The sequence below is a fragment of the Vipera ursinii genome, assembly GCF_947247035.1.
Source record: "Vipera ursinii genome assembly, chromosome: 2".
NCBI lineage: Eukaryota > Metazoa > Chordata > Lepidosauria > Squamata > Viperidae > Vipera > Vipera ursinii.
The window spans coordinates 238,765,661-239,054,018 of record NC_139513.1 but is presented as its reverse complement, the minus strand read 5'-3'; the positions used below and the strand labels follow the sequence as shown (position 1 = coordinate 239,054,018).

General features: G+C 37.5%; 2 protein-coding genes and 2 long non-coding RNA genes across 5 annotated transcripts; 2 read left to right on the top strand and 2 right to left on the bottom strand.

Moving 5' to 3' along the window:
* Window positions 1–73,965: 73,965 nt before the first annotated feature.
* Window positions 73,966–80,354, bottom strand: LOC310635819. The gene is made up of 3 exons (XR_014491533.1): window positions 76,062–80,354; window positions 75,698–75,759; window positions 73,966–74,030 (listed from the first exon to the last, which is right to left on the bottom strand). It is a non-coding gene; the product is annotated as an uncharacterized lncRNA (long non-coding RNA).
* Window positions 80,355–80,770: 416 nt separating this feature from the next.
* On the top strand, window positions 80,771–130,268 carry SLC12A2 (solute carrier family 12 member 2). Of its 2 annotated transcripts, XM_083355093.1 has the most exons (28): window positions 80,776–81,690; window positions 82,047–82,864; window positions 90,501–90,620; window positions 92,299–92,374; window positions 94,457–94,552; window positions 95,296–95,435; window positions 96,652–96,762; window positions 97,617–97,725; window positions 99,361–99,488; window positions 99,567–99,651; window positions 102,140–102,291; window positions 105,000–105,107; window positions 106,856–106,979; window positions 108,160–108,261; window positions 108,624–108,779; window positions 109,948–110,047; window positions 110,998–111,109; window positions 112,149–112,289; window positions 113,863–113,969; window positions 114,434–114,513; window positions 119,049–119,174; window positions 120,148–120,195; window positions 120,897–121,019; window positions 121,125–121,236; window positions 122,633–122,719; window positions 124,000–124,135; window positions 124,255–124,322; window positions 126,888–130,268. In XM_083355093.1, the coding sequence occupies exons 2-28, from the start codon at window positions 82,136–82,138 to the stop codon at window positions 127,021–127,023; spliced, it is 3,612 nt and encodes a 1,203-aa protein (XP_083211219.1). In that variant the 5' UTR covers window positions 80,776–81,690; window positions 82,047–82,135; the 3' UTR covers window positions 127,024–130,268. The 2 variants fall into 2 exon arrangements, with proteins under 2 accessions (XP_083211220.1, XP_083211219.1); XM_083355094.1 differs by lacking the exons at window positions 121,125–121,236; window positions 122,633–122,719; window positions 124,000–124,135; window positions 124,255–124,322; window positions 126,888–130,268 and having other exon boundaries at window positions 80,771–81,690; window positions 120,818–121,019.
* Window positions 130,269–131,525: 1,257 nt separating this feature from the next.
* Window positions 131,526–134,533, top strand: LOC310635801. Its single transcript, XR_014491527.1, has 2 exons — window positions 131,526–131,995; window positions 133,553–134,533. It is a non-coding gene; the product is annotated as an uncharacterized lncRNA (long non-coding RNA).
* A 6,484-nt stretch (window positions 134,534–141,017) lies between these two features.
* FBN2 (fibrillin 2) lies at window positions 141,018–286,820 on the bottom strand. The gene is made up of 65 exons (XM_083352573.1): window positions 286,557–286,820; window positions 284,081–284,163; window positions 279,555–279,653; window positions 275,630–275,725; window positions 270,911–271,006; window positions 262,974–263,171; window positions 257,575–257,700; window positions 244,214–244,339; window positions 238,950–239,102; window positions 236,133–236,339; window positions 234,765–234,902; window positions 225,948–226,067; window positions 224,402–224,527; window positions 223,915–224,037; window positions 222,585–222,707; window positions 221,943–222,095; window positions 220,606–220,659; window positions 219,803–219,928; window positions 212,987–213,112; window positions 208,000–208,119; window positions 203,890–204,027; window positions 201,347–201,397; window positions 199,090–199,215; window positions 197,515–197,742; window positions 195,302–195,427; window positions 192,362–192,490; window positions 191,104–191,229; window positions 187,580–187,705; window positions 187,080–187,202; window positions 184,537–184,662; window positions 183,244–183,369; window positions 181,852–181,974; window positions 180,502–180,624; window positions 180,088–180,213; window positions 178,507–178,629; window positions 177,552–177,674; window positions 176,304–176,465; window positions 176,009–176,077; window positions 175,030–175,155; window positions 173,643–173,768; window positions 172,051–172,203; window positions 170,312–170,380; window positions 169,764–169,889; window positions 168,641–168,766; window positions 168,157–168,282; window positions 166,801–166,917; window positions 165,027–165,155; window positions 164,193–164,312; window positions 163,428–163,553; window positions 162,359–162,511; window positions 161,879–161,944; window positions 161,022–161,147; window positions 160,783–160,902; window positions 160,044–160,166; window positions 159,520–159,651; window positions 158,225–158,350; window positions 157,574–157,780; window positions 155,913–156,038; window positions 154,844–154,966; window positions 153,875–153,991; window positions 153,575–153,703; window positions 152,414–152,533; window positions 151,933–152,164; window positions 144,423–144,588; window positions 141,018–142,933 (listed from the first exon to the last, which is right to left on the bottom strand). The coding sequence occupies exons 1-65, from the start codon at window positions 286,781–286,783 to the stop codon at window positions 142,568–142,570; spliced, it is 8,670 nt and encodes a 2,889-aa protein (XP_083208699.1). The 5' UTR covers window positions 286,784–286,820; the 3' UTR covers window positions 141,018–142,567.
* Between the last annotated feature and the right edge of the window lie 1,538 nt (window positions 286,821–288,358).

The following is a 288,358-nucleotide window of genomic DNA, read 5'->3' as shown; positions in this document are numbered from 1 at the left end:
CTCTCCAATTCACTCCCCAATTCACTAGATACCATCCAGTTTTGACTTTAATAGATCTTCATGGTGGCAATCTCGGTTTAAGATGTTCTGTAATTTTTAAATGCCATCATAAGGCTAGGGTATCTTCAGCCTGTTTAAAGTAAGACAAGGAATAAATCAAGCTGTTGAAACTGGAAGGCCTGGTTAAACAGTGAACATCTGTGGGTTACCAGAACAGCTGATTTGTATTATGCATGCTAGAAGACCAATGTGTCCCACTTGGACCAATCCACGCTATATTTCACTATTTTGGTTACTTAGAGTTAGTTATTTATGAAAGCCAAAATCACAGTCTCTGAAAACTGTCAGAGAAAATGGGCGGGTGAATGGATAGGGGAGAAATTCAACCAAAGAAAAGCAATGCTTCTTGATGAAAACTAAGGGCACGGCCCCTGGCTCTGGAGAACTTCTTGACTCAGGATGTTTACAGTTGGCAAAACTCTCACACTCTTTCTTCCTGTGACTCTTATTCCCTATTGAACACACAAAAAAGGAAGCACAACTATTCTCTTTTTCTTACCCCCTCCCCCCTTAAATTAGCAGTTGTTTTAGTCTGCTACAGTACAGGTAGGCCTCAACTTACAACAGTTCGTGTGGTGACCACTTGAAGTTACAACAGCACTGAAAAAAGTGACTGATGACCATTTTTCACACTTGTGACTGCTGCAGCAACCCCATGGTCAAGTGATCAAAATTCAGATGCTTGGCAATTGACTCATATTTATGATGGTTGCAGTGTCCCGGGGTCATGTGATCACTTTTTTGCTACCTTCTCACAAGCAAGGTCAATGGGGAAGCTAGATTCACTTAACAACCATGTTACTAACTTAATAACTGCAGTGATTCACTTAGCAAAAGTGGCAAGACAGGTAAAATGGGGCAACATTCACTTAACAAATGCCCTACTTAGTAACATGGGCTCAATCATGATCATAAGTTGAGGGCTACCTGTATTAAGAAAATAGGTAAGGCCGAGTCCAAGGATTTCCCCCATATTTCTTATTGTTGGCTTTATTTCTGGCAGGCTGTTAGGGATCTGGCAACAATGGAAGTTATTAGCTTTCCTCGTAAAATGGTGAGATTTGAACGCACGAGTAGGGACATACATTTGCCCCTTGTGGAACTTGATCCTTTTCCATTGTCTGTTGTAGAGAGGGCTTCCTAATAAGGATTGAAATTGCAAACGGTGGATTTTTGTATGTTTATAGTGCAATGTTTATAATGTGTGTAATTAATACAATGTACAGAAAGAGACGTTGTTTTCATTATCATGCATTTACTGACTTTTTCAAATCATATTATAATTATAAACTTATTCAGCTTCCTGTATCTGAGAATACACAGCCATGCTTTAATTTATAACACTGAATATTTGGATATGAACCAAAAGGGTATAGATCAGAATAATAAAGGTATTATCCTTCTTTTAAATCACTTCATTCATAAATCATATATGTCTGTATACAAATAATAGTTCTTGCAGGAAATGAATTACTGGGAAATTGCCGACTTTTCAGATCCTACCAAGCAAATGTGGAATATGACATCATTGTGTAGAATTCAAAATATGACAAATACTGCCTTTTAAAAAAAATCTGCCTCTGATTTATTTGGGAAAATGAACTTGAAAGTGAATCACTATAACTATGTTTTGATTTTGATTTTTTAAAATTTTTGCTAGGAGGCCAGATAACAAATATAACAAATTCTGTAGAAGTTAGTATTTCAGCAGTTCAGGTCAGATGTAATTACAAACATCTTATGTATGTAGTGCAAGGGGTACAGGAAACTCAAATGACCAGTACTTCCTATTGTCTGTAATATCTTTCATGTAATGTTCCAAATAGAAATGTTACATCTTGCAGCATTTTTCTTCCTATTATTAGGAGAAGTGGACACACACTGATCTTGGTGTGAAAGATGAAAAAGCTTCTACTTAAATTAATCACAACAGCAGCAGCAACAACAAAATGGCTGAAACCTAACTCATTTATTCTGTTTTCCCAGATATCTAAAGTTTAAATCCCCTTTTAGAATTGTTTTTAACATTAATTTGCATGACAATTCTGCTCTTCCCTTTTTTGGCCTATATATAAACATTAAAGGGAGTTGTGCCGAATATCTACATGGCATCTTGCATTAATTGTAGGAAAGTGGTCACATTTAAAATAATTCCAAAGAAGAAATACTTGCATATCAGAAATGCATTCTAAAGATTAAAACTGGAATGATACAGGACAATAATAATATGCAGTAAGACTCTCACCTAAATTATGAGTTTTACATAGCATGGATTCTTTGCTGGCATTTCCTATGAAAACTATAATATTTCATGAAGGCAATTTTTGAAAGGCACTTTGTAATGTGTGAGAATACAGGACCTGATCCGATCATGATATAAATAGATCTCTGGTCTCTTGTCTATCTGCACATTAAAAATGTATATGCGAAGAGTAGCACACAGAAGAAGCAAAGGCTCAGGAGAATACTTTAAAACGGTGAGTCAGAATGTTTGCTTTAAAATGCATTTGGGAGTCTGCTGTTCGTTTAAGCACGAGCCATGCACCGGCTCGTCAATATGGTTTCCTAGGCATCTAAGTAGTAGTGGCAACAGTCTTCATGGATTGAGTAGCAGAAAACACTTAATGCCTAGAAATGCTGCTGATTTTGTGCCGTGGGACTGAATAGTTTTTGCAAAGAGCCGATCAGGGAGACTGAACCTCTTAAAGCTAATCTCACTTTAAGGAGGTAATAGCGTTTTTTGGTCAAAAGCTTAATGTTACCCAAGTCTCTTACGTGCTTATTAAAAATGAATTTGGTGCTGAAATAAGGAAAGGAAATTTAAGTACCGGTAAAATCCATCCTGTAATAACCATGATTTTAGCATGTCTTGATATTTCCCTTATTGGGCAGACTGTGATGAAAGATTAAACAGGAAATGTTTGCAAAATTTCCTCAAAATGCCACAGCAATCTTACCAAAGAGGTTGCACAAGGGACTTGTGTAAGGTATTCTACCACTGAACCACCAATGCACCTGCACATAGAAAACTATACTAATGCATTAAGCAGATGACAGATATCAGAGCTACTTGAAGAAATCATACTTTTTATAGCCCATCAGAAATTTGCATGAAGGTGCTGAAAAAATTATAACCACTTTTAAAATATACAGTTTCTAGTCTTATTTATAATAACAATAACAAGAAGAAGAAGAAGAAGAAGAAGAAGAAGAAGAAGAAGAAGAAGAAGAAGAAGAAGAAGAAGAAGAAGAAGAAGAAGAAGAAGAAGAAGAAGAAGAAGAAGAAGAAGAAGTAGTAGTTGTTGGAAGGGACCTTGGGGGTGATCTAGTCCAACCCCCTGCTCAGTCAGGAAACCCTATACTATTTCAGACAAATGGCTGGCCAGTCTCTTCTAAAAAACTTCCAGTGTTGGAGAATTCACCACTTCTGGAGGCAGGTTGTTCCACTGGTTAGTTGTTCTAACTGTCAGGAAGTTTCTCCTTAGTTCTAGGTTGCTTCTCTCCTTGACTAGTTTCCATCCGTTGCTTCTTGTCCTGCTTTCAGGTGCTTTGGAGAATAGCTTGACTCCCTCTTCTTTGTGGCAGCCCCTGAGATATTGGAACACTGCTATCATGTCCCCCCTCACCCTTCTCTTCATTAAACTAGACATACCAAATTCCAGCAACCGTTCCCTATATGTTTTAACCTCCAGTCCCCCAATCATCTTTGTTGCTCTTCTCTGTACTCTTTCTAGAGTCTCGACATCTTTTTTACATCGTGGTGACCAAAACTGGATGCAGTATTCCAGGTGTGGCCTTACCAAGGCATTGTAAAGTGGTATGAGTACTTTGTGTGATCTTCATTCTATCCCTCTGTTAATGCAGCCTAGCACTGTGTTGGCTTTTTTGGCAGTTGCAGCACACTGCTGGCTCATATTAAAGTGATTGTCCACTAGGACTCCAAGATCTCTCTCACAGTTACTACTATTGAGCAAGGTACCACCTATACCAGACATGTCAAACACAATGCCCGGGGGCCAGTTCTGCCCCGTGAACTGGCCCACAAAGCCATCCTGGAAACAGTGAGGGAACGGCCCCCACTGCCTTGGTCCTGGCCCAGAGACCCTCCTCCTGCCAGAGACCCTCAGATCTATCCCACTCCTGCCCAGGCCCCCATAGGCACCCTTGATGCGAACGATGTAGAGCTGGCCACGCCCACCCAGTAGGCCATATCCACTTTAGCCATGCCCACCCAGTAGGCCGCCCCCACCCAGGCCACACCCACCCGGCCCCATAAAGGCAACCGCAATGCTGATGCGGCCCTCAATGAAATTGAGCTTGACACCCCTGACCTATACTATACAGTACCAGTGCATTTGATATTTCCTGCCTAAATGTAGAACCTTACTTTTTTCACAATTGAATTTCATTTTGTTAGATAGCGCCCAGTGTTCGAGTCTGTCCAGATCCTCCTGTATCTTAAGCCTATCTTCTGGAGTATTGGCTATTCCTGCCAGCTTGGTGTTGTCTGCAAATTTGATGAGTTCCCCATCTATCCCCTCAATACAACAGAGCACTGGGCCCAGAACAGAGCCCTGGGGCACTCCACTACACACTTCCTTCCATGTAGATGCAGTTCCATTGAGGACCACACACTGAGTATGTCAGCCAGCTACGAATCCATTTGGTGGTGATGCTATCTAACCCACATTTGAGGAAAGATGGATTAAATTATGGCACGGAAGAAGAAAAAATGTGCTGGAGACAGCTGAATTAAAAGTACTAGATTATCTTGCATATTTATATTAGCAGTTGATTTCATTTTCACCTCTTTGTGTTTTCCATTTACACAGACGTGTCCACACACAAACAAAAAAGTTATTTTCACATTGATATGCAAATCTTAATAATGCTCTAGATTTTTGAACAACCATGGAGCATGATCAGGTGCAAAGAAGGAGGTAACCTTGAATCTGAATGATTATGAAAAAAAGAGAAAAATTTAGAACTTAACCTGCTGAAATTCCCTGTCCTGCAGAAGCATAATTTTTTTGCATTTGTGGTCAGGCCTAGATTCTGAATCATTTGCAAATCTAGGTCTAGCCAACAGAATTGAAGATATTTTGTTTCTTGCTAAAGGTGTGTTGGGTGGAAAAGAAGATTCTATCTAATGTTGAATGTTCCATAACAACCTCCACTTAGCAATAAATTTTTCAGTTTGTTACATCCTGCTGGGTGGAAGCATACTGTACCTGAAAAATCACTGGGTGTGAGATGACTTCCTGGGTTGTTGTTTCCTGGAATGTAACTAAGCCATAGATTTTTCCTAGTATTAATGGGGAAATTTTTATTTGCAGATAACTGAAATATCAACACTGTGTCCCTAAAGCAATTTTGCATGTACCACCTTCAAATGTGAACATGGGAAACAAGTGGTATTCTTGAAAGATCACCTTTGAATTCAGTTAATGAAATATATGTGTGTTTGTTTCATGGGCTTAACAAATGGAATCATTTTGCAACATCTTGATTGGCATCTGATAGTAATTATACTGGCGAGATCCTTCTACAAGACCTACTTCCTATCCAGGAGTTGTTTTGGATGGCACTTGCATTTTGAGAACACAAAAAGGGAAGAGATTATCTTGGTACGGTAATTGCAAAAATAAGTATCCACTTGAAAATTAAAAATTATTCCAAAAAATGTTTTATGACTTGAATGGTATTATGCCAAACTACTGTTTTAAGGCACTTTTAAGGATTGTTTTCTAGTTTTATATTGGCCTCCATTTTACTTCTCAAGTAAATTTAAATTAAATCAATAGCTGAATGTCTGTTGCAGTCTTTTTGAACAATTTCCTGAAAGTAAAAAAAAAATGCAATGAAATCTATAATGGACTGCTATAAAGAAAACTGGACAGCTATGCCAAATCAAATTCAAATTGATCAGACTCCTTTTTCTCTTTATTTGCTTATTTTGGAGGAGTGCTGAGTAGTGGAGACCTACTGAGGTCTCATACCAGTAGGAAACAGAGACTGAGGTTTAGTTTGATCAGAGAATCAGAGATTCAAGTTTCACTACAGCAAGAGGTGAAAGAGGTGCTGAAAAATGCTTTAAGGCTACATGAAATGGAGAAGACACAGCTGGTGGCAGTTCTTCCGGTTTATTCTTACTCTTCTGGAATAATAAATGTGCTTAAAATAACAAAATTAAAAATAACATGGAATTAAAACCTTCAGATAAGAATTGAAGGAGTTTTGTGGAGGTGGGAGAGGTGGGGGTGGGTGGGAGAAAGTCATTGCTTTGAGTCATTGTCCTAGGAGGAAAAAAAAGAGTCATGATATATCATCATGATAGGTTCAGAGATAGTCAGCAGCCTAAGACTTAACAAGTTCCTCTAAAACTGATCCAGGAAGGACCAAGATTGTCCATTCTTTCCAGAGGCTAGTAATGCCTTTAGTGGCTGCTTTGCCCTGGGTTGCTAGCAGTTATTTTCTCTGTTGGTCAGCAGCTGCTAACTCCTTGTGGTTTAACCAGCAATGGCTCTTGAAGTCAATGAACTGTTCTGGACCCTAGAAGCACATTCTGTACTCCAGTCGACTCCTACATTTCTCAGTAGGCATCCATTTGGTTTTGCCCAAGCTCCCCTTATTTTCCCAATCTCTACCCACGATACTGCAAAGGGTCTGTCCTTGTTTTTTTTAAAAAACATATTTAAGTTCTATGGTAGGAACTTTGTTTGTTTCTGTGAAGCTAAACTGTTGGTTCTTCTTTGTTATAAAGTTTCCGTTGACCTGCAAAGGAATACACGGACAGAATAACATTTTTTTTTCTAATTATTTTAACATCAGAACAATAATGGTACATACCATAGGAGGGGAGAAGAAGAAGAAGAAAAGGTCTATAGTCAAAGAGACGCTATACATCTGTGAATGTATATGTCTGTGTGAAGGCATCTATGTGTGCAAACATCTGGGAAAGCAACAGACAGGAAGGGAAAAATAGAGAAGGGCACAATCTCTGAAAAGAAAAGACACAGAGTGGTCCACTAGGACGCAGCCAGCAAGGCTTGCCTTCGGTGCTGGGATAAGAAGGGCAAGAAGCAAAGAAGCAACCAGTCGGGTCTAGGATGAGCTCAATTCTGTGATCAACCCCCTGCGATCCAGACTAAATTTCTGGTGTTGCCTTAAGAAAAACCAGAAGCAGCGTAGGAGACAAGCAGCTTAGCCTGGAGTACAAAACTGTCCTATGTTTAGCACTAGACAGAGTCAACAGGGAAATTAATAACCTTGGATGAGAAAACACAGGACAGAACCAAGCTGACAGACAGGCACATTATATAAAGTGCTATGAATACAAAAGGAGGGGGGGAGAGGAAAATATTACATTCTCTGTTACTAGGCAGCTGTCTTTTCAAGGCACAAATGTCAGGCCCCGGGGGGAATATTAACAGGAAGTTCTTGTAGCTAGTATAAAAGTTTACTGAGCTATTGCTAATCAATAAAACGACCATGTGACATTCCTTTTGAATTTCTATCCATTTTTTTCACTAATTGCACATGATATTATATTCAGTAAATATTTGCACTTTATATACAATTATGACCACTCTTTGTGACAATATTAAGGGCAAAAGAGAAAAAAAAATACTTTTGCAATATAATTTTGTCCCCAGCTAAGCATCTTCTCTTCTCTTCTCTTCTCTTCTCTTCTCTTCTCTTCTCTTCTCTTCTCTTCTCTTCTCTTCTCTTCTCTTCTCTTCTCTTCTCTTCTCTTCTCTTCTCTTCTCCTCTCCTCTCCTCTCCTCTCCTCTCCTCTCCTCTCCTCTCCTCTCCTCTCCTCTCCTCTCCTTTCTTCTTCTTATAGGAATAGAACATAAGAGTAAGAATATTCTATTCTGAATAGAATACAACAGAACAGAACAGAATAGAGATGGAAGGGACCTTGTAGGTCTTCTAATCCAGCTTCCTGCTCAAGCAGGAGAACCTCTACCATTTCAGACAAAAATCTCCAGTGAAGGCAAGCTGTTCCACTAGTTAACTGTCCTCACTGTTAGGAAGTTTCTCCTTAATTCCAGGTTGCTTCTTTCTTTGGTCAATTTCCAACCATTGTTTCTTGTTCTGCCCTCTGGTGCTTTGGAGAATAGTTTTATTTATTATTTATTATTATTTATTATATTTGTATACCGCCCTTCTCCCGAAGGACTCAGGGCGGTGAACAGGGCACATATAAAATGAAAAATACAAAGGTTAAAAGAGAATTAAACAGAGCCCAAGCTAAAACAATAAATAATAGTATAAAAAACCCGCAATAAAAACCCCAACACATCCCCCATCTGGCCAGGCCGGCTTGTTCAAATAAATAGGTCTTCAGATTGCGTCGGAAGGAGCGAAGGTCAGGCGCCGTCCGGAGCTCAACCGGCAACTGATTCCATAAGTCCGGGGCGCCCACAGAGAAGGCCCTCCCCCTGGGGGCCACCAGCCGACATTCTCTGACCGGTGGCACCCTGAGGAGGCCCACTCTGTGGGAACGCACAGTTTGACGTCCTCTTCTTTGTGGCAGCCTCTCAAATACTGCAATATTGCTATCATGTTGCCCCTGTTTCTTCTTTTCTTTAAACTAGCCAAACCCAAGTCCTGCAGCCATTCTTCATATGTTTTAGTCTCCAGGACTTTGATCATTTTAGTTACTCTTCTCTCAACTTTTTCCAAAGCCTCAACAATCTATTCTATTCTATTCTGTTCTGTTCTGTTCTGTTCTGTTCCTCCAATGAAGTCATTAAAGAAAAGTTATGAATGAAACAAAGTTGCTGACCACAAATGGATCTTTTAAAAACAGACTTTGAATAGTTCCTGCAAATGTGGGTGGATCTTTGCAGCAATTTTGTAACCTTTATCCACTGATTTTTCATACAAAAGTACATTCCCACCCAAGGTTAGTAGCTACAGAATAAAATGTATGCCTCAGTCATTAGCAAACCTTCTAAACATTTTTATAAAAATATTATGGCAATGATCTTAAAAACATATACCCACATTTGTAAAAAATTAACCTTGCTTAACTTTTGATCAATTTATTTTTGATGTTTACTTTCATATAAAACTTACTGTAATTACCTCATTATATTCTGGCAAAAAAAAGGTTTATAGTCTCTGAATCATGAAGCCAAGCTATTTCTCAATGTTTAAAACATTTTAAGTACATTGTTCAGATAACCTAGGGATATCCACATCTCTGGGTATATATTCTTGAAAACAGAGCCAGTGTAGACTATTTTTCATTTGTGCAGCTTCTTACTATTGAGGGGAAAGAGTTATTTACACCTACCAGACAGATGACCCCCACATAATCTTTTATGCAATAAACAGTAAAACAAATATTGAGAGCTGTTCTATGAAGGATGGTGGGAAGAAACATTAATTTTTAAATAAATAAAACTCCCTGGATGTAGCAGTTCTAGGACTATAGCCATAGGCCTGCATACAGAAGTACTTTTGCAGCTTGATAGCCTGCCAACATGGCATCAAATAACACAGAAACCCTGTTGCTGTGAGCTTGATGGAATAGTGCAAAAGCCCTTCTGTTTCAGATGGGAGGAAGATGAGAAGAAACATGAGTTGTAAACATTTAATCTACAACTATGCAGACATTGGAAGCTCCATGAATCTGTGAGATGGGCAAAGAAATGAATGATGATTGATTCTCTAAGGTTCAGAAATGGCATGGAAGTGAAATGCTGAACATGGACCTAAACAGCAAAAGATTATTGCATTCAACCCGATTGCGTCCTGGCTCCCCTTCCCTATGATTCCCTGGATGGATTTTAGATGAACAATATGAAAGCAGTTTTTAAAAGTCAAGGAAAATTTAGGCCTTTTCTATGCACACCACCCATGGTGATTTTAAAACTGCATAGGCTGAGCCAATTAACTTTTGATTCAGTGGCTGTTTCAGAGGAAACACTGCAAGAAGAGTTTTGTGGTGTTTTCCCAGGAGTGGCTTGGAAAAGAATTTTCTACTGATATGAATTCCCAGCTTGTCCTGCCTCCCATTTTTCCTATAGGGAGGAAACTGTGAGAACAGGAGGAGGGGAGCACTAGTTGGAGCATCAGTTATTCCACTCCCCAATATCCATTTACGGGCATTTCTGTTGTCCCTTTTATTCCATAGACTGGAGAAGTAGCCATGAGGCTACATTAGTATGTAGCTGATGCAGGTGTTAAGGCTATTGGCTTTCAGTGAAGGTGACTTCTGAATGTTCATAGGATTGCACCTGCAGTTTCTGCCTATATGAAATGCTGTTGCCCTTTACATATTGAAATAACTGGTCCACAACACAGACAAGTCCATATTATTTGTAGTAAAGTTCAGAATTTCATTTTTAAGAGAGAGCACACATCTTTGTGCAATTATTTCAGATGCAGTCTTATAATATGGCTCAATTATATTTTTGAAGCAGTAGAAAAATCAACCAATCAATGAAATCATTATTCATTATTACATATTTTCTACCTTACAGCTGCAGATTTCCTCCACTTTTTCCTCTTTTATCAAACAAGTGCAACTTCCCGAGAAATTAAATGCTTTAACATAAATCAGCACATTAATTTTGTCAATGCTGCTAATATTGGATGTTAGGGGAGGGGAATTTAGTTTTTGGCTTTAACTATATAGTTAAACTACAGTATATACTTGTTTCTTGAATAAAAGATTCTTTAAGGTAAATAATGCTTCAAAGTTCTTTTGAAGAGTTTCATCTGTGGGAACCATGACAAATTTATTCTTTAGTTCACAGTATTTATAATGTATTCCAGTCCAAAGGACCTTGAGCAGCTAACAAGACATAAAATAACCAAAAACATAAAATTATTAAAACTTTCAAAATACGGCTTTTTAAATTACATGTAGAGTTTTGGTAGAAGAGGAATATTCAAATGGAAAATTGCAAAGATGCTTTAAGCTCAAGCTCCTATTGTCCAACCAGTAACTAACTTTGTTGAGGCTGACAAAAATGTAAAAGCAATTGGAAAGCACAGGTTTCCACCAATTTGACCTATGTCATTGGCATCAGCCAGGAATTGAATATAAAATTAGCAAACCAACAATAACAAAAATAAGGCTCAAGTGGAATCATTCTTCATCAGTGTTTACATGCTATAAAAGTTTATGTACAAAACCAAATCATGACAATGTAAGTTATGTAGAAGTCTTGCTTAATTTCAATGCAATGATAGATCACGATGATACAGTTCTATTAAAACGCTTAAGATGTAAGCATAGTAAACTTTTCAAAAAAGCACATGCCTTCTCTATATCAACAGACTTTGAATCAGGTTCTTTTATGCTAGATCAGTTTCACTGCAGAAACTAAGCACCTGTATATGTACTGGACACTGCCTTTTTATATTTTCTTATGTAATATTTATGTATCCTAAATTCTCTCTGTAGACTTACGTTAATCATTTATATATACATTGCTCCACACTATGAGATGACAAAGCAGTTTCTAAGCAGTTTTTCACCATCTCCAATTTTATTCCCCAGATCCTCTGAAGAAAATTTTGATTACCCAACACATTCTTAAAATTGTGTCCTCCCAACACAAAAGCTATTCCTAAGCCAACAAGCATTCTTTCCAGACGACCAATGTCAGTGTATAAAAATCAGTAGTGAACCACTAACCAGCTGTGGGTAGAACTTCATTCAGCTCTCTTATTCGACCAAGATGCTCACCGGTCATTTTGGGCCAGCCACTCTCTCTTATCCTAATCTTCCTCCCAAGATTGTTGTTATAGAGATAAAATGAAGAAAGGCCCTACTGTATGCCATTCTGACATCTCAGAGGAAAAGTGAGATCTTATATGTAATTCTCTTTAAGTAATGTTGTATTCAAATGACAAAAATGTCTCTGTGAATAGATTCTAATTAATTCATCAGTTTATATCCCTATTTCCCATATCCCAAGCAAACAAGATAGTTTGTTTTGCATTTTTCAATTCTGTGAATTCTCTGGCTTATGTTTTTAAAACATAAATGTGGTTGGCTGGGGAATTCTGGGAGTTGAGGTCCACCCATCTTAAAGTTGCCAAGATTGAGAAATGCTGACATATTGTTTCATTCCAACCCTCTCCTAAAATGCAGCATTTACATACTCCTTCCAGCAATTCCACAGGCTACAGAACCTCACAATTAGGAAATGGAATTAGGAAGATAATCTATGTCATATGTCAAATGACAGGAAGACATGTAAAGAGGCTTCTCAAAATCTCAAGGGGAACATCTGAAGAAGACAGACATTTAGTCCGTTAATGAAGACCCAAGATCACCCTCTATGTCAGAAATAGCTTTGGAATTGTACCAAGGTAATTAACTGGCAATCAGTTCACTTCCTAAAAGATAACAATGGGGAGTACCTTTTGTCAAAGCCTGGCCATTGCTTTTTAAACAATTTTGAAAATATTGTGCCAATAAAGGAGATATAATCTAAAAGACAGAACAGTAGAGAGTAGTGATTAGGGCTCTGTAATTTCCCTTTCAGATTGAAAGGGAAAAGGTGCTTCATAGCATGTTTCTGAAAAATGGGATTTAGAGAGCTTGATAAGGATAAAGACACTGGACCCTCCAAAGCAGCTTCCCCCCCCCTTTAAATTGAAATGATGCTCAAGCCAAGTAGCAATGTCACTAGGGAGTGGTTCCCACAGACCAACATTTGTAACCTGTGTTGAAGAGATGCCAGGATACCAAGTTAAAATATAAAACTGAAAGTAGGGACCAAGTTAAGCATCATAAACTGACATGATCTAGTAGGAAAACCAAATGGTTCTTAATATTACATTAATTTTTTGCTTTGAACGGCCTTTCCCAGTCAGATATCTCCTCTAGATGTGTTTGTGTGGATGAAAATCTACAAAAGCTAAATTCCACCATATTGGAGAATACAGAGTTGAATAAGTTTGGCTTAGAACTAGTCAGTCAAACTTTCCTAGCAGTAGGAAAACATTTCTAATCTTCAAACATTTTTAGATGGATAGCTACCATTAAGATGAAATGAAGTATTATATTTATTTAATTTTAGGAACAAAGCAATCTAACAGAAACAGTGTAAGGGAAAAATATATGTGTGTGTGTGTGTATGTGTATATGTGTATATGTATATGTATATACGTATATATAAAATGTTTGTTAACTATTTAGATTACCTTGCTAGGCCCCAAACATGGGACAAATCTTATTTCCTGTTTCAGCCTAACCCAAGGCCATCCACAGGCAGTGGTCACAGTAGTGACAGCTCATATTTGTGTAAATTTTTTTGGATTGCTAACAAAGAATTAAAGGGAGACTGATATGCATTTCAAACTTATTTGTTCTCGTCAGTCAGCCATACCCTTCTGAGAATCGAACCTGGGCTGATTGCACATTAGGCAGTTGTTTTAACCTCTAGGCCACAGGCCTAGAGAACAAATAAGTTTGAAATGCATATCAGTCTCCCTTTAAATCTTTGTTAGCAATCCAAAAAAATTTACACAAATATGAGCTGTCACTACTGTGACCACTGCCTGTGGATGGCCTTGGGTTAGGCTGAAACAGAAAATAAGATTTGTCCCATGTATGGGGCCTAGCAAGGTAATCTAAATAGTTAACAAACATTTAACACATATCTCCCTTGCTTCTCAGCTAACAAACTGAGAAAGAGCCTGTGGCCTAGAGGTTAAAACAACTGCCTAATGTGCAATCAGCCCAGGTTCGAATCTCAGAAGGGTATGGCTGACTGATGAGAACAAATAAGTTTGAAATGCATATCAGTCTCACTTTAATTCTTTGTTAGCAATCCAAAAAAAATTTACACACACACACACACACACACACACACACAAACATTTGCTTGATAGAATGTTTAGTCATGCCCTTCTAACAAGTCAGTCTGCTGCAACTCTTTCTGCCATCAAAAATGCATTTCTCATAAGGTGCAAATACATCTCTTAACTTCAGTAACATCAGACATGAATATTACTACAGAAATATGGCCAGCTCCCCACAGTGCTGTCACTTGAAAAGCTCAACTCATAACCGACACAGCACCGGATTACCACTTCAAACGCAATCATGTGGGTACAGCTGTCCAACTATGAAAGTGATGGGATAATAACAACAAAGCAGTAGCCTCCATATGTCCTGCACTTGATGGATTTGATTCAGAGGGAAACGGCACATGAAAAGGCAACAATGTTAAGAAGGAGATAAACCTATCCAAGTGTGGCTGCTAACTGAGGTCATTGTGAATAAGGAGACCTTGTTTAGTTCCACAGTTATTTTCTTGTTTTTCTCTTGTCTAAAAAAAGTCCACTTGTACATTTACAGGATTTCCTGACCATCTTCCATCCAAGTACTAACCAGGACTGATCTTGTTTAGCTTTATTGAAATCAGTTAAGGTCAGCTAAATGCTCCAAGTTGTTTTAAAACTGTTCTTCTTAGGTTATCCAGAGGGGGGAAAATCCTGTTGTTTCTAAACAGGAAAAATTTCAGAGATGCAGGCTAGATAATAGGAACAAAAATCCAGATCATATTCTTTCATTCCTCCAGCACTGGGTTAATCCTGAAGTTATGACTGTTCAGGTCTCTGTGGTCAGTCTTTTATTTAAAGATGTAAGCTATAGTCAGGAGACCTACATTTAAATGATACTCACATGCTTTTCCCAAAATGCAAACACTTACTGTTTTAGTTCACATATATAAACTATTCTATACGTAATGGTTGTTAATTCTAACTTTACTCTCAGATAAGCAAAGGCTCTGATTCCAATTCAGCATTTTATCAGTAATTTACTTTTTCAGAAACATCTCATTGCCTCAGAAATATATGTTGAAGGTGAGTCATACAACATGGGCAGACTTGTTAATAAGTGGTTTCTTGGATGGAGGAAGGCTAATCATAGGTGAACTCTAAGCCCAAACACAGTAGAGTTATATTAGCTCTTTCTAACATGTATTCATTTGATGTTTAATTACTGTAATGGAACTAGGATGAAATCTGTGAAATATTTGACTTGAATTCAAGATCTGAAGCCAGACTTTCTTTTCTTTTCTTCTTCTTTTTTCCCTACAAAAACAAAGGCTTTTATTTTTTCATGCAGGGCTAGAAACAGTGACTTAGAAAATAGAATATACGGTAACTGCTGTATAGTTCAGGAGTCTGGGAGATCATCAAACAAGCAAGTATATAAGTCATAGTGTCCGTATTAGAATAGAATAATATACTGTATATAAGAAAATAAAGTAGTCGTAACCCTGCTGGTCATTTGAAATTATAGTCAGACCTATTTAGGACACTCACTTATGATTGTTACCTATATACCGTACTTAAAAATTAAGGCAGAGAAAGCATAGTCCATGGGAACATAGTTTGCAAATGCCTTTTGCAGTTCCCAGCAACACGCCACACACATTTGTATTGGGAAATTTACCATGCAACAACAGTGGACTGATTGCCCATGTATTTTCTAATGTGAAATTAAAAAATATAGGTGGGTTAAAACTCCAATAGACTTAAAGGGCCAGTAGAATGCTAGAATGTCTGTCCAACAAAAATATAAAAATGCAAGGACAGGCTGAACATTTTGTTTTTGCCTTTTAGAAACTTCTGCCTTATGACATCACCACTCCACCCACTGCACTCCTGATAAAAAGTAAATTAATGAAAATATTATTCAATCTTATATAAATAAATCATTTTTGCGAAAGAAAAATAAGAAATGAAATCATGAGAGGGTATTTTGTTACCTCCTTTCTACTTTCTTGTTGTTCACAAAGAAGAAAGCAATAAACAGTGGTGGGCAATTTTTTCGCAGTTCAGACAAGCATAAGCTTATTTCACTTGCGGGAGTGGTCAAATCCACAAGTATGATCAAAGCCACACAAAGGTAAGCAAAGGTAAGATAAGTTTTTTACTGTCAAACTGTTTTGAATCACCATTCTATTAGTTCAGCAATCATGTATTTGAGGAAGTTGTGGAACAGATGAAAAGCAATATGTTGAATCCCTTCCTTTACAATAGTGTAAAAAGGGCATCTAGACTTTTTTTTGTCCCTCTTTCCTTCTCCCTCCCTATTTTTTGCAGTTTCTTTCAATCAGCTATGTAGATATGAGACAGAGCAAGACAGTGTAAATGATTAAAAAAAAGTGGAGGAGGAGTGGTTCAGAATATGCTCAGGAGAAATAGTTATGGCTTGGAAGTGAGTTTGGAGAGCTGGTCTCAAGTCTATGGAGGTCTAAACATAATCTACAATAGAGATGTTCCCAGATGTCCTAGGTGAAAATAATCTCATTAACGAGATAAGGATTCTGATACACTGATTGATGAATGAGATGAAATTTCCTTTTTATTAGTGTCTTCAAATATTCTTTAAGTACCAACTTAGATTTTTTAACAAAATAAAAAAGCATATCTGACCTTTTGTTGGACTCCAACAATGCATTATTATTATTATTATTATTATTATTATTATTATTATTATTATTATTATTATTATTTACCAGTTCTTATATTATTTGTACTGATTCAGAGGATTTTTATTAATCTGAGGTAAATCCATAGCGAACTCACAAGATTTTAAGAACATATTAGTAATGTGTCCACATTTAGTCTTTGGGAAATATATTAATGCTGAACACATTTAAGTCTTGCTTCAACTTAGCAAAAGGAGATCCAAGAAGCCATATTCAGTAGATACAAGAGTCTGGAAATATTAAAGAACCTAAGAAGGTTGACGGTTCATAAAGTGCTATGTCTTTTCCACCCACAATGACTAATCGAAAGAATCCAATAAGCCCACAAGTAGCCCATCCTGTTACTCCCAGTTAGTATTTCTTAATTATATATTGCCTAAAAAGTCACCATGGTAGCCTTCCCAAATTGGAACAATTTGAATGTGGTATTTATGCTGACTAGAAAATCTGGGAGTGACAGTCCTCACACATCTGGAGAGTGTCCATTGCAGAAGGCTTCTCTTTTGAATAACCTATGTTTCCTATATACTTTCTGATGTGAAAACATCACAATAAGCAAGCAAGCATCATACCTCAGCAACAACAGTTTTATCTTTCTACTGACTGATCAGTCATCAATAATTTTTCACTGAGTAATTCTTTGCGGATTATGATTTCTATTATTGTATGTATTTATCTCATGATTTAATTACTCTTAGTGGAACTAAAGTAAAAATACTGTATATGATTATGCATTCCCATAGTTTTAAAAGCAATTTTTATCCATTCCAAAATCCATTTTATTTTTATAATTATAAATATGTATATAGGTTTCTTTAACTTACTAATATAATCTTTATATATTTAGCACATATGCACAGACACACACGCACACACATATTAACATAAAATATATATTTGTCACTGATTATCTAACAAAATGATCTATAATTCAACATAACTGCATGCATTCCCCTATTACGGAACTATGATTATTTTAACCATGTGAAACCAAACAGATTTCCAAAAGTTCAATCAAAGATCATAGTTTCTTCCTAATCATTCCCAAAAATGTATCTCCATCACAATCATTCCCAAAGTTTACCACACATGCAACCAAAATGGTTCTGTTATGCTGAAACTAGAGCAAAGAGAAACCATCTACATAGCAAATGCCTGGAAACTGAAGTGGGATCCAAGAGGAGTGTAAACTGAAAATTCACTTGTATGGAATGCAAGAAATGTTGAAATACGTTATTTTTTCACCAAATGTGTACATTTCAAAATAGTGGATTAATAACATATGTGACTATAACATGCCACTGTGTCTATGGAGATTCTCAGTCATCCAGGTCATGGTTGTCCCAAAGGTGCTTTTTCAAGAAGCAACTGGATTTTCTTGTTTTTTTTAAGACATTTTGCTTCTCATCCAAGAAGCTTCTTCACCTCTGACTGGATGGTGGGGAATGGAAGGATTTCTATGTCTTGCAGATAGCTCAGACATGTCAAACACAAGGCCTGGGGGCCAGATCCGCCCTGTGAAGTGGTTTCATGTGGCCCGCAAAGCCATCCTGGAAACAGTGAGAGAACGGCCCCCACTGCCTTGGCCCTGGCCCAGAGACCCTCCTTCTGCCAGAGACCCCCAGAACTGTCCCACTCCTGCCCAGGCCCCCATAGGCACCCTTGATGTGAATGATGTAGAGCTGGCCATGCCCACCCAGTAGGCCATAGCACTCTAGCCATGCCCACCCAGTAGGCCACGCCCACCCAGTAGGCCACGCCCACCCAGTAGGCCATTCCCACCCTGGCCACACCCACCCGGCCCCCTGAGGGCAACCGCAATGCTGATGTTGCCCTCAATTAAATTGAGTTTGACACCCCTGAGATAGCTGGTCATTTGCATTCCTTTATAGAGTCCTTGAGGCCACCTGGAGGTTTATCTGTGTCATCAGGGACACCTGAGTAGTGTAAATGGGTGTGGACCGTACTTGGAACTGCTGAAAGGACTGTGTTGTGGAGCTGTGCTTTCTGCAGAATGTCTTCTGCCCTGTGTCCCTTCACTGTTGAACATAGGTGCAGGCTGTTGGGACTGAGTCTGTGTTGTCTGCATCTCAAACTGAATCTTCAGGAATGCTTTCCTAAGAAAGAAAAGTCCTTTATTTGCCCAGAGAAGATTTTTCTTCTGCTGTTCTCCTCCCGACCGTGTACTATAAGAATGAAGGTCAGCATGCAGCAGCTTCCCTTCAAGTGCAGCTTTACTTTTGTGGCCCCTCTGTAACAAAGGTCACATTGAAAAACCTGGAAAGTGTAGTCCATTTCTGCATTATAAAGTGAAGTGTTGATGGTTAGTGTTCTAATCACTTTTACTTGGGAAAAATACAGCATATTCTTAAATAGATTTTGTAAAATTCTAAGGCCCTTATGTTTAGAACAGTTGCTATGGCATATACTTACTGATTGTTAAAAACAATGTTACATATATAGTTTGGAGGAATGTTGCCTTCAGAAAAATCTTATAAGCAAAAATTATTTTACACTCTTACATGAGTCATAAACTCTGTTTAGAGTACACACCCAATTGGCCAGGCCCTTAAGGAGGCATTGAGCCTATCCCTTTCCTTTTTCTCTTTGTCTTAAAGATAGGATTTCCCATATAGCTCCCACAAAGAATGACATTTAGTACTCTATTATTGTAAGTTTTCCTATAAGACAACCATTTTCAACAAGAAATAGTTATTTTGAAGTTTGGCTTCATGTCACCAAGTTCGACTGATCTTTTCTTAGCAACATTTGCTTCATGGGGCAACAATCCCTGCGTTATTTGTATTAACAAATGACTACCATTTTAAGGAGAGGCCACTGGAATAGCCACTCCTCTGTTTCTATATTATTTGTTTGATTATTAATCAACTTTTTTTTTAAAAAAAAGCACAGTTAATAACTGAACTATGGTGAAAAATTTTAAATTTGGAAACATTTGAATTATATGAAAGAACTATAGGGACTGGTGCAGATTTGAGTGAATCTGAAACTATTCTGATATTTTCAAGTGATGGAATTAATGAGCTAAGTCCAACATTGTGTGAGTGATCTGCAGCACCATGATACTTTTATTTTCACCTCTTTCTTCTGTACAAAACATGTGCATGTCCTCAGTTTTGTCTAATCTTCCAAAGACAAGTGAGTCCACATTGTTGGCAAATGCATTTCCATGAATGGGCAGAAAAATACTGAACATTTTTAGGAGCGCCTTCTGAGACAATTGTCTATAGAAATTACTACGCTTGTTTGCTTTTTGGTATCCCTTAATATAGTTCCTTTTTCAAATGAACTTGGACTGAAATTTATAATTGAATTAAGAACTTTATTCCATCTCCTGAATCTTGTTTCGTTAGTTTGGTGTGTATTTATATGTATATATACACTAGTGTGTACTTTAGTGTATACTTAATACAAGTACCCACGGCATGGATAAAGAAAATAAAGAAATTTGTTCTTTCTGTTCTTAGAGGATGAATATTAGAATATGTGTTTGAAAATTCTAAAAATAACAATGCTGTATCTTTTACAATATTGTTTAGATTTCTGTACAAATTATGCAGTTAATAAATGGACTGATATTTATGTGTGTGACAGCTCAGATAAGATCTGTTTAACTATGCAATCTTCATATGCATGCTACTGTGTACTTGGTATTTTCCACTCTAAAAAGAAAACAACCCTTCAGAGTCTCTCTTTAAAAAAAAGTATCACCCTGAAACTTCTTTTTTTTATTGAAAAGTTTTAAAATACAATTTTCCTTTAAAAATCCCCCCTTCCCCCTCCCTCCTCCCCCCCCCTCCCCCCCTCCCCCCTCCCCCCCGACTTCCCAGAGCTAAATACAAGGTATATATATAAAAAGCAATCATAAACAATCATATCTTAACAACTATAAACTCTAAAATCCATCACTCTCTAACTTATATAGGATAAAACAAGCCTTAGTAATATTGAATATGTATAAAAAGAAACTAAAATAAGAAAAGAAAAAAAAACGAAAGAAGACTTATTCAAATGCTACATAAAACTTCTTAACCCTATACTTGTTCTGGATAAACTCAATCCATTTTCTCCATTCCATAATATAGCGTTCTTGCGAATGATCTTTCAAATAGGCCGAAATCTTCGCCATCTCTGCCAGGTCGGAAACCTTTAAAGTCCACTCTTCTATAGTCGGCAGTTGCTCTTTCTTCCAATATTGGCCTATCAAAAGTCTTGCTGCCGTAATTAAGTTCAACATCAATTTGGTGTCCACAACTGTAGCGTCTGCAATTATTCCCAACAAAAAAAGTTGCGGACAAAACTTTATCCTCTGTTTAAAAATCTTCTGTATATTCCACCAAACTTTTATCCAAAAGGCCTTAACCTTCTTACATGTCCACCATATGTGAAAATATGTTGCATCTTCATCACCGCACCTCCAACATTTAGGCTGATAATTCGGATACATACTTGCAAGCTTTTTAGGATCTAAATGCCATCTATAAAACATTTTATAAAAATTCTCTCTTAGATTTTGAGCTTGAGTAAATTTTACGTTCCTCACCCAAATCTTTTCCCACGTGTCCATTGTGATAACTTCCTGGATGTTTTGGGCCCATTTTATCATACAATCCTTAACAAGCTCTGTTTCTGAGTCAATCTCTATCAATGCAAGATATATCCGTTTGATGTGTGCAGGTCCCTGATTTCTAATTTGCTTTATCAAATTTTCATCAATCATTGTAAATCCATTTTTCTGGTCTTCTTTCCACCTGGCCCGTAACTGAATATATTGAAACCAATTTTGAACAACCTTCTCTTCTCGCAAGAGGCTATATGATTTCAGACACCAAACATTTCTTTCCAAGCTAAGGATCTCCTTGTACGTAGTCACATCGTGTTTGAAGCCAGCATGTATATTTTCTATTGCGTGTTTTGGAATTGCCCACAATGGTATCTTGCAACTTAACTTATGTCTATACTTCTTCCAAACTCTCAGCAATGCCTGTCTTAAAATATGCACCCTAAACACGTTGTTTACCTTCTTATCATACAACAAATATGCATGCCAGCCAAACAACAAATTGTGGCCCTCAAACCCTGAAACTTCTGAACAGAGACGACATATTTACAAACAGAAATGTCCAGTCTTATTATCTAGCATTTAATATTAAATGGGTCAAATAGCTGATGATAGCAACAGACATTCAAGATTTGCCCCAAATCAGCATAAACTCAAGAGGATTTTATGGATAACGACCATAGTATGGACATACTAAACTTGTCACCGTGGAAGTTTCTATGTTCTACTCTGAGTTGGACATTCCAGGTAGAAAACATTAGATTTTAACAGATGACAAATTCCAAGTTATTTATTACTATTTTATTGAAAAGTAGGTGAAACCATAGATGAAGAAGTTTCCAAGCAGATGTGACCAGTTTGATCAACTGAAGAAATAATACAAATAATGTATTCAAAGGGTATTTGTGTGCAAATGCTATGCTAAAAATTAAAAATAAAACATTTTATTTCCTTCAGAGTGTCAGCATTAATTCTGGTGGCAAAGGAGAAAAAAGGACAAGTAAAGCTTAAGTTTTCCCAAACCATCAGGAGTATATCATTACCCATTTACCACGATTTTAAAAAATATTATAGATCAACCTAAGAAACATGGAGCAGCTTGCAGCATCCATGACATTTAAAATGTATTGAAAATCCTGAAAGAGGAAAATGGATTTTAATAGGCATAAATGTCTATGGAGAGTGTCAATATTTTTGAGGTATTCTCAATACTTTTAATAATCATGTTTTTCTGGATGCGTTCCCATTTCACCAAGCTTTTATTTTTATTATTATTTTATAATTTTCTTATAACGGTACATGAGACCAGATTTCATAAAAGGAAAAATAATTTGTTTGCTTGTCATCTCAAAGAACCCATGATCCCTTCACACATTATGGCATCACTCTTTTACACACAAATAAAGGTATTGCATCACCAGAGTCGTAGAAAACAATATTGTTTCCTTATGCCTAAAATAATTGTAGTATCCAATCGGAGGAAAGCAAGGCTATGGTTTGCCATATTTTGACACTACGCATCGTGTTTGTCAAAACTCGTCCTGCAACGAACAGGGTAGATACCGAAAACAGGAACGAGAGACTCCTGCTGCAGTCTAGAAGCACTTTATTCCACAGAGCTTTAGCCGCAACGAGAAACAAAGCCAGCGTTGGCTGCTATCTGCATCCAACGCTGCTATATACACATCCAAAAACCCCACCCAAACTCCACCCAAACAAGCCTCCGCCCTCCCAGTCCCTATAACTTCCCCACCCCTCCCTTACAAAGCCTTTCGCCCGACGCTCAGGCAGGTAAGGCTCCCCCAACGTGTCACCACCACCGCACCCTTTCCCTTCACCCTCACCCACTCCCTGCTGCACCCACCCCCGAAGCCCCCTGTCACCCAGCCACCCGGACACCGCAGGGGGGAAGGACCCGTCCCCTGACAGCGTCGCCACACTGCGCCGCGCAGCCAGGAAGTCCCCCCAGGCCGCACAGTTAGGAAGTCGGCTCAGGCCTCCGCCAGGCTGGCTGCAGTCCGGGGTCCGTTGCTCCCGAGCCGGGGAACCGCGCGTCGTCGCGTCGGCGGGCGAGGCCTGCAGCTGCGGCGCGTCCGGAAGCGCCAGAAGAGACGGCCCGGGATTCGGAGCCTCCCACGCCGGGGAGCCCCTGGATGACGCGCCGCCGGGCGCAGGAAGCAGCCGCGGCGCGTCCGGAAGCGCCGAGACGAACGCCGCGGGCCGTTGGACTCCCCGGGCCGTGCTGCAGTTTGGCGGGGCCGGGAGGAGCCGCGGCGCGTCCGGGAGCGGCGAGGGGAGCGTCGCGGGCCTCCGAGCTCTCCGGGCCATGCCGTCTCCAGGTGGGTTCGGAGGGAGGGTAGCCGGGTGTGCCGGGGGGGTGGAGGGGCCCCCCCTCGTGTGTCGGGCTGCCGAGGCCCGACATGCCGCCCCCTCTACCAGGGGCTCACCTGGAATGCAAGGAGAGAGAGGTGAGCGATCCGTAACGTGGTTAACTGTCCCCCCCGGGGTCTCCCCCGGCTTCCCCGGGTGTTTCCGGTGGAAGGCACGGAGAAGGCGTGGTGCACACACATCCTCATCCCGTACCCAGGTGGCCTCCTCCATGGGGTACCCCTTCCAGAGCACCAAGTATTGCACCCGCCCTCTTCGTTTCCGGGAGTCCAGGATCTCCTGTACCTCGTAGTGACTGCCCTGTACTGGTCCCGGGCCACCCTCCCCTGCCGCTGCAGAGGCGGTCGTAGCGGGCTTCAGCAGGCTGCTGTGGAAAACGGGGTGTATCTTTCCAAGTAGAGGAGGTAGCCGGAGTCTGACGGTGACGGGGTTGACTACCTGTATAACTCGGAAGGGTCCGAGGTACTTGGGTCCTAGCTTTCTACATGGCACCTGCAGCCGCAGGTATTTTGTAGAGAGGTAGACGAGATCACCCACTTTGGGGGGTGCAAACGGCCGTCTTTTCCTGTCCGCCTGCTCTTTATATGACCCTGCTGCTTGCTCTAACGCCCTCTTAGCCACCCCCCACACCCCCTCCAATCGGTGCATCCACGCCCCAGGTGTGCAGGATGCCGGGGCCCCCTGATCGCACCCCGCGATAGGAACGAACTCGTAACCGGATACCACTTTAAAGGGGGAGAACCCAGTGCTGCTGGGCTTTTATCCGGACACGGTAATACGCCTCCCTTAAGTCCAACTTGGTGAACACCCGGCCCGTAGCCAAATGAGCTAAAAGGTCCTTCACCAAAGGGAGGGGGTACAAGTGCTCCACACACACCGCATTGACCCCCCGATAATCAACGCACAGTCTCAGGGTCCCGTCTTTCTTCTCTCTGAACAGGACAGGAGCCGCCATCCTGGACCGAGCAGGCTGAATGAACCCCCTCCGCAAGTTCTTGTCTATATATTGACGGAGCTCCTGCATCTCCCGGGGTGCCATTGCGTACATGCGGGGTTTCGGCAATTTTGCTCCTGGCTCCAGTTCAATAGCGCAGTCCGTGGGGCGGTGGGGTGGCAAGGCGTCACACTCCTTCTCATCAAAGACATCTGCGAGATCGCTATACTCCCGTGGTACCTGTGTCTCGAGCCCGGTGCCCACCCCTGCGGCCCCCTCAGGCCCATTAACCCCCTCCGGACCCAGGAAGGAATGCTTTTCAGGAGGCTGGGGCCCTGTCCCGAGGCGGAGGTGTCGGCATCCCCCCTCCCACCAGACTGTGGGGCCCCACTTGTCCAACCACGTAAGCCCCAGGATGACTGCCTCCGTCATAGACGGCACCACAACAAACCGGAGAGTCTCCCAGTGTGTACCCAACTCCATCCTCACCGGTGCCGTTACATGTGTAATAGGTGCTCCACCCAAAAGGGACCCATCTACCTGCTGAAACCGGATAGGTTTGGGGAGCCGCTGAAGAGGAATACCGGCCTCCCTTGCCATCACCAAGCTAATAAGGCAGCGTGTGCTGCCTGTATCAATCAGGGCCTTACACTCCCTCCTCTCACCCGTCCGTGGGCTGATCAACACTACAGGCAGCACAAAAGGACACACCGGAGCGCTTACCATCGGGTCCTCCTCGTACTCGTGATCCTCGGAGCCATCGGACGTGTCCGTTCGTCCATCCGCCGGGCCTGCTGGGCGTTTCGGTGTCGATGTCCGAGGTGTCTTGTCGGCCACCTGGTATGCTGTTCTGGAGCGGTCTGCAGCTCTTCTGGGGGTCGAGACCCGCGCCTCCGGAGGATTGGGCCCTGGTCGCGGCGGAGGTAACGGACAGTCCACCACCCGATGCCCCGGTTGGTCGCAGCGGAAACAGCGGAATGTTGGACGGGGCGCCGGTGGGGCCCCGGGTTGTGTCGTCACCACCACGGGCTTCCGATTCTCTGTCTTCGGCCCCTCCGGGGTCCTCCAGGCTCCAGGGGCCACTGCTGGTCTGCCCCGGGTATCCTGCAACCCAATGTCCAGCTCCACCGCCACCCGGAACCAGTCCTGAAGCCGTGCTGGAACCCCCCGCACCACACACGCCCGCCGGAGAGCTCCATCAAGACCGGCCCGGAAGTGGTGCACCAGCAGGCGCTCAGGCCACGAACGTAGCCTGCCCGCAACCCTGCGGAACTCAAGCACGTACTGCTCTGCCGGCCGTCCTCGCTGCCTGATGGCTAACACTTCGGCCTCCGCGCGATGTAAGCGGGATACGTCTTCAAAGCGGACGCGGAGGGCTTCCAAGAACAGCCCCACGTCCCCGAGCTCACGGGCGTGGTCACTGTAGAGGTCCGCTGCCCAGGTTGCAGCCTCGCCCTGAAGGCACGCGGTGACCGCCACCACCATCGCCCACTGTGAAGGATAGGTATGGGCGTACCCGTCCAGATGGTTAATCACCTGCCCCAGGAACATGGCCAGGCGGTCGGGATGCCCATCATAGGTTGTAGTGAGCGGTGGGGGTCCCCACACCACGCCCGGTCCCCAATGCCCAACAGGTGGACGGGTCTGAGCCTGGGAACCGCGCGTCGTCGCGTCGGCGGGCGAGGCCTGCAGCTGCGGCGCGTCCGGAAGCGCCAGAAGAGACGGCCCGGGATTCGGAGCCTCCCACGCCGGGGAGCCCCTGGATGACGCGCCGCCGGGCGCAGGAAGCAGCCGCGGCGCGTCCGGAAGCGCCGAGACGAACGCCGCGGGCCGTTGGACTCCCCGGGCCGTGCTGCAGTTTGGCGGGGCCGGGAGGAGCCGCGGCGCATCCGGGAGCGGCGAGGGGAGCGTCGCGGGCCTCCGAGCTCTCCGGGCCATGCCGTCTCCAGGTGGGTTCGGAGGGAGGGTAGCCGGGTGTGCCGGGGGGGTGGAGGGGCCCCCCCTCGTGTGTCGGGCTGCCGAGGCCCGACAGTGTTCAGAACTATTAGATCTAACACAACATAATTTATGCCATAATATTATTCGCAATGTTGTTGTTTTGTTTTGAATTGATAGCTGTTTTCCAATTTCTCTTATATTAGGGTGTAAAATCATCATTTGAATTCTTCCGCATTGGTATTACTTAAAAAGGGAGATGAAAAAATTATGGTATGGCCCTGCCATTTGTCTTTGAACATTCCTGACAGTCTGTTACAGATGGATGTTGCTAATTTGGAACAGGCTGACAGATACAGGATTAGCCTGCTAGCGCAACTGCTAATTCAGTAGCTGAATGAGGCCTGCCTATTTCATTGTCTAGTAGCATTATTGCAAAAATATGTAGATTTTTAATTTATGTAATTAGAAATCATCTGTGAACCAAGTTCAGTATTATTGTGTAACTCTTACACAATGAAATATCTAAAGTAATTTTCAAAGCACACAGACATAATTAGCTTTCTTCAGCTCCTTGTGAAATGAATTTGAAAATGTTTATGCTCTTTGCTTAAATAGAAAATAACTGAGCAAAAACTGTACCACTGAAATGATTTGAAATATATTAAAATGTATTTTAAATATGGCTTTTAAATTCAAGCTTTGTACAAATACGATCAACTGACAGGGCCACAACCTTTCTCTGTTTTTTGAAATGGCAAATGTAGAATGTTGACAGCACAGAGAGCAGGATGCCTTAAGGTAAGTCCATTGAAAAAAAAATAACACGATATGTTCAATTCTACATCCGATGACTCACACAGAATGTTTGGAATTCAGTGCATGAAATGTCTACCAATATACCTAAGCAGGAACATGTCTTCACAGGACCTTCGGAGTTTCATTAATAGCAATCCGGCTATTAGAAGACAGACTTTGAAAAGAAAGTACAGTGTCACACAGAAGAGTTTCACTCTAGTCTAGTACAATCACACCTCAGAACAGATAGCAAAAGCAAATCCAAGTTGACATTGTGTTTAATTAGTTCAAATAAGAAGGCGCCTTCATTTAAGAAAACTAAACAACTATCCCTAATAGCAATTTGCCAATATGTGTTCCTTTTTCTTCTGACCTTCTTTTACTGCTTCTGCAATTGGCAGGACATAAATTCTATGGCTGAAGTTTGAAGTAAGCAACAGAAGAACAACATTCATATTATATGATCAAATATAACACTAATGAAAACGAACAAATCATAATCACCATGAATTCTGAGAATAAACAGGACGTCAGCTATTTATGCAGAGAACTTGGGAACAAAATCTCCATTTTCCCCCCTCTTTTTTTCCAGAAAAGCTTTTAAAAGCTTTTAAAAAGGTAAAAACAAAATATTGGAAAGTGAACAATTGATCAAAGATGTACGTATCTGTTTGCATGCATAAACAAAAGGATACTGAAAGGAAGCTAATGAATTCCTTCTCTTCCTCATCCTTAGAACTGCCCTTTTCCAAAGCCCATTTCCCAACAGAATGAAAAAAGCTTGAATACACACATCTGCAATTCAATAGGCAATGAAAGCTTAATCTTTTCATTACCTAATTTTGCACATTGATAAAAGCCGTAAGGAACTTTTATATAGAAACATTTAACATTTTTTACAGGAGCATAAACATAATTTAGCTCATCAAAACTTCTTCATAACACACCTTTTTAAGAAAAGTTTTGTCCAGACAACTTGAGGAATTTAATAGTTACCACCACCAATAACAATATACATATGGATTGTATTATGTATAATATAAGAGTTGGATGCAAGGCACTTTTAATATAGATCTAAAGGTGTACCCTGAATCCCAGCTTCTGACACAAGAATGCTTAGGCTCATGAAGTCTCATGGAAGCACACTCAGACATCTTCGAATTGAATAGTCTTAGAGAATATACTTAATGAGAGATTTCATTAATCTAGACAGAAGGGTCTGTAGATCTCTTATAATATGTAGATCTATTCTTCCATCCTTCCGAGGTCGGTAAAATGAGGACCCAGATTGTTGGGGGCAATAGGCTGACTTTGTAAACTGCTTAGAGAGGGCTGTAAAGCACTGTGAAGCGGTATACAAGTCTAAGTGCTATTGCTGTTGCTATTGTGGGACATCAAATGAGTTCAAACAAAACCAGCTCTTACTTAATGTCCTGTTATTTGGAGGCAAGGTGGTGGAGAATCGTATATCTGTGTATTGTAATTTATGTAAAGAGTGTATATTTATGTAAAATGTGTAGATTTTAGAGTGCTGTGATGCTTTTGAAGAATATTTGAAACAGGGTGATCTAAAATGTAATGCATTTTTTAATATTACTAAGTATGGGATGGACAGATAAGGACATGCCTGCTAAACAGCATGGAAAATCACTTGATATGTGTTCTCAAATGAAACTATGACCTCACTTAAACCTCAGAAAGAAAAGCTCTCTTTTCACTCCCCGTTCCCTCCCACCTGCTTTCCTTGATTTTGCCTTCTCTTTTAATATCAGCAAGTAAAGCAAATAGAGAGCGAAGAAAACCCAACCATGTTGTGCAGCTATAATAATAAGTGCATTAATTGTTACAGCACTATTTTAAACCTGTACATTTCTGCAAAGAACGAGCAGTTGAATATTAAATGACATCTGGGCATGAGTCAAGGGCTGAAGGGATCTGGAGTTTCTGCACGTTGCTTATTTCGCATTAGCAACATTGATCCGTTATTTGTTTGAGGCTGTATGACAAATCACATTCTTTGGAAGAATGTTAGCACAGGAAATTAGGCATGAGTCAGAAAATCTCAGCTAACCCTTTTCTTGACATGAAAGGTATTGTCCCAGAATATTGCTATTATTATCATCATTATTAATACTATTTTACAATTCTAGACAGACAAAGAAACAGGAAATATGTTAGTGGGAGGTGCAAGAATTCTTTCTTCATAGTGTAATTTTTTTTTCTGGTATTCTTTAGTTTCCAGTATTAATTAACAAAGCAAGTCCTTGAAATGAAGTGACCTAGGAGGAGTTTAGTGACTCTTTATTTTCCTTTAGTGCACTTTAGTTTTCCTTTAGTTTCCATCGCAGATATAGACAATTCCAGTGGCGAGTTTAACGCATTTTAAATATCCTTTGAGAAAATATAAATTAAGAATTCTGCAACAAGTGGAGGGGGTGGGGCGAGGTTGATGAGAACGTGAAGCTATGCTAAGCAGGTCTTCCTCAGAACGCTTTTTTTTTTCTTACAGAAAAGATAAAATTGTTCTTTCCCTACTTCCAGGTTTTTTTTTCTTTAATAAAAAAGGACCACTTTGCAGAATTATCTCTGGATACCTTCCAACTTTTTTTTTTTTTACAAACAGTTTCATTGCACCCAGTGGAACAATATTAGGATTGGATCGTAAGAGATGTGGTAGATAAAAAGAGTGAATTTCAGCCATTTGGAAAACTTCTGTTTCTCCTCCAGAAATTTGATTAAATGATGTTTCCACTTTCATGGCTCCAATGAGATGAGGAATGCTCCTAGGTCATTTGTACACAAGGAAAGCTTGTATCTAAAAAGGAAATTAAGAGCAAATATATGGCAATAAGTTTTAAAAACAAATCTAAAAGAGCAACACAGCTCTCTTTTCCTTATATTTGAACTTAAAATTCAGAATAAAAGACTATTCCAAAGGATAGTTTGTAAAAGGTGTGTGTATCTGGGTAAAGAGAGAGCGGAGGTGTGTCATGGAAGGGTCAATTCAAACCCTACATTTCCTGTTTTTCAAGCTTTTTTGTTTAAGACTTGAAAGGTGCAGACACCTTTTTGAACCTAAGCCCTTCCTTGACACAGCTTGCACTCTGAAATATTAATCATTCTTCTGAAATGCAATACAGCAAGACAGATCCAGACAAAGCTATTTCAATTACCAGAATATGGATTTAGACACCTATTGTTTGTGAGAACTGGAGAAAAACAATAAACAGCTTTTCATATTCAGAGCCCTTTCTACCCTTCCGCTCTGCTCACTCCCATTCTCTACTATTTTGCTGTGCATACATGTCAGCAACCAAAGGACCAGAACAAAGGGGACTCCTGAACAGAGAGGACAATGGAGCCATCGATATTAAAATAGCACTGCCGTGAGAGTGCCTAAATAAGGCAATTGGTGTCATGGGCAACTTTGCACTATAATCTTTGGTGCTAAAGTTTTATCGGACACCATTCTGAAGAGACAGAAAGCAGTAGCAAAACCGTCCCATACATAAGTAAATGCGTCCTACTTAGATATGCATTACTAATGAGTTGGAGGGTTTTTTTTTTCATTACAGCAACACGCCCCATTCAATGATGTCACAGGCTTTGTGGAAAATGCAAACAGAATTAGCTCTGACACTAATGGATTTTCCTGCAGTTTCTATTGATTCTTTGGTCTGTATGCTTTTATCTCATCTGAGGAAGCTACTAAGGATTTCCCCCCACCCCCATGTTGCTGCATGGTTAGAATCCATGATGCAGCCCTGATTTAGGCATGACTTTGACAGATTGTGGCCAGAGGAGCACTTTGCAACTCCTATTGTGGAAAATAAAGTCTATTGAACATTTTTACTGGTTTAATCATTTTTAAACTAATGTAAGAATTGGCTTGCTTTGATTATTGATGTTGGCTATGTTGTTGGTTATGTATTTACAATATTTATATTTGCTTCTTCCTAATGAGCTCAACATAGATCATAGAGTCAACAGAGTCTCTCTCTCTCTCTCTCTCTCTCTCTCTCTCTCTGTGTGTGTGTGTGTGTGTGTGTGTGTGTGTGTATGTGTGTTTGTGTGAATATTGATTGCTGGTGACTGCCTGGACAAGATTCTTAGCAAGACTTCAGAAATGGTTTGCCATTGCTGCTTCCTAGGGCTGAGAGAGTAGGTGGCCTAAGGTCATCCAGCTGGCTTCATGCCTAAGGTGGGACCAGAACTCACAAACTCCCAGTTTCTAGCCTGGTTCCTTCTCAAACTGGGCCTCAGGCATACACAGGTAGTCCTCGAATTACAACAGTTCATTTAGTGACCATTCAAAGTTACGATGACATTGGAAAAAGTGACTCATGATTGTTTTTCACACTTATGACCAGTGCTTTTTTGTCATAGAACACACCAGAACAGAGTTCCGGCACCTTTTTCCGATGGATTTTCCAAGTTTTAAAAGTAACTTTTGAAAATTTGATGTTTGGTCTATGCGGACTTGAATTTCCCTGTCGAGCATAGCAGGTCGGCATCAAAATGATTAAAATGGTGCCTGCAGGCTGCTGGTATGTCGAGTCTGATGCATGCATACTTCCTCCGCACTGGTTGTGATGGCGCTGCTCGGCTTGTGGCACTGCTCAGCTTGTGATTGGTCACATGGTCACGCGCTCTGGTTGCACACTGCAATCGGCAACGTTATGTTTCGTTACACAACTGACATGTGGGGTGCATGTACAGTGATTGACTATGTGCAAATGGTAAATAATTTATTTTTAAAAAATCATTGGTGAACTGAAAATCTTTTTTAATTTTAGTGTAAAATTTACTATGAACAGTTGCCTTAAATACAATAAATTAAATTTATGTTAAGAACTGAATATATATTTTTTTTAATAAAAGATTAGCAAAAAAAAGCACTGCTTATGACCATTGCAGCATCCCTATGGTCACACAATCAAAATTCAAATCCTTGGCAACTGACTCATATTCATCACGATTGCAATGTCCTGAGGTCATGTTTTTACCTTTTGCAACCTGCTGACAAGCAAAGTTAATGGGGAAGCCAGATTCACTTAACAACCGTGTTAGTAACTTAACAACTGCAGTGATTCACTTAACAACTGTGACAAGAAGTCATAAAATGGGGCAAAACTCACTTAACAAATGTCTCACTTAGCAACAGAAAATTTGGGCTCAATTGTGGTCATAAGTTGAAGACTACTTGCAGTATATTTTCAATTACATTCCTTGTTGTTGGATCATTTGGTCTGAGAGTTCATAAGAGACACAAAGACACAAAATCAGGCAGTGGATTTGCAGGCTGACTGTGAACTGGTCTCGCCAGAACCTGTTGGCTATAAAAAAATCCATCTGGTTTTGATAAAATAACAGTACATATAGCACTGCAAAAATATGAGGCAGATGAGAACAAGTTAAAAGTTCAAATAAAATTCATAACAAGTTATGCTATCATATCATACTGATAGACAGATTACATGCTTTCATAAAAACTATTCTGGAAACATTGGCCATACCAAACAATGAGCAGCACCAAATGAATGAAGACATTTTTATGGCCATTTCCCCATCTAAACAAGCCACACAGCCAGGGCAATGCTGCTGATAGGGGAAAAAAAGAATTTTCTATTTATTGTACCAGCAAATATTTTCAAAGTGGCTTGCAGATCAATGAAGTAAACAAAATGTAAAAATGCAAACTAATGCAATCAGAAACCACTCACAACAAGAAGCCACATAAAAAAGACAGCTCAAATTAAAAACCAAATATAAATATCATAGTGGAAATGTGTTTAGAAACCGCCAGCTTTGCCTATATGCACTAATATTCATCTACAACCTCAAGCGCTTAAAAGGCCGGGATACATGCCAGGCTAGACTTTCCTGTTGATGAACCATTCAATCTAAATTTATGTATTGAAAATGAATATGCTTTTTACAGGAAGAAGCTCTTTTTTTACCCAGTGCCTCCTTGATCCATCATCAGCTTTTTAAATAGTTCATCTATGATTGCTTTTTATACTTTGTTCCTTTAGATTCCTTCAGTTTTATTCTTGTCTAGAAAAGCCTGAGTAACTAAAATCAAGCTGGGGCTGAAAAAGAAAAGAAAGAATTTGGACATGTTGAAGAGTCTCTATTAGTTTCTATAAGGAAAAGTAACTTCATGGGATTTTGTTCTATTTAAAGAAAGAAGCCATACAGTATTGTTGTTGTTGTTAGGTGCAAAGTCATGTCTGACCCACTGCGACCCCATGGACAACGTTCCTCCAGGCCTATCTGTCCTCTACCATCTTCTGGAGTCCATTTAAGCTCACGCCTACTGCTTCAGTGACTCCATCCAGCCACCTCATTCTCTGTCGTCCCCTTCTTCTATTGCCCTCAATCTTTCCCAGCATTAGACTCTTCTCCAGTGAGTCCTTCCTTCTCATTTGGTGGACAAAGTACTTGAGTTTTAGCTTCAGGATCTGGCCTTCTAAAGAGCAGTCAGGGTTGATCTCCTCTAGGGCTGACCAGTTTGATCACCTTGCAGTCCAAGGGACTCACAGGAGTCTTCTCCAGCACCATAGTTCAAAGGCCTCAATTCTTTGGCGCTCAGTCTTTTTTATGGTCCAACTTTCACTGCCATACATTGCAACTGGGAAGACCATAGCCTTGACTATACGCACTTTTGTTGACAGGGTGATGTCTCTGCTTTTTAGTGTGCTGTCTAGATTTGCAATGGCTTTCCTCCCCAAGAGCAAGCGTCTTTTAATTTCTTGGCTACAGTCCCCATCTGCAGTGATCTTGGAGCCCAGGAAAATAAAATCTGTCACTACCTCCATTTCTTCCCCATCTATTTGCCAGGAATTGAGAGGGCCGGATGCCATGATCTTGGTTTTCATAATGTTAAGTCTCAAGCCAACTTTTGCACTCTCCTTCTTCATCTGCAACAAGAGGCTCTTTAGTTCTTCTTCACTTTCTGCCATTAGAGTGGTATCATCTGCATCCATACAGTATTACAGGCCATGAAATTAATCACCTCACAGCAATATCTGTGTGTGTCTTTGTATGTCAGTACAGGTAGTTCTTGACTTACAACCATTTACATAATGAGTTTGAATTAACAACAGTCTGTGAAAAAGTCAGTTACAACTTAATTCATGCCTTCCCCCCTTCCCATGGTCATGTGATCAACTTTTGATCACTTTGCAACTGACTTGCATTTCTAGCCAGATGCAGTATCTCACATTCATGTGGTTGTGATTTGTGATGTTTTTTGCCAGTTTCCAGCAAAAAATACCCATATTTATGTTGGAATTAAATTTAGGACTGCTTGCCTCAACTAATGACCATTGTAAAAATGGTTGTAAAATCAGTTCTGGTCATGTGTTAACTCAGTACATGACTGCAACCAGTGGAGAGATTCAGCCAGTTCGCATCACTTTGGCAGAACCGGTAGCTAATTTTTTGTTGCCCAGGCCCAGAATGGACTTCCGGAAGCAGCATCCACAAAGAGAACCAGTTGTTCACATATTTGAATCCCACCACTGACCGCAACCATTTATGCATAAATTCTGATCCCAACTGTGCTTGCAAATTGAGGACTATCTGGATAGTCAAGTTGCAGTATTGTCATTAAAATCCTTCCCTTTTATACGTGTAACACCAACTCTGATACAAAAGGGCTGGTGCAGGGATTGGAATGCTATGATTACCATCTTGATTATTTTGATGCCTCTTTGCAGGCAGTGCTGTAACTTAACATTATTGCTAAATATTTGGACAGAACTAAATGTCACTTTCTCCCTGTCCTAGAAAGGAGGCAATGGCAAGCCACTTCTGAAAAACCTTGCCAAAAAAACCTGCAGGGAGTATGCAAGAATCAGATATAACTGAATGGAAAAAGAAAAAAAAAACATATAAATGCATATTTCAGAGATTAAATCTTACTGCTATAGGTCTGAATACTGATTATAATGTGGATGTCAGGGAGATAAATATTTCCCCCTTTTTGCCCCCCTGTGGTTATTATGATATGGAAATAAGTAAAACAGCTGTTTCTTAACAGTAAAATGAACTTTGGGAAATGTGTTCTACTGTACTTTTTAAGGAAAGAAATTAAATTCACCAGTAATCTAAATAGGGCTGTTAAAACAAATTACAGAATTCTGGTTTACTTAATATAAGTTATAGTTACAATTGATAGATGGAGTAAATTAGCAATAAGCAACTTGGAGGCCTTCACTTCAGTTCTTCCGGCTCCAGGCAGCAAAGTCTATGGGAATTGATGGTGGGAACAACTGCCTAAATTTTCTGGAAAACACAAGTTGCCTCTCAATGATGGAAAAAAATAGCAAGAAATCAACAGTTTGTTTCCACATCATTAACATATTATATACTATTATATGTTAATAACAATATTAAAGCTAGACCTATAACTGTTAATTGTTCCCAAGTTCTCTATGTGACTCATGAAAAAAAATGAAGAAGGTCCATTTGGCAAAAAATTCCCTTTAGAAGACTTAACTTGTCCAATAGTTCCCATAGAACTTGAAAATTTACCTGTGCCTTATGATGTCTGACAAAGCAATATTAAACCAGTCACTGAAAATTTATTGGAATTAATATAAGAGTTTAGTAACTTACAGTTAAGTTTACTCTAATGATAAACTATGTTACTGTTAGACATGGGCCCCACAACTTCTTTGTGAAGACAGGGAGATGGCATAACCCCACCTAAACTGTTACACAAATTTCTCACAGTTCAGTCTAAGACATTATGGACACCATGATTTATTGGTGGCAATCTCCTTTTTGCTTAGTTAGGCCCTCATCTCATCCTGAGAACATAGCTATTATGTCAGGAGAAAGACATTGTTCTTTTGAAAATAAGATGTTCTCTACTTAAAACCAAGATACTTCCTTCCTTTTGATTCCCCCCACACCATAAAACGACTAATGAGAAATGTGCTTGTTTCGGGGCTTAAGTTTAACTTGACTTTATAAAATAGAGGAAATAATCTCCCTAGTTTAAAAGATGTTTATGTATAGCTAAAGAATAACAAACTGTGTTGCTGCCTCTAAAGTTTTCTTGAGCTGCATTAATTAATTCATGAAATGTTTGAAGAAAATGTGTCCTGTTAATTTACTTCTTGGATGAGAATCAATGGCCTTACTATTCTGCCATATCAGCTTTCCAAATATCAGCACTGTGCTTTTATTACCCGGCAGACAATGGACTGTATGTTGTGGAATGAAACACAGCCTGGCAGCAATTCCCTTAAATTAAATATACACATTACTTGAGGAAAGAGGTTTTTATCTCTTCTATGACAAATAAAATGCAATAGCCGACTATATGTTTGATGTCTGAGTTTAAGATCCTTAATTGCAACTCTAGAAGTATTGTAGATCATTTTTTCCAACTTGGCACTTTCCAGAGATGTTGCTTGCCTAGTCACACAATCAGTAAGAATGAAGAAACATTCAGTCTATAAATAAAAAGACAGGATTTAATTGCTATTCCAACTTTATTTTTCTTCAATCTCATTTCAGGTTATCCAGTCAAAAAGGCCACTTTTCAATAACCAAATCACTAATTTTGCATGAAAAACTGAATATGACTATCAACTATGCAAATGCTCAACTGACCTTGTCCAAATGTTGATGACCGAGTATAATAAAAGCAGAATTCATATGTTTTTCTTCTAGCTGATAATAATCAATTGGGCAGCATGGGATTTGATGAATCACATTATGGAAAATATTTTGGTATCTTTACATCACATTCTGCCTAATGAAAGAGCTAGCCCTAATATAATTGGTACAAACATAATAATATTAGTGTGAAAAACTAATGAGGTAGGAAGGGTTGCACACCTCCTGAAGTGTCTAAACATAGCAGCAAAAATGTCTTATTAGATCTCACTTCCCGAAAGAAAGAGAGAGCTCTTGGAGAAGGACCTTGCATATTAATCAAAATGAGAAACAAATGAGAAATGTTTTCACAGCAAGAGTTGAATTCAATCTGTGAGTGAACCATCGAGAGCAAACTCTGACAAATGGGTGGAGTGATGGAGAAAAATGCAAAATTAAAGTAATTAAATATAGTTTGTGATTACTCTTCATTTATATCTAATAGTTTTCCTTTTGTCATATTAAGAATTACAGGGAAGTGAAGTAGTCGAACTGCTCAGGCCCTTTTACAATTAGATTGCCATTTTCTGCATGCACATTTTCTACCTTTGTAATGGACTTTTTAATACATAATATCCCAAGCCTCATCATATCATAAATAGGTAGTTCTCAACTTATGACTGGTCATTTAATGACCATTTAAAGTTTTGACAGATCTCAAAAAAGCTATTTATGACCCATGCTCAAAGTTAAGATTGCTGATTCTGCCCCTCCCCAACAGTCATGTGATCGCATTTCAGGCACTTGGCAACTGACCAGTTGCAGCATTCATTGCTTCCTTTGATACTAAATACTTTTTATTTTATTTATTTTTCCCCTTATGGTAACACTGCAGTCCCATTACTACAATAATTAAAGCAATAGAGGATAAGTTGTTCTTTTATTTTTATATTCCTTTATGGGTGCATGAAAACTTCAAGGAAGAAATACTAATCCATTTTTTTAAATTTTAAATTTTAAACATTTAAAGAAATGTTAATCCATTTTGTTAATGTGGGCAAAGATCAGGAGCATGTTTCACACAGCCAGGACAGAAACGGGAGGAGTGTCCTACTGGAAGGTGTAAGTCTGTCTGTCTGCCTGCCTGCCTGCCTGCCTGCCTATCTATCTATCTATCTATCTATCTATCTATCTATCTATCTATCTATCTATCTATCTATCATCATCTATTGTGATTCTGGACAGCATACAACAATTACCTTAAATTTAAATTTAAATTTCACTAGGGCCCAAAGCCTGGTGACACAGCCAGATCTGGAGAAACCTCCAGAATATTAACAGGAATGGGGCTAACTTCATTTCAGCAGTGAGAATGTTCCATTAGGTGGGTGCCAGAACAGAGAAGGCCCGCCTCTTGGGACCTGCCAAGAGTAGTTCCTAATAGACAAGACCAACAGCATGCCTTCTCTGACAGAACTGATGGGATGGATGGATGGATATAATTAGGGAGAGGTGGTCACTCAGATAACCCATCCCAGTCCATGAAGGGATTTAAAGATTGAAACTAACATCTTCAATAGGACTTAGAAGAAACTGGTAATTAGTACAGCTCAAAGAGTAAAGTGTATATGTACTCTTCTACAAGCACACATAACTGCCCACACCCCTGCATTCTACACCAGCTGAAGCTTTCAGATAATTTTCAAGGACAGCCCCATGCACAGCGCATTACAGTAGTCCAATTGGGAGGTGACTAAGGTATGAGTGAGCCCTGAGTGAACCCTGACTAGGGCATGAGTGAATCCCTGAATGAGTCCCTAAATCTAGGAATGAGTGAAACTGGCACACAACACAAAGCTGTGTAAAGGCCCTCCTAGGCACACTTGCCACCTGCTCTTTGAACAGGAGTTATGAATCCAGGATGACCCCCAGATTATGCACTGGGTCCATTTGGAGTAGTGCAATCCAATCCAGTGCTAAAGATGATATAGTCCTAGAACTGGCAAGTCCCCAAATCCAAAGCTACTCAGTCTTGCCAGGATTCAATGAAACCTGTTGTTCCCCATCCAGAGTGTCACAGTCTCCAAGAGAAGATATTTTGGGCATTGCTTAATTTGCCAGGGGCAGAGATATACATTTGGGTATCATCAATTTATGACCTCATACAGATGTTGAATAGAAGACAAGAGAGCACTAAACCCTGTGGACCCCACCACAGGAGGATCTCACCTCTCTAGTCATCACCGACTGGACTTAATCCTGGAGAAAGGAAGTCAACCAGCACAAGCTTCCAATCCTCTGACACAATCCCAATATTGAAAGTCTCAGAGAAGTCAAGTAGAGCAAGGATGGATGTCCAATTCCACTCTTGTTAGAGTAGATGAAAAAGTGTGACCAGTGTTGTTTCCATCCCATACCAGGGTCTGAATCCCAACTGAAAGGGATATAAATAATTTGCTTCTTCTTGCCTTCTGTCTTTTCTATTTAAGGCACTCCTATTATGCGCTCGTGCTGGCTATACCAATCCTTATCCTGGCTGAGACTCACTGGCAGCAAGTTATAAGGTATTTAGTTCAGACTGCAGGCTGCCACATTCTCCCATTTACTTGCTGCTGTGATTTCCTTTCTGTGGGTAGGGCTTTGTGGACATGCATACTTGTGCATGGGCATATGCCTACTTTGAGATGAGTATGTATTGAAGGGGGGAGTTGGATAAAAATAATAGGATCAGCATCCACCCACTAACTAAATAGCAATGGTTCAGATGCCTCCTGGTTAGTAATAGTTCTCATTCTATTCTTGGAGCCCTGATCCTTGATTCTGCAACAGACATATAGTCAAACAAAACATATCACCATATTCTTTAATAACTTTTGCTTACATTTCTGCCTTTGTGAAGCAGCATCAGAAAAGAACATTCTGGTAAAATTATTATTATTATACCAATTATTTTCTAATTGAAACTTAGGTTACAAAAATGTACCTTTTCTCTATGCCTGGCACTTTCCTTTTATGGAAAACTGAGGGAAAATTTGTAGTTTTTAATTATCTGTATCTGGAAAACCCACACATATCTATTCCCAAAATTGTGGAAGTGGCCCAATGGACATCAGATAACTTTAGAAGAATCTTGATGAACTTCCAATAAAGCCCAGATTTCTCCAAGGCAGCCTGCTTTTTTTTGTATATACAATTCTGATATTTTCATTAGGATAAAAGTAAACAGAGCAATGTACAGGTTTTAGGGTTAATTTTTGCAATTCTGCTCAAAAACCTGGGTTATTGTTTGCAGCTTTTGTTGTTTTAATTGCTTGTACATTCCCCAGAGTCATTGTTGTGAGATAGGCAGCTATACTGAAAGAAAGAGAGAGAGATGACACAGAGATAGATACAGATAAACATAGATATAAGCATGAAAAATGGTTTTGACTCAACATGAATCTGGGAAAAGCTAGCAATATAGATTGTACTACCTCCTTCTGGAATGTCCTTTTTAAAAATCTTAATTTTGGAAAGTCCTAACTTTAAAACTCATCAGGAGCCATTTTCATGTAGTAGTTAAAAAGTCAGGCTAGAAACTAGGAGACTGGGAGTTCCAGTCTCACCTTGAGCACAAAGTCAGCTAGGTGACCATGAGCTAGTCACTTTCTCTTAACCCTAGGAAGGAGGCAATGGCAAGCTCCTTCCTAAAAAACCTTACCAAAAAACCTGCAAGAACTTGTCCAGCCAGTGTCTAAGAACTGGAGACAATTGAAAGGAATAAAACAAAACACTTTCCTTAATGATCTAAAAAGAAATTGGACACAGTTTCACAACTTACCAGCTTCAAACCTAGGTTCAACTTGGTCTAACTACATGAGAAGGAAGCATGATATTAGGAAATACATTCTTGAAGTGATTATAGCAACAGGTGTTTAAGTGTGGGAAGTCTTCCTTTTCATTAACAAGTTGGCCAGCAAGTTTCTAAAATCTCATGATCTCTTTTTTAATTACTGTATATTTTTCTAGTATTGCAAAATAGCTTCCTGTATTACTTTGGAAACCTCCAAGCCTCAAATTCAAAAGCATTTGTTTTAAACAATCAAATACCTCTCTGGAGAAGGCTGCCATATTTTAATGGGTAAAGGACTGAAATACCTTCTCCACAGGTTTTTAGTTTATCTTAAAATAATTACAGTACAGTGAAGTTAATCGGGTGATATACTAATGCTGCAACAGTAGTAAAACAATGCCGGTAATGGAGAAAAAGTCATGATACATCGCACGATGTCACGTGACGTTGCGAGTTTGACATGCTTGTACTAAGCTAAGGGAACACGTCATTTACCTTCAGATAGTGCTTTATTAAAATAAAAGTCTAATTCAATATAGATATTGGCAATTAGAAATTGTAAAATGAGCTTTGCATTGTGAATGTACAGTAGTAAAACCTGGAAGACATCCTTAGTCTTTTATTTAGGATTCATAATTAAGCATTATTAGACAAAATACAAGGAGTGTGTGTTGGATATGGTCAGTCTCTTATTTGTTAAAATAAAGGTGGGATATACCATAAATGAGGGACGCGGTGGCTCAGTGGGTTAGGATACTGAGCTTGTTGATCAGAAGGTAGGCAGTTTGGTGGGTCGAATCCCGAGTGCCGCATAACAGAGTGAGTGCCTGTTACTCGTCCCAGCTTCTGCCAACCTAGCAGTTCGAAAGCATGTAAAAATGCAAGTAGAAAAATAGGGACCACTATGGTGGGAAGGTAACAGCACTCTGTGCACCTTTGGTGTCTAGTCATGCCAGCCACATGACCACGGAGACGTCCTCAGACAAGTGCTGGCTCTTCGGCTTTGAAACGGAGAGGAGCACCAGCCCCTAGAGTTAGAAACGACTAGCACGCATGTGCGGGGGAACCTTTACCTTTACCTATACTGTAAATAAATAAGTGGTAAATATATAACAAAAGATGTAGTGTTGTAAATGTAAGTTCTTTCAAACTGTACAGCTGGGCAGAATAACTGTAGTGAGCACTTAGAATTGGACTGAAATAGTTAAAAATGTCCATGAGAATTTATGTTCTATGCAAAATCTCCAAGGGAGAATATTAGACTATCCTGTGACACAACACTTATAAGCTGCCCAATCAGTGAATGACATTATGGGGAAAATACTAATAGTGGATCAGGAAGGAATAGAAAACAATAAATCTATTGTTGTATTTGGAATATTTTGTTTTCTGGCATTCACTCTGTCTATCCCATCTTAAACATCTAAATAAAATATTCCCCCTTATAATCTTACTATTTTGTTTAAATATTTTATACATTCTATTTCTGCTTCTTTTTGAAGTAAATATTATGTGGTAAGAGTCTAGGATGACTTATTCATTTTTTTATTATCTACAGTCTATCCTTCATGATTATAGAGCTAGGGGCACTTATTACAATTCTTTTGATGAGGCATTCTTTCTCTAAAAAAAAAATCTAGTTCAAAGCCCAAGCTATTAAAATTAAACACTATTTACCTTATGCAGTTTTACCATTAGCTAGAGAATAGGATTGCTTTAAAAAGCTTCTGGTGTAGCTTCAATCTGAGTAGTTCAAAATTACAAAACTTCTTAAGCAGAAAGAAAGTTAGTGAAAACAAATGCATGCTGTTTCTTATTAGCTGTAGCAAATATTATCTAGGGCAGGAAGAGAATAAAATACACACAAACCTGTCAGATTGATGGCCTGAGGACTGGCACTTGAAAAGTACTGTACAGTTTCCTTATCTGATACATACATTCAGTAAGGGTCAACACAACCTTGACTGTAAACCACATATTGTTTTCTTTTGCGTAGAACGTCTCAAGAAGAGAAACAAAGCTATCTTGCCAAGCTTAAGAACAGAGAAAAATGAGAAAGCAAAAATGAACAATATTAGTCAAGGAAGGGCCACAATTACTTCCTCCATATTAACTTTTCAAAACATCATAGTACACCAGTCTTGTAGTAATTCAATCTGTGCCTGGTAGGGCCCACGAATGATATCTCATTTTCAGGGGGAAACAATAAGTGTCTCTTTGACCCACTATTCCAGTGGATCAAATGCTATAAATGCAAAAGAGAATTTTTAACTTTAACTTTAAAACTTAACATGTAACTTGTGACATAAATTCTTGTAGATTATAAGCAATGAAATATTATTATCCTCAGTTGATAGACACATAGAGACATATCACTTTTCTTCCCCTTTGTTAGGAATTCAGAGACCATGTGGACAGGACAAAGCATATCAGGGAAACAGGCATGATGTCTGCAAACACAATATCACCAAACATATCACCCCTATCCTGAGCTTAAATCAGATTCTAGGAAAGTTGGTAGGGTCAGAAATGGACAATCTGTAAAGATCTAAATGTGGGATGACAAAATTTATTTGACATTTCTCTAAATCATCCCTCTGCTCAAAAGAAAATGAAACAAATATATAACAATATGAGATATGGAGGTAGGAGTATTTATCACAATAAAATCAGAAAGTAACATTAAAATAAACCAAATTACATTTTGGGCACAGGTTCTTTGCATCTAAAGTGTAATAAGCAGGACTCTTAAGTTCCATTACTTGGATCATATTATAGAAAAGTCTTTCTTCTGTGCCTACAAATCTAACTTCTATGGATGCTGTGGCACATAATAAGACCTTCAGTAACAAATGTGGGCAGAAAGACACCATCTTTCTTGTCCCAAACTGTTAGATATATAAGTAAAAACTGGATATTGCATTGGCCCTGGAAGCCAGAGGGAAGCCAATGCAGTTGTCAACAATGACCATCATTATACGATTAACAAAACACATTTTAGACAAGACAATGGTTGCCATATTTATATTAGCTAACTTTATGAACATTTCTCAAGAGAAAAATCAAGTAGGTGTTATCGTAATACGAAAAAGTAATTACATAACATCAGTTTACCATATTAATGTGTATGCTACCCAACTCCCAATTGAGTGGCTCACAACATTCAAAGAGATTACAATACAACCAATAATACAAGCAATAATAAGTATAAGTTGACAAGTGAGACAGTCCACATGGAATGAAGTGAAGGGTCTCACTCTCCCTTGTCAAAGGCCTAGATGAAGAGCCACAGCTCTGCTAAACAATAGTGTGTGTGTGTGTGTGTGTGTGTGTGTGTGAAATTTCCATATCCCAGGAGATACAGTTTATATAATATATAATACAGATTATTGGGCATCGAAGAAAAACTGGTGTACTAGACAAAGACACCATAGTAGCTGGCTTTAAAAAGCGTAACACATACAACCAACCTTGTTTTTCAGGAAAAAAAACCACCCCTTTTATCCTTTATGAATAACAGAATATCACTGTTGGAGGGGACCTTAGAGGTCTTCTAGTCCAAGCTCCTGCTCAAGCAGGAGACTCTGTACCATTTTAGACAAATGGCTGTCCAATATCTTCTTAAAAGCTTCCAATGACTTATATTCCTATCTGGGGTTGGATTGTTCTCATGCCCAAGAAAGTTTGAGACTCAGATCCTTATTTATTCTATCTTAGTAATGGTTCAGGGCTAATGAAGCCTTATGGACACCAAAGATACAAGATACAAGGCTGAGCAATCCTAGTGCTGCAACTTTGACGTACCAAAGATTAAGAGGCTGAGTGATAGCCCTTTAGTATTCCCCTTTTGAGAATATTTGACCAAATATGACTAGAAACATGATAGGATGGGATCTTTAATTTCCATCTCAGCTAAGCTTTTGAGAAAGATACCATGGTCGATGATATGAACTGGTGTTAAGTGGCAGTTCTGTCAGGAATGGATGAAAATAGTATTTCTAAGAGAAATAGCTGATTTGGGAAGATATATTTTTTGCATGTGTTCAATGAGGTTACATGCCTGCTAAATGAGCTTGAGATTAATTTACATAATCAGAGCTGGGCAACTAATATCTTTCCTGACACTGCACCAGGTGTGGCAACCTGGAAAAAGCTGACCATGCCCAATCCTGCTTATGCATATTAAACTTGTTAATATAGTCTGTGTAAGACAGTCCTCAAAAATGGGAAGACTGCTGACAGATCTGCATCAGTTACAACAGAATCCTTTTTATGGCTCAAAGTTAGCAATAAAATATGAAAGACAAGGCTGTTGCAAGATTGTGAGAAAGTCCAGTATCCTAAATGATAGATTTCAAGAATAATTGGGAATGGTCTGTGGAATGAATAATTTCAAAAAGATAGACTCCAGGCCCTTGGGTAATCAGTAAGAGAGAAGTTGAAGCGTCAGATTTTTTGCAGCAGGAAAATGCTTCCAACATCCCTTTATACCTGGGTGGTCAACTATAGCAACTTTATGATCCATGGCCTTCAACTCCCAGCATGGCTGGCTCAGGAATTCTGGGAGATGAAGTAAACATATCATAAAGTTGTTGCTTTATACTGATAAGAGAGGTGACTCCTTCACTGATGCAACTGCATGTACTCAGGGCTTTTTTTCTCATAGAATGCTCAGAACGGAGTTCCGGCACCTTTTTTGGATGGAACCTTGTAGGGTAGGCAAGGCAGGTTGTATGACATGTGTGAGTTCCGGCACCTTTTTCTTTTACAAAAAAAGCACTTCATGTACTTATGTGCCAACTGAATGATCACAAGTTCTGCCATGACACTTAATTTATATTATGCTTTTTTTTCTACGCCCACCTTTTATGTTTTTTTCCACTTTTTCGCTCTTTTAAAAAGCATTTATATATAGTTTTTTAGAATGTATGTATTTGCATTATAATTTCCCTTTTCTCTTTCTGTTATTAGTTTAAAAGCCTTAAAAATAAATATATAAATATGAGGCATAGCTCTCTATTAATTTTGGGTATAAAATTCTATGCTGGATCTCCTTTTTTGAAAACCAACTGAGCCGGGTTATCTGAAGGACTATTTCTTTTCACTATGAGATACCACACATGGTGACAATTTATCTTCTATGCTGTACACAATTGGGCAAGGCTTTTCAGCAACAGTGTGGAGGCTATGGAACTTTTTTTCTGTCTATATAGAGGTATTTTTGCAGAAGCTCAAAGCATCCTCTTCAGAAAAGCTGTCAGTGAATAGCAGTTCTGATCTAAGCTTATTTTTTTTAAAATTACTCTGCTGTTGATTTTTGATATATTTTTTTCATTCTTATTCATGCTTTATCTTTCCATTCAATTATGGATTATTCATGTTAGCACAAAACTTTTTTAAAAAAAACCTAGGACATTTTTCTTGGAAAATAAATGGAAAGATATATTCTAATTACTTTTTCAAGCACTGTGGGAGACTGTGACAGAGCAATTGAAATGAAACTCTAAGTCAGGGGTGTCAAACTCGCAATGTCCCATAATGTGTCGTGACATATCGTGACTTTTTTCCCATTGCTGGCAATGGGGTGGGCATGGTTTCGGCATGACACATCCGGCCTGCAGGCCGGCAGTTTGACACCCCTGCTCTAAGTAGACATAGTAGTTAAAACAAGAACAAAACAAGAACAAATACCAGTCAGCTGGTTTACAATGTCTGAAAATTAAAAGGAACAGAATAACCACTGCTGCCAAATATATATATAAAATATGAATATACACTTTGAAAATGTCACTCCTCCTCCTATACCTCATGGTGGGGGGGAACTGATGGCATTGTCTCTCTCTCCATGGGAAAGCCTTAGGGAAAATCTTGACAAAATTATCAGTCTGGTTATAATTTAAATTTGGATTCCGTAGAATCCATTCATTTCTCTGATATTTATTTCAGGCTGCCTCCCACCCTCCACGAAATTTCAGTTCATCTGTCTACACAGGTTTTTAGAAATGCTCTTCTAATACATGAAACAGAATATTATCCCTCCCTGATAAACAGCTCTTTATTTTTCTGTTCAGTACTATTTCTAAGTGCCTTATTTTTTTCATTGTGCTTTTTTGCTTAGTGTACTTCATTTGTGTGAAGTGTTTTGGAAATGAGATTGTGATTGTGTTTTTTATTTCTCTGAAACCTCTCTAAATGCCTATATATTCACACACACTGCTCAGTCATTTCACAGTTAAGGCAAGTGCAAAACCCTATACCTCTCCCGTGATAATGTTATCAAGAGTTTAAGCTTCTTTGGGAAAAAGAAAGAAGTTGCTTTTCTATTACATTGGAGAAAAATGGTTCCCAAAATACCACAATCCAAAAAATCAACCATCTTAGCGTAACCCTAGAACTAGTTTAAAAACATTTGAATGAGATTTAGATGTATAATCCAGAACAAATGAATACAAACTGAAATAATAAACAAGAAAAATGATATAAAGCTGAATGGTGGTTTTCCCAGCAAATGTTGAAAAGGCAGAAGCCGATATGGCCTGAATTCACTGCCCATCCTCGTCCATTTCTCAAAGTTTCTGCTTCATATGATTTTGATGGAGAGGCAGACTGGAGATTAACCAGAGATTAGGGAGAGGGACTCTACTATTATGATATAGGAAAGATATATGAATTTGTATGGGGGTGGTTCATAGTTTAGACATGAGAGACCAGCATGAATGATATTCAACAGGAAACCTGGTTTATTAAATTGGTTGGTGATACAGAGATATCTTTGCAGCTTCTTTTAGGGTACAAAGGGGAGAGCTGATCAACTGTGGAAGGAGGAGTGCATGAATAGTTACACACCTGTAGCATTGGCAAGAGGAAGATAATGGCATGAAGTATCAGGTAGTCTGTTTTACAGAGGAAAGGAGATTTCCAATTTGAAAGTGATCCCAACTTCCAATTTGATGGCTTCATTCTTTTGGATTGCTAGACATCTTGACCTCAAACTGCTGATAGTTAATCCCACATCTATCTGTAACAAAATCACTTTCATTCACAACTTGGTGGTGCATGAGGTAGCAAACCTGGCATGCATTACTGAAACCAGTGAGAAGTGATGCTGCTTTGTCTGAAATCTGTTCACCTGAATGTCAGATCCTTCATCCGGCTCAATGCCAAAATAAGGGAGGGGATGACATTGATTGTGAGAGGTACCTCGCAAGATCTTGATCATGGATTCTTCTCATTAGATACTAGGGTGGAGTGCTAACACATTATGTTAAGTTTATGTTAAGTTTAAAGGCAAGCTTGGGATCTTACTAATACACCAGTCACTCTTACTGCCCAACAAGAGCCCTCTCCAGACTTTTGCAACTGATCTCCAGACACTGGAGGATTTTATCCTCCATGACCTGGGACGGACTTGTATAAAGCCCTAGAATTCATGATTTCTATAGCAATCATAGGCTTGACCAAGTTAATCTCAGGCTTGTCACATGTATTAGACCTTGGTTTCTCTTGGAGCAGCTATTGTATTGCTCTAAAGCAGGGGTGTCAAACTCGCAACATCACGTGATGTGTTGTGACGTATCATGACTTCTTTTCCATTGCCGGCAATGGGGTGGGCGTGGTTTTGGCATGATGTATCTGGCCTGCGGACTGGCAGTTTGACACCTCTGCTCTAAAGAAGGAGAGTGATTCTATTGTTCCATTGTCATGGTCAGACCACAAACTGATTCTATTGTGATTCTCATCCATGTAGGGCAGGTGTAGGCAACCTTGGCTCTTTAATGACTCGTGGACTTCAACTCCCAGAATTCCAGAGCCAGCTGGCTCAGGAATTCTGGGAGTTGAAGTCCATGAGTCATAAAAGAGCCAAGGTTGCCTACCCCTGATGTAGGGTAATGAGAGTTGTCTGTCCTGAGTGTGTAATATCCATTACTGGTTTCTAGAGATACCCAGAGAGTTCCTCAACTATCTGGGGAGCAGTGGGTATAATTCCTAATAAACAGCTGGCAAATTGGGCACTGGACTCAACTGTCCCTAAGCAATTTCTTTTTGGAAGACAATTCAGGTTGGTGCCATGGTTTACTGAGGCCCCTGGGAACTGAAATGCCAGAAGTAACACCTGGATTGCTGGTGGGGAAAGACTAAAAGCAAATCTAATCAAGCATGACTATGTGTTCAACCCACCACAATGTCAGGGAAGGGAAGAGAAAAGGGCTTACTTCTTCTCTCTTATTCAGTAGATGGACTCTCATCCAGAACTCTTATTGAACAAAATATGAATAAGTTAAGAGACCAAGACAGCTGCAACTTGATGGAGCTGATAAGATTCTGAAAAAAGTAAGCAGTGAGAATTTTAAAGTACAAAAGTTAGTGTTTGACTGTGAACGAAACAGGCATGGTTTGGAATGTAGAAAATATGGAATGATACAGTGAAAGGCTTAGGAGTAAACTAATTTTAAGTTAGTATTCTTTCTTCAGTATTTCTTAATTCTTTTCTGTGCCCTGCAATAATGTGACGAGTATCCATGCATGAATGCATGCCAAAAATTATTTGCATTCTTAGCATAATTTAGTTTAGCAACATGACAACTAGTGAACAATTAAGGTGCCAGTTTCTTTTACAAATGTGGCAGACATTCTAAACATGTTTTAGATGCATGCCATATAAGGCATGAGAAATGACTAACCACAGAAAAGTTGAAATATCTGATTAGGCTTTATCAACTTTTCACAATCCGATTTACTTTGCGAAAATGGGTGACTGACTGACCACATCAGACCACATCAGGCATATGCATGAATTGAATTGAATAAAGAATTCTGTTATGTTAATGTAGGTAAAGGTATTGAGATTCTTTAGTAGTTTGTTTTTTTTATTTCAAGCTTACCTTTGATCAATCAAAAGTTACTGTTTAAAAGAGATACCCTTTCCTAATGGCATAAAATTCAGTTAGGATTAAGAAGACTGTGGGCGCTATTTATTTTAAATGTTAATCTTCCTGAAAGAACACTCCTCTAGCAATGAGGCATTTTCTTTATTATCATTTTAGGCACAAAGTTCCATTGTTAAAATGTTCCATTTAAGCCGAGACTAAAAAGCAAGGAGGTATAATGTGGTTCAAAACTGGGGTCCCTGCCTCTTTTTCTGCTAGCGGCAAGAAATTCTTATAGGAATGAATTCATCCCTCCTAAATTGTTAAAAAGCTTTGAACATTCTTCCAGAATTATTATTTCACATTTCAAAATAGACTTTAGTTTGTTCTGAAAACCTAATTCAGCTGCTTGAAAATAAACCCCCTGATGTACAAGTTCTTATCTGAAATAATATATTTAATTTCATAGTCTAAAAAAATGTAGTCTCTAAATAGTGAAGACTGAATTCATAGAAAATTAGTGGACATAACTGATAACTATTATATTCAGTTTTGTTCATTATCTGGCTAAACCTGTTATGGAAGCAAAGGAGTCTATTCAAAGACAGAGTGAATCATAATAAAAGCATTGTGGTTGCACATTTTCTCTTTCATTACATCTTTTTTTCTTTTATTGCACTTTATGTGCAATAAACCTTATGCCTTCCATTTTATGGTTTCCCACCAAATCCTCCACAAACTGAGGAATCAGCCAGTTTCCTCCCTGGGTGTCCATAATAAATAGAGGCAGAGCTTTCATCAAAATGCCTACATGTGCTTTGTGATGTCACAACAGAAGCTCTGCCCCTTGTGTACTTGTGTGCAATGTCATGTTGTAAGAACAAAAGGGGCAAAATTTGCATTGCAAAGTTGCAGTGCACATTTTATCATTTGCTTTCCTTCCATTCAATTTCAGGACACACCTGTAGTCCCTGTCTTTTTTTTTAAGAACTTAAAGCCACATAAGGCTTGATCATATATAATCCAACACATAGAGCCCCATTTAATTCCGAGTTGGCTTACTGACATAGTATTCTGAACCGAATAATTTCATAGCATCATCATGATTAGCAGCCCTATTGCTAGATCCTCATATTAATCAACTTAACTTCCTTTTAAAATTGGTTAAGGTGATGGCTGTTGTTACAATATTTACTACTGTTGGATGTTGTCGATGGACCAAATGCCATTACAGGCCAGAGAAATAAGATATTTATGCAAGAATTTGGAGGACTGATCGAAGGCCCATTTTTCTTCTCTGCTAAAGAATTTTAACATAAAGTGTCTTCTGAAGCCTCATACAGCTTTATAAAAATACTGGTTGCTTTGTTTTACTACCAACAGTGCCAGACAGAAAAATCTGTATTTGGAACAATTCCTTTTATTTTCCCCAATTATCATTCAGAGCTTCGAAAACTACTGCAACACATGAATAATGATTCTGTGCTGTAGTATCAGAGACTATACTAAAAGTTCCTTGGCTTTGCTCTCTGGGATGTGAAATGTCATTTGAAGGCAGCATCACAAGGCATAGAATAATATTGTCTGTATTTTCAAGTTTGAATATCTTTGATAGCAGAGCTATCAAAGCGTCTCATCAGCTAAGGAAGACAATACTGGAGTGGCCAAAAGAGTACATGTTTTAGATTTTGATGGTGAGGATAAAGTATGAGAAAAAATTATTTTGCTTCATGTTTTAATATGAACATGCCTAGTTGATTCTCAGTGTAACTATATATGAAGCAAGAAAAATTATCTTTAGATTGTTTGTCAAATATTTATATTTCAAATATTTCCAATACTTTGAAAATACTTGAATAGATGGACAAATGATTTGATGCAATAAAATTCAGTTTTCCAGTTTTAAAAATAATCTGTCGTTTTGACAAAATTGTTAAGTGATTTTGCTCATTAGACCATAAAATCTAAACAAATCAAAGTTGTTGACCCAAAGCCAATTTGTAGTCAACTTAAACTTAGTTATTACGTTCATATGACACATTAAGCAAAAAATTGTTTTAACCATGTTGAAGAAGCCAGAATATAGGACCTTACTTTTTATCTAATTGGTTTAGTGTAACGTGAGAACTCAGTGTGTGTATCTTATTTCCAATGAAACCTTTAAATTTATTCTCTTTAGATTTCCTACTAAAAGATCGAGTTTCTACTCAGTTACGTTCAGTCCAAATTCAACAAAAGAATCTGCTAATTGGAACTGCATTTAACATGTGGTTTCACGCCCATGTAAAAGCTCTAAGAAGGCAACAACACATCATGCCCACAAAAGTTTATCCAAGACCAACAAACTCTCATCTCTTTCTCTCATGTAATGGAATTGGCAGCATGGTTACACCTAATGAATCATGCATGCATTAAATCTTCTTTGAAACAAAACCTAAGTAGAAAAATGTCCAGAGTAGTACAAAGCATACATACTGCTTTACATATTTCATAGTTTTTTGGGTAAAAAGTCAGGATTTTATTTTTCTTCTGTAGAAAAGCAGACCTGTCAATCTCTGCTATACTTGCCAGTTCCTAAACTTGCTCTGTTCATTTCTCTGAACAATGGAACTGTAACTCATTTTCCTACTTAGCAGTGACCTTATGAAAATTTGGGGATATCAAAATTCATTGTTATTTCACTTTACAGTACCAATTTTCTGTTTTCCTCTTCTGTTTGGAGACTCAGAGCAGTTCACACTAACTCCATCCATACATGTGAGAATATACTTTAAAAATAAGGGCTAAGCCTTAATTTCATTATACACATAGCACACTATGCCGCAATGGTGGAACTATAAATAGTTTTTAATAGTTCCACAATTCTATACCTTCACATGGGCATCTCCAAGCTAAAGCAGTTGCTGGTAAACATGGGTGTTGTCCTCCATTTCAAATGCTGCCAAAATTGCTTATCTCTAAGCTGAAATAACTGATCCAGAAGAGACAATAATTGGAAGAAAATAGTCTGATAATGTAGCTTTATATGAGAACTGGGCAAAATGTGTTGTCAACACTTTTAGATTGAACAAAATTCTCTGTATGTTTGTGTGTGTGTGTGAGCGTGCACATGCACATGTTGGATGAATTAAATTGCTCTAAGTATTTTTGAATTCCAGCTCCATCAGTGCACCCCTTGGTTCTTACTCTGGTCATATCACTCACTGTTAAGGTCATTAAGAGATCAATGCCTTATCTTCCAGGGCTCAAAATTTGCATATAATAAGGAGTAAGTATTTTTCATTTCCTACATTTTACTATCAGCAAAATCTCTCTTATGGCATCAGCTGACTTGGAACAAAAAAACAGTTTGGTAAAGAAATTTATACAAAAGTGGGATTAATATCATTAGGTGTGAATTAACACAGTAGTTAATGTTAAGTAAATTATTTTTGTATCAATCACAACTAACTGAACTGTAAACAGCTTTCATAAAACAAGTCATTTGAAAGCGGTCATTGGCTAGATTGCTCATTCAGAGTATTTGCTGTAGTGTATTGTTGACAGCATGGAACAAAATGTGTAGAAGTGTAATTTGAAGTTTTTAATACACGCTGATACCAATCAGCCATATATGCTTCACAAGAAAAAAGCATTCTGTTTCAGTAGGTTCCTCTTTTGAACAACTAAGGGCATTTCTAAATTAAAAGTTTTTTAACACTGCACCACTGAAAACAAGGCATAAAAATATTGCATAGATTTCTGTGTGTATCATTCTGAGTCCATATATCTCCCACTGTCTTGGACCGCAATCATTATCAGCCAAAAAAACTAACCTATTTTTTATTAATTTATTTAGAAATGGCACTTCTCTACTTCTTCTCATTGCAAATATTAAATCTCTGCAAACACACACATACATTTTGTTATAACTGAACCGATGTTCCGATTTCCATTGGCAGCTACATGAAACCACAATGCTGGCTTCCCCAACCTGCTGTATTCTTAAATTTAATTGGAAACGCTGCCTGGGAATTTGATGTTCCCAGTCACATTGGGGAAAGTTGTGCAGTGTGTGTGTGTTTTTGTTGTTGTTAGCTGCAAAGTCATGTCCGACCCATTGCGACCCTATGGACAACGTTCCTCCAGGCCTTCCTGTCCTCTACCATCTTCTGGAGTCCATTTAAGCTCACGCCTACTGCTTCAGTGACTCCATCCAGCCACCTCATTCTCTGTCGTCTTCTACAGTATTGCCCTCAATCTTTCCCAGCATTAGGCTCTTCTCCAGTGAGTCCTTCCTTCTCATTAGGTGGCCAAAGTATTTGAGTTTTAGCTTCAGGATCTGGCCTTCTAAAGAGCAGTCAGGGTTGATCTCCTCTAGAACTGACCAGTTTGATGGCCTTGCAGTCCAAGGGACTTTCAGAAGTCTTCTCCAGCACCATAGTTCAAAGGCCTCAATTCTTTGGCGCTCAGCTTTTTTTATGGTCCAACTTTCACTGCCATACATTGCAACTGGGAAGACCATAGCCTTGACTATACACACTTTTGTTGACAGGGTGATGTCTCTGCTTTTTAGTGTGCTGTCTAGATTTGCCATGGCTTTCCTCCCGAGGAGCAAGCGTCTTTATTTCTTGGCTACAGTCCCCATCTGCAGTGATCTTGGAGCCCAGGAAAAAAACGGAAATCATTTTTAAAATGAGATCCTGTTCCAGCACAACTGCCTCATCCAGTTAGACTGGGTCCATCCAGCAATTTCTTTGGAGAAATTACAAGCAGCTTACCATTTTTTATGGGAAGAAATCTGAGCCCTGGAAACAACGTCTTTCAGTGATGATTTTTATTTTATGGAACAGTCTCTTTCCCAAAGTCAGGCTGGCAACCACTTTGATGATATCCTGGAAATTGATTAAAATACAGTTTTTTAAAAGAGTCTTTGGAGAGTAATTGGAGTGCACTATCTCGAATAGTTAATGCTGTTGTCTGCATAAGTTGTTCTACTATTATATGTTACTGTTTTTCTAAGATTAACCAGTGAGGGTCCTTGATGATTTTGATAGTATATAAAACAAATACCTAAATTAAAATAAATACATTTCCCTGACTAAGGAGTGTTTCTGTCAGTTTAAAAACAGCAATGAGAAAGCAATGAGGATTGTTTAAATAAATCTTATTTTTTGTCTTTGCTGTTAATTAAACTAAATTAAACAACTAAAAGCTGTTTTATACCGAACAATGCAGGCACTGAATGAAAAAAAACTTTATGAAAGCAATGATTGTGGTTTTCGGGGGAAAAAGCTGCTGGTTTACGCAGTTAATTTTTATAATACAACATATTTAATCATTAAAACATAAATTGCAACTATATTTGAAAAAGTGGTTTAATCCATGTATGAAACCAGTTACTGTGGGAATGACAAACAGAACTCCGTGATCAAAATTCAGACACTTGGCAACTGACTCATATTTATGATGGTTGTGGTTTCCCGGGATCATGTGATCACCTTTTGCCACCTTCTGACAAGCAGTCAATGGGGAAGCCGATTCACTTAACCATGTTACTAACTTAACAACTGCAGTGATTCACTTAACAAATATGGCAAGAAAGGTCGTAAAATGAGGCAAATTTTATTTAACAATTGTCTCACTTAGCAACAGAAATTTTGGGCTCCACTGTGTTCATAAGTTAAGGACTACGTGTATGTATAATATCAGTTACTCCCTCCTTCCTATGGACATCTATTGCTAGAGTATATATTTTTGGATATAATTGTTTAATGCATGTGTTATCTTCCAGAAATAAAAAGACAAGAACATAAAAGGAACAGGTCAAGACAATGGGTCATTTAGTTCAGTATTTTGTGTCACATAATGGCCAGCAAAGATGTGTTCATGGAGCTTACATGAAGAAATAGAACAATAAATCACTTCCATTGTTCCTTTGAAACAGATGCTATGTAAAGTAACCTGTTTTGTAAAGTAAGCATCCTTCTGGGCTAGTAGCCCAGGCCCCTATGAATCTGTGCAGTCTCTTTTTAAAACTGTCAAAATTGATGACTCCCTTTCAATAACTTTATTTAGAAAATCTATAAAGAAAAAAGCAATATTTATCCTAAATAGAAGTATTTGTTAATGCAATATTTATGTACCAGAATCTTATAGTACAATGTTCACAAACAGACCTATCTACAGCGTGTCACTTTCATCAACACAATATCTTCAAAATTAAAACAAATCTCTAAAAATGGGAGTGAATTGGACCAGTAATTGACTTGCTTCAATCAAAAGTGAAAAGTTCCTGTATTTCAGTGATTGACTATAAGCTAGAATTTGGACTGTAGTTTCTAACATTATGTTAAAATCCCTGACTTCAAGTGAGATCATCTAAAGAGGTTCACTTATAGCTACCATAGTCTTCCCTTATGATTACTCAGGACAGTGTTTTCTGAAATTTGCCCCCGATGAATGGAAAACCCACACTTAATTTTTTTAAAAGATCTTTCAAATAAAGCAAATTTCTAACTTTAGATTTCAGTTTTTACCTTGCTTTTATTGCAAACTGCTGAAAGATGTTAATAATCCACAGTGTAGCAGGCTTCATAAATAAATAAATGCTAAGGATAGTTGAAAACAGGATCTTGCGATGATTATCATCTACTTGAAACCCGGATTATGAAGGTCACCTGTTATTGTACATATTCCATCTGGAGCCAAGCCAAACCACATAGGCAACAGAATAGAAGATGTGGGAATTCTTTCATCACCCATTTGATGAACTAGCCTTTACTTGTAAGAGACATCATTTGCAGTGGCCATCACCTACATATAACCAGAGAAGCCAGATATGTAAAAAAATGAAGAGGGTGAGAGTTATTGTATCCCACTTGGTACATCTCATGTGTAGAAGGAAGCATTTTAGAATCACCAAGAAATGTCTCTGTTTGTAGAAATTCAAACTCATATATGAAGGCTGATGTATAAATAAATGAACAAGATTTTTCAGTGCAGATATTCATTTCAACATTAAAACTAATAGATCATAGACTTGCTTCTTGATAATCGAATGGTTAATGCATTCTTCTTGTAATTCTTGCATGAAAGAGGCTAAAGAATCCAGTGGATTAATCTCTTAAAAATCAGTAATCAACATTTTCTAAACATAGCCTCACGATCAGGAATAGGGAGTCACAGAGATGACCTTGGAGAAACAATTCAGAGTTACAACAGCATATGCAAAACATAAGCTTGGGAAACAGAGAAAAGGTTAGGAAGAGATTCAGATTTCTCCGATTCCTTGAGACAGAAGAGGCAGGGATGGTTAAAAAAAATGCAATAAGTCTTGCAAGATTCTGTTTCAACAGTTTATCTCAATAAAATGTAGTTGTAGATTTCTTGAAGAGTCTGTTTTCTGATCTGATCAACCTTGAAGGCTTGGAAGAAGGTGTGTAAAAATGTGTAGATACTCCTACAACAGACAGAATATTTCCAACCACTGGGATACAGCATTGGCTGACTACAAGAGCTGTAATATTAATCCATCTTTTGGTCTCATTCCATCATAGGGGTAGACAACTGTAATCCTAGAGTTTATGTGGTCTTGGGCTACTGAATCTGGTTTACAAATATCTCCAGATAATCTTGGGAGAAGAGAAGTGATTAAGAATTTTATTACTTCTCTGCCTTCTTGTGGTCAGCCAGATTTTTGTAGGCCTTAAAATGTAGCATTACCCAAGCCCTTCAACCATGCATTGTCTTGTAATTCCAATGCAAAAAAACTGTAAAACAAATTATATTCCGAGGTAGGTAAAATGAGGACCCAGATTGTTGGGGGCAATTAAGCTGACTTTGTAATAATGCCGCTTGGGGTGTGTGTGAAAGCCCTACTAAGCAGGCATATACATAGAATGAAGGCTACTGCTAAGCTTGTAAGCCGTCCTGAGTCTTCGGAGAAGGGCGGGATATAAATGGAATTAAAATAAATAAAATAAATAAATAATCTATGCTTAAACATTGTTTCAAAAATTATACAAGTCTATAAGCTCAAAACATAATTTATTTTGAAAAACCTAAAGAACCAATCCTAAAGAAAATTCTTAGCTCCATTCACAAATGTGATCCCGATCTACTGTTACTCTTCTCTCCAAATTAAGCCCAAGCCTTGATCCTCATAATCACAGAAGAGTTCTTAGAATTGGCCTGCCTTGTGCCTTCCAGATATATAAAGGGTAAAAATTCCTTTTAACAATGTTATCTTGGAGTACAAGGACATGTAATCCTCAAAGCATAAGATTGAGAGAAACAGTTGTTTCTTGGATGCTCCATGTTTAAGTTGCCAAAGAGTTCATACTTATGATTTAGGGGAATCCTGAAACTTGAGGATGTAATCCAGGATGTTTATTCCTAGACTACAGGAAACTTCAAAAAGGCAGTTGCTGTCAGATATTTCTAAAATTGTGTCTTTGGGACTGAAAGTGGGCTGCGCATTATTTAGCTCTCCAGATGTTATTGCATCATCCTTTTCCATCAGTAAAGAGATGAGTCCAAAAACTGAGTCACTGATCACCAAAAGCCATTGAAGTGAAAACTGAATATAAAAGAGATCATGGATTATATTACAAGCAAGATACCAGAACAAAAATACTATTAAGAGCAAATGCTAAGGGAAAATAGGCTAAAATTGAACCGGTATGTATGGAGCCAAGTGAAGATGGAGCCAGTTGGTCCAGAGTTCCAAAGGAGGTTTTAAAAAGCCCTTCTCTCTGACAGTTGTGAAGGAGACACTATGTATAACATTCTGATGTAGGAGAAAAATCCAGTGAAACCACTACATACTATTCAATTCCCCCCACCACCACTTAGGAAAATAATGACAATTATGAAGTGTCCCCCTCTCCGGAGACAAACTGAGAAAAGTAGGATATTACATTCCCTCTTTTATTTACTACAATATGGATGGCAGCATGTATTACCCTCCCCCCCAAAAAACCCCCACTTCTTATCATAGTAACAAACCACAATTAAAAACAAAAATGAACACTTTTGTTTTTGTTTTTGCAGTCACAAGGGCAGGAAAGAGAAGGCAGATGATTGCCCAGTTTGAATTTATAAGATTAAACTATGATTTAGCATTATGTCTGAATCTGACAGCCAGTTAATTCTTGCTTCTGAACTTCAGTGAGACAGTCTAATGGAAACCTGAAGGCAGCATACAAGCAGCATGAAAAAAATCCATTTTAGGTTCTGTATTTAACTAGCAAATGCCCTCTTGAGATGGCTTATCCTGTTTCTCAAGAACACCTCGAAAAATATGTACTAAGTGCAGAAGTAAACATTTACCGTACATTAAATAACTCGTGTTTATTAGTACTATTAAAATATATTACTCATAGCTGCAAGGTTGATAAAAAAGTAGCATTCACTTTAAGTCTGACACAAAAAAATCAGGATCAAAGTGTAAATGGTAGCTGCTGTAAGGAAAACAGTAAATATTACTATAAATTTTGGTTCAAGGATCTGAAATGTTTCTGATGTCTAACCTGATTTCTTCAAGGGGAGCTTACATTACTTTTAGAGGATACAAAATAAAGGGTGGCAAATACTGTAAGGATGTAATAGATATATCCCCAGCTCTGGACCCTAATTTTATGAAAATGCCATTCATCTAAGAGACTGTTTCCTTTCAAATAATCGCAAACAAACCTTTTCCCCCCCAAACCAGTCTAAGCATATTAACCTTCTCAGGGGACCAAGTCAATGGTTACTCCAATTGTAAGGTTAGTTTTAGTAATTATGCCATTTGTATGTTAGCATTCTTATCAGCCATATGTATATACTTCTATAAGCAAATGGTTATAGTTTCTTGTATTACTAACACATTTGTCTCTCAATCTTTTTTCTTATTTTATCATTTTGTTCACTTTGTGTAATTATATAAACAGATTTTGTTCTTTAATTTCACACAACAAAAGCTTTTCATTGTGTAGCAGAAAGTATAAGTACTTCTGAGACAGACTGAATTTCATGCACATTACAAATAATCAGCTCTTCTGTTGAAATCATTAGGAAAAAAAATGATCTTCCCAGCTCTCTGGTTGACACATTAAAGGTTCAATGACCTGATTCAGATAGCACACTGAGTCATGTTATAGTTTGGGTTTGGCTTAGCTTGGTGTGAGTTTGGCCACTGTAACTTAGTAAGCCAGAGTTTATGGCTGGATTCAGTCTATGAATTCAACCAATTGCAGCCAGTGAAACAAAGCAATAACATCTTGCTTTATTGGAATATGTGAATTCAGTTAGAGGATTTATTTTCATATTTGCAATATCAAATGGCAAAAAGGACATTTATAATAAACCAAAACCAAAACAGCAGCAATAAAAAAACAAAGTATTTAAGCAAATATACAGTATTACAACTCTCCCTTTTGTTTTTCCTATCAATAGTTACTGGTTGTGTTTTCAGCACTACCTGCCCCACTTTACTTAGACGTTGTTAAGAGAAATGGTCCCTCTCAAGAAAAAAAAAGAGAAATATCTCAATATCTATGCCTCACATACAACTAAAGTGAAGGCAGTTCCTTGGTGCTGTTTTAACAAGCTTTCTTGCATCTATAATTTGGCAGAAACATCTGTTGACATCAGTCGCACTGCTCCCAATCTAAGCTTTTATGTGCCTCGGTGGCAAGGCTGGTGAATAGTGCTGTTCTTGCAAATTTAATGTGAGATTATTTTAGGTCAGCAATTGGGGGATTCCATGGATTCTTTCCCCCTTCTACCTAGCATCATCTGCCTGAAGGGAAAAAAATAGCTACCAACTGCTCTCCATAACAGATGGGGTAGATGAGAGACTCCAAGCATTATGTGCAGTCATTGAACCTTGAATCAGTACTGGTGATTTAATTGGGTTCGGAAAAAGCTATTTATGTATTTGCATGAGCTCACAGGTGCATTGACAGAGTTCCTTTTAGCTTTATTCTGATTCCTCATTTGTCACTGATATGTCAGATAGAACTTTCTTTTTTTGAGACAGACATTCTGGTTTTCCAGAGAACATATACTCCTATGTTTAAAAATATCCTATCTCACAGGCTATGGATGGAGAAGAATGTGAAATCAAGGACAGCAAGCTCATATACACCTGCTTTCACCTGCTTTATCTTGTAAATTCCTATGTACCACTGACATGTCAGCTGACAGATATAGGATGTGATGAAGGGAAGGGAAGGATGCCAGACTTTCAGAACATACTGATAGACCAGGAAAGTCTAAAAGGGAAAAGGGAAATCTGAATCTTGTTAATTTCAATATGTTCCCACATATCACAAACTGATAAATAGCATAACAGAACTTGTAGATAATCAACAGCTGCTGGAAATATTCTGTGCACTACTGTATGAAACATGGAGTAGGCAGAACGATTCTACCTACCTCTGAAATAATAAAAACAGTAGAAACTATGGCTATGTGAAACCTCGTCAGCAGAATCAGTTAAAAATTTGTAACATTAGAAATAGAAATAGCAAGAAATGACTGGTAGAATCTAGTTTCTTCCCTAAGTTAAATTGATCAGAATGCCAGAATTTTTTAAAGGACAGGTCTCTCTGTATAACTGCAAGTCCAGACAAATACTCTAAACAACCAAAATGGCCATAAACAAGCAAAATGGCAAGGTCCTGTGATGGAAGACAAAATCATTCAGCAATCTCAAACAGCTAGTAGATTATTATTATGGTTTGTCACACAGTCAGCCAGATGTTCAGGCTGGATTTGGTATTTTTTATCCACCTGTTAAAAAGTAATGGTTAAAGGTATAATTACAGGATGTAAGCAGTTCCATATAAAGCTGCCTTTTGTAATTGACTGATGGTGATTTTATCAATGCCAATGTTGTTCAAGTGATCTTCCAGATATTTTGGGATTGCACCCAAACACCTATTCCTATTGGTTCAAGATGCCTATTACTATTATTACTATTTTTTGCTGCCCCTCCCATAGTTTGAGGCAACTCTGTGACTTTGAAGTACCTCCAGTTGACAAAAAATAAAGCAAAATAAAAGTGGAATATAAAATTATAATAAATAAAAAGATAAGTGATCTGGACTTTACGTTTTGTTTAGATTCTTGTAAGATGCTATATGCAGCAGCCTTTGAAAAAGTCGTTAGAAAATCCAGTTAAGGTAAAACATGGTAGTTTCTCCAACAATCTCTGAAGCAAACATGATGTTGCCAAAAGGACATCTTGTGTATGTTTAAGTCAGTATGCAAATGCCATCCTGTGCTGGTGTCTTGATATCAGATGCAAATATGTAAGTTGTAGCATTTACATTATGTTGTTATACATGTTTGGTCCCTTGTGCCTCCCTGTTCTGAAAACTATATTTGACCAACTAATCAAATCAATCAACTACAATGGGTTATCATTTAGGAGCTTCATCTAATATGCCAATTTTGACATATTAAATCTTAAACAGTTTAAGCTCAGGATATTTTCTCTACACATGAGCATTTTTTTTATCTGTATTCTTTATATACTACTAATATCCCACATACATCTACTTAGTCACCAAGTAAAATTAGATTAATTGGTAGAATGTTCTGTAGCAGAGTGTATGGAATTTTCTCTGGTCCTGGAAATGTGTCAATATTCTTCTGAAATTGGATGGGGCCAATGATCAGGGAATCTCCTGGTGACCATGCTAGACTGAATCTCATTAGGAAAAAGAAAGCTTGGGAGGCAGATCAATGTAACCAGTTACTTCAACTGACTATTTTACCTGGTTGCAATAAGATTAGAGTGGAGTAGAGTAGGAAGGAACCTTGGAGGTCTTCTAGTCCAGCCCCCTGCTCAAGTAGGAGAACCTGTATCATCTCAGACAAGTGATTGTCTAGTCTCTTCTTAAAAATCTCCAGTGATGGAGCATCCACAATTTCTGGAGGCAAGCTGTTCCACTGGTTTTTTGTCCTCTCTGTCAGGAAGTTTTTCCTTAAATTCCAGGTTGCTTCTCTCTTTGATCAGCTTCCAACCATTGTTTTTCGTTCTTTCCTCTGGTGCTCTGGTGAACAAAATGACCCCCCTCTTCCTTGTGGGAGCCCTTCGGATACTGGAATACTGCTATCATGTCTCCACTATTTCTTCTTTTCTCTAGACTAGCCAAACCCAAGTCCCACAGCCATTCTTCATATGTTTTAGTCTCCAGGCCTTTTATCTTCTTAGTTGCTCTTCTCTGAATTTTTTCCAAATTCTCAACATCTTTTTTGTGATATGGTGACGAAAATTGGCTGCAGTATTCCAGGTAAGGTCTCACTATAGTTTTATAAAGCGGTACTAATACTTCACATGATCTTGATTCTATGCCTCTGTTTATACAACCCAGGATTATATTAGCTTTTTTGGTTGCTGCTGCATACTGCTGGCTCATAGTCAAGTGATTATCTACTAGGACTCCAAGGTCCCTCTCAGTGTTACTGTTTTTAAGCCAGGTCTCACCCAATCTATACTTGTACCTTTGACTTTTCCTGCCTAAGTGTAAAATTTTGCTTTTCTCCTCATTTTGTTGGATAGGGCCCATTGTTCAAGTCTGTCTAGATCTTTTTGGATCCTGAGTTTGTCTTCTGGGGTGTTGGCTACTCCTGTCAGTTTGATGTCATCTGCAAATTTGATATGTTCCCCTTCAATTCCCTCATCTAAGTCATTGATGAAGATATTGAAGAGTACTGGGCCCAAGATGGAACCTTGTGGTACCCCACTGCTTACTTCGCTCCATGTGGATGTAGTGCCATTGAGGACTACTCGTTGAGTACAGTTTGTCAGCCAGCTACAGAACCATCTGGTGGTGATGTTGTCCATTCCACCTTTTTATAGTTTACCAAGGAGTAGGTTGTGGTCTACTTTATCAGATGCCTTACTGAAATCTAAGTATACTACATCCACAACATTTCGCTGGTCTACTAGTTTAGTCACTTTATCAAAGAATGAAATAAGATTGGTTTAGTGTGATCTGTTTTTAACAAACCCATGCTGGCTACTGGTTATGACTTTGTTTGATTCTAGTTGTTCGCAAATCTCTTTTTTGATTATCTTTTCTAGAATTTTCCCAGGTATTGATGTTAGACTGATTGGTCTGTAGTTTCCTGGGTCTGTTTTTTTTTCTCCCTTTCTTGAAGATGGGAACCAAATCATCCCTTTTCCAATCCTCAGGTATTTCCCCGGTGCTCCAGGATTTTTTTTAAAATTCCATTTATATCCTGCCCTTCTCCGAAGACTCAGGGCGGCTTACAATTTAAGCACAAACCAATGTGCTTAGCAATAGCCTTCATTCTATGTATGTGCCTGCTTATTAGGGCTTTCCCCCCCCCCAAGCGACATTATTACAAAGTCAGCTTATTGCCCCCAACAATCTGGGTCCTCATTTTACCTACCTCAGAAGGATGGAAGGCTGAGTCAACCTTGAGCCTGGTGGAATGCGAACCTGCACTAATTGCAGGCAGCTGGTGTTACTTAAGGAGGCATTAGACCACTGCTCCACCAAGGCTTGAAATATATGGTGCAATGGTTCTGAGATAACATCTGCCAGCTCCTTCAGAACTCTGATATATAATCTGTCAGGTCCCAGTGATTTATATTCGTCAAGGTTGGATAGGTGTTCTCTTACCATTTTCTTGCTTATTTTTTGTTTCTAGTATGTCTTTCACAGTGGGTTTTTTTGGTATGTTGGGCTATAGTTTCTTTTTGTGTGAAGACTGATACAAAGTATAAGTTAAGCAGCTCTGCTTTCTCCCTGTTGCCTGTTATTTCCTTGCCATCTCTCTTTAGTGGGCCTACAGTTTCCTTGACTTTTTTCTTGTTGTTAATGTGTTGGAAGAAACTGTTTTTTTATTGTCCTTGATTTCTGTTGCAACTCTTTGTTCGTTCTGAGCCTTTGCTTTCCTGACGTCATCTTGGCATGTTCTGGCTGTCTGCTGATAATAGGCCTTAGTTATGTGCCCCTCTTTCTATTTTTTGTATTTGTCCTTTTTGTCTTTCAGTTTGTTGGAGAGATCTTTGTGCAGCCACGCTGGTTTCTTCTTGAATTTCTTGTTTTTCTTTCTCAATGGTATTGTGCTGGTCTGGGCTTTTATGATCACATTTTTCAGGGTTTCCCACACTTCTTGGATTGTTTTCCCCTGTAGGATTTTCGTCCATGGGATCTTTCCTAGGTTCTCTCTGAGTTTGTTAAAATCAGCTCTTTTGAAATTTAAGACACTGGTTGGATTATTTTCTATTGTGGTGTTTGCAGTATACTAAATTCCAGTATGATGTGGTCACTTTCACCCAAAGTTCTGGCAATTTCAATTCCCTCTATCATTTCTTCTCTATTTGTAAGTATTAAGTCTAGTATAGTATAAGCCACATTGAAATGAAGTGTTTAAACATGGAATATAGGCTGATAGTTTTTTTTTAAATAAAGCTTCTGAATACTTTTTTGCACATGCAATTCTAGCTAAAGTCTACTAATAATTTATGTGCATATATAAAATTCATTTTAATCTTACATGTATGATTATATTAATATGATAGCAAAAAAAACCTCTTAACAATTCAGGGCATATGCTTTGTTTCAGAATAGTGATAAGGATATAGAAATAACCTTGTTTAATTAGGTTCAAGATCCACCTTATTATTCTCTTTCCAGCAATGATCAGAACAATACTTTTGGGAGCTCTTTAACAAAGTATGAAGGCAATAGTGCTCTGTTGTTGTTTGCCTGCAATGTTCCTTCATTTGAAATGACAGGAAGAATTTTGGAACTATAATTGCAGTACCTGCCAACCTAGCAGTTCGAAAGCACGTAAAAATGCAAGTAGAAAAATAGGGACCACTACGGTGGGAAGGTAACAGCGTTCCGTGCGCCTTTGGCGTTTAGTCATGCCGGCCACATGACCACGGAGACGTCCTCGGACAAGCGCTGGCTCTTCGGCTATGAAACGGAGATGAGCACCGGCCCCTAGAGTTGGAAACGACTAGCATGCATGTGCAGGGGAACCTTTACCTTTACCTAATTGCAGTACATGGAAATGAGAAAGATAAATTATAAAAAAGCTGTTCATCCTCAAAGACTTAATCTAAGTCAGGTTATTTTTTCTGCAAATCCCCCCCTCCCCAGTCAACAACATGGTGAACTAAACCTCTTACAACTTTAATCAGAAATATTTAGAAATCAGAAAACTGAGGCAGTACCCAATATCTAGAACATATCTAAATTAATGAACATAATCTATAAATCTACAAATCATCAACCCCCTGCCAATAAATCAGTGACATGATCAAAACAAATAATATTGGAGTTTTCTCCTTCTGATATGCTTCATCAACTAGACAATTTGACAAGTAAAACACAAATAGATGTACACATGAAAGTTACTAACAGTAAACTTTACCAGTAATAAAATTGGAACAATTTTAAGATTGTTTATCTTTGTTATTCGCATTGTGTGTAACTCAAACCTCTAGGATTGGCCCTATTGTGAAAAGTAAAGCATATTTTGGGTGATAAAATGTCCCAACAAATAGTTTCTGAATAGATAATTCTTTTGAAGAAACAGTATATTTATGTGAGGACCCATTATTCTATTAAATAAACATTATAGTGTTTATGATATACAAACCTAATTATTTAATCTTCAACTTCTCAGCATAAGAAAGAATTAGTAAATGCCTTTGTGATGGCATTTTCCAGTATGTTGTCTTGAATACATATTGGATTACTCTGGGCTACTATTCAGAATCTCTATGTTAAGAGCTTTCTTTTCCTTTAAAATGCCATTGATAATGAGGGAAGAAGGTCAAACATTGTAAGTTGCCATCCACTACTGAACATATTGCCCCAGTGAAACTGGTTTCTTGCTGTAACAAGTTCCCAGTTTTTCTAAGATGACTGGACCATGTTTACAACATTGTCTCATTCAGCATAAAACTTAAGAATTTGGTCCATGTCCTAAGTTCTCCTATTTGATGATACTAGGAATGTGAAATAAGACACACAGCAGAATAAAAACAGATGTAGAAGAGCTTTTGAATCGATAAAGATCAGCAAAAAATTGATTCCTATGTTGTACAGTTGCAGTTCTGTACAACAGTTGTACAGTTCTTCACGCTATTCCATACTGAAATTAGAAAAGTTCAAGCAGAAAATCAAGGGTGTGTTTTTGTATGGAAGACTGAATTCTGTTCAGCTGTAAAATTTCTGGGCTCAAAATTCATTTCCAAGTGTACCTTTTTACACCAGTTTTTCACAAGACAAGCTTATGGGTTATTTTTAAAAAAGAGAAGTAGATTCCACAAGCTTGAAATCTGCTATTCCTGACTGAAGCTGCATCTTCTGCAAGTTCACCAAAACTTACTTCAGTCATGTCTCATGTGCTATTTTGTCCATGTGTGCTGACCCTAATCAAACTGACAAATTTTACATTATGGATTTAATTTATAAGATTGATTGCAGTTTCATCTCTGGATTTTATTTTTTCATATTTTTTTTGGGGGGGGGGGAAACCACCAGACTGAAAACTGTGAAAAGGAGTTTTTTGTTTTTGAAAATTTTCAGTCAAAAATAACATGAATCTCAGACCAGTAGTAAGGAAATATGCAAGACTTCTATTTATAAATCTTAGGGAAATTAATCAACAGAGGTTATAAGATATATGTCCTCCAGCATTCCAATTCTGAAGTTCTTGTTTTCAGAAAACAGTTGTCAACATTCCGAGGCATGGGCTTTTCAAGTGACTCTCAGGCATTGTTTACCTTAAAAGTCCTTTATTAGCCTAGTACACTGGCAAATGCTTGCTCGAAGGAATCTGGAATCTGAAATCTCCTCCCCATGCACAATATATTAAAAAACAATTCTCCACCTTTCTAATTTTGTCATTAATCATATTCTCCAATTAATTTAAAGAATCAGTTTCCCTTCCATTAGAAAACCCGCCAAGGTCTTATCTTCTCTAGTTAGAGATGGCCTTGAAAGGTGGAATCCTACTCGTCCCCCCTCCCAACCTTAAACTAAATTTCTTAAAGCAATACACAAGTTTAACATATGAAATGGCTACTTTTTCATCTTTTGTCAAGCAATAACATTAGATATTAGTGGCGTTGACAACAGTTGTGTGTACTAAATATAATTGCCAGAATCTGGTGCTGCCTATTCAGCAACTGGTTGTTTACATCAACGTCTCAGGTAGGTGTGTAACATTTTAAATCCCTGCAATAGAAGTGCATAACCCATGGCTTTCAGGGTAGCACTGAACAATAACTTTCAGCAATCCTGATAACTGACAGTACTAAATGGTCTGAAAGGGAGTCAGTAATCCCTGAGGGTTATGATGTTCATATTCCTATAGACTTAATAGTTGATAAAACTTTTTTATTTTATAAAATAAGTGTTTTGAATTAACTACTCTCACATCACTGGAATTGCTATTGAATAAGATTCACCTCTCTCTCCTAGTTCTGATGTGCATATATACATTAAATATGTTTGCAATGCCATTAAAGAATCTTTTGTCAACTGAAAGTTGCTAAGTGTTTCTGCAGTTATGAAATTATCTTAAGCGCCAAACAAACCAACTTAATTTCAAATCCAAACTGTCCTTATAGGAAAACAGATTTCATGTTATAACTGAAAGGGGGACCAGAGAAAATCTTACCAAAGGGCGAAGTAAGAAAGAGACCCAGTGTTGGTGACTTAAAACTAAGAACATGCTGTTCCTGCTCCCTAGCCAAGCAAATTTAGGGAGCATTACTGTGAGCTGGTTTAATGAGAAGTACAGAAGTAAATATTTGAGGTTTATTTAAAACACAAATTATATTTCAAGGAAAATACAGGAAACATACTGTAGAGATACAGAACTGTTTTCTCCTCATAGAATAATAAATAAGTTTGTTTGGCACTTTAGTATTTTTGCATAGAAATCAGAACTTTAGTAAGAAATGCTGAAGGTATTAGATGTCAGTTGTATAGGTCCAAAATTCAATCTAAATAGATAGTTGACATTATGGGGTTTCCATCTGATACCAATATTTTATAGCATTAAAAGCTGGAGTTGACACTGTTTTGAATGGAAGCCAATTTGCATTCATTAAAACAGGAGAAGCATCTATAGCTTTATTATAGGAAAAATCTATAAATAGAAGATGAAGAGGTACCAATTGAAAAATAATGTGAGACAGTACATTTGAATCAGGAAGGCCTAAATTTAAATCCCCCTCAGTGCTTATGTAATCACTTCATTTTTCAGAATAGACAATTTTAGAGGAAAGGAAGAAAGGAAGGAGGAAGGGTAAGATTTGGACAGCATTGGACATTAGCTTCATATAGTCATAACACAGAAGAAACAAATGTGTATACTACCGGTATCTATCCTCACCCATTAAACACACACACACACACACACAGAGAGAGAGAGAGAGAGAGAGAGAGAGAGAGAGAGAGAGAGAGAGAGAGGGAGGGAGGGAGGATACTGAAGATGCAATGGCATCACAGGAGAGCAGAAAATACCTACAAAATGCTTGCTCTTTTCCATGTTCTCGGGAATCAGCAATATCGAATCAGGCTCTTATTTCCAATATTTTCATGTTCCTGTTTCTGTGCTACTAAATATATGAATCAGAATTATAATGATAACAGTTAATAAGGCCTAATTATAGTTATTTATTAATTGCCAGATTTATACATTTTTCTTTTACCATGTTTTGTTTAATTGCTTTTGTATTTTTTACAGTAATTGCTATAATGATTTCTATGCAAACTTCACTACAGAATATAATAGATATTTTGATGTAGTTTCTTTTGCAGTTATCGAATACTGCCTTGCATATTATGTCATTATTATTTTTAAGAATGGGAACTCTATGGTCCAAAGGTAATGACTGCCAGTGAATCAAAATACACAATGGGGTTATTAGCTGCTTTCAATAAATTAGCAATGAGAATCATTACAGTCATCATCCATGTTTTATGATACTGTTGCTCATGATATTCCACTTATGGAAATCATATGTCAATATGTTCCATCCAAAGAATGCACTTGCTGTCCTTATAATCTTACTTAACATAAAAAGGTAAAGGTAAAGGTCCCCCCGCACATGCGTGCTAGTCGTTTCCGACTCTAGGGGCCGGTGCTCATCTCCGTTTCAAAGCCGAAGAGCCAGCGCTTGTCCGAGGACGTCTCCGTGGTCATGTGGCCGGCATGACTAGACGCCAAAGGCGCACGGAACGCTGTTACCTTCCCACCGTAGTGGTCCCTATTTTTCTACTTGCATTTTTACATGCTTTCGAACTGCTAGGTGGGCAGAAGCTGGGACGAGTAGCAGGCGCTCACTCTGCTACGCGGCACTCGGGATTCGACCCGCCAAACTGTCAACCTTCTGATTGACAAGCTCAGCGTCCTAACCCACTGAGCCACCGTGTCCCTTAACATAGCTAAACCCATATTGTGAAAGCAGGGACAGATATTTTTAACTTCAAGTACCAAAGATACAGTAGGTAAGATTCAATAGATAAGTAGACACAGTCAACCTCTACATTGACTTTTATGAACCCCATTTCCTTGCAAGCATGGATTTTACTATCCCCATGTGGTATCTTATAAGGCATGAGATTGTGATTGTAGGAAATATCTCTGTGGAGAAATTTCTGAGAAAGCATAGGATGCCACTTGCACACCACAATTCCCCTGCAATACTTACGGTAATTTTACTCCTTGTGTTACTGGTTTCTGTCATTCACAGGCCAAGTTGCCTATTACTGATGCTATGCCAAGATTTATTCGGACTTTACCAACATAATGAAATTTTGTAGCAATCGTGTCCACACCCAGCAGGTTTAATTCAAGGATAGGATTAATAAAAGCTTTGTTAATGCTTATGGGGAAAAAAACTCAGCACAAAGCACAATATTTAGCATTGTTCAAGGTTATTATAATTCTTATCTGTCTCCATGTCTTCAGAAATTATGCAAAAGATAAAGACATTAACAACAGCTATATGAGTATGTGAGATAAGGATTGAAAGCAATAAGAAACCATCTCCCCACATACTTTCAGATTTACCTTCTGCTGCGGGCAGCCAGGGATTTTACAGAATCTGACATAGCTAGAACCAGTGATAGGCTGCCAGGTCTCTGACCTTTTCCAACAAGAACTCACATATTTCCTCATCTTTTTGGAATGAGGCAGAAATATTCTTGTCAGTATTCTCCAGCTCTGGGGAATACAGTTTAGGCAGAGGTCCTCAAACCTTTGGGCGCCAAGGACTGGTTACCTGGAGACACATTTTCCACAGACTGGAGGGGGAATGGTTTTGTGTGCTGCCTGCATCCTGCGGATGAGGATTTGCTTGTTTGTCTGGACCAGTTGCTGGCATGGGGGGTTGGGGACCCCTGGTCTAAGGTGTTCTGTTTGGTAGATAGTATTAGGTTATTATGTGTTTTATAATTCTGTAACCCAGTAGTTCTCTTTTCTTCACCATGGACTCCCTTTAATTAACCTTTTGTGGTCACGTACCATGGTCACAGACTACCAAGACTTAACTCAAGATTTAAATCATAACATTTGTTCAAGCCTTCATGGACCCCGTGATGTCATGCAGACCACAGGTTGAGTTTCTGCCTTAGTATTACCTCCCCATGGAAAAACCTAATTAACTAGTTTTGATATTTATTCAGATTTTTCCTGTATTTCCAGGGGAGAAGTGAATACCCTGGTTTCGTGAGTACCAGTTTGAAATAATCTCTGAGTTTAAGGCATGGAAACAAGAATAAGCCCAGACATTAAAGATGTCATTGTTTTCAACTCAAAAGTGGCTGGAAAGCAATCCCATTCATTTGTTGAGTCAACAATAAAGAACTTGAGGCAGGAGATAAATTAATTTGGTAGGACTAATTCTGTAATTGAAAACTAAGCAGTTTGCTACTGAAGAGAAAGAGGAAGGATATAAATACCAAGGTGGGAAATTCTGGTGTATTCTCTGAAATATCTTCAGAGACAAACAACAGAATGGCAACTTGTAATAATACTTATGTGGCATAGCTTGGATTCTTGGCAACAGCTGCAGATTATATCCATTCAACACATTCTAGATTTTTGTTTTACATTTTGTAAAAATGTAGTTTATATTGATCAAAACTTTGTAACATAAATACAGCTCTCCAGATGTGGTGTTATTAAATTCCTAGAATCTTGGGTGGTTAATGGTAAGTTAATGTAAACTCCTGGAAATTTATCATGAATCTGCCGTCTTTTGGGGGGGGCTCATTTGGTGGTGTTTTTTTTAGACGGGGTGGGTTTTGGGGTGGGTGGTTGCAGGTGTGTTTACCATGGAGGGGCCTCTTTTGCACGTGTTTTTCCTCCTGCTGGCTTCTGGGGGAGGGGGAGGCGGCAGGCAGCTGCTGGGGAAGCTGTGCTACCTCCCACTGGAGTGGCCTGAGGCCCAAATGATGCAAGAGGGGACATGATAGCAGTGTTCCAATATCTCAGGGGCTGCTACAAAGAGGAGGGACTCAACCTATTCTCCAAAGCACCTGAAAGCAGGACAAGAAGCAACGGATGGAAACTAATCAAGGAGAGAAGCAACCTAGAACTAAGGAGAAACTTCCTGACAGTTAGAACAATTAACCAGTGGAACAGCCTGCCTCCAGAGGTGGTGAATGCTCCAACACTGGAAGCTTTTAAGAAGAGACTGGACAGCCATTTATCTGAGCAGGGGGTTGGACTAGATGACCTCCAAGGTTCCTTCCAACTTTTTTATATGATGATGATGATGATGATGATGATGTATTCAGGCAGTGGTGGGATTCAAATATGTGAACAACCGGTTCTCTGAGTGGATGCTGCTACTGGAAGTCCATTCTGGGCTTGGGTAAGAAAAAATTATCTACTGGTTCTGCCAAACTGGCTGAATCCCACCATTGCATTCAGGACTATCTTCATGTAGATATAGGCTGGATTTACATTATAATTCCTGTATTACCTCAACAAATAGGCTTATGGCTGTAGTTTATCAGGTATTCCAGCCAAAGTTTTGACATTTACTTTAGATGCAGGAAAGCAGGCAATAGAGTGATAACCTTCTTAGAAGCAATTTTCCCACCCGAAGACTGAACTACTGTAGTAAGTTTAATAATAATAATAATAATAATAATAATAATAATAATAATAATAATAATAATAATAATAATAAAAATAATAAAAATAATAATAATAATGTTGGAAGGGAACTTGGAGGTCATCTAGTCCAACCCCCTGCTCAGGCAGGAAACCCTATACCATTTCAGACAAATGGCTGCCCAGTTTCTTCTTAAAAACTTCCAGTGTTGGAGCATTCACAACTTCTGGAGGCAGGTTGTTCCACTGGTTAATTGTTCTAACTGTCAGGAAGTTTCTCCTTAATTCTAGGTTGCTTCTCTCCTTGACTAGTTTCCATCCGTTGCTTCTTGTCCTGCTTTCAGGTGCTTTGGAGAATAGCTTGACTCCCTCTTCTTTGTGGCAGCCCCTGAGATATTGGAACACTGCTATCATGTCATCCCTCACCCTTCTCTTTGTTAAACTACACATACCCAATTCCAGCAACCGTTCCCTATATGTTTTAGCCTCCAGTCCCTTAATCATCGTTGTTGCTCTTCTCTGTACTCTTTCTAGTCCCAACATCTTTTTTACATCGTGGTGACCAAAACTGGATGCAGTATTCCAGGTGTGGCCTTACCAAGGCATTGTAAAGTGGTATTAGTACTTCACGTGATCTTGATTCTATCCCTCTGTTAATACAGCCTAGCACTGTGTTGGCTTTTTTGGCAGCTGCAGCACACTGCTGGCTCATATTGAAGTGATTGCCCACTTCACAGTTTGTAGATTTTATATCATTTAGTAGCATAAGTTTGGAGTATAAATATTTCCTTATTTTCCAGGACAGGTGGTTTCTTATAAATTGTAAGTTTTTCAATTTTATAAAGCTATCATGCTTTCCTCTAATTAGATGCTAGCTTACAAAGTCATGGACCAAACCTAGGTACGTGGCATTCCTGATTCATGTATGACAAAACTAGTTGCACCCATCTAAGCATTAATAATTAAGCTTGCAAGGAATATTTGATGATGTGAGAAAATATTACGTATAAACATCATGTTCTACAAAGATATTTTAAACAACAGTCTTTATTTAATAATTGTGTTCCTGATTCAAAATGTCAGCATAGATTTGGAAAGCAGAAGACACAGCAGCAAATATAAATATCACATCAGTACACTGAAAAAAGCTTTTTGGCCTCTGACTTAAAGTGTAAGTTGCTTTAAAAATTTTTGGCCAGAAAGGATTGATCATGGAATTTTCCTGGCAAAATTTCAGAAATCTACATCACTAAAAAAAACACAACAAAATTGTGTTTTACTATACAAATGCATTTCATTAATGCACAATATTTACCTAATAATTTATCCATTATTCAAGAATAAACATAGCAGTTTCTAATGCAGACCTTTTGCTCAGCTCACATTGAGACAATGACAGTTCAGTGCCCATCCATGTACATTAATTGTGCTACAAAAGAGATAAAAGTCATCAAAACTGAGTGAACATTTGAATGGAAAATATAAGCCTGGAATTATTTTTATATAAGTTTCACACAATTTTCTCAAGTCATAAAAGTTTTATGAAAAGAAATTCAAATTTTTTTTATTGAAAAGTTTTTCAATACATTTTATCTTTAACAATCCCTCCCCCCTCCCTCCACCCAACCCTTCCTAACCCTCCCCCCTTCCCCCCTCCCCGACTTCCCAGAGCTAAATACAAGGTATAAAAATAAAAACAATCATAAACAACCATACGTTAACAACAATAAACTATTAAGTCTATCGCACTCTAGCTCATATGAAATGACTACAAGCAATACTAATATCGCATAAAAAAACTTATAGAAATGCTAAATGAAACTTTTTGGTCCCATATTTGTTCTGGATATAATCAATCCACTTTTTCCACTCCATAATATAACGTTGTTGCGAATGGTCTTTCAAATAAGCCGAAATCTTTGCCATTTCCGCCAGGTCAGAAACTTTTAGAGTCCATTCTTCTATAGTTGGCAGATCCTCCTTCTTCCAATATTGACCTACTAAAAGTCTTGCTGCCGTAATTAAGTTCAACATCAACTTGGTGTCCACAACAGTAGTATCTGTAATTATGCCCAATAAGAACAATTGCGGACAAAACTTTATCCTTTGCTTAAAAATCTTCTGCATATTCCACCAGATTTTAATCCAAAAAGCTGTTAAAGCTTTTTACAAGTCCACCATATATGAAAAGCTTTTTACAAGTCCACCATATATGAAAATACGTTGCGTCTTCGCCACCACATCTCCAACATTTAGGTTGGTAGTTCGGATACATACTTGCAAGCTTTTTAGGATCTAAATGCCACCTATAAAACATTTTGTAAAAGTTCTCTCTTAAGTTTTGAGCTTGTGTAAATTTTACGTTCCTCACCCAGATCTTTTCCCAAGTGTCCATTGTGATAACTTCTTGAATATTCTGAGCCCACTTTATCATACAATCTTTAACAAGTTCTGTTTCTGAGTCAATTTCTATCAATGCAAGATATATCCGTTTGATATGTGCTGGACCCTGATTTCTAATTTGCTTTACCAAATTTTCATCAGTCATTGAGAAACCAATTTTCTGGTCTTTCCACCTGGCCCGTAATTGACCATATTGAAACCAGGTTTGAACAATCTTCTCATCTCGTAAAAGATTATATGGCTTCAAACACCATACGTTCCTCTCCAAACTTAAGATCTCCTTGTATGTAGTCACATCATGTTTGAAGCCAACAGAAGAAATTCAAATTTTGAATATGACCTAAATACATGGTTTGTCGTAATTTTTTATCTTAGGTAATGCAAAAGTCTCATAATATGACCAAATATATTGACTTTGAAGGTTACATTCTTATTCACATTTGTACAAAAGGGAACCCCATTATCCTTACTTGAATTATCTTCAAAAAAGCATAAAATTGTGTGGCTAGTATCACAATTAATGTCACTGTCCATATTATAGTATAGAAGTGCAATAAGACTACTTGTTGCTTATTATAAAAACAGGAATTACTATAAAAATTGCATTTATATTAAGTTTAATTTGAATTAAATTTCAATTAGTTTTTTAAAAAGGCATGTACCTTTGGTGTTTTCAGATACATAGATACATACTAGTTTGCAGACAAATGCACTCCCAGGTGAGATATACTTTCTCTCCAGCCTTTTCCTCATTGCTATCAAAAAAAATGTTTTTTCCATATTAGCCAGAAACAAGTGAAAATGGAAAATTCTGCATAAATATTTAATATTACTCAGTGTTATTCAGTGATAATTTTCTCCCAATGATTTATCTATTTATTTTCATTTAGAAAATGAATAGATTCATAAGATATTTTATAATATATATCCCATAAATTTGTTGAACATGCAAAACAACAGAAAAGCCTTGCAACTTTGTTGGAAACTTTCTGTCTTCATGGCAAATCGTGATAGCAATAAAAACACTTACAAGTGTTTACAAGTGCAAAACACTTACTATTACCACAGTCAACTTGTATTCACGTGTCTGTCTCTTCCTTAGATTCTAGTCCAAATATTCTGGTTTATATTTTCCATCTTCTTCACTTCTTGCTGTTGTTTTAAATTAATCCACATTATTTCTTCAGATTTGGCTTCTCAGATATATGATATATTTCATGTTCGGGAATCTTCAATGCAAGATATAGGTATATAATATGTGATTATATATTATATTAAATAGCTACATGTCTGGAGATTCTCAGTCATCCAGATCATGGTTGTCCCAAAGGAGCTTTTTCAGACATTCTGAAGTGAAGAAGCTTCTTGGATGAGAGGCGAAACATCTTCAAGGAAAAACAAAATCCATTTGCCTTTTGAAAAAGCACCTTTGGGACATTATATTAAATAGTTAGAGAGATCACAGATTAATTTACCAATCCAAATATCAGGAAACACAGTAGCAATGTAAAATAAAGTTTTAACAAATTTAGAACAAAACGTAATTTGTGATATTGTCCTAACAAATGTTACATGGATCTCATGCTGGCATTTTGTTAGATATGCCAGCTCATATTGTTACTAAGGAAGAACATTCTCCATGTCTGTAGGGAGCTTAGCATTGCCAGAAACAATCCAAGCCTTATGATTGCTTGTTGTTTCAATAATGGCAAAGAGTTTCTTGAATTGTGATGCCCTTGTCAACTCTGTAGTCTGAGCTGAGACATCTTTTGTTTATATACAAACCTGAACCTTGATTTTGTAGTGAAGAAGGTACTGAAATGCCTTGGCATAAAAAATAAGAACCATTAGAATAATATAAGAAAACATTTGGTATTTATATTAGCTGAATAAATATTAACAAAAGATGAAAGTATGCAATTAGTAATGGATTACATACAAACGTGCATGCAGGCAAGTTGACACAATATGTTGCAAATAAGCTTATATGACTGAAATCATGTTACACCCAGTTACATAGACCACACATTAACATTTCACACCCAAAAACATAAGCTCCCACAGTTCTTTCCTCATTGCATACACGTATAGCCTGGTTCACAAAATGTCTGGTTTATTTGGTTTTGGTTTGTTGTAAAAATCCACATTGTGATTTATAAAGCAAACCATGGCTTAGCATGATCATGCTTATTATAATTTCATCAGTAAATGCCAATATGCTTTCTTAATACCATTTGGTAAAGAGAAAGCAGATTCTGCCATCAAATCTCAAATCTATCAAAAAATTATATGAATTGTTTCCAGATGACAGGTTTCTAATTCTACAAATAAAAAAAGTGCAAATACTCCTTTTACATGAATGTTCTGGAGAAACAGAAAAAAGAAAATCAAAGCAACCTTTGGGTCCCTAAAAATTATGTAAATAATGTATACTAATTACACATTAAAGTTTCTGTTCAATGAATGCAATATTTTCTATGTGTATTTTAGAAAGAAATATTGACTATATGTAGAAATACACAACATACTTTTACCAAAGATATTGTTTGCAATGTTTTTCCATTTTGCCATAACATCAGATGTATAAATATTATCAAATGCAGGACAACTAGTAATATGCTAGATTTCGTTAAAAAGCTATAAAACAGTCAGCTTTTAGGAAAATTTTATGAATTTCAATCTGAATATTCCTTACATGGTTGAGTCTTCTTGCCAAAATTCCTACTTAAACAAACTGTTTTTCTCTTATAATAAACAGATTCAAATTGATAGCAGTTATGGATTGTTAGGTGCCTATCAATTTGGAAATCTTTTCCTGCATACTTGTTCAATTCACTCTTGTATAACTAAGCTATTTTGAAACTATTTACACGTACATATTGTTGATTACCTTTCCTTGAACCCACCTCAATTGTCCAATATTGGTAGAGTCCTTGATACTTCCTAAACTGAATGGGCACGTGACAAATGACCAAAAATAAAAATAAAGGACCCCAAAACAACAACAAAGTCAGTCAAAACCTTTATTAGAAGCAATCCAATTGGGAGCTGTTCAGGGGCTGCTCCAAGGCGTCAAAGCAGTAGACAAGAATCTCCTGCCTTTCAACAGATGCCACTAAAAAATACAAAAATTAATCCAGCTGTTTTAGCTACAGGATTTGCAAGTTAACATTGGTTGCAAGAGTGTAAACTATACACTGAATCATTAACTAGAGTAGGTATTACTGGTATTAATACCATAACAGACTACATCTCCCATTCAGGGACAAAATATATAACTGAATCACCCATTTCAGGAAACATAAAAGCAGGTAATTCTGAATCAGTATTTTGTACAATATATAGGATATATAAACTGGCTTAGTTTTACCACAACCTTGATCTAATATCCACACTGAAAAAAATGTGAAGAGCTGAATTCAACAACTGTATTAGCTGCCCTGAACTAGAACACCTCAGATGGAGAACGAGTGCATATGTTTATGTATAGGTAATCCTCAACTTTGTTGTTGTTGTTGTTAGTTGCGAAGTCATGTCTGACCCATCGCGACCCTATGGACAACGTTCCTCCAGGCCTTCCTATCCTCTACCATTTTCTGGAGTCCATTTAAGCTCACGCCTACTGCTTCAGTGACTCCATCCATCCACCTCATTCTCTGTCGTCCCCTTCTTCTATTGCCCTCAATCTTTCCCAGCATTAGGCTCTTCTCCAGTGAGTCCTTCCTTCTCATTAGGTGGCCAAAGTATTTGAGTTTTAGCTTCAGGATCTGGCCTTCTAAAGAGCAGTCAGGGTTGATCTCCTCTAGGACTGACCAGTTTGATCGCCTTGCAGTCTAAGGGACTCGCAGGAGTCTTCTCCAGCACCATAGTTCAAAGGCTTCAATTCTTAACAACCACAATTGGGACCAGAATTTCCACTGCTAAGCGAGGCAGTTGTTAAGTAAGCTGAGCCCAATTTACGATCTTTTGCCATAGTTAAAGCGAATCACTGCAGTTGTTAAGTAAGTCATGCAGTGAATCTGCCATAACCCATTGACTTTGCTTGTCAGATTCCAGTCGGGAAGGTCCATATATGGCAATCACAGGACCCTACAATGCTGCAACCATCATAAATAGATGCTGGTTGCCAAGCTCTTGAATTTTTATCACATGAGGGCGGGGGATACTGCAATGGTCCTAAGCGTGGGATGTCATAAATCACCTTTCCAGTGCTATGGCAACTGTTCAGGTTTTCCAAGTTTACCTAAACTTACAAGTAATTTTATTGCTGTTGATATAGAGCAGGGGTCTTCAAACTTGGCCCTTTTATGACTTGTGGACTTCCACTCCCAGAATTCCTCAGCTAGGCACGCTAACTGAGGAATTCTGGGAGTTGAAGTCCACAAGTCATAAAAGGACCAAGTTTGAAAACCTCTGATAAAGAGATTGTCTTTTTTTTTCTTTTACCGACAATTTGTACAAAGGGAACTTTATATATATTTTTAAGTCCCCTCAAAAAAACTACATGAATGTTTTTTGTCTTTGTAGGTAATATAGAATCTTTGGAGAATGCTCATACTATGCCAGTCTGCAAATTTAATAATTATCCACCTTACCTAAAAAGGGAATCTATTACAGACATGGCTTCAACCTCATGGCTACACATTTATTGTATTAAAACAATACAACACAATAAAACCAAACCAGATGATATGCAAACCCATTCAACATCTCCTCCTGATTCCTTGGATTTCTTTTTAAGGTTTAGAAACAACTCCCATTCATGGTAAAGGAGTAACATCCTCGCTTCTAGCTTTCTACCACAATACTATTTGTGTAAGAGCATACTGTTTCCTACTAGAACAAAGTTGCTGGAAAATCCATGATGCCCCAGCTAAAGATGCTACATGTAGGTGCAGACTAGAAGAGTCTTGGTTTTGTAGAGCTGCTCCACGTGTTATCTATTTCAGCAGGAAAAGAGTTAACTCGGAATAGATTCCTTCCATGTTCACGTGACACGGTTGATTTAGAGATACCCCCTCTGCTAAATAGGTTACAGAATTCACATGACATCAGCTAACCTTCCTTGACTCGGTTGAAAGTGCCAAAACAGGGCCCTTAACATAAATAGCGTCATAGCAGAAACTTCCTTAGATGCAAGGATATTACTCTTTTCCCCCGAACGGGAGTTGTTTCTAAACGTCGGGCTTTGAGGGAATAACTTCCACATCGTTTAGTCTGCCCAGGAATCCTTGAGCGCCCTTGGGATTCAGGGGAATTTTGGAGGATGCTCAATCCAAAGCAAGTATTGACTGCTACACACCACAAATGTTAAGTATTTGTGGTGTATAGCCGTGAATACTTGCTTTGAACTGAGCATCCTCCAAACTGAATTGAGCTCCTGTGCAGCTACTGCCACCAACTTACTTCTCAGAGTTGTGGTAAGAGTAATAAGAACGGCTACGTTCATTAGGTTTTACATTATCACGGGTGGAGTGCTTTTGCGTAGGGAACGTGTTTTGTTTTTTTTTCCTAACGTAGGACCATCTTCGACATCACAGGAAAGCAAGGGCATTATCTTTTAGCAATTTTTCTGGGAAGCGAACGGATATACTACCACCATCCCTTCCCCCTCCCCACCCCCCCCCCCCGGAGCATGAGGAGATTGCTCCTTCCTTTTTATAAACCGCCCGCCTCAACGTAAAGCTTGCCGGGCTTCTTGCAAGCTCAGTCGCGTCTGCGCGCCTGCTCGCGAGATCTCGGAAGCTTGGTTTTCTTCCTCCACAGCTGAAGAGTCGGGGAACTTTCCTAGCCGTCCACCTATCCGTCCGCCCACGGAGGAGCAGTGGCTTCGTAGGCCCGCCCATCCTCGCTTTGAGCCGAGCGTCGGTTTTATAACCCGCCATCTGCCTCAAAGCGCTTCTCCGTCGCGAGGAGGCGGAGGCAGCAGCAGCCCGCCGGGCGGATGCCTTCTTCTTCTTCTTCCTCTCCCTCCTCCCTGTAGACGACGCGAGGAGGACGCTGCTTCTGGCTGGGTCGCCCTGCAGGGGAAAGCGGGGCCACGCTGGACCGAGGCCTCGCTCTTTTCTCTGAAAAGGCGCTTTAGCCAGCCGAGGCTCCCGGCTGCAACGCGGCAGACAACCTCAACCCCCGAAGCACGCCGGAGCCGAGCCAGCATCCGCGAGCTCCAGAAGCAGCGCCCGAACACTGCTCCGCCCTCGCCGGGCCAGATCCCTCCCTGCTCGGGCTTTCCTCCGCCTCCCCGCTCCCCTCGCGGCGGATGCTTTAAAGACTCGTCCCCGAGCCGCGCGGCTGTTAGGCGATTGGCTGCCGCCGGTCGGCTCTCGTTCGCTCCTCGGCACCCGGCTTTCGCTTGCCTCAGGGGAGCCCGGGGCGGGCGGGCGGGCGGGGGGGAGGGAGAGAGGCATAAACGGAGGGCCCAGCGGTAGCTTTTGCGCCTGGCCGGCCCGAGAGCAGCAAGGCGTTACACACGTGTCGCGACCGCGTTGGCTTCTTCGGAAAGAGAAAGTGTAGTTCTGTGTAGGCTCGCTCAGCCGGCTTCCTCCTCCTCCTCCCCTCCGCGATCCCCCAGGGAGCGCTGTCGCCTTGGCGGCAGAGATAACGAAGCGTGTGGCGTTGCTGCTTCCAGCCGTCCCTCAGACTTCGGGAGACGGACCGAGGGTGGTCCTTGTCTGTGGGGACGTGAGGTAAGAGAAAGCGGGAAGCGAGGGGACGGGGGGGGGGAGTAGCGGAGATGGAGACCCTCCCCGCCCGTGGCTCTTCCCTTGTCTCGGGTTTCGAGGAGCGGGACCCCGTAGGCGGAGGGGCCGGTAGCTGCGGAGCATCACCTGGTGCTGCGGAGGGGCTATAAGGACTGGGGCGGGGTGACCGGCAGGGAGGGGCAGGGCAGGGCCGCGCGGTTATCTGCCTAGAAAGTGCGGCGTGGTGCTGCCTTGCTTTTTCTCGAGGGCGGCGGAGTCGAGCCCTGCAGCGGCGGGGCGCCATTTGGTGGTTTAAAGCGCCCCGAGCGGCAGCCGACTGTCTTTCTTTGCTTGGTTCCCAGAAACCAAGGGACTTCGTCGAACCAAGCCAGAGCCGCAAGAAGGATCTATTCCGGCCCGCATTGCCGCCACGCGAGGAGAAGCGGAAGCCATGGAAGCAAAGCTTTCGCAGCAACCTTCCCGCGCTTCGTCGCCGCCGCCGCCACCCCGCTCTGGCTCGCCGAAGCTCCAAGCTGCAGCGGCCGGAGGAGGAGGAGGAGGAGCCGCCGATGCAGCAGCATCCACGGGCGCGGAGGAAGTATCTCGTCTGCCGGCGAGTGACGGGGATGCGACGGCTGGCACGGGCGGCTCCTCGTCGGAGCCCGGGAGCGGCTTGGCTCCTGCTTCTGCAGCCGCTGGAGATGGGCTCTGCAGACCTCTGGGTCCCACGCCCAGCCAGAGCCGCTTTCAGGTGGACCTGGTGGCAGAAAACCTCAGCCGTGCGGCTGTGGCAGAAGAGGCGAAGACCACTCCGGGTGATGGGCATAAGAAAAGCAGTGAGGAAGCAAAAGGTCGGTTCCGGGTGAATTTCGTGGACCCCTCTGCTGGAGATGACAGCTCTGATGAACCTGGAGGTGTGGGCCCAGAAGGCTGCGGCGTCAGCTTCCAGAATGGTGGTGACACAGTTCTGAGCGAAGGGAGCCTACATTCCGGGGGAGGCTCAGGAGGGCACCACCACTACTATTATGACACTCATACGAACACGTACTATCTGCGCACCTTCGGCCACAATACCATGGATGCCGTGCCACGGATAGACTATTATCGGCATACCGCTTCTGGTCTAGGAGAGAAACTTATTCGACCCAGCCTTGCAGAGTTGCATGATGAGCTGGACAAGGTGAGTGATGTGGTGAGCAAGTAAAGAACATGTGGTAACCCCGTTTGGAATTTAAAACAAAAAGGGGCATCAGGCTGACACAATGTTGTGCTGATAGTATAGAGGTAGAAAAATATTGTGTTTTTCTAAACTAGATGAGTATTATCTAAAAACTATGAAAAGGTATGTTTTCTATGTTCTCTCTGCGTGGACTTCAGCTTTATAGATATGCATTGCAAATATATTTGCTTTAGTCTGCCTTTCCTTATGTCAGCGTTTCCCAACCTTAGGAACTTGAAGATGCGTGCTATGCTGGCTGGGGAATTCTGGGAGATGAAGTCCACGCATCTTCAAGTTCCTAAGGTTGGGAAACGCTGCCTTATGTTGCATATTGTCTCAAGTTTGTGCACCTTTTATATGGAGGCAATATACTTTATAGGTCTGTAAAAGTTAATGGAACATTAGAGCAGTACTTGTTGTCTGGTCTGAGGTAATATGACTCTTCATTTCCCCCTCTCCCAAATTTCTTAAGTTCATTTTAGGGTAGGACATGGGATTAAGTAGTTGCCTAGTCTGAAGAGTGAAACAGTGTAAAGTCTCTACATGGTGTAACAACAACCAAAGGCCATCTTGAGATAGGCCAGAAGAAATCCCTTTTATCTCCATTTTATATCAAGCATCCATATTAATAGTCTTCCCTGGTTTTCTGTGTGCTTTGATTATTTACTGATGCAAAGTTCTTGGCCAGACTTACTGCAATGTTCATGGATTTATAAGCTGTTTATAGATATATAAACTATGTTTGAGAGACTTGTTTTCAGAATAACATAACTCTTCAACTTTTGCATAAATAATTTAATAATACAGTCTGCTTGCATCTTCCCAGTAGGTCAGAATTAAACATCCATCTGTTATAATATGATGAAAGGAAGTTAAACTCAGTAGCTTAAGTACTTCCAACTATGTGTAGATCTGAAACACACTTAAAGAGTTATAATTTATTATGCATTTTTAGTGTTATTTATATCGTATGTGAAAGTTTTAATAACTTTCTGAGCTCTGTCTTTCTGAAAAGTGCAACATACCAGTTATATGGTGATACTAGCATTTAAAAAAAGAATTCTTGGTAAATCTATGTTATGAGCCATTGTTAATATTTCTGATTTTATTAAAGAATTAAGATTTCTCAAACTAAATTGCATATTGAAGCTAAACTATTGAAAATCTGATAAATTAGTATAAAGATTAGATAGCTGGTTGAAGCAATGTGTTAAATGGTAACAGGTGAATATACAGTGGAAATCTGGTTTCATCTTAATGGCATTAACAGCCTTTTGAAGATACAAACATCTGTAGCTGACAAGGAAAAAATCTGGCACGATGAATTATACTACCTTATCCAATAAAGGTTTGCTCCAAAATCAACCTATTGCCTAGTATAGTATGGAAGAATTATATTAGTAGAATATAAATGTTCTTTTCCTGTAATAGTGCAACTCTGTTAACTTCAGAATTCATTGAGTTGGCTTGGAGCTTAGGGTAGACGTATTAAAATCTATTGGTCTTGAGTATTGTCTAAATTAGATTTCAGCTTTTTCAGGAAGTATATTCTAAGCATCACAGTTTGAATCTAAATGCATAGTGTGTATTTATGGAAGAAGTAGAGTAGTTTACAGTCCTAGAGGAGATCAACCCTGACTGTTCTTTAGAAGGCCAGATCCTGAAGTTGAAACTCAAATACTTTGGCCACCTAATGAGAAGGAAGGACTCACTGGAGAAGAGCCTAATGCTAGGAAAGGTTGAGGGCAAGAGAAGAAGGGATGACAGAGAATGAGGTGGCTGGATGGAGTCACTGAAGCAGTAGGCGTGAGCTTAAATGGACCCCAGAAGATGGTAGAGGACAGGAAGGCCTGGAGAAACATTGTCCATGGGGTCACGATGGGTCAGACACGACTTCACAACTAACAACAACAGAGTAGTTTAACAGTCTTAGATAAATGAGTATTGTCCATTAAAAATATATGATTGCTTTTTAGCAGAAAAATTCCTACACATTTATAAACAGTCTTAAGATGGGCAGAATATTCTACAAGAATGTAAATGTTTATTAGTTTAAAAATTGAAGTTAATGTAAATCATCCTGCTTAGAAAATGCTTATTTTTTTATCTTTCTGTGTGAAAGATTCATGTAGCTTTCGCATCAAGATATCTTCCAGTATTAAGAAATATTCTGGAGTTGTTGGTTATGTTGGTTGTGCAAGGGCAGCCTGCCCTATAGAACATGCAAATGTGGCATGTTTGAGGATTACTGTCAGGTCAAGTGCTGAAATGTTAGCTGGATGGTTCATTAAAACTTGCTTACTCACCTGGCTATCTAGTAACTTAACATTAAAAGTAACCAATAGAAAATGTTAAAGAGCAATAGATATCCAAAAAAATATATCTAATGAAATCTTATGCCAAGCTGAAGAGCACCAATTCAGTTGGTCACATTAATTCTGCGTTATTTTATATCTTTTTAGAAATTGATTAAAGTGAGGAATTCCTTCTGAAATTGGTTATTCATATAGCACTAGTTCAGGTGCTTTATGATATCAAATCAGCTGATGTTATAACAAGGCTCAGCCAAAACTACTACATTCCCATCTCCCTGTAGCGGATGTGTTAATCATTCTGGCTGTGCTGTATTGCACTGAGTGTGATCTTGTCAATAACATTTTATGTTAAAATTTGAATAAAATATCAATTTCTCATTTCTTAGAACATTTTAAAGTCAATCTATATTATTTGGGCAGATGAAGACTGGTCTACTTTTTGATTCAGATAGTATTATTTTGGTTATATATTGTGTAAAACTAGTGAGTCAGGATTAAGAATAGAATGGCTTAATGTGTTAACATATTTACGGGTTGTGAAAACTATTCTGATAGATAGATGCAGTTTAAAGATGTCATCATGTTGATTGTAACAAATGTACTTGGACTGAAAATACTGGTGCATAAAGGCTGGTTTGATGAAAACCATGAGACTGTTTCAGCAGCTCTCCAGGTTAAGAACTAGGCCTACACAGACTGGCAGGATGAACTGACATCTATCTCAAAGAAAGAAAGGCAAGTTTAAGCACCTACAGAAATGCAGTATGAATGGTGGCAGAGAAAGGCTGAGCAAGTGGAACATTGCCACCGAAATTCTTCATCATAAAGTCAATTTATGGCCCTTGTAAATCAAGATACTTCCCCTTGCTGTCATCTGATGGGCTGAGCTTGATCAAAGATCAGGAAGAATTGAAAACTCAATAAGCTGAACAATTTTCTAACCTACTCAATAGGCCATCCACAATTGATCCTGATGTCTTATAACAGATTCCTCAGCTGACAGTTTTGAATGCCCTAGACCTGCTTCCCCCTACTAATGAGATCAAAGTGATCTTGCAGATGAACTCAAATAAAGCAACAGGGCAGATGATGGTATTCCTGTTGAAATCTATAAAGCTCTTCACCTAAATACCTTACAGGTGTTCCAAGGAAGACATTTAGTTGGAAGGTTTAGTTCAAGGAGGAGATGCCTGATGACTTCTGTGATGCCCTCCTCATAGCTCTCTATAAAAATACGGGAAGTTAAATCAAATCATGGAAATTATAGGGGTGTCTCACTGCTGTCCATTGCAAGATTCCCCCCCCCCCCATTCTCTTGAGAGAGACTGGGCACTGGTTTGGAAAGGAACCTCCTGGAAGCATAATATGTCCTTTGGCCAGAATGAAGTATAGTAGACCTGATATTTGCTGTGAGGCAAGTCCAAGAGAATTTCACTTAGCAGAACAAGCCTCTGTTGTCATTAACTTGACAAAGTCATTTGACACTGTAAACAGGGAGACACTGGATCATCTTGAAACATTAAGAATGCCCAAAGAAATTTGTGGAATTGATTCAGCTACTCCACATCAGAATGACAGCAGGTCCTTTACAATGCTTTTAAGTAAGCTGCATTTGCCATTTCCAATGGGGGTGAAGCTGGTTTTGTACAAGCCCCAATCTGTTCAATCTGTCCTTTGCTTGCATGTTATCGTGCCCAAGGTCTGAAGGAGGGAGTTATATCAGGTACCCATTGGACAATACTCTTTGACCCTTGTCCCTTGAACACATGGGCAAAAGGCATCTATACATTCAAAAATAATGATTGCATATGATTGTGTGCACTTGACACACAAAGACAGTGATCTATAATGCTCTTTAGCATGACTTATCAACCTGAGTAAGACTGATGACTTTACTACCCTGTGTCAAATATCAACTCTATAGAAAATCACTGTTGATAGCAGCTGACAAATGTAAACAGCTTCAAATCCCTAGGAAGTATCTTTTTGATATATAGGTCTTTGGACAAAAAAAATGACCCCAGGATCAGTAAGGCAAACCAGACTATAGGGCAGTTGTAAACTAGAGTGTCCAATCCACACAATGTGCATATCTTCACAAAGCTGGATATGGATTCCCTTCTCTCCTATATGGACATGAGTCCAGATGCAGTGGATGAGCATTTATGTCTCGTCACTAACTGTATGGTGAATTGGAGACCAGAAAGAGATCTCAAGATTGTCCATGCAAGTGCCACAAAGAAGCTGCCACCAAACATTGATAGAATATTATGAGCAGCAGCACAGAATAGCACCCACAATTATTGTAATAATGGACTTTGAGTGCCCCTATTTTCTAGACACTGTGTTTCCAGACTGGGAGTGCAGAGCCACCTCCGTGTTCATAGATGAACTGCAGAACATTTGTCTCCTTTGAACCCAAAGGACTACCTGTTATTGTGTGAACAAAGCTTAAAATAGTTTGCTTTTAACTCTCCTGGGGAGACAGCAAGTTTATAGTGAAATAATCATTTATTCTGCCTTGTATTCTTGGCTACTACATTGGATTAATTCTATTTCCCTATGATACCTTATGATATTTGGTTACATGGGTAAAGGCATTTCTTCTACCAGAAAGCATGCTTGAAGAAACTTTTAATCTACTTACTAATCTTACATTATCTGAGAATTACTAGTCTATCACATCAGAAGGTTTAATGAAAAGTAATGACTTCGATGTTACAAGTATTAACAGATGGAATTTGTAATAGAATTTTAGCCTAATGAAGTTCACTGTTAAATGTGGATTATTGATTTATTTATTTAAAACATTTATATAGCCTCCCTTTATACCAAATTCTGGGCACAAGAATTAAACTCATATAAAACTCTTAAAAATATAACACTCAAAACAAAACAAAAAACCTGACACCCAAGTTAAGCTTCCAACATTTTGTCTCCTTAACCTATCCCAGCGCTTGATGGAAAACCCAGGTATTTAGTGTCTTTCTGGAAGATTAGAAATGCTAATGAAGTTGATGGTTTGGCATATTGTGCATTGCTGAGCCAAATATATATATATATGTGTGTGTGTGTGTGTGTGTGTGAAAACAGTGAACCAAATAGTGCTGATTTGTTGATTGAGAATGAAATGGATGACTTGAAAGCGCAGTTGACAAGTTCACATGAAAAAGATTAATGAACCTTATTCAGAGGTAAATTGCTGTCAAGCTTGCATTTCATAGGAATGCATGGCTCATGTAATTGAAGTTCTTCAATTTTGGAAGATTGATGCAAGTCTTCCTTACATCAAGGGTCAAAAATTGCCAGCAATTATTGTTATACTACTAGAATGAATGTGAGGAATTTCTTCACAATGTGAGAAATTGTGACAACCAACAAAATAAGACCCAGAAACAAAATGTCAGTCCATGGAATATTATAGTGAGAATTCAAAACATAGGGTTTGGCAGGAAAACTCGTTTTTGAGATGCAGATAGTGTTGTTCGCACAGATTTTCTTGAATCTGTCACTACTATTAACTCAGAGCACTATACTGCAACACAACAAGGTTCAGAAGGAAAAGAAAGAAATTTTGATTGCAAGTAGACAGTGCTAGGTATCATATCTCACAAGACACCCAAAAGATATTTGTGAAATTCAATTTCACAACCTCATTCCATCTATCATATATAGTCCAAACTTTCTACCATACAACTTTCACCCTTTGCCAAATTTATGAATACTTTTATGGATATGCGTTGGACTCAAATGAAGAGGTAGAAAGGTCTGTGAAGACCTGGTGGAAAGTATGGAGTTCTTTCACAATGGACTTGAAAAATAGCTTGTCCATCATTGGCAGAAATGTAACAAATGGTGGGCATATATAGAATACATAGAAAATAGGAGGAAGGTGTGTTGGATATGTTCATTGCCATGAGTTATTTATAAAAATAATAAAGACAGGATATAAATAATGTGAAGAAGTAAATAGAAGTTAAAAAAATAGAGCTCATTTCAAGGATTATTTTTTCTGTTTCATTTATTAAAATATCCATATAGATATTATGGAGATTAAGGCATTAATTAAACATCTTATAATAATTTTCTGTGCTTTTTTAAACATTAAAATCTATAGCAGCCATTCTTAACGGGTACCATGACAAGTTGTTCGGGGTCTGCGAGAGATTATGATTGAAAAAAAAGTTATATACACACACACACACACACAAACACACACACACACCAACACACATGGTGGGAATTTTTACTCACCTGACTCAATCCTGGCCTGCTGTTTTGCCAATGTTTTAAACATAGATATGTTTTGTATAAACTAGAACTGAATTCTATTGTAAACTTTGTAGAGTGTTTTGTGATTTTATATAGGGATTCGTGAAATCTGAAAATTATTTCAAAGGCTCTTTTAGGGTAAAAAGGTTTAGAAAATCTGGTCTAGAACATTGATCCTTTTGACTAAATGTAAAAGGAGCTATGAATTACGTATACAGATAGTTTTTGCTTTAACCACCAAAAATGGGGCCAGCAACTCTGTCACTAAATGATATCATTAAGCAAGTTTATGTGATAACAACAAACTTAAGTCCTCACTTCCACCGCAATTGTTAAGCAAGTCAACCATGGTTGTTAAGGGAGACATCAGTGACCAAAACTTGCAGTTTTACTGCTGGCTTCCATATTGACTGCTTGTCAGAAGCCAGCTGTGAAATGTGCAAATGGCAATTGTGATCACAGGATATTGTGACAGTTATAGAATACCCACCAGTGGTGAAGTGCCCAAATCTCTTTCATGTTATTACAGGGACACACTGACAGTTGTAAGTACAAGGACTGGTTGTAAAGTTACTTTTTCAGTGCTGTCATAACTTTGAACAATTACTAAACATGGCAGTTATTTAGCAAAGAATATATATAATATAATACGTGCTTTATATAATTGCCATGGAACTTTCTGTACTCTTTTGTGGAAGTTACTAATTTAATTATATTTTGTATATCATGTAATGCATATCTACATTAAAATCCATGTATTTAATAAATACATATAAATCATATGGATCATATAAAACATACAAAGCTTCACTAGCTTTATAATAAAAGATGTTATCATACAGTGGTAGACTACTTTTCTACAAAGAAAACATTTCCTGGCTTTCTGATATTAGTCAAAGTATTCTGCCATTTAATCTGTGTTAGTTACAACACTATCAGCATTAAACAGATTTATTAGAGAGTCTTTCTTGGCAACCTCCCTTTCCCTTCTGATTGTTACTGTGTCTTAGGAGCTATTTGAAGATGGCTATGCAAATGGAGAAGAAGGAACTCCTACTGGAGAAGCCACTGCAGCATATACTGCTGATAGTAAAGGGATTGTCAAATTTGGTTGGATTAAAGGTGTATTGGTGAGTATAACTTTGGTATTTCAAGTAATTCTTGACTTCTGTTTAATGTTTTAAATCATATGTGGGGTTCTGTTCAATGTTTTAAATCATGCGGGGTGAGGTTCAACATTTCACGAATGGTAAAAAACAACAACCTTAAGATAGAACAAAGCTACTTGTAAAATAGAAATATTTCAATTTGGTCACTTAGCTCGCAGTATTTTTTGTTCACTAGAATACCAATATTTAGTTGTATCACTGGTTTGATATGTAATATTTTTCAAGTTCATATATAGGGTGAGATAATTTAGGATATCCATGTACTAAAAACTATGCAGACCCTGCATTTTTTCTTGTCTTTCTTGTCTTCAGTCATTTTCATATTTGTTGTCACGTCACATCTCCATTTTTGCCTAGCAGAGTTTTTCCTTCTCTTTGCCTGGCAGCAATATCTTTGGTTTGCTTGTTGCCTTTCTTCCTGCATGGTAGAGAGAGTGTGAGAGCAGGTGGGGGTTCTCAGGGAAGGGTGCTGCTCATGATAAGATTTGTGGGATTGATAGTGTTCCCTATGCCTGAAAAATATGCTAGGCTGGTGTATTAAGACAAGTTGTGAGACTACCAGTTCCAGACTGCTCCTATTCCAGGCCTTTTCCTGTGGCCCTGCGTTCATGTCTGTAGAGCACTCATTGCCCTGCCCTTGGTGTTTAACATCCAGTATCATTATAGGCCATAAAACATGGCCTGGAAAGCCAGCATTTTGAGTCCCTTGTCTGCTGGCAGTTTCACAATCATTACCCCAAAGATTCTTTTTTTAAAAGAAGAAAAAAGTAAAGTATCACTGAATAGAGAAAAGTAAGCTATGAAAATGTTTTCATTTGTGTATTTTCATTCTTGATTTTTTTTTCTTTATTGGTTGGATTACTGTAATCCAGAGAATAGTTAGAAAAAACCCAAATCCCCTATAATTTATTAGTTCATTCTACCACAGGAATATTCTAGAGCAGGCATGTCAAACTGCTGGCCCGCGGGCCGGATGCGTCATACCAAAACCGCACCCACCCCATTGCTGGCAATGGCAAAACAGTCCCAGTACATTGCGCGACGCCATGTGACATCGCAAGTTTGACATGTCTGTTCTAGAGCTATATAGTTAATAGTAAAAGACATACTGTTCATATTGTTCACTTTAAATTTGTAATAAGCAATATTATGCTTAATTATATGTAATTAGCATCTTTCTAATGTATTTAATTTGAGATTTCTGCCTTTATTTTCCATTCACTTATGCTGCCTTAAACAGTTTCCAGTTCGACATGTTGTGAAACTACAACTCATACTCTTCCTATAACCATACAAAGCAAATAGCTCCAAAAATGGCTCTTTCAATAATATTCAACTAGCTTTTAAAAATTGTCATCTTGCAATCTTGTTTTCTAACTAGCTTTTTATATATAAATTAGAAACATTTGCCTCTGTATTAAAATATAAGATAATGAACAGTTATTATAATGAGCTTTACTTGCTGAGAAATTCATCTATGCGCCATTAAAATTAGATGGGTTCCAAGTTGCATCTTGAAAAGAGTGCTGGAAAGCCTGAAATACTTGGTTCTCTTGCAAGAAACATTTAACTTGAACTGTTACAATCACTTCAAAAATCTAATTTTAATATAAATGTTTTTACTTTGATGTTGGAATAGGTACGATGTATGTTGAATATCTGGGGGGTGATGCTCTTCATTCGACTATCCTGGATTGTAGGACAAGCTGGTATAGGTAAGTACACCACATTTATATATTATTTTGGCTGTTGCTAAAAGACCTGTGACTTCTAATATCTGACAAAACCTGGATTATAGAGTAGGATTACTGCTGAATGTCCATAGTTTCTCAAAAAAAAGAGAATTGAATGGTTAAATAACTGGGTTTTTTTTGCAGAATTTTCTGATTTTGAGGGGGGGTTTGTTTCCATAGTAAAAACATAGCATACCTGAATGATTAACCCTGTGTTTGATTCCGAGAATATTATGTAGGTGGCTTTCCTATTAAAAATTAATATGGTTTTTTTTACAAAAGCTTCATTTGAAAAGAATATAAAGCAATTGCTTAACCTGTTTCAGTTGCTGTGAATTACGGTATACTCCCTAAACATGTTTTCATATTTGATGTTTATACTACTTTTGTTACTTTTATATATTGCAATCAGTTGTTAACCATGATTGACCAGATAAATTGATTGGATCTTCAATTCTTCCAATAGCATATCTGTTGCTGCTATAATTGAATCCTGTCACCTTGCTGATAGTTATTGTTATCTTCTCTTTTCCTCTACCTTTGCCAGCATTATGGACTTCTCAAGGGACCTTGTCCAAAATATGATAATTTGAGCCTGGTTATTTGTACCTCAAGTCAGAACTCTTGATTTATTTATTTTTCATTTGTTTTCTTGGCTATTCATGGTATTTTCAAGAACCTTCCTCAACACCTGAGTTCAAAAACATCAATACTTTTCTTATTGTGTTTCAGAGTCCAACTTTCATTTCCATGACTGTCACAGCAAAGAATTTCTTTCTACATGATTCTGATTTTTATAGGTATAAATGTGTCACAGTATTTGAGGCCTTCATTACTAGGCTGCCAAGTGCTAGTCTGCAGCATATTTATTGATTGCTGGATCCTATACTGCAGGGGTGTCAAACTGCCGGCCCGCGGGCCAGATGAATCATCTGGAAGCTGCACCCACCCCATTGCCAGCAATGGCAAAACCGCTCTGATACGTTGCGCGACATGTGACGTCGTGATTTTGACATGTCTGCTATACTGCTTGATAATCCTAACATGCAGAAATTATTCACCACTTAAATGTATTCAGTTTTAAGGCTGGATTACTGTATCTGTTTTTACTAATTTGGTTTTCTTTAATTGTAGCCTCATTTTCTCACTAAAGTTTTTGACTTTGATTACTAGAGCTCTCTAGTCATTTGTATCTTCACCTTTCAGACTAATATCACCAACATAGCCCAGTTTGATGTTTATTTTTCCACTTTTAAAATTACATTCATCATCTTCTGATCAAACTTCTTTTAGTATATATTTGACCCATAGACTAAATAAATAAGACAGGGAATTTAGTCTTCGCTGACCTGATCTGATCTACTTTGCTCTGTTCCATCTGGACTGCAGATTCCTGTTCTGTGTTGCTTTTGCATTTGAGAATGATCTGAGAATATCATTTACCTAAAGACATATCACAGCTTGACAGAATTACAGGCCTTCCTGTAATCAGTGACGTATGTAGTGAATTATTTTTGGTATTCTTTGGCATTTTCAATTATCCAGAGAGCAGTGTTGCCTCTTGTTTTTAAAACTAGCTTGAACATAGTATTTTTCTTTCTGTATAGGATAATCTATTCAGCTTTGGATGATTCTAAGAATTATTTTGCTAATGATGAAATTCGAGATAAGGTGCAACAGTTTGCAGAGTCTTCTTTCTTTGGCACTGGCATTAAACTCATCTATTCCAATCATTTGGCCACATGTCTTTCTTCAGATTTGTTATTATAAGATAGAATCATCAGTTTTTATTTTGTTGCTTTGCCACATTTCTGTAAATCCATCAAATCCTGTAGCTTTTAAACTTGATAGTGGATTGTTGACTTAAAGTTATCATTCAGTACTAAAGGTTCTTGTAAATAGGGATTATCTTCTAAGGTAATTTGGATGTTGACATTGCTGTTATTAAGAATTCAGTACATTTTTTCCATCTTTCTTTGAATCAGTATTTTTTATTAAATGATATGCATTGTTTTAGGAAACATATAATTCTTACAAATCCTAACAGTTCTGATTTCCTTACAGGACTTGCTGTCTTGGTTATTGCAATGGCCACTGTTGTAACTACTATCACAGGCTTGTCTACATCAGCTATAGCTACCAATGGTTTTGTGAGAGGAGGTAAAACTTCATTAATACTTCAGATGTAGCTGGTATAAATAATTTTTAACCCTACATATATAATAAAAATGTATGTATGTAAATTCTTTGATGGAAGCATTTTTCATATAATTTAAAGAAAAGTTAAAAGACCATGAAATATATGATTAATGTGCACCCAGCAGTAATTTGACACTACCTGCAACAGCAACAACAAAATTTAAGCTAGCTTGTCAGTGTCAGTGGGTTTCAAAAAACATGTTTATGGTGACTTGTTATAAAAATCCTCTATTCATCATGAATGTTTTGCTTAACAAGCAGGACAATTACTTGCATGCAGTTTTATAGTTCTTTGGTTGTAAGGAAAGTTCTAGAAAATACATCAGTGCTTTATCCCTTGATCTTTTTCCATACAATTAGTAGCTGTAATTCTCTCTATCTTTCTGTCTATAGTAGTCAGTAGGACAGGCTGTCTGTTAGGTGGTGTTTACTTCAGTATTAAACAGATGCAAACATTTTCTTACAAGTGAATAATATTGATAAAGATATTAATACTGTACTTCTTGTACACATGAATATCAGAATTGACCTCAAATAGAAAAAAAGGGAAAAATCATCTTAAAATGTTGACGTATGTTGCATACATTCTGTCCTTGTCATAACAGTTGGGAATGATCCTCAGTGCTTGTAGGACATAAGTATAAATTCTGTGTATAAAAATATAATTTGTATCATAACTTACATCTTACACTCTTCTTCTTTAGGAGGTGCATATTATCTCATTTCCAGAAGCTTGGGGCCAGAATTTGGCGGTGCTATAGGCTTGATCTTTGCATTTGCTAATGCTGTTGCCGTAGCCATGTATGTAGTTGGTTTTGCAGAGACTTTTGTTGATCTACTTAAGGTAAACTCATTCTTCTGGTGTGCTATTTGTTATCTTTATGTTTCATAATCTGAACTTTACTAAATTTTCCTCAGTACAGTTCTACTTTGGAATAATTTATAAAAACTTTTTTTAGGGAGATGTGAGACAACTTGGGTTTAATGGTGGTAGTAGTTCAGTGGACAAATATTTGCTCAGAACAGCCCAATATCAAATGCATTATTTAATTATGCTTACTGGAAAACCTAAAGAGGTCTATGATTCATCAAAACAGTTTGATACTTCCAGTAGAAATGAACCTGTGTAAAGCCTACAATTTTGTAAAGTATCGCTTTTTAGGTTTGTGCAACTCTAGGAATAATCATTATGTGGGATTTGATGCTATGAAGATTACTCAGTCATTTAACATCTTTAATTTACTAATTATTGATAACTATAGCTTGTGCCCTGTGTAATGTGTTTTCCTTCCAAATCAGAATTTGAAAAAAACTATATGGAAATTTGGATTAGAGGGCCAGAAGCAAGTTATACATCAGACATGTCAAACACAAGGCCCGGGGGCCAGATCCGGCCCACGAAGTGGTTTCATCTGGCCCGCGAAGCCATCCTGGAAACAGTGAGGGAACGGCCCCCACTGCCTTGGCCCTGGCCCAGAGACCCTCCTTCTGCCAGAGACCCTCAGATCTGTCCCACTCCTGCCCAGGCCCCCATAGGCACCCTTGATGCCAACGATGTAGAGCTGGCCACGGCCACCCAGTAGGCCATACACACTCTAGCCACGCCCACCCAGTAGGCCACGTCCACCCTGGCCACACCCACCCGGCCCCCTGAGGGCAATTGCAATGCTGATGCGGCCCTCAATGAAATTGAGTTTGACACCCCTGTTATACATCATTGATGACCAGCCTAAGGGGAAATTAGGGCAACATGAAAATATGTAGTATACATACTTGTCATGTATTTCTAAATCACAACTTGAGTTTTTAAAAACTTAGTAATCAATTCAAATACATTACAGTTAGAAGAGTTTAACATTAATCTTTATGATTAGAGATAGTTTTTATAAAATAGAGCAAAATAAACTTAAGCATTTGTACAATCAGAATTTTCTAAATCTAATTGTATATAACAAACTAAAATGAAGTTCTGTTTTCAAATATTCTTCCTGTATTTGTTAAAATATGATTTTCACTTGTTGCAATATTAACTATCACAATTATCTCATTTTGTTTTGTAGGAACATGAATTGCTTATGCTGGATCCAAATAATGATATCAGAATTATAGGAGCAATTACAATTGTTGTTTTATTAGGCATCTCGTTAGCAGGAATGGAATGGGAAGCTAAAGTAAGTAACTATGATTTTAAAAATGCTTTTATAAAAATGTAAGTAATTATGAAAAAATGTGAAAATAAGCATATATTACAAAAACACAACTAATAATCAGACATCAACAAGGAACATTCTTGCAATAACTTTTCATCATATAGTTACAATATAGAGATTATTTACATTTTGTGTTAACATAGCTTTTCCATTAGGGTAATGGGAGGGAAGGGTTCTTCAAATATGACTGTTGCAGTCCTTAAGAGCACAATTATCAGACTTTCATTGTGAATAAATAATCCAAACCAGTAGTAAGATTTGTGACAGTTCTGTGCCCCCCAAAAGAAAATGTATAATCCTATTGAAGCTTTTTCAGAAGTAAAGACTATTATTTTAATGCTGATGAAACTACACGTAGGACTGCAGCATTGTAATTTTTTAAAAAAATATTGTATTCCAGTATGAAGCAGTTAAAAATAAGGTAGTATTTATCCAAGCTTAAAAGAATGCCATGGCCCAAACAGACCCTAATAAGGTACTTTTTTATAAAGATATATTAGTTTCATTCTATATAAATCTAACATTACTACCCTTATATTCCTTTTTAAAATATTTAAGATCTTAATATGATTTAGTTCAAAGAATTGCTATGCTTAAATGCTTTCATCAAGTAGAGTAAATTTCTAGGTGAATTATCTCTGTTACAAAACATTTTCAAGCACAAGCATTCCTACTTTGGGCTCAATTGAAGAGAAGTTGACATATCTAAACTGTATTTATAATGCTTATTTGACTGAGAGAGAGAGAGTGTTGGTCTTAATTTGGAGAATTTTTTTATATAAATGATGTTGATATTATCCACTTGAAAATTATAGGCACAGATTGTTCTGCTGGTGATATTACTAGTAGCTATTGTTGACTTCATCATAGGAACATTTATTCCATTCGAGAACAAAAAGGCTGAAGGATTTTTTGGTTACAAAGGTAAGACAAAATGATAAAACAAAAATCTTCCCAAATGTAGTCTAAAACCTGTTATTTCACATACTAAAATTGGCTATATTAATGTCTGTCTATCTATCTATCTATCTATCTATCTATCTATCTATCTATCTATCTATCTATCTATCTATCTACATACACACACACATACACACATTACTAAAACATATTCTAAGTAATATATCAACTATTTCTAGTTTTGAAATATTGTTTGACTTCAATATGGTATCCTTTGATACAGTATGCAACCCAGTTAGGTTTTCTACAGACTATTGAAACAAAGCATTCCAGTTCCTTTCCTGCAGTCCATTTTACTGTTCCAGATGATCCCTTAAACTTGAGGACTTACTTTCTGTAAATGCCTTATGTGTGAGGAAAACTACAATCTAGCTTTAGTAATTAATTTCCATTTTATATCTTGCAAGATTTTCAGACCCCAAATGGGAATGTGTAGATTTCCCCCCCCCCACACACACACACACAATAGAAAACATTCTAGAAATCTTGGACCACTCATCACTCACTTGAGGATTATGAACATAATGATGGCTTGCATAGAATATGTGAAAGTAGATCCATTTTTCCTCCACTTTAGATATAAAAGGGATACAGTATGTCATTCAATTTCTCCAAAATATGAATGTCTTATGCTCCTTTTGAGATAGTTCTAACCAACTTTATTATTAGAATAAAAGTAGTTCTTACTTAACAACCTAATGGGGACTGACAACTCCACCACTAAGCATAACAGTTGCTAAGTGAGAAATCAGATGATTGTGACTGTGCTTTCCAACTGGAAAGAGACAAGTCTATTTAGTTTCACGCATTCTGCTTTGGCTTGCCTCATATTCACTCCCATGTCCTTTGAAATGCTCAAGTGCTCGCTTACTATTTTAGTTACATCAAAAGCAATGTGATTGTGCCATAGCATAATATGCAAACAGCTTAGTCTCTTTAAATCCCTTCCTCTCCAGACTCTCAACTCTGCTGGATAGGGGTGGAGGAAAAAAGCAAGTAATTTCTCTAAGTAATCTCTCCTTTGCCTTTCCTACTTTCAGCACAATCACATTGCTTTCGATGTATAGAAGAGCAAACAGCTTTCTCTCTTGCAATCCCATCTCTCTTCTGCAAGGTGGGGAAAAAAGAAAAAAAAACCCAAAGGTCAGACATAGCATATATAATGTCTGTAATGTAACGATCATGTGACTGAGGGATACTGCAAAAGTTATAAATGATCTAAGTCTGCTGTAAAGGTATTTTTTCCAGCACTATTCTAATTTTAAACAGTCATTCAATGAGTGAGGACTACCTGTATGTTTTTTATAGTCAGTATGTCTACTGTAATCCTACAGGAATTTTTAATTGATATCTGTGTTTAGTTAATAATGGGAGAAATATTACAGGTAGTACAAGACTGATTTGGTGGAAGATTATATTTGTATTTGTTAAAAAAACACAGCAAATTTTTAAATATCCACCTTACAGATTATTTTTATTTTTTAAGTATTATGTATTTTTTGTAGCTTCATGGTAGTTTCTTCAGTGGAATAATAAATGCAAAGTATATTGGACAACACAATGTTAAAATAATTCTTCTTTAACATTCTTATTTCATAGCTGAAATATTTTCAGAAAACTTTGGACCAGATTTCAGAAAAGATGAAACTTTCTTTTCAGTATTTGCTATATTTTTCCCAGCTGCAACAGGCATTTTAGCTGGTGCAAATATCTCAGGTGATCTTGCGGTGAGTGATGTTTAGTTATTTTGTTGCTATTCAATTCTTTGGAGTGCTGTTGTGGTTCATAATTTCCATTTTTTCCAGGATCCTCAATCAGCCATACCTAAAGGGACACTGCTAGCCATCTTAATCACTACAGTGGTTTACATGGGAGTAGCAGTATCAGTAGGTAAGCAAATTTCAAATTGTTTGGATGTTTCTTGATGTTTGTGTGGATAAATTTTTCTAGGTTGATTTTTACAATTTAATTATTGCTTATCCTTCATATAGAGACAATCATCTTATAATTTACCAAATACAAAATCTATATACTATGCACCATCTTAGGCCAACCTTCTGTACTGTAGTCCACTTGGTATTACCAAGTATTTATACCTTTATGTACGTAGAAAAAGGAAAGGCGAGAATATTATAAATATTGTAGATACTCTTAAAGGAGAACAAAAAGAACAAGAAAATCCAAACTGTAGTACAGATAAATTAGTTGTTTAAAGTTTTCTAAAAAAAGATTATAGGTGTTTTGAAGTTATATTTGTTTCTTTACAAAATATAACAGCCATTTCAGTAGAAATTCTCCCCAAAGCCAGACACTGCTTTTGCTTATGGTATTTATGTTTTATATTACTTAGATTTTTATACTGCCAGTATAAATTTATAGTGTATGTCATCTACCTGGGTTTCTGAAAAATCATTAGCTTTCCAGAATATCAGATTAGCAGTATAGGATACTGGAGCCAAGCATACAGAACAAATGTTAAGGAAGTTATTAAAAAGTTGAATCAGAAAGAAAGAAGAAGAGTCATTGCTGAAGTCCTATTTTTCTCCCTGATAACATATAAGACAAACATATTTTAAAAAATTACTGTGTTAGATAAAACTAATTTTACCAGAGTTTAGTCAACGGTTTTTTTTATACTTATGAGAGTTAGGTTTAGTGATGTTTATATGGCATTTAAGAATCATATCATTCAAGAATAAGGTATTTTCACAATTCTATTTCCTCAGTAGCATAGGAATTTATTTTAATAAAATAAAATAATTAGTAAAAAATCATAATTTACAAATGTGATTTTTTTTCAGAAGCTAAATTTGTGTGCAGTGTAATGGGCTATTATTTTTCTTTTCCTGCTTTTCTGGCTATCAGATGTCTGGAATCTTTTACTCCCAGACCTCATTTGTTGTTCCTAGGAAAGAATCTGTACATCAGCACAAACTAATGCCTGAGCAACATAATTTATATTTCTTTGCCTAAATAACATTTATTGATAGCCAGAGGCTTTTCATAAATGTGCAAGGCTAACACCATTGAATTGCTACAGGAAGTCCTTGACTTAACAACTGTTCATTTAGCGACTGTTCAAAGTTACAACGGCATTGAAAAAACTGACTTATGATTGTTTTTCACACTTATGACCATTGCAGCATCCGCATGGTCACCTGATCAAAATTCAGACACTTGGCAACTGAGAACTGGGATCATGTGACAGATTCACTTAACAACCAGGTTATGGCAAAAAAGTAAAATGGGGCAAAATTCACTTGACAAATGTCTCACTTAGCACAGAAATTTTGGGCTCAATTGTGGTCCTAAGTCAAGACCTACCAGTATTTGGATACAAATTCAGTGGTATAAGTTACCACTTCAGTAGCATTCTTATGTGCACTAAACCTGACTTCTTAAATCAAGGAATAACCTTGAGCCACATGTTGAATTGAAGGGTTTCTTCAAGATACTTTCAACCATAACTGTTAAACATCAGTATGGTTTTCAGTCATTTGGAAGCAGGAAATATAACCCAAACAAATCCTCCTGAACTATCTTCCAAACTCCAGCGAATTGAAATAGTTATGCCCAAAACATTCCCTTCTTCCTACAAATCATACCACATTCCTGCATGTTTTATATATATATATAAATTATTGAAAATCTTGGCTCCACCTATATTTGAGAAAATGAACAGATCCACTTTAGGCCATGACTACTATGACAATTGCAGCATCCCCATGGTCACATGATCAAAATTCAGACGCCTGACAACTGGTTCATATTTATGACTGTTATTATGTCCTGTGGTCATATGATCCCCTTTTGTGAACTTTTGATAAGCGGAAAGCAGAAGTTGATGAGAACAACCAAAAAGATCAAAGGAAAAAAAGCAGATAGAGTCCAGCAGGGGGTTAAACTAAATCAGCATTCAGCCAGCCAATTAACATTTAAAGATAAAGAACAAAACAAAACTTGAAAAAGTGAAATTAAAGCCTAGACTTGCTTATGACAATGTTCTGCTGGTAGGAAGAGGTAGAGAAAATAATAATTTTCCAGCTGCTCCTTACAGGGAGCTGGAATCTTCAAGTTTCCCCCTCCCAGGTGGGTCCATAGCTGTCTAAAAGTCATCTTGGGTCATTGTTAGATGCCCCCATTCAAATTCAGGAAACAACACTGCTAAAGAATCAGCTTTGGCAACAAACACAGCAGATCATCAGCAGGGGAGAAAAATTTCTCTAGTGAGTAGCAACCACCCTGGGGGAGGAGTAGCTGTTGATATGATTTATGAAGATCTTTAACAAAATCTAAATGGACCTTCTTTATAGGAATGGGTTAAGATAGCTGTGCTTTTCTACTTGATAAGTCATCTCTTCTTTATCTGCTTTTCTAGGTTCCTGTGTTGTTCGGGATGCCACCGGGAGCCTTAATGACACAATTGTTAATGAACTGACAAACTGTACATCAGCAGCTTGTAAACTGAATTTTGATTTCTCTTCCTGTGAAATGACAAAATGTTCTTATGGGCTAATGAATGATTTCCAGGTAAAGCACTATTTCCAATCCTGGGAATTCTTTGAGGGAGGGAATTTTCCATATCGTACATCAGAGCTCCCCAACCATTCCTGGTTGGTGGCCCGATGGGAAAGGGAGGAGCAGGGAAAAGTGTGTGCACGCGTGCATATGCAAACAGGTGCATGCATAGTGGCAGTGCTAGCGCCTGCATGCATGCACAAATGGGTCACTAGCACCCATGCGCATGCGCAAATACCACTATCACCCATGTGACACTGGCAGTGCTAGCACTCCCGTGCATGTGCAAACGGGGCCACTAGTGACCATGCACGCACTCGCCAGCCATTCCTGTGTCCAACCAGGCCATGGCCTGGTACCGGTTGGAGACCCCTGCCATACATGATTTTACAAATGTGTGTAAACTCTTATAAAAGTGGAGAAAGATCTTTTTGTGTTAAAAGGATGTGAAATCAAATACTTAAAATGGAAAATGTTTCTTTCATTGGATATTTGATTGAAAGCCAGTTTTTGTGTTAGTGGTTACTTTTTAACTTTATATTTCTTCCTTTTAGCTTTCAATCTTATTCTTTTGTCCATTAAAACAATGTCGCAGAAATTTATTTCATTTCTTCTTTGTCCCTTCTCACAAGATTCATGAAAGCTTTAATAAGCTTTTTTGTCAATCCAACGTAGAAGAATTACTGAGGTCACTCTCGTGGTTTATTATTTTTATTTTCCTTTTGATTATTAAAACATCAATTGGTTTTACATGTCCAGAGAGACATCCTTTTCCATGTCATTTTAGTAATGGTCATTTGTAAATCCATTTCTATCCATATCTGTCTTGTTCTTCACTTACCATTTCTTTCATAACATTTTTTGTACACAGTCTGTTGATAGAAGCAAACCTTGCTATTGACACTGTTGATATTAATTTCTAATTCCATGTTTCCAAAAGTGCCCTTCAGTTATCTGTCCCAGTTAATTAACTGTTAATTAAGCGTGTGTAATTTTCTCCTTTTAACTAAAATCTTTAGTTCTCTCTAGTGCCCAATTTTTAAAATTGATTTATTTTCTCTTGCAAAAGTCCAAACAAATTTCCGACAGGAAAGATTCTTTATAATTAATTCCCAAATCTCATTCTAAATTTATATGAACCCTTAATCCATTTATAAATCTTATTTAGCTTTTTTGCTGTTTATTTCATTTTTAAAAAAATATTAAGCTATGATTAAAATATTATTTCATTAAGGATTGAAGGGAAAGGCCTGCAGGGACGTGGTGGAATGGCAAAAAGCCTGCAGGGACCCAGGAGACGGGAAATGGTTCACAGGATGTTTGGGGCGTGGGGGGAAGCCTTGAGAGGCTCAGGGCATACGGGCCTGGGCCTATGCTACGTCTCTCAAGGGCTTCCCTCTTGCCTGAGGCACCACATGCACTGCTTAAAGACCTATTCATTTAATGACTGCATCAGGGGAAGCAGGGAGTGGGGTCATTAAGCGAAGTCATCTTGCTTATTGGCCATCACAACATGCAACTATAATGGGCAAACTCCATTATGGTCGTATCTTGAGTAATATCTTTACTCCTTACTCTTTTTTTTTAAATTCCATTTATATCCCGCCCTTCTCTGAAGACTCAGGGCGGCTTACAAGCTTAGCAGTAGCCTTCATTCTATGTATATGCCTGTTTATTAGGGCTTTCACACACACCCCAAGCGGCATTATTACAAAGTCAGCTTAATTGCCCCCAACAATCTGGGACCTCATTTTACCTACCTCGGAAGGATGGAAGGCTGAGTCAACCTTGAGCCTGGTGGGATGCGAACCTGCACTAATTGCAGGTAGCTGGTGTTACTTAAGGAGGCATTAGCCCACTGCTCCACCAAGGCTCATTTTCCCCACAACAAGCCTATGAGGTAGATTGAGCTGAGGGAGTGACTGAATCAAAGTCATCCAGCCAACTTTATTTGTTTTTCTTTTTTTTCCTTTTTTTCTTTTCTGTAATAATAATTTTAGGTTTAACCTTGGCAAACACTTTTCTCGTCTTCAAGTTTTCAGAGATTATGAGGGCATTGAGGCCAAACAGAATATGTAACAAATATTTTAATTAGAAATATTGTCACTCAACCTTTTTAGGAAGTTGCATTTCTTTTGTAAAATTTAAAGTTTTAAAGCTATAATTACCTAGTAGTTCTTTGAGGATAATAATCTCATTGATAGCCCATATATTACCGCACTATCTTGCAGCTGATTCAAAATAATTGCTCCGCAGTATTATTTTTTTCATCAGAAAAAATAAATGCGTTTACATTTTCTGCCCAATAAAGCTGAAATAAGTTTAGCTATCTTCAGTGTTGGAAAGTCAGTATTGTAATTAGAACCAAGAACGTGCCGGGATTAAAAGTGTATTAAATAGAAACCCATAATAGTGACACCATACTATTCATAGTCCAGACAGATAGTGTTAACAACTAACACAAAAGTATTGCTTAAAATAAGAAAATTAAAACCACTGTTTTAAATGGAATATTATCTGTATCTGCTATCTGAATAATCCAGGTAATTTGAGTTTAGGTCCATAAAAAATTAACGTTTCATTACACTTCATTTCAGTTTAAATGCAAGCAGCATGGGCCTTGCTTTCAAAATATAGATATCAGTCTTAATTCATATATCATTTTCCCAATGTTAATTCTTCCCTGCAAATTATTTTCTTATTTTCTATTCAATATACAGGTAATGAGCATGGTATCAGGATTTGCCCCGCTAATAACAGCTGGTATATTTTCTGCAACTCTTTCTTCAGCATTAGCGTCCCTTGTCAGTGCACCTAAAATCTTTCAGGTAAGAAGGATTGTTTTCATTGTTTTCTTCAAACATGCTCCATATATAATAATAACAACAACAACAAAACAACAATAATAATAATACAGATAATATAACAAAAACATAATATAATAAAACATAATATAATAGTCAAAACAGATAATATAATAATAAAAAACAGATCTGTGAACATCTAGAAACAAAGATATAACTAATAGCACGGGTTTGTTAAAAACAGATCATACCAAACCAATCTTATTTCATTATTTGACAAAGTGACTAAATTACTAGGCCAGCAAAATGCTATAGACATAGTATACTTAGACTTCAGCAAGACATTCAACAAAGTAGACCACAACCTACTTCTTGGTAAACTAGAAAAATGTGGGCTAGACAGCTTCAACATCAGATGGATTTGTAACTGAGTCACAGACAATACTCAATGAATAGTCCTTAATGGTACTACATTTACATGGGTGGAAGTAAGCAGTGGGGTACCACAAGATTCCATCTTAGGCCCAGTACTCTTCAATATCTTCACAAATGACTTAGATGAGGGGATAGAAGGGGAATTCATCAGATTTGCAGATGACACTAAGCTGGCAGGAATAGCTAATCCCCAGAAGACAAGCTTAAGATCCAAAAAGATCTTGACAGACTTGAATAATGGTCTCTATCCAACAGCATAAAATTTAATGTGGAGAAAAACAAGGTTTTACACCTACGCAGGAAAAACCAAACAGATTGGACAAAATCTGGCTCAAAAACAGTAACTGAGAGGGACCTTGGAGTCCTAGTATAGACAATCATTTAAACATGAGCTAGTAGTGTGCGGCAGCAGCCAGAAAAGCTAATACAATCCTTGGTTGTATAAACAGAGGCATAAAATCAAATTCATGTGAAATATTAGTACCATTTTACAAATCCTTAGTAAGATCACACCTGGGGTACTGCATCCAGTTTGGGTTATTACATTACAAAAAAGATGCTGCAACTTTGGAAAAAGTGCAAAGAAGAGCAACTAAGATGATTAAAGAGCTGGAGACAAAAATATATGAAGAATGGTTGCAGGAATTGGGTATGGCCAGTCTAGAGAAAAGAAGGACTAGGGGTGACATGATAGGAGTATTCCAGTATTTAAGGGGTTACCATAAAGAAGAGTGGGTCAACTTATTTTCCAAAGCACCAGAAGGCAAGACAAGAAATATTGGATGGAAACTAACCAAGGAGGCAACTTGGAATTAAGGAGAAACTTCCTAACAGCAAGGACAATTAACCAATGGAACAGCTTGCCTTCAGAAGTTGTGGGCACTTCATCACTGGAGGTTTTCAAGAAGAGATTGGACAACCACTTATTTGAAATGGTATATGGTCTCCTGCTTGAGCAGAGGGTTGGACTAAAAGACCTCCAAGGTCCCTTCCAAGCAAGTCAATATCAATATTGGCAGTAATATCAATCAATCAGAATAGACTGATTGATTGATATTAAAAAAACACTTTTCTCAAATTGCTCATAATTTATCTAATAAGTTTTTTCATTTTTAAAAAAGACTACAATATATCTAATAATGCTGCCTCCTCCATGGTCTATCAACTATATCTTCTTGTGCAAATCAGGCTAGATTGAGTTGATGATTTGTATAGTTTTAATGTTACTGAATTTTTTCTTACTGCAAATCTGTGCTTGGCCCTTGTCTTTAAGATTTAATGCCTTGAGTATTTTTCTATATGTTCATATTTTAATTGGTCATCTCTTTTGATTCTAGGCATTGTGCAAAGACAATATTTATCCAGGTTTCCTGATGTTTGCTAAAGGCTATGGGAAAAATAATGAACCTTTACGAGGGTATCTTCTCACTTTTTTGATTGCTCTTGGATTCATATTAATTGGTTAGTTTAAATCATATATTTTTTAAAAAAAATCTGAATTATGTGGCATGATCTGTGGAAATAAGATATGACAATACAATACCTGAACTGAGCTTACAATTTGTATATAGACTAATATTGTCATTCACATTAACTATTTAGACTTCAGAGGCTTGTAGCTAGAATTTCTCATTCTCTAAATATTTGAAGAATCTTTCTGTGTTAATCCAGTGTTCAACGTTACCAAATGCAAAGTTGTAGTTCTACCTAGGAATTACACTATGATAAAGCAGATAAAGATTCTTGTGAAAATTAACCTGCTTAACTGTGATAGTATGCAAAATATTACATTATTAAAATAAATAAGTTATTGAAATGGCCAGGTCTAAGCTCAAATACTTTTGTCTTATGATCAGAAATATCCCACTTTGAATTCAGAGCAGCTGTACAAACACTTATCCCAATATTATTCTATCCATTATAAGAGAATTCTAGATGCATAAGTTCCGGCACCTTTTTTGGATGGAACTTTGTAGGGTAGGCAAGGCGGGTTGTATGTCACGTGTGAGTTCAGGCACCTTTTTCTTTTACAAAAAAAGCACTGTGTGTGTGTGTGTGTGTGTATGGGTATGTATGTATATATATACATACATACATACATACATACATACATACATATATATATATATATATATATATATATATATATATATATATATATACACACACACACACATACACACACACACACACACACACACACACACACACACACACACACATATATATATATATATATATATATATATATATATATATATATATACATATATATACATATACATATATATATATTAGACATTCTGTGCAGTTCTACATCTCATATCCTTAGTAAATATATTTCAGCTTCATTTCAATTCTAGAGTTGTCTCATCCAACTATCCCAATTAATGCAAGAAGCTTTAGCAGAAAAGCACTTTTGCCACCCTAATCCAGATTATATTTTTCTGCATATATAAAGAAAGTAGTCCTTTTGATCTCCCATACCACTTTTGGAAGTTCTGTTTGTAGTTCGTGTAAAAGCCTCATTAAGGCTACAAAGAATACAAAATCAAAAGAACCACCAATTCAAGTAAGGAGCTGTTTTTCCAAAGCAGTCTGCTCTAAAAATCAATATGATTATGTGTTTCTGTCTTTACAGCTGAATTGAATGTAATTGCTCCAATTATCTCCAATTTCTTCTTGGCTTCCTATGCTTTAATTAATTTTTCCGTGTTCCATGCTTCACTGGCAAAATCACCAGGTATGAATTTTATATTGATCCTATGGGGTCTTTTTAAAAATATTTTTGAACACTAATTGTACATCCATTTTTAAAATATAAACACCAACAGCAATAAAAAAATAACTTCAAGCTTAATCAAATTGCAAAAGTTAGGGTGGGGAGAAGGTATAGTATTACTATACTATTTTCCTTCATTTTTGCTATTAAGTATATAGCAATTGTGTATTTAAATGTTGGCAAATTTATGTAAAGTTTTTGTATACAATATATTAGCGTGGCAATTGAAGGATAAGTTTTATGTATGTTACATAACATAAGATATATACATATACACATTGCATGTATGTATGTTTTTTAAATTTTTATTTGCTTTTAAATAGGCTGGCGTCCTGCTTTTAAATACTACAACATGTGGATATCTTTACTTGGAGCAATTCTCTGCTGCATAGTGATGTTTGTTATTAACTGGTGGGCAGCACTGCTCACATATGTTATTGTTCTGGGACTCTACATTTATGTAACTTACAAGAAGCCAGGTGGGTACATCTTTTTGAGCCAGTTGCATATGCATGGTTTTCCCCTTTACTACTATTTTACACCAAGTCTAATGTTAACTTTAGGTGAAGTAAATTAAAATCTGGATTTGGCAATATAAAATTCAAATCTTTATTTTTTTTCCAGAATAATAGTTTGTCAAGGGAATCAGTAACAAAAGGAAATAAAGCACTATTTTTCAAATAATAATTTTGAATAGTTCAATCATTTTATTATATTTTATGTTTACACAGCAGTCTTATTTTGCAAGACTTTCTTAGCTAATATGCTTTGAATAGCTTTTCGTTCAGACTAGATTCCTTTAAGCTCCATCTTAGCAAAATTCACACAGCTTTGAAGAGAGGCAGTAAAGATTTTCTTGGCTACATCTGGATTTTCGAATCAATTCATTATCCATATCTTTTTCCTTACGTTTCCTTAGGTTTCTTCTTTAGGTTTCTTTAGTCATATATCTGATATCTGATGCTCTTGCTCCATGCCTTGAAATTTCACTATTATCTCACAGTATAGCTTCTTGGCTTCTCATTCAGTACTTCTTTCCTCTGTGACTTTTTCAAATAGGGTTCTCTTTTTCTTGAACTCAGATTACCTCATCACTTTCTGAAACTGTTATTATCAGTCATTTTAATTTTCAATATATATTGTCTAGTTTGGCCAGAAATGCCATTCTAATAGTTTTTACCAATGAATATTTTACTTTAATTTCTTATAGTCATGTCATAGTCATTAATCTAAGACTCTTAGAATTTTAAATAGAGTTTTTTCTAATAAACATACCCATGGCAACTATCAACTATCCTATTAAAAATATTTAGCTATAAAAATATAAAGGGACCCTTAAGTTTGAAAAATGTGCATTTCTGATTATTCTTGGAACTCCTCTGAACAGAACATACTATGCCTGCATAAGATACTTTCTTTGATTATAAAAACAAATTTTAGAGTCAAGTAAATTGCTACCTATTTAGTTTATTATTTTTCTTAATGAAGTGCTGAGATAATTTATCTTAATTTATAAATCTTGAGTCGTGTTGGGATGTGGCTTACATGATTAAGTAGAAGTATGAGTATAACGGTTGGTTATGTTTCCTTGAAATTAAGGTCGCTATAGGGCATTTTCTGTTTCAGCATTAAAGTTGTTTTTTGCAGATGTGAACTGGGGTTCCTCAACTCAAGCTTTGACTTATCTGAATGCTTTGCAGCATGCTGTCCGCCTTACTGGTGTGGAAGACCATGTAAAAAACTTCAGGTAACTTGGAAAATATTAATCAGCATATTGCTAGACTTGAAGTATAAGAACAGCAGTCTGGGGAGAAAAAAACTAATATTTTTGAAGTCAGATGTTTGGAAAATTAGGGTCAGTTGACTGACACTGAATTGGAATGCTCAAAATGTGTCACTGTTGGTATTGGATGGTTATAGAAATGATTATAGCCTTATTGATCTTGTATATTAGTGTGTTTTACCGTTCACCTTAAGATCTTTTAAAATGACTTGATTGTTGATATGGTAAATACAGTTTGAAATATGCATAGATTACAGAATTCATGTAATGTACTTCCCTATTGCTGATTTGGACTAAGTGTTCTGCTGACAAAACATATAAGTGGCTAGTTTCTAGCTTCTCTGTGTGGTATTTTTATGGATAGCAGAAGAATTTTGAAACTTATTGCAATGTTTTTATTAATTACAATCTCCTAGCGCTGGTAACACCATGTAGATTATGTAAAGCCAATATGCAGCAAAAGTTCATAAGTCAGTTTTTATATGCAGCTGGGAATGAGATATTTTTTCCATGGGGAACTTGCTTAAATAGTAGTTGATAGCTTAACGATAACATCACAATATTATTTAGTTCTCCTATCACAATATGTCCTTGGGTTGTATTTGTCTCCTTAGTTTTGATGTTCTTCAGCTTAGTCCCTGACCAATAGATTAGGTCAGAATCCGTGTCTTTATTTTAGTAAATGTATATGCAGGCCATTTTTTCTTCATTTGGACAACATTATTCAAGGTCAGTATAAGGAAGTCTTGATATTACAAATGAATAACTAGTGGTGATTCCAGTCACATGAAAAACATGGTGCTAATTCCATATTGTTTTCATGTGCAGATACTGCTTAATGGCAACATTTTAACAACAGTTCAGATTGGATAGCAAAAATGTACATGTTAACTGTTGTTTGAATCTAAAATTAGGCCACAATGCCTTGTCATGAGTGGTGCTCCAAACTCACGTCCAGCTTTGCTTCATCTGGTCCATGCCTTCACCAAAAATGTAGGATTGATGATCTGTGGTCACGTACATATGGTAAGTTTCTAAATAATTGGCTATACTTTAAAAATATATATATTTCTGTCCTGTTGTAATTTTTCCCTTTCCCCCATTTATATAGAAGTCTATCTTAAGATAATGCAAATTGCATGAAATAGAAGAAAACAGTGATACTTTAGTTACCAGTATCAAATAAATATTTATTTAATAGTTTTAACTTTAAAACTGATAGCAGATCCTGACTCTTAATAATCATAAAGGAAGTAAAGATAAAGATGAACAGATTATCTTCCTTTCAGATAATTGCTCTTTTTCATAATGTAATTACAATGAACAAAGAATACTATTAATATAAAGATCTTGTCAGTCAGTCAGTGTTACAATTAACATCTGTAATATGATACAAGTTTATAATATTCAGGATATGGGCTGAATTCAATTTTTATTAAGTTCCGTTGCTGCCGGAGGTTACAATTTAATAGTGTGTCATAAAACACTAAAATGTTATTAAAGTTTTGTGTGTTGCCTATTCTTATATTATTTTTGTAAAATCAGTTTTGCTTGTATAGGGAGCAATGTTTGTCTTATGTAAGTTTTAGAATGTGATTGGCTGAATAGAAGCATGCAGATAAGATGATGTGTTCTTGGAGAATGAATTTTGTTTTTTAGCTACTGAAGAATAATTTGTGACAAGCCTAGTCTATCTAATATTCAGATATCACAGTACACAGAAATACTTGAAATGCACAAGGTTTTAGGTATGCAGATTCTGCATGAATTATATAAAGATCACCATGTATATGTTACCCATTCATAGGGCATGTGAGATTTCTAAATTGTTTGAAAGTAATTATCAGTAAAGGGATTTTTTTGTAGTTTGGCTTCTGTGTTAAAAAGGAATACTAATTTATGGTTCATATTTTCTTCTGCTATACTCTGTTCTAAATAATTTGTTTAGGATATTTTGTATCTAAGCAATATCATACCTTTTGATAGAGCAGTACATGGTCTTCAATGAGGAATGCACTTTTAAATTTCTTCCAAAATTTTTGATAAGGGGTTATGTCTCTTTTAGGGTCCCCGCAGGCAAGCCATGAAGGAATTGTCAGCTGACTTGGCTAGGTACCAACGATGGCTTATTAAAAACAAAATGAAAGCATTTTATGCTCCGGTACATGCAGAAGACCTAAGAGATGGTGCACAGTACTTAATGCAAGTAGGTGGTCTTTCTAAAATGGAGTCTTCTCTTTTGTAATTCTTTTCTGAAAATGTAATTTGTATTATATAACATACATCCTTTTAGATGGGAAAGCTTCATAAAAGTGTTAAATAAATAAATTCTGTTTATAAATAAATATTATCTAAACATGTTTTAGAATTACATTATAGGAAAATTGATGTCCAGAAAATAAAATGGTCAAGAATAGGTGAATTCTGTTTCTCATACATCAGAAATTGAAGCTTGCCTGTTTTTCATGTATTGGAAATAGACATTCTTTTGGTTTTGACTATCAAAAAGTAGAGGGAAGGAAACTAACATCTGGATTTCATGCATCATGAAGCTGGATCACAATTAACTGTCTCTCACTTGCTGGAGACCCTTCTAAAAATTGCTATAGTTTATAGAGCTCCTCCTTCTACTCTGGGATGTACAGGTATTCAAGAAATGTGTATTTGAATATTCTCTTCATTAGACAGACATGACAATAGATTTGAAGTAAGTCTTAAAGCTATAAAATTCTGTGTGCTTATAAGATGACAAGACCACTCTCCTTCCTTTCAGAAAGAATTTCATCCAGACTAGAATGAAAGATATTAGGTCTTTGAACAGAGATAATTCTGTTGGGTTCCTTCACCTTTATAATTTTTTGAATTTCATTAGAAAGATTTAGAGCAGGGGTGTCAAACTGCTGGCCCACGGACTGGTTGTATCATATAGAGGCTGCCTCCACCACAGCTCAGGCAATGCAAAAAAAGTTGCAATATGTTGTGACGCGTCATGTGACATGGCGAGTTTGACACCCGTGATTTACAGGGTGGCTGAGTGATATCAGGAAACAACTGCAAACCCTGCACCAAAAGTACATGATTTCAGTAGGAAGATAGGTGGCATTCTCAGAATCTCTTTACAGCCTATTCTGTTTGTGTTTACTGGAATTAAGTATGGGAGAAATACTACTGTTCTTATGCTACCCATAGCCACTCTCATGGAGTACCTTTGAGTGACATAGCGACTTCAAAAAGTGTGAGAATGTGGAAAAAATATTGATTAAATGTAATGGTTCATTATATATAGGTAGACGGATTACTTATGATATTAAGAATTTTATACTGGTGTTATATTAAAAATCTTGGAAGAGTTTTGAAGACATTAACCTAGGCTTTGAGGAGATATATGCTATCTAAGACCATAGATAGTACATATCAACATTAATATCATGTTGTAGATCTTCAGTAAAAAGCAACAAAACTGCTCAAATCAACAGTTGAGAAGGGTCCTTCGGTTCTAGCAGAGGACAATGGTGATCCAGATGCTAACCTAGTCAGTGCTATGACATAGAAAGTCACATGTTTGAGCTTAAATCTGCTTACAAGATTAGTTTTTACTTCATTCCTCATTTTGAGGTATTTAGAAGGCTTCTAAATTTCAGCCAAAATTGTCAAATGATACCCAGGAAAACACAGGACTAGGTAGGGTAGAAAAATCCCACTGTTTTTTATCTAATCTAAATAAAGCAAAGTTTAAAGATAGGCATACCATTCCAAAATGTTTTATATACTTTTCCTAGGCTGCAGGTTTAGGAAGAATGAGGCCAAATATTCTTGTTGCTGGATTCAAGAAGGATTGGCAGTCAGCTGACATGAATGATGTTGACATCTACATCAATTTATTACAGTAAGTAGAAGTAATAGTAATTAAGATATTGTACTTGTACCTGAATATCTATACTTACCAATTTATCAAAGTTTTCAGGAGAATTATAAACATCATTTTTCTGCTAATATATTCTGAAATTGTGGGTAGTAAGTCAGTACAATACTGCCTTATAAACTGATCTAGGCATATTAATGGTTCTGAAGTAGATCTCATATTTCATTCAGAGTCCTTTTGATCATATGTGGGGAGAGTAAGTGCTTTATTTCCACTCTCCTGTTGTGGATGTTCTGAGAGTTCAATAAAACAGGATCCTGGATTGTACTGACAACTGTACATACAGTTGCCATACAGCTTTTTTGTTTTATAGGATAACCCTTGGAGACATTTGCTTTATTGATGCAACTTGCTTATCCTTTCAGATTAATTGTACTAATTAGTCAATTATGAATGCTTATTATTTTACCCACTTCATTTTATTACAGTGATGCTTTCGACTTTCAGTATGGAGTAGTTGTCATCCGTCTGAGGGAAGGTTTGGATATATCTCATCTTCAGGGACAAGGTAATCCTTTGTATGACTTGGGATTTTCATAGTATTAGATTTATATCCTTCGTTTACAACAACAACAACAACAACAACAAGAACCACTCTACTGATTTTCTCTGTACTGTAATAGGTCTCCTAGATATTATTGTAATGTCTGCATCAGACACTTGAAAACCTGAGGGGAAAAACAAACCCAGCTCCTTACAACACTCTGTTAGTAGCACTGTACTTAATCCTGTTCTCTGCCCACTATAGGCAGTTGAGTTGAGTTCAATTCTATTTCACTCTTGAACATTGTATCACAGCCTCTAATGGCGGCTTCTTGGGAGTTTTGCCTTTTCTTTTAGCTAAAAATGATAAGAATAAGAAACATTTTTAAAAAGATCTTCCTTTCCATAATCACACAATTTTGGCATTAGTGAGTTCATTACTTAATAGCCTGTAGCTACTGTTTCTTCTGCTGCATCTTCTCCAGCTTTGTATTGGCAATTTCTATTAATTTCATTTCTGCCATCCATCATTGCTAGTTTGATAAACTTGGCTCCAAGAATTAGTGAAATTAGTGCTACCTTCCCCTCCCCCCCCCAAAAAAATCTCTCAGGTTGAAAATAAATTACCTCTGTCACAGTCACCCCAGGTTCAGCATGAAGATTATTGTATCTCCAGTGATCAAATATTTCATCAGACTTTCTTTACACAATATTATTGAAATGTTTTGCATCAAGAAATGCATCAGTGGTGTTCCTCTTTTTTCCTGTCTTAGAATTGAGAGCAATAGCAGCTGGAACATAATAACGTACGTGTTGTGACCTCAAAATGTGTACCACTCCTGCTTCTATGAATATGTTGGTTGCCCTGTGCAGTTTTTCATCTTTCCTTCACTAGAGTACAGATTTGTTTTTTTGTTAAATTTATTTGCTGCCTATCTCACAATGGGGCTACTCTAGGCAGCTTACAACAATAAAACAATGAAAAAAGTGTAAACATAACAGTAGCAAAATAATAGAACAGTAGAAAAAACAATGAGAATATAGCAATATGAAAACAGAGGATGGGTGGGTAGGAAAGCAAGGAGTGTGGGGAGCGATGGGGTTTGCTATCAATCTAGTAGCCACCTCCACTGTGGATATAAGTTACTTATATATTGTGTATAATTAATCTTATATAAACATTATTGATTGCAAGAGTAATCTGCTTAATCTAGTCAGGACTCACAGTTATTTCAGTCTTTGGTTGAGTGCCAGTGGACTATATCATGGAATGCTTACCAGTCATTAAAACCTTACTTACCCTAGATTATTAGTTGGATTCTGCTAATGAGCATACTCCTGTGGTATTCAGAAGCATAGACACCTATGGCCATTTTGATCTTAGTAATGTTTCTAAGAGGAGTTAGAAATGCTTGACGAAAAGCCTTCACGAGTTTCACTACTATAAATCAATATAGGATTTAAGAAAAGGTCACTGCCGGTTCATAAGGAGTGCACAGTTTTGGGTGCCCTTAGTTTGTCCATATTACTTTGTACTCGCTCCTAGTTCTCTTCTGTATGTATCTCGAAGTCCTGACTTAACACCTTTAAAGCGCTGCATGGCACAGGATCAAGTTATTTCGAAAATAGAATCTCCCCAGTGGTATCTGCCTATTCCGCCAGATGCAGATTCCTCACCTTAAACATGGTCTCCCAGTGAATCCTAGAAACTGCCTTTTCTACAGTGGCATCAAACTTGACCCCATGATCCAGCATGCCCTAATTCTCTTAACTGAAGCCCTTAAAAAACTGGTTGTTCCCTCAAGAGCCTTGGTGGAGCAGTGGGCTAATGCCTCCTTAAGTAACACCAGCTGCCTGCAATTAGTGCAGGTTCGCATCCCACCAGGCTCAAGGTTGACTCAGCCTTCCATCCTTCCGAGGTAGGTAAAATGAGGACCCAGATTGTTAGGGGCAATTAAGCTGACTTTGTAATAATGCCGCTTGGGGTATGTGTGAAAGCCCTAATAAGCAGGCATATACATAGAATGAAGGCTACTGCTAAGATTGTAAGCCGCCCTGAGTCTTCGGAGAAGGGCGGGATATAAATGGAATTAAAATAAATAAATAAAAAAAGTGTTGGATAAGGTAAGACTGGAACACTAATTGTTAATGGATTGAAGAGCACTATTTATGGTTCTCAAACTTATTTTTTGGAAGATCAGTTTTATTGGTTTTGTGAGCCACCCAGAGCTGTGACACATAAAGTGGGCCGCCCTGCCATTCTTTTGAATTAAATAAATAAAATAAAAGACATAAGTCAGCAAACCATATCAAACTAAAATTTTGTCCACTACATGTAAAGTTCCCTGAATGGGTATCCATAAAACTTTGATTTTGCTCTGCAGTAACAGCACTACACTATTATAATGGGTATCAGAAAAAGCAGTAAGGTGGATCTGATTTTCTGTACTTCAGAATACATTTCTAATAGAAGGGTACCCCTCTAGTTTTGACAAGAAATTCCTTCAGTTGAAACTCCTTCATATGAATTGATGCTTCACCTAACTATACTTGGTGATCTTTTTCTGTTTTTTGAGAATCTCAGCCATCATCTTAATTGTCTCAGCAATAAAAACTTAAAGTCCAGATTCTGTAGCAAAGTAGGCAATAAATAGATCATTCAGCGACATGGATCTGCACAACTGCAGTGGGCCATGCTCTTAATATGCTTTTCCTTTAGTGTTATTAAAAAACATTTTCAGAGTGTTCTTAGATACCTTAGCCCTTTGTATTTGGTCACACTGTCAAAGCTGAAGCAGCTGTGATTCTCAATCCACTTGTTATTTCTAAAGAACTTGTTGTGCTTTCCAGCTAGAGATAGTCTTCTGATACAGAGTCAGTCTGATTGCATAATTTAGCTCAGCATTCTCTTTTGTCTGATAACCTGGTACTTTTCTAGCAGATATTTTCAGTAGATTTGGGAAATTTCCTAGGAACTGTTATATAAACCTTCACTTGAAAAACCTATGGTTATTAATTGAATTCCTTAAGTGGAATTATATACATGCTTGCTAACTATTATTGAGAAGTTTTTCTGTTTTTAATTTAAAGTTCTATTCTTTGTTTCATTAAATTATTTTTACTGCTATTTCTGGTGTACCAGTCTCAGATTGCAATTCAGTCTCTTTCTCCTCGTATCTGAAGTCTTTAAGGATTTTCTCCTTATCCTTCGTTTTTACATTTCTTACAGGTAGTCCTTGTTTAGCCACTACAGTTGGGATCAGCAACTTGGTTGTTAAGTGAAATGGTCACTAAATGAAAAACAACTGTGCTTAAGATATTACTTTCACTTTCCTTTGCTTTACAGACCTGAAGAGATTGTAAGCACAAGGATTGTTTATACATTTTTTTTTCATCTCCCTCATAATTCTGGCTTCTAAATGAGGCAGTTGCTAAACGAGAACTACTTATATTTCAGGTTGATTATTATGATGCCCTTGTGGCAACCACCAGAAACATGGACAGTTGCCCCAGAGTTATAAGCAGAGCTGTAGTGCTGACTATCCTTTCTTTATCTATTCAGAAGACTAACATAACTGTGACTGATGCTTCCATTTTATCTAAGCTAGTTTACAAGTTCTACCTAGTTCATTGTCTTATCCACCTTTGGACTTCTCTAGGCCAGGGTTCCCCAATCCCCGGTCTGCAGACTGGTACTGGTCCACAGCCTGTTAGGAACGGCCCGTGCAAGTGAGCGAAGCTTCATCTGCGCATGTGTAGGATCTAGGTAGTGCACCAAAACCTGGTCCCTGGTGCCCAAAAAGCTGCTCTAGGCTATCTTTTGGTAGGTCCAAAATCTTTTCTTTATTATGCAGATTCTGGTCGAAAGATTGGTAAGTCTCTAACTCTTGCCCAGAGGGCTAATACAATGTAGATTGTCTTTGGTCATGGGAAACCTTTACTGAAATCCTAATACAGTTCTCTGTAAAGTGATCAGTATCACTTTGCAGAGATTATCCACTATTGTTGCTGTTATAATATTTAAAGTACTATTATTCAAAGTAGTGTTTATTATTTTCAGAAAAATGTTTTGGGATCTTGACAAAGAAGTTGATGTGGTGAAGAGTTGGGGACACCTCCTTGTCTAATGTTGAGACATAACCATCTTTATATGCTTATATGCTTTATATACTCATAAATTGATGCTTCTGAAACCTTTGGAAAATCATTTTACATCCATTCTTTTGTAGCCTAGACCATTTCCAGTTATAAGCTTGCTAAATAATTATGTACTTATGTAGAGACCTTGAAGAATGAGGACAGATTATTTTCCTGTGATTTTAGCTCTTCAGTTATATCACATTTACACAACCATGTTTTCTTGTGCAGATGCTTTCTTGAAAATTATTACTGTGCATTCTGAGCATGAACATTGAAACTTTCTAGTTACAGAGTTATAGCGGAATACCTATGCAGAATCCCTTTGTGCAAAAGCTGAGATTATTTCTGGAAAAATCATGGCTTCAAATAGAAACCTATTCTTGCATAAATATTCAGTCATATATATTTTATTATTCACAGAAGAATTATTGTCATCCCAAGAGAAATCACCAGTAACCAAAGACATTATAGTAAATGTGGACTACAACAAGAAGACTGATGTGGTAACTTCTAAACCTGTTAGTGAAAAAGGACCTATTTATAAAGGTAACTATGTATTTAGTACATGTATACTTCTTTTTTTCCTAGGAACTCAAGGTAGCAGGTATAGTTCTTTTCACATAGATGTATGTGTGCATATAGACGTACATCCACATAATTACTATTATACCAACCCTACAATACCAATTTGACTCCAAATAGTAACTGATCACAATGTCATAATTGTGCGGGTATTTGGGTATATGAACATAAGACTCCTTGTTGAATAATTGTGCAGATCTTTTATTAGTCATATATCTGATGAAGGGAATATATTAAGTCTTTTCCTTCCTATTACATTTTGTTCCATATTGCAAAGTTTAAAACCGGTGAGAGTTTCAGAACCAGTTCTCAGTTCAGTTGGTTCAGTGTGTTACTGAAGGTTATTCATTACAAATTATATGAATAAATAAAAGCTTTTGGTACATTGAGGTACTGCATCAAAAGGGCTTCTGATACAATTATGGCACACTTGTTGACTATAGTGTGGATTAAACTTAATAGATAAATACATTGGCTCTGCCAAATCTAAAATATGTCCTTGTAGTCACTTGTAAACGTAGCCCATTTTATATATTTGCCTAGTAGTAATGCTTGTCTTGGGTTAAATGTGAGACTGATCATGGATTTTACTCATCTTCTTTCCATCTTAAGCTAATGCAGAATTTTAAATTATATCAATATTTTCTCCCTGGATAAAAAGATTTTTGTGTGTATGTATGTTTGAATCCATGCGTGCATTAGTATGTCTAGTGCAAAGAGAGGGATATTGTGGACATTTCAGGTATTCACATGTTTCTTTTTTTAAATAGTGTAGTGGTATAAAGAAAATATGTGAATATGCTAATTAATAACATTCATGAGGGCATGTATTAATTCATATTCGATTTTTACCATTGAATGGTAAACAATTGTTCATTATCATTAATATTGCAAATAACCTTTTTTCATTTTTTGTTTACTTTTAAAACATGTCCAGAAGAAGAAGAAGATATCAAGACTCCAACACAGCCACTTTTGAAAAAAGGCAGGCCATTTTCCATCTTCTTTTGTTTAATCCATTTTCCCTTTCTGTCACTGTCCATTTATTATTTCTTTCATATCTTATTTTGTATATTGTTTATCACAAGTAGAAGTTAACAATTCAGACTTCCTGTAGAACGTGGTCGGATGTTTTGGCTATGACAGCTTTAGTATTTTAATGAATTTCAGTAACTTATTTACGTACATCATTTTTATTACTGTGCTAAAAATATAAGGATAACATTACAGTGTACGTCTTTCATTGAACCAAAGAGCTGATAACAGTGATGCTAATTATTTCAAGCCCTGACCAATTCGATGAGTGTTTCTCAAGCTTGGCAGCTTTAAACTGGATGGACTCTTAACTGGCTGGTTGAGGAATTCTGTGAAAGTCCACACAGGCTAAAGGTGCCAACATCGAGAAGCATTTAGATAGTGGAATCAAAAAGTGGTTGACCGCTCATTTATACCCCCACTCCTCTTAGCAGCCACCTACCCTAAATATTGGGAGTTTCAAAGGCATGCAATGTGATGATACTAAAAAAAATTAAAGTGTGATATTAGGTCTGTATATTTTAGAACATATCTTCTTTATCTCTTATTTTTTTCTATTCCTTGTAAACCAGCTTCTGCATTTGAATGGAGATGGCTGATCGGATATTTTGGACTTCATTTTCTTCCAAATGTCACTTCTCAATTTTACAGATCCTAAGGGCCCGTCTGTTCCTCTGAACTTGGCTGATCAAAAGCTGCTTGATGCAAGTTCCCAATTTCAGAAAAAACAAGGCAAAAATTACATTGATGTTTGGTGGCTCTTTGATGATGGGGGTAAGACATTTTTTTAAAAAAAATACAAAAAAATAGAAATGTTATCTGGTATTTCCTTTTCCAACATTGGCTCTAAATTAAGATTGGGTTTTTTCTCCCCTATAGGCTTAACACTTTTGATTCCATATCTTCTGACAACCAAGAAAAAATGGAAAGACTGCAAGATCAGGGTATTCATTGGCGGAAAAATAAACAGAATTGACCATGACAGAAGAGCGTGAGTTTAATGAATTACAATGTTTCTATGGCTAAGTTTATTTTTTCTATTTTAACCAAATCAATTAATCAAATCCAGTCAGTGCATTGATATATTTATTATATTATTTATATTAAAATTCATAAATTGCTTTAGAGCAGACATGTCAAACTAGGGACGTTGCGAGACGTATCAGGACTATTTTGTCATTGCCAGCAATGGGGTGGACTTGGCTTCCAGATGACGCGTTCGGCCCGCGAGCCGGCAGTTTGACACCCCTGATTTAGAGCAATCACTGACGGTGCTCCAATGGATGAAAAGTTTTTATTTGTATGTGACTCCTGTGTTTTGTTGATTGCCTTCAAAGCACTTCATCATTTATGAGGAATTGTGTATGAAATTAAAGTGGAATGAAGAACTAATTCAAATTATCTATTATTTTACTGAATCATTAAATTTCTGACATACTAAAAACATCTCATGCAAAATATTTTACCCTAAACATTTCATAGCATGTAAAACTGGAAGAAATAATTTAGTCTAATCTCTGCACAGTGCAGAAATCTGCTACAGGTAGCCCTTAAACACATGATTCGTTGCTTAGCAACTGTTCAGATTACAGTGGACCTCCCCAGAGCCATTTACAACCCAGATTCAAAGTTCTGATGGCTCCTCCAGTCACATATTGGGCGCTTGGCAACCATGCTTCATTTATGGCTGTTTACAGTGTCCTGTAGTCATGTGACTGTGATTAATGACGGGTTTTGCCAGTAGCTGGCAGTTACTGTCAGTTTACAGCAAAAAATGCTCATTGTGAACAATGGATTTGTTGAACAACCATGGCTATGCTCACTTAATGACCATGTATGTTTGCTTTACAAACTGCACAATGACCACAAAAAAGGTCATAAAATTAGGTGGGGATCACATGATGACCCATTTAACAACCAGCACAACCATAATTCTGAGCTCAATTATAGTCATAAGATGAGGGCTACCTAAATCAACAATATCCTTAACAGGGGCCCATTCAGTTTCTGTTTAAATGCCTTCTGTGAAAGAGGATCCATTTCATTGTTGACTGTTCTACCATCAAGATTTTCTTCCTGATGTCCACCTGTGCCTTGTCATTTAAAGCCATTGCTGCTGCTTCTGTCTTCTAAAGAAGTTTTATTGTTTAGCCCTATTTCCTACAAGATAGCCTTTCAGAGACTTGTAAGCAACCATTAGAGTTCCCCATCGCCTGCTCTTCAGGCTACCTGTACCCAGTACCTCTTAGCCTGTCTCATATTTTTTTTATTGTGGCTGCTATCCTCTGGAACCATTCCAGCTTATCAATATCCTTAAATTATGAAGTTCAGAATTGGATGCGTATTCTGAATTTCCACTATTAATTATGGTCTCCTTTAACTTTCAGGATGGCAACATTACTTAGCAAATTTCGGATAGACTTTTCAGATATCATGGTCCTTGGTGATATCAATACAAAACCAAAGAAAGAAAAGTAAGTTGCACAGTAATTTCCAATATTAATTTCTATGTAATTTAAATGAGTTATTACATTAATATTTAGATTCTACTGTAAAATGATTATACAATGAGGTTCCGTTTTTAAAAATAATTTCAAATAATTATTAAGAAAAGCATAGATACTGGGTAAGAAATAGCTTTTTACAGCTCATGGACTGAATTGCTATTAAAAACAGAATAGTTAAGCACGACGTGAATGACATGCTGCTATTTAAATAGAATTTCCATGTGATAATTTATTTTATAGTTTTAAGTGTAGTACCTCAGTAATGAAAATAATGTCTTAGCATGATTTCTTAATTACCAAATAACCAATGCCATTTTCTCAACCCACAATCTGAAAACATAGTCCTTGCTTAACAGCTGGAACTGGAACCGGCAACTCCACCACCGACACAGTCATTAACTGAAGTATCACATGACCATGCCAAATTTACAATGTCAGATGCATTGCAATATTAAATAAATCATCGTGGTTTGTTAAGGCAATGTCACATGACCACAACATACAACCTACCACTGAGTTTTGATGTTGGAAGCTGACACTGAAGGTTGCAAATGGTAACCACATGTCTGTAGGATGCTGCAACCATTGCAATTCAGGTTGCAGAGTGCCTGAATTGTATCATGTGGCCATGTGGATGCTGCAACTGCTGTTATTTCAAGGAGCAATTGTAAATTTATTTTTTCAGCACTATCATAAGTCTAAACACACACTGAAGGGGCAGTTGGTAAACAAGGGCTATCTGTGATAATAATCCCCTACCCTCTAAAGTATTAATTAGTAAATCTTGTCCAGATGTTAGAAAAATAGGATTACAGTTTCAGTTAATGAAAAACCGAACCATACAATATTTAACAAACAGCCCCTACACACTACTGGGAAGACTTAGTGTCTTTAAATAGAGGTAAATTGCAAAACAAATTTGTGGAGTCCTTAGTGCTCTCTCAGCTTGATTGTTTGCTCAGGTGCTGCACTGGAGATGTTAACTAGTTGAGGTAACAAAACATCCAAACTCAGAGAGCACCAAGGACTCCATCATTTAGGCCCAAGCTACACATATTCTCTTCTCTTGGAAATTTTGGTTTGCTAGGAAACATGACACTTCTGTGCAGTGATAAAGGAACTGTTCAATTCCAGTTAATTAGGCCTGCACATATCATTAGGATATGTGACATGCTAGTTGCATGTCTAACTGCAGATATCGATAAAACTGTTGATGAATTCTAACTCTGTGATCAAATAACTTTCAGCATTGCAGCCTTTGAAGAAATGATTGAACCATTCAGACTTCATGAAGATGATAAAGAGCAAGATGTTGCAGACAAAATGAAGGAAGATGAACCTTGGAGAATCACAGATAACGAAATTGAGCTATATAAAACCAAGGTATGTAGCATTCTTTCCCATATGTACAAATACTTGAACTTTAACATCACTATTCCAAATTAATTTTAAAATGGTTATTAGCCTTTCAGACATCAGTAACGCTTTCATTTTTTTTACAGAGTTACCGTCAGATTAGATTAAATGAATTACTGAAAGAACATTCAAGCACAGCTAATCTAATCGTTATGTAAGTATTTCTTTCTGTCATTCTTGGCATCCTTTCCAGAAAATATCTGAAATAACAAATCAGTCAAAATGTTCTTTGTTTAATGTCCTTTCATTCAATAACTATTCAAAATTAACAACAGTGGTGAAAAAAATGGACTTCTGACTGATTCTTGAAGATGTAAGTTACTGCTTACTAGCAATATTTATAGATCTCCTCAGACCGCCCCCCCCAAATTCTATAGAAAGTTGTGAGACCCTCACATCCTCACTTAACTATGGCAAAAAAATTGTAAAATCAAAAGCAAATGTCATGTGAAGTTATGTTTTATGACCATCTCACTTAGTGATGGAAATTCTGGTCCCATTGCCATTGTTAACCGAGAACTACCTGTATTCTTAAAAAGAATGCTTAAAAAGAAGCTGTATTCTCAAGAGGTCTGATTCAGTTTAGTGACCTACTGGGAGAGAATTTATATATCATGCATGGTGGGTCTTTAATTCCTAGAATTTAGTAAGTCTGCAACGTTCAGTTTTGTATTTTCTAAATAAAATTAATGTTAGAATTTTTAGTAACATTAATACAATGTTTTTTTCATGAAAAACTAGCTGGGTTCTTGTTTTCAGAAATCCCATTTCTTTAAATGGATTCTGATCTTGCACGAGCCAGAATCCCGCTTTTTTCTATACGCAATTCACTTATTACAATAATTCAAGAACAAGTATTTCATTTTTAAATATTTTCTGTGAATAAAAGCTTGTATGCTCAAAAGTAAATGTAGATTAGTGACCTGAGTTTTGAGTATATTGTTAAAAAATGAAAAAGGCAAAGTCAGAGAATCTCAGATTGGAAAGCGAAGTTATTTTTTTGGAAAAGTTGAAATTTGACAATTCATAAGAATGGATCCTGATTACTAGAAAATTTGAAAACAGTATTTTCACAAATAATAGTCAATGTGTGAAGTAAATGATAACTATCACAATAATAACCAAGGTAGAATAAAATCAAGCAGTAAAACACTTTTCCTCTGACATACAGGAACATAAATCTGAAAATGTTATCCTGATGATACTTGTACATTGAATTTGAAATGTCATTGAAAGCTTGTACAGTGTCTGGAGAGACTAAGTGGGAATAAACAAGTTTAGATTACATTCTACCTAGATTACAGTTCACTATTAGTTAACAATTATCAGCTTTTATTGATCATGATATTTATTCTTGACATGGTTGGGTTTCCCCAGAAAGAGATGGTTTGTTATTTGGGCATCTTTCAGAGTTGCTCTGTGCAAGCAGTAGACAGAAACACTGGACGGGAGTGTCAGAGTCCTTACCAGTCCTGGTTCCACAAATGATAAATGATGGTCAACAAGGTAGCTGGCTAGGCAGGAACGTTCTGACCAGTGTTTATTGATGGCAAATAACAGCAATAGAGCAATAACAGCAATAAAGTCAGCACTGGGAGTGACTTGCTCCCAGTGCCTTATATACAGGCAATCCCCTTAGCTCCACCCCCCATCCAACCAGCCAACACCCAGCATACGTCCCTAAAACCAGCATAGGTGGCCTCCGCGTCCCCCCTCCAGCATCATCTCCAGCATGCAGGCAGTAGCCTCAGCTGTTCAGCGGCCAGAGATAGAGCAGTCAGCATGCAGCTGGGAGCTCAGCCTCTCGGAGGTCAGGCAGAGGGATTCCCAGGCAAAGGGGGATTCCCTGGTTGTCAGGCAATGACATCAGCAGCTCGCCGTCTAACCGCAGGCTCCCTCGGCTGTTTCCCTTTCCCTTCCCTGAAGTGGCAAGCCCATGGGGCTTGACAGGGAGAACGTTCTCCCACCTCCATTGGGAAATTAGTTCCGATCTAATCTTGATCACTCCTTGAGTGGACTACTTTAGATGCTTTCTAAGATGACTCAGGCTGCATCTACTGCAAACATGATAACAATCTCATTGGTAAGACATAATTGTAGAATAATGCCAATTATGTGGTTGTTGCCCTGGTTGGCAGTAGGCTTCTGGGACCAATTCATTTCCTTTAAAGCCAATGTTGTACCAGGATACATGATCAGAGACTTTCCTAGCTTGAATCTGCCCATCAGAGATGCCTGCTGTGAGTCGTTTCCCTCGTCCTCGTCCCCTCCCCCATTCTCATGACATTCCTATGGAACAGACTTCCTGTGGGAATCTTCATTTTTATACCGGCCCTGTTTTTGCTTTCTTTTAAAAAGAACAAAATTTGTGGGGTTTGAAGAGATCTATAAATATTGCTAGTAAGCAGTAAATAATTAAAATAACCTTGATCAAGGTAAGCTTAAATGCATAAGAACTGAATGATAATGGAAAGAACATAGTATGGTGGATTGCAGTAAAATTAATTATTTAATTGGGGGAATTCCTTCTTGAATAGAGGTCTTGCTGCTAAATAACTTGGTGGGTGATTAGTAGAGCAGAATTGTTTGTCTCTACTCAACAAACACCATTGAGTAAAACCATTTCATGTAAAAAAATACTTTGGATAGCAGATCAGTTTAAATTAGAATACATAATGCAATTTTAATCCTGTCCATTAATCCTCTCTGTTTTTTATAGGAGTTTACCAGTTGCACGAAAAAGTGCTGTATCGAGTGCATTGTACATGGCCTGGATAGAAGCTCTTTCAAAAGACCTACCACCTATTCTCCTTGTCCGTGGAAATCATCAAAGTGTTCTTACCTTCTATTCATAAACTCTCTTGTGCAAAAATGCAACGGGGAAGAAATGGTACTTCAGTGCCTAGAGGAGAGGGTCTGGGACGTATGATTAAAATATTAACCTCACACAGAGGCAGAAAGTGATAACTTTCTCACTATTCCCCTGACCCAAAAGCACATAAGGAAAGTCACTATTCTCCTAATTGTGGAAGTTCCATTTTTTTCTAATTCTTCTGTAATTTAATCTTGCTAAATGGGGGAGGATTCCTTAGTAAAGAATAAATAAACAGGTTTTTCTTTGCTAATTGAAAAGCAGCAATAAAGGTGTTTATTTTTGATCAATGAAAGGGTTATAGATTTATAAAAACATTTTAGCCTTGAGGTGCCTTCTGAAGTTAACCAAATTTCATCCATATATTGTTTTGTAAATTTATGAAGTCAGTCTGCCATTGGTTAAAACTTTAGATCAAACTTCCTCTAGTTTCTAGACTCTTCCATCTTACAATAATAAAGATGCTGCATTCTGGTCTTCCATGAAGGTATTAGTTTGGATTGTTATATGTTTCTTATTGTTTGCAATGGTGTATGTATGTGTCTGTTTAAGAGACTTGTTAGTCCTAAAAGAGGTAAGTGGGATGACTTGGCTATGATAAAAGTCAAATTCATTCAGTTAGCATCGAGGACTTTGTAAAGTTTAATTTTTACTACTGAAAGATGTACTAATTGGGAACTACTAATGTTCTCCAATTCCATCCCGTCCTTCGTGTTCCTTGGACTCCTATGATGGAAGATTAACCCGACAGATTTTATTGTGCAGTTCTTTTAACAAAGGGTGCTTTTGTCACAGGTTGCCATCAGTGTTGGGGCTGATTCCGTGTGTGCCCTTTTGGGGGGCACCATATAGATAAAAAGTAGTTCTGTGGGACCATGTTTTGTCCAAGGCATCCAAGGACATTTTATTTAAAATCTGCTAAAACTCTTGCTAAACACTCAGGTTTGGTTCTCTTGAGCTTGCTTTTTAATTTGATAAGATGGTGTATTCAAGAATTGCCCATTTGTGTGCCCTCTGTTTCTGGAAGGGTATATATTTCAATTGCTTTATATTTTTTTATTCTATGAACTGCTTCCTGAAGAATCTCTTGAAGCTTTATCTGATACTTGGTAATAACACTTATACCTGTTACCTGTTAGTTGCCTAAAAATGCGTTTCAACTTTTGGCTTTAGTACAGAGCACCAGGTTAGATCAAAGATCTATAATTTCAGAGTTTCTAAGTGAACCACAGCATATAAAAAGCTTTCTTGCTAAGTGAAATCAAAATCTGTGAACAAATTGTTTCGGGAGATCTGGTTAATGGGACAACAGGATTCTTGCATATTGTAATTACTTTCAGTAACCTACTGCTCTAATGCTGATTGTTGTTTTTTTCCCCAGAAGTGCAATACACGTTGGCTGCCAGATAGAGTAATTCATTGTCAGGATATATTTTTCAAACGAAATTGGAAGTTTATAATAAAATAGTTTATTGTTACTTTTTTTTTAAAAAAAATCACATTGCAAATAGAGTGTTGATTACTACCAGATTGGTTGATTGTTGCTGTGATGAAAGAAGATGTAAAATTACTCAGTGAGGCTGAATTTCCTTTCCTTTCTCTTGTTAAGTGCAGACTTAGAGTAGGATAGAAAACAGCATCACCCATCTGGAAGAAATGCACTTGGACAGTTAGCAGTTTGGCCCATTCAGGGCAGCCATTATTTGTGATGTGCAAAAGAAAGGAATTGCATTTCTGTCAGTGTGTGGTGGCTGAAGTAATTATTTTAACATTTGGATCTATTGATGGATACCAAATGTAGCCTGTAACTTAAATGTTCTTTATCTAATGAGAATTTCCAATATTAGAAATGCAAAATGCCAAATCCTGATTATAACATTATTAAAACTCTCTAGGTCATATATACTATTAACTTGTTAGCAAATTTAGCCATTCCAGTTTCTATTTACTATAAATTTAAATTTCTTTTGGATGCTTTTTAAAATTTTCAATCAGTAATAACTTGAAATAGTTTTCCATTGACACTCAGCAATATCATTTTTATAAATTTATTTTGTGAAATTCGGAAGTGTTTAGGAAATAGTTGAAGAAATTGATTATTTATTGTTTCATTATGTTTGCCTTTCCTTTTTACACAATTATTTTATATGCTATTTTGTTTATTTAAAAATGAACTACGGTCTTAATTTAAAGCTTGAGCTTTGGTTGGTACTATCCACAATCCAAAAATGTTATGTCATATTTTGATAATGTATTGTAACTGTTATCTACAGTTACGACTTTTCTAATGTTTTAACGACGTCGAGTATTGCAGCTACTATACTGTACTGAAGAAGGATCACTGCAATAAATGGAAGTGAATTAAATAGTTTGGTCTAAATCGTTTTATTTTTATTGACAGTGTTTCCCCTGCACCCCCCACCTCCATCCCAGTGGAGTTCTGACCATTTTCCTTCCATGTCATCTGTTTTTGCTATTGCAGATTTAATATTTCAAGCAGTCTTTCTGTTGTCTCCAGATAAAAGAACTTATAAGAAAGATAAGAGATCCGTCAGAGTTGATCCACTTCCTCCTCCAGGAGAATCTGCCTAAACAGCAACTTGCTTCTAACAGTCTGCACAAAGGCCAAATATGAATTACTTGGCAGGATCAGCTTAGCCCAGCAGTCTTGGTTGTCAGAGATAAGAAAAATGCACACTTTTTTCCTGTTTATCTGTGAATGAACTCATTCTTAAGTTTGAAACTTGTATATTTAAGTTCAGAAACATCTAGTCCCATCCAAAGATTATTGTGCCATTCTTCCCAGTCAACCACCTAACCATCCTGGCCACAGATGGTGTCTTTTTCCCCTCTTCCAGGCTGTGTCCTGCCCCCTGTTCTGCAAATTTCAGCAGCAAAATCCTCATTTATCTCAGAGGCCTTGCAGCTGTAATGTTTCCCGAAATATTTCCTTGGCTTGGCAATTGCTGTTCTTTCAGTGTTGCTAGCACTTATCCTTAAGAAAAGAGCCAGAAGGAGCCAGGTTATTTACAAGACTGGGGGGGGGGGGAAACACTGATTTTGGCTTAGTTGAATTATGCTAGGCTTATCAGAAATGTGGCAAGCTCACTAAATGGGAATACTTTTAAAATGATCCTGGAGGAGTTCATGAGCAAGTGGAATTGAATAGACTATCTGTCTTGGTTCTTAAATGTAATATATATATATATATATATATATATATATATATATATATATATATATATATATATATATATATATATATATATATATATATATATATATATACATATATATATATATACATATACATATACATATATATACATATACATATACATATATATACATATATATATATACATATACATACATATATACATATACATATATATAAATGATCCTGGAGGAGTTCATGAGCAAGTGGAATTGAATAGACTATCTGTCTTGGTTCTTAAATGTAATATATATATATATATATATATATATATATATATATATATATATATATATATATATATATATATATATATGTGTGTTTTCTGAGGTTTTCGCGGGTGCCTGTATGTGGATCCTTGGTTTTTCGGGTTTTTCCCCGCGTAGAACTAGAGGTGTAGGCGCAACGTTTCGACGGAATCCCATCCGTCATCATCAGGCTTTAGCTTCCTTCTTCTGGGAAGGAAGCTAAAGCCTGATGATGACGCGGGGAAAAACCCGAAAAACCAAGGATCCACATACATATATATATATATATATATATATTCTTAAATGTAATTATATATATATATATATATATATATATTGATTCCATTTATATCCCGCCCTTCTCCGAAGACTCAGGGCAGCTTACAAGCTTAGCAGTAGCCTTCATTCTGTGTATATGCCTGCTTATTAGGGCTTTCGGTCCCCCCCAAGCGGCATTATTACAAAGTCAGCTTATTGCCCCCAACAATCTGGGTCCTCATTTTACCTACCTCAGAAGGATGGAAGGCTGAGTCAACCTTGAGCCTGGTGGGATGCGAACCTGCACTAATTGCAGGCAGCTGGTGTTACTTAAGGAGGCATTAGCCCACTGCTCCACCAAGGCAATATATACATTGCCTCTTGTGAGGAAATAATTTATGCATATAAGTTCTCTTTGATAGACCTGTCCATGATTTTATCTAAACATTCCAGTCATTGCCACAATTTCATAAACTAAATAGAATAGAATATTCCATATTCCAGTGTATATAATGGTTTTCAAAGCCCTACATGGCATGGGTCCGGAGTACCTTGGGAATCACCTGCTGCCGGCATCAACTTCCCTCCGCCCGGTACGCTCCCACAGAGAGGGCTTCCTAAGGGTTCCGCCGTTCGGAGAATGCCGTCTGGTGGCTCCCAGAGGGAGGGCGTTCTCTGTGGGCGCGCCTGACCTATGGAACTGTTTACCAGTTGAGCTCCGGTTGGCTCCCGACCTTTGCTCCTTCCGACGCGACCTAAAAACATATCTGTTTGAGCAATCCGGTCTGGTCTGACGGGTTCTGTTGTAATTATTGTTTTAAGGTAACTTATCTTCTGCATTTGGGCAAAATTAGGGTTTAATTTGTTTTCAATATCTGTATTTGTGCATTCTGATATTTATGTCACTGTTCACCGCCCTGAGTCCTTAGGGAGAAGGGCGGTATACAAATCAAATCAAATAATAAATAATAAATAAATAAATAAATAAAATGAATATTCTTTTTTTCCCCACAGCTTTTCTCCTGCATCTGATGCAGAGGACTGTGGTCCATAAAAATGTATGCATTGCTATTAAGATGCCATCTTATCCCACTCAGTATCAGTACCTTAAATATGAAGAATCAGCTGTCTTTGGTATTGGCTGTATACATTTGAACACCATCCCAGGAACTCCATTCAGGCTGTCCCTGCTTCAAAATGTCATCTGCGCTGGCAGCTCAGTTGCAAGCAAGGTTATTCTTATCTGCGTTGTCAATACAGGCAAACCCAGTCATGGTTTTACAACATCTAGAAATTGCTTGAAGCACTTTTTGGGAGGGGGGAAGGGGAGTAATTTTAATGGTTCATGGGTTGTGCCATCTGTGCTGTTTTGTAACATTATGGATGAGTGACAGTTGTTAAGAATTCAAAATAACTGTCCACACACAAAAATGGGAATAAGAAGCACTTGAGTCTTCTAGAGTTTATTTACAAGCCTATAAAGAAGCACATTCTTCAGCAAGCAACCAGTCCCAGGAAAATATTTTTCCAGCCATTATTGCACTTGCATCCTTCAATTTTATTTAATTGCATTTAAAAATCCTTTTTTCCTGACCTTATTTGGAGCTCCGCTATTCTTCCATTGGAGGGCCTCAGTTCTCTTGAGATAAGAGCTGGATAGTTATCCTGGCTTGTCTTTGATACAGTGGTATTGCATTGCAACCACCCCTTCTTCAACTCCATGTTCAGCTTCACTGAACTGGAACTGGTGGTTAATTATGCAGTTTCTATAAAATTTTAATGCTTTTTAAAAATTCAATTGTCTATAATCATGCTTTGTTTTATTGCAATACTTCTTGTGAAAATGAAACTTGGGTTGCTTTACATTCATTTTTTGTGTTCAGATTTTTTTCCTTTGTGAGACTTAATGAAAGACAAAATTATCTCTGCTTTTTCCCATTGTTTGTCATCATCTTCAGCTGATGTACTTAGCAGTTTTACAAAAACCCAGTTCTATTCATTAAGATGCAAAAGAATTCTGCATTTAATTTGCCCCAGAAGGAGTTCAGGAAAATATTCCAATGATTCACAAATCTATGCAGAATTACGAATAAGTGCCTTTTTAGTTCTAGTCTGGTTAGTGTTTGGTTTAACAGGTTTCAAGATAGATATTTTTCTGGTCATGAGCTCGAACCTAAAATTGCAAATCCTCTCATCCAAATATTAAGCTGGGCCACAGGGAAAATAAGCTGCTATTTATTTTATTTTTTTCACCTGCTTAGCAACATTGGCTGTAACTACCTGTATCTTGTTAGACTAAGGCTGAAGCTTTCTCTGTGGACTTGTGAGCATTCCTGAGGGTGAAAATGTTACTCTGAGCAACAATTAGCAAGGCAGGTTTTTAATTGTAACAGAAAATGCATTGTAAAATAGGCAACTGAGCACTAAGCTAACTACATTCCATGCTCCATGTGATTGAGAAGAGGCAGGAGGAAATAACCTCATATTAGCTACCTCTTATAGCAGGCAGATAGCCAGTTTGAACTGGTGGTTAAAGCATCAGCCTAGAAACCAGGACACACGGAAGTTTAGTCCCACCTTAGGCATGAAAACCAGCTGGGTGACTTTGGGACAGTCATTCTCTTTCAGCCCGACACAAGGTTGTTATTGTGAGGAAAATAAGGAGGAAGGTGTGTTGGATATGTTTGCTATCTTGAGTTATTTATAAAAATAAAGGCAAGATTTTTTTTTTAAAAAAAATTATTCTGTTTGTGTACTTTGTCTGATTTGTTATGTCTTGTGGCCAATAGATCATGAAAATACTGAAGCATCATGCCATTGGAGTTTGAATCTTCAACAGATATTGGCACCTTCATTTCCTAGACTGCCTGTGACCCCAAACGACAGCATTCACAGCAACCTGGACATTTAGAAGGTCATCTACTGAGTAGCATACCTAGAAATCACTGCAGGGCTGGTTTGTTAATCCAAAACCGGAACACTGGAGCTAGACCATTTTCCCTGGGGAGGGGAGAGATTGTATCTGAGTGATGGCATACAACCATTGGCTGGATAACCACACTATGGATACCAAAGTGATTAGACTGTGCTAGTCCACCCCTGGTACCTTACCTTAGAATAAGGAAGGAGAGAAAGATAGTAATGATGGCTGAACTCCAATGTTCTAGTTCAAACCTAGATTTCCCTTTGGAGGAAGCTAGACTTACATTGGATTGGAATGTAGGCTCTCAAGTTAGCCTTCCATTGCATTTACTTTCCTCCAGGAAAAAGGAGCAGATATGAACTTGCTACCTTTTGTTTTGTTTTGTTTTAAATATGCAAATATTGTTTTGTCAATTTTTTTTTGCAGAATTAGAAAATTATTCAGAAAAATATTTCTGAAGAATGATAGGAAAAGTCCTTCTTATCTCCCTCCAATTTGTTTTCCCTTTCAGCAAGGTTGCTAGAAGCATCTCTCCACTGGCCTCTCCATTCCCATTATTGCAATTTAGCAGTTTGAACTAAACCAGATAGTATGTCAAGTGGGAAACAGAAATCAAGAATGGTCATATGGAAGTTGTCAAACGCCATCTTGTGGTCAGAGAAAAATCCTACAAATCCTCTTCAGCTTTGAAACGGAGATGAGCACCGGCCCCTAGAGTTGGAAATGACTAGCAGGCATGTGCGGGGGAGCCTTTACCTTTATCTTTTTATAGACACCCAAAATGACTGCTGTGACTCACATTTTGTACCCTCCATGCACTGAATAAAACCTCAATATATCAATGCAATGAACCTCTGTTGGTTCAATGCCTAGACTTGTATTATAGCTTGTGTAAGGTTTTCAGCAAAGTCATCAAACTGAAATTATTCCTTTAGTTCCAGCACTACCTGTACATATTCACAAAAATTTTGTTAATTCTAATTCGATAGAGCAGGCAAGAAAGACTTTTGTGGTGTTTTCAGCAAAACATAGATTGAAATATAGGCATTTAAAGTATGACAGTTGCCCCCAAATCTCAGTTTTTAAGGCAACTTTTTTGTTCTAGAAGCTCTTCCTGAACCCATATGCATGTTTAACAACCAAAAGCTACCATTGAACTAAAATTATCAATGTGTACAAATTCAGACTAAAAAAGGTCTGAGGTCATATTAGAGGATTTTCTGCCAGTGTTTTTAGATTAAGCACTGGGGAGAAGGATCATTGAACTAATATTAATAAATATTAAATATTTAACACAAAGCAAACATTCTCTCAGAACAGAACTTTCAAGATTATTTGTAGTGTAGATAACTTTGCACTGGTCATCCCACCTTCTCCAGCATTTGCTGATGATTCTTTGCCCTTAAAATTCCAAAGCCAGCATTTTTTCAACCTTTTTGTGCTGCTTTCAAAAGCAAAGGAGGCAGACATTTAAATAAAGGTAGGGCCGAGTGCAGCCAACTATTTTAACAGTCTTTGAAGAAGAGAAGAATGAAGTAGAACCTGATTCTGTGCATTACCAGGTACAACTTGAAAGCGGAATTGATTGTAAGGAATGCACTTCCACATAGGTTGGCCTACATTTCCCACAATTCTTAGCCACTATGATAATTTGCCAGGTTAGCTGGGAATAATGGGCCTGGAAGTGATGCAGATACTGATAACTACAATCAATTTGCTACCCTTTCTCATTCAGGCTTACTCAGTTCAATAAGGACAGGTATAAGAGTTCCAGCATAAGTGCACAACAGGTCTGGTTGAAATCCAGGTTTAATTCTTACAATCATTCTCACTAGCTTTCCATTTACTTGGCATGCAGCAGGTGGTCTGGACCCTGCCAGTCTGGTTCCTGGGCTCTACAAATTCCAATTGTCATTTGCCAGAGTACCTGCACTAAAAGGGGAAGCATCTTTTTAACATGTAGCTAACATGCCATATGGGGGAAAGGCGAAAGAGGAGTGATACTAAATTTTCCTCCATATTAGTGTTCCTTGCAATTGGGCCCCAGTCAGAAGAGTTGATTGGGGGAGTAGAAGAAAGTTCAAGGATTAAAAGATTGTCATTTGCTTTGTCTCATTCTGATTTCTGGAAAAGACTAGTGGTCCAGTAAAGGAGAATACCGGTAGTTGTAGCTCAGGGATGAAATGTGGGGTCCTTAGTGTCTGAGTTTGGTTGTTTTCTTGCAGACATTTCATTATCCAAACTAGGTAAGTCATCAATGCACTGATGATCTTATCTAGTTGGAGTAATGAAACATCTGGATGGAAACAACCAAAACTCAGAGAGCACCAAGGACCCCTTAAGACTAAGGACCGATTCCTTACATTGCTTTGCCTCCAGGTGATCAATTCATCTGCATCATTTCTTATAAACCTCCCTTCTTTCCAAATTGGCCTTTCAATTTATTTGTCTCCAATTTGTTTTCTCTGCGCTACTCTCAGAGTCAGCATCTGGGATGAGGGCGGTGTGCAGGGGCAGAAAGATGGAAAACCACATCAGGCCTTTGTGACACAAGACACACATTGACAATTGCATTGCTTTGCATGTACCTATGAAGGGGGGGAGTTCACAGCACAACAGTGCCACACTACTTAGCCATTTTGACAAAAGCTGCAATCCTGTAAACATCCAGGAGCACAGCAACTTTGGTCATATTCTGTTCCAAACAATAAAGTTAGAAGATCTTCAAAAATAAATAAATCAGGTATTTATTTATTTATTATTTATTTATTTTATTTAATTTCTATACCGCCCTTCTCCCTAAGGGACTCAGGGCGGTTCACAGGGCATATATAAATAAGTATACAAAAATTAAAAGAAAATTAAACCATGCCCAAATTAAAATATAACAATAGTGAAATAAAAACCAATTAAAAACCCAAATACCCCTTCAGGCCAGACCAGCTAACTCAAACAAATGGGTGTTCAACCCGCGACGGAAGGATCGGAGGTCCGATGCCATCCGGAGCTCAACCGGCAGTTGGTTCCATAGTGCCGGGGCACCCACAGAGAAGGCCCTCCCCCTGGGGGCCACCAGACGACATTCCCTGACTGGAGGCACCCTGAGGAGGCCCTCTCTGTGGGCACGCACAGGGCGGAGGGGAGTTGACGCCGGCAGCAGGTGGTCCTCGAGGTATCCCGGACCCATGCCATGTAAGGACTTAAAGATCATAACCAAGACCTTGAACCTCACCCGGAAGACAACTGGCAACCAATGCAGCTCGCGGAGCAAAGGTGTAACATGGGAGTACCGGGAAACTCCCAAGACAACTCTCGCGGCCGCATTCTGTACCAGTTGGAGCCTCCGAGTGGTCTTCAAGGGAAGCCCCATGTAGAGAGCATTACAGTAGTCTAGGCAAGAGGTCACGAGCGCATGAGTGACCGTACACAGGGCATCCCGGTCCAGATAGGGCCGCAACTGGCGCACCAGGCGAACCTGGGCGAAAGCCCCCCTAGTCACGGCTACTACATGATCTTCCAGGGTAAGTCGTGAATCTAGGAGGACTCCCAAGTTGCGAGCCCTATCCACGGGGGGTAACAGCTCACCCCCCATAGAAAAGGATGGAACATTTTGAATGTCCCGGGATGCCGGAATGTACAGCCACTCAGCCTTGTCAGGGTTGAGTTGAAGTCTGTTCCTCCCCATCCAGACCCGAACTGCCTCCAGGCAACGGGACATCACAGCGAGGGCATCACTGGGGTGGTTTGGGGTCGAAATAAAAAGTTGGGTATCATCAGCATATTGATGATACCCAACTCCAAAACCACGAATGATCTCACCCAGCAGTTTCATGTAGATGTTGAACAGGAGAGGCGAGAGAACCGACCCCTGAGGAACTCCACAAACGAGAGACCTAGGGGCCGATCTCTGCCCCCCTGCCAACACCGACTGCGAGCGTCCCAGGAGATAGGAGGAGAACCACTGAAGAACTGTGCCTCCCACTCCCAATCCCCTGAGACGCCGCAGCAAGATACCATGGTTGATGGTATCGAAAGCCGCTGAGAGGTCTAATAGGACTAGGACAGAGGAATGTCCCCTATCCCGAGCCCTCCAGAGATCATTCACCAGAGCGACCAATGCCGTCTCCGTGCTGTACCCGGGCCTGAAACCCGATTGGTAAGGGTCCAGATAATCTGCTTCCTCCAGGACCAGAGGGAGCTGACGCGCCACCACACTCTCAACAACCTTCGCAAGAAAGCGAAGGTTGGAGACTGGACGAAAGTTGTTCAATACAGCTGGGTCCAAGGCAGGCTTCTTGAGGAGAGGTCTCACCACCGCCTCCTTCAAGACGGTGGGGAAATAACCCTCACTCAAAGAAGCAGATATGACCGCCTGGAGCCAGCCTCGTGTCCTCTCCCTAGCTGCATAAACCAGCCAGGAAGGGCACGGATCCAATAAACATGTGGTGGAGTTCAGCTTCCCCATAATCCTGTCCACTTCATCAGGGGTCACAGAATCAAACTCCTCCCAGATAACATCGACAAGACCGCCCATGTCCTGATCGCCAGACTCTGCCCAGCTGGAGTCCAAACCGGTCCGAATCCGAGCGATTTTATCCGACAGATGTTGACTAAATTCCTCGGCACGACCCTGCAAGGGATCCTCCCTCACCTCCTGATTAAGAAGGGAGCGAGTCACCCTAAACAGGGCGGCCGGGCGATTATCTGCGGACGCGATGAGGGTGGAGAAGTAATTACACCTCGCCACCCTCATCGCTGCGAGATAAGACCTAATATGGGTTCTTAACCGCAACCGGTCGGATTCAGATCGGCTAGACCTCCAGCAGCTCTCTAGGCCCCGTTTCCGACGCTTCATCTCCTGGAGCTCCGCAGAGAACCATGGAGCTCGATGGGATCTGCACCGGGTCAGGGGCCGCAAGGGTACAACCTGGTCAAGTGCCTCAGTGGCTGCCCTTTCCCAGGCTTCCACTAAGGCATCCGCCGAGTTGTGAGCAATGGAGGCAGGTGGGGACCCCAGCGCTGCTTGGAATCTATCAGGATCCATTAAGCGTCTGGGGCGGAACCATCTGATTGGCTCCGTACCCCCACGGCGGGGGGTGGCAAAACGGAAGACCATCCGCAGGAGGTGATGATCGGTCCATGACAGGGGCATAATAAATGGAGAGCCCCCACCAAGATCATCCAACCACCGTCCAGATAAAAAAAATCAGGTCAAGGGTGTGGCCTCCCTCATGAGTTGGTTCAGAAATTACTTGCATCAGGTCCATGGCCATCATGGAAGCCATGAACTCCCGAGCTAGCTCAGATGAACCTCCCAGGGATGGTAGATTGAAGTCTCCCAAAACTATAAGTTTGGGAAACTCAACCACCAACCCCGAGAGGATATCGAGCAGCTCGGGCAGGGCTGCTGCTGCGTGACTAGGCGAAATGTACACCAGCAGCAAGCCCAACTGCGCCCCAAAACCAAATCTCACAAAGAGAGACTCACACCCGACTATCTGAGGAACGGTGGTCTCCCGCGGACATAAGGTCTCCCTAATAGTCACCACTTTAAAAAGTATAGCTTAGTATAGGGGTCCCCAACCCCCGGTCTGTGGCATGCCAGCAACTGGGCTGCACAAACAAGTAAAGCCCCATCCATGGGATGCAGGCAGCACACAAAACCACACACTCTCCAGTCCATGGAAAAGCCTTTCTCCATGGAACCGGTCCCTGGTGCTCAAAAGGTTGGGGACCTCTGGCTTAGTAAATCTCCAGCAATAGTTTCTAGCAAGTTGAAATATGTTTTTAAAATGTACATAAATTGGAAGTGTTAAATCATTAAAAGCACATTAAATCTGTTGTTGATAATTAAGGAAATATTTCCCTGCCAAACAGAGAACATTGGTGCAAGAAGATAACTGACTTTGAAGCCTGCTTTGTCTTGCCTCCTTCTCCAGAATACAAAGAATGTTTTTGTTCAGGAGAAGGCAGGGCTGTTATCTGTTATCACCATTTTTTTGAAATAATAAACATGGGGCCCCACATGACTTACATCTTTCTACCTGATTTGCTAGCCATCAGAATAGATAAGTACTAGCAGAATTTTTATGAATTGTCTAAAAATGCTTTGCCAGAAATAGTGATGTACGTATCGTATGCACTGATTTCTACACGACCTATTTTTCATAGTGCTCAAGGTTTAGAATCCTATGTAATAAAACAGAAGTATTATAAGGAGACCATTGGCACCCTGAATGATCTCACAACAAAAATCTGCTTCCTTCTTAAAAATCAGGTTGTGAGGACAGCCACCAAGAAGCAATCATGGGATGGGAATCCTCAACTTTCTGTATGGGTGTGAGGGGACCAGAGCTATCATGCCACTAAATGCTGTGACCAAGGCATATTGAGACCCAACCAAGGCAGTGGGTTTCCCGGGTCAAGGACAACTTGCCATGTCCAACTCGCCACGGCCAATTTGCCACGGTCAACTTGCCATGCCTAAGTTGGCCAGGGTCAACTTGCTGGACGACTTGCCATGGCCAACTCACAGCGGGACAACTTACTGCAGGACAAGTATTACATATTGAAGAATTGGTGGAATAGAATCATTATAAAAAGCATGTAAAAGGAGGGACAAAATGAAATGTGAATTAAATTGAATTGTTGAATTGTCGCACAGCAAGTTGTCCCGTGGTGAGTTGGCCAAAGTGAGTTGTTCTGTTTCATTCCCTTCCTTAGCCCTACTCCTACTCCTCTGTGCTCTGCAGGGAAAGAAAAGTTTTGAGACCTGGAAATTATTGCTCTTTTTACCTGTGTGGATTAGATCTCATAAGTCAGGGATCCCCAATCCCTGGTCCGTGGACTGGTACTGGGCTGCGGCATGCCAGCAACCGGGCTGCACAAACAAGCAAAGCCCGATCCATGGGATGCAGGCAGCACACAAAACCACACACTGTCCGGTCCATGGAAAAGCCTTTCTCCACTGAACCGGTCCTTGGTGCCCAAAAGGTTGGGGACCTCTGTCATAAGTGATTAATTTAGAGGCAGCACTTAACACAGCCTGTTAAATAAAATTACCAAGTCATTAACTGAATGTATTGTTTAGATTCCCAGGATACTTTGACCCGCAATGTACAAACCCTTTTTTATACTTTCTACCTGTCCTATTTTTCACAATAACATTTTCAGTTGTGTCTCAGGAAAAGTGCTACAAATCACTTAGGAAACAATAATAGTCCTGTGCAGCTTTTGCAAAATTGAACCTAAGGAAAGAAAACACATCCTGTCATCATCATTCACTCCTAATGTCATAAGGTTGACCATCTCACCATATAAAAACCAAATAATGTAGCTACCGGAAAATAAGTTTTATTTCAGAAAAAGTGATGATGTATTAGTACAAAAGCCAAAAAAATAGTACTGCTTCTTTCCAAAATGCACTTTACAAGGTTTTCTCTTTTTCATAAAAGAAAATACACAGAAAATACAGAGTATGAACCAAAACAGTGAGCATAATTTCTGGTAATTTTTGATCAGTAAAGGTTTAAAAAAAAACCAGGAAAAGCAGGCATGGAATGTACTTTGTGTTGGTTCACGTGAGGCTTTTTTATATGACCTGTAATAAGTACCAGTTTTTATTTATAGCACCATGGTGACATACATTTATTAAATGACAAATTAAAACAAAATTAAACAACACACTAAACTAAATGCCAACACATTGTACAAGGGTAACTTATAAAATAGGCTATGATAAAATGAGACATATTGTGTATAACTACAGCATTAATGAACATTCTTATTTTTCAATATGTGTTTTTTCCCATGCAGTATGAATAGTGTACACATACAACAATTTTGCAATAGCTCAGCCATGTTTACTTCAGGATGAATTCAAGCCAGCACCACTTAGAATAAAACATCAAGTGTTCACTTCTAAGAATACATGATTTGTAATCAGCTGCCTACAGTTATGCAAATACTTCAAGCACCTTTTGTTGTAGTTAATGAGGTTTGTGTGATATAGTGAGGTTACCTGAAGGAAATACAGTACGGATTGGCCTGTAATACTAAGAATATCACAAGCATTTCCAGGTATTTTGTTACAGTGGTTGTGCATCATTTCCATGGTCTTCTCTGATAGAAAAATCTAGTATTTATGACGTGTATGTTGAGTATCAGCACCAAGTTTAAAGTTGAAATTCTGATCATGGTTATTTAAAATAAGGCATTACTTAAATATGTTGTCTAAGGGAAAATAAAGCCCTTGCATAGAGTATTACAGTGCTCATTTGAACATATGACATTATTAATGCTTTATGGACAATAGGCACAAGACTGAGAGGAAACTTTTTCAATCTATGAGTTTCTGTTCTTTTTTCTAAAATACTTAATACATGTAATAGTTCGAATTCATAAAATTGCAAAGAAAAACAAGTGTTTTCTTTTTTTTTCCTTTTAACACAGATCGTTAATTTCTCCATATATTATTGCATTAAAAATAAATAAAATCTCTATTTTTAATTTAGGAACTACAGCAAAATCATCAATATGCTAGAGTGCTTATAGGAAAAAAAAATAGCTCACATTTTGTGCCATTTAGTGCCATGTATGATCTTTTAAGCACATTTTCTTTTTTAAAAAAATATATTTAAAATTGATATTATATAGACAATATAGTAATCATGATTGTTGGCATTGTAATCAAGGTTTGGTAATAGAAAGGTTGAGGTCTGTTCTTCAGTCTTGTTCAGGACAGGAGGATGCAGAGTCACTATTTGCAATTTGGGGTCTTCTGAAAAAGTAAGTTACTGACCCCTTTAAAGCTTTCAGAACCAAAGTATGTGACACGATATGTGAACAGAATCCTTCATGATGGGAGTGAGGAAGGAAGGTTTTAATAGAGTTCAATCCAAAGTCTCATTTTAAGAACTTCTCCAAGTTCTCCTAGGAGGTAGTTGTCCTCATTGCTTTCTTCCAATTTCTTTAGCTCTTCCTTTTGGTACAGGGGGACGCTAACTATTTCCAGTGTATAAATACCAGCTGTGGCTTTTTTCTTAGCAACCTGAAGATAAGTGAGCCCATCTTTCTGGTGAATCCGGAAGGTGCTGTTGTGATTACCAAAGGAGATAATGTAGCGGTTGTGATTTGTGAGGGTCTGTATTGCAGGCATGAGATCTAATATATGTTCTTTATTGCCAAGGCCAGTTACGCTGAATCTCATCTTCAATGGAAGATCAATGTCCAAACTTTCCAAACTGATCTGTTAAGCCAGAAATAAAAGGTAGGGCAAAAGGCATAAGCAAACCTCAATATTTCTGTTTGGATTTTTTTTTGTTACCACAGATGATTAATTATTCTAATTTTCCATCATTGCTGCTTCCTTGCTACTGGCTCTAGAATGGCATTGAGACCTCGGGGCCAGAAAATGCATTGCAAAGCATGTATACAAAGCCACTGGACATCTGTCATTCTCCCAGAATATTTAATCCATCATGAAATTTACAGAAATAAGGGTAAATGCCATCTTTTTGTGCTCTGCTAATTTACTGGGTAATTTATTCAATAGGAAAACGTAGAATTTGCATAGGACTTGATCAGAAATGCTGATCAACACAGAAGCTGAAGAAGCTTCTTGGATAAGAAGCAAAACATTTTCAAGGAAAAAACAAAGAAAGTCCACTTGACTTTTGAAAAAGCACCTTTGGGACAACCATGACTTGGATGATTGACAATCTCCACAGATCAACAACATACTTTTATCATACCACCAAAGCAGCCTTCCTCACACATAGGCCTTCAGATATGTGAGATTTCATTTCCTATGTTTTGTTAGCTAGTAGGAACAAAGCACCCATGTGAGAAAGTCCAGTTTGTCTAGAGGAAGATCAGCATGGAGTAATTCCCACCCATGATGAGAAAATTCATTTCACTGTCCTTTCATTTTAAAAAAACAATTATGGGGAAAGCGTGGATATATCAACAAATATCTGATAAATTGGAAAGCCTATCACCATGGAGGTTTACATCATATGTGTGATGGCATAATCAAATGGCACAAAAACTTACTTTGCGTCATTTGTGTGATGACCTCTGCACACATGAAGACATTTGTATCGTTACCATAATCATAATTAGGCAAATTATATAAACTGCAGTGAACATTGATTCATTGCGTGCAATCATTCCATTACGCATTGAAATTTCATTGCAATTATAACGACTAATGGTTAGAATAACTGAAGCATGAAAAAGGCAAGAATTGAGAGTGGGATTCAGTAGACGGGAACAAAATCATAGATTGGATTTATTTTAATTTAATTTCTGAGTCTCGCTTGCCATAATTCTAAAATTAATCTGAGTGGCTTACATCAAGTTTAGTAATCATATGAACATTTAATTTGATAAGAGTTTTTCCAGGATTCCTCAATATTCAGTAGTAGAGTCTTTTTCTCTTGATGACTAATTACTCATCAATCCAATTTCAATTATTCCAATCCAATTATTTTGTTCTGTTTTTACATAAAAAAATCTCTTTGAAATTGGAAGGGCAAAATTACTATGCATAATGATTCTACACTAGCTCTACGCAAACTCATGTAAGTGGGCAAAAGAATATCGCTCTTGATGCTAATAATCCAAGATTATAGTAGTTTCTTTTTAAAGCCCCATAAGATTCTGGTAAATTCAGTGGATGATATTGCTTAGATCTGGAACAGCAAGCGCGAATCAGTTGTGCAGTTTTTGCTTACCTCTGCAGGCTCCAACTGATTAAGGCTTCTTTTCTTCCTGCTATCTTTTTGGGAGTATCCATTAATTTTACACTCATAACAAGCTTCTGGGGACAAAGCATTCTCTTCTCCTTGATCCGCTGGTAGATACTGGCCTTTGCTAAATCCCATACTGGATACACAGTGCCTGATGAATAATGTCATAATATTATCACCTGGGGAAATAAGCCTTTTTGTTGCCATGTTGTTAGTTCGTAAGACAAATGAGTGATTTGTTATGCAGATAAAAACACAAGTTGTAATGATTTCGTATTAACAAAATGCATTTGTTAATGTGCATTTACTTCTCAATGTTTTGAATCTTTTACCTTTCACCTTTGTCAGTAGCTTAGTTTTAGAAGGGATTTATTCCTTTCTATATATATATAGGGACGCAGTGGCTCAGTGGGTTAGGACGCTGAGCTTGTCGATCAGAAGGTCGGCAGTTTGGCGGGTCGAATCCCGAGTGCCACGTAACAGAGTGAGCACCTGTTACTCGTCCCAGCTTCTGCCAACCTAGCAGTTCGAAAGCATGTAAAAATGCAAGTAGAAAAATAGGGACCACTCCGGTGGGAAGGTAACAGCGTTCCGTGCGCCTTTGGCGTCTAGTCATGCCGGCCACATGACCACGAAGATGTCCTCGGACAAGTGCTGGCTCTTTGGCTTTGAAATGGAATGAGAAGGGGTGTGGTCTAATGACATCAACACCCTGTATCAGGTGTGCATGATTATTAGGCAACTTTCTTTCCTTTGGCAAAATGGGTCAAAAGAAGGACTTGACAGGCTCAGAAAAGTCAAAAATAGTGAGATATCTTGCAGAGGGATGCAGCACTCTTAAAATTGCAAAGCTTCTGAAGCGTGAACATCGAACAATCAAGCGTTTCATTCAAAATAGTCAACAGGGTCGCAAGAAGCGTGTGGAGAAACCAAGGCGCAAAATAACTGCCCATGAACTGAGAAAAGTCAAGCGTGCAGCTGCCAAGATGCCACTTGCCACCAGTTTGGCCATATTTCAGAGCTGCAACATCACTGGAGTGCCCAAAAGCACAAGGTGTGCAATACTCAGAGACATGGCCAAGGTAAGAAAGGCTGAAAGACGACCACCACTGAACAAGACACACAAGCTGAAACGTCAAGACTGGGCCAAGAAATATCTCAAGACTGATTTTTCTAAGGTTTTATGGACTGATGAAATGAGAGTGAGTCTTGATGGGCCAGATGGATGGGCCCGTGGCTGGATTGGTAAAGGGCAGAGAGCTCCAGTCCGACTCAGACGCCAGCAAGGTGGAGGTGGAGTACTGGTTTGGGCTGGTATCATCAAAGATGAGCTTGTGGGGCCTTTTCGGGTTGAGGATGGAGTCAAGCTCAACTCCCAGTCCTACTGCCAGTTTCTGGAAGACACCTTCTTCAAGCAGTGGTACAGGAAGAAGTCTGCATCCTTCAAGAAAAACATGATTTTCATGCAGGACAATGCTCCATCACACGCGTCCAAGTACTCCACAGCGTGGCTGGCAAGAAAGGGTATAAAAGAAGGAAATCTAATGACATGGCCTCCTTGTTCACCTGATCTGAACCCCATTGAGAACCTGTGGTCCATCATCAAATGTGAGATTTACAAGGAGGGAAAACAGTACACCTCTCTGAACAGTGTCTGGGAGGCTGTGGTTGCTGCTGCACGCAATGTTGATGGTGAACAGATCAAAACACTGACAGAATCCATGGATGGCAGGCTTTTGAGTGTCCTTGCAAAGAAAGGTGGCTATATTGGTCACTGATTTGTTTTTGTTATGTTTTTGAATGTCAGAAATGTATATTTGTGAATGTTGAGATGTTATATTGGTTTCACTGGTAAAAATAAATAATTGAAATGGGTATATATTTGTTTTTTGTTAAGTTGCCTAATAATTATGCACAGTAATAGTCACCTGCACACACAGATATCCCCCTAAAATAGCTATAACTAAAAACAAACTAAAAACTACTTCCAAAAATATTCAGCTTTGATATTAATGAGTTTTTTGGGTTCATTGAGAACATGGTTGTTGTTCAATAATAAAATTAATCCTCAAAAATACAACTTGCCTAATAATTCTGCACTCCCTGTAGTCAACTATGACAGCTCATTATTTGTGCAAATTATTCAAATTGCTAATAAAGAATTTGGGAGGCTAAGATGATCATTTCGAACTCATTATGTTCTCATCAGTCATACCCTTTATCTGAGATTCGAACCCGGGCTGATTATATATCAGGCAGTGTTTTAACCTCCTGAGCCACGGGGTTCTTTCTCTCTTATATTAGCTGGAAGGCAAGGCAAATGTATGTTTAAGTATTTGTCAAGGCTTTTTGAATGGACCTTGCTAATTAACTCTTTCATTCCTGTTTTGGCCCGGCTCAGGGCTTATCCACAGGATATAGTCAACTATGACAGCTCATTATTTGTGCAAATTATTCAAATTGCTAATAAAGAATTTATTATTTATTATTTATTAAATTTTTATACCGCCCTTCTCCCGAAGGACTCAGGGCGGTGTTTTGGCCCGGGTTCGAATCTCAGATAAAGGGTATGACTAACTGATGAGAACATAATGAGTTCGAAATGATCATCTTAGCCTCCCAAATTCTTTATTAGCAATTTGAATAATTTGAGATTCGAACCAGAAGGGTATGGCTGACTGATGAAAACTAATAAGTTTGAAATGCATATCAGTCTCCCTTAATTCTTTGTTAGCAATTTAAAATTTACACAAATATGAGCTGTCACCGGTGTGACTACTGCCTATCGATGGCCTTCAGGTTAGGCTGACACAGGAAATAAAGATTTGTCCCATGTTTGGCGCCTAGCAAGGTAATCTAAAAATAGTTAACAAGCATTTGACATATATATATATGTGTATGTATATATAACATACTGTATTAAAACAAAATACCAAAAACAGTGGCAATGGAACAAAAGTTTATAAGGCAAAGGAATAAATTTCCATTTTTTTCTGTAGAGTGGCAAGTCACTCATACACATATACTTAAAAAGCTAATATAAATGAAATTAAATATATTTTTATTGTTGAAGTTCTCAATATACATTACTGCTATTTTTCTATATGAAAGTCAGAAATTGTAGCCTAGTGTCTTCATTTGATGGTAACCCTTCAAGGTGATGTGATGACATAAACACCTCACTGGAACTATTAATGATATATTCCATCATTAGCTCTGGAATTACAGTCATAGTTATGGCAGTCATAAAACGGGTCACCACATGATCTGACTCAACTTTATGACTGCACCCTGCCTTTCCCACTTGCGGTTGTTAAGCAGACGAAGGAAAAGAACTGCCTGATCAAGGAGGACAAATAGCTCCCCGCTGTGCACAGAAGGGAATTTGCAACCTTCTCTTTTTTCCAAACCAGTGCTGCAGTTCCGCTCCTGTTTGCCAAAGAGACTTTGCCCCAGATGGGGTGGCATTTCTCCAACAAGCAGCACCATCAAGGAGACTGGCTGAAAAAGGTCTGTCCTGAAACCCACTTTTAGATGTTGGGATGGACCTTTTCCAGCCAGGAACCAACCAGGCAGCAATGGCTTGTGACTTTGTAGACTTTCTGGAAAAGCCAACAGGGAAGATTGCCAAAGGCGATCGCGTGATTGCAGGGCACTTGGCAACTCACTGTACATGTGAATGATCTGTCAAGTGCTGTTATGACTCAGGTGGTCAAGGCAAGGTAGGCCTTTATTGCCCTCAGGAAGTGTTCAACAAATGGCCTTCCAATGAGTGGTAAGGCTCCACCCCACGCTACCCTGAAGGCAGCCACTCTCAGTCTCCCAACAGCAGCCCACAGATTATCAGGAAAGTCCACAAGGCAAAGTCCAGGCATAAGAAAAAGGGCAGTCCCCAGGGCAAAGACAAGGTACAAAGCAAAGACAGTTCTGAAGGTAAAGCAAAGCAAAGGGCAAAAGCATCCACAAGGCCAGGGTAAGAGAAACGGGAGTCCTCAAGCAAAGACAAAAGCAGTCCTCGAAGCAGGCAAAAGGCACGAGTCAAAGCTGGGGGAGTGTAATCCAAGACAATAGCTCCGGGCAAAGACTAACTCCTCATGGCTTCTCCTTAAGTCACTCCACTCCAGGTATTCCTGGTGAGGAGGAGTGGAGTGACCTCCCAAGTAGCCTTGCAGCCCTTCTCTGGGCTTGCCTATGCTCTCCTCTCTGTGCCTTTGGATCGAGTGGCAGCTGTTCCTCATCGGAGGAGATCTGCTACCTGTCAGCAGCCAATCCTCCCCTGTGTCTGTGAAGGCAGGCAGCTCTCTTGACTGGTCAACCTCGTCCCACAAAGCCTGAGGGACCAGGGACAGCATCGTCCTCAGCACCTGGCCTCTCCAAACATGCCAACGGAGAAGTGCCATCCTGGTTGGATGGTCCCGGTTCCAACTCCTCCTCCTCCACCAAACCAGGCTCTGATGGGGTAATAACAAGTGCCCAGATCACAATCATGTGTCCGCTTGGATGCTGCAGCAACTGTAGGTTTGGGTGCTGCTTAAAACTCTCTTTTTTCAGCACCATAGTAATTTTGAATGGTCACTGAGTGAATGGTCATTAAGCGAGGACTATCTATAATTATAAGCCAATTGCTAAGCACCAAAGTACGATCAGTTCACTGAAACAACTTCTAGGACCAGATCAGAATGATTCAACTCATGGAAAAATGGTGGAGAGGAGACATAGGATACCACAGAAAATAAGCATACTCTTGCATAATTTAGGTAACTGAAAAACTCTACCGATTAAATCTACTCCTCCTGAAAAAGGCTATTCTGTCAATGGTGGTTTTACTATGGATCTGATCCACATATTTAATTTTCATCCAATCTACATTGCACATTGTAAACTGTGTATTGTTGTAAACACTACGGCTGCCATATTATTCAGTTTCATAAATAAAGCTATTTCATGGTTAAGCAACAGGATTATGATTTGCCTAACAAAAACTTAACTAGAACAGCATGCATTTGGTGCAAGTTGGAGAACACTGCAGCAAATGAATCTGTAACTGTCTGGTAGTATTGTTTTAAAAAGCCCCCACCGAACCGGTAAAGAAACTATATTTAAACAGTGATTTAGTAAACCCTAGAACTCCCCCCCTTTGGCCACCAGTCTCAGAAAAGGAGATACAGTCCATCATTAAAAGCTTAAAGAGCAATAAAGCCCCAGGCGAGGATTTTTTACCAGCAGAATTATTTAAGAAATTTCCCAATTGGTGGGGCCCTGTATTAGCAGGTCTTTTACACACATAAATAACACCTGCTATATACCAGATGGGTGGAAGATGGCAGTAGTTGTCCCTATATATAAAAAAGGGAATAAAAAGGATCCTAGTAACTTAAGGCCCATCAACCTGATTGACATTGTAGCAAAAATATATGCTAGGTACCTTTTGAACAGAGTAGAAATCTGGGTAGAGGAAAACAAATTGCCAAATATGCCTATAAGAGGAGAGCCCTGTTTGCTGCTTTCATAGACCTTACAGCAGCATTTGATATCATAAATAGAGAAGTACTATGGAGTAAACTGACATCCCTTAAAATAGAACCCAGACTCCTGGCTTTGATTAAAGGGTGCGGTATGGGGTTGACTAACAGGATTTACACAAATAAATGGATAAGGCAAGGGTGTATCCTGGCCCCATTATTATTTAATTTATACATCAATGACTTGCCTGGGTTAATGAAGGATACCATGGTACACATGCCGATGATCCTAAATATTTACTGTAACAGCTTGCTTTATGCTGATGATATGATTTTATTATCATACTCACAAGTAGGATTATGTAGGCTATTAAGAAGATTCAGCTCTTATTGCCAGGATAACTCCCTAATCATTAGCAAATCTAAATCAAAAATAATGGTGTTTGGAAGAAACCATCAGAGACATGTGGCAATTAGATGCTGAACCAATTGAACAAGTTAACACCTTTGTATATTTGCGTGTAACTTTTTCCAAGACGGGATCTTGGGCCTGCCATCATCAACGGAGTACATTTAGAGCAAAACCCATTTGAATTTACTGCTCAAACTAAAGAACCATAGTTACCCAGGGTCTCTAGCCCCATTAATCAAGGTTTATAAGGCTAAGGTTACCACAATGCTCTTGTATGGAGCAGAAATTTGGGATCTTTACTCAACCACAGTCCTAGAACAAACACAGTCCCAGCATTTGAGATGTATTTTGGGTGTAGATCCAAGAACATCTGCTGCAGTAGTTAGAGCTGAATTGGGAATTCATACAATTCAGGCATTATCTAAAATTAGAGCTTATAACTACTGGTGCAAAGTTAATAAAATGGAGACTGATAGACTCCCCAAGTTATGCCTAATAGAGCAAATAAAACTACAATCACAAATCTCCTGGATCATCAAACTAACAAATTTTGTAAGAAGCTGTAGCCTTCCCATCTCTTGCGTAACAGGAGAACAATCCAAAAAAAGAGTTGCCCAAAGAATTAAGGATATAGAAGCACAAACTGATATAGCTATCCTTGGTAAGGTGGGTAACTTGAAATGGCTGAGTAAATACAAATGTACTTTTCAAGTAGACAGTTACTTGAAGTCACAACTCCCAAAACATCTCAGGGAGATACTTATGCGAGCGAGATTCGAACAATGGTCAGATATAGGAGATTTCATGCTATACCCTATAATCAACGTCTCTGCATTTGTGGAGCAGCAGAAGTAGAAGACCTGGCTCACATCCTATTTGACTGTTGCCTGTATAAGAGGGTGAGAGACAGGTACCTTGGTCTATATACCAAACGAATGACCCATTGGGATCCCTATATCAAAACAACTTACCTTATGTCCAGCCAGAACTTGAAAATAACATTTAACGTAGCACAGTACCTAAACAAAATGGTCCAGTTGAGATCTGCATATGTGGGGCTGATTGGGGTAGATTGCAAGGGTGACTCCGAAATATAATTTTATCATATTTTATCTATATCTTAAATTTTTGTACATTATTACAATTTCATTTTAGATTGTATTTTATTACCATTTCATTTTAAATTGCATTTTATCAAATTCCATTTTAAACTGCTTTTATCAAATTTTAGTAACAATTTGCGCTGGAACTTTGCACTTTGATATGGCCCAAGGGCTAATCAATAAAGTTGTTGTTGTTTAAAAAAGGGATGATAATTGGCATTGACTTGGACAGATGTTACACATACATTCCTTTTTTGTGGAGGAATAGATTGTAACAAAATGAATATAGTTTGTCTCTATTCTGTTTTAAACATTCAGTCTCTCGTGAAAGCATAATATGAATTCAGAGATCACAAACCAGAGATCAGAGATTCCACTCGCAGAAAACATTAACTTCTTATTAATGAACTGAGAGTTGACTCTTCCAAGATAGTAGAAACTTCTTCATAGTCAAATATGTTAGTCGTTCACGGTTTTGTAAAAGATGCAGGTAGAGTCTGTCACCATCAACTACTCACCCTTGTCCTGCTCTGTAATACCCCGGAGGGCAGCCACAGAGGTATCCGCCTTCAGTATTGGAACAGCCATAATTGCACGGATTCTTAGTAGAGGAACATTCATTGACATCATGGCATGCGCTATTGAGCTGATCATAAGAGAATCCAGAGGGACACGCGCATTTGTAGCTTCCAAGAGTGTTGTAGCATGAAGCTGAACCACAAATGCTAGGATTTGAGCATTCATTTTCATCTGTTGAAAAACATACTTTTTTAAGCATACAGATTTTATCAAGGGAGAGGCTTGTTACAACAGTGACTAATTTCTAATATTAATAAATGTATTTCCTGGTTTTCTTTTTTAAGATTGGCATAGAGAAATAGATGTTATTTTAAAGAACACAGAATAACAGAATAAATATATTTCATTTTAATAGCAGGAGTTGGTATAACAATTAGCATCATGAAGGAACAAATGATATAAAATAAACATATTTCTTACCCACACACTGATTCCACTGGTAATGCTGGATATATCCTTGTGGGCAGTTGCATCTGTAGCCACCAAGAATATTTTGGCAGCCATGCTGACATCTGTGATTTCCTTCACATTCATCCACATCTATAAATAAAGATATTAAAATAAAGGGGGGAAAAATGCAAGAATAAAATAGTAAACAATTTGCTACTTTTTGTATATATGTATAGAAAAACAATTCACGACATTCATTGAGATTTTCTTTTGAGTTAATATGCAAGATAATTATTATTAAAAGTTTTTATTAGTAGAAAAGTAGATTCAAGCTGTAAAAATCCTCTGCAACCATTACAAGCCAGGGAAAATAGCACTTCAGTTTTCTTTTGCCTCCCACTTAAAGATCATTAAGAATCAAAGGCCAAGAGGGCAGCCCTACCCTTAGAAATTCAGTTAAGTACTATTTATGAGAAGCAGCTGCTTTATTGGAGGTTGGGGTGGGAGTAACAACTGCATATGGTTAGTTAGAAACTTCAGTTTACTTGTTGGTTGTTGAGAAGAGGACAAGACTCAGGTAAATGAAAGGATGAAAGATTTATGATATATTTTGTACATTTCAGCCACACTTTTATTTTCTCTCTATTATTCATTTATTTGTTGAATTTGTAGGCCATCCCCTTCCAGAGGACTCTGGAAAGCTTTATGAAATTAAAATAACAGTAAAATACAAAACAACTGAAGCAATCAAAATAGCATCCATTCAGGAAGCAAAAACACTCTATGTTCCTCACAGTGTTCGGACCAACAACAATGTGGATGGACTCAGTTACAGTGACAACGGGCATGCTGTTGGAAGACCTGAAGGACCAGGATAGGGATAGATTGTCATCTATCTAGGTGGCACAGAAAATCTATCAATGTGGTAACTAGGTGTTGAAAATAACTTGATGGCACATAATCAATCAAAAATTCAAAATTGCCCTCCAATCTATACTTTAGTAGCTCTGCCCCACATAAATGACAATTACACTATGAATTAAAAGAGTTCCAGTGAATAATAAAGATGCCAATAAGTACATGAATAAGCCTAACAGATAAAAATATGATTATTAAATAATGACTGGCGATTTCCGGAAATACCTCTTCGGTATGTAACTTATGACACTGACAGTTTTCACAACTTATTACCTTCACAGTTCAATCCAGTGGAATCTAAAGAGAAACCTCTTTGGCATTCACAGGCAAAACTTCCAGGAGTATTTTGACAGATTCCTTTTGATCCACAAAGTGAAGGCTGTGATCCACATTCATTGTTATCTACAAAATGATATTTCATTTTTTTAATAAATCAGATACCAGAAGAAAAACAAAGAATGATATCTTCTTAATATGATTATTAATCTTATTACTAGCCCTGTTTGTTGCTAAAGAGATCTGAGAAATGTTACATGTTTTCATGAAACAAAAGCAACAAAATTAACCCCTTACCTATACAGGCCGTATGATGTTGTGTGAAACCTGGTGGACATTTACATGTGAATCCCCCCAAGGTATTGACACAAAGGAATTGACAGTTATGTTGTTTAGTCTGACACTCATCAAGATCTAGGAGTAAAAAAAATAAGGTGCTTATTTCTTTAACAATTAAGGTAACATGTTTATTTAATCCAATATTTAATAACACTGTTAGAGCAATCAAAATTGCTTTTAATTGCACAATGCCATAGTGTAAGTGCCACCCCTTGCAATCATGCATGCAGAATCTCAATGGATATACCCAAAGGGTAGAGCTCGTATTTACAATGGTAAGGCACTCATTGTATCATTTGAGTAGCCACCCCAACCCCACCATGGACATCTGGCTGTTTTACCTAGAAAAATCCAATCTCTCTGGCTTTCTCATAAATTATCCCTTTTTTTGGAATTCTCAAGATCCTAATTTTGTTAATATCCCATCATACTCTGTGTTGCCCTGTATTGTTTTCAGAGAAGTGGATGCTGGCAACTGTATAGAGAAGCATCTTTAAAAACCCACAGAAATGCTCACTAACAACGGAATAATGGCACAGTCTTTACACATTTGCCCATGGAACTGGAATATGTCAACAATCCAATACAGGTGTAATTGAATTCTATGATGTTATTATTTTTCAATGAAAGTATATGGCCAGCACTTCCTATTTTACCCTACATGCCTTGTAATCAAGCAGAAATTGTATTGTACTGTTTGCCGTACAATTTCTTTCTTTAACATCATTACTATGATGTTCCACAAAGACAGAACTCCAGTATTGATCACGTTTATTTCTTCCTTAATTGCAACACGGATAATTCCCTTGTAAGAACACTGAATCCAATGGGCCACATTTAATATTATTGTTTTGATTAGCTGACATAAGAACATGGTTGTATTAAGAAAATTGGTTAGAAAATCTACTAAGTTACTCATTCTTTTACCTCTACAGGATTTTCCATCATCTTGGAGGATATAGCCACGTGGACATGAACACTGGAAGCTTCCTTCAGAATTCTTGCAGATAAAATTGCATGGTTTGGGAGACTGGGAGCATTCATCAAGATCTAATTACAAGAATAATTTATATTCAGGTTTTATTTATTCCATAGCATTGGATTCAAAATGAAACCAGGGGACGATGTCTAATAGACTAAAATTTATTTAAAAAATGTTTCAGCTCTAACCAAAGACAAGATTCATCATAGTGCAAAAAGGCCAAACAAGTTGGCAGTAAGATTTTTGAAGTTCTCACTTAGAAAAAAAAATGAAGGAAAAAAATCCTTCAGCTCAGTTCAGAGTTCAGCATTTGCAATCAAATTTGTAAAACTATTGAGAAAAAATATTTCAAGAAAATTTAAATTCACAATATCAAGTTTACAGTTCACATAGGAAGCTATGCAAGTTTCAATCCCAAACTATAACATTATAAACTAGAGTGATATTACTACTTGCCAATCTTCATAAAAACAGTATTTCCAGAGGTACTGGAAAAAGAAATCTACCTTGCTTAAAGTAATTTATGATGCCAACTCTACTTCCGAATTCCAACTTCACGAGAATCTTTTCTATGTTCACCAAACTTAAATAGTGAGGGTAAGGGGAAGTTGAGCTAAGTTATATTCCTCAAAAAAAATCTCTATTCTGCATCTCTTTTTAATATGAGCTGTGATATAGAAGAGAAAGAGAGAGTGAATGAGTTAAAATGTAAGAAAAAATAAAATTAAAGGACTTTTGTTAGGGCTTTGGATCTCTACAGAACAAGAACACTATTTCTGATCCTACTATAGGGTCTAAGTTAAAAGGCATCAAATTACTATTCCTGCTGATATGAGACTGTTTTGAATCAGGAATATGATTGTAAAGAACTTTCTCAATTTGCAGAAAAATCCTGAGACTTTATAATATAAGATTTTAAATCACCCACAAAATGTAAAATGTAACAGGTTATACTATAGATATAACAATATGATACAATATAAAAGTAACAGTTAAGGCTATGATAAAACTTACCCACACAAGAAGTTCCACTTATGTCAGTAGTATAGCCAACTTTACAAAAACATCTGAAGGAACCCATGGTGTTTATGCATTGGCCATGTCTACATAAGTTTGGCATGACCGTACACTCATCAATATCTATGGAATAAAAAATAAGATGCATTTTTAAAATTTTTTGGCACATAGCCATTTACAGATAATAATGTCATCAAACAAATACAAATTAATTAAGTAGCCATAATTCTATGAGTTTCTGAGTTTTTTGTAGATGTCAAGATGTAATGCCTTTCTGTCCATGGACAAAAAGATTCACCAGTAGAGAAGCCAACAGTGTTATAGCAAGATTGGAAATGAGGGCATACTAAGAATTAAAAACCATGGAAAAATGTAGGATATTTTTTTTATATAAATGAATAAATAAAGTGAATCTCATTGTAACTGTCCCAAGAGTTTTGGAAGGGTAGAAACTTTTGTAATCATTGTTCTACCCACTGTTCTGAAAAGGGAGAAATTTTTTCCCATAAAAAAAGAACCTTTGAACCACCACCCTTCCCCATAAACCTCAGCAGAAATTTGCTACTTCTGTCTCACTCACAGCACAATAGTTCGTCCTAAATTGTTTAAGAATTTCACTTTACAGTATTTCAAAATGGTGCCCACTAGTTTTAATCACAACAGTTAGTAACAATTATTTCAATGCTACTAAAATATCATACTTGGTCAAGGTAAAGGTTCCCCCGCACATGCGTGCTAGTCGTTTCCGACTCTAGGGGCCAGTGCTCATCTCCGTTTCAAAGCCGAAGAGCCAGCGCTTGTCCGAGGACATCTCCGTGGTCATGTGGCCGGCATGACTAGACGCCAAAGGCTCACGGAACGCTGTTACCTTCCCACCGTAGTGGTCCCTATTTTTCTACTTGCATTTTTACATGCTTTCGAACTGCTAGGTTGGCAGAAGCTGGGACGAGTAACAGGCGCTCACTCTGTTACGCGGCACTCGGGATTCGACCCGCCAAACTGCCGATCTTCTGATCAACAAGCTCGGCATCCTAACCCACTGAGCCACCGCATTCCTTTCATACTTGGTAGCGATGTGCAAAAGAAGCGCCAATTTTTGGATGGTTCACTTCTATACAGAAATGGCATGTTTTAGGCAGAAGTGATTGAAGGGAAGGAAAGTAGGGAAAAGGCAAGACCAGTAGCAGCAGTCTACTGTCTAACCCAGGGGTAAGCAACCTTCGCTCTTTTCTGACTTGTGGACTTCAACTGCCAGAATTCCTGAGCCAGCCATGCTGGCTCAGGAATTCTGGGAGTTGAAGTCCACGAGTCATAAAAGAGCGAAGGTTGCCTACTCCTGGTCTAACCTATAACCTATGTTGTACGTTCTCTTGAGATTGGGAAGGTTGGACAATTTATTAACAATGAATTTTCTTGCTGTTTATCAATGAATAATCTGTATAATCTAAATCGATAGAAACAATCCATTTTAATCATTAGCTGCATAGGAAAATTTCACTGCAAATTGTTTGGTAAGCAATACAGCTAAATTACAATATTCTTCTTTTTTTCAAAGTCAAGGGTATCCTTACTTTTAAAGGCAATATTATACATCTTCAACTTCCTACCACCCGATAGTTAGAAAAAAGAAACGTGTCTGAGGGTTCCATGAAGAATACCTTTCCCATCGGTGGTATATCCTGGACCATGTGGGCACAGCTTCTTGTACTGAGTTGTTACTAGGAGTGGGCAAATTTCACACTGATTGCCCCACCCTCTTCCACCATCACAACAGCATTCTGATTTGGTGACAAGATTACGGCTACTGGAGGCCATTTGACACATTGTCTGCAAGACTTCAGCAAAGCAGAAACCTTGTCGGTTGTCTGTTTAATGAATGTGGAGATATAACACACACGTTTAACTAAGAAGCATTTCATTCTGTTAAAATAATTTCTCATTTTTCAATCATGATTCCTAGAGTAACTGTATTTTTGGAAAAAAAATATTCTCATAAAAACAGCATCTAAATATATATTTCATGAAATAAAATGAGGATTTTTAGCTACGGTAACAACTTAGCACTTCACATATAATAATTTTAACTCAAAACATTTGATTGTTTATCCCAACACATTAGATAATTTATATCTCTTACATCAAAGCAAATTTTTTAAAATGATTTTAGCATCCTAATAATAATAAAGTTAGTATAGGCTGATTTTTGTGAAAAATCCCTATTTTATGTTTCAAACAGACATCTTTACTTTATTCTTGTCAGAAGCACCTACAAACAAGACATAGAAACTAAGGAATATAAATTTACTTGCCGATGCATTCAGTTCCAGATGGGCTTGACTGGAAACCTTCATTACATTCACATATGTAACTTCCAATAATGTTTATACAGCGACCATTTTCACAGATACCTGGCTTACTGTGGCATTCATTTTCATCTTGATCACAAGAAAACAAAACAAAACAAAAAAATGAAATAGGACAAAAGCAAAAAGAGTAATTCCCACAATTCAAAATGAAAGCTACGCTTCTGATGATAGCAGATTGAAAAAAACTTCTAAAGCTAAAAAGTCCTAACTTCAGAAAGTCAGTTATATTGAGCGCCAAGAAAATATGATATAATTTTAGTTGTTATAAACTTGTATTTCTAAAAACATTTCAATGGAAGGGGGGGTTTGGAAGAAGGGAGAGATAAGAATTACTGCATGACGGATCTGCATCTGCTTTGATACAAAGAGGTGTAAAATTGCTGAAAAATTGAAATGGTAAATAGCCCGAGATTAGAACGGAAGTATGCACTTATTTGAATAACTATTTGAAACTCTAGCTGGATTGAACAAGTATAAATTTTGTTTTAGAATGCTAAGATGATATAATTTCTAATAAATATATTTTAAAACTCTTATTTTGTCATTGACAATTCTTCATAATATTTACAGCTATGTAGTAACAGTAGTGCATTTTACATATTACAAAATTTTCAGGTTCATTTTTTCCAGCTGTCTGAAACTACAAAGGTGCAAATCTACTAAGAGCCGATAAAACAGCTCAGTTTGCCTTTTACCAGCTTGATAATGTAATTATTATCCATTCTCATGTGACAATTTATAATGACTCCACACATTCTAAGCATAATGTATGCAAGTCTGTTATTATGAGATTCCTTTGTGAAATATAGATTATTTATTTTTATGATTCTAAATTGATTTGGCAATGTTCTCCTCCTCAGTAGTCGTGGGAACTAAAATGCCAGGGGTTGCCAGGCAGAGTTATATAAGGTCTTGGCATGAAACTCTGTATCAATGTGTTCAGTTATATGTTATTAAGTCCTTAAGGTCTGGCCTTAGTTTCTGGGATGTGGAAGGTCCTGTATTACCTGTAGAAGTCCTGTTACCAGCTACTGTCCATGAACAAGCCTTTTTTGCATTTGTATTACAAACGCTTATTTGGATTCTTTAGCTGCTTCTCTAATAATCTGATGACAACTGTATACAATTATAGTGCCTAGCAATAAAATACACAATATCACAAACTACCACTGTCTAAGAATGAATTATTAAATCAAATTGTTTGCTTTTAATTCAATTACAGAGACCGAAGTACCTACCAATACAACCTTCTCCATCTGGTCTTCGAGTCATCCCGGGGGGACATATGCACATGAAGGTTCCAATCAGATTTTTGCACATCATGCCTCTAGATTCACAGTCATGTAGACCTTCTGCACATTCATCGAGATCTTTTCAGAAAGCAAAATAATATAAATGTTAGAAAACGTACCTATTTTTTCTTAATACCAGTTAATTAGAAATTGAATGGGATCCCAACTCTTGCAACCTTATCAAAAGCCAAACTGAAATATAATCTAGCAATTCAATAATTTATGAACAATATTTTTTAATTAACAGTACAAAGAGAACTCCATGTTTTATTATTTTATAGATTCTGGATTATGTTCTTTAATGCTCAGTTCCATCTTTCATAAAAGATGACATAATTATAGCAGTAGCCTTTTCTTCTACAGTAAATTGTCATGCTTCAGATTCAGAAACTTTACAGAATACATTGTTCTGTAAAAATTGTATTGGCAAAAGTACTGTTAAGGTGTCAACATGCTAAAAATGTCCTTACCCCTGCACATTTTCTGGTCCTCTCTTAATTCATATCCCACTGGACAGGTGCATTCATAGAAACCATAAGTATTTATACAGCGAAAAGCACAAAGCAAAGGATTTTGTGCACATTCATTTATATCTACACAAGACAAAACAGAATACATATGCATTTAATAGTATACTTATAATTTATAATTAATCACTTTTGCACATTTTTAAGGCTGTGTGTGTGGTGCAGTTATGCGTGGAAAGAGATTGGGATAAGAATGAATGAAGCCCTTTCTCAACAAACAAAATTAAGCACACTGGTCATACGTGGATTTTTGATTTCTAAAATAATGAATACATTCCCAAAATGATTATCGTTATTATCTAACAATGCTATTTAAAACATTAAAAGAATAAAATTTAATTAGAACAAAGCAATAGTAGGCAAAAGGATGTTAATAATAATGGCGAACACCTCACCATTTCACCAGTGCCCTGCGGTCCCTTGGCCACCAGATGCACGTATTTTAGTTTCTCAAGCCCACCCTACATGCAGGAATGCACAGACAGGAGAGTCATTGCTGCTATTTATGTTGCTGCTATATTGTGATGCTTCTGGCCATCTTACGCTGAACTGATTGATTCCAAGCAGTTAACAGTTAATGAGAAATCTGTTATAGTCCTATCATCTTCTTTTTCTCTTTTGAATATACTGTAAGTACCCAGAGTAGGTTAGCTGGTGTATATAAAAACATACCGTAACTTACCCTCACAATTCATCATTGGTCCAGGTTCAAATCCATCCAGGCAATTGCATTCAAAACTGCCAATCACATTGGAACATGTGCCATTTCCACAAGGATTACCAATGGAACATTCATCGGTATCTAAAATAGAGTAAGCCAAACAAATATTTTAAAACTGAAATTCAAACCAGGTTTATAAACTTTAAGGGTTACAAAACATGCAATCTATAAACAACCTGCAGTACAGAATCAGCACACACCTACACATTGCACTCCAGTATAGTCAAGGTTGTATCCCAAGGGACATTCACAACGGAATGATCCATCAGTGTTTATGCAGTGTCCATTGGAACAAATACCAGGATTCTCCAGACATTCATTGACATCTAAAAGAAAAAGATACGCCATCAAGATTTCAGTGTACCATTACTGAGTAATAGAATTTCACTTTTTTCAATTAAAAATAGTGAGTAAAAAAGAAAAAAAAACTTTAACATAATGCACATTTTAAAATATAATATCTGCTCATTGTTTTCATTAAAATTTTCTTCATACAGTAGTTTCAAGAGCATACAAGAATATCTTTTAAGTAATTCACCAGACTTATTCTCATTGGACATTGTTGAAAATATTTTAAATTTGATTGGATGTTAACACAGGATGTACATGTGATTAGCTAACTTTTGGTGCATTGTTTTTATAGGTTTATATTTTAAAATGTGGAGTGCTAACTGTTTAGCATTTTGGTATCAACATTTTAACTACTTTATATATTTAAGTATTTATTAAATTTGTTTTTATACATTTTATTACACTTTAATTTTTTGTTAAGCAACTTTAATTTTTAATGCAGTAAATGGGATATAACAATTTACTTATTTATGAATGATATAAACCAGCATTAGCTATAATAATATTAAACAAATTGTATTATCTTATGATAATTCTGCATTTAAAGGCAGAGCAGCTTTCTTGAAATAAAATTTATATTCACTTCCCTTGGTTAAGAATATAAATCATATTTTTAAAAAGTTCCATCCAATAAACAATTTCGTTTCACTATTATATAAAACAAGAGTTGAATATTTAGTGGAGTGATAATGAAGGAAATTAGTACCTTCTCGTGTATCATCTATTCCAGGTATAGTTCCATGGCCAAATGGACATAGATCCTGAAAAGCAACTGTTAAAGAGAATTTTTGAAACACAACTACTAAGGAGAGAATATACAAAGCAATATTTTAAACTCTCTACTGTAATTTAAATAAAATTTTCAATAAATTCTATCAAGGGAATTTTCCAATTGCTTTTGTGTAAGGAATTCAGCTAAGAAGAGAGTATGTCCGAAATGTAATCAGTAATTGTCGCTGTAATACTACTCAGCATCTAGTATAAGATGATAATAAAAACAGATGAAGAAAGTTTTTCTATGGTAGGTTCCAACTCATGTTTTTCTACTTCTAATTTCATATGATGACTTGATGAGTGAGATCCAATATTTTAATTTAGGATGTGGTTTTATAAATGGAGACACTATGTATTGATTTCATGTTTCATTTTCTGTTTTTCTTGAAAAGCTTTGCAATGTTTTTACTACCTTCTTCTTCTTTAGGACACAGTTCACATGGATCACCCCAACCTTCTCCTGGCATCTTGCTGCAACAACATTTTGCCTTGGTGGTATTAAATGCTTTTGGCACAGAGCACTTCCCATTCTCAAAGTTAGTGAAACAGAAGCTCTGTCGAGTATCTGAGAGAAAGCAAAGTCATACCACTGTAATTAATCTCACATTAAGAATGAATTAATCCAGACTACTTATTTGGAAATATTCCAACTTAGACTCTTATCATCAGTAAAAGGTAAAGGTAAAGGTTCCCCCGCACATGTGTGCTAGTCGTTTCTGACTCTAGGGGCCGGTGCTCCTCTCCATTTCAAAGCCGAAGAGCCAGCGCTTGTCCGAGGACGTCTCCGTGGTCATGTGGCCGGCATGACTAGACGCCAAAGGCGCACGGAACGCTGTTACCTTCCCACCGGAGTGGTCCCTATTTTTCTACTTGCATTTTTACGTACTTTCGAACTGCTAGGTTGGCAGAAGCTGGGACGAGTAACAAGCGCTTACTCTGTTACGCGGCACTTGGGATTCGACCCGCCAAACTGCCGACCTTCTGATCGACAAGCTCAGTGTCCTAACCCACTGAGCCACCGCGTCTCTCTTTATCATCAGTAGGAAATAGTAATTCGCCATACACTGCCATGTTTTTTGATTAAGCCTTAGTATAAATTACCGATAACAATTTGCACTAATCACAATTCACTTTAGTCCTAGTTAGGGTTATTTAGTACATACTTAATTAGCAATTACTTTTATATCCAACCCTATATCATGAAGTCTACTGAGATTTCTTTTAAAGGTTTATTTGCTTAATTTTTTAAAAGGCACGTACAGCTGAATTTGTTACATTTACTTTTCATATCTACATAATTAATTGCAAATTAATTAATTTTTTTATTTTAATTATCCTTTTAACTGCTCTGACAAAATTTTAAATGGAAAGGGGAGATAGAAATGTTTATTCGATAAAAATCAAGATTCCATATTGTTCTTAATTTAACATTCATAATATTTGAGTTTATTATTATTGCCTGTTATAACCATTATACTTACCAAAACACCTCCTACCATTGTCAGATATTACAAAACCTGGAGGGCAGATGCACTGAAATCCTCCTGGAGTATTAGTGCAGGTCCCAAACAGGCAGATGTTAGGATCCTCATTACATTCATCAATATCTGAAAATGTAATTAAAATATTAAATTCTTATTGCAACCCTTTATATCAGAGTGGATGGAAAATATTGTAATTGTCAAGATACCATACGTTAAAAGAAGTTTTAAAAGCACATGTATCTTAGATTTAAAATGTTTTGTTTTTATTTGTTTGCTTCAGATACTGTTTTGATAGATAATTAGCAAAGGTACTTTTTGCTGAATATAAAAATAGCATCCATATCAAATTAAAAAAAATGCAGGTCCTGTATTCAAGAGGAAATTTGTTCATAGAAAACAATGTATAAAATATGTAGCTACAACCTCCTAAGTTCCAAAAAGTCAGTATCAAGAAACAGGCCACCTGTAACTAATGTGAGTATAGACTAATTAGGAAATATGTGATGATCCAAGGCTTGCTGGCTACAATTTCCATAAGATTTATTCAGCATGGGAACAACATCTGAAAGATTATGTTACTAAAATATGAAGGTCAGTATGTTTCTGGTATCACAGATCACTCACTCACACACACACACACACACACACACACACACACACACACACACACACTTGTGTGTATAGCACAATACTTAAAATTTTATTTCCATAAACAATTTTGTTACCATGCAAACTATTTCCAGAAAGAAAAGACAGCCTTACCAATGCAGCTTTCACTTTTTACTTCATATCCTGGTGGGCAGATACATCTGAATGATCCTTCCAAATTTTGACACGTCCCAGGAAAGCATGAGCCAGGAAGCACTACACATTCATTAATATCTCAATAGAATGGAGGGAAAAAAAAGTGCCAATTTAAGGATTCTGAGTTGAATTTATTTCTTAAATTTATATTCTGTCTGTCATCCTAGAAAGCAAGATTCATTATTTATCCATAACAGAAGCAGAGATAGATATAGCTGACAGACTGTCCCATAATCACTTAATGACTCTCATAGATATGGATAAATTTTAATTTCTAGTCATAGTTCAGTACTTTTACTGCTTGCACCATAAAATTTACAGGCCCAATAGGCAAATATTGTACACAAATTAATTGAACTTTCCCCAACTTCTATCACTAATTTGGTGGATTTTTTTATAGTAGCTTCATCTATATAGAACTGCTTTCTTCATGAAAGGGACATGGCTGAAAAAACTGTTAAATCTGCAGGTCAAAAAATTATATCTAATGTTAAAATCAGCCCCTACTGACAGTGCATAATCAAATCTCTTGCATGGAAATGTAATGGTATATTTATCCTACAGAAAACAAGCTACTTCAAATCTGCATCCAAAATAGCTAAATGTTGGGCATCCAATAAATTTAAATAAACAAATAAATAAAATAATTACACAGTTCTATGTGTGGTGCCTAAAAACCCAGAGGAATATTACAAAATATATGTAAAAGTAAATTCCACAATGTCCAATGCAGCTTATTAAATGTGCATTAGATTGTAGCATACGGCACTTGATAACTGTTTTTATACATACCAATACAATTTTTGCCATCTGGAGTAAGTTCATAACCTTCATTACATAAACATTTGAAAGAACCAATTTCATTAAAGCACCTTCCATTTCTGCACACCTGCCCAAAGAAGGAACTGCACTCATCAATATCTATAAATAACCAAGAAAAAGTTAGGTATTTCTCATGAGCTCAATGCAAAGAAAACACATATATAGACTGAGTTACCATATTAAGGTACAAACACAACTAATGGATAAAATCATGGAAATGGCAAAATCTGGTTGGTAAGCAATGAGGTCCGTGTGTGTGTGTGTGTGTGTGTGTATGAATCCTTCAAGCACTTTAAGGTATACAGATTATTTAAGAATAGGTATTACTAGACAGATTTTTATTTTTTAATATTTCATACATCAAAGAAATCTATTCAGAAAGACCACAAATATTTGTATATAAATTTTGATCTTCATCTTTTGTGCATATATAAAAGCCAGTATGGCTGCAACACCTTATGGCAAAACGACAAAGGGAGGCTGCTTTGACTGGGTTTTTGACTGAAGCAAAGGAATCATTCAAATCTTTGCACATAGCCCTAATAATTAGTACCAGCATCAGGTACTTTATCCAATTCAAGAAAATTCTAGGCACAAGAAGAGTTAAACTGAGTTGAAGCAGTCCACTCATATTCACCTACCCGGTAGTGGAAAATGAGAAGTGTGTTTCAGTTTAGCAGAGGAAAGAATATCTTCCAATATGGGGGGGAGGCATTGGTTGAGCAAATGGATAGTACTATTACACTCTGGTTGATATTTTAACTGCCGGCTGGGAATATGCTGGAGGGATATGGCAGCAAATCAGAGGATAAGCACAATCACCTTGCCTAACTGGCTGGCCCAACTACTAACCAAGACATCTCTCTTTGGCAGTGATATTAAATAGATGCAACAGAGACAGGGCCTCACTGGCAATGGGGAGAACAAATATAGTTTATGTTGATATATGAAAAAGAGGTTAATACTGTAACTCAATAGTGGAGACAATACTCTGTGGAATTCTACAATACAGATGCCAAAATAGAAGTGCAACCATGTAATTCTACTCTCTAAAACCATCCACGGTAAAACGTCAAAACCTCCACCACAGAAATGATTCCAAAGATTCTGTGCTTAGTGCTAAAAGGTTCAAGCAGAATCAGCACTGCACTCCTTCTATTTCTCTCCAACAAAAGGAAATCTATCAGGGCAATTAGGGCCAATTTTATTCTCAAATCTGTCTAAATCCAGACTGCAACAGTTTAGCAACCACATTCTTGGGTAATTTGTCCCTCTCCCATAAAGTAGAATTATTTGTATTTGATTACAAGTAAAACTCCAAATTCAGAAAAAAAAACATTTTTAGAAAGGAATAGAATATTTGTTGCTTCAAGTGTGAGCCAACTAGGGATCTTCTGTGTTTGACCTATGAGTTTGACTCATAAAAAAATTTGGTAGAATGTCCTCATATTATCTACCATTCTTATTAAGAGCTTTGTTTGACTACAAACTCATAGAATAGAAATATAACAATAGGCCACAACAACAAATAACTGTGAAATGACAACCAAAACTTATGCAAATTCTGATTAGTTAAAAGTATAATCATAATTACACTGCTCAATAAAACTTAAGAAATTGAAAGATTATCCTATTTTTTCTGATTGCAGAACTGAAATAAATATTATAGCATTTCCATGTTTCTCTTTGAATATATTATATCATCACTTTTTCTAAATGATTATATGTACATTCATTCTCTTACCCATACAGTCATTATTATGAGTTAACTCAAATCCTGGATAGCACAGGCAGTTATATGATCCAACTGTATTTTTACAAGTTCCGTTCCCACAAGGATGTCTTTCACATTCATCTACATCTACAGATAGAAAACATTAATATCAAACAATTATTCACAATAAAATTAATTTTCTATTTCTTTATGTGTTTTACTAAGGCTTATATGGCTTTCAGAAAATTATTCTGAGCGGCTTACAGATCTCATTACAGTTTTGGGTTAAAAACCAATAAATGAACAACAAAACTATAGCAGCAATAATTATTATCATAATTTATCATATAACTATAGTCATAAATAGAACAAGTATCTTATACCTCAGGCGCAACCACCCATTCCCAAAGGTCTTGTAGAACATCCACACTTTAATACTATTCTGAAATAGTAGTTACCAGGAAAGTCATTTCCACGGGTAAGCTGTTTATGCAGTCATGGAATAGGCTGAAGCTCGTAGTCCCTCTTAGTGACACTCTAGGAGTTGTGCCCCACATCAAGCAGATTCCATTGAGAGAAGGTGGTCCTACAGATATCCAAGTCCTCAGCCATTAAGGCTTTAAATTTGAACTGAATCACCCTAATATTATGAATCTGTAGGGCTTGCTAAAATGCTTTGTACTTCGCTGAGGTTTTAGCTTAATTCAAATCTACTGTATACAGTAAATGGGCTATATTAATTGCATATTTTTATTTACCTTATACCTTTATTTATATTTGCCTTATGTAGAACCTCTGGACTATCTGTGAGGTCATGTCTTCCAGACTAATTTATGGGTATTTATGGAAAGCAAATGATCTCAGCTGCCATTTTTGAATTTCAAGAATACTGCCTAGTTGCTTCATATGAGAGAACACAAAATCACCCAGGACCAAAGAAGAAATGCTATTAGAAAATAATGATTTCTGCATCCATAGCCATCATAGGAATTGAGGATAAACCCATTCCTCCTCCCTTAAATCCTCCAAGGACTAAGACATAATTTCAGCTGGATTCATAGTTACATTAGAATGTGTAACTGGGTAATATTAATATACTATTCTTCCCATGCCAATTGATGTTCAGTTCCAATAGTGTTATTTGATTTTATTCATATAATACAGTCTTAACCAATATTTGTCTATCTGGGAATTCTGACAGTTGTAATCTCCATATCCCTGTTAAGTAACAAAGCTTGGCATATTTAATTATTACATTAATTATTATATTTTATCTCTGCATATGAAACTGATACTTCCCTATTATACTCTACTGTTGCCATCCAATCTTCAGCATATCAATACTTTAGATTTATAGTTTAAAATTTTATATATTTATTTACATACCCATGCACATAGTTTGATCACGAGATGCCTTAAAACCATTTTGACAGATGCAGTAGTAGCTCCCCTCTCTATCCACACACGTGCCATGACTACATACATTAGGTATTTCCAGGCATTCATTGCGATCTAAAATATAACATATGATGCATATATTTATCTATGGTGTTATGATTTATCTCTGACTCATAATTCCACTTTTAGAATTTGCTAATTATTATTAGAGTTAACTTGATGGACAAAATTGTTCTACGAAAAAGCTCTATTCTCTGAATCAGCAATCTTTGGACAAGCTTTATTTTCTGTGCATGTTAAAATGAATGTATTAGCTATACTGAAGGAAATTACAACACCTATTTCTCTGCTACATTTTTCTGTTTATGAATTTAAAAAAGGGTGAATGAAATGCAAATTCAATATAGAAAATTGGAAAATATGTAACTCAAAGGAAAATTAAGCAACATGATGACCATAACTAACTCCTTACCAATGCAAGCACCATTGGGTGAAAGTTTGAAACCTGCAGCACATTCACAGCGGTAACTACCGGGACTATTGATACAATCTGCATTTCGTTGACAGAGATTATCACCATTGCTACATTCATCAATATCTGTAACATCAATAATCCATGATTAAGAATCAATATATGTGTTTTATCACAATGAAACTTCAGATATTTTCTGTACTGAACAAGGAACAGTGAATATGAATCAGGCAAAGCATGTTTATATTCCATTAATTTTAATCAAACAATTGTAAACATGTATTTTACATTCCAGCTGAAATCTAAAACCTAAATGCATTTTGGGTCAATCTATCTGCCTAGTATTTTACAGTACCTGTAAGTTAATTAAGACATAAATAATATTTTAATTTACTTGTTAATTAAAATATTGCAACATCATCAGGAAAGTAATATACATGTTCCCAAATATATGTTTTAAATAATAAATAAAAACAGTAATAGAAAATTATCAAGATTAAAAATTATTGAATAAATCTATCATTAAATCTATAAATCTATATATAAATCTATAATATAACAAATAATAGGAAGTCAACACAACATTTCATAAGCAACACTGATGTTTATAATGAGAGTTATTATCCTTTTTTTTTTCTTAAGTAGGAAATCAAATTAACAAGATAAATATTACCTTGTAAAATAAAAAAAATGTACAGACTGTCTTTATATTAGGTAAAGAATTGTAACTTATAAAAAGGTTTAAAGCTTAACAATCTGAAGACTAATATTCTGGCAAAAACCAAGCCAGAAATTCAATGAAATGAAATATTTTTCAAAGACAAGCAACATTTTATCTTTTCAACAAACATTAACATTCTTATATATTCTAACAATTTGACTGTTTTAAGGAAACATTCACAAAGGAATGGAGGAATATGCACTAACATTCCACAAATATTTCATCTTGTGCATTTTTTCTGCCCAACTCACACACAGTAGATGCTTGTGAGATAATGGTAATTTGGCAGTGCAAGTGTATAAAATCTGCAAACATTTGTCACTGCATACACCCAGTGATTTGCACCAACTTGAAACACATACAATTGCTGTAATGGTCAAGCTATACATGATAGTACGTCACCTTCACAGACCAAGAGCAGATCATTGTAGCTAAATCCTGTGGGGCATTCACAACGAAAACTTCCAATCTGGTTGATGCAAACACCATTTGCACAAATACCTGGAATCTCTTTACATTCATCAATATCTGAAAAATGAACATTCAATGTATTGGGTTCATATGGCAATATGCTTTAATTTAAAAGCTTTAATAAAAATTATAAATAAAAAGTAAAAGTATAAGGAATCAGACTAGGTTTTCCTCTTTTAATAATAGTTTACATACATGCATAGAGGCATATATGTATTTTATTGCAAATGAGTGGCTCATTTTAATGGATACTAAGCTGGCAGATATGTGTGTATCTATGTATGTAAATATCAGAATGAGCTTCAGTGTATCTTTAAAACATAGTTTGGGGAAAGATTGTTGAGAAAACATTGTAATTTCTAAAACAGCAGAATTTTATTACTGACTTGATTTTTAAAAGGTAGTTAAAAATAGAAGAGGTTTGCTTATCACTGCCTTACATTATTATATAGTTTAAAAAACACAGCTTTCAGACTTACCAACTGCTTTTCCGGTATGAATGTCAAAGGTGAAACCAGGAATATTTCCACATAATGTTTTGAATTCAACTTAAGTAACAAAAAAGGGAAAACCTATATTTATTGCAAGTCTTTTATAATTACTTCATAGTTTTATTTTATAATCCTTGTATTTAATTAATAACTATCAACTGGTATCAAAATTCTCCTGAGCCAACCCTGAGTACATATTCCAGAGACCTGTAGAAACTTATCTCAAATGAAAGCTCATCTTTAATCCTCAAGTTCTTCTCTAGACTGAAATTTTTTTCCTGTTCTTTTCCCTGCTATTGTATGGCTGTTCGACAAATACCATAACTCATGTCTGAGTTATTTGGTATGAGAAGAAACTTAGGTTACTTCCAGAATAATCCAAAGTGAATTAGAGAGAAATCACTCTTATTTTTGAGAATTGTGATGTTCCATATATGAATAAAGCAATAAGGACATAACCCTTCTGACTGTACATGTATACTGTATTTATTAAATTATAAGTATATCTAATTTTTTAAAAATATTTTTGCACAATATATTATCTCATAAAACCACTGCAGAGGATTTCCATATTATTCTTATGGTAAGCCAAATTCACATCTGTATAATATTTTATTCCTTATCTTTATCCAAGCCATTTTAATTCTTTTTTTTTGTTTGTTTATAATAAAAATGCTACAAACACTAACAAAGATAGGACTCCCCAGGTTAACACATTTAATACACTGGAAAAGAACATGCATATTGTAGAAAATAAATAAATTTCACTGCAAGACTTAGACAGATATACCATTATTTTTAAAAGTAGTACAATTATCTTTCAGTAATTATTTAAAAATGTTTTTTTTCCTATCACTAATCTAGTACTGTCCTGCCTTGGATTAGCAAAAGAAACACCAGAATTAGTAGGAAAGTAAATGTAAAAACCAGTAATTCTGAAGAAAATACTGCATTACAAACTGCACTCTTCTGCCTTCCATATAGGAATATTTCCTTCAGCCAAAATAATCCAGTTATTAACTACTGATTAGACACTGCAATATAGGATTGTAGAAAGAGATGGTAATTGTGAATTCCTACCTTTTTTGAATTATTCAGTTTTTCTATCAAAATGCAGCAATGGAGAGGAAAGCATTTATTCTGCCCTCTGGAACATCCTATCCTCCATCCCAGGGTGAGATCTGCCTCTACCCCTCTTATCCTTCCGTAAGAAGATCTGGCTCTGCCAGTTGGCCTGAAAACCCAATGGGACTCTACTACATTGGAGGTAGCTACTAAATTTCCCACCTTCTCCCCTGCATTCCCTGATCCCATCCAGCCATCTTTTAATCTCATATTAGTGTATTTTTTACTGTTTTATTGTTTCTTTCATTTTATGGTTTCATTACTTTGCTACTGTTAGGTTTACACTTCTCTTCACTTCTCTGTTTTTACTGTTGTAAGCCAGAGTAGCTCCCAAGCGAGATAAGCAAATAATTAAATAAATAACTGAAGGACAGCCTTCTTTCACTACTATCTACGAATTAGAACTTCTATTTTTAACAAGTTTAATTGCACATAGAGCGAAACACAATATTGGAGAGAGAGAAAGGTTTTAAAATTTACTTTCTTCCTTGCTGTGAAACTGAAAGTGAGGCTAACATGCTAAAGCTACCATGATACCAAACTGAGATTCAAATATATCATTTAAATATAAATTGCTCAAGAAAATGTAAACAAATGGTTACCTGTCCCTGGAGCTGGGCATGGTTCACACTGCTTGTTCCAGGCTTTCCCAACATTGTAAGTGCAGCAACACATTCTCTTGGTAATATTAAAGGGCAGTTCATTATCACAAGATGTTCCATTATAGCTTCTATAACAAAAGCTCTTTCTCATATCTAAACATATAAAAATCACATGGTTTTAAAAATATCCTGCAGAGTACAATAAAGAAGAGCAACAAAGATGATCAGGGGACTGGAGGCTAAAACATATAAGGAACGGTTGCTGGAATTGAGTATGTCTAGTTTAATGAAGAGAAGGACGAGGAATGACATGATAGCAGTGTTCCAATATCTCAGGGGCTGCCACAAAGAAGAGGGAGTCAAGCTATTCTCCAAAGCAACAAGAAGCAATGGATGGAAACTAACCAAAGAGAGAAGCAACCCAGAACTAAGGAGAAATTTCCTGACATTTAATCAGTGGAACAACCTGCCTCCAGAAGCTGTGAATGTTCCAACACTGGAGGTTTTTAAGAAGAAACTGGACAGCCATTTGTCTGAAATGGTATAGGGTTTCCTGCCTGAGCAGGGGCTTGGACTAGATGACCTCCAATGTACCTTCCAACTTTTATTATTATTATTATTATTATTATTATTATTATTATTATTATTATTATTATTATTATTATTATTATATGTTTGGTTCTGAACTTATTATGCTACGGGATTTTGATCTAACAAAGCTCAATTTTATTTGAAACAGAGCAGAATATATGCCAGCCATATTTATATCCCATGGTTTATTAAAGCAGATGAGGAAAAGAACTGGGTAGGAAACTTAGCCATGATAGAGGTACTGGTTAATTTTTAAGTGTTCGGAAATTTCCAGAAGAAAAACAAGATGAAGGAAGCTAAGATTCATGTAACTTTTCTTTTTATATTGGATCAATCTGACTACTTATAGCTCCAAAATTTGGCATAATTAAAAAAACAAAGAAAGTAGGAATAAAGAATTACAAATGCACCATTAATATTGAAGGGCAGTTTACATTATAGACCCTACTTTAAATGTGTTTCTTCCAATACTCATTGTTTCGAAAGTAATTTGGACAGAAGGAAGTATGGAATGTTTTAGTTTAGGTATAATTTATAGGTAGGATATCTAAAGCAGATATGTAGTTTGGGGGATACCTGTATATGTGCATGTACGTTTGTGCACTAATTAATAATAAATATGAATAACACTATAGTATATATAAACCTTTTATATACATACAAACACATACGTACATACCCTTACTACACAAGGAGACCATGGTTCTAATCTTGCCTGTGACCTTGGGCTAGCTAGCTCTCTCAGCCTGAAGAAACAGGCAATAGCAAAACATTTCTGAAATCTTCATGGATTTGTCCAGACAGTCCCCAGGAGTCCATGCCAATTCAAAGGCACAAAATAATAGTTTATCTGACCTTAAATAAGTTTTTCTACATGATGCTTCTATAAAAATGTTGCTTTGATGCAAACCTTGCTCATAGTCTCTGCACGTACAACATATGCCTTGAGTTGTTTTAAGAGTTTAAGAAAGTAAATATAGCACGTAAATGTGAAAACATACCCATACAGTTATGTCCTCCATTCACCTGCATATATTCTGAGGGGCAAATACAAGTATAGTTTCCTAAGGTGTTATAGCATGTCCCAGGACCACATACACCAGGATGTGCAACACACTCATCAATATCTGGGGGGGAAATCAACATCAAAATTAATTTCAAGAAGTAAAAATGTTGAATAACAACAGATCAGCAAAACATAAAGATAGAATAGATTGAAGAAATGAAAACTTCAACACTCTATTACAAATAATTGATCTCTTAATCCTCTGTTTGAGATTTTACTCATCTTTTAAAAGTCAACATTAACTAAATAATCCACAAACTGCACCAATAGTGAAATGTTTTTCCTATGCTACATTCTCACTGAAAATCACTGTGTGAACCTGACAAATATGTGGTTATAAGAACATTGACTCAGGATACGACAGCTATCCTTTCCCTCTGTTACGGGCCCTATACAGGCAGTCCTCAACGTGCGACCATAATTGAGCCTGGAATTATGGTTGTTAAGTCGTGCTAATCTTTAAGCAGGTCACCATATCACTGAACATATTCAGTGAATGCCACAATCATTAAGTGACTCTATTGTCTGCAATGGCATCTTTTGCTGAAAACCAGCTAACCAATAAACACCAGTTTCCAACAACAATTTTATAAATCATGGTCACGTGTCCATAGGACACTGCAAATGGCTGTAAATGAGACTAATTGCTGAGTGCCTTAAATGCAATCATGTAACCATTGGGGGGGGGCAACTATTGAAACTGTGAATCTAGATCATAAGTAACTCTGGGGAGGTCTGTTGTAAGTTTGTATGAGTGCTAAGTGATCGATCATAAGTCAGGGCTAGCTATATAGATCAAGTTTCCATTATTTCAAAACAGAAAAAAAGAAACCAACATGTTGAATTTGAACCAAATAAAACTAATTTAGAGTTTGTATATTCATAGCTTAAACTTGTATATCAATTGTGCTTTACAGTGAATTATACCGCAATTACTATAAATTAAGAATTTTAAGTCCTTTGAACCTTTTAAAATTATTTAAAATCTCTTTCTTTGTGTAAGACAGGGACATAAATACATTTTTGAACTTATTGCTTGAATCTATTTTTGAAGAAATGTTGTGGGAAAGGACAGAATTTGCATCCTATTGGGTTATTTGGGTTAATATCAGAATACAAAAAACCCAGGATTCAATTTCTATTATTTATGAGAAATTCAGTAATGGGATCTGCAGAACAGCTAGAACCCACAAGGTTTAATTTATAACTCCACATTAAATACATATACAATATTCTCAAGAGGAAAATGGTTGTGGGACAAAATATTGGTTAAGAATATTGTTTTTTCCATTCCTGCTATAAGGAAAAATAAGAATTTTCACCTTCACAGATACGTGTTTCTTCACTGAGATAGTACCCATGGGGACATTCACATTGGAAGCTGCCAAAAGTATTGATGCAGTTTCCACCTTGGCATAGACCAGGCAATTCTTGGCATTCATCAATGTCTGCAAAGAAAAAGAAGACCACTTTTTTGGCTGATAAAAATTACGTGAAAGACTACTTTTAAATCATTAACTTATGCTTTTAGTTTTGATTATAACTTTGTTTACTTTATTACAGAGATCTAGGAGGAAAGTTGCAATTAAATTATTATCTATGAAAAATTAAGAGAATATTTAACTCTTATAATTTTGGATGGAAAAATATTAAGTACAGTATTAAAATACTGAACACATATGATTCCCCTACTGAAATATTACAATTAAATCATACTTACTATTAATTTCTAGCTTTATTAATTTGATTTAACCAAACATAATAATTTCTACAGTATATTTTAATATATATTCAGTAACTTTTCCTTCTCAGCCTTTTTCTGTCTTCCAGCAGGAATTAATAATCAAGTACAAAGTTGCCAACTCACATTTCTAATTATTCTTTTTCTGAAGTGATGATGGAAATTCCTTAGAGATACCAAAAGTAATAAAATTTGGCAACTAATGTTACTGTCCTTGTTTCCTTTTAACAGTAAGACCTGCCAAATCCAACAAGAAATTCTGAGAACCTCAGCATTCCAAATGGAAATTGTGAATTGGTAGAAAAACTATATAAATGGAGAAGGTTGAATTATCACCAAGAACTAATTTTTATCAATTTTCCCATCTATATTTAAAATGTTTATTGTAGTTTATTCCACATTCTTTCAATAGGCATGGGTTCATTTGTATCCTCATTCTAAATTTGAAAGTACTTTTTCCTCTAACCTCAATTTACAAATCTTCCCTTTATAGATAATTTATTAAATCTGAGTACTATCAGCAAAACCTATGGTGGTTATACTGAAAGAAATAAAAATACCTTCTAAGATAATTGTTATGGGGTTTGGTCTGAAGCCTTCGCCTCCTGGACACAAGGTATTATATTCACCTAGGGGTTAAATAAAACAACCAAGAATAAAACAAAGTCCTGAGGATTAGTTTGACATGTGATAGAAGTATAGCAAAGAACTTTGACAAGTTGATGTATCACCTCTGAGAAATCTTTATTTCCTCATAAGCACTGGTTTATAGAAAAACTTATGGCTTATGTATATGGCCACATTATCTGTTATATTAGTTATTTGATCTCCCATCTAACAGAGTCATTTCCTTACTGCTATTTACAGGTGGGCATGTCTCACAGGGATTCCCCCAGGCTTTTCCCAAAGAACAGCAACAAGAAGAACGACTGACTCCAACACCAATTTCAGTACTGCAGGACAGACTCCCATCACCCCTTGGTCCATATTTCAAGAAACAGTTGCCAACTCTGTTATCTGGATAGAACAAAAGAAAAAAAGGACCGTTGATCAGTGTGTCATTTAAAATGACAGTATACAGAGCAGTGAACAAATTTAAACAAACAAACAAACAAAATATGACTCTGGTAGCCAGTTCTAATTTCACCCTCATTATTACACTTAGGAAATCATTTCAGTTAAAATTCAATTAAGTTAAATTAAAACTTCTTAATAAGGCTGCTAATGGATGGATGGATGGATGGATGGATGGATGGATGGATGGATGGACAGACGAATGAATTCACATTTATTATATACTGTAGATACTGGCTATTTTCACGATGTGATATTGACAATGATAACGATATATTTTACTCCTACACTCCCTAGTATGCTCCATTCATATTAAGATGCAATAAATTCCTTTCGTTATTTCCATAAGCTTGTGAAACAAAAGTTTAGGTTTCATAAATTAGCCTATGTTTATCAGCAAATTGTTGGAAAATGACTAGGGGAAATTCCTAGTTTGATTTGCACCCAACACATTCCCAATAAATCCCTAAATCAAAATAATGGCCTACAATTTCAGTATTCATGTATTTATCAAAAGGAACTTCCCATAGCCGTTGGAAGTAATACTGTTAGTAATTAGCTCAACGAAAGCAACTTTTGGTTTTTCTAGTTTTAGTCCTAACAACACCAGAAGAGAGATGGAAAGTAGAACACTAGTTATGTCTCCTGTGTTCTGCAACATGAAAGAAACAACTTGGTGGTAGGGAGAGGTATTCAATATAGAAAGGTACTCCACAAATGTTTTTAGAGAACAATCAAAGAAGACTTACATAAACAAGCTAAAGTACAGGTTGTTTATTGTAATGGCTATGAAGCACTGACTATGACTATCAAGCTGTTTTTTCACCTAACCTAGCTACTAAACCTAAAAATATATTCTCTTTCAAGTAAAGTTACCAGGCATATCACAAAATACACCATGTACTAAAGCTGTGTTTATAACACAAACATACATAACATACCCCAATGCTTGTCTCCTACAACAGACATCCATATGGTAGTCTTCCCTTTCCATTTATATAAAATAATTATATGTATAATTCTACATACCAACACAGCCAACTCCTGTTGGGTTCAGCTGGAAATCTGGAGGACAGTTACATTCATATCTTCCAGGAGTATTTACACAAAAGCCATTGACACAATTTATAGGATCAGCACACTCATCAATATCTAAAGTAAGAAACATGCATCTGAAATTAAACTTAAGCCTTTATATTCATTTCATTAGTTCTTTCATAATAAAAAAAATAAACATACTTCCTTCTTATCTGTTTACTTAACACAATCTATTAATTTCAGCCAGTTTCTGAAATACTGAATCAATCAACACTTCACTGTATTTTGATTTAATGGCTATATTCTAGCAACGATTTTTTTTAAAAAAAATTACAACCCTATAATCCCTTTTTTCGTGGTGGACTCAGAATGACTGAATGGAGCTGAGTTTTTACTGGCTGGATGCCCTTCCTGACACGTGTGCGGAGTTTGCAGCAGGTATTTTCTCTTTGTGTCCTGATAGAGAAACATCTGTCGCTGCCTAGGATTGAATTCTCAACATTCTGAGTGAGAAATGAGTTTCTTCACCTCTAGGCCACTGCGCCACTCATATTCTAGCAATGATCAGTTTAATGAAAAAAGAAGTCAGAATTGTTTCTTTTAACCAAAATCTAATATAAAATATAATTGAATTTCATAGCTATTATAGTATTCTTTTAGCTTAAATATAATTATGCTTTAGTGTATATATCTTTTTATCCTGTTATTTTTCTTTTGAAGATTATTTATAATTGTGCCTTTTACCTAATCTGTTCATAGGAAGAATATTTTTGGAAATATTTGCTGACAGTCCATATGAAAAAAAATATTATCAGTGAACAATAGTGGAGGTAATAACTTTCTGTTTGTGGCAGTAATGTTTCTGTTTTGACCTCTTTAAACAGAGGATTGGTTATACACATACTTCTACATACACACCTACCCACCCAAAGACATATTCTTTTACCTGTACAATTTCCTCCAGTTCTGTCCAGTTCATAGCCATCATCACAAATGCAGTGAAACATGCCAGGTAAGTTATTGCAAGTACCAAACACACATATATTCTGGAAGGCACATTCATCAATATCTGAAACAAAGGATAATATCGGAAATGATTAGTTACTATGTCTGAATAAAATACACACACCAAATCACTCATTTCCTAATAATTCATCAAATGCATATCTATATTTGAAAGTTCTAAACCTTATATGTATACAGTATGTTCCCCGTGGTTTACTGAGAGGGAGTTGGATACATTAATTTTGTTATACAAAATTAAGAAGAGAATGTCATGAATGAATGCAAATATATGTGCCCCAGAATAATGTTGCAGGATCCAATCTGGGTTTGTTACCGGGACCGGAGATTTTGTCTTCCAAACTTTTGGACTCATGCTGGAGCCTATCCTTAGGGAACCTCACACTCTGCCAGAGAGATGTTCCCTGAGGATGGGCTCCACCCCTAGTCTGAAAGCTCAGAAGGCAAAACTTTTGCTCCCAGTGACTGACTCAGATTGGATCCTGCAGAAGAAATTGTATTTACATGTGATAACATTTAAAGGAGATTATTTGAAAATATTTGCATATCACATTGTATTCATATTGCATATTGTTTTCCATTCAAAACATCTAAAACAAAAAAATGAAATAATTTAAATAATTATTTATAATAATTTGCACCAAAACAACCGATAAAATCTTAAGAACTGCTAAAATAAAACCTACAATAAAAACAATAAACCTGGAGCTGCAATAGTAAGTTTGAAATATCACAGCATGATGGATATGATGCATCTGCACCAAGAGAGATCACAGCCATGTCACTAAATTAAATCATATTATTTTGAAATATACTGAAAAATATATTACCACAAATACAAAATTCTTATGCTTACTTCTCTAAGATCCCTTATTAATGTAATATATTTCCACATACATATAATGTTGTAACCAGAACATTTTTTTCTACATGCTATTTGTTAATTGACAAAAATGGTCAATCCACTGTTTGATGCAACATTTTACGTGCAAAGCCATGAAAACTTCTAGTGCAAACTTCCATTGCAAACCTTCACTAGAATGTCTAAAGCAAAGTCATTTTGCTTGAGAAAAATAGCTACCTTTATATATAAATCCGGTATATATTCTGCATCACACAAAAATTCTGCTACTACTTAGAATTTACCTCCTCATATCCTATCCAAATTCTCAAAAAAAAAAAAAGGGTGGTGGAGGGAAAGAATCCCTGTGGATTTTACGCCACTAATTGTTGCCATTGAGCCACTGCTGTCTGAAGATCTTTCTGTGGTCATGCGGCCAACATGATGTCATGGAATGTCCTTACTTATTTATCTACTTGTATTTGCATGCTTTCAAATTGCTAGGTTGGCAGGAGCTAGGGCGAGGGTTAGAGCTCATCCCAATCGCATGACGCTCAGGTCTCAAATCTGGGCTGACGGTTTTCCAAGCCACAAGTCCAGGGTCTTAACTACTGAGCCATCGCTCGGTTGCATTTCAGATACTCAAAATGAAGTTAGGATTACCTTGGCAAGTTCGGCTATTGGAAGTTGAAGTGAAGCCCATCTCACACTCACAACGGTATCCACCAGGAATATTAAGGCATTGTCCATTGTCACACAAATTAGTATTTTCTGCACATTCATCAATATCTATTGAATTGAAAATGTTACAGCATTAAGCTTTTATAGATTAGAAATTCATTTTATTCACTTTTTCTTAAATTTATTAGGAGAAAAAAATCAATTTTATTCTTCAGGGAATATATACACCATTTTCAAAATAACGTGTATTTAGAAATAATAGGGCTTTGATGAAACTCCATATTCTGTTTCACATAAAAGTAAGTGCTGAATCAATCCACTGTCATATGAAGTACTGAATTCCACTTCTAAATTACATATAATTCTTTCATAAAATATGTTTCGACTTTCTCTCACCTGAACAAATAAATCCATCTCCAGTAAATCCTTCTGCACAGGTGCAATGATATGATCCAGGAGAATTCACACACTGAGCATTTATGCTACATTGGTGTGTTCCATTAGAACACTCATCAAGATCTATTAAAGCAATCAGTAAGAAAGAGAAAAATCGTAAACATGTTAATAGTAACCATTGTTTGGTTTTACAGAATTCACAAAAGCAGACTGCTAGCAGAAGTTGGCTCAAAGGCTATTAGTATTGGTTTCAATCATTATGATATAATTCCTGTGAAAAAGTAAAAAGTTTAGCTTGACATTATTTTTATAAAGATTTTTATTCACTTATAAAACATGAAAATACAAAAGCAAATAGTAAGGAATACTAATAGGGAAAGGGGAAAAAGAGAAGTATGGAAAAGGGGGGGAGAAAAGAAAAAGTGTTGACTCGCTTTGTTATATCAGAATAAGGCATTAACATCGAATCTCAACTTTTTACATTTCTATAGTGGTATGCACTATCCATTTCTACATCAACAAATCAATCTAATCAGTAAAGCCCCAAATCATAGTATCATGATTGATATTTTTATTGAAACATCAGAAAATTGATGAATTGGTTAAATGCTATATCAGGTCTTCTAAAAAGGCCATAATTTTTTTTCGTAAAATATGGGAATAGTTATGATCCCACAAGATGGTACCCTCTCAGGAAACACTAGAGATCATGCAAATTTCACTGACTACCTTGTGGATAATGGTTATGTCTGAATAGGTAAATACAGTGAAATGTACAGATGTACTTTAAAATATTGGTGAGGACATGAAAATTTGGAACCAAAAGAGCTTCTGAAATTGGAAAGAAGATTTTGTGAAAAGTGATGGATGTAACTGATTCCTAACTTGGGAGTGGGGAGATAATGTTTACTGAAATTCTCAGAGCTACAATTTAATTTTTGTATAAAATACACAGCCTAACATATATTCGGAATTGGGAATGAATTTACAGCTGACAGTGAAGATCATTCTTTTTGCAGCAGTTGTCTGAAATTATCTTTTGGAATAGGAAATCCTGATAAATTTAAAGTTCTAAATGATAGTTTATAAAGTTTGCTCTGACAATAATCAATATGTAAAATGGAAGCATTTGATTTAGCCTATATGGAGAAGAGAGATTCTATCTGAAATTTGTTGAAATTATTTTAGATCCATTTCCCAATAGTATATATACAACTGATTCTGTTACTGTGGTGTCAGTTAGCTAGTTATCTTATTCATCAACCTATAGAATCAATTTTAAAAATGTACACATAACTTACATTTCCCTTTTTATGAGGCAAACAACCATATCAATTTATCTTTACTTACCTATACACTTAATTCCATTTCCAATCCATCCTTCCTTACAGCTACATCTGAAGCTTCCCGGAACATTGAGACACAGACCATGCATGTCACAGTTGTGGGCACCAATTTCACATTCATCCACATCTAAACAACACAAATATTGAAACTTTTAACTAACTTGTTAAATGTTAGCTAGGTTGGTAATAATTATAATGCCTTTAATGTAACACATACTATAAGTACCATGATTATTTCTTTTTTTAAATAATGCCTGCAACTGATAAAATAACTGTAAACAATTCCTCTAAATCATAACATATGGATTTAATATAGCTTTAAATATAATGGATATTAGCTTTATAAACCTAAGAAAAAAAATACAGTGACATAGGCAATTATAAGCAATTCATCATAGAAAAGTAGCAAAATATATAAGGGAACCAATATAATAATGAAAAGAAAACCTGCCACATCTCTCAGTGTTACATTTTCTTCAACAGAAGAAGTATAATTTAATTCCAATAAAAATATCAATACATTAAATACAAAAAACTCCAAAATAAACTAACTAAAAATCATGTGTCTTGAATTACATACAAGAAAGGATTAATTAAAGGTATAGAAAGAAACCAATGTGCAAATTTCATAGAATGCATATTACATTCATCTGACTTCTACTGCTGTCATCATAACTATGAAAATTACAGCAAGAATAGGTGATAAACAACCGTGTGAAAATCATAAATTCTTTACAAGAGTTTTCTGATGAGCACACATTTGCTTTTAAAGAAAACAAAGTGCAGAAATTTCAATTGCTGGGATTTCAAATTCAGCTACATAAGTCATCAGTTAATGACCAGTCATTAGTGACTCTTCAAAGATACAGTTTGGATGCTTGGCAGTTGGCTCACACTTATAAAAGTTGCATCACTCACAGTGATGTGACTGAATTTGTGATTTTCCCTGCTAGCTCCCTACAAGAAAAGTGAATGCGGAAGCTGACAGGGAAGGACATAAGTTGCTCCAGCAAGTCGCTTGCATCCCCCCCAGCATTACTCACTACCCCAGCCCAGTCACATGGCACTGCACAAGCCACTTGTGTACCCTCCCCATTCTGGCATCAGTTATGTTCACATTATGCCTCATCAGCATATCCTCTTCCACCTGCCAGCTACCACTTATCTGCTGAATCACCCTTTTTTAGTAGCACGAGAAGTATTTTATTTTTATTTTTTATTTTAATCCCATTTATATCCCGCCCTTCTCCGAAGACTCAGGGCGGCTTACAATTTAAGCACAAACCAATGTGCTTAGCAAGCCCAAATCAGTAACAATGAAAAATGTTCAGAACCTCTCTACAGAGGCAAATCTAAGTTTGTTTGTTTTTTAAAAAATAGTATTGTAGTATCATACCTGTGCATCCTGTGGTTCCCTTCTTGACAGAATAACCCAGCTGGCAATGGCAAATGAAGGATCCTTTGGTGTTCTCACATTCTCCAAACATGCAAATGTTCGAATTTAGATCACATTCATTCACATCTGTATAAAACAGTAAAATGTTTTCTATATTTTGACTAACGTCTAATAGAGCTTGATTAGCAAAGGCATTTAATAAATAATTGTTATATATTAATAAATTACAAGCATACAATCTCATGCAGAATTATAAAATTGGAAGAAGACATTTAAACCAATGAGTCCATTTTCCTACTTACTACAGGGATTCAAATTAAAGTATCCCCAACAGATGACTGTCCAGTCTCTGCCTGAATACACCTGAAGAAAGGAACCTGATCAACTTCCATTCTTATTGGCCACTGACCTTATTGTTTAGATGATTTTCTAAATATGTATCCACAAACTGCCTTAAGACCTTTATTCTGTGTTTTCCTCTCTGGAATGATGATTGAGACAAGCTTTTCTATTGACAACCCTTTAGCTACCTTAAAAGTACTATCATACATCAAGGCTAAATATAGCCAGGTACATGATTACCAAAATTCTACTGCTCTAAACTTATTGCTAGCTTCTTTGAATCTTTTTTAAATTTGGCATCTGAAAGCACTCTGTCAAATGGAGTATAAGCAGTACAGCATTGTAACTATTCCTTCATGATAACTGGAAGCTTTATTTGTACTGTTGCAATCTAAGATTGCATTTCTCTTTTACACCACAATTTACAATAGACCCAAATTCAGTTTCAACTCCCAAATACTTTTCAATAATATTATTATCATGTCTGATATGGAATAAAATGGGAGCTTTTATTTCATGATTAGAGCAAAGCACCCCTTGAAGCATCTTTTCAGCATATATATGTCTCTTAAGTATTAGCCATTTCACTAAGAGTTGTGTGAACTTCAAATCTGATGAATATTCCCTCTAGGTTAAATATACTAGGCTGAGCACTAGCTTCTATGCTATTCCACTTGATATCTTTATTCAATTTGATGAGGAAACTCAGACCAGCAATGAATCAACTTAACATATATGCCATCTTTCCATCCATAATTAGTTTATCATAGGTACAAAGTTGATATATTATATTCCCAGCATTTTGACTAACTGAAAGCAAATCTCTATCTTAACTAAAACTACATTTAAGTACAGAAAAATATCTAATTCATTTCCCCTATTTGAAAGTTACTATTTTATAACATTAACTTATAAAAGGGAACCTCTGAAATCTGTAACTATTTTACATACCAATGCATATTTTCATGTCAACAGAAGCCATGAATCCATCATAACAAAGACAACGATATTCTCCTGGAATGTTAATGCACTGTCCACCATCACAGATATCTGGGTTACTGTCACATTCATCAATATCTAAAAAAAACCTCAGAATCATTACATTTGATCTTTCATTTGCCTAATAAATTTGATGGTCTTTTACACAGTAATAAAATTGAAAAAATTGTCCAGATGCATCATTGTATCTACTATGAAATACTCATCAGGGCACACATTTTTTTCAGCAAAATGGTAGAATATCAACATTTTGTAGTCTTTACCTATATTAAAGTGCCCAAAATTCCCTTGTTTCCAGGCATATTTTATTTTCTCAACTTGCTGCCTGGCCTATATTTCTGCATAGTGACTTTGCCATAGGATTTACTTATTCCCTTGGACTACTGTAAAACTCTTACTTGCCATCATCTCTATTTTATTCTAATATCTAGGGATCTGATATCCTTTGCCCAGATCTAGCTATGCTAACCTGGAGTGATTAGAAGCATGTGGTAGTTGCTGTTTGTTCCTCTTTTTTTAAACTGCCAGAGGGGGTGTGTTCTGTGGGTGGAGGTGTGCTCTGATTGGGTGGGGGATTAGGTGTGTTCTGATTGGGTGGGAGTGTGTTTTGAGTGGATGGGCTGGTCTCAGCTGCCAGCCTTAGACCTGAGCTGGTGAGTTGTGCTGCTTTTGTTCGGCTTCGTGTTTGTGGTGGTGCCATGTTTTTATAGTGGGTGTCAGTTTGCTTATTGTGTGGTTTGGAGGGGTTTAAAGTGGCTGAAGTTGCATCTGTAGTTAGGTTTCTGTTTTGTGGTTGTGCGTCATTATCATTGTGGGTTCGGATTTGCTTTTTGAATGGTTGTGTGGTGGTGATGTCATGTGATGTTATTTGCATGTCCAAAGGGACAGAACTTGCAGGTTGACTGTGTGACATTGTTTTTGTCATTTTGATAAAAGCAGCTGAAGCCATGGCTGTGTATGCACTTAACCCATGGCCTAGTTTCATTCCTGACTTGACTTTCCCTGATATTTCAGTATATTTTTCTGATTCCCTTATGAATAGTTCTATTGCTCAGACTGGAATGTGTGAGGAAACTATTACCTTAGATATTAAGCAAAACTTTCCTTTTCAAAAGTTTAAAATCTTTCCTAATGTACAGGTTTTAAGAGAAAGAAACATATGTATACATATGAGTCTTGGACTTGCAAAGATTGTCTTTCCTTTCTGTATTTTTATTTTTTTAACCTGATATTTGCTGTATATAGACTTATACTGCTTATTTGTTGTATTTTACTGGAACCAGGTAGTTGTTATAATCATAATTCATACTAATTTTACTGTCGAAGCTAAAATCCTAGTATACCAGCTTAAAGGCAAATAAGTAATTTACTGAAAGAATTGGGCTGCACATCAAGGTTATACGTGATAAAAGAATATATAAGCATAATATTAATCTAATAAATGACCATTATTTATTTGATTTATACTTCCATTTTTCAATTAAAAGAAGACCCACCTGTTTGAAATAGCTGGTCTGGCCTGATGGGGGATTATGGGTTTTTAATTGTTTTTTAAATTTGTATTACTGTTTTAATTGGGCATGGGTTTAATCTTTTTTTAATTTTTGCATTGTCTTTTTTATATATGCCCTGTGAACCGCCCTGAGTCCCTACCAAGGAGAAGGGCGGTATATAAATCAAATAAACTATAAACTAACTAACTATAATTAGGAGATCAAGCTAATGTACATAGCATGCCCTCCTCCAGTTTTCCTCCAGAACAACTGCTCTGTGAGGTAGTTGGGCTGTGAAAGAGTGATTCACTGAGGTTCTATAATTTAGGGTGGGTTAGACCCTGTGTTCTGTACCAGCCTGCTACCGGCCCTGCAGAAAAGGCAACCCCTTTATAAACGGCAAGAGGCTGGAATGACGTCTGCCAAATTTATTACTACAAAAAACAAACAAGACATGAACCAAGATACAGGAGCTTTGAAACACTATCTGAGCGGTTGCTTTCAGCAAACCAGCCCTCCCCAAACATTCCCTTTATAAAGAGTTCAGGGCGTGGCCTCTCTCTGCCTCCTTCTGAGAAGCCCCACAGCCTTCCTCTGTTTACTCCTACTTGACTGCCTCCTGCGTTGGGCGTCCTTGAACAGGGCCAGCTGTGGGTCATCTTCATCCACACTGTCAGGCTCACACAGCTGGGTCTCCATGGTGAGCAAGTGGGAGGGGCCTGCCTGAGGGCTATCATCAGCAAGATCTTCAACCCCCTCAGCAAGGTCTTCAACACCCTCCTCCTCTGATTCGTCCGACCCAACTGCCGAACCCACAGGCTGACCCTGAATCACAACACCCTGCATCTACCCATTCCTAGTCCAGTATCTTTACCACTGCATCACTCTGGCTCTAATTTTGATGGTTCATGATTTGTTCTCTTTACTATAGAACTGTATTGACATTTTCTCATTGTTTGGTGGATGCAGCATAAGAAATAAAGTTAAACTTCATTATCTTACCTGCGCAGCTCCTCATATCTGGCATCAGAGCATATCCATCTCTGCAACTACATTCATAGCTGCCTTCTGAATTACTGCAGTGAGTGTCACAGCCTCCATTCATAATCATGCACTCATCAATATCTAAGAGAGTATATTTGGGACAGATGAGATAGGTATCTTATAAAGCATCACTTTTTTGTTTCTAATAGCTGCATTTTTATTCCCCAATTTTCACATTTCTTCCCTATCTCTATCAACAGAAGAAAGTAAGCACTTTTAGGAGTCAATTATGTCAACATTTTGTGATATAACTTATCAAACAAAACTAAAATTAGAATGTAAAATATAGCTAAATTAACAAAAGTAACGGTGCAGTTTTTGTACTGAGGTGTACTCAGGGTGGGACACCTTTATAGATCTTGAAGCTACATCTTATTTTTATGAAGTTGAAATTCCGAAAAGAACACATTAAAAAAAGTATTATAAAACTGACAGGTGTCAAAATTTCTAGTACTCACCAATGCAGCCTTGCTTATCTGGAGTTGCCTGGTACCCAGGATTACAGGAACACTGATACATTCCAATCACATTCACACATTTCCCATTTCTACATAAGTTATCACTAAGAGAACATTCATTGATATCTGAAAAAGAAAATTTGCTTGCCTCAGCTCTTGTCTATTTTCAGGTTTTCAATGGGCAACAATCTAGCAATATCATGAAAGGGGATTCTGATATGAAGTTAACCTTAAACTTTTCAACATCTAAGGGCCAATTCTTTTATGCTTTCTTACGAGAATGCTAATATTACAGCCATAGAAAATTAGAAAAAAAATAATGATATAATGCAAATTCCAGTCCCTATAGACATCACACACAGAGAGATACACAGACACTGCATTTTACAACATCCAACCATAGGAAAGCAATTAGTCAGTGGCAGATTCAGACTTGGAGTCTGTTTACTGTCTACTGAAAAAGACAGACATTTTGCATAGCAAAAATTTGCACAATCTATTTAATTGTTTAAATATTTTTATTCCAACTTCTGTAAGAAGTTGGCTAAGAAAATCAGAAAATAATAAACATACAGCACTTCAAGAATATGAACGAAAATAAAAAGCAGCTTAAGCACTCACAAAAAAAACCAGAAGCAACAAGTACCTTTTTTCCAAATTAAAAATGTGTTAAGATAATGAATGAAAAAGAAATCTGTACATTACTGTACCTTACTTCAATGTGAGTTATCTTAAAAAAAGTAAACTAATTATAGTTTTCAAAGTGGAGAAATCAGAACTTTTTTGTTTGCCATCTACAACTTCTTTTTGTACATGGGCAATAGATTTGTTTAATAAATAAATGCCCCTTATTTGCAGTGTTGTCATCTTTAACATCATTTATAGGACCATATACAGTGATATGCAAATTGTCCTTGGCTCCAATTAGAAAATGTTCGCCCATATTGCAAGCTTTTCTAGCAAATATTTAGAAAACAATGTCTGTTTTCCTTTTCCAATTCCCTCCCAATTTGAGTATCTATCACCCTCCTTAATATGTCATCATTTTTAAAAATAAAATTGAGGCTAATCCTTGTATAAATTATCTTTTCAGCCTAGTGATAAGAACGCTACCTCCATGTTCTAATTAGATACACTGTTTGTTAATGTCTGCTCAATAGCAAACAAGCTGACACTAAATTCCTATTTATGTTGGGAAATTTAATGATTTTGGTCAGAGAATTTCAGGGTCTTCTAGTACTAGCTGCAACTATTTCTTAGAAATTTGAAAAATACTTATGCAGATAGGTTTGCACATATCTGACATAATTATTATCCAGCCTTTCCATAGGGAAAAAATGCAAGTGCTCCTTTATTTTTTATTAATTAACAAAGGTAAATGACAATGTTATCAAACATTAACTAAGTATTAATAGCTTAATGTTAACAACATTCACATGTATCTTCATGGCTGATTATTTAGAGTGATCTCTCAGTAAATGTGAAGAATTTCATATATCTAATTCAAAAAGTGAAAGGAAGAGAAAGGGGAAAGCTGTAGCAGATATCAATGAAAGTGGTCTGATCTTGCATACTTAAAGTACTGAATACAGACCTGAGTTTCATTATAATGAAATGGCTAAAACCATGAAAAATATGCTTGCTATCATTTTTGTTTTGGATTAATATAAAAGCAGGAAGTCATACATTTGTGACAGTTGCAAGTAGGAAGGATGAGTTTGGTGAAAAAAGTTGTGCAACATTCTGAATGAATGCAGTTTCAGAGACAAGCTATTATTTTGGGGGCATAAATAGATGGGTAGAAACAAGAGACGAGAGTAGACAAAAGGTGACAAGGCCATACGGTAAAGTAGGAAGAACTGAGAATAGCTGCATATGATTTTTTTCCGGGGGGGGGGGGAATCACAGATCTGGGAGGAAAGGAAGCTAGAATGATTTGGCTTCCCCCCCCCCCAGAATTATATCCCAATCATGACTTTTGTGCATTTTATCTTACTTTTGCTGTTTCTCCCACCACATTAAATTTGTTCGTGTTCTGTTCTATTTTCAGTTATCCCATTGACAAAGAAGTTACAATAGAAAAGAGGTAGACAGAAATCTGATTTCCTTTATGTCTGAGAATAACATGATGGGAACTGATGTAAAAATATTGCAAGTGTAGTTGGCATAACTGCAGAGGTGTTAAAATATGGATGCAGTTTGTTTATGCAATGACTATAACAATTGATTTGATTTTGAGGATGTATCCTGATAGATGATGGAACAAAGATTTAAAAGAATAAATTATGAATAAATGTAAAAACTGTATGTTATATTTCTAATTATAACTGGAAAGAAGTTGGGAGAGAATTGTGATTAAATATACAAGGAATGACCAGACTAAACTTTGGAATTGCAATGAAACACTATACTGGGCAGATGTACTGTATAATTGTACTTTTATGATTGTATGATTGTACTTTTCAGCAGGTCATTGTAAAATGTTTGTATAAATACAATTACACACAACCAATTTAGGAAAATTATCATTAATTATTTAAGAAAAATAATTATATTTTTCTAGATTTAAGATAGGATGAAAAGCCTAAATTATAGAACAATATGGAGCAGAAGGTTGGTTAATGAATGGGGTAAAAGCAGTAAAGAATGAAAGTAAAGAATGTATGAGAGTAAATGGAACGCTTATTTCAAAAGTGCTTTTCAAAAGGCAACTGGGACTGTTTTTTCCTTGAGGAGGAGGAAGAAGACATTTCCCTTCTCATCCAATAAGCTTCATCAGTTGTAACTGGATGGTGGGTTTAACAACTACTGCTGACGTAAATTACACTGAACTATAATCAGAAAACAAATATACAGTATTACAGAAAAGTAAATGAGTTAAGAATTACTAACTCTTAACTCATTCACTTTTCTTTAGTATATTTATTAGCCATGATGGTACAATGGTTAGAATGCAGTATTGCAGGCTAATTCTGTAATACTGTTCGAGTCTCACCAGCTGAATGTTGACTCAGCCTTCCATTCTTCTAAGGTTGGTAAAATGAGGACCCAGATTGTTGGGGACAATATGCTGACTGTGTAAACTGCTTAGAGAGAGCTGTAAAGCACTGTGAAGCAGTATATAAGTCTAAGTGTTTTGGTATTTTATATATAGATTACATACTGCTTCACAGTGTTTTACAGTCCTCTCTCAGTGGAGGATTTGGTGGAAGCAAAGAATGGCATTAAGGGTAGAAAAGTATCGAAACTTATAGTGAATGGTGTTAGTGTAAGTTAGATTTAGTTAGTTTTATTTTCTTTTATATCTTGCTTTTATTTTCTTTTGTTTATTTGTTTCTTCTGTTCTGAAATTTGCATAACACTGCTTTCCCTAAAAGGAAACAATATGATGGGTATATAGGTAATCCAAATGTTCCAGGCAAAACAATTTTTAATGCATTAATGGACAAATTTATATTATGCTATTGCAACATCATAGGTTATTTATTCACAAAATAATTTATTCATAGATGCATGAAACTTACCCACACATTCTTCACGTGATGAAGATAATTCATGCCCAAGAGGACAGTCACACTGAAAGCTTCCTTCAGTATTCAAGCATTTCCCACCTCTACAAAGAAGGGGGTTACGTTCACATTCATCTATGTCTGAAAAGATTTTAAAGGACATGTTAATTGCCAATAAAGGGAAGCAACAAGAAACAATTACATTCTAAGACCCTGTTTATAAAAACAATAACAATGTATCTCATCTACATTTTGTAATAATAATAATAGATACTTTATTTGGCCAAGTGTGATTAAACACACAAAGAATTTGTCTCCAGTGTAGAAGCTCTCAGTGTACATGCAAAGTAAAGAATAATGATATTACACGAATATGGGTAATTTGATGCTTACAAAATCCTATTTAGACTTTTAAAACGCAATGTATTGAGATTTCCTTTACTGCTATTTCTGAGGTTCTTTTATATATTCTAATATATACAAAAGGATCATGTGCCACCTTTTTATAGATTTGTTTTAGACTATAAGCAGCAAAATAGGTGCTAAGACCCACACGCTTTTCACAAGTGGTATCTGAACTTTTGCTATTGCTGAAAAATCTTTTTCTGTAGATAGATCACTATTTAGTTTAATGGATTGCTAGTTGTTCTGAAAGAGAAAGAGTTTTATGTTTAGATTCCGATTCCATTAGTCCCATAACAGCTTACTTTGTACTATTATGGGATACCATTTCTCTGAGTAGTATACCAAATAAAAATACAAAATGAAAATAGAACATATCACTAAAGCAAACTGAAGTAATTAATTGGCAATCAGGTTTCAAATACATGTAAAATCTAACATAGTATATAACATAACATAGTGAGTTCCCCAACCTTTCTGGCTTTGCAGACCAGCGGGGAGAAAGAGGGAATGGATCTGCAGGAGTGGTGGGTACATGTGCACGCAGCTCCATTTGTGTGAGTGGTAGGCATGTGCATCCACCACAAGCACAAATGGAGTGCAAGTGCATGTGCTCGGCCTTTGCTTGGAGAAGTGGGAATGCGGGCACATGTGCACGCCTACCACTTCCATAGCCCAATTCCAAATGGCTGAAGACTTGATAGTGGACCATGGCCACTATCAAATGGGGGACCCATGTTACATAACGTTACATTACGTAATGTAACACAACATAATATATTAAATTGTTCCCCAATTGTAAGAATTCTCAGTCCAACGCATGTGGAGAATTTGAAGCTGGAAAAAACTGCACAAAAACTCCACCACTCACCCATACAATTTTTCATCATCATAAATCCACTTTCATAGCCCTCAAAGCATTCACAGTCAAAGCTTCCTGGAGTGTTGACACAGGTGCCACTTCCACAAAGATCAGGTGAGATACGGCATTCATCAATATCTAGTTACAGAATAAAAAAGGAAACAATATGTTATTGTAACACAAGCATCAAATAAATTAGTTCTCCAAAGAACAGAGACAAGAATACAATTCAAATGCAGAGGCACTAGGAGCCTTACAATTATTGAAACTGATTGGAAGAATGATGACTGAAACAAGAAGGTGATATTTATATAATGAAAGGATGCACTGCTATAACTAGTAATTTCTACAATTATTGACAACCAATCATTCTTTATTCCTTCTCATTCTTCTCAAACTTCTCCATCTTTCTCCTGAAATTATTCATAAGCAAATGACCTATTTTCTTAAGGTGGGTAGCGGTTAACCTTTTTGGGGTCCTAGGATACTGTCTGCACTGTGGAAAATAATACCACAAGTATCCCAAATAGATATATCATGGAGTCTGCAGTAAGGGTGGTCTAGATCTATACTATGCCATCCATCTTTGTAGTGCATTCTTTATAGTACATTCTGAATCTGGAAACAGGTAACGTGAACTAGTGTTCATTCTGGAGGCCCTGTTAATGTTAATTAGCATTTGAATTTACAATAACCAGAACTAGATATATTTTATGTTGATATTCATAAACTTTTTGGTACTATCATATCTGTAATATGCATGTTAATTTTATAAGTTACTCTGTGTGGATGGATGGATGGATGGATGGATGGATGGATGGATGGATAGTGGGTGGGTGGACGGTTAGACAAACAGACAGACAGATACTGCCAGGAGGAAAACCAAAGGCCTTATTGATTGATTGATATTGAAAGGCACCTCTTTCACATTGCTCTGTGATCTCCAGATAGTTGACTGTCAAGTATGGCAACCAATAAGCCTCCTTTTGCTGCATTTTCTTTTCTGCTTCAAACCCTTACTAATGAATGTAGAAGAGGGCAGGCACATAGTTTCTTCTCAAATTGGCCGGACTAGAAAGGAAGTGAGACGAGCCAATCTAAATTCTAAGACTGAAGGAAGGCTTCAAGTATACTCTTCCCAATCTAGCAGGCCGAACAGGAAGAAAAAATAACTAGCAGTCAGGAGGCCTCCCAGGAACAAGGCCTCTTCCTGACTTACTCAGTTGACATTCAAATCCCTCCCTACACATTATGAGAGAAAAGAAAGGAAGGAAAATATGTTGAGTATAATATAATAGCATGAGTATAATGTGGGCTCTATTTTTTTTTTATTATTTAACTGGACTGGGAAACTGGCCTTGCTCCCCTAATGAGAGAATTGACCTTTCTTCTAGTGATGAGGTGACTTTATATCAGAGGAATAGGAACTCCTCCTGATTACGTGATAGGGTGTAAGAATTCAGGGCAACATTTTCTTTCCAAACTTTAAATGAAGGCAGGAACATTTTTATGAATGCAATCTTTATAAAAACAAGGAAAACAATCTTTATAAAAACAAGGAAAACAATCATTATATAAACAAGGAAATAACTGCTACAGCAATATTAATACCAAGAAAACCTTGATTTACATGTCTTGCCACACACATTTTAGATTACTCTGGTGATTTAATTTCCATCGTTCCAGAACAAACTTCTTTTCACTTTAAATGTGCAGCCACCCACAATGCAACCAACTATTCTTCACAGATGTATAAAGCCACTAACTAAATCTCAGATTTTTTTAGATGCTAAGGAATTATTTCTCCTTTCAGAACAATGTTGAACAGTGACTTATTTAGAAAGGTTGAAGCCATATTGAAACAAACTTAGCCAGTTGATGATAATTTAAATAACCTGCCTTTTCTCTTGCCTCTGTGAAAGTTTTCTATATTTTTTTTTACATTAGTACTATTGTTATTTTAAATAGTGGTACAACTATACTTTAAGAAATCTTTCTAAGCATTCTACTGTCAACAAGAGTCTTACCTATGCTTTTCTCCTTATATTAAAAAATATGAGATCTGTATTTTTAAAAAGACACACAGACTATATTAGTGACAGAACGTGGTGATCTAGGAGTACAGTGCAAAATGGGCTTAGCATTTTTAAATGGTGGCATTATGTAATAAAATAAATCGAGTTAAATATCTTCTATAGGCATGCTTCATATTAGTATAATCTATCAAAGACAAAAAAACTGAAGAAAAATTTGTTGCTTTTCCATGTTCTCTCATTAACAGTTCTTGAAAGAGCAAAGAATTAACAACGCCTGCAAAGAGAAGACAGAGCTAGGAAGGCCTCAGGGCTAGGGGCTAGCAACTATTGGAAAGTAAAAAGCTCCTTTACCTCTATTTGGAAGAAATTCTTTTCTGCTTTTCATTAAAGTAGCCCAACTTTTCTATTTTTAAAGCAGTATGCTCTCATGGGAGCCTGAAAAGTTAGCCTGCTTTAATGAATAGCAAACAGTTGTTTACATGAGAGGTCCAAAACACTTCTGAATCATTTTCAAAGCATGCACAATCTTACTTACAAACATCGAATTCACACAGTGTAGATCTTAAACACCTGTAGATAGGCCAGTGCATAAATATTTTTTCAAAATATTTTTAAAATGAAAAATAAACAAAAAATTATTAGTTTTAATAGAAAAAATGGAAAGTGGAGCAAAACTACTTAAATCTTTACTATCTGGTTATCTAATTGTTCAAAATTACATACCATCTAAATTTAGATTGGTAGGAATGTTGAGAAAAACAATGTTGTAGTTTTCTAATGAAGATTAGAGGCTGACATCAACGCTTTACAAACTTTATTACAAAATCTCTGCACATGACCAGCAGTGAGAATCTAATGACAGCAATAAGAGTCTCTTAACTGATAAAGCAATGTAATCCCACCTCAAATTTACCTGTACAATTTCTCTCTTCCATATCAAGTGCAAATCCGTTGTTACATCTACATTTGAAGCTTCCAATTGTATTTCTACATTTGCCATTTGTGCACAAGCCAGAGAACATTTTACATTCATTTATATCTGCAACAAGAAAATAAATGCATACTTTACGGGTACAAGAGATTATTTATCAAATAGAAAAATATACTCATACACCAAAGGAATACATCTGGATTGTTATAAATAAGTGATTAATGGTTTTAATGTTTCCATTCATTTGGATGTCTTGTATTTATTTCGTAGATCTTTTCATCACAAAATAATTCTCCAAAGGAAATTCAGACCACTGTGAATTTGTTATGAAACCATACTTCCTCAAAGTGCATAGTAAACTCTTTCATTTTTACTTTAATATGATGAGCAAGGAAGATACCATTGTTTAAAATTAGGAATTGTGCTTCTTTGTGATTGGCAGTTAATAACGTATCACTTAGATTAAATAAGAAAAGGTATAGATTTATTCTGATGTGGGCAATTAAATAATTAAATTACCAAGCAAGTTTGTGAAGTCATCATTAAAGTAATAACATCCAGTATACAGAAGGGATATTTTTGTACAAAAAAAATAATTCTCAAAATATTGCCTAGAAAACTGTTTGTCCACGTAGTTAGCAGGAGTTAAGATTAGTAAAATGCAAAAACAAAAGAAAACAAAAAGAAACAAACAAAATCCTAAGGAAAGGCAGCTTGGTTTAATGATTAAAGCACTAGATTTGAGTGGAGCTCTCAATTGGCTGCATTAGGTACAGAAGCCAAATGAGTGATTTTGAATTCTCAGCTGTAGAAAGAGAGCAATGGCAAACAGTGTCTGAAAATGCTGCCTGGAAAAGGATAAAGGATAAAGGGACAGATAACATGGCCAAATCTTGCATTTCTAAGAGGGCCCCCTAATTATTCAGACAATAGTCGGGGAATTATAAATGTGTATTACCAAATAATTTCATTCCTTCACAGAAAATTAGGCTCAATAATTCAGTTAACTGTATAAAGAAATATTATTGTATTTATGATTATACCTGCTTCAACAACCCAGAGATAAAAATACTGAATTGAACAAAATCTCTTTGGCTGCAATTCAATACATAAAGACTTGCATAAGTGCTACTGAATGCCATGTATAGGACTATATAATACTAGTATATTTCACAACTTTTGAAAGAACCTTTTGTCATCCTGAATACAGTGGTAAGATGTACTTTCCACAGTCGCCTTTCAATTACACAATGGTAAAACTAGACCTTATAAGGCAAATGTATTTAGTAATTTCCTGACAACTGTAACGAAAAACATCTGTTAGGAATGCTGTGCTTAAATGTTTCTTCTCTAACCATTTTCCTAGTCAAAAACACTTTTCTCGGCTATTTCTCATTTGAGAGAGAAAATGTATGGTTTTGGAATATGATTTTGAGTGGAAAATATCTCTAGGGGAAAGAACTTTCATTCCTCACCAAATTCACAATCCTTTGTAGCTGTTTCAAAAGAAGAGAAAAGACAAAAGAAAATACTTATTTGTTTTTGCTTGAATAATTGCATCATGCATGGCATATAATATTTCATATGTTTTGGAGAAGATCCTCCAAGCATAGCAAAGGAAGGAAAAGACTGGGCCTATATTGATTGTTTCAACAATTGTGTATCTCATAAAAGGACTTATCTGTTAAAATTATACAGGTAGTTCTCAATTTACGACCACAATTGAGACCAAAATTTCTGTGTTAAGTAAGAAATTTGTTAAGTGAGTTTTGCCCCATTTCATGACTTTTCTTGCCAGAGTGAATCATTGCAGTTGTTAAGTAAGTAACATGGTTGTTAAGTGAATCTGGCTTCTCCACTGACTTTGCTTGTCAGAAGGTCACAAAAGATCACATAAACCAAGGACAATGTAACCGTCATAAACCGTCATAAAAGATCACATAAACCGTCATGAGTCAGCTGCCAAGCATCTGAATTTTGATCAAATGATTATGGGGATGCTGCAACGGTCATAAGTGTGAGAAATAGTCACAAGTCACTTTTTTCAGTGCTGTTGTAACTTTGAATGGTTACTAAATGAACTGTTGTAAGTTCAGAACTACCTGTAGTTGGTGGATTATGAGTCCTTGTTAATGGAATTTTTTTAAAAAAATATTAATGAAGTACATAAGGTTTGTCTGAAAATTATTCCTTACCTTTGTAAAATGGCCTTCCAGTTAAAATGTCCCCACGATTGGAGAAGCCTGGACCTCTGGGGCATAAGTCTTCATATTCTTTTGTGCCTGGCTTGGGGCATTCCTCACAGTCTGAACCCCAAGCAGCACCTATAGCACAGCAACATGAGTCCATACGGAATTTTCCAGGTATAGGTTGAACACAGTCATCTTCATCCCATCTCAGATAACACTGCTCCATTCGGATATCTACATGTGTCATTAAAAGCATCATCACATGTGGAAGTGTTTCTGCTGTATTTATTTGTATATGCTGTAAGCCAAGGGTCTCCAACCCCTGTGGCCCATTGGGAACATTAAAACTATATTCAAATGTGTTGATTAGTTTACTGCCAGTTAAAAGTAATAGAATGTTAATCAGCATGCGCATTCACACAACGGGTATATATGATGCTCATTATGTGAGCAGATATGAAAACTAATATGACAGATAAATATGATTTTCAATTGTACTTAAGTCAAATCTAATAAATATTAATTATAATTAATCCAAATTAAATATGAATTTTTAAAAATGCTAATTCTTCCACAACTATGTTTGAAAGTCTTTCTTATGGATTAATAATAATAATAAATTATAGGAGACTGTTAAATACTTCTTTAAAAAAAGTATTTTCAATATTGTAGAATTTAATACAAAGCAGCATATAAACAAGGGGGCAGAATTATGAAAACAGCATGGTAGATTTATGTTGTAAGACCTGACTTTTTGTATATGCATTATAACACTGCATGCATGTACAAAAGGAGCAGAACCTGCAGTTATAACATCACCATGCTGCTTTCTTCATCCTGACAAGACAGACCTGCAGAGGTCTATCTTTTTAGAAGTAATTTTAGGTGTATTATGTATTATGAATATATTTCTATATTACAACAGAATTAGAAGTTATATATGTTATTTTGTGGTGAGAGACATAGCCCTGTTTTTAATTTTATTGTCATGTAGTTGTTTTGTAAAATTAATTCAATATGCATTGCAAAATGCTGGCATTTAACAAGTACAAATATAATGTGAAATTCTAAGAAGTGGGTGGAAAGTATATCTGCAAATGAACCGGTAAAAACAAAACAGAGGCTATTGCATATTTTTTCCTGAGCATTTCGGTCATTCTATGTTATTGAGAAGAGGTCTTTGGTGGAAGCAACTTCCATTTATTAACAGATTTCCTTTCCAATAAGTATGATCAATACATGTGAATGTAACTATGCATGTACGTGTGGGTGTATGTTTGTGTTTGTATGTGCGCATACTTCTAGCAGGTGCAATTCTTGTCTTTAGCCAATCTAAATCTGTAGTTAAACCTGAACATGTGCACAATAAATGCAAAAAAATACCTGTTCTATCTCATTTTTCTTCGGTTAACAAAGACATCTAAAATTCTCAGACTTGCAGCTCTTCGGCATTTGGATGATAACAGACTGGAAAAGGCTAACGTGCATGAGTGATAAAAATTGAGGATCTCTTTCACTGCGTAACTTGTAGTGGCTTCTGTAGGTAGATAGAAGCTTAAGGGAAATATCTTGAATACTCACCTAAACACACCCTGCCAGTTCCATCCAATGTCAGACTGCTGGGACACTCACAGTGAAAAGAGCCTCTGCTGTTGATGCAGCGCCCATTGGGACACACCCCTGGAAAAACTTCACACTCATTTACATCTGATAGATAAGATAATAGAAGCAAGTTTACTATCTACTCTTATAGCCATACTGTATATCAGAAATATAAGATAGTACAGGTAGTCCTCAACTTAAGACCACAATTGAGCCCAAAATTTTTGCAGTTAAGTGAAACTTTTGTTAAATGAGTTTTGCCTCATTTTACGACTTTTCTTGCCACAGTTGTTAATGAATCACTGCAGCTGATTAGTTAGTAACCTGATTGTTAAGTGAATATGGCTTCCCCATTGACTTTGCTTGTCAGAAGGTTACAAAAGGTGATCATATCATCTTGGAACACATCAATGGTCATAAATATGAACCAGTTGCCAAGCTCTGAAGTTTGATCACATGATCATGGGGATGCTGGAAAGGTTGTAACTCTGAAAAATGGTCATAAGTCACTATTTTCAATGTTGTTGTAACTTTGAACGGTCACTAAATGAACTGTTGTAAGTCAACGACTATCTGTATCTTTCTTACAAACAAGTTACATTTTATTTATGCGGCTATATTTTTTTGAAATAAGAAGGAAAGTACAAATAAGGGTACAATGCTTCACTGAGCAGTGAAACTTTATTTTGAATATTTAGTCAAAATTGAACTGGCTTATTTTTTAAAAAAATGAGAGATGATTGTGCAGATATCTGTTGAGATTAAACCTAAAATTTTGTTGGATTCATAGTTTTTTGTTTTCTATAGACTTCAGCTAAAATCAGGATTCAAAATGGATTTTTCATATAACTTTTGAATTGCAAAGAATTTGATTACATACACTTAGGAAATATTTCTTAACCCTAAGAATAGGTAGCTAACATAGTTTGTTTTTTTTAAATGGCAGTCATTTAGAAGATCTGGTCCCCTACCTGAAAGAAGAGGTTGATCAAAAGGTGAAAACCATGGTTAGGGAGGGGGTCCTTTGACCAGCTTTGGCTGGTGTGTCACTTGTGGCTCTTTTTACAGCAACAAATTTTTGCAACAGTGACTTTTCGCCTTACACCTTCATATTAGAATGTTACAACAGTCTGCCTTTCAAGATCATTCAGAAAGTACAAACAATAAAGAACGCAGTTGCTCCCTTGCTGACAGATGATAGCTGCATTAGCAGATTAAAACCAGTTTTGTGGGTAAAGCAGAATTCTGACAGCAATTCAAAGTGATAGGATAGCACTATAAAGCCTTAATTCCTGGTTACTGTTGGAACCATCTCCTTTGAATAGAACAATTCTCTGCAATTCTTTAAGGGATTCTTCAGGTTCTGACCTTATAAGAAATATGGAGAGTAAATCCAGAGCCAATTGACCTACTCTCCATATATCGCTATGAAACAGCTCGCCCAGAAATAAAATTGACATTTATTCACTGAATTTTAAGAAAGTGATTTAAAAGGTTCTGTAACTGAATGTTTCTGGCTGCCTTAGACTAGTTTTGGAGAATATTTTTATATTTATATTTATTTAACTAGCTAGTTTAATAATTTGATTTAGTTGCTTTATTGTATGCTTTAATGCTTTTAGTACTCAAAGACTTGGGATAGAATAATATACAATTTCTTCAATAAACAAACACATAACTGAATAAATACATTCGCTGTAATGGTATTATTGCCTTAAGTCCTTCCACCTCTTCCAAAACAAAGAGCTTTCTATAATGAAAACAATTAAGAGGGAAAATAGCTTTATTACTTCCAAAAGTAAGCTGGAAGAAAACAATACTATGGACTTCCATATTGCTAACAAGAAAACTTCATGGGTGTGCTTGAATAAGCCATCATGACTTCTTTAGTAAAGCAGCAGGATGTAGCCAACCATGGCTGATCTCAAAAATTAAGCAGGATTTGATCTGGTCCATAATTAAGTGGGATACAACCAAAAAATACCATAGCTCTAGGCTAGATTGGAAAGCTGGAAAATACTCCTAGAAGAACCATTTCTATTTTGTTGCCAGAAAATAACTGGAACCTGAAGGAGTTGAAATCAATTCAAAGGAAAGTTTGCAACAGTATTATTCTAAAATAAAAGAGAGTGTTCATTGGAGAACAATAAGTAGATTTCAAGAGCAATACGGATCATATAAAATACTTTCATTTTATTTTGTAAGTTAAAATAACTCAAATAGCTAACAAGTTTACCTTCACAGGAAACACCTTTGACTCTTGCAAATCCTCTAGGGCAGGCAGTATCTGTAGGAAAAAAGAAGAAACATTTAGAGAAATAGACACACAGACACACACAATTACATAAATTAATTTAGAAGAGGATAAACCACAGTTTTAAAAAGGGGGAAAGTTACTACTAGCGATATTAAGGAAAAATGTGCTTAGAGAGTGATTGTTGGAATAGTAGAAAATAAGACTGATATTGCAAATGCCACTACCCTAGTAACAAAATATTTCATGCTCTATTAATTAAATATATATTAATAAATCCACGTCAGATTTGCATGTATTTACTCATTATCCCATATCTCCCATTTCAAAAGAAAAACTGGAAGTATACTCAGTATTTTTCCCTAATACATACATTTTATAGAACTTTACAAAAAATACACTTTTATAAGTATGGGTGTATGTACATGCATACCTGTGCATATCCAGGTTAGGTAGGACTTCAGATTCGAAGAGAAAAAATATTTATTAAATTTATAAATATATAACATAGAGATATAATAATATCGTCTAGAGCACATGGCTGGTTTTTGCATCATCTGTCAATAACTCCTTAAAGCAGCTGCAAATTTTATAAGGATCATGCAGCTGTAGCTGCTGTACAATATTAGGAGGATGTTTTTTATTTATGTAATGATTGACAAATGCCATTTTTCCCTTGAATGCAAAATTCTGTATATGTACAAACACACACACACACACACACAGAGAGAGAGAGAGAGAGAGAGAGAGAGAGAGAGAGAGAGAGAGAGAGAGAGAGAGAGAGAGAGAGAGAGAGAGAGAGAAGTTCTGGCAATGGTCACTCATGATCTTATCACCTCACCCACTACATACACTATGTGGGCCTGAAGGCTAGTCTGAAAATGGTAAATGTATACGTGTGAGTGCATGAAGGCCAAGTGGGACTCCTTAGTACAGAGGTCCCCAACCATTTGGGCACCAGGGACCAGTTCTGTGGAGAAAAGGTTTTTCCGCAGACTGGAGAGTGTGTGGTTTTGTGGGCTGTCTGCATCCTACGGATGGGACTTTGCTTGTTTGTGTGGACCGGATGCTGGCATGCCATGGCCCAGTACCAGTCCATGGACCGGGGGTTGGGGACCCCTGCTTTAGTATATCCATAAACCCCTGTAAAGGAGACATTTTCTTGGCTACAAATTGGTTCAATGTACAAGTGCCTTAAGACTTGGTTACCAGTGAGATCATTTAATCAGATAGAATCTGTCTGCCAAAGGCATGTCTGAAGAAAGCTTGCTGACATTCACCATATCCAGTGAGATACAGTGGAAAGAACTTGAAGAAAAAAACTTTTCAGGAACACCCAAACATCAGAAATAAGACCTGTAGCTTCACTCCTTATACACAAGAAGCTGCCAAAACCAGCATTTTAGAAAAGCATTTGGGACTACAGACATTTTGGTATTGCTGTACTACAGATAGTCCTCGACTTATGACAAGTCACTTAGTGACCATTCAAACTTATGACAGAGCTCTCCAAAAACTACTTACAGACTAATTTCAAAGTTAGTGTCCTGTGATCACATGATTGTGATTTTTTAATTTATTTTTGCAAATTTCAGGTGTTTACTTCTGGTTTCCAACAAAAAAAGGCCCATTGGGTAAAATGGATTTGCTTTATTATGTTCGATTAATGAGCACTACAAAAAAATGTAGTGACCTACCTAACAACCTCAATGACTTAATACAGTGATTCTGGCCTCAATTACAGTCATAGGTCAAGGACTTACTGTAAACTGTCAAAAGTCAGAATGATTAAAGCAGCATAAAGGCACTTTAAATAAAAAAATATTGACACATAAAACTATAGGTAGTCTTCAATGTATGACTGGTTACTTAACAACTATTTAAAATTACAATGGATACCCCCAGGTTACTTAAGACCCATTTTTGAATTATGATGGTTACCCCTGCCTCGGTCACATAATCAAATTTTGGGAACTTGGCAACCGGCTTATCTTTATGGCCATCTGCAGTGTCCCATGGTTATGTGAATGAGATTGGCAGGTTTGTAGCTTTTTTTGTTTCTAGCATTTACTTCTGGTTACCAGTAAAAAAGCGGCCATAAGGGAACCCTGATTCACTTAAGAACAGCAGTGTTCACTTAACAACCACTCCAAAGGATGTAAAAAAAAAATCAAATCCAGTTACACAATGACTTCACTTACAACCACAATGACCTACAACCATAATTCCAGGCTCAATTATGGTCATAGGTCTTACATATAAATAAGTTTATTAAATTTATGTGCTACCTATTGCATCAGAGATGACTTTGGGTAGCCTACAAACATTAAAACTAGTGCATATTAAAATAATAAAACAAAAAAATAACAAGATTAATTAATATATTAAAATTTCAACTTTTAACACCAAGTAAACTGTGAGGTATGAAGCTGAAATCTAATTAGACACACATACACACACAACTATGTATGTATGTATGTATGTATGTATGTGATTTAGAGAACATAATGAAGTAGAAATCATACCAAATTCGCAACGCTCACAAGGGCTACCCCAAGCAGCTCCCAGAGTAGCACAGCATTCTGATTTCAGAGTAGCTCCGTTAAGGTTTACTTCACAGCGATTATCTTGGATGTTCAGCCAGCATGTTCCTTTCAGAATATCTACAGTAAATTAAAACACAGTAAGGCCTTCCTAATTCTTCTGTGGTAAAGCATATTCATTATAAATAAACACAGAATAACTACTGATATTGTAGAAATTTACTGCTAGAGCCTTTCAAACTGGCTTGTCAAATTTTGCTGCTATAGTATTGCTATAAATCAGGCAATGATTTATATACCAAAAAACATTTGGCAAAATACATCTAGCAATTTATCTTTTGAAATCCCACTTTCCCTTTACTATAACTTTCTTTCATTTCTTTTTCAGCATAATTACAAAAACATCTCCCTCTCTCCCAATTAGAACACAGAACATATATTATAATGGGAGAATATAAAAAATGCCTTTATGCCTTTGACACCAGGGCAAGGTCTTGAACTTTTACTTTTTTAATTTTCAATAATATTAAAACAACATTTGTTCATTGTCTAGCATATTAACACCTTAATATAATTATATTAAGATCAAATACAAGATTATATAATTATATTAAGATCAAATACATAATACAGAAAGTTGGAAAGGATCTTGAAGGTCTTCTAGTCCAACCTCTTATCCAAGCAGAAGACCTATACAATTCTGGAGAAATGGCTGTCCAATCTCTTCTTAAAAACCTCCAATATTGGAGCACTCACAACTTCTAGAGGCTAGTCATTCCACTGATTCTCACTGTTCTCATTGTCAGAAAATTTCACCTTTGTTGGAGGTTGGATCAAATAGAATGAAGCAAGGAGGTCTCACTCTCTCACTAAAGGCCTCGTTGTTTACAATTCTTCTAAAGAACAGCAGAATGGAGATTTGGATGGCCTAACATTCTTCTGTTGTTTAGGAGAGCCATGAAGACCAGGGTCCTTACTCAGAACTTAGTCATGGGATAGGACAACCCCTTGCCTCATTCTATCCAGCCTGATCTTCATGCCATTTTTTCATATGATTTATTCCCTTTAATTGGTTCTTCTGATAATTTCTTGCTTTCAGTTATTGTGAGTTACCTAAATGACACAGTTCATGAGGAGACCTTGTCAGTAATTAATTAAAATTAATTCTTCTATTAACAGCAAACAATGGAAATTTTTAATTAGGATTTTTCTAAATGTAATAAATGTATTAACTGCAAATTACATTGCATTTTTATCTGTGGTATATTTAAGATTCACTAAATAAAAGACAAATCCTTTTTGTATCATAATTTGAAACTTTTTTCTCAGGTTTAATAGCATTTTCTTGAAGAAAAAAGAATTTTAATCAGAATGTCACCAGGGTGGCTTCTGGTTATGTTGTCACAGCGAGGCAGATGCTTGAAGATGAGCTCTGTCTTCCGTGTTTGATTTTGCCCCACTGGGGGACCTTGAAAAGGGTCGAGAGCTGCCCCACAGAGGCAGCAAGCAAGGAGCAGACCCTTGTTTGATCATGGGGGTGTGTGGCAGCCCTCCTGTTTGATCTGAGGAAGCCCTCCAAGCTGGCAGGGGAAAGACTGGCTACATTCGCATAGCCAGTCAGAAGCTGCTGTCAACGGAAGACACCAAGCACTACTAAGCAAGTTTGCAGCAATGTGGATGAAACTGGGTGACATCTAAGCTTCTCTTTATGAATTTAAGACCTTTTCCTGAAAATCTGCCCAAAGCACTCCTCCCGAAGAGAAGGGAAAGGGAACTCCCACCCTATTTCCTTAGGAAAGTGGCAAATTAATTACCTGGGGAAAAGGAGAAACCTATAAGACTAACTTGGAACTAATACATAAATATGACTTGGAAATTTGGGGACTAAAAGTGTTTTCTAAGACTTTTTTTTAAAGCTGGAAAAGTTTATAAGTTTTGGTTTTAAAAACTGAAAAATGGCATTCATGACATCTAGTGGTGAATGTATGGCACTACAATTTACTTTTGCTTAAAAGCAACCTGGCTTGAAGCCCAGAGTGAGATAAGACTTTGACTGGCCTTGAAGCTCTGTCTTTTGAGATTTGCTGCTGAGAAAATGGAACAGGCTTGGGACTGCTTATCTGTGTGGCAGAGACAATAATATCATTTTAAAACTGGCCTGTCTGAACTATGGACGAAAATATTGACTTCTAGAACTGTATTGTGGAACTATTTTCCTGAAGAAGACATATATACTATTGCTGGATATGATGAAACACTTTGGAATGCTTTGGATTAAAATCTTATTATTAAACAACTTGTAATGGTTCTTTTTTTCTCCCTGGACAGAAAGGATATCTTTCTCATTGGACAGAAAAAATTGAACTTTACTTATATCTGCTTAGGGAAGTTTTAAGAACAGCTAGTTGGTTGGATAAACTCATAAAGACTACTTACAAAATATAAAATGGATGTTTCCTAATTAACTTTAAATGGTAAAAAACCATCTTTACCATATTACCAAGAAAATACTGATGAATCACAGAAAGAAATTTTCTCCATGTTGAAATCAATACAAGAAACAATCGCTTTAGCTTGTGATAAGTTTAAAAGAAGCACAGAGATAAAAGAATATTTTTTTTAATTTTAATCTACAAACCCAGAAAATAAATACAGAGAAGGAACCAGCAACAAAGAAAACAGAAGGAAAAATAGAAAATGCTGACACAAATTTTGAGGTTCTGAAGGAAGAAAACTGTGGCTAGACTCAGATAAGTGAAGACTTAGAAGACACAATGAGAATATTGGAAATGGAGCCGACATTCTACAAATCAAAGTGTCAGAAATTACTGGAGGATAAGGAAGAAGACCTGATGGAATGGAGGAGAAAGCTGTCAATAGAACTGTGGGGAATTGGAGAAGGAGGGAGGCTCTTTAATGAATAACAACGGGCTGGTTCTTCCAAAAATAACTAAATTGATTCTCTTATCTCAAATAATGTATACAAAAATGGAGGAAGAACTATTTGATGATCCAAATGTACTGACTTGGAAAGTTAGTTGGCAAAGGAAGAAAGCTAGAATAAGTCTGAAAGAAACAGAAGCTTTGACCTGTTAGAGGGAATGTTACATTATCAATTTGATGTTTGAATATGGTTAAGAATAGATTGTTAGAAATAGAAGTATTATTATAATCTGATTTGTAATCAGAATATCATATCTTGGTATAAAAAGGGAAAGAAAAATATGTTAAGAATTTTGAATAGGGGAAACCTTTGGTTACCCAAATATAACTTGTTTTGAAATTATAAATGACTGGGATATTTTGAACATGGATGGGAATTAAAATTGTAAAAAGCGAAAACAGGATTTAGACTGAATAAATGGATATTGAATGCAAATGCAATTAAGATATGTTTTGGTTAGAAAAGCTATTTTAAACTGACTTTTTTAGAAAAATATAATATCATTAGGCAATTCTATATTTACTTACAATAATAAGAATTGTATTTGCTTAATGTGAAAAAATATTTATTACTAGAAGGGAATTAGAACTGAAAAAAGCAAAAATAGGATATAGATTGAATAAATGGATAATGAATGTAAATGCAATTAAGATATGCTTTGGTTAAAAGATATTTTAAACGGACATTATTGATACCTTTAGAAAAATATAACAAATGTTGATAGGCAATTGGATATTTATTTACAACAGTAAGAATTGTATTTGCTTAGTGTGGAAAAATGTCTATTACCAGATGAAAAGAAGATGTATTGGAGGGTATAATATTGGATTAAGTATGAAGAAGCTTACATGTACCATGAAATTACTAATGGACCCAGTCATCACATTGTTTAATTAGGTACTTGATTGTAAAAATAGAAAATCAATCAAATATTTTAGATAGATAGATAGATAGATAGATAGATAGATAGATAGATAGATAGATAGATAGAATGTCACCAGGTAAGATGTTGCCTATATGGAGCTACTGTTCATCTATATTATTTCTTGGACATTACCATATACTCTTCTTTTCTCTTTTAAGGACTATTGTCTAAACACAAATTAAAGAATTCATATATTTTTTTAAAAAGAAAACATTATACTCACCAATACAAATGAAGCCCGTAGAGTCTAGTTTGCTGCCAGATAAACATTCACAGATGAAAGACCCAAGATTGTTCCTGCAAGCACCATTGACACAAGGACTGCTTTCACATTCGTTTATATCTATAATCCAGAAGGAAATAGGTCAGACGTATTGTATGTTTCTGGAAAATATTATAATGTATGAATGTCTGGAAAATGTGTTCACTGATCTAAGAAAAGTGTTAAATGTCTGTAATGCAAAGAATGTATGGCAGGCAGATAACAGTGCCTGCATAATTTTGTAAGTGATAATTAATTGGTTACCTCAAATAACCTAGAAGTATATAAGAATTTCAACTGAAACAGTTTTTCCAGAATGACTGTCTTGTGAGAAATCCAGAATACTTTTTAATGGAAGCAGCATGTTCTATGCAGTAATATGTCCAAAAAATTGTTTTTTCATTTATGGCTCCATAAAACTTTAAGATATTTTTTAAAACTATAGAAACTAAATGTAATTGTGTTGTGACTCCACTGACTCAACCAATTTGGAAAATAATACTCTATAAGGTGGGGGGGGGGAATGAAGGCAGTAATCTATATTTTCTTTTTCACATTCTCCTCTATTTTTTCCACAATGTTTTTAAGTAGTTCCATGTGAAGACATATCAACTGACAGTTGATACTAATTGTAGTAAAAGATAAATAAGGGAAGTTCTTAGTGACTTTATGGACATTGCATAAACAGACTCAGAAGACACTCTCCCAAACCTCTCAGGCTTCAAAAGAAACAGTGGAGATTTATACATTCAGAATTGCAAGATTCTGTTAACTAGCATTACAATATAGTGGTAGCTCATTTGGTCTGTTTCACATTTGGTATAAATGAGAAGGTTGACACACTGTTATATGATTTTATTGGCAAGAATACCTATACCCTTTTCCAGTATGTTTTTCTGACCTCTAAGCAGAACATGTCCAGACCAGTCTACGTGATTAAATGATACAATGGACATGCTTCAGACATTCAAACTGGGGACAATCTGTAATGATATGTGAGAATATGTTTGATAGATGAGGGAAGGAAATGTTGCCTAAGGAAAAATCAGACAAGACAAGGAAGAGTCCCTAATGGCCAGAGGAAGAAACTTAGAAAGGACCTCCACTGCTTTTAACTGCCTGATCCCATCCCATTTTATCTTGAGTTTGTATGAAATTCTAGACTAAGGAGGAGGGGGATTTCTGAGTTTAAAAATCTTGAAACTACCATTTTGAGTTCAGAATATTTTGATGTACCTAAAATTACAAAGAAAATGAAATACAACCAATTTATGATTTAATGCACCAGATATTAACACAACCAGAATCTGTCCATCTGTCCATCCCTAAATTTTATCAGCAATTCAATCTGGAGAAGTATCAACTTGGACAAGGTGCTGAAAACTTTCAATTTTACCTAATCTAAATAAATCTAAGTTCCTCTAAAGTATATCAGTTTAATGCTGGCAAATTTGTCAAGAGGGTATGTGGGAATGGGGAATCCGTATTTTTTTTAAATCCCATTTATATCCCGCCCTTCTCTGAAGACTCAGGGCGGCTTACAATCTAAGAAGCACAAATCAATGTGCTTAGCAATAGCCTTCATTCTATGTATATGCCTGCTTATTAGGGCTTTCGCCCCCCCCCCAGCGGCATTATTACAAAGTCAGCTTATTGCCCCCAACAATCTGGGTCCTCATTTTACCTACCTCAGAAGGATGGAAGGCTGAGTCAACCTTGAGCCTGGTGGGACTCGAACCTGCACTAATTGCAGGCAGCTGGTGTTACTTAAGGGGGCATTAGCCCACTGCTCCACCAAGGCTTTTTATGTCCTGTAGTCACATCTAATAATTAGAAAGTGAGTCTTGTGACTTTGGCCAAGTAGCCTTTTTTGGGTGCCAAATGAATAAAGGTTTTTTCAGTCTTCTCCTTCCTCTCTCTTCTCTCATAAATTTTAAAAATTGCCAGGGGTGTGGAGAAAATTTGCCCTTTTAAAATATGTCCATTGTTTAAGTGAACTGTAAATGTCTGTGTTTTTATAACTTTATATTTCTAGGCATATTATTAATGATAGTAAACCTGTCAAGCTCAACTGGGTGATGGTGTTAGAACCACCCAGATCTGGCAATATTCCATCTTTAGCACTTTCAAGGGTGGTCAGACAAGACTTTTGCATAGTTTTAAATGATTTCTAAACCCAGATATGCTGGGAGTTAGGTGGCATATAAATTTGATAAATTATGGTTCATCACAGTCAGCCAAATCTTTGGACTGGATTTGAGTACCAATATTGTTGGGTACACGCTTTGTAAACACTATGGAGCAATATATAAGTCCAAGTGCTATTGCTATTTGCCACTTTTATCCATGAATTGAGTCCTTCCCAAGGGCCTGGGATAGGCAGATGTTGATGTCTGATGGTTAGAAGTATCATTAAGTGTTCCAAATAGAGCTACTATTATTATTATTTACTAAGGGCAATTGTATACAAACGTTTTTAAGACAAGCCCTATTCTTATATGGTTTGGACTATACTGTTGCATTTTTCAATACTCTTATTTTCTATGTTTTAATGTGCCCTTGAATATTTTAAATATTTGCTTCATCAGATTAAGTAAGAACTAAATAACATTATTTTTTAAAAAAATTATAACTTTCATTTCTACTTCTCATAGATTTAAGCCCAGATTATTCAATATTTTAATATTCTTATAGGAGTTTACAATCATCAGGATTTAACTTTGTTTAGAACAGGTTTTGGGGGAATTTATTACTTAATAAAATGTTAAAGGAAAAAAAAGATTATAAACAACCTGTTTTCCACTGTAATTTCTACATTAAAAACTTAGTTTAGCTGAATTTTCTTCTTCTATAAAAGTAACTTGTGTTATTTTCTTCTTGAGAATCAAAGCTAACATCTGAAATGTTCCTTGTGATTACATTACAATGATTTATGTATTGTTGTTTGTGTTCTGGATTCATGTATAACAGCGTGAACATGTTTATAGCTACAGCTGTTCTTTGAAGCTAAATATCAAGATAAACAGATACAGTTAGCATCTCTTTGTTGTAGTATTTCAGCCTTTAGTTTTTAATAAATTCTCCATAGTACTAAAATATTAAAACACATACACAACCATTTGAACTCCTGACAAAGGGCAACTTCAAATATCCTGCAAACTGATTTCTCTTAGCTCTTCTCCCTATTGTCTTCTACATGCACCAAATCTACCCTGGAAGTTTTCCCCAACTCTCTGAACCAGATTTCAGGGTCCATAAAGAGAAAATTAACCATCTGGTTGACAGCTTTTAAAACATGACATGCAGTACAATACTAAGCAAGTTTATTTAATGCAAGTTCTCCCAGAGTTCAATATAATCTACGTTCATTTGAACAGAATTATGTTACATAAAATAACCCTGTTGCAATGTTGCAACAATCTTATTGTGTACAAAACATATCATATATCTTTTTACACAAATATATTTATGTTTCCCAATTATACAATAGAAATGTGATTTTTAAAAGATTGTAAAGATTTTCACTTAGTGTTCAAATGATTTTGGCTATGATGGAAACTGGTTGTTTAGAATAAACCAAAATGTAGACATGTATAAGGAGTATATGTTAATCATAAGGTATGTAGAAATCAGGAGCGAAGTTTTCACTGAACTTTTGGAAAAGCTCTGAGAAGGGTTGCTTCATTGGGACACTGATAAAATTGAAGTATCCCTAGAAATAAATTGTGAATTTCTATTGGCAACAATATGTCACTGCTAAACAGACTGTTCTTTATTAATAAGAAGGTAGATTCCAATTAGACATTTTGAATTTGTTGTAAGGTGGTATATAAGATTATGATTCCATTGGCTATCATAAAGTCATTTCAGAACAAGAAACCATGTTCTTTATAAATGTGGATAATCTTGTGAGTTCCTGCTCAGCTGTACAAAGTACTACTCAACTTTTAGCTGTTCAACAAAATTGCTATGCCACCATTTCATTGAGCTCACCACTTCAGATTTTGCTGGTTTTCTTCACATTTGTCTGAATGCACAGAACACACTTCTGAAACTGGGCAGTGGGCAAAGTGAAGGCATTCATCTCATCATTATCAACCAGAGGTGCCTTACTTTTCCATAGCAATATACTACCTCATAGTAGATCAGTTCATCAACTGGAATTGAAGTAGAACTTTTCTACCATTATTGCTATGTATATCTATGTACAATTCAAATCACATTTTGCTTTGCATGCAGATTTTACAGGTTGTAAAAGTTCAGCAGATATTAATGTTAGATAATAGTTTAGAAAGCTATCTAGATGAGGCTAACTTTGTAGTACGTGATAATATTTCCAAAATATTAATTGCCTGAAATTCAAACCCAGTAATGCAGTTATTGTTGAATAGAATAAACACACTTCCAGAATATTTAGATCAGGGGTGTCAAACTGCCAGCCCATGGGCCGGATGCGTCATCCAGAAGCCGCACCCACCCCATTGCCGGCAATGGTGAAAAGACTCCAATACGTTGCGTGATGTCACATGACATCGCGAGTTTGACATGTCTGACTTAGATAAATATGGCATGTCCCACCTTCACAAACAGCATTCAGAGGAATAATTGCTCGGTAAAACAATCTGCCCATAACAACTAAAAAACTGATGTAACTTTACAAGTTAACTCCCAATTTAGTTCCAGATACAGTATGTCCTGCTTGTCCAAAAAAGTTATATTAGTATTTAGTGAATCAGACTGAGATTTTTCAATTTTAATGTCTCAAAAATTAAAAAATTAGCTTACAATTGGAGTTGAAAAATTAAGAATGAACAGCTTTGGCACTTTACATTTTTTAAAAGAAAGAAGTCAGATTGTAATCAAATACTTTATCTCTACTAATACTATCAATTTAAATGAGAGAATGATTAAACAACAAAATCCCTATTTTTCAATTACAAATTATTACCTTCGCATGTGTCAGTTTCACTGCTGAATATATATCCTTTTGGGCACACACAGCTGTAACTTCCAGGTGTATTTCGACAAAGGCCATTATCACATAATAATCGATTTACAAAACATTCATCAATGTCTAGAAAAGAAATGAATAGTTCCAATTAGTTTATATGCTAAAAAATCTGTTCTTCTAAGAGCAAGCAAGCTACATCTTCATCTAGTACTAAGTTTTTAAATAATTGATTGTCTCACTTTAGAACATTTACTATGCATGCCCAAGATGGCGGACGTGCTTGGCTGAGCTCCGCGAGGAGCTCCAGCAATTTTGGTGACCCTGGGAGCCCTACAGGAATGTCATTGTCTCTGTATTGGGGGTCTGGATTAGGGTCGAGGAAAGCTTCTGATGGTTACTCCTGGAGCTGCTGTGCTGCTTGTCTGGCTTGTCGGAGGGCCCCGGCTGTTCGGAGGAGTTTGGGAGAGCCGTGCAGGCCCGGAAGAACTGGCTGAGCCCCGTGCTGTGTTTTTCGGCGCCGACCAGCTGACTGCTCCGCGGCGCCAATCAGCTGTTTGTCGGAGCCCGGAATAACTCGACGGAGCCGGCGACCTTGAGGAGAACTTTCCAGTTGCTCAGGAGCCGGATGCTGGTTGATTTACAACTGCTATTATGAACTACGGCTTGGAGCAGTGCCAGCGTTTTAAGCTGGAGTGGTGGAGACGGCCCTGGTTGGCGTCTGGGACGGTTGGCGGTGAGGGAGTTGGAGCGCTGCGACCGTCTTGGCATGTTGACTATGGCTGGGTGGAGTATGGACTTTTATGCCTGGACATCTGGAGGCATGGACTATTATAGCTCACTGGACCATATCCCTCAGCCCCACTCCGTGACTTTATGGGGTTTTACCCTAATCCATCTCGCTGACTGGTTTCCCCTATTGTCCTCCCTTTTTCCTTTCCCCCTGGGTTGTGGAAGGTACCGGGTGTATAACCACTGTGAGAGAGTGGTTAAGAGTTAAGAGTTTCCATCTGTTCCATCTTAGAGGTGAGAGCTCTAGGCGGTATCTCTTTCCCCGGCTGTATATCTCAGGCTGCTCCCCGGTTCTGACCGTTGTGAGAGAACGGGGATTGTCCCGGGGTTACCCAGCTCTAGTGGCAGAAGAGCTGAGTTTGCAGTCTGGATACTCTCCTTCCATTTTAAGATCCTCCCATTTTATTTATTTTGATCTGGGTCTGTTTTTGCTGTATTACCCAATTTTACCATGGATTTGAGGTACTCCAGCACGGTTTTACTCGCTCTCAGGGGTGCCCCCCCATCCTGGGAGCGACCCGCCTTACCTTTTAATTTGCCTCTTGATGACGGGCCCGATTGTTGGGACTCTGAGAGATGGCCGGGCAGAAACAGGGGCCTAAGATATAAATTTAATAAGAGGCCCCTGATTACTTTTTTAGCCAAATTTTTGTAGGGTTAGGGAGGGGGGAGGGTTGTGGTTGGTTGGAGAGGGGGGGTAATCCGCCAACTGCTGCTCAGACCAGGCCTAGGATAGATCGCGTTGAGGGGGAGCCGGGGTCGGTCATCTCTGGAGCTCTGGAGCGGGTCGTGGGATTGCCAACCCCCACGACGATAGGGAATGGCAGCAGGTGTAAGATCAGAGGGCCGTATTGACCTCCGGGAGGGCCTCTCCGCTATCTACAAGCGGTGAGGCGCTCCGACCCTCTGTCTTCGACCCAAGGTTCTGGGAGCGGGGATGTGCAGCCACCTGAGCTCCGACTGGTGTACCTGAATGCCAGGTCCGTTGCTAATAAGGCTCCCCTCGTCTGGGATCTGGTTGAGGGTGAGCAAGCGGACCTGGCCTGCATCACGGAAACCTGGTTGGGCCCAGAGGGTGGTATCCCCCTGGTTGATCTTTGCCCACCAGGCTTCCGGGTGCTACACTGGCCTCGGGCTCAGGGTAGGGGTGGGGGAGTGGCTGTGGTTATGAGGGAGACCTTATGTCCGCAGGAGGCCACCGTTCCTCAGATAGTCGGGTGTGAATCTCTCTTATTGAGGTTTGGTCCTAGGGCGCAGTTGGGCTTGCTACTCGCGTACCTTTCGCCTAGTCGCGTAGCAGCAGCCCTGCCTGAGCTTCTCGATATCCTCTCAGGGCTGGTGATTGAGTTTCCCAAACTTATGGTTTTGGGAGACTTCAATCTACCATCCCTGGGAGGAGCATCTGAGTTAGCTCGGGAGTTCATGGCTTCCATGACGGCCATGGACCTGACGCAGGTAATTCATGGACCGACTCATGAGGGAGGCCACACCCTTGACTTGGTTTTCTTATCTGGTCGGTGGTTAGATGATCTTGGTGGGGGCTCCCCAATTGTTATGCCCCTGTCATGGACCGATCATCATCTCCTGCGGCTGGTCTTCCGTTTTGCCACTCCCAACCGTGGGGTTGTTGAGCCAACTAGATGGTTCCGCCCCAGGCGCTTAATGGACCCTAAGAGGTTTCAGGCAGCGCTGGGGTCCCCACCTGCCTCCTCAGCTCACAGCTCGGCAGATGCCTTAGTGGAAGCCTGGGAAAGGACGGCCACGGAGGCACTTGACTGAGTTGTACCCTTGCGGCCCCTGACCCGGCGCAGATCCCAATGGGCTCCATGGTTCTCCGCGGAGCTCCGGGAGATGAAGCGTCGGAGACGGGGCCTAGAGAGCGTTTGGAGGTCCAGCCGATCTGAATCCGACCGATTGCGACTAAGAACCCATATTAGGTCTTATCTCGCAGCGATGAGGGTAGCGAGATCTAACTACTTCGCTGCCCTCATCGCGTCCGCAGATAATCGCCCGGCCGCCCTGTTTAGGGTGACCCGCTCCCTCCTTAACCAGGAGGTTAGTGGGGAACCCTTGCAGGGGCGTGCCGAGGAATTTAGTCAACATCTGTCGGACAAAATCGCTCGGATTCGGACCGGTTTGGACTCCGACTGGGCAGTATCGGACGATCAGGATACGAGCGATCTTGTCAATGTCACCTGGGAGGAGTTCGATCCTGTAACTCCGGAGGAAGTGGACAGGATCATGGGGAGGCTGAGCTCAACCACATGTTTATTGGACCCGTGCCCTTCCTCCCTGGCGGGAGGGGACACGAGGCTGGTTCCAGGCGGTTATATCTGCCTCTTTGAGTGAGGGTAGTTTTCCCGCCGCCTTGAAAGAGGCGGTGGTGAGACCTCTCCTCAAGAAGCCTGCCTTGGACCCGGCTGTTTTGAATAACTTTCGTCCGGTCTCCAACCTTCGCTTTCTTGCGAAGGTTGTTGAGAGTGTGGTGGCGCATCAGCTCCCTCTGGTCCTGGATGAAGCGGATTATCTAGACCCGTACCAATCGGGCTTCAGACCCGGGCACAGCACGGAGACGGCATTGGTCGCGCTGGTGAATGATCTCTGGAGGGCTCGGGACAGGGGATACTCCTCTGTTCTAGTCCTATTAGACCTCTCAGCGGCTTTCGATACCATCGACCATGGTATCCTGCTGCGGCGTCTCAGGGGATTGGGAGTGGGAGGCACGGTTTTTCAGTGGTTCTCCTCCTATCTCCTGGGACGCTCGCAGTCGGTGTTGGCAGGGGGGCAGAGGTCGACCGCGAGGCCTCTCGCTTGTGGAGTTCCTCAGGGGTCGGTCCTCTCGCCCCTCCTGTTCAACATCTACATGAAACCGCTGGGTGAGATCATTCGTGGTTTTGGAGTTGGGTATCATCAGTATGCTGATGATACCCAACTTTTCATTTCGACCCCAAACCACCCCAGTGATGCCCTCGACGTGATGTCCCGGTGCCTGGAGGCGGTCCGGGTCTGGATGGGGAGGAACAGGCTTCGACTCAACCCTGACAAGACGGAGTGGCTGTGCGTACCAGCATCTCGGGATATTCAGGATATCCCACCCCTCATTATGGGGGGTGAGTCATTATCTCCTGTAGATAGGGCTCGCAACTTGGGAGTCCTCCTAGATTCACAACTCTCCTTAGAAGACCATGTCGTAGCTGTGACTAGGGGGGCCTTCGCCCAGGTTCGCCTGGTGCACCAGTTGCGGCCCTATCTAGACCGGGATGCCTTGCGCACGGTCACTCATGCGCTCGTGACCTCTCGTCTTGATTACTGCAACGCTCTCTACATGGGGCTACCCTTGAAGACCACTTGGAGGCTCCAACTGGTACAGAATGCAGCCGCGAGAGTTGTACTGGGGGTCTCCCGATACTCCCATGTCACACCTTTGCTCTGCGAGCTGCATTGGTTGCCAGTTGTCTTCCGGGTGAGGTTCAAGGTGTTGGTAATGACCTACAAAGCCCTCCATGGCATGGGTCCAGAATACCTTGGGGAGCACCTGCAGCCGGCGTCAACTTCCCTCCGCCCAGTACGCTCCCACAGAGAGGGCCTCCTCAGGGTGCCACCGGTCAAAGAATGCTGACTGGTGGCCCCCAGGGGGAGAGCGTTCTCTGTGGGTGCACCGGATTTATGGAACCATCTTCCGGTTGAGCTCCGGATGGCGCCCGATCTCCGCTCCTTCCAGCGCGATCTTAAAACCCATCTCTTTAAACAAGCTGGCCTGGCCTGATGGGACAGGGTGGGATTTTTATAAATGACTTCAATTTTAAATTTGTATTATTTATGGGCATTGTTTAATCATGTTTTAATAATTTTAATTTTTGTATCTAATTTTTATGTATTGCCCTGTTCACCGCCCTGAGTCTCTTGAGAGAAGGGCGGTATATAAATTAATTAAATAAATAAATAAATAAATAAATAAATAAATAAATAAATAAATAGAATATAATTGTGAAAAGTGTATGTTTTAATCTAATTAATTTATGATATGCAAAGTTAGGATTATTATTTGTATTATACAGTACATATTACCAAACTAGCTTTTATTGAAACAGATATTATATAAATATAGAAGCCAAACAATTTTTCATGAATAGGGTTCATGAGTTCAAAATGTAAAAAATATGACACACAACAACCATAAGCTTTCCACTAAATATAGTTGACAAATAGTCTGTTTAATATATTATGCAAATTAAAGGAGGAATTATGTTTGGAAAACTAGAAATCATATTCACTGAAGGATAATAAAATTTTGTGCTAGTATGGTGATATAGAAGTATGGAGACTCCTGCATATAACTATAATAGATTTTGGGTGATACATATCTCAATCTTTTAAAAAAAAGTCAGGGCAGAGGAAGAAGTTGGGCATTTCAAAAATAATTCCACGCCTGAGGAGATCCTGAAAACCCCATGAATAAAATGAAGCCTCAAGACTATTGCAGGTGGTTTAAAAAAAAGACATGGATGGGTATTTTAAAAAGAATAAACATATAGAAATAAATAGAAAATAGAATATTTAAATATAACGTGGACCCCTCCCTCAAATCTTGAACTTTGACATGGTTTGACTTTCCTCCCATTCTGTTATCATAGCATTAGAACTTAATATAAACAGGACAGCCTGAACACCCATTTCTACAACACTCTGTTAGAGAGAATGGAAATCAAAGGTTGCATTGAATTAGAAGAAATATATATATATTTTCACATGATAATGTTATATGTAAATAGTTCTTCAGTCCATACAGAAAATAACATCTGGAGTCAATTATTTACAATAGCACGGTCCTCAATAATTATAGCTAAGTGAAACTTCTAAGTAGCTATGTACCTGAGAAAAAATCAAGATAAATATAATTGCTATAGACATAAACAAAAATATTAGATAACAGAAAATTATATAAGGCATGAAAGTCATTTCCACAGTTCAGCTAAAGCAAGTAGGTGCCTTATTTGGTAGCAGTGATATAAGAAGATGCAGGAGTCATTTTAGGGACAATATTGAAGTATCAATTCGTACTGCGCACAAAATTATTTATGATTTTTACTAAGAAAAGCACATGGATAGAAAATATAAAATAAATGACAATATATTGTTGGATGGTACTCAATAGGCTACTGAGGGAGAGCTGAGGATTTTTCAAAGAACTAATGGTATGGCTAAATTAAAGCCTTCAAGATGTCTAGTTGTCATATAATAGGCATGAAAGATGAATGAGATTTTAAAATTTAGAGAAAGAAACATCAATAACCCGTGTTATGTTGATGACACTAATGTGACAGCCAAAATGCAAAGCATCAGCACATCTGGTAATAAAAAAAGGAAGACAGTGAAAAGATGAAACTAAAATTAAACCTAAAGAAGACAATGGATACAACAATGTGCTTTAGAACTGACAAGGTAGATATCAAAATGGATGATAGCTTCTGTGTTTTAGGATCAACTATCCATAATAAAGTAACAAATAGTCAAGAAATATGCTGTAAACTAGAACTTAATAGAGGAGCCATGAAGGCCTTGGAAAATAAATTCGGATGCCATGCTGCATATACCTTTACAGTATTTAGAATAATGCAAGCAATGGTATCTCCTATAACACTTTGTGGAAATGAAAGTTGGACTGTGAAGAAACAGGTTAGGAAGAGTTCTAAAACTTTTCAACTTTGATGTTGGGATACTCCTGAGAATACAATGGACAGCCAAGAAAGCAAAGAAGTGGATCATCGAAAAAAATCAACCCAGAATTCTCAAAGCACAAACGATTAGTTTCAAATTATTGTATTTTAGACACATTGTGTGAGGACTTACCCCTCTGGAAAATATCAAGGAGAAAGATGATCCCATTTGTTCATAATTGTTATATGATACATAGTCAATAATTTATTGATAGTGATGACGTAGTAGAGTCACTATTCTTTCTGTGTATGCAAAATCTTAAGGTATTATAACAGTTTCAGAATGAATACTATTCATGTAACATACCAACACAATTTTGTCCTGAAACATCTGATTCATATCCACTGTTGCAGTTACAACGATAGCTGCCACGTAGGTTTTCACAAATCCCGTTAGAGCAAATGTCAGGATCTAAAGCACATTCATTTATATCTGCAATAATAATATAATCTGTCAAGAGTATATTTTGCAATATTTTTATGAAATACCAATGATGTATTTATTATTCATGAAGTCATCACAGGTTTATATTTTATATGAACATTAACAGATAAAAAAAATCTTGGTTAGAAATCTAGAAACATATGTATTGTTATTTAAAAATGGCATAATCAAAACTTCCAATATATTACAATGTATTAAAACAGAATGAAACCAATATGTGGTTCTAAAAAAAAAATCTATAGTTCTTATAACAGTTTACATGCACAAGAATACAGGTAGTCCTTGACTTATCACCAGTCGCTTAGTGACCATTCAAAGTTAGGATAGGATAGACCCCCACCAAAAGGTACTTATGACCTGAATACAAAGTTTTGATGCCCCCCCGCCTGTGGTCACATGATCACATCTTGTGCACTTGTCCACTAGATCACATTTGCAGCTGTTTGTAGCGTTTTACAACATATTTTTTCTGGAAGCCAGCATTTACTTTCCATTTCCAGCAAAAAGTCCATTTCACACAATGGGTCTATGTAATAACCATTAACAATTACCGCAAGCCAAAAAAATCACACGATGATCCGCTTAATGACCATTATGACTGTAATTTGAAGTTTTAAGTCAAAGACTAGATTTACTTAATATATTTTTGTATGTGCATATTTTACCTCTTCCATCCACAGTAATTCCTACTCCTCCACTACAAAGGCCATGGAACTCAGCTTCAAGTGAGAAAATAAAAATAGTGAAACACAATATAATTAGAGCAGCTATATTAAGTTTTAATATTTTTCAATATTTTACTAAAGTTAAATTCCTTGAAAATTCTACTCTTGTTCTTACACACTTCAGCGTAATTAATCCTATTTAGTTATAAATAAAATAACATCAGAAACTTCCTAAAATAACAGTAACATAATTTTAGTTTTAATTTCCTACAGTTATTCTAAATTAGATAAATTTAGTGAAGTTTACACAAATTACTTAGATGGAAACAAACCTTCTATTACAATCAATAGATTATATCTTCATTTACACTGTAATTGGGGGTGGCCAGCTTGTTCATCTTCAGAATATTAGCGTGTGCTATATACCACCCCAGCTCCACAGATTCCAAAATTTCTGGACAACTACACTACACTGTAATAGAGCAGTAATACTCTCAACGAATAATTTACCATTGGCAAATTGGTAAAATATGCTTCTCTGAAATGTAAGTATTACTGTCATAAAAACAAGTTGCAAAGTATTAGTTTTATATTCAATATGCTCTATTTTTATATTTAAAAAATTAACAGTCATTACTATTAACTTCCAAAATGTTTTCTTACCAAAATACTTAACTAGAATCAGAGCAATTGATCTACAATAAAGAAATACACAGCATTTGCACACACCATTTGCATGTTATGGAATATGAGCAAGTAAGTTTTTTGGAACAGAATCCAGCTCAACATTTAGATCCAATTCAATTCAACTGCATTTAATGTTTGGATTAATTTATTATGAATGTACATGCACTTTGCTTTCCACATTCTTATTTTGTGCTATATTGTGTAATATTTTTGTTTACTAAAATTGAATTCAATCCAAGCAAGTTTCTTGTATATAAGCAGTGTGTAATGCTCTCAAGAACATAAATCTTGAAGGAGAACAGAGATCTATATTACTAGTGGTTTAAAGACAAATAATTTTTCCTAAGAAAAACACACATAAATATTAAAACTCCCACTAAAAAAGAGATATACTTTGATCTGAAACTGATATGAAACAGCACTAAAAGCCCAGCAGAAAACAAATGTCTTACACACATAATATAGTATTTTGGGAGAAAGAAAAAGAAGGCCTTCCCTCTCTTTGTTTGCAATGCTAACAAAAATGGTAGTAGGTTCTTCATAATAAAAAAAACTGCTTTTAAAAAATACTGAACAAGATTTATAATCCATCATTTATTTGCAATTTATTATTCATACCAGGTATGAAGTTCAAAATGATATCCCATTACCTGAATTCTTGGCAGGACATGGGTGGCATGGTTCACCAAAGCCATAGTCTAAATTGGCACAGCAACATTCAGATTTTGTCACTGCTCCAGGAAAAGGGCGAACACATACCCCCTTTTTGATTCCACCATAACATGTGCTTCGCATATGAGTGTCTAAGAAAAGATGGGAAAAACAATACATAAATTGTCTTATTCGATCATGATATAAATAAGCATTCTCATTTAAAAATGAATCCAATTTTTACATCTAAAATTTATGGATTCATATGGAATTCAAGACTTAATTTCTGTAAAATTCTATACCAGTCAAATATTAACTTCCAGCTGTGGTTTATGTAATTACTGTTTCTAAGTGGGCATTCTATCTATGTTGCAAGTTATTTCTTAAATCGCATACTAAAGTTTATCAATTAATTTCCTGGAGAAAAACATGCTATTTCAGATATGAATGAATCCATGGTACTGCTATATGTAACTTATTACTTTCTTGTTAATCAAAGAAATATTTGTTGCAACAGATGATAATATTTAAGCAGGGTTCGACCCAATTAGCACTTGAATGTAAAACCACTAGTAAATCTCAAGGCTATAGGTTAAACGTAAAACGTTTTAGTGGAAAAAATGTGAGGAAAAAATACTTACCTACACAAACTCGTCCATCAACTCCAACAGCTAGTCCAGATGGACAATCACAACGAAATGATCCTTCTGTATTAATGCAGTGACCATTCATGCAAATACCTGGAGTCTTGCATTCATCAATATCTATTATAAAAAGAAGAAAATTGTACACATAATTAAATTTAGTATTCCCTATGTGAAAGCCAATAGATCGTATTGCTTAAAAAAATCAAGAATCCTATTAAGTAATACATGATTGCTTGATAAACAGTTAATATGGCTTTTTTCAGTCAATGAATATTTCCTACCATTTTTAAAAATGTTCACTATGCTACATTCATAATCATATAACCCAGTGGTCCCCAACCTTTCTGGCTTCATAGACCAGCAGCAGCGGTAGCAGATAGGAAGTAGTTTTCGCACATGTAACCTAGATCCTGCACATGCACAAATGAAGCTTTGCATGCTTGCCTCCACTTGCATGGTCCAGTTCCCAACAGCCATGAATTAGTACCGGTCCATGGCCCAAGGGTTGGGGACCCCTGATATAATCTATACCCTAATGCAGTTGAGCACTTGGGGACAACTTTTTTAAAAAACTATTTTCTGCAGCCAAGAATAAGTCCATATTGTCATAAAGGAATTAGAAGTGAATGGAGCCATTTTTCTCTCTTTCTTTTATTTGATATTTAAACTTATCCAACATCTTAATGAATGAAAGAAAAAAAGTATCATTGATTTTCTATTGAATTTTATCAGTGCAAATAAAATTGGTGGGATCCCAGATAGTCCACAAAAAGATTGTCTCTATGAAGTATTCTTACTTATGTTATAAATGACTATTATGTGTAATTAATTCTCCATGATTGTTCAACAACTATTATTGAAAACAATCTGGCTTAATATTATGTGTAGCTCCAGTGATGTTATCTGGTTTTAATTTGGCAATTTCATTAAACATTTTAACAACAAAAAGACAGCACATGCATGCTATAAATAATAAAGATTTTCATTACACTTTCAAATGAGGACCCAGATTGTTGGGGGCAATTAAGCTGAGTTTGTAATAATGCTGCTTGGGGTGTGTGTGTGTGAAAGCCCTAATAAGCAGGCATATACATAGAATGAAGGCTACTGCTAAGCTTGTAAGCCGCCCTGAGTCTTCGGAGAAGGGCGGGATATAAATGGAATTAAAATAAAAAAATAAAAAAATAAAAGCAGAAAACACATCACAAATAAGAGTTTCTGGGAGTTAAGCAGCACAGAAATTTAAATTTAGTATTGTTGTTATATCAGTATAGAACTTTTCATACAAATACTGGTCTCATCAAGATAAGTATAATATATATACCAGTACAGTAACGTCCATTAGGAGCCAGGACAAACCCAGGTTTACAGATGCACTTGAAACTGCCATCCTCGTTGATACACATTCCATTTAAACACATGTTGGTAGTTGTACATTCATCATGATCTGAAAAATAAAGCATTAGAGATTACAATTGAAATAATATCTGAAATTCTAAATCCCAAAAGATTTTTTTTCTACTCAGAAATAGGGTTCTGATCTAATGGAAACTCCTGATGCAGGACAAAAAGATAGGCCTTTTTTAAATTAATTTTCCTCCTCTTGCCAATCCCATTACTCCACACTTCAAAACTTGACAGTATCCAATATAATTTTCTAATCCATGGAGTGCATCTTTAACTAGGCAATTTGCAAGCTTTTCTCAGGAAATTTGCATTTCCCATTAGCAATAAATGTGAGCAATTATGATAAAGCAAAGCTATTAATTCAGAGCTCACCTAAAATATAAAATAAAATAAGAAATGCATACCAACACAGTTTTTCCCATCAGTTGTCAGTTCAAAGCCAGCATTGCAAATGCACTGGAAGCTTCCATCAGTGTTCACACAACGACCATTCTTACAAAGGACACCATTCTGGATACACTCATCAATGTCTGAGAAAAACAAATAAAAGTAAATATTTCAATAACCAGCTCTTATTTTATTTGCAAGAGTTTTAAGGCTACCTTCGTCATCTATAAATCATGGGGACCCAATTATTTTGTGACTCAAGAGCCAGAGGCGAGAGGTGGAGCAGCAAGAAATAAAATGGATTTGGCAAAGCATAAAATGGGTATTTAATATAAAAAACACATGTTTTAAACCCCTTAAATTTTCCAAATCAATTTATTCCTTATGTCCGCCACTTTGTCACTATCTTTAAAACCAAAAATTTTAAAACCACTGACCAAAAGTTACTGGCAGATTAAGAAAGAGCACAAGTAAGTTTTTCTAACACAAAATAAAGTTAACTGCAAAACTAAGCCATGACTCTGACCAAGGATTAAAACAATCAAGATTCTGTTCTCCACATATCAGTTGCCTTCATTGTATTAAAAATAATGCATGAGACACCATTAAATCAGTACTCTTTAATCCATACCCATATTGAGGCCCTAACTTGGATTGTTACATTTTCCCCAAAATCATTCCCACTCCCAGTGGTATAGTAGGTTAGGGCCTATTTTGAATAAGTGTTCTTGTCTTGAACAGGAACTTCTGCTGAACTTTGCTGAGTATGAATTCCCCTCTGGCTACTGTATGAAAACTTCTGGAATAAAACAGATAACCATATTTTTGTTCTAGTAACCATAAGCTTGCATTGCATACACACCTATGAGAAATTATACTAATTGCAAACTTCCACAATTAAGCATGACTAAAGAAAAAAAAAAGCTGGATATGCAGACATATTATCATTAATTTTCATTAACTAAATGGAGCACTCAAGGCAGCAAGAGTGTTACAGGTTTTCAAGTTTAAAGCCTCAGGACATCCTGGATACATCTGAGATCATACTGAAATCTAAGCTCTCCTGATCAGTAGAATACTCTTTATCACTTGAGTCCAATATATGCTAAGAATCACTAGGCCTGTTGACAATAATTTTAATGCTATCATCAAGATCAAAATAGGTCTAGAAGCTTCTTCAGATTTTTTTAGTGCTTTTCTGGCAAACATTAATTAGGAAAAAAATGGAAACTATGGTTGGAAAAAAGGATCACTGAAATCTTATTAACAGAACCAGTAACTGTTTTATTACAACTGTACATATGGAATGTTGCTTTACTTTTTCATGGTTCATTCTCAAAATGAGATACATGTGTGTAGAATCACTAGAGTTAAACATGATACATTTTGTCAGATTTTGCTTCATTATACCATAAATTTAATTAAATATCTGCAAACATTAAATCATTGTCATGGTTTATTGAACAGACAAAATAATCTTGCTTTCAGAGTTGAATAAGGATCAGACTCAAATCAAAGATAAGCATACGTTGAATTGATAATGTGCAAATAACATTTTCATACCAATGCAAGCCTGCTTAGTAGGTGTTCTTTGGAAACCTATATGGCATTTGCAATAATAAGAGCCAGGTGTGTTCACACAGTCTCCATTAGAGCATGGATTTGATATACACTCATCAACATCTGTTGGCATCAGAAAAGAATGCAATCAGATTTCATAATTTATACATAATAGGTTTTTTTCATAAAATACAGCATTTCATAAACAAATACAATTAGCTTACATCAATCACATACTAATTCAGTGCATCATTTTAAAAATAAGAGAATAATTCTCAAAGTAAAGCAAATTTAATATAAACTATTTTAAAAATAGAAAATATTTAATTCCATGCAAATAAAATCTTCAAAAAGAAAATAATCAAATACAGACCTTTACATAAACTAATTATTAACACTGATTACATTCTCTTTTTTTTCTGTTGTTGACTCTAGCGATCTTGTTATAGAGATTTAAATATACTGATTTTTAAAAAATATAAAATGATTAACAAAGCAAAATACAGTATCATATAAGTCAAGTAACATTAAATTATTCCCTAGTCATAGATCTTCATTCTATAGGAAAGCTAATGCTGAAATAATTATGAGCTGCACTGTGCTTGGAGACACTTCCTTATGTTACTGTCAGATTTTCTGTTCCACTTGATTTTAAAAAAATAAGCTACTTCATTTTTTTAAAAAAAGTGAATGAAGCAACTAGCTTTCTGCACAGCAAACTGCAATTATTAGAGAATCCAGCACTTTCTTTTCCCAACAGTAATTTTGCCAAGAAGCTCTGTGGAACAAAAAATAATGGCTCTTTAGATATACTTTGAAAGTAAAGATTACATGCGACTAGCACAATGCTTTGTTTGGCAATGTGCCCATTTCTAAATTTCTAAAGTGTGCTTAGAAAAAAATAATATGTTTGCTAAGTCCAAAAAGGCACACACATCTGTGAGAGAACCCAAAGCATCTTCTCAAAACCTTAGTTATATGCATCTGGCCAGAAAAGGACACATACCCAATCTCATGCTTTTTATACACATTAGTTTAAATGAATACACATTTATACATTGTTTTTGAATGAAACACATTAAAAGATTGAACATACTGTATAATATTGAACATATAAAAACATTTACAATATAAGCTTTTATTTAAGGCAGAGATATTTATACAACAAAATGAGGATCATTCCTGGTTAAACCAAGATCAAGTATAAACCAAGTATAGATTCCTACTTAAAATGGGAGGAAGTTGTAAAATTAAAAAGCAATTATCCTTCATTGTAGATTTCAAACTAGCCAACAGATTAAAACTTCCTTATCAATTTGCAACAGTGGTATTTGAGATGCAGGATAAAAGTTCAATACTCAATTAAATAATAATGGTCAAATTCACAAGGGTGGTTTCATTTGAGCTACTGGATCTGGATCACAAAGACCTAATTAACACTGGAGAGTGGCAAAAAGTGAATCAGCTTTTGATGCCATGTCATAATTATCCAGATTTTTGGCAGCACAATCTGGTAATCCTAATTTCATTACAGATGTGAAACAAATCAAGGCGTCTTAAACCCTTCAAAAATAATTGAAAATAATTGTTCTATTATCTTGAACACTTTTTTTTAACTAAATGGCAATAATATTTGAACACTATCACTAGTGTCTACCTTTTCTGAAATGGAAATAAGCGATTTCTAGCAGCTAAATATAGCACAATATGCCACATAACATCTCATTCAACAATCACAATCCCAGCTCCCTGTTGCAATTGTTAGGCAACTGCATGGGTTGTTGCACAGATTGAACAAAAGAGCTGTCTGCCTAAGGAAAGGCACGCAGCATGCCTCTATGAGCAGAAGGGAATTGCAGCATTTTCTCCAGACCCACGCACAGAAAGGTATTAAAATTAGGTATTAAAAGGTATTAAAATTCAACAAAGCTAAACATAATATTAGAAAGCTTGACAGCGTCTATTTCTATTAAGTCTGGTTTGTCACAAATAAGATACATGTATCTAATAAGAATGGCATAAATAAAATTTTATAATTGCTATTGTTTGACTTGTAATATACTGGTGGGTATGAAGTATTTATGAAACATAAATGTTATCTGGCATAAGCCTCCTAGCAGGTGCAATATACACAAGAGTATGGTGGTTTTCAAGGTAGATTCTGTAGAAGAGATGCCATAGAGAGCGTGAGCATGCTTGAAGTTAAACTGTGCCTCGATTGCTATTGTGGCTTATATGTCAAAGTGTACCCAGATTATCACCAGGGCTTTGTTTGTCATAGAACGCACTGGAACAGACTTCTGGCACCTTTTTTTTATTTTCCAGAGTTGCGTTCTTTTCCTATTGTTCCCCTTCCTATCCTCGTTTTGTTTTTGAAAATGCCCCGCTGGTGGTACGGTGCGAGCTGGTTCCCCTCTGGGACTATCTGCCTCCTCTAGAAGGAGCCATGGGGTGCCAGAGCAACACAGCCAGCATAGCTTGATTGGCTGGGTCGGACCATGTGGTGTGGAAGCCGATGGTGGCGGTGGGAGACACATAAACATAAAGGCCATCTTTCACAAGAAGGTGAGTGAGCCTTTTGCCTTCCCTTACAGAAGTTGGGATGTCAGGTAAAAAAGAGGCAAAGTTAGAAGAAAGAAAGGCGACTGGTGTGGAAGCTTGCCTGACAGCGAAACTTTGCTGTTTTGGTTCCTTGGGTAGTTCAAAGGCTGGGATGTCTACGAAAATCTCTTTTTAGTCTTTTATACTTTATATTCAAACTGCAGAGGGGTAGAATAAGAATAAAGCCAATGTCTTGTGATTTGGAGGTATTATTATTATTAATAATATATATATATTAATTATGTATTGGTCAGATGTAAAGGTAGACAGTATGAGGTTTAATCAGGCCTATTTATTAAATTGGGTTTAACTTAAAGGTAAATTAAAAGTAATCTGTTCACTGACAAAGTTTCAACTTTAATTTGTTTCAAGTCAATATCCATATTAAACTTCAAATGTAAATTTTTCCACCTTGTTTGACAACTTCTTAAAAATAATTCAATCTTTTACAAGCAACCAAATTTTGTTTTATTGGGCTATATTCATTCCACATAGAAAGCTGACGTTTCCACTCATTAAACTAAATGGGTATGCCAGTGGTAAATGTCCCAAAAGATTAATAAAATGCCTTCTTGTAATGTAAAGCCACATAGTGCATGGTAACATTAATAATATTAATATTGAACAAAATAATGTTGAACAAAATCCTAGTCTTTTAGATACACTAAAAATTGAAGGGTTTTTTTTTTCAACTACAAAGGTAAACCTTGTAGGGTAGGCAAGGCGGGTTGTATGATGTGTGTGAGTTCTAGCACCTTTTTTTTTTTTACAAAAACCCCCACTGATTATCACTATTCTATTAGCATGAAATGCTACATAAAAGAGAATTTTATTATAGTCACTGACCAGAATAGAATACAGTTATGTATACAGTTATGTCTAAGTCCAGTAACTTACTTTATATCTTTTCTTTGGAGAATAAAATGGATTTACAAATAAAAATGGAAAAAAATAAAGTTAAAGAATAACTACAGGAAGAGAAGGGACTTCAGGAAGAGAAGAATACTGTTGTTGTTAGCTGCGAAGTCGTGTCCGACCCATCGCGACCCTATGGACAACGTTCCTCCAGGCCTTCCTGTCCTCTACCATCTTCTGGAGTCCATTTAAGCTCATGCCTACTGCTTCAGTGACTCCATCCAGCCACCTCATTCTCTGTCGTCCCCTTCTTCTCTTGCCCTCAATCTTTCCCAGCATTAGGCTCTTCTCCAGTGAGTCCTTCCTTCTCATTAGGTGGCCAAAGTATTTGAGTTTTAGCTTCAGGATCTGGCCTTCGAAAGAGCAGTCAGGGTTGATCTCCTCAAGGACTGACCGGTTTGATCGCCTTGCAGTCCAAGGGACTCGCAGGATTCTTCTCCAGCACCATAGTTCAAAGGCCTCAATTCTTTGGTGCTCAGTCTTTTTTATGGTCCAACTTTCACTGCCATACATTGCAACTGGGAAGACCATAGCCTTGACTATACGTACTTTTGTTGACAGGGTGACGTCTCTGCTTTTTAGTGTACTGTCTAGATTTGCCATGGCTTTCCTCCCCAGGAGCAAGCATCTTTTAATTTCTTAGCTACAGTCCCCATCTGCAGTGATCTTGGAGCCCAGGAAAATAAAATCTGTCACTACCTCCATTTCTTCCCCATCTATTTGCCAGGAATTGAGAGGGCCGGATGCCATGATCTTGGTTTTCTTAATGTTAAGTTTCAACCCAACTTTTGACTCTCCTTCTTCACCCGCAACAAGAGGCACTTTAGTTCTTCTTCACTTTCTGCCATTAGAGTGGTATCATCTGCATATCTTAGGTTGTTGATATTTCTTCCGGCAATCTTAGTTCCAACTTTTGATTCATCTAGCCCTGCCTTTCTCATGATGTTCTCTGCATATAGGTTAAATAGGCAGGGTGACAGTATATAGCCTTGCCGGATTCCTTTCCCAATTTTGAACCAATCGGTGCTTCCGTGTCCAGTTCTCACTGTTGCTTCTTGGCCCACATATAGGTTTCTCAAGAGACAAATAAGATGGTCTGGTACGCCCATCTCTTTAAGAACTTGCCACAGTTTGTTATGATCCACACAATCAAAGGCTTTAGCATAGTCAATGAAGCAGAAGTAGATGTTTTTCTGAAACTCTCTAGCTTTCTCCATGATCCAGCGTATGTTGGCAATTTGATCTCTAGTACCTTTGCCTCTTCGAAATCCTGCCTGTACCTCTGGTAGTTCTCGATCCACATACTGCTGGAGTCTAGCTTGTAGGATTTTAAGCATAACTTTACTAGCATGTGAAATGAGTGCAATGGTGCGATAGTTTGAACATTCTTTGGCACTGCCTTTCTTTGGAATTGGAATGTAAACTTTTCCAATCCTGTGGCCAATGTTGAGTTTTCCAAATTTGCTGGCAAATTGAGTGTAGCACTTTTACTGCATCGTCTTTTAAGATTTTGAATAGCTCAGCTGGAATATTGTCACCTCCACTAGCTTTGTTGTTGCTCAGCTTTTCTAAGGCCCACTTCACTTCACATTCTTGGATGTCTGGCTCGAGGTCAGTGACCACCTCATTGTGATTGTTAGGGACGTTAAGCTCATTCTTGTATAGTTCTTCTGTGTAATTTTGCCACCTCTTCTTAATCTCTTCTGCCTCTGTTAGGTCCCTGCCATTTTGGTCCTTTATCATGCCCATTTTTGCATGAAACGTACCCTTCATCTCTCCAATTTTCTTGAAGAGATCTCTAGTCATCCCTATTCTATTGTTTTCTTCTATTTCTTTGCACTGTTCATTTAAGAAGGCATTCTTATCTCTTCTAGCCATTCTCTGGAATTCTGCATTCAATTGGGCGTATCTTTCTTTTTCTCCCTTGCCTTTCACTTCCCTCCTTTCCTCAGGTATTTGCAAAGCTTCCTCAGACAACCATTTTGCTTTCTTGCATTTCTTCTTCTTTTGGGATGGTTTTGGTTGCTACCTGTTGTACAATGTTGCGATCCTCTGTCCATAGTTCTCCAGGCACTCTGTCTATCAGATCTAATTCCTTAAATCTATTTGTCACCTCTACTGTATATTCAACAGGGATATGATTGAATTCATACCTGAGTGGCCTAGTGCTTTTCCCTACTTTCTTCAATTTAAGCCTAAACTTTGCAATGAGAAGCTCATGGTCTGAGCCCCAGTCAGCTCCTGGTCTTGTTTTTACTGACTTTATAGAGCTTCTCCATCTTTGGCTGCAGAGCATATAGTCAATCTGATTTCTGTGTTGACCGTCTGGTGATGTCCTTGTGTAGAGCCGTCTCTTGGGTTGTTGGAAAAGTGTTTGCTATGACCATCGTATTCTCTTGACAAAATTCTATCAGCCTGTGCCCTGCTTCATTTTGTACTCCAAGGCCAAACTTGCCTGTTATTCCGGTTATCTTTTGGCTTCCTATTTTAGCATTCCAATCCCCCATGATGATAAGGACATCATTTTTTGGTGTTAGTTCTATAAGGTGCTGTAGGGCTTCACAGAACCGCTCAATTTCATCCTCCTCAGCACTGGTGGTTGGGGCATAGACATGGACTACTGTGATATTGAATGGTTTGCCTTGGATTCGAACTGAGATCACAGAATGATCTCAGAAGAATATTAGAAAATAGATAAATCCTCCAACAGAATGAAAGGAAAATGGATGTAAGGCAAAAATATATAAGCATCGCTTGTATCTAATAAAAAGCATTAGTTTGCAGTCTGCTATAGAAGTATGTGGAACTGTTATTTTATTTTATATTTTTTATATTTTCTTGTCATTTTTTTTATATTCAGATCAATGAATACAGAATACGATCAAACCTTCCTTGTCTTTCAAGTAAAAAAAAACTACCCAGAAAAATTTACCATATTTTCCGGCATATAAGACGACCCGGCGTATAAGACGACCCCTGACTTTTGACAAGATTTTCAAGGTTTTTCGTCTTATACGCCGGAAAATACTTACATGCCAGTTGCCAAGTGTCCGACACAAGCCCGATTCAGATTCAGCCCCGTCTGATGCAAATGGTGCAAAGCCACGCGCTCTTCCAGGCCAGACTCTGCAAACAGCACGCCAGAAGCCGCAACCACCGCGGGAACTCTGAGTCCCCGCCTTTCGGCAGCCTTCACCAGCCAAGCGCGATTCGGCTTTGAGAAAGCATTTGCAGACGGAGCAGCTGCCGCGTCTGGAGCCAAGCCCCGCCCAGGAGACGGTTGGCCAGGTGGGCCCGGAAGACGCGCTAGAGAGCCGGGCTTGGGGCGGCCATGCCGAGGCCGGCTGGCGAGAGCCGCTGCATGGTCTGCGGGCAAGAGGGGTGCCAAGTACCGCTGTTCCGCACTCTGTGACCAGGCAAGCGATTCTTCCGGTCGGCGCGGGTCAGGCAGTGCCTTGGCAGGAGCAAAGGTGCTCCCTTCCTACTGTCTGTCGTGGCCTATGGGCGCGAAATTCAGCGGGGTCCCTCTACGCAGCACGCCTCACAGGCCTCACCCGTCTCCCCATGGACGCGCCTCCCTCGCTATGGGAGCCACCCCCGCCATCCCTGCATGCCACAGACGCAGGCCCACCTCGACTCGTCATGAGCCTGCCTTCCGCGCGTCGGCTGCTTCTTCTGACCGTCCGACGCCACGTCCGTCTCTCCAGCGATCGCCGGCCTGGCTCGGAGGCAGGGGAGGCTCATGAAGAGGAGGCTTCTCCCTCCCGTCCGAACCCCGGTGGCGATGGCGACAGCGGCGGCTCAGCTCCAAGCCATTCCGTCCCCTCCCCCGATCCGATGAGTGATTGACACACCGATGCCCGGCAGGTGGCCAGCACGTGCGTGCGCGCAGGACACCTCTGCTGGGTCTCGCCCGGTGCCAGCGGGCTCTGCGGCGTCCTTGACTGGGACCGGACCCATCCGGGCTGCAGTGCCTAGACGCAGTGTGGGCTGGGAAGTTTGGCGGCGACATGCTGGCTGGGAGGCGGCTTTGGAGTGCGTTGCCGGGGACTGCAGATCAGAGAGGTGAATAATATTTTCTGGCGTATAAGACGACCCGGCGTATAAGACGACCCCCCAACTTTTGAGACGATTTTCATGGGTTAAAAAGTCATCTTATACGCCGGAAAATACGGTATATGAAATCACATTGTGCTTTGACATCTTTATAATTTCCCCACCATGCTACTCAAACTATCCTATTACTGTTCAGTGTTTTCTGAACACTTTCCTACTAAGAGTTTTTATATTCTAACTTATATGGGTATTTATTACAAAATATGTTATTTTGTTCTCTCCAGACAATCCTGTTACTTCAGAACCAATATTTCTATGGAGCTTTATAAATTAATTCATAAATATGGAGTTGGAAATTTGGAGATAGTAACTGAACTGTGTATTAGGAGTTGCTTCTAAGCATATTCCTGTAGTTCAGAATATACTTCCTTTATGAATTTGTTCAACTATCTGATTACCTAGATCAGTGATGGTGAACCTTTTAGAGACTGAGTGACTAAACTGCAACCCAAAACCCACTTATGTATCATCGGGTGACAGGTGGGCATGGTCCATTGGGTGGGTGTGTCCAATTGGGAGCGTGGCCCATTGGGTGGGCGTAGCTGCGGTGGTAACGGCAGATTGGATGGGACTAAAAAGTTCAATCAATCAATTCCAACTTTGCGAGATCTTTTTTTTTTTCATGAGAAGTTGAAATTGATTGATTGATTGAACCTGTGGGTTTTTTGCACATGGTGGCAGAGGCCTAAAGCAAAAAGGGTTTATAAAACCCAGCTGAAAGCCTAAGACTGGGGCAATGGCACGTGCGCCCACAGAGAGGGTTCTGCGTGCCACCTGTGGCACGGGTGCCATAGGTTCGCCACCACGGACCTAGATACTGGAAAGGCTTTCCTGTCATTTTTCCTCTAAAAAGTCTTGAGAAGCAAAGGGCTAGTGAAAATTTTTATATTCTACTTATTTTTACCTATCAATTTTGTTACTAATTTATATACATTTTATAAAAGACCTTCTCTAACAGAAAACATTTCTTGATTGATATGTCTTTTAAAGGCTTTATGTTGGTGAGATATGTACAAATAAAGATCTTTCTATTGTTTTCAGTTCATCTGAAACCTATCGATCTACATTTCAGATAGATCAGAGCTTGCAAAAGTGCACTAGAATTAGAAACAAGGGATTTATAAAAGTCTCCTTTTTAAAGGATATAAGACATATAAGAAAAAAGATGAAATTGGAAGTTGCACTCACCAGTACAGTCTCCATTGGCATCCTGCTTATATCCCATATTGCACTCACATCGGTAACTGGATACTGTTGGGATGCACCGCCCATTTAAACATAAATTTGGATGATGTTTACAGATATCTATTGTCTGATTGAGTATAGCTATGAAAAGATGTGAGATCAGAAGTCTGGTTATTACCTCTGAAGTTCTTTATTTTTAAAAAAACTGTACTTTAATATTAAGTAAAAAATATTTAGGGTATTTGAAGTCAGCTACACTGGTGGAATCTGTCTTAGAATGGAATGGAGGAAGATGCTGGAAACATTTCAAATTAAACTTGACCAGACAAGTGTTTCAAACAGCTCAGCCAAGGTTATGGCTTGTTACTTATTTCAGAAATTCTTTTTGATGAAAATGGTATTTCCTCATGAAAGCAAGTGGTATTCTCACAATCCTATAGGGGATTCCATTTCTTCATGTTAAGGAGACTCCATTGCTCTTAAAAATGGAGGCTTCCAAAAGATTTCAAGAAAACCACCTGCTTGGAGAATAACGGGAGGCTACTACATGGCTGCCTCTGTAGGAAAGCCGAGCTTCACAACTGCTGGGTGCCTCTCTCAGAAGTTGCAAAAAAAGAAAGATCAGTTGAGTGCTGCTGAGTCCTGAAACTGGCTGAAGAAGAGGCCAAGTCCTTTTCTTTTGCTTGGTTTCTTCCCTTAATTTAAGCAGAATTGCAGATTTCTCTCGCATAACATTGAGATTCATCCATTTTCATTTGTTGTACAACAATGAAGAAATCTAGAGTTTTGGAAATGAAAATCAGGTTCTAGTGGCATCCACCAGTGGGGATTGATGAACACAATACTGCAATGCAAGTGTTATCTGTGTTTTCCCAGATGCCCAAAAGAGGTACCACTTTCATTGGGATACTTCTTTCATCAATCAAAGGAAAACAGCTAGAGATTGTGGATGCCACTATCAGCCCATAGTGCATGAAAATATGGAAAGACCAAATGTAGATCAATTAATGTTTTTTATCAGAAATTAGTTAGATAGAATATATAATAAATTTGAAATTTTACATAAGATTAAATTACTCCTTGGTTATGGGTATAGGCTTAAAATGTAAGAAGAATTTTTTTAAAAATTGAGGAAGCATAATACTGCACATACTGAATGGCTCATAAGTGCAATTGTAGTATGCTTGAAATGTAATGCAACTTGAGAAGCAATGGAGTGAACTGAAAAAAAATCAAGTTTATATTGTTAGCAATATTTTACTGGCAGACATAAAATAACTTATTGGTTTTAAGGATGAAGTAGAAAAGGAGCTTTAAAAATGTTTACTAGAAGAGCCTTCAGTTTCAGAATTATGCAATCAAGCAACTTACTCAGTCCTGTAATGACGGGGCCATTTCCTGTGGGACTTTGGCCACCGGTCCCTATTCCAGTTCCATGCACACCTGGGGAAAACCCATTTCCACCAGGAATAGGGATGAATCCTGTTCCTCTTGGGCCAAAGCCATTTCCTCCTGTGCCACCATGCCTGGAACCACCTATAACAGGAATGCCATCTATGCAAAGACCACGATATTCATCTACAAAAATAAAAACAATATTTATAAGCATCTTTTTCCAAAAGATGCAAAGCTTATGATCAAATATCTTTCAAAATGCATTGATTTGAAAAACAGCATTTTACTATTAAGATTTACTATTCTTCACATACAAAACTGTGTAACTATTGAGTAGATCTAGTGTAAAATTATTGTATATTAGTTCACAATTTAGTTCTAATTATTATGATAAATATTGGTGATAACTGAACATTTAGATAAAATTTAAGTCACCTGCAATATAATCACATTCTAAGACAGCATTTCTCAGGAAGTGATGTAGGCTTTTAGTAAGGGAAAGATTATTCTATTCAAAATAAATGAAATAACCAAAAGAAACAATCAAATCTAGTAGAAATCTGCATTAGATGCAGATAATAGAGGCAACATTAAAACGAAGAATAACTGAATTATTTCCCAAATCAATATTCTACATCAGATGTTGTCCTATTCAGCAAGTCAATGAGCTATTAACCAAAGATGCTGTATTTCAATTATCTTAAAGGAAAAGAAAAACCTATATACAGAACAATTCTTGCATATATAGCGCGATGTAGGAAATTATCGTTTTTCTATTCAGACAAGCAGTTCATATAAATACATTTTCTTGCTGCTGTTTTATTTCAGAAACATTCTACAGATTGAAGCTTTCTGTACAGTTGCAAGAAAAAGTATGTGAACCCTTTGGGATTACGTGGAGTTTTGCATGAATTGGCCATAAAATGCGCTCTAAACGTCATGTAAGTCACAACAATAGAAAAACACAGTCTGCTTAAAATAATACTACACAAACATTAGCTGTTGTCATGTTTTAATTGAACATAAGATGGAAACATTCACAGTGCAGGGATGAAAAAGAATGTGAACCTTTGGACTTAATAACTGGTTGACCCTCCTTTGGCAGCAATAACCTCAACCAAACGTTTCCTGTAGTTGCAGATCAGACCTGCACAATGATCTGGAGTAATTTTGGACCACTCCTCTGCACAAAACTGTTTCAGTGTAGCAATATTCTTGGGGTGTCTGGTGTGAATTGCTCTCTTAAGGTCATGCCACAGCATTTCAATCGGGTTGAGGTCAGGACTCTGACTGGGCCACTCCAGAAGGCGTATTCTGTTCTGTTGAAGCCATTGTTTTGTTGAATTACTTGTATACTTTGGGTCATTGTCCTGTTGCCTCACCCATTCTCTGCGGAGCTTCAGTTGGTGGACAGATGGTCGTACATTTTCCTGCAAAATGTCCTGATAAACTCTGGAATTCATTTTCCCATCAATGACAACAATCCGTCCAGGCCCTGAGGCAGCAAAGCAGCCCCAAACCATGATGCTCCCTCCGCAATGTTTTACAGTGGGGATGAGGTTTTGATGTTGGTGTGCTGTGCCTTTTTTTCTCCACACATAGTGGAGAACACATTTGTGTTTTTCCCAAACAACTCAATTTTGGTTTCATCTGTCCACAGTATATTTTGCCAGTAGTGCTGTGGAACATCCAGGTGCTCTTTTGCAAACTTCAAACGTGCTGCAATATTTTTTTTGGACAGCAATGGCTTCCTCCGTGGTGTCCTCCCATGTACTCCATTCTTGTTTAATGTTTTCCTTATTGTAGATGTGTCAACAAAAATGTTAGCATGTGCCAGAGATTTCTGTAGGTCTTTAGCTGACACTCTAGGATTCTTCTTTACCTCATTAAGCATTATGCTCTGTGCTCTTGCAGTCATTTTTACAGGATGGCCATGCCTAGGGAGAGTAGCAACAGTGCTAAACTTTCTCCATTTGTAGACAGTCTGTCTTACCATGGACACATGAACATCAAGGCTTTTGGAGATACTTTTGTAACCCTTTCCAGCTTCATGCAAGTCAACAATTCTTGATCGTAGGTCTTCTGAGAGCTCTTTTCTGCGAGGCATGGTTCACATCAGACAGTGCTTCTTGAGACCAGTAAACCCAAAACAGGTGTGTGTTTTTAAAGGGCAGGACAGCTGTCAGAAACATATCCAATATCATCACACTGGTTGGAGTCAAGGTTGGCTCACTCCTGGCTCCAGTTAGCTCTTGGAGAAGTCATTAGGCTAGGGGTTCACATACTTTTTCCACCCTGCACTGTGAATGTTTCCATCTTATGTTCAATTAAAACATGACAACAGCTAATGTTTATGTAGTATTATTTTAAGCAGACTGTGTTTTTCTACTGTTGTGACTTACATGACGTTTAGAGCGCATTTTATGGCCAATTCATGCAAAACTCCACGTAATCCCAAAGGGTTCACATACTTTTTTTTGCAACTGTATGTAACCTCATCCTTCAAGATCCCACAAAATGAAGATATAAAAATTTGTTATCGTTTTAATTTAACAATCTAATGAAATGAAAGTTGCTTCATTAAATATTCATTGAATAATACAGCAATTCCTTGAAATAAACTTTATTTTGATGAATTATTTCAAATAACAATAGGAAAAATTGGCACAGTCAATAACAAATCAGAAGCAGTGGGGCATAACTTGATAAATACTTTAAAGTAAGTCTTTTCATTGTTTCAGGATTGATATTAAAATGAGATTTCTAGTAATTTTAACACTCTAAGATATTTACCAGAGCCTCTAACAGGACACATTTCTGGAATGGATCCAAGAGCCCAACACCGCCCAGACTCACAGCAGCATTGCATCTTCATAAACCTGCCCGGAAGCTCTTGTGCACAGCGACCATTAAGCAGACTGGAGAAACAAGTACCTGCTCTTTGATCTGGATATTAATTTTTAAAAATTATTAATGGAGCACTTAGTAAAAACATTTTCTTAACCATTATAAATATAAATATAATCAGTGAAACAGGACAGCACTGTCGTACTGTGTTTCCCCAAAAATAAGACCCGGTCTTATTTTTAGTTTTTTTGGGGGGGGTTGCCTCCAAAAGAGGCACCAGGTCTTATTTTCGGAGGGGGGTGTCTTTTCCACTTACCTCCAACACTGACAGCCACACCCAGCTGGCCCACTTCTGCAGTTGAAGGAGCAGCTTCATTTTGCAGCTCAAAATGGAGCTCCGATCTGTATTTTGCAGTCAGAGGCCTCTCTGGAAGGCCTTTGCATCTGATAACCGAGCAATGGATTCAATCCATAGCTTGGTTCTCAGCTGCAGAGGCCTTGCAGAACCAAACTATGGACTGAATCCATAGCTCAGTTCCTGGCTGTTGTGGGCCTTCCAGAAATGCCTCTGACTGTGAAATGCAGACCTGCAGATGCTGCAGAAAAAGAGGATCAGCCAGGAGAGGCCTGGCTGCAAGGTAAGTGGGTGTGGGCCATGTGATTTTTAGGTGTGTGCCTCACCCCCAAACTAGGGCTGATTTTTGGGGTAGGGCTTATATTAGACCCGGACCCAAAAATCAAGCTAGGGCTTATTTTCAGGGTAGGACTTACTTTCGGGAAATCACGAAAGTGTGGCCTCCCTCTTTCAACAAAGTGATCCTGAATGATATAGAAAAGTCAATTATAAATACAAATCCTCCCCTTTTCCTACAAAACCCCAGCACAATACTTTAAAAACTAACTAAAACCATTAAATGTATTTATTTATTTTTCAAATTTATACAGGTATCCATCTCCAAAAACAAACAACTTCAGGCAGTGTACAATAACGTTAAAAACAATAGCTCACAAATAACAATAACTATTATTATTAAAACTTTAAAAACTAATGAATACTAGTTAAAATAGTGACTAGGCTAAAATATGCTGCAACTTAACAATTGAGACTTCAACCATTTGGACTCAAAGGCATGAGAAAATTACTGTAAGCTGTCAAAATAACCCACTGTTAGCTAGGGAATTCTGGGAGTTGAAGACAGGAATCTTAAATCTGTCACAGTGAAAAATATTAAAATAGTCATTAGCAAATTAGCCACATTTTATAAATTATTGATTTGTGAAAAGTGTCATGGGTTTAAATTGGCAAGTCTTGGGGGAGGAATGAGCCTGGTCAGAACAGAACATGCATATGCCTAGAGTAAAAAAAACAACATTAATGTTTACCCTCTCACTTTTTATAAATTGATTCTTCACCCAATACATTTATCCTCTTCTGTCTTATTCAGATTTAGATCACAATTTAATCTGAACTTTCTAAATGAAAATCAATGATGGTTGAGGCAGGTGCCATAGACTTATTTTCAATCAAGAAAACTAAAGAATTACATATTCGGATCTTTACTTTAAAGAGACATATGAATACATCTCCATAATATTTTTAACTAATTATCTTTTAGTAATTTGCATGCTAATATACTTCTATTTTGAATATCTTTAATTGACTTAGACTATCTGGTTTGTCAGCTGGATTTTTCCAGGAATTGTGTGACTAGAAGTTACCGTATTTTTCGGACCATAAGACGCACCTGACCATAAGACGCACCCAGTTTTTAGAGCAGGAAAACAAGAAAAAAAATATTCTGAACCAAATAGTACCAGTATACTAAAACAGGGCTTTTCAACCTTTTCATCCATTTTACCACTTTTAGGACAAGGCAATGTCCGAGTACCACCAGTCACCCAGCAATGTGTCAAAAACTTGACCCCCCCCAAAAAAGGAAAAAAATGATAAAGTACAGGTAGTCCTCGACTTACAATGATTCACTTAGTGACCGTTCAAAGTTACGACACTGAAAAAAGTGACTTATGACCATTTTTCACACTTATGACCGTTGCAGCATCCCCAGGGTCATGTGATTTACATTCGGATGCTTGGTAATCGATTCATATTTATGATGGTCACATTGTTCCAAGGTCATGTGATCGCCTTTTGCAACCTTCTGACAAGCAAAGTTAGTGGGGAAACCAGATTCACTTAACAATCATGTTACTAATTTAATTTCTCTCTCTCCTTCTCTTTCTCTCCCTCTCTCCCCCTCCCTCTTTCTTTCTCCTCTCCTTCTTTCTCTCTCTCCCTTTCCTTCTTTCTCTCCCTATTTTTCTCTTTCCCTCTATTTCTCTCTCTTTCTCTCTCTCCGTTTCCCTCCCTTTCTTTCTCCTTCTCCCTATTTTTCTCTTTCCCTCTATTTCTCCCTCTTCCTCTATTTCCCTCCCTCTTTCTTTCTCCTTGTCTCTCTCTCCCTTTCTTTCTCTCCCTCTTTCCCTCTCTCCCTCTATTTCACTCCCTTTCTTTCTCCTTCTCTCTCTCCCTCTTTCTCTCCCTCTCTATTTTTCTCTTTCCCTCTATTTCTCCCTCTTCTTCTATTTCCCTCCCTCTTTCTTTTTCCTTCTCTCTCTCTCCCTCTTTCTCTCCCTCTCTATTTTTCTCTTTCTCTCTATTTCTCCCTCTCTCTCTCTTTCTCTCTCTCCCTCCCTCTCCCATTGTCCCTTCCTTCTTTCCTTCCTTCCTTCTTTCTTCCTTCCCTCCCTCTTTGTCCTTCACTCTCCGCGTTAGAGCAGTACCCACGGAGGCGGCCCTGCGGCCCGGCTTTCTCTTGCAAAAGGCAGGCTGAAACGGAGCAAGGGAGATTGCCAGGAATGCGAATCGGCCGATCTCGCGCTCCTGCAATCTCCTTCGCTCGGTTTCAGCTTCTCTTGCTACAAGAGAAAGCAGTTTGGAAAAAGTATAGACATAAGCTAAATTATAAGATACCTTTATGGGCAATACCGAAACATGCAATAGAAAATATAAGTGTTGCGTTTAAACATGATGTGACTACATATAAGGAAATTTTAAGTTTGGAAAGGAATGTATGGTATTTGAAGCCGTATAATCTCTTACGAGAAGAAAAGATTGTTCAAACTTGGTTTCAGTATGGGCAATTACATGCCAGGTGGAAAGAAGATCAGAAAATTAGTTTTTCAATGACTGATGAAAATCTGGTAAAGCAAATTAGAAATCAGGGTCCAGCACATATCAAACAGATATATCTTGCACTGATAGAAATTGATTCAGAGACAGAACTTGTTAAAGATTGTATGATAAAGTGGGCTCAGAATTTTCAAGAAGTCATTACAATGGATACTTGGGAAAAGATTTGGGTGAGAAATGTAAAATTTACGCAAGCTCAAAATTTAAGAGAGAACTTTTATAAAATGTTTTATAGGTGGCATTTAGATCCTAAAAAATTAGCAAGTATGTAACTGCCAGCCTAAATGTTGGAGGTGTGGTGGTGAAGATGCAATGTATTTTCATATATGGTGGACCTGTAAAAAGGTTAAAGCATTTTGGATTAAAATTTGGTGGAATATGCAGTAGATATTTAAGAAAAGGATAAAGTTTTCTCCGCAATTGTTTTTACTGGGCATTATTACTGACACTACTGTTGTGGACACTAAGTTGATGTTGAATTTAATTACAGCAGCAAGACTTTTAGTAGGGCAATATTGGAAGAAGGAAGAACTGCCGACTATAGAAGAGTGGACTTTAAAAGTTTCCAACCTGGCGGAAATGGCAAAGATCTCAGCGTATTTGAAAGACCATTCGCAACAGAGATATATTGTGGAGTGGAAAAAATGGATTGATTACATCCAGAATAAATATGGGACTAAAAAGTTTCATTTAGCATTTGAATAAGTATTAATGTGATATTTATATTGCTTGTAGTCATTTTATAAGAGTTAAAGTGCGATAGATTTAATAGTTTATTGTTGTTTGCATATGGTAGATTATGATTGTATTTACTTTTATACCTTGTATTTAGCTCTGGGAAGTCGGGGAGGGGGGAGGGGGAGGGAAGGAGGTGTTGGGGAGGGCTGGGTAGAGGGGAGGGTGTTGGGAGGGGTTTTGTTTTGTTTTGTTAAAAATAAAATGTACTGTAAAACTTTTCAATTAAAAAAAAAGAGAAATCAGGCTGAAACCGAGCAAAGGAGATTGCAGGAGCGCGAGATCGGCCGATTCACATTCCTGGCAATCTCCCTTGCTCCGTTTCAGCCTGCCTTCTGCAAGAGAAAGCCGGGCCGCAGGGAGATTGCAGGAGCCAATTGCAATCTCCCTTGCTTTCACTTGCGGAGGTTGGGGCTGGCCATATGGATCACCTTCGGACCATAAGACGCACCCTTGTTTTCCCCCCACTTTGGGGGGGGAAGTGCATCTTATGGTCCAAAAAATACGGTAATTCAGGGTTGTGAATTTGCAACTTTGTATTTGCATCTAGAAGTTCACTTGGTTGAATTAGCAGGCATCTCTAATAGAAAGTCTGGGGCACCCTTCCATAAGGTTTTTGTACATAGAAATTTGCTTGGGATAAATAATGTAATTGTGCCTTCTAGGCTCCTAGTGAAAGCATGATGAATGTGGCCAAAAGTATATCTTTATTGTTCAGCAGAAATGACAACCATATAAGATAGACTGCAGTGTCTGAGGAATAGTACCATAGAACAATGCCTCAGAATTTAGTCTCAAGAATTTCTGTTCCCTCTTGAAGAATCACCCTTTCAGAAGAGAAGCTTTGGATTTTGTCTCTTAACGTCCACAATATCTGTTGGATGGATGATGGATACTTGTTTACATTCACAGAATTTCTGCTTTTAATGCAGAAAATCTCACCATATTATACTTAAGACTTTGAGCTACTAACTTACTACCCGGCATAACTGCTGTTGAATTGGTTTTCAGATACAGGGTCAAGAGGTCAAAATGATCTCTTACGAAAAAAAAAATGTAGAAAAAAGCAAAAGTGTATAAGACCATAACCTTTCCTCTTCCCAAAATAATTGAGAACTCAATACCATCCAATACAATGTTTTCTGAACAAGATCTTCAGAATCAAGTAACTACAGAATAGGGAAAAGAAGAGAAAGTTACTCCAGAAACTAGTAACAAATAAAATGAAAATGAAAAATCCATAGAAAGAATAGTATTTTTTTTACTTTTGAATAAGGTAACTTACCAATGCAATGAGAGCCATCTGTGGTTGTCAGAAAGCCACGTGGACAAAGACAAATATAACTTCCTACAGTATTGGAACATTCACCAGCATCACAGATTCCTGGGATGAGACTGCATTCATTAATATCTAGAGATTTAAACAAATGAAGAATGATTCTCCACAAAATATAATTATTTTAAAGCTATTTTAGTATGTATTAAATATGATATCCATGAATGTACTATCTTGGGCTCTATATGCAAGCTGGAATTCTGATTATTTGATGTAATCTACAAATATTGAATTCTCCTGCACTTTTACAGCTGATTTCTAGAATTAATATTAGCAAGCATATTTAAAATATGCTCAATAGAGTATAGGAAATCCAAAGCAATTTGTGGTCTGCAACTGTAACCAAATGTCATTATACTATAGAAAATGTATACAAGGTAAAGCTAAAGTGTGTGTATGTGGGGGAGACAAGACACTTCTTCAACATGAAAATGGATATTAAATCTCATCAACAAAAAGTGCATTTCATCTATGTAAAAATCCTACACTGATATAAAATATCTCTACAGGCATGGGTGGGGGAGCCTGTCTTCTTTCACAAAAATCTAAAACACGGTGTTTTGTTTCATCAGCCAAGTGTAGAAACAACAATGTGGCTGCAATTTTCAAAAGACAAGGAGGCATAATTCAGCTAAAAGGCTCAAAACACCATAGCTTTCTTGAAAATAATGCCTTCAATGTATTTATATTTTTTATCCTCTATGTTTTAAAAGATTTTCAGACTACAGAAATCTCACAGGCATATATCAAAAAGAATAAAGTAAAAAAGAAAAGGCAATGTAGTGAAAATCTGTCAAGAAAGAAGACTTATCTATGAATCTCAGAACAGAGAATCATACCAAATTCCTAACAGCATTTTAAACACTGAAATTTTCCTAAGAAAGTATATCAGGGCAGCTGTTAGATTCACATCACATTGTGTTAGCTATATCACACATTTTGGAAGTGTAGGTCATTACTCAGAAGGGACCAGTGCTAGAGAGGATGCTTTTGTGTAATACAAAGTAAGGACCTGTACTGTTACATGTTTCTGTGGCTGTCAAATCTTGTGCTGAACAGCCATTTTTAATACTATTATCTATATACAGAAAATTATACCTGCGTAGAATTTTCTGGAAATCTAGATTCTTCCTTTGGGAGGGGGGGATAGTCATGTTGGATACTATAAATATGCCTATGTCAGTTTCAAACATATTATTTTTCTGATGAGGAGGACTTCTTGTTTGTAATCGAGCTAATCAAGTAAATACTTCAGATCTCTCTAATTACTCCTATTTTCTTTTCTTACACTCAGTATTATACAATATGTATATGTTCCACTCAGCAGTACAGTGTACACAGCACCTTATCCCTGTGCCCAAATTAATAGGACAGTATATATTTCTTTAAATTATTATACCATATTGAAAGCAAATCCATACTTTTTTGTAAGATCCAGAGCTCATGTCCAAGATCACTTCAGGTAATAAAGCAGATAATCACATTTCTTTGACTTCAGTTATGTTCATTTCAAGTACAAAAAATGGTAATGGAGTATGATGAAAGCATGTATTTGAAAGCATGTTTCACAATTATTGGAGGCCAAGTAGGAATAACAGTTTTTCTATACCCATCCCACCCTAATATGCAATTTATAGGAAGGTAGAGGACTACCATACTTCAATGTATCATAATGCTCAGAACTCTAATCTTGAGTAGTATTACTAGTATATCATTTCTAAAGCAATAATACTAAAGAATACCGCACATTATAAATCATGAACATAGATTTATTAAATCTAATATTACATCTCCATTATAGTAGATAAGGAGTAAGTACATTCTATATAAGTGTAAAAATAGCCATGAATTTGAAGTTCACCTCAGAGACAAAGATTTCAATAAAATAGTGGATGTCCCACTCCAAATTTTGACCCGACTATCCAAATTACGTTTCCTTATGTTTTGAAAATTGCAGCCACCTTATGCATTTAAACAATCTAGTGCCATACATGCATTGTTGATTTAGTAGCTGGATGATGAAAGGAAACAACAAGCAGCTGTACAATTTGGAAACGAAGCTGAGAAAAAATATTTAATATTTCTGCAATACAAACTGCTTCTATTTCCTTCTTCAGGAAGTACATACAATCCTGAGCACACTATTGAATCAATGAAATGATTCCATGAGAGTAAAAGTATAGAGTCTTGTCCTCCATCCCATTCTTTTTAAGATAATATATATATTTCTATTATTTTGCTCCTTTCAAAATGAGAGAAATCATATATAATTAGCCAGTAAGTTAACATGTGAGGTAGAGTTCAGGAGGGAATATTTTTACTTAACAGTATTTTTGAACCACCACTAAACATAGTATCAAATACACTTAAGAATTTTAAACTTTAAAACAATAAATTACAAAAACAAAAATAAAGAAATTATAATCTTTAATAAAAAATATAATAAAACAATAAATTAAATAACTGAAACATCTATACATCTATAAAAATTAATAAGGAGAAATTCTTAAAAATGGTGTTCAAATATTTAACATCACTTAAAAGATTAAACTCTTTATAAAATAAAGGATGTAAATGATGTAAAACCAAAAAAGAACCTTGCTCCATGTTCCCATAAGCTTAGCTTCCTTAATGGCAGAATATATAGAAGAATGAGCAATACAGATCTAATTTAAGGCAATTCAAACAGAAGACTGCTTCAATAGTTAATTATAGTCTATTAATACATGAAAATAAAATTTGAATTATAAATATGTAGAAAGTATATTTAAAGAAAATTCAGACAAATATATCTTACTAGATGCAGTTTTTAAATTTTACACTTCTCTCTTTCAAAGATTGCAGTGTTCACTTAAAATGCATGGTGTATAAATAGTAAATCCATTAGCTACACTAGAAGTGGCCCCTAGCAGATGGTATGATTTTTCTGCATCTCTGCAGTACCTCCAAAGTAAATGTATATGGAACTATTTATTAAAGATTAACAAAGATACAGAAACTTCTTAATGGAAAAAACATAGTGGTGTCATTGTTCTAAGTTCTAACAAGGCCAGGGATGTAAGAACTGATATTTAAGGACCAGGCATCAAAAACAGGAGTAGACACAGCTATAAAACTGATTGCCAATTCCCAGCTATGGAATAAGTTAATAAAAATCCAGCCTGCCAGGAAAAAAAAGTTTTCCTCCTTGTAAGTAAGGAGGAAAGGCAAGAATATAAGTAAGAATGCATGTTTTTGTTAAAATACTATCATGGAATAAGTATCTAATAAATAATTCCAGCAATAAAGCAGAACAATTTTGTAGATGCATTATTGGTGGAGCAGTGGGCTAATGCCTCCTTAAGTAACACCAGCTGCCTGCAATTAGTGCAGGTTCGCATCCCACCAGGCTCAAGGTTGACTCAGCCTTCCATCCTTCCGAGGTAGGTAAAATGAGGACCCAGATTGTTGGGGGCAATTAAGCTGACTTTGTAATAATGCCGCTTGGGGGTGTGTGAAAGCCCTAACAAGCAGGCATATACATAGAATGAAGGCTACTGCTAAGCTTGTAAGCCGCCCTGAGTCTTCGGAGAAGGGCGGGATATAAATGGAATTAAAATAAATAAAATAAATAAATGAATACATGTTACTTTTTACTATTATCGGCACTGGTATTAATAATAATAATATTCGGAAGCATCTAAAAAGTCTATTCTTATAGTTATATGCATTAATAAAATCAGAAAAAGAGCCAGCCAACATTCTCAACCTGGTTGCCCCTACCGTTGTGTACTAATAATTCATAAGGGAGTTCCAAAAGTTTGGAAGCCATTACTGGTAAAGGTCTATGGTTGTCTCAAAGGTGCTTTTTCTAAAGGTAACTGGACTTTGTTTTACAACAAAGTTCAGTTGCCTTTTGAAAAAGCACCTTTGGGATTACTGGTAAAGATTAGATTGAACTACAAAATGAGGATTACCCTTCCATCATTTTAATCAATATTTTTAGATTAACTAAAATTAATGGATAATTTGTGGTAGAGTGCTGTTGCTCACTGTTCAACAATTATTGAACCTTAATCTAGAAAGAGGAGTATTTCTCTTTAATATTTTTTGCCATTAACAACAAGAAATGAAGTGCAGTAATCCAGAATAATGTTTCCTCCACTTCTGATCTCAAATCAAATGGCGATAACTCAAAAGTCGCTGTGAGCAAGTAGGGAGCTATATAAATGTTCTAAAATAAATAAATCTAAATACAATTAAAACTCTCGTTTCTATAAACTTAACTGGGTGAAAAAGTACATTAGACAGCAACAGTTTTTGAACTAAGGTACCTCAAATGGGCTAACTTATTCAATTAAGCCAAAATCTAGGATCCATGACTCCAGAGGGTATGAAATTTGGAAAAGTTGTGGCTGCTTCAGTATCAGACCTCTACTGCAGTCATGTGATCCTCGTTTTCAACATTCTCGAACAGTTTCCCAACTGCTCTTGCAATCCCTTGCTCCCCCACCACTTCACTCAGCAGCAGCCACTTAGATGCAGGAAGGGAAGGGAAGGGAAAGGATAGGGGAGGGAGGGGAGGGAACAACCCTGCACACAGTTCCCAGCTCAAATGGCTCCCACATGCCTTTTCCGACCTGTGCCACACCCCACCCACATTCCCTGACCCAAGTAATAGTTTTGCATCACCCCCACACCCTCCCCGACTAGCACTGCCCCACAAACACTTGCCCCAAGCCAAGGGACAAGTGAGGTTCCAAGCAGCTAAAGAATTTCATGGCTTTTGTCATACCCAGGGAAGTTTTAGCAAGCACCAGCAAGCGTCCATTCATCTAGCCCCACAAAACTCAGCCTGCTCCAGCAAGCAAGCCAAGTGCCAGAAAACATTCATTCACCCAGCTGCGTTCTCTCTCAGTCCCCACATCAACCTTTCACCTTTTTCGCCCAGGGCTTTGCTGCCTTTGCTGTCTCCTATTCAGACTTAGTTTCTCCAACAAATGCTTCCACATGCTTAGAGCTACGTAGCCTTCGAACTTCCCACCCCATTTCCAAAGTGGCTAAAACTACTGTGCGGTCTTTGGAAACTTCCCAAAGACAATGCAGCTTATGAACATTCCAGTTTGACATGGTCAAGAAAGTGAAATGGCTTCATATAAATAATAACGTATTTTTATAAAACTGAAAGAACATATAGATTTAGTTGAAATAATGAAGCAAATTTTGAATGCTTTTTGTATATGTTTTATACCTATTTTTTAAAGCTAACAAAACTTTTCATTATTACTGGAAGTAAGATACTAAAATCAATTGAAGTTATGTCTGAATAATACTGGGAATCACATAATAGATTGAAGATCTGATGTCACTTGAATTTAGGAATAAATTGCTTATAGAGGCAATGAAGACTAAATGTGGTCACTGCTTACTGAAATGTTTGTGTAAAACTGTGTATAAATATATAATGCATGTCAAGCCTTCCACCTCTCTCTGTGTACATGTGTGTATGTATATACAGTATACAGTATGTGTATACACACATACATATGCACACACAAACATACATACATGTATGTGTGTGCGGTCTATTTAAAGACAATAAGAAATTATGCCAACAGTACATGGAATGTAAGATAAGAGACTATTAAGAATTCTTTAAGAGTCTATAGTTTTCCTGCAATACTACTACTGTATATAACTACACTAAATAGCTTTCAATAATAAAAAGGAAAATTAATATATATGAAGTAGCCGAAAGGACCACTCGGGACGACAGGCTACTTAACTAAAGGTTTATTTAGAGCAAGACAAAAAACAGGATAACTTGCCCGGCTTTTATAGCCAGCAGCTGTCAGTGAGGGCCAATCAGGAACGTTCCTTTTGGCGCCGCGTCTAACCAGACCAATCCGCGCCGTCTGCTCTTGACAGTTCTTGCTTCCGCATGGCTCGGTGTTTTGACAGCCGCGAGCTGTCAGTGGCTGCGCCTGCGCCGTGCGGGGAACTTTGACAGCTGTCAAAGTTCCCGCGTGTTCTCCTGTCAGATTGTTTTTTCCCTCACCGTATAACTGGAATAACTTATATTAATGTTGTTTACAGATATAATACACCCCTTACCCCTCCCCTGGAGCGTTCCCTCCCCCTTGGTCATTGGAACCTGCCCACTGGTAGTCCTTTAAGTATGTGGGGGCTCTTCTGTTCCTGTTGGAGCGTCTTGGAAGTGGGGCGATGTCTGGTTCAGGTGGCAGTAAGTTTTCTTGCCCCTCTTCCTCTTGGTTTGGTATCGGCAGTATTTCTGCGGGGGCTTGCAGCTCGTGTTGGGGTTCTGGGTTGTGCGGTGGTTGTCTTGGTCTGAGTTGATCGATATGGCGGCGTAGATTACCGTGAGTTTGTGTGGATATTAGATAAGAAATGGGTCCTGTTTGTTTTAGCACTGTCCCTTGGACCCATTTGTTTTTGTCTGTGTATGACCGTGCCCATATCATTTGCCCAGGTTTGAGGGTGCGGTTTGGATGGGGGTGATCGTTTTCTTCCGGGTATGTGTCAGGATGTAGTCTGTCGAGCCGCGTTATCAGTCTCCTCCCCCATCTTAGTTCCGCGGGTGATTTGCCCGTTGTTGTGCATGGAGTTGCGTGTTGTGACATTAGGAACTGGCTGAGTCGCCGCTGCCAGTTCCCCTTGACGAATTTTTTCAGAGCTTCTTTTGTGGAACGCACCATAATTTCAGCCATCCCGTTCGTCGATGGGTGGAATGGTGCCGACGTGACCAGCCTAATACAGTTCTTCATAGCGAACATCTGAAATTCACGAGAGGTGAATTGAGGTCCATTGTCTGAAACCATGGTGTCTGGGAGGCCATGTGTGGCGAATATTTTCCTTAGGGCCTGTATAGTGGCTCCTGACGTTGTTTTTCTAAGGGGAGTGACTTCTAACCATTTAGAATAGCTGTCCACTACTATTAGGAAACTTTGTCCCTGGATAGGTCCTGCGAAATCTAAATGTATGCGTGACCATGGGTTTTTTGTAGTTTCCCATTTGTGAATTGGTGCTTGGGGTGGCTCGCTTCGTGTTGCTTGACAGGTGTAGCACCCTCCTACATATTTTTCTATCTCTTTATCTATGCCAGGCCACCAGACATAACTTCTGGCCATAGCTTTCATCTTGACAATGCCTGGATGTCCTTCGTGTAAGATGTCTAATGTTTGATTTATGTTCCTATTAGGTATTATGACTCGATTCCCCCATAGAAGGCATCCCATATGTGAAGATATTTCATTTCTGTTATAGAATGACTGGAATTGGGGGTGTGGGTTTTGTGCTGGCCAACCTGTTGTTGCCCACCTGAGGATTCTGCTGAGTATTTTGTCTTTAGCTGAGTTGTTAGCTATAATCTTTGCAGAGAGGGGGCAGTCTGGAAGTTGAGAGATTGCTAGAATCAGTCCAGCTGGGGCTGGGGCTGGGTCCTTGCTTTGAATTGGCAGTCTGCTGAGGCAGTCTGCGTGTCCTAATTCCTTCCCTGGTTTATGTATTAATTGATAAGAATAGGCAGATAAGAAGGTGGACCACCGTAGTATTCTCGGTGAGAGAATCTGTGGTGTTGCTTTATTCCACGTGAATATTCCTAATAGGGGTTTGTGATCTTTGAATATGGTAAAGGGTCTCCCATAGAGGTAGTCATGGAATTTTTTAACCCCTGCGACTATTGCTAGGGCTTCTCTGTCTATTTGTGCGTAATTCCTTTCTGCTTTTGACAGAGTGCGTGAATAAAAGGCTATGGGTCTTTGGGTGCTGTCCTTGTATAGATGACTTAACACTGCCCCAATCCCATAGGGAGATGCATCGCAAGCGATGCATATTGGTGTGTCTTCTCGGAAAAGGGTGATCGTTGAACTGTTGCAAATAATCTTTTTTAATGATTGGAAGCTATTTTCATGTGTTTTGGTCCAGGACCAGGCAGTTCCCTTGTCCAGGAGCCTATGCAGAGGCTCCGCTATGGTGGCTTTGTGGGGAAGGAAAGCGTGATAAAAGTTTAATAATCCTAAAAAGGCTTGGAGTTCTTGTTTATTCTTTGGGCTAGGCGCTGTCTGAATAGCCCTTAGTTTTTCTGTGGTGGGGTGGATGCCTTGGCCGTCTATTTTGTACCCTAGGAATTCTGTGGATTTGATTCCGATGGAGCACTTTTCCCGTTTAAGTTTGAGACCGGCTTCTCTGAGCCGGCTCAGCACAGCTGACAGTCTGTCAGCTAAGTTTGCTTCGTTTTCTCCGGCGATGAGAACATCGTCGAAATAGGGGCAGACCCCGGGTATTCCCTTCAGGGTTTTCTCCATGATACCCTGGAAGATACCCGGGGCTGCCGATATGCCGAATTGGAGCCTTTTCACTTTAAAGGCACCGCGGTGGGTGACAATTGTTTGGGCTTCCGCGGTGTCATTTGTGACAGGCAGTTGCAAATACGCCTGCGTCAGATCAAGTTTTGCAAAAATGGCGCTGGAGCGGATGGAAGCAAATACGTCCCTTACCGCTGGCACCGGGTAAGCATGGGGACTGAGAGCTAGGTTGAGGGTCGCCTTATAGTCCGCGCATAATCTTATTTCACCGTTAGGTTTAACTGGGGTGACTATTGGGGTCTCCCAGCTTCCCCCTTCCGTAGGTTCTAGCACCCCAAGACCTACGAGGCGCTCTAGTTCATTTTCTATTTTTTCTTTAAGGGCAAATGGTACTCTCCTAGCTCTTATCTTTATGGGTTGGATTGCTGGGTTTAATTGTAAAGAGATGGGGGGACCGGTGTATTTCCCTAACGTGCCATCGAAGACGTCTGCATACTTGTTGCAAACGGCTTCGAGGCTAGAGGATTGGACTGTATTTACCCCAGTAATGGCAATCCCTAGAGGCCCGAACCAGTTCAGCCCTATCAGGTTGGTGCGGTTCCCTGGCGTCACTAGAACTTCTAGGGGCCCCTTGAATTTTTTGTACTCTACAGCAACCCTAGCCCTTCCTTCCAGAGGAATGGGGTTTTTTTGGAAATCTGCTAGGTGGACCTGAGTTTGCCTCAGAGCAATTTTTCCCTTGCTTTGTTGGCAGATCTCCTGATACGTTTTGAATGAAATTAAGGAGACTGCTGACCCGGAGTCCACCTCCATGGGGCAGGGGACTCCCTGAATTTTTACCCTGATCCTCACCTTTGAGCTTAGGCAGTGTACCTTATCAATTGTTTCTACTAGGGCCCCTGGCGTTTTTTCTATGTTGGCCCGGGTAGCTGGCCTACCTGGGGAATTGGCCTCCAGATCATTCACGTTGTCGCGGCCCCGGCTTCAGCACACCGGTTTGATGTGGCCAGTCTTTCCGCAATTGTGGCACTTAGCGTTTCTGAACCGGCAGCTTCCACGGGCATGATTTCCCCCGCAGCTGGCGCAGGCGGCCCGTTGCTCGTAACGTGGTGGTGGTGGTGGAGGGGGGTTCCTGGTTCTTCGGCGATCCGATGTGTCGCTTCTTCTCTGTTGTCTGTGTTCCATCCTGCGCTGAAGGGCTTCCCCGTCAGTGAAGTCCACCGATTCGTCGCTGTCACTGAGAGTTGCGCTCTCTTGGTATACAGTCGCTGGGCTCTCTGGGGTCGTGGTAGTCGATTTCTTCTTGTGGTTATACTCGTAGGCCATAATTTCTCGGGTCAATTCTGCTAGACTCATGTCGGGTTTAGATGTCAGTTTCTTCTGAAGCCGCTCGTCCCTTAACCCAATCACCACCCGGTCTCTGATGCGGTCTTCCAGGTCGGGGAAGCAGCAGTTCCGCGCGGCGTGCCTGACCCCTGCGATGAAGTCATTCGCGGGTTCGTCTGGTCGCTGCTTCTTCTGGGCGAATTGTACTCGCCAGTACAGTTCTGAGCGTGCCGGCATATAATGCTTGTTAAGCCGGTCTACCAGGTCCGCGTAGGAGACTTCGGTGATGGGTACCGGGCTAAACAGCCCGACGGCAGCGTCGTACACCGGGGGTCCACTGATGTATAGGAGAGCGGCGGCCTTTGCTCTGTCGTCGGTGATTTTGCTGACGAGGAGAAATCCTTCGACTTGTCCCAGGTGTGACTGCCACCTCTCGGGATGGCGGGTATCGAATTCCCTCACACGCCCGAAGTTTGCCATGTCGTCCGGTCCTAGGTCTCGCTCTGTTGGAAGTTAAAACTTCCAGTGACAGCTCTGGCCGGGACTCTCTTCCTCGGCCGTGACTTCAGCTCAGGAGCGATCCCATCCTCGTCGCCAGTGAAGTAGCCGAAAGGACCACTCGGGATGACAGGCTACTTAACTAAAGGTTTATTTAGAGCAAGACAAAAAACAGGATAACTTGCCCGGCTTTTATAGCCGGCAGCTGTCAGTGAGGGCCAATCAGGAACGTTCCTTTTGGCGCCGCGTCTAACCAGACCAATCCGCGCCGTCTGCTCTTGACAGTTCTTGCTTCCGCATGGCTCGGTGTTTTGACAGCCGCGAGCTGTCAGTGGCTGCGCCTGCGCCGTGCGAGGAACTTTGACAGCTGTCAAAGTTCCCACGTGTTCTCCTGTCAGATTGTTTTTTCCCTCACCGTACAACTGGAATAACTTATATTAATGTTGTTTACAGATATAATACAATATAATTGCATACAATTACAAAAGAAGTACAATACAGACTTTGTACTTTTAGGTAAATTAACTTATAATAAATGTTGTGCTTTTTAAAGGAATTTTAGTCAGCAAACTTGTGAAAGTGTAATAACAATACATTCAGATTATTGATAGGCAAAAATATTTTAAGCATGCTAAAACATAATTGAAACTACAGGCCTCCCAGTTAAGAAACATGAATCATTAATGTCAAAGGCATATGTTAAAAAGCCCAGTCTAGCACAACACCAACAAAGAGGAAAAATAACAGCTCTCAAAAGAAACCAGCATGGCTGCATAAAGAACTCTCTGATAAATTGAAAGATAAAAAGGACAAGTATAGAAAGTGGAAAGAGGGGCACATAACTAAGTCAGAATATCAGCAAATAGCCCGAGCCTGCAAAGACGAAGTGAGGAAAGCTAAGGCTCAAAATGAACTAACGCTTGCAACCAAAATCAAAAATAACAAAAAAAACTTCTTTCAACATGTAAAATACAAGAAAAAAGTGAAGGAAATGATTGGTCCATTAGTGGGTGAAAGTGGCAAGAAGGTGACAAGCAACAGGGAGAAAGCAGAACTCTTTAACTCGTTTTTTGCATCTGTCTTTACACAAAGGGGAAAAAAAACAGTCCAACCTACCCAAACCAGTGCCATAAAAAACAGAATAGAAACGCAAGTTAAGATAGGCAAGAAAATGGTAAGTGAGCACCTGTCCAGCCTAGACAAGTTCAAATCACCAGGACCAGATGGATTACACCCCAAGGTTCTCAAGGAACTGGCAGATGTGATGTCAGAACCACTGAACTATATTTTTCAAAGATCCTGGAGCACTGGGGAACTACCAGAGGACTGGAAGAGAGCTGATGTAGTTCCCATCTTCAAAAAAGGGGAAAAATAGATCCAGGAAACTACAGACCTATCAGCCTGACCTCAATACCTGGGAAGATTCTGGAAAAGATAATCAAACAACGAATCAGCGAGCATCTAGAGGCAAACAAAATCATTACTAAAAGCCAACAGGGTTTTGTCAAAAACAGATCATGCCAGGCAAATCTTATTGCATTCTTTGACTAAGTGACAAAATTAGTGGACCAGAGGAATGCTGTGGATATAATTTACTTGGACTTCAATCAGGCATTTGATAAAGTAGATCACAACCTACTACTTGATAAGATAGAAAAATGTGGGTTAGACAGCATCACCACCAGATGGATTCATAGCTGGCTGACCGGCCGTACTCAGCATGTGTTCCTCAATGGATCCACATCTACATGGAGGGAAGTGTGTAGTGAGATGTCCCAGGGTTCTGTTCTGGGCCCAGTGCTCTTCAACATCTTCATCAACAATTTGGACGAAGGGATATATGGGGAACTCATTAAATTTGCAGATGACACCAATCTGGCAGGAATAGGCAACACTCCAGAAGAGAGGCTTAAGATACAGGAGGATCTGGACAGACTTGAACACTGGGCGCTATCTAACAAAATGAAATTCAATGGTGAAAAAAGTAAGGTTCTACATTTAGGCAAAAAAACAAATGTACAGGTATAGTATAGGGGGTACCTTGCTCAATAGTAGTAACCATGAGAGGGATCTTGGAGTCCTAGTGGACAATATGAGCCAGCGGTGTGCTGCAGCTGCCAAAAAAGCCAACACAGTGCTAGGATGCATTAACAGAGGGATAGAATCAAGATCACGTGAAGTACTAATACCACTTTACAATGCTTTGGTAAGGCCACACCTAGAATACTGCATCCAGTTTTGGTCACCACGATGTAAAAAAAGATGTTGAGACTCTGGAAAGAGTACAGAGAAGAGCAACAAAGATGATTAGGGGACTGGAGGCTAAAACATATAAGGAATGGCTGCTGGAATTGGGTATGTCTAGTTTAATGAAGAAAAGGACGAGGGGGGACATGATAGCAGTGTTCCAATATCTCAGGGGCTGCCACAAAGAAGAGGGAGCCAAGCTATTCTCCAGAGCACCTGAGAGCAGGACAAGAAGCAATGGATGGAAACTAGTCAAGGAGAGAAGCAACCTAGAAATAAGGAGAAATTTCCTGACAGTTAGAACAATTAACCAGTGGAACAACCTGCCTCCATAAGCTGGAAGTTTTTAAGAAGAAACTGGACAGCCATTTGTCTGAAATGGTATAGGGTTTCCTGCCTGAGCAGGGGGTTGGACTAGATGACCTCCAAGGTCCCTTCCAACTTTACTATTATGATTATGATTATGTTCTATAAGACTTTTGCTCCTTTTGCAATGCTTGAATTGGCTTTGTGCACATATCAGGAAAGGAAGGAAGAAGACAGGATACTTGCCAGTGAGATCAGTTATATTAAACAAAAAATAAATATACATCTATTGACTAAATACTTCTCTCACCCTTCTCTTCCTCTCTGAAAAAGGGAGATCCACTTAAAAATGATTTTTTTCTTAACCTCAGTCTCTAATTATGTCAATGTTATATTTTCAAATTTGAAAATAACTGTATTTTTAAGCAAATGACATTTTTGTTTGAAGAGTGTGATATTCATTAAAAAGATGTATTTCTTTATTATTTTTATCTAACATTAGGAATCTCACAATTGCTATTTGGGCACAGTCCAAGTAACATGAAAATTGTAGGTTTTCCACTGTCTATCCTTTCGAAAGGCAGTGTATACCAGCTACTGTATATTATTTTTTTAACTCATTACACTTACCTTCACACTTCTGAGTTGCTTCATTCTGTTTATGACCAGCAGGGCATTTGCATTCATATGATCCGACTGCATTGATGCAAGTTCCCCCCTGACAGATTCCAGGGATAGCCTGACATTCGTCTATATCTGTAAATTAAGTAAGAAAAATTCTAAACATTTATCTTCCATTGTTTTTCAAAATAAGTCTTTCTAGATAGAGGATTTTTCTGCTGGTAATAATTAGTATACAGAACTCAAACAGAAATTTCTGCAAAGGTCATTGGAAAATTTCTCCCGTTTTATGATCTGTAATCTCTAAATTCGGGGTAGACCTGGGAAAATTGGACGAAGCTGAGTATTTACTGGCCAGATGCTGTTCTTGAAGCCACACAAGAGTTTGCAGCAGATATTTTTTCTTTGTGCCCTGGGAGAGAAACATCTGCCACTACCTAGGATTGAACTCTCAACCTTCCAAGTGGGAGGCGAGCATTTTCACCACTAGGCCACCACACTGCCAAAGTTCTTAGAAAACATACCCTTGCAAGCTTTTTTTTTAGTTTTAAAAAATGCTATTTGTTTTAAAGTTCTGTGCACATGTATCCTGAAATGTATATTTGCATTGATCCAACTCAATAAACTCTATAAATAAATAATAAATAAATAACTCACTTTCACTCAGTTACTAAATTTTAATATTAAATTAACACATTTATGTAAAATAATAATATAGAAATATTTTCAGACCCAGCAGTCTGAAAGAAATGTACAATGTATGGTAGATGTTCCAAAAAGAGTTTGGAACATCTAGCATAGCAATGAATACCAAGCTTTAGTTTTTAGTATAATTGCAGGAAGTGTTTATGAATTTATTTAAAATACTTTTAAGCCTCCATAATATATCATTTAGATTAAAACTGAGATAAAGCCACGTTCATATCCTGTTTTCTTAAGGCTTATCATTTTAATATGTTTTCATTTGGTGCACAGTCTAGGCTGTTTAAGATGCTTCACAGTAGATCAATATAATTAATATCCTTTCTAAGAAGAGAATTTTATACATGGAAGTAGTCTACAACAGAATTATCTGGAAAAGCTCAATGTCTCTTCAGTTGAGTTTTTATAATTTAGTAGTTGCAACAGTAATAATTTGTAAACATTGTTTCTACCATAAGATATATAGACATATTGCTAACAAAGTTTTCCGAAATGTCAGTAATATAGTAATTTAATAATTAACAGTGAACTCATCAAGCACCTACAGTATGAAGAGCTCCATTTTACTCTATTGTGTCTGAAAATTAATGGAGTTTCACATATTGTGCAATTTGTCAAAGTAGATATAGTGCAGTACGCTAGTATCAATACCACATTGGACCATTATTTCCCTGGATTGCTTTCAGTTGTTCTATATATCAACAAACTGGAAACAAGATAAAATCATAACCAAATTTCTATGATTCCAAAAATGCATGCTTGTTTACCATTCAACAAAGTGTAAGTTGATTGACATGTATTAATAAATATCAGATAGTAAATGCATAAATAGAATTTTCCTGCCACCTTCAAAACTTAATGTTTTAATGGATGGAAAATCATTGAAATACATTCTATTTCAGGTAAAACAATGAATAGTGACACAGTATTAAACAACAAAATGGTAAGAAAGCAAGTGATCTTTGTGCATTTATAATAGTATAAAATACGATCCAGCCAAACTCGATCCTATCTGAAGCACAGTATTTGTAACCATTTCAATATTCCCAATAACCTTTTTTTTCATTTCTTAACTATGTTCGGTTTTGGACTCATGTTTCAATGGGCACTTAATACATTTAGTTACTGAGTATAAGGACATTCTTTATCTGCCACTGTTATTGTTCAATTTAGCCAAGTGCGTCAGGAAAGCACTAAGTAGTACTAACAATTTACAGATGTTTTTAAGTAGCAAATTAATGTGCAAACAGCAATACATGAATTCTCTAGTGACAATTACTTTACAAAGAAGTCTCTGTGTGACTTCCTCACAAGAAGCTGTTTCACAGTTGAATGAAATGAAGTTATTAAGTAATTAAAAGGAATTCTTGTACTTATGGCCTTGAAACAGAGAGCACCGCCCCCTATAGCCAGCAATGAGTAGCATAGTAAAATCTGCTTGCATTATGTTAAGGCTGATCTATTGAAAAGAGATCAAGAAATTTTTAAAAAAGTTTTCCTATATTTTGACTTGAAGTTAGAAAATATCTTACTAGACATGGAGATAAACTAAGTCTGAAGTATATCTGCATATATCAGACAGACTTACACAATGATATATTCACAATAGCTGTTACAGAAAAGCATTTCCAGAAAATATAAATGAAAAAGCACATTTCCCCTTGTATAGTTATCTCCTTCTATAGTCCTTTTATTAAATCTGTTCTGATTTTCTCTCCACTATAGCTGAACTCCTTGGCAACACGACTGTAACAACTTTCATCTAATGTAAGACAGATGTCAAATTATTGTCCTATGGTTTTCTACCTTCCAAGGCTAATGATTGTTCAGTGCCAAATACAAACAAATTGTGGATTTTTTTTGTTTCTTTAATTCAATTTTATTTTTATTCTTACTTTATTCTTGCTACTTTATTTCCTTTTAAGATCTGACTATTGCACTTTTGAGAGTGCTAATCTTGTGACTGTTATAAAAGAAATTGAAATATTTTCCATTTTTATAAATACAACTAGCCCTCTGGTTAAGACAGCAATTTGGACCAGGATAGCCATCACTTAGCAATGCAGTAGCAAAGCGCAATATCACATGACTGTATTGTTTAGCAACAGCAATCCCAAGCAGTTCTGGTTATCACTGTAGCAGCAAGATTCATGGGTATTTAAGCAGGAAGGGGTGGGAGTTCCAGGTAAGGAGTGCGGAGATCAGGGGAAGGCAAGCTGCCATAGGGGGCAATTAGATTTCAGCTTTTTGTACTATCTTCTAGAGATATCACATTTTCTTCTTATACCACTCAGGTTCAGTAATTTTCCTAACTGAACATTCTCTGTAATGATTGGATGCATGTTTCCATATTCTTGATTACTATCTATAGGCGTGGCTTATTTGGGAGTGGATCTCAGACTAATTATAATCTGAGTACCAGTATATCAATTTTATGATCAACTGCAAAGTATGGCATTCTGTTCCTACTTATCATCAGCTCAATACATGTAATTTCTAGACTTCGTTTTTCCTAAAATACTCTGGTAGAGAGTATCATGTTTTCCACAATCAGATTGTGTTAGAGAAATTAGCTTTAGGAGTCTGACAAAGATTAGAATATTAATTAATAATGTACTTCTTAGTTAAATACAAAATCATTGATATAAACTGAAAAGAAATGGTATTACTCAGTATGGGCTACTACATATTTTAAGAAATTTCTAATGTGTATATTTTCCAAAATGCTTTTATTTGTTATTATACGTTTAGGTTTGTTGGGTCTCACTGGGTAAAGCAGGCATGTCAAACTGCCGGCCCACAGGCCGGATACGTCACACCGAAACCACGCCCACCCCATTGCCAGCAATGGGGGAAAAGTCGCTATACGTCATGCGACATCACGTGACGTCGCGAGTTTGGCCTGCCTGGTCTAAAGCATTTGAGACATATAACTATATTACACAAATAAGGGAGTTTTGTGTTGCTCTCTTCTGTACCTCCACTGCCAACTCCACTCCTAAAATCAAGAAAGATTTAAAATCTTTTAAAAAAATTTACCATTTGTTACGACTTATTCATGTAGATATACTGTAAATATGTTTGCAGTTCTCCTTTCCAATTTGTTGAACATGGTCTTTATGTTCAATAATCATTAACCTTGTAACACTTTTATTATGATAATATTTTAAAATGAAAGAATGCTCTATAGTCATTCAGAATAGCAAAACAAACCACAAATAATTGGGGGGGGTTGGTACTAGGAGCTTCATGTATGTTAAATTGTACAGTAGTAGTAATGTTAAAGAACAGATTAAAAATATCCTGTCAAAACATAAAGCAAAAGAATATGCCACATTTTATATAGAAGTCAGTTTGGTCTAGTACTGTATTAAGGCAGAAACTGAAAGACTGAGCTCTGGTCCTGCCTTAGGAATGAAAGCAGCTGCGTGACTTTGGGCCAGTCACTCTCCCTCAGCCCAACTCACCTCACAGGGTTGTTGTGGGGAAAATAGGAGGAGGAAGAATGTTAAGAAATGTTCTCCCCCCCTTGAGTCAGTGGTGGGATTCAGCCGGTTCGCACCACTTCAGCAGAACCCGTAGCTAATTTTTTGTTGCCCAGACCCAGAATGGACTTCCAGAAGTGGCATCCACACAGAAAACCGGTTGTTCACATATTTGAATCCCACCACTGCCTTGAGTTATTTATAAAAATAATAGAGGTATGATATAAATAAATTAATATTCATCTACTACTAGTTCTAATCACTGCTAGTTAAGTCTGCCAAATATTATGCTATCCTGTGATAGTATTAATGATGCACTTAAAAGGGAATAATATCTGTGGAATCCTACTGATTTGCCTTTTTCTTGAAATGACAACATTCTTCACTAGTGATAGGCATTTGTTAACCTTATAAATAAGCAGTCATTTGCTACCCTGTATTTGCTGTTATGTTTAGAATAAAATATAGCAAAAAATATTCCTCAAAGGGACAATATCTGTGTTGGACTTTTTAGCCCTGTTAAGGCTAATAATAATAATAATAATAATAATAATAATAATAATAATAATAATAATAATAATAATGGAGTTATGATTGCATAGTAAATTTCACTAAGGAATCATCTTTTAATTTGCCCATCTATCTTACTTACTTAAGAGAACATGAACTACTCTGATACAAGTGTAATGTTCTATTTCAAACTGCTTAAAAGAAAATAAAAACCTATTTTAAGTTCAAAATAGTTGCTCCAGTTTCCTAATTTTAGAAATTCAATAGAGTTGAAGCTTATCTAAAATGATTGAGACAATCTATTCAAATGCAAAAAGTTGGTTCAAACTCAAAAACATAGGTAAAACATGAAATGAATCATTTGAATTTGTAACATTTTAACATCCCTAATAATTAATATCCAAGAAAACTGCACTTTTTACTGTAGAAATTAAACCTGTACCATAATTAACAAATGCACAATACAGTTCTTTTTGCTTTATGTTTTCTTCGTAGTATGTGGATCTAATTTCATTCTTTCCCAAAGACATTAATTTCATTGTAACATAATGCAACGTAGTAACTATTTGGATACTTGGACAAATATTTGCTATTTTGAACATACAGTAAATGTGTACACAAAGGAATAAATTTCATCTGGCTTGAATAATTTATTCTAAGATATTTCACAGCAGGGAAATGTTTAATGTTAGTAAACTTTACTTTGCTCACCTTGACATGCTCCAGTGCGGATGTTTGGAATGAAACCACGACGACATGGTTGGGGTTGAGCAGGGCACATTTCACAAGGATGGCCCCACGCACGTCCAATAGTTGCACAACAAAGTGTCTTTGTGCAAACAATACCAGCTAGCTGACCTTGACACATCTGATTGTTGACTTGAATAAAACAAGGGCCTGTTCTATAATCTGGAAATTAAAAGGAAACAGTTTAATGCACAGGCAGTGTTCCTCCATCCCATCTGTTTAAACACACAAGAATTTTTCAATCTAGTTCTGTTATCTGATGCAATAATCTGTTCCCCATTAATGCTCTTTTCCCAATAAACCACTGATCTCTAAGGTCCAAGGGCATGGGGGTTTTATAATATATTTTCATAACCACCAAAAAATTAAACTGAAACTCTAGTCTTAGCATACCTTGTCTATCTTTTCAAATAATAGAATTTAATAAAAATCTCTACTATAAAATATCCTATTATGATAGATATTATACAATTTACAGTATGCCAAATTTCAGAATGTTGCTTTTTATTTTTTTAATTTTCAGAAAATACACACAAATGTAAGCAGATTAAAGATAATCCAGATAAAGAAGGTATTTGAGAAAATGACCATGTGCAAAAAGTTATCACCTGAGGGTGAAAAATACAGTATAGCCATAATATTATTCAAATATTTGCAAGACCACAAATTTAACAAATAAAGGATTATATCTTTACTTGTGTAATTAAAGGAGAAAATCTGTTTTACAGTTATAATTAGATTATTTTAACCTTCTATCCTATTCTTGTTTTTAAAAAGAGTTAAATTCAGTTAATAACATAAGGAAATACATTCTCCTCCATGGATATATTTCCCAGGATCATATCTCCCATGGTTAAGCTTATAATAAACTGAAGGTCACATTATCAGATTGGGTTATTCAGTCTGAATTTCCCATTTTGGTGGTTATTTATTTTACTGAATGATACCATTGGAATAATCTGCATTTATCTTTGAATAACTAGCTAAGTGTCAAGACTTGTAAAGTTCCATAGAGAGTCCTGGTAAGCTGAGGATGTGACTGTGATTTCCTAACATTATTCTCTTTAGCTTTTCATTTGAAAAACTATACTGAAATATACATTTTTAAAAATAATATATTAAAGTTTTGTAACTGTAAAATTTTGGAAAAAGATAGCAATGTAAGTTATAGTTGGGAACTAGTTAGTATACTAGTTAGTATACTAGTATACTGACAATTTATGTCATGGCCCCCTCAGAGTCTGGTTCGGAGGACGAGGAGGAAGAGTTGGAGCTGGGACCATCTGACAGGGAAAGCACGCCAGGGGCTGAGGACGATGCTGTCCTGGGCCGCTCAGGCATTGGGGGAGGTGGTCCACCAGACAGAGAGCTGCCTGCCTGCACAGTCACAGGGGAGGATTGGCTACTGACTGGCAGTCATCCTGACAGGCAGCCAATCTCCTTGGAGAAGGAACAGCTGCCTACTGCACTCGATCCAAGGGCAAGGAGAGTGGAGCATAGGCAAGCCCAGAGAAAGGCTGCAAGGCTGCTCAGGAAGAGGTCGCCCCACCCCTCCTCACAAGGAACACCTGGAGGGGAGTAACTTAAGGAGAAGCTGTGGGGAGTTAGTCTTTGCCAGGAACAATTGTTTGCTTTGGCTTACCCTCCCCTGGCTTTTACTCGTGCCTGTTGCTGTTTGCCTTGCCTTACTTGGAAAATTGCTCTTCACATTTTGTTTTGGCCTCCGCCCTTCTCTTGTGGCCTACGTTTGGACTTTGCTCCACTGGGGCTTTGGAATTGCTTCTTTTCTGGGACCTGTTTTCTTGTCTTCTCGTGCCTGGACCCTGCCTGGTGGATTGGATTTGGAACCCTGGATCTTGTCCTGTGAGCGCGCTCCTACTCTGTGGGCTTTCCTTGTATTATAGAGGCTGTTGTTTGCGGGACTGGGGGTGTCTGTTTTCAGGATAGTGTGAGAGTGGACCCTGACCAGTTATTGGAGGGCCATTGGCTGGAACGCTGTTTAAGAGAAATAAAGAACTCTTTAGAGGCCTGTCTTGCCTTGACCACCTGGGTCGCAAAAAATACTGACTTTTTAACTAGATAGTGCTTTATTTAATGCAGCAACTCTGGGTAGCACTCACACGTATGTCTTATAACTTACTCTGCTGGTTATCCCTCGAACTTAAGGAATATATATTTTGTCTCCAATGGCAGAAAGTGAAGAACTAAAGAGCCTCTTGCTGTGGGTGAAGAAGGAGAGTGCAAAACTTGGGTTGAAACTTAACATTAAGAAAACCAAGATCGTGGCATCCGGCCCTCTCAATTCCTGGCAAATAGATGGGGAAGAAATGGAGGTAGTGAGAGATTTTATTTTCCTGGGCTCCAAGATCACCACAGATGGGGACTGTAGCCAAGAAATTAAAAGACGCTTGCTCCTGGGGAGGAAAGCCATGGCAAATCTAGACAGCACACTAAAAAGCAGAGACATCACCCTGTCAACAAAAGTGCTTATAGTCAAGGCTATGGTCTTCCCAGTTGCAATGTATGGCAGCGAAAGTTGGATCATAAAAAAGGCTGAGCACCAAAGAATTGAGGCCTTTGAACTATGGTGCTGGAGAAGACTCCTGTGAGTCCCTTGGACTGCAAGGCCATCAAACCAGTCAGTCCTAGAGGAGATCAACCCTGACTGCTCTTTAGAAGGCCAGATCCTGAAGCTAAAACTCAAATACTTTGGCCACCTAATGAGAAGGAAGGACTCACTGGAGAAGAGCCTAATGCTGGGAAAGATTGAGGGCAATAGAAGAAGGGGACGACAGAGAATGAGGTGGCTGGATGGAGTCACTGAAGCAGTAGGTGTGAGCTTAAATGGACTCCAGAAGATGGTAGAGGACAGGAAGGCCTGGAGGAACGTTGTCCATAGGGTTGCGATGGGTTGGACACGACTTCGCAGCTAATAACAACATATTTTGTCCATATGTAAAACTGATTAGGGGAAAGGAAGGGTTCTGACTGGAACTCTTTGTGTCCATCTGTCAAAATAAACAAACCATAAAGGACAAAAGCCAGAAGAATTGAAAAAAGGCTCCTCACAATACTGATCAATTCCAAGAGTCAATATATGGCAATAAAAAAAATAATAATAAAATCACCATTGGCCAAATGTGACACTATTTTCTTGGAAGCATAGAAATCTAGGATTTGAAAGCTGTGACCTATTGTGAAAAGGCTTAACAATATTATTTGTGACAAGGATCTCAGAACTATAGTAAATATATTATGAATCAGCAATATGGTTGTGAAAATGGAAATCAGTTTAGGCTGTATTAAAACATAGGTACATGATGTGTGTGTGTGTGTGTGTGTGTGTGTGTGTGTGTGTGTATATAATTTCAAAATAATAGGACATTTTACTCTACTCAACTTGTGCAGACCCCACTAAGCACTCTCCTCAGTTTTATCATAAGGAGTGGGATCGCTTTACAGAAGATAAATAAAGATGATTAGAGGATTATAAATAAATAATTGGCTCAGCCAATCTCAATGTATACATGGTTGTACTTTGACAATAAAGGTTCATTCATTCATTCATTCATTCAATAATTATGGATATAGATAATAGAACTTGAGGAACAAAAATGTGGCAAGTTCAAGCCTTTGTTTTCTAGAAATTCTAGGTTGTGACATTGTCGCAGAAGGATAATTATTTTACTCATTAAACTATGTTCATGTACAGTTCTTAAATATTTATTGTGAAATACAGTTTCCTTCATTTTGTTAAAACATAAGTTATTTTGATAAAATATATGTTATGAGTAGAAAAGTCAATAAAGGCTACTGAATATCTGTATTTTAAATTCAGAAAATCCTATTTATTTAAAAATGATACATAGAAACACACACATAGAGAGTATATATGCTCACAAGCATTGGGAAAACAAAATGATAAAGAAATATTGCACAACCTTTAATGATTGTATTGGGGTGTATATGGTGACTTATACATAGCTGGGATGAATTATACTGAAGCATAAGCAGCCAATATAAGTAAATGCAAGAAAAGGCTGACATTTGGACACAGTCTTCCTTACTGAAAACAAGCCAAGAAACAACTAAAGAAAAAGCTTTTGAGGGTGACTTCCCACTTGTGGAATGTCTTCCCTAAAGAAATGTATCTGGCATCTCTATTACAATCTTTATGGCACCCATTTAAAACCTTCACTTTCCCAAGCAAATTTTAAAAAATGTCATTATCTTTTGTGTTTTCTCATGATTTAAATGAAATTTACACCTTATAAATTTATATTTATAAGATACATTTTGTTTAAAAAGAATATTTCCATTTTGTTCTAGGTTTTATTCTAAAGAAGCAGAATCTACGTCTTTTATTCCACAGCCAACAGTTCAATAAGTAATATAAATATAAATATTTATATAGAAAATTAGACCTAGGAAAGTCCCCAGAAAACTACTTTCTTGTAGCATGACAAATATATTGTAATAATTTCAATGATTAGTTACTTTTTACCCTTCTGTCTTCAGCCTGGAAACCAAGATAGTTGTATAAGCAGTCATGCTTTATCATTCTAGAGCAGGGTTGTCAAACTGCCGGCCCGTAAGCCAATTGCATCATACGGAGGCCACGCCCACCCCAGCTCTGGCAATGCAAAAAAAGTCACGATACGCTGTGACACATCACATGATGTGGCGAGTTTGACACCGTGTTCTAGAGGCTATCGTGAAAGAAAACTACATATATTATGTATTAAGTAAAATACTTAATTCCAATTACCTTATAAAATACATAAGTTCAAAATTTAAATAGAACACAAAAATGTTGGTATGATAAATTATTTAAATTTACAATTCTCAATACAGATATTAAGAAGTAAACAGAGCATCTTATAAAATATACAAAATTATACTGTACACATTTCAATGTACATTACTGAATTATGATAATATAGTTAAGTTACCAGCATAGATTTACTGTCTGTTTAGCACTTAGCTTCTCTGCTTTGTGTAATCTAAAACAGTGGCCTCTAGTCTTTAGGGTGCAAGGCACCAGTTCTGTGGAGGGCAATTTTTCTACAGACCGGGAGAGCGTGGTTTCACGAACTGCCTGGATCCCACACATGCATGGATGGGGCTTCACTCACTTGCACGGACTGGTTCCTGGGGCCCATGGACTGGTGCCAGTCCACAGGCCGGGGGTTGGGGATCCTTCATCTAAAACATACATCTTTCCTTAGGATAATGCACAAATTATTGTTCAACTTCATTACCAGACATACCACTCTTCTTTGCAACTTAGTAAGACTGCAAACGTAATTCAAAGATATGCTGGTTGTAAAGAATTAGAGTGAGGACAAAATTCCCTTCTGTCAGCATGTAGCAATTTTCCTTTTTTTAATCCCAAAGATGTATCAATGAAGAGTTTTGCTAACATAGATATGAGCCTCCCAATCTTCTGTTGACTTTACAGTAACATAATTGGAACAAATGTAGCTGGGTTTTTCTTTGGTTTGGTATGGTGTAGGATTTTTAACACTGACTATGGAAATGAGGACCAACTATAAGGAAAACCATTGCCATGATTGACTTTAAGAAACCTCTCAACCATCTAGAATAACACACAGCCTTTTTTTACTTGAACTATGAACCCCCTCCCTGAAATAACCCAGTTTGGAGTACAATAAAACTTCATCTAGCCTCTTGTTGGCTCAACAAACACCAGGGCAGGGTAGAACAAGGTAATGAAGGGAAGGAAAAATTTATTAAGAATGACAAATAAGTGACTGTATAATTCACTCAAAAATATGTTCAAAAGTATAGCATAATTGTTTCTTTTAACACTGAACCAAAAGGAATTGGTGAAATGCATATATGGATAAATAAACTGAGGGGAGATAATCAAGAAGGATACTACAACGTCTAGTATTTGGCTTTTAACAGTCAACATTTTTATTAATTACAGGTAATCTTTGACTTACAACAGTTTGTTTAACGACTGTTCAAAGTTACAATGGGACTGAAAAAAGTGACATGACTGCTTTTCACATTTACAAAAATTGCAGCATTCCCATAGTCATGTGTTAAAAATTTAGACACTGGGCAATTGACACATATTTATGATGGTTACAGTGTCCTGGGGTCATGTCAATCAAAATCAATGGGGAAGCCAGATTCACTTATCAACTGTGTTACTAAATTAACAGTTGCAGTGATTCACTTAACATTGTGACAAGAAAAGTAGTGAAATGAGGCAAAATTCACTTAACAAATGTCTCACTTAGCAACATAAATTTTGGGCTCAATTGTGGTTGTAAGTTGAGGATTACCTATATTTAGATGAGATAAAAACAGTTACAAAATTTGCAGTTAACACAATATTGGGTGTTAGATGGTAGAAGACAAATAGAATTCAATAACCAATTTTGAAGAGAAATAAGACTGAAAACAGTAGAATGAAATTTGGCAGTCAACACTATAAAATTATCCGTGTAAAAAACAGAAATCAAATAATAAGCATGGAACAGGTAATAGCTAGCTTTACAAAAGTTATTTTGAAAAAGATCTCAGAACAATAATTGATTATGAAACTAAGTATAAATGAACAGAGCACAAAAAGAGGCAAATGCCGATTTTGGTTGTATTTAGAGAATTCTAATTTGCATCTACTTTATTCTATATCAGGGGTGTCAAACTCAATTTGATCAGCATTGCGGTTGCCCTCAGGGGGCCGTGTGGGTGTGGCCTGGGTGGGCATGGCCTACTGGGTGGGCATGGCTAGAGTACATATGGTCTACTGGGTGGGCGTGGCCAGCTCTACATCGTTGGCATCAAGGGTGCCTATGGGGGCCTGGGCAGGAGTGGGACAGATCTGGGGGTCTCTGGAAGAAGGAGGGTCTCTGGGCCAGGGCCAAGGCAGTGGGGGCCGTTCCCTCACTGTTTCCAGGATGGCTTCATGGGCCGCATGAAACCACTTTGCGGGCCAGATCCGGCCCCCGGGCCTTGTGTTTGACATGTCTGTTCTATATTGATAAGACTCTACATTAAATCATCAGTTTGAAGACCATATTATTAAGGAGAATTCAGACAAACTGAAACTATTTCAGAGAATGGGAATAGAAACCATCAGGAGACCATACATTAAATTCTCTTAAGAGAAATTGATGGACTAGGAATATTTATGGTGCATGATAACACTATTCAAGGAATGTCACAAAAAGCTAAGACCTCTTCTTTATTATCCTGGAATATAATATGTGAAACTGCAGACTTAACTTACTGCAAAAAAGCAGATTCCATTTGAACAGGATGAAAGACTTTCTGGTAGCAAGAGAAATTCAGCACTGGAATCAATTATACAAAAATTGAGTTGTGCTCCCCAGAAAGATATCTTCAAGCATAAGTAATCATTTGTCAGGAATTTTTTACCGTATTTTCCGGCATATAAGACGACCCGGCGTATAAGACGACCCCCCAACTTTTGAGGTGATTTTCAGGGGTTCAAAAGTCATCTTATACGCCGGAAAATACGGTAGTTTGGATTGCTGCATGGGGCACAATACAATGAACCATAAACTAACCAAGCACAAAGAGTTCTGATTCAGTTATAATACAAGTAGTCCTCAACTGAGCCCAAAATTTTTGTTGCTAAATGGCATATTGGCTAGGTGGATTTTGCCCCATTTTATGACTTTTCTTGCTACACATGTTAAGTGAATCACTGCAGTTGTTAAGTTAGTAACATGGTTATTAAGTGAATTGGCTTTCCCATTGACTTTGCTTATCAGAAGGTTGCAAAAAGTCATCACGGCTCTTATTTAGTTCCTCATAGCTCTTATTTAGCACTAATGGGAAACATTAGTGGGAAACATTCACATTTTGGGTACATTTCATTTTAATGCTGTAGTTCTTACCTCTTTCACATTGAGGGCCTGTGAATCCATATACACATGCACAACGATTGGGCCCAATGCAGCGACCTCCATTCTGGCATCCATGTTCACAGACAGCTGTGTTTTGAATAAAAATATTAAAATGAATTAGGAAAATTTGCCTGTATTAATTAATCAGTTAGCTAAATCATACAATTTTAAGCCTAGGACAAGGCTTAAATTCTTTGCCAAGTCTTTAATTCTTGAACATTATCAGATTGGGAGCCATCTAGGTCACTGGTCAGTTCTCATTCCAGAGGAAAGGTGCTGCAATAGAAAAGGGATGATTCCTGGATCCCACTAGATAACACAGCTTCACTGATGAGTCCAAAGTATGCTACAATACCTCGTACTTGCCGTCAACCAATACAAGTGTCATTTGCAGTACATGCTGACAAGACGTAACTGAAAATGTAAAATGGATTTTTGAGGAATACCTAAATTAAGGTTCCTCTTCATGACCACTTTAAGATGACTGGCAGATGTTATTGTCCCTACAATTTTAATTTGGGACAAATGGAAAAAAAGCAATTAATGGATTACCACGGCTTTCTGTCCACTCACACTAAGCATCACTTCCTTAAGGGAAAAGTAATCACCAACTGCTCTGAAGTATGGGTGGGTGGAACTCAATTGCTTTAATGATAAGTTTAGTTATATAAATTGTGCCTAAAGCTTTGAAAGAATAAAGATCATACATTACTGCTGGAGAAATTGGAAGGTATTTGACTGTTATATAGATATTGAAAACCTAAACACAAAACATGAACACAATGCCTTAAAAACATTTAGGTAAATGGCATTACTTACTCAAGGTTAGTTAGTCAAAGAAAAGTGGAGGAAGACAGTTTTAAACCAATCATTAATTGTAGCAAAAAAGAAAGAAATGAATGTTATGCTACATTAAAATATTCTGTTTTCAATATTAAAATGTCAAAATACAGTTTCACTGAAAATCATATTCAAATATATCACTTTTTAAATATAAAATATTAGAAATTACATGTGCCAAGTACAGCCTGAAAGAATTTTCTGTAATAATGAATTTCACACATCTGTCTGAAGTAAGAATTTCTACCATACAATGATTAAAGCACCATTTGTTATGCTTTCTATATTCCCTAAGATTTTTGACCTGGCCTCTAAGAAAACAAGCATTTATATTCAGCAGAACCCACTCCCTTCTCTTGCAGATCTAGACATCTCAGGGGACATGACATTTGTTTGCAGTGCCACAGTGTCTGGGAAAAGAAGCAGAAAAAAACCATAGATCCAGATAGTTAGAGGAGACAAGTAATACTCAAAGTGAGAGAACTAAGGAAAAGATTGTGTTGAAAAGATCAAAATGTGAAAAAAGCAACATAATTCATCTACAATGTTGAAAAAATAATGGCAACAGCTTAAAGATATTTCTATCAAGGTTCATATAATGTTATGAGGCTACAAAACCTTGAGATTATGTATCTCATCTGTAAAAAAGTGCTTGTAAAAAGTGAGTGAAAAATTATACTGTCTATACTATACACTTGGATAGTTGCATTTATATATTTTATTTCATGTTTTTGTATCACGGTGATTGCATTATTTTAATGCTTCATTTATTCAACTGGTTATCTACTAATAAAATAAGTATATTTTATAGCTTACTGTATTGTGTTAATATATTTACTCTTCTATAATATGCTAATCAACCTGAAAAACTGTTGTCATGAATGGATAATTAATTTAATTAATTTAATTTAATTTATTGAGATTTTTATACCGCCCTTCTCCCAAAGGGACTCAGGGCGGTTCACAGGGCATAAATATAAACACCAATACAAACATTAAAAAATAATTAAATTAATGCCCAAGTTAAAAATATAAAATATAATAAATATTTTTATTATATTTATTATATTTTATAATAAATATAATAAATATAATAAAAATATTATATTTATTATATAAAATATATAATAAATACCTTTCTTCTCTTATTGGCACAATGTATTCATTAATAACTAAGACAAAATCTTCCAAAGCAAGAGTGAGTAAGACTAATGACTATTCAGAAGTCTAAAAACATAGACTTACAAACAGTCCAACGTATATGTAGCAACCACTGGTAAAATGGTCAACACATTTTCATTCACAGACATTCACCATAGTCTGGGTAATTGTGCGAATTTTAAAAAATACAAGTTTTGAACAGGCATCAGTTTTTTCCCCCAAGTGTATATATATGTTAGCTTATTTAAACTTGAATAACAGAACTAGACAAATTTGTATTACTTCTATAGTAGACATATGTTGTATTCTAAGAGATTTTGAAAAAAGATAATACTTTCCTATAAATTCAAAATTATTCCTTCACTGCAGTATGCACAATTGCTCTAATATTGTACAAAGTATGAAAAAATGATGCATACATAATAGTTGTATTTCACTGTTACAAAACTACATTTATAAGAAGTTAATAATTTCCTTAAGAAAAAGCTAAAGGTTATTTGGTTTGAGTATATTAGGCCATTTTCCCAACTAAAGGCTCCAACAGCATATGGTCAGCTATTGAAAGCATTCATTCTCTTGTGCCAAAAAGGACAAGATAAGTAGGGGGGGGGATTTAAGCATGGAAAGAGTCAAGAAACAATGTAGCAGAAACTATTATTTCAAGTAAACATATATGTATGTATGTATGCATTTATGCATGTGTGTATATCAGGTTTTCCTTACTTTACCTTACATTAAATGAAATATTGCTGTTCAGTAATTACCATGCAATTTTTTTTATATATAGTAGGACAGTGAACTATGGCAGCAACTGAACAAATAACTATATTGTCATAATCTAAAGAGTATCTCTCCAAATTCTTGTGAACTGAAATTCAATGACTCCAAATGGGACTTGCCACAAAATGTTACAGTGTAATTTTATCCTGATCTCATTTTAATCAGTCATACCCTTCTTGAGGATATCCCATTCTCCTGTACCACCACTGTAACAAAATTTTAAAGATAAACCATATTCATTCCTAACTGAGTTCTCTTCCCTTAAATAATCTCCTTGGAGTCCACAAAGCCCATAAGAGCTGGCTCTGTTCCCAGGCCTGGGTTAATGTTTTTGTTAATGCATATGTGGGGCCCTTGTTGTATTGTATGGTTTATTGTTCTGGTTGATTTAGTCTGGGCGCTCTTTTTATATATGTTTTTAACTGTTAAGCTTTTTGAGAATTCTGCAAGCTGTCCTGTCTAATAGTGTAGAACAGAGGTCTCCAACCTGGATCAGAGGGAAAGGGAGGGGGAAGCAATTTACGTGCACACGTGTGCGCACACAAAACAGGGCCACGAGCATGTGCGATGCAAACAGGGCAATGTTATCACCCGCGTGACACTCACTAGTACTGCCTCGTTTTTGCCACGCAGGTGCTACACTGCTCAGTTTCCGCCACACAGCACCCCGTTTTCATAGCAGAGGCAGCGCTAGCACAAGTGGGAGTGAGTGCGCGCACACATGCATGCATTGCCCAGCCTGTTCCGTGGCCTGATGGCCAGCAGGCCACGGCCTGATAGTGGGCTGTGGCTCACAGGTAGGGAACCTTTGGTATAAAAGGTCATAATCAATTTAGTAAATTAAATTAATGACAAGACCATATTTATGCAATTTTGGTACATTTTTTTTAAAAAAAGAAATGGTACTCCAACTGAAAAGAGCAAAAATAGGATACAACAGTGGGAAACTGAATGTAATGAAGTGCAGTTTAATCAGAACCAAGGAACTAGTAGAGGAACATAGCATGAAACAACTAAAATAAAACAAGTGGGAATACAAATATTATGCCTAGGAAAAGGAAAGAAAGAAGGCTGAAAAAAGAGCAACGGATATGAAAAACATGATACAGGATCTTCCGAGACAAGAAATAGATAACTGTATTTTTCTTTCATCTTATATTTCCATTCTTATAACTAAGGAACAAATTACCAACAACACTAAACCATTAATTGCTTTTTTTTTCAGGAACAAAATCAAGCCTTTGATTTAAAAACCAGTTCCATCCCCCACTGCCGTAAGCTTAACATTTGGGGTATTTTAATACAATTCACATGCCAAATCTTTCCCAAAGGAAAAGCCTATTAGATAGACTTTACAGTGCCATATTGATAGAACCAAACCATCAGGGCTTATTTCCAAGATCATTATTCTGAAAAACACCAGAATGTGAACTTGATAACAAGCAAGGCTGTAGTGTTTGAAGTGAACAGCAGAAATTAAGATGAAATACATACATAAAATGCAAAATATATAACAATGTTATTGTTTTTACATATAAACTAAAAAAATCTGCTTACTCAACAACTCCTTGAAATGTAAAAATTCATTCAAAACGTTCCTGCTTACTGACAGTACTTTACTTCACAAATCTAATGGTGCTTAAACTAATTAATACTGTTACTACTTATAGTTACATCTCTGTACTATCTTTATAATAATTACAGCTCTCTAAGAGAAATATGTCTTCCCTGTAACTACCCTATCTATATAATGCATGTTTTGTTCATGACCATCCCTGAACCTAATAGGCAAAAAATGCACTGAATTCACAATCCCCATATCCAGATGAAATAGCAGCTACTGAAAAATATCAAAGACTATGCAACACCTATGCTACATCCATGACAGGAATCATTCAAATAACTCATGGCTGCCAAACATCTACTTACGTTGCCCACAGTAAGTGCCAATATATCCTTTTTGACACTGGCATTGGTCATCTAGACAGGTACCACCATTCAGACATCTGACGTTACACTGTTGTACTACAGCAAAATGCAGACAATTAGTTGTGCTTAAATTGTCATTTTATATTAGATAGCAAAAGACACAAACTTTGGGAAATAATGGCAGTAACGTAGACATAACATGCCACTAAAATACATCACATAAAATATATAACATATAACATTCTCCGAGCTTGTGGGTTGGTTTCTGAACTTTTCATTACCAGGCTAGGTAACATATATAACAATTTTAGCATTTTGTGGCTTAAGGTTTCACTTTAAACTGATTTATGGTTCTAATATAAGTGACCCATAGTTAGTAATTAAAGCACCAGGCTAGAAATCAGGAGACTGTGAGTTCCATTCCTGCCTTAGCCATGAAAGCCTGCTGGATGACTTTGGGCCAGTCACTGAAATCCACCTCAAAGGGTTTATGTTGTGGGGAAAATAGGAAGAAGAAGGAGCATTATGTAGAGAGCGGTTGGAGGTCCAGCCGAGATCCGAATCCGACCGATTGCGACTAAGAGCCTACATTAGGTCTTATCTCGCTGCGATAAGGGAGGCGAGGTCTAACCACTTCGCCACCCTTATCGCGTCCGCAGATAATCGCCCGGCCGCCCTGTTTAGGGTGACTCGCTCCCTCCTAAATCAGGAGGTGAGGGAGGATCCCTTGCAGGGTCGTGCCGAGGAGTTTAACCAACATCTGTCGGACAAAATCGCTCGGATTCGGACCGGTCTGGACTCTGACTGGGCAGAGTCTGACGATCAGGACACGGGTGGTCTTGTCGATATCACCTGGGAGGAGTTTGATTCTGTGACTCCGGAGGAAGTGGACAGGATCATGGGGAGGCTGAGCACCACCACATGTTTATTGGACCCGTGCCCTTCCTGGCTGGTTTATGCAGCCCGGGAGAGGACACGCAGCTGGTTCCAGGCAGTTATATCGGCTTCTTTGAGTGAGGGTATCTTCCCCGCCGTCTTGAAGGAGGCGGTGGTGAGGCCTCTCCTCAAGAAGCCTGCCCTGGACCCAGCTGTATTGAACAACTTTCGTCCTGTCTCCAACCTCCGCTTTCTTGCGAAGGTTGTTGAGAGTGTGGTGGCGCATCAGCTCCCTCTGGTCCTGGATGAAGCGCATTATCTAGACCCTTACCAATCGGGTTTCAGGCCCGGGCACAGCACGGAGACGGCATTGGTCGCGCTGGTGAATGATCTCTGGAGGGCTCGGGACAGAGGGCATTCCTCTGTTCTAGTCCTATTAGACCTCTCGGCGGCTTTCGATACCATCGACCATGGTATCTTGCTGCGGCGTCTCAGGGGATTGGGAGTGGGAGGCACAGTTTTACAGTGGTTCTCCTCCTATCTCTTGGGACGTTCGCAGTCGGTGTTGGCAGGGGGGCAGAGGTCGACCGCGAGGTCTCTCATTTGTGGAGTTCCTCAGGGGTCGGTCCTCTCGCCTCTCCTGTTCAACATCTACATGAAGCCGCTGGGTGAGATCATTCGTGGCTTTGGAGTTGGGTATCATCAGTACGCTGATGATACCCAACTTTTCTTTTCGACCCCAAACCACCCCAGTGATGCCCTCAACGTGATGTCCCGTTGCCTGGAGGCGGTTCGGGTCTGGATGGGGAGGAACAGACTTCAACTCAACCCCGACAAGACTGAGTGGCTTTGCATACCTTCATCCCGGGTTTATTCGGACATTCCACCTCTGGCTATGGGGGGTGAACTATTACCCCCCGTAGATAGGGCTCGCAACTTGGGTGTCCTCCTAGATTCACGGCTCACCTTAGAAGATCACATAGGAGCTGTGACTAGGGGGGCCTTCGCCCAGGTTCGCCTGGTGCGCCAGTTGCGGCCCTATCTTAGCCGGGATGATTTGTGCACGGTCACTCATGCGCTCGTGTCCTCTCGTCTGGACTACTGCAACGCTCTCTACATGGGGCTGCCCTTGAGGACCACCCGGAAGCTCCAACTGGTACAGAATGCAGCCGCGAGAGTGGTGTTGGGAGTCTCCCGATACTCCCACATTACACCTCTGCTCCGTGAGCTGCATTGGTTGCCAGTTGTCTTCCGGGTGAGATTCAAGGTACTGGTAACGGTGTTTAAAGCCCTCCATGGCATGGGGCCGGAGTACCTCAGGGAACATCTGCTGCCGGCATCAAGCTCCCTGCGCCCTGTGCGTTCCCACAGAGAGGGCCTCCTCAGGGTGCCACCGATCAGAGAATGTCGATTGGTGGCCCCCAGGGGGAGATCCTTCTCTGTGGGCGCTCCGGAGCTGTGGAATCAGCTACCGGTAGAGCTCCGGATGGCGCCCGATCTTCGCTCCTTTCGTCGCGATCTCAAGACATTTTTGTTTGTACAAGCTGGCCTAGCCTGATGGGGATCGGTGGGGTTGTTTTATTTTTGGTCTTTTAATTTTAATTTTTTAGAACTGTACTTCTATTGTTTTTAATTAGGGCAATTGTTTAATCATCTTTTAATGTTTGTATTTGCTATTTTATTCTGCCCTGTGAACCGCCCTGAGTCCTCAGGGAGAAGGACGGTATATAAATGTTATTAAATTAAATTAAATTAAATGTTCTATGCCTTGAGTTATTTATAAAAACAATAGAGGCAGAATGTAAATAAATAAATGCTTCTTTATAAATGCTACTGTACATATAATTTTGAGGACTATCTAATTCAGATTTTTTGTGCAGTTTTCCTATTAATGTCTTTGTCTTACTCTTACTCTTTCCTATTAATGTAATTTTCTTACTCTTCATCAGCACACACGCATGCTTCATCTATTTCCTTGCTCCTCAAATGCTGTTTCAATGTTTCATTTCTTTGCCAAAATAATACATAGGGTGTCTGAATTCTGTATTAATAAACTCAACCCAACAATATTTTTTCTTCTATATTTAGAATATGGTTTCCTCCACTTTCCTTTGACTACATTACCTTGATCTCTAAACATCTCTAATTGGTTCTCTAGTAATGCTTTGAAGCTTTTTTATCTTTATTACACTCATTTTATTTTAAAACTCTATCAATCTGATTTCAATTAATTTCCACTTTAATCTTTCAATTAACTTCATTCCAACATACATCTAAATTCATGTTATTGCTATTTTACATATACAAGTTACATATTTTAGTTATTTACCACATAACACAGTTGATATCTTATTTTTCAATCAAAAAGACTTTTCCCACAATGTGGCTCATAAAAATTATAAACCAATATAAAAATGCAGTAAAACAATGGGATATTTTTAAGCAAAAAATGAATGGGTTCAAAACAACAGGAAGAAAAACTATGTGGATATTTTACTTCACTTTGCTTTAAGAAGGGGGAAGGGGATATAGTCCTTCATGAAATAACTTCAAAAGGGTGCTTCATACAAGCTATCAAAACAAAGTATGTGTTTGAAACTTTGCACAGCCCTAATATTTTGGTAGTTAAACATAGGCAAAGTCAACAATGGTTGCAATGGTTCTTTACAATCAAACATACAGATGTGGAAAGAAACTAGGTAATCAGTGAAATTAGAATTAGAATCAGACCATGTTCATCCATGTTTACATACTACATTGTTTTGAATCCACAATCTCAATCATAATTTAATGAGTACCATACAGTACAAACATAGCTATTTAAAATTTTCAATAAACTAATATTATATCCTGACCCAGCATGATCTGTGAACAACTGCAGGGTAGGAAATCTCTAGACAGATACCAGAACTTTCAAAAGATGATAACTGGATTTACTATTTATCTATTTTTAAACCCAATTCCAGAGTAAATGCAATCCCTCTAAACTTAAACAGCAAATATCTTCATTACATATAATAAAATGAAAAGGATGCTATTCAAGCCTTACTAGATTTTGGTCCACAGCTTGGTAATATCTGTCCATTGGAGCAAGTGCACATATTAGGACGAGAACAAAATCCATCGCCACAACTATTTCTACAAATTGCTATGGAAAAAATTATATATTAGATGACATCCAATATTACATTGTTCAACAAACAATAAAAACATGTTTAAAAGTTTCAAAACTATGGGATGTAGGCATTTTCCTATATATTGAAACTAAATCAGGAATTTTTATTATTTTGCTTTCATTTATAATTTATTTATTGTTCCAGCAAACAGAATGACAACAACAGTCTTCATTCAATATCTTTACAATGTTCACTATGGGACAAAGCACACAAAATTCTACTCTGTGCAAACTATATATATGTATTACAAAGTCAGTATAGAAATCAATATCATCTAGATCATCTATATGGATAAAAATAGAGTTTTTACTCTCAAAATAATATGTGAATGGGAGATATGGGGATCAGCAAAAAAGGGACGTCTACAAATAAGCCATCCTAAGATGCTACTGTAATCCCTGATAAGCAATGGAAGTTTCCCACTGAACACCTTCACAAGAGAAATATTTCTATCAGAAGTATGATATGAAAGGGCAAGACAACTGAAACCAGTTCCCTTTTATCTGAATTCTAGTTCTATTTCTCCACACAAACTCATGATTGTTAATTTGATATATTAATGCAATATTGGAATTCAACATTCTGGAGGCACAAGCAATACAACACAGTCAAACTAGAGTCTTGGACTTTAAGAGAGCTAATTTCAATAAACTTAGAGAGGGCTTGGGAAAGATTCCATGGATGAGAATCCTAAAGGGGAAAACAACTCAAGAAGCTTGGGAAATTTTGAAGTGAGATAATAAAGGCCCAGTCTAGTACAATACCAACAAAGAAGAAAAATAACAGCTCTCAAAAGAAACCAGCATGGCTGCATAAAGAACTCTCTGATAAATTGAAAGATAAAAAGGACAAGTATAAGAATTGGAAAGAGGGGCACATAACTAAGTCAGAATATCAGGAAATAGCCCAAGCCTGCAAAGATGAAGTGAAGAAAGCTAAGGCTCAAAATGAACTAAGGCTTGTGACCAAAGTCAAAAATAACAAAAAATGCTTCTTTCAACATATAAAAAACAAGAAAAAAGTTAAGGAAATGATTGGTCCATTAGTGGGGGAAAGTGGCAAGAAGGTGACAAGCAATAGGGAGAAAGCAGAACTATTTAATTCGTTTTTTGCATCTGTCTTTACACAAAGGGAAAAAACAGTCCAACCTACCCAAATCAGTGCCATAAAAAACAGAATAAAAACGCAAGTTAAGATAGGCAAGAAAATGGTAAGTGAGCACCTGTCCAGCCTAGACGAGTTCAAATCACCAGGACCAGATGGATTACACCCCAAGATTCTCAAGGAACTGGCAGACGTGATGTCAGAACCACTGAACTATATTTTTCAAAGATCCTGGAGCACTGGGGAACTACCAGAGGACTGGAAGAGAGCTGATGTAGTTCCCATCTTCAAAAAAGGGGAAAAAATAGATCCAGGAAACTACAGACCTATCAGCCTGACCTCCATACCTGGGAAGATTCTGGAAAAGATAATCAAACAACAAATCAGCGAACACCTTGATGCAAACAAAGTCATCACTAAAAGTCAACATGGGTTTGTCAAAAACAGATCATGCCAGACAAATCTTATTACATTCTTTGACCAAGTGACAAAACTAGTGGACCAGAGGAATGCTGTAGATATAATTTACTTGGACTTCAGTAAGGCATTTGATAAAGTAGATCACAACCTACTACTTGATAAGATAGAAAAATGTGGGTTAGATAGCATTACCACCAGATGGATTCGTAGCTGGCTGACAGGCCGTACTCAGCGTGTGGTCCTCAATGGAACCACATCTACATGGAAGGAAGTGTGTAGTGGGGTGCCCCAGGGCTCTGTTCTGGGCCCAGTGCTCTTCAATATCTTCATTAACGATTTGGATGAAGGGATAGATGGGAAACTCATCAAATTTGCAGACGACACCAATCTGGCAGGAATAGGCAACACTCCAGAAGATAGGCTTAAGATACAGAAGGATCTGGACAGACTCGAACACTGGGCACTATCTAACAAAATGAAATTCAATGGTGAAAAAAGTAAGGTTCTACATTTAGGCAGGAAAAATCAAATGCAGAGGTATAGTATACGTGGTACCTTGCTCAATAGTAGTAACTGTGAGAGGGATCTCGGAGTCTTAGTAGACAATCACTTCAATATGAACCAGCAGTGTGCTGCAGCTGCCAAAAAAGCCAACACAGTGCTAGGCTTCATTAACAGAGGGATAGAATCAAGATCAAGTGAAGTACTAATACTACTTTACAATGCTTTGGTAAGGCCACACCTGGAATACTGCATCCAGTTTTGGTCACCACGATGTAAAAAAGATGTTGAGACTCTAGAAAGGGTACAGAGAAGAGCAACAAAGATGATTAGGGGGCTGGAGGCTAAAACATATAGGGAACGGTTGCTGGAATTGGGTATGTGTAGTTTAATGAAGAGAAGGGTGAGGGGTGACATGATAGCAGTGTTCCAATATCTCAGGGGCTACCACAAAGAAGAGGGAGTCAAGCTATTCTCCAAAGCACCTGAAGGCAGGACAAGAAGCAACGGATGGAAACTAGTCAAGGAGAGAAGCAACCTAGAACTAAGGAGAAACTTCCTGACAGTTAGAACAATTAACCAGTGGAACAACCTGCCTCCAGAGGTAGGATCTAGAAGTATTGTTAGAAAAAAACAATTGGTGTTCAATACTTGGTGTTCAATACCTTCTTCTGAATGCCTATGGAGATTCTCAGTCATCCAGGCCATGGATGTCCCAAAGGTGCTTTTTCAAGAGGCAACTGGACTTTCTTGGTTTTTTCCTTGATGGTATTTTGCTTCTCATCCAACAACCTTCTTGGATGAGAAATGTCTTCAAGGAAAAAAACAAAGAAAGTCCAGTTGCCTCTTGAAAAAGCACCTTTGAGACACTTTCTTTTGAAGCATACCCAGATGCCTGAAGGGGAATGAGAAACTAAAGTGGGATGATAGGATGCAAGCAGATGAACACAGCTTAAGATGGAGAGCACTTTTAGTAGATTAGAGGCTATTATGTGGCATTGCACTGGGCTGTATCTTTTCCTTTCCTGGTAATGGATCTCTTATATTGACTGACATTGTAAGGTTCTTTGGGATTAATGCACAACTGTACACGTGTAATTGTTAGATATTTGATTTAGGATAATATTAGGATGTTGTAGTATATGAGTTTAGTATATGCTTCATGAACTGTTATTATATTGGGTGAAATAACTGGTAGGCCTTTCTGATAACCACAACAACAATGAACCACAAAAGCAGGCTAATTATACAATGTGTTAATTGGGTAGCCGACAAATGCCTTTGGGATTTTTATTTCTCAAACAGAAAATAGCACCATATAAAAAGACTAATCTTCTCAAACTCTACATTTCTGAAAATTCACTTTTGTATATGCACACATGGAGGTGAGAAGTTCCACAGGAACCAAGGGAGTCTTCTATTTTAATCTCCATGAGAGGAGTAAAGGTAGCTGTGGGAAAAAGTTCCCTCAACCCATGCAATGGCCTTGATCTAAGTCAATTCATTGCATTTAATTTTTTTTTAAAAAAGGAGAGCAACCACATATTCATAATTTAATATACTCCATGGTTTGCCCCTCAGGCATAAGCCCTATTGTATTTAATAAGAATTACTTGTAAATAAACATACATAGGATTTCACTGCTAATATATAAAATCCAATTTACCCCCAAATAGATATAATTTCTATATCATCTATAGCAGCGTTTTCCAACCTTAGGAACTTGAAGATGCGTGGACTTCAACTCCCAGAATTCCCCAGCCAGCTATGCTGGCTGGGGAATTCTGGGAGTTGAAGTCCACGCATCTTCAAGTTCCTAAGGTTGGAAAACGCTGATCTATAGATAGTACATAAACAGAAAAATCAGAATCAAATATCAAAAATATTCTGTCCTGGTTTTGCCCAAGACTTTTTATCATTTTTCAAATGTTCTAGAGCTGAAAGCTGATCTCAAGAGGTCTGGCTTGGTGAATCCCAGAGCGCAACTCAATTCCATTTGCCAAGACAAATCAATAATCACATTTCTCAGGACAAAGATAATATTGACCAAACAAGATTGCTAAGCTATTAAAATACTTGTCACATCTAATCTAAATCTATTATAACTTAAGTACAACAAAAATACAAATATCCTAAATAATTCATATTATTTGTGCACTATATTATTTATGAATTTCAAAAAATGAGTTTTTATCAAATTAATTTAACTATAGTATTTTGATTTAAAAACTGTCAAGCAATTGCTATTTCTTAAATTCCAAGGTGAAGCCTAAAATTAGCCATTCAACTATTGTAGTGTAAATGCATATTTTTGTTTAAATGTAAGTATCTGTTAAAAAATCAATATTGCAAACTCTGAAACCAGAACACTTACGAACAATACACTGATTTCCCCCGGGGAGTGTTTTCCATCCAGGGCAACAGTAGGAGTGGAACCTGGAGCCACATACATTTGGTCTGTTGCATGCAAACAAATACATACACAAAAACACATGTCATTTGGAACAGCCATTCAAATATTTGCTCCATAGAATAAAAAAATTATTGGCAAGACAAAATCATATAGGTTTTATATTGCTAAACAAAAGTTTCCTACAAATCCTTTAAAAAAATTAATAACCTGCTTCTTAGCACGAAAAAAGGGGGAGATGAGCCATGAGCTTTGTATTTTAAACCATACTGTGAGTAGTGAACAATGGACAAATTCATGCATAATTTTTATTAAGAGTGAAACATCAGAGACATCTGACATAACATTTCTATCTTAAGAGAAAGAATTACAGTGTATATCCCACTGGTATACAAATATGCCATTACAAGGACTTAAAATGGAAAGGATTTGTCACATATTGGCACTTGTGTTTCTCCCCTTAAATTTGAAAAAGCATGTATCTTTATCAGGTTTTAACTGAAATGTTTCTTCAACTTTACTATACCAAAACCCTTTAAAACTTGATAACGTCTGCTACATTTGGCACTGTTCTTAGTATCACATTATATATGTTTACTTTTCTAAAAGCCAATTGTTTTTTCAACTGGCTTTTAGAAAAGTAACTGATGATGTTACCTAGTTTGGGTAATGAAACATCTGCAAGAAAACAACTAACTCAGGGAGCACCAAGGACCCCTCAGTTGGTTTTTGTTTTATTTTTACACCAGACCCTCAAGGCACGTGAAAACTTTCCCACAAGGACCAACCATTAAAATTTAAAAGAATAACAACTATAAATATGGGAAAGGACACATTGCAGTGTTCAAAAAGAAAACTGAGATACTTGCCAAGTATTTAGATTAAAAGTTTATAAAGGGAATATATTAAGGTATGATGCACTTTACCTGAGAAAACAAGTAAAACAAAGGAGTGGCTGTTGTAACATAATTAAAATGAACACAACAAGCAAACAGGAATAAAGTAAAGGAAATTATATACGGAATTTCCAATTTAAACATGTGAGCAAGCTTTCTACTTTAAGTACTTTTAAAACAAGGAATTGGGCTTATTGTATGTAATTCTATGAAACAGTGAAATAAGGAGGAAATAATTATTTTTAATGATTAGGATTCTTTCATAAAATCACACAAATACGGAGTGTTGCCAATGTTATGGCAATACTTCAAACAATTAACTGTTTAAAACCTAAGTGCAATTCAGTTTTGGATATACAGATTTGTTAGAGAAGCAAGGTGGAAGTGTATTTTAAACAATTTGGTTTTGTCCTAGAATTGATGCCACCTGTGGGTAAATGAATTGCTTGGACACAGGCTGCTGAGGTAGTTAGGTACATAGACATTCCTGCATCATGTAGGCCTAGCTATGATCTTGAACAGGATAATAATCAAATCAAAGACAATGGGTTTAGAAATAAAAAATATTGGCAGAAAAATGACGTCAAAACAGGCTTATGAACTGTAAGTCTGTAACTATTTCAGGACTGCTTTACTCTTTAAGGATAAAATAAGCATAAAATAGTATGCTGTGTCTTTAAAGGCTACAATCTTGAAATGGCATTTTAGCCAATAAGGATATACCTGAAACACAAAGTTGGTCAATGGCCAACAGGCTACATGGTTAAAAATAAATATGGTCATTGTATTTAAAGCAGAATTACCAGCCCAAAGCTACGAAAAGTTAAAGAAAAGTTTTGGAAAAGTGGAAATAGATGAATGAAACGAGACTGAGTAAACTGGAATTCTGTAATTTTTAGAGGTAGTAAAGTTTGCAGGCCATAAGGGACTAAGGAGAAAGTGTCTGTCTATACTACAATTTATGTCACAAGGAGCTTAAGGAGGAACAAAATTAATACCTGCGCTATTTTGATATTAGTATTGTGGATGGCTAGTTGTAGGTGTTACAGAAACAGAAAAAATGACAGCATCATTTTATCTGTGAGTTACCTTCAGATATTAAGGCCCATATAGTTGATTATCTAAACTTGAAAGATGTGGTTCACCGCATAATTTCTGTTGTGTAATTATACCCCCCCTGGCCTATTTTTCCTCCAACAGCAGCTGAGGAAGAAAACCTGTGGCTGAATTGTACCACTTCAGACGACCCTTTCAGAGATGGAGGCTCACATTAAGCGGAAGGGTGACAGCAGAGCCAAGAAATTCCTGCGCACAGCAGCAGCAGAGCCAAGAAGGGCAGGTAGACTCCAGGTCTTCGTCCCCTCACTTTTGATCCGGGATTAGTCGATTTAATCCCTAGGAAGGCACATCACAGCATGCCCATCCCCTACCTGCCGTCTGTAGTGATCCCATCCAGGCGTCGGTTTATCCTACCTCCACTGCTGTCTGCAGGAAACAGGCCTACCTGTGGCGGACGTGGGTGCGAGCAAAGGTTGCTTTCCTACCCCCTGAGCACGTCCGGCTGGCCTCTCCTGCGGACGCGGTTGGCGGCGGCGGCGGCGGCGGCCGCTGTGCCTCCTTCCAGGCTCCCCGAGATAGAGTAGCGGCTATTTTCTGCACCCTCCGCCGGACGACCCTGCCGCTGCTGCCCAGCGGATCCGTGCGCCCAGAGCGCCACGCACCCCAGCCAAAGGAAGTAAGGCTGCAGGCAAAGCGCCCGCCGTCTCCCCATCGCGGACGGCAGGAATTCCTGAGGGGGTCGGCACCGAGTCCGACTTGTTCCTAGGGGGAGCGTCCGCTGCTGCTGCTGCTGCTGCTCCTCCTCGCCCGCTGCCCTCCTCGGCGAGGCGAGCGTCGCTCCTGCTGCTGGCCCTCGTCCCCCTCAGCGAGACGCCCGGCGGGTCGCGGCGGTCAAGGGCACTGCTGCTCGCCTTCCACGAAGCATCTTCCTCCCCCCCTCCCCCCTTTTTTTCCTCCTGAGCAACTGGAAAGCTCGCAAATTTCACACACGCGCGCACACACACACACACACAAACCCCTGGTCAGAGCAACAAGTGAGGCTTCCAGTTTCTGTCGGGGAGGGGGGAGACCGGGGAGGGGGAGGGAAAGGAAAAGGGGAGGAAGGCGGGAAACGTTTTCGGAACCAGTCTTTTTACACTAACTGAAAAGGATCCTCAGGGGGCCGAAATGATTCTTTGCAAAGAAAAAAAAAAGAAACAAAAAGGAGGGTTTCTGCCTCAAAAAAAAAACAACATTTAAGTTATTAATGACGACAGCGCACGCAAGCCAACTTCATCCGGACGGCGAACCCGGGGACCAAAAATAATAATAATAAAAAAATAATAATAAAAACGCAGGGACTCCTGCTACGCCGCTGCCGCCCGAGTAGCTCGGAAAGGCGGCGATCCGGTGCGCGGCAAGAAGAATGAGGGGAGGAGGAGGAAAGCGCGGCTCGGAGAGGGAGGAAAGAAAGGGCAAGGGGGAGGCGACGGCCTGCCTGTCAGCGGAGAGCAGCGGCGGCGGCGCGCCAAACACGTGGGAAAGGAGCCCACTGGAGGCTGGCGGGAGGCTGCGCCAAGGGGGCGCCGAGAGTCGGGTAGGGGTGGAGGATGGAGAAGGAAAGCCCGCGCGGCGCTGGTAATTGGCTGAAGGAGGGGGAAAGTTTTGGAAGCCGAGAGGAGAGAGAGAAGGAGCTGGGGGCCGGGAAGTTGGGAAGGGGGCGCTGGAGAAAACTGACGGAGGAGGAGGAGGTGGGCGCCAGTCAATCAGTCCCTTCGTCCCAGGAGTACCACCACATGGTTGTGCCTTCTCCGGTGGCTCTTGGCATCCTCTTTGTACCCAACGAAGGAGGCTTTTCACCCGCTGCCGCCGTTTCCTATCGCAATTCCTTTTTTTTTTGACCCTCGGCTAACAACTGCCATTAAAAACAAGAAGACGGATCGGGTTGATTGCCAGTAAAAGTTGCGTTGCCTTTCACTTCCTGAGTTTGAAAGAAATATATTTAGGCTACGCCAGGGGTCTTCAAACTTGGCCCTTTTGTGACTTGTGGACTTCAACTCCCAGAATTCCTCAGCCAGCATGGCTGGCTGAGGAATTCTGGGAGTTGAAGTCCACAAGTCACAAAAGGGCCAAGTTTGAAGACCCCTGGGCTACGCAAGTAGCTTGTGGTAGTTTGTCAGCGTCTATGTGTCTGACGTGCACAAGGGGATTTTGTAACAATTCCTTCAGTAACCTGACAGGCTCGAGAGATATCGTCGTCCCATACTGAGTATGAAACCAATCCAGAGCCACTGATGTCAATAAGAGC

Coding starts and splice junctions, on each gene's coding strand:
- FBN2 (XM_083352573.1), bottom strand. CDS start 286,783: ATGGGGAGACGGCGGGCGCTTTGCCTGCAGCCTTACTTCCTTTGGCTG. Junction 180,625..181,851: donor AAATGGAATTAAGTGTATAG/GTAAGTAAAGAT, acceptor TTGCTTTAATAG/ATCTTGATGAGTGTTCTAAT. Junction 173,769..175,029: donor AGAAACACGTATCTGTGAAG/GTGAAAATTCTT, acceptor TTTCCCCCCCAG/ATATTGATGAGTGTGTTGCA.
- SLC12A2 (XM_083355093.1), top strand. CDS start 82,136: ATGGAAGCAAAGCTTTCGCAGCAACCTTCCCGCGCTTCGTCGCCGCCG. Junction 121,020..121,124: donor GTGGCTCTTTGATGATGGGG/GTAAGACATTTT, acceptor TCTCCCCTATAG/GCTTAACACTTTTGATTCCA. Junction 121,237..122,632: donor ATTGACCATGACAGAAGAGC/GTGAGTTTAATG, acceptor TTTAACTTTCAG/GATGGCAACATTACTTAGCA.